We start from the raw sequence: 288,358 nt of genomic DNA, 5'->3' as shown, positions 1-288,358 counted from the left end.
CCTGGGTGGTTCTGTAGATATGCTGTTGGCTAAAGGATAGAGTGTGGTTGTAAATGGTGTTCATTTGTAACAGAGACCAGTTACTAGTAAAGTACTGAACCAGGCTCTGTAATAGGTCTTGTTCTATTTAATCCATATGTAAGTGATATAAATAAGGCTTTGGTGGGTAAGGTATGTCTTTTTGCTGATGACATAAAGGTGTGCAATAGGGTTGATATCCTTGGAGATGTCTAATATGGAACATGATTTGGCATTGCTCGAAGATTGGTCAAATCAGTGGAAACTGCAGTTTAATGCTTCTAAATGTTAAAAATGCACATAGGGAAAAAGAATCCCTTAATAGAGTAGAATATTGGGGATATAGTGTAGGCCAGTACTACAGCGTAAATAGATTTGGGAGTACCTATGTCAGATGATTACAAAATGAGCAGTGTGGCCATGCAGTTGGAAATGCAAATAGAATTCTAGGCTGCATCACTAGAGGTATCACCAGCAGGAAGAAGGTGGTCCTGATTCCTCTATATAGATTGTATTGACCCCTAACTTCTACACTGTGCTTGTTTTGTACTCTTACTTTACATAGTAGGTGAGGTTGAAAAAAGACACAAGTCCATCAAGTCCAACCTATGTGTGTGATTATGGTGTCCTTTTATGAAACTGAGATCAGCGGCGATCCCGAGTCTCACCGCTGATCTCAGCGCTTTACCAGTTTATGAAACTGAGATAATCAGTGGAGAACATGTTCTCCGCTGATTATCTCAGCAGAGTGAGAATTCACAGAAACGGCCAGTTTATGAAGGTGCGATCTCCACATCTCACTGGCGATCTGTGACAGAATTCTCACTTTCTGATTCACCATTTCAGAAGTGGAGAATCAGAGTGAGAAGCCTGAAACTGGCTGATATTCTGGAGAAAGAAAGAAGTCTTTTGACTTCTTTCTTTCACCAAACAGTCAGAGCACACCTTCCCCACCATTACACACCCCAAAACCAGCAGGATAGGAATTTATAGTGTGTATATATATATATATATATATATGTATCTATATATATAGCTATATATAGATACATCTATATATATAGATATATATATATATCTATATATAGATGTATCTATATATAGATATATATATATATATATATATATATTTTTTTTTTTTAGATGTTCACGTCTCTGGCTGGGTTCACACTTGTGCGATGCGTGAACCAGCGTGATTCCTGTGCGGGTTTTCACATCGCACCTACATTGACATCTGCGCACCACTGCGGGTGTCAATGTAAAGTTAATGACACCCCCAGATCATTTCACAGATCGCAGTGCGAACTATGTAATGGTGCAGGAATCGGATCGCATGGGTGTTCACACCCATGCGATCCGATTCCAGTGCGGACCAAATAAAGGGTCCTGTACCATTTTGGTGCAAATGCAATATGATTTAGGGCCAGTTCCCACTGCTGCGGTGTCCGAGATCGGATGTGATTCGCACCGCAGTGCAAAATCACATCCGATCTCTGTGCGATGCGATTTCAGCCATACAGATAGTATTGCTAAATTGCATTGCCCTCAGACCAAACTCTTACAGGACCCTTTTTTTGGTCCACAGCAGAATCGGATTGCATGGGTGTTCACACCCATGCGATTCGATTACTGTCCGAGTTTGCAGATCGCACTGCGATATGCGAACTGATTTGGGGGTGTTAACTTTTAGGCCCAGTTCACACTTGTGCGATGCCGGACATCGCACAGGCATCGCATGTTATTTGCAGCACACTGCCATTCACATTACATGCGATGTCTGTGTGGTGCGATATCAGCTGTACAGATAGTATGGCTGATATCGCACCGCATTCGGTGCAAACACGCACAGAACCCTTTTTTCTGTTCGGACCAGAATCGGATCGCATGTGTGTTCACACATATGCGATCCGATTCATGTCCGAACTGTCAGTTCGCAGTGCGATATGCAAGCTGATCTGGGGGTGTCCTTAACAATGTATTGACACTCCCCAGCGATTCGCATATGGAAGTGTGAACTGACATGCGAGTCGGTGCGATGCGGGAACCCGCAGTGGATTCGCAGTGTTCTCGCATCGCACCAGTTTATCAATTTTTATGTTTATCTATAATGAAATATATTTTATTTTAATTTATTAATAAATATTTATACTTGTATACTTTATTAAAATTATTTTTTTAATGATTATAAATGTATTTTGCATTTATATGAATGGTGTATAGCTGCATTACATATGTGCATTACATTCATTTACTATACACCATTCACATTTAAATAGGAACATGTATGATCTTTAAATATTGATAAAAACAATGTTTTTTTTTATAATTAGGTTAATGTATATTGTGTAGGGGGAATTTATCTTTATTATTTTATTAATATGTTGGGGAATAATGTGCTGATTTGTGTTAAACTTTTGTATTTTATGGTTCCTCATACTGTAATCCCGCTATATCACACGAGATTACAGTGAGAGGAGCCATTCTCAGGAGTTCCCGGCGTTTGTAGATCGCTCCTCAACTCAACATGAGAAGCGATCTACACACTTTCATAAACAGGCACTCAGAGGAGAGCGATCTCCTCTGAGAATGCCTGAGAACTGAAAAGCGGTATTTTACCGCACTTTCATAAAAGGACACCTATGTGTCAGTATTACATTACATATCCCTGTATATTGCGTTCATTCAGGTGATTATCTAATAGTTTCTTGAAGCTATCAATGCTCCCCGCTGAGACCACCGCCTGTGGAAGGGAATTCCACATCCTTGCCGCTCTTACAGTAAAGAACCCTCTACGTAGTTTAAGGTTAAACCTCTTTTCTTCTAATTGTAATGAGTGGCCACGAGTCTTATTAAACTCTCTTCTGCGAAAAAGTTTTATCCCTATTGTGGGGTCACCAGTACAGTATTTGTAAATTGAAATCATATCCCCTCTTAAGCGTCTCTTCTCCAGAGAGAATAAGTTCAGTGCTCGCAACCTTTCCTTATAACTAAGATCCTCCAGACCCTTTATTAGCTTTGTTGCCCTTCTTTGTACTCGCTCCATTTCCAGTACGTCCCTCCTGAGGACTGGTGCCCAGAACTGGACAGCATACTCCAGGTGCGGGCGGACCAGAGTCTTGTAGAGCGGGAGAATTATCGTTTTATCTCTGCAGTTGATCCCCCTTTTAATGCATGCCAATATTCTGTTTGCTTTATTAGCAGCAGCTTGGCATTGCATGCCATTGCTGAGCCTATCATCCACTAGGACCCCCAGGTCCTTTTCCATCCTAGATTCCCCCAGAGGTTCTCCCCCCAGTGTATAGATTGCATTCATATTTTTGCCACCCAAATGCATTATTTTACATTTTTCTACATTGAACCTCATTTGCCATGTAGTCGCCCACCCCATTAATTTGTTCAGGTCTTTTTGCAAGATTTCCACATCCTGCGGAGAAGTTATTGCCCTGCTTAGCTTAGTATCGTCTGCAAATACCGAGATTGAACTGTTTATCCCATCCTCCAGGTCGTTTATGAACAAATTAAATAGGATTGGTCCCAGCACAGAACCCTGGGGAACCCCACTACCCACCCCTGACCATTCTGAGTACTCCCCATTTATCACCACCCTCTGAACACGCCCTTGTAGCCAGTTTTCAATCCATGTACTCACCCTATGGTCCATGCCAACGCACCTTATTTTGTACAGTAAACGTTTATGGGGAACTGTGTCAAATGCTTTTGCAAAATCCAGATACACCACGTCTACGGGCCTTCCTTTATCTAGATGGCAACTCACCTCCTCATAGAAGGTTAATAGATTGGTTTGGCAAGAACGATTCTTCATGAATCCATGCTGATTACTGCTAATGATATCATTCTTATTACTAAAATCTTGTATATAGTCCCTTATCATCCCCTCCAAGAGTTTACATACTATTGATGTTAGGCTAACTGGTCTGTAATTCCCAGGGATGTTTTTTGGGCCCTTTTTAAATATTGGTGCTACATTGGCTTTTCTCCAATCAGCTGGTACCATTCCAGTCAATAGACTGTCTGTAAAAATTAGGAACAACGGTCTGGCAATCACCTGACTGAGTTCCCTAAGTACCCTCGGATGCAAGCCATCTGGTCCCGGTGATTTATTAATGTTAAGTTTCTCAAGTCTAATTTTAATTAGACTTTGCTTTACACATTCATGTCTCCTGCATACTGTGCATTACACACTCACACCTTCCTGCATTTTGTGCATAACATTCCTGTCCCATGCATTCTGTGCATAGCACTCCTGTTCCCTGCATTCTGTGCATAACATTCCTACCCCATGCATTCTGTGCATTCCACACTCCTATCCCCTGCATTCTGTGCATTATATACTCCTGGACCCTGTTCTCTATGAGTCATGTACCGTACCCCTAAACCTAGCACTGATTACAGCACTCTGTGTGTTACCTACTCCTGATCCTTGAACATATTGCATTACAAACCCTGGACCCCTGGACTCTGTGTTATATATTCCTAAAACGAACACTGACTGCAGCACTCTGTTCATTACGTAATCCTGACCCTGGCACTCTGTGAATTGCTCACCCCTGATCCCTGCACTATACCTTACAGACTCCTATATTATGTACAGTATATTATATTGGACATGACATACTTCTCACCAACATTTTCATTGTCTGAACAGTTGCTGGCTGCTGGTTATTTTAATGAAGTTCTTCTTAAGTGTAGGCTAAGATAAAGTGTTAGCTCTCTGGCTATATTCAGTGTGTGCAAAACCATATGTAATGGGAGATGTTTTTGTTAATGATTGTGCTGAGGTTAGTTCTTACTGAATTTTATTATTCGTGTATATGTGGAACTAACAGAAATTTCTAGAACAATGCCAATGCTTATGTAGCACTACCTCCCCAGGAGCCACTGGTAATTTGGGGCTTCTGCTCTGGTCCAGCCCTATGTGAGGCCTCACCCTCACTGACACCACCAGTATACCTTTCTGTAAGCTTCAGCAGGCACACAAGCACAGCTCTTTAATACTGTAGGTAAACAGACTGTATTGGTGGGTTAAAGTCATAAAAGTCTAACAGAGTTTATTAGCAGTATAACTTCTTATAGGAAATTCTGACTCCAGCATATACTGTAACCCCATAAACAGTAGCTCTCCACATGAGATGAAACACCCCAAGTGACCAAACATGAGTAACAGAACATGGACCAGCTATGCCACTTGAGAGCTCTCAAATAAAGGGGCTAGGTTTAGGCCTGCAAGATAAAGAAATAGAGTTAAACACAGTTATGCCCTCTGGATAGAGTGGTTTGGATAAGTCTTTGTGATGGATCTTCTGCTGGCTGTGCTGGGGCCATTTAAGAACATTGGCATGCAATGTATTGAGGATTTCCCAGTGAATTGGTTGTTGCAGCAATGCATCAAGGAGGTTGAGCCTAATGAAAGAGAGGACTCTTTTGATGAAGATGGATACTTAGAAGAGGCAGGCCCAATTGGAGCAGCCAGGTGCCAAGATGTGCACAGTGATAATAGTTAGATATAATGGTGGGCACAGTTGTAATAGTCAGGTGTAATGGTGGGCACGACTGCAGTAGTTAAACAGAAGGGTGAGCATGTCAGCACTGTGGGGTACAGAACAGACAACAGGACTGTGTTAGACCCTGTCTAAAACAGCATGAGCAATTCACAGAGCAGCAGGTGTGGTGTCTGTGACTGTAAGTTGTTTGAGGATGGATGCATGCAACATAGGGTCTGTGACCCTCTCAGCAATTTCTTCCTCAATAATCCTCTCATGGTGGTTGGTTAGATGAATGGGGGGGGTCCTCTTCCCTGTAGTTGGCCGATGATAGCAGCAGGATTCTCAGCGGATCTGATCAATGGATCACAGCAAGCATCTTGGGGTGAGCCCCGGAATGGCTGATCATGAAGCGAACTCTATCTAGTTCAGCCTCCTGGCTCTTAGGAACAAGTTTCCAGCAAAGTCAACATAGGAACCAATTGACAAACACAACATAACGCAGCACTTTTTCCTCTTCCTACTCCGGTTGGTGCACTCCCCAACTGCACCGCTCTATCCTGGACTTTCTTTTTTATGTGACCCCTCCTGCTCTCAGGTGTACATGGGTAGTTGCTTCCCAGTGATGGTTGTGGCTCGAATTCTCCTCTAGACTACATCTCACTGAGCACTCCAGCATTAAGTCAGTCACTAGCTAAACAAGGCACAGCTGTCACTGCCATCTTGTGGAAGGAAAAGAGTTCTGCTGTCAGTAACAATGCCCTGTGTTACACTTGCATTATATTTATGTCCTCTGTTTTGCCACAACAACTACATATCTCTCAATATTGTGCCAAAGGCACATTTTGCTCCAGTGGTTCTATTTTAGTTAGTTCCAGTAACTGGGAGCTGTGCACATAAAGTAGGCATTAGACCAGTGATTCCCAGGTAGGTTAAGAACACAGCACAGGGTGGGGTGATGACACCGACTCCATAAACCAGGCTAATAAAACCTAACCAGCTTCTGTGTGTCAATCAATTAAAGCCTCTTATGGGTAGATCTGCGAGTTATATGAACTCTCTTTCCTCTATCTAGGTAAATAGAAGAGAGAAGTGGGTGGGTGGGGTGGGCTGGCCTATTTGTAGAGTGGGAGGGAGAATCATCGTTTGCAGACTTTTAAATTGGTATTTACACATACAGAGCTGTAGAATATAAGCCAGGTCACCATCCTACGAGACACACACACACACTATACCAGCCATGAGGTGCTCCATGCAGCTGAGCTTCTATATACTTCTCTCTCTCTTCTTCATTTGTCACTCCCATGTAGTGGAATGGACATACCAAGGTAAGACCTATGTGAGAATAACACAAATAAGTCTGTAACTTTTTGTTGGGTTCTTTGTCTATCCTTTATAGGGTAACTATGAAAAATGATAACCTTGTTATTCTATAGTGTATTGTTTAACATTGTATTTATACTGTCTAATGATAATGAGTAAACCGATATGTTTTTATAGTATGGGATTGCCAAAAAGCATTAATTCTTAATTGTCAGCTCTGCCAATTGGGATTGCATAGAACAGAAAAGAGTAGCATATACAAGGACTCATATAACAAGTTTGTATTAAATTTGTTTTCAATATTGATAACAAATATTGATCAATTGTCCTTTCTAATTTTTCCATTTATTCATTGCTGCTTTTGCTTTTTAACAGATGAATTACTGTTATATAGAGGATTTTGAGGTATCTGGCCATAACTTATTAACATTAACCTGCATGTTTGGGTAATCATGCTTTTGTGCCTTTTCATTGAAAAAAAAAATAGTTGCCAGCATAAGTTTAAATCTTTGTTTGTCTCAGGGGTGAGAAAGCCTGTTCCTGTTGAGTCTTTCTTCACTTGCTGGATCTGAAACTGATCTCACACACAGATCACACACATCAATTTTATGTCTTATTTGGAGCCAAATTTAATTTTTGGAAATATTAATTTCAGTGAATATTCTTTCAATCGTACACTTGTTTTTTAATATCTTTACATTCAATCCAGTGAAAATGATTGTCCACAATAAGTGTCTATTCAATTGTCTATTATATTTTTTTAAACCAGGTACATTTTTTGTAGTGCACTAACAAATGCGACCAGTATGGTTTAGTCACCTTCCCTCCCTTCTCCTCCCCCCAACCACAAAAAATATAAATACAAAAATGATAACTATACTTAACTTCTCAGAAACATACATTAGCCTTCATCTGTTGTCCATTGATTAGTAAACACTGTATATTATATATATTGACAGGATATGCTCCTATTAATTTAGCAGCTGTCATATAAAAGAGATATATCTGTGAGAGCAGATGTAGCACAACAACAAAGAAGATATGAAGAGGTCTATCACCCCAACTAGTGCAGACAACCCAAGGGGTGCCAGGAAGTAAAAAACAAAAGAGGTCAAGCTATTTTGGGATATTAGTCTAATAGTAATTAATGAGAGGGGCTAGACCAGGAACTTTTAGTCAATCCCTCCACAGTTTTTCAAATTTATCTGGACAACCCCTTCTATGGCAGAATACAATAGCTCATTGGTAGCAATTCCCCCATCCACATTGAAAGACTGTCCTGTGTACAGGTGTCCACACCATGAGCAGAATCAACTCGTCATCCATTAAGCTAAGCAGGTACAATTTAGGGTCTAGAAGAAATGTGGTGTGAAAAAACATGTTAACCATGCTCAACACATCTGACCAGAAGTAAAAAAAAAGCTTCGGGCATCTCCAGAGCTTTTTAGATTTTTTTCAAATTCTTTATTTATAAGATTTAACAAAGTCACAGATGTATCAGTAGAAATTGGCAGATTGTGCATTTTATAAGTATCCAATTACATATTCATACAGGTCATTGTCATGCCAGGGCTCTATAGTTAGATACAGGTCAGCTTTATCATCACAGGACATTGTAGTTATAGATCATATGTTTAAGGTGTAACCAATATAGAAGGATTGGGGAGGAGAGTGTAAGGCCCCTTTCACACGGGCTGTCCGATCAGGTCCGTCTGTCAGTTTTTCAAGCAGACCTGAGCCAACCCTCCAGCCTCTTCTGTGGAGCGGCGGATGTCAGCGAACGAAAATCCCAAAATTTGGGTTGTCTCCAGAAAAGTAATAGAGGGGAAATCTTCCAATGGGGACACTAGTTCTCGTGACCTGGGGGTCCCCAAGGAATGCCCTTCATTTGCAGGGATTCCCTCTCACTTTCTGTTTGGTTATGGGACAGAAAGTGAAGGGAATAGCAAAAAGAAAAAAAAAAAAATCTGACAGGTGTTATAACTCTCCCTTATTCTATCCAAAATGGTAAAAAAAGTTTTGCCTATAGTTCGACTTTAAGGGAAAGAAACCTAAAAAAAGACAACAAATGCAGCCAACATATCTAAGAATTGGTAAGCTGAAATATGATAAATGTTCACCTTTGGGTTTAAAGGATAAGTTCACCTTTGTAGAAAAAATAAATATGCATTTATTAACTTTTCCTGAAGAAATCTGGAAAGCATTGCACCCACAATCAGTAGATCACAGGTGTAATGTGGGCGCTTTTGCAGACATGTCCTCCAGCTTTCAGCTCATACCTCTGTACAGGCTATCTGTTTGAAAGAGGGAGGACATGTCAATGGACTATGAGAGCGCTCATCAGCACCCCCCCCCCCAAAACCATAGAAACTACAAGTCCATCTGCCATCTGGAATATGGTAGTTGTAGTTTATTAGTCAGTGTAGTCCCTCCCGCTATCAAGTGAATCAAACTAATCTAATAAAAATTGCAGCTAGACCTAAAGTGTATACAGTGCACAAAATTGGTGTAGGATTAAAAAATGATCAGCACAACTTAATAGAATAAATGCATGTTACCTGTGAACAAATGAAAAAATCTATGTAAAATATAATCCTGTGCAAAATAGAATTCCTGTGCAAATTTATGCAATGAAGTGTACTGTGCAAGATGACAATAAATATTGCAAGATACAAAATAAACTCCTGTGTAAATAACGTAACGTGCAAATAGCTAATAGATAGATAAACAAACTGTGCAAATCAGCATGAAGTCCCAGATAGCTCAAATATATAGAACTATATAGTATAATAATAGTCCACTGTGTTTAAAATAAACAAATAAATAAATAAAGTGCTGAACGTGTCATCAAAGGGTATCTTCAATCGGGGATCTTCATAAACACCACTTAATGCTCTCTGGACCCTTACCTCAATATGAAGTATATAGAGCGTTGGCAATCAGCTTAGCTGGGGGACATCTATGGCTCTCCTGACCTTTAGAGACAGTGATAGCCAGTGGTGTTTCTCCAAATAGTGTATTCCAAATGATGGGTTCCGGATTCACAGCCATTCACGGAAAACGGGGATATAAGGGGATAAAAAAAGTATCTCCCATAGTGCAAACCGTTTAAATGATGAATTTATAAAATAGCCAAATGGACACTTACAAAGAAAAAGGTAAAAAGCAGCAGAAATGTGGAATATACAGCATTGCAGACACCTCTTACATCACTTCCGGTTCATTCGATATCCGGCCACTCCCTATGCATTATGTCACGTGACTTCATCAGGGCACTATGAAGTGGGGGATAAAACATATCGAGAGCGACCTCAGGAACTTAATATGTACAGTCTGAAAGAAAAAGAAGGGAAAGGGGAGACATGACTGAAACTTTCACATACGTCAAGGGGGTGAATAAGGTTCAGGAAGGCAGTTTTTTCAATATTTAATCAAAATCAAGAACACGGGGACATTACCTCAAACTAGCTGTAGGAAAGTTCAAAACGACTCTTAGAAAGTATTATTTTATTGAAAGGGTAGTTGCTGATTGGAATAAACTACCAACAGAGGTAGTGAGACAATCAACAGTAAATGGCTTCAAACATGTTTGGGATAAACATAGAGCTATAGTCAGACAACAATGTTAATGAAAAACAAAAAAAACCCCAGTTAATAAATAAATAAATAAATAAAATGGACAGACTCGATGGACTACTCAGTCTTTTTCTGCCGTCACTTTTCTATTTATATGTTTTAGAGGCATACCCCTTTCTTCAGAGCTAAGCTGACCAGCTTAAACATATGACCATAATATATACTCGACTAACCACTATAGCTATTAGCACCTTCCTGTGGAGACTTACCCCATGGAGGCAAACAGCTTTTACAGTAGAATAGTACAGTAGTTCAGCTATTTATGATAATATAATTTCATTTAACATACACAGGTTATGATTCTATTTAACTGACTATTTTATACACCTTTGACAGAAGGAGAGGTGGATGAAGCAAACTGGGCAAAAAAGTATGTGCTATGTGGAGCAAAACACCAATCTCCCATTGACATCCAAAAAAAGAAAGTTGTGTACAACAATAAAATGTCCTTATTTGAACTTGAAGGGTATGATGGGCCATTGCATGGAGATTTCGCAATCACCAATAACGGTCATTCAGGTAAGTCAGCAACTAAAGTTCACCAAAGGAACTCAAACAGGATTATCCACAATCTCTATGTACTGTTTATCTATGTAGAATATATGCAATATACAGCCTCCCCAGAGCTATTACACCCTGTGCTCAACTTTGGTCAATTCCGAACAGACGGGCACCGCCTTCACCCTAGTGAATTCTTATTTTAGGCACATCCAACATTAGGCACATGCAGCAGTTATTTGATATGATTTTGACCAATCAGAGAACAGAAGCTTCCACTTTGTATAGTGTATATGTCAGCACTCATTTTTTAGCAACCGATATTGCATATTTGTGACAGACACCTGAAACTACACCCTTTCCTTGCCCTTGAAAAATATTGACTAAAATTTCCCATTCTGGTGACCCCCAAATGCTTTGCCAAAGTGGCCTGATCCTGCCAAAATTGTAAGCAGCGGACAACAAAACTCTTTACTATTTGTTTAAAAGGAACACTATTTGCTTAAAAGGTACAATGATGGCAAAGTACAAGCAGTTCTGTTTTTAACCAGCCAAATATATATTTTAAGGGCTTGCATATTAACGCCACCCAAAGTAAAACATTGACTAAAAGGATTAAGCTGTCAGTGTTTTTTTTTTAAATAGTTCATAAATATAGTATATATGCACTAAATTCAAAATCACAGAATACATTCATGTATAGTATTCCTATAAACTTATTAAAAAAAAAAAGTAACAAAAAGGGTTCTTGGCATGCAATTCTGATCCCGTCAATTGTCTACAAAGGTCTGGTAGTCTAGCTAAAAAATTCAATACATACCCATGTGCAGTGGGCAGGCATGGCTTTGTGGGGCATTAGCATGAACTCTGAATACAACATTTAGGTTATATCTTGCTATTAATAGGTAAGTGTTCCAAATGCCCAGGGATGCCACGTCAATGACACAAGCTTCTGATGCTTTGTATTCTCTCTGTGAGTCTAACCATCACTTGTATTTCGTATTTTAAAAAGAAAGCTGTTCAACCTCTATTAAAATCATAGCTGTCAGGGGTGGTAATGGGTTCAGACAGCAAACTTAATGGTGACTCTACATGATTTTAATTTGGAGTGGTCAGTATTCATGGAGACAGGTTTGCTTACATACTTTCCTTACCAGATCAATGACAAGAGTTAATAAAGTCTGGCAATACTATTTTTATAACTTTCTCTTACCTGTTGAGTTGACCTTGGTGTTGAACCAGTTTTCTAAAATGATTGTACAAACATGCATGTTCTCAATTTGAAAATGCGCCTACTTATGCCTCTGGAGAGAGAATCACATATTAGCAGAATATGTTAAAGATGCCTGCTGAGGTTGGGCATCTTCCTTGGTCTAGGCATTTACAAATTGCCTACAGAAATAGAGAAAATTTGTAAATGCCTAGACCAAGGAAGATGCTGAACCGCAGCAGGCATCTTCCTTGGTTTAGGTATTTACACTTTTTCTCTATTTCTGTAGGCACTTTTACATGCACCTTTGGCAACTAAAGGCAACATTGTTTCTCCTGCTCTTTGAGACTTAAGGGCGTGTGCTTGCCTCTTTATACATGAAATAAATGTTTTTGACACAGGAATAAGTTTAATGGGGCCTAAGAGGATTTCTTATGTAGCCTTACCCTTGAGACACACCTGCCAAGAGAAAAGAAAGGAGGCAATGAAGAGATTTCTCAAGGGTGGCTCCAAATAACAATTTAACAGTTTAACTTCAGGAATTACCTTTATTGCATACCTTTTTTTTAAAACTTTGTTTGTTGAAAAAAATGCACATACAAATTACACCTGTCAAGCCAATACAGAGGCGACATACTGTCCAACAAACAGCTTATACAAAGGGATTTGTCACAGCACTGGAGTATTAAAGCTTGTAAATTCCATACATACCGAAGCAACAAATGGGTACAATAATGTATATGCACAATCAGAGAAATCAAACAGGAAGGAAAAAACTTCCATTAAACAAGTAACAAAGGAAAAAAACAGAGTAAGTTCGGATATAAGAATACCACACTCATTTATGTTATTAGACTGTGTGTGCCCACCCAGGCACCCATCACCACAAAGAGATACTAAAAGAAAAAGAAAGAGAAGGGCATAATGCTAGTCATTGTTCCAAAAATCGTAACAACACTCTAACCTCCAGCCCAAAAGGGGGTTGTAGCAAGAACAGAGGGGAGGGTTCTTTAATGCATACCTACATTGGTCCAGCTTGGCAGAATGTAAGTGTGCATATCTCATACCTGTTGAGCAGCTGGGGAAGCTGATAATCACTGTAGTGGTCAGAACCACTACAATGAATTCTACAGTGTTTCCCCGAAAATAAGCCCGGGTCTTATAATATTTTGTTAGCCAAAAACACACTAGGGCTTATTTTCGGGGTAGCGATTACCATGCAATGTGCTGTCTTCCCAGTGGTTGCAAAAGGCCAAAATCCATTCTATGGATCACATAATGCAAAAGGTGTGTGTTTCTGCAATGAAACCATGCAAATACCTTCTTTCATGGCCTGCCTGAGCTGTCTTCCACCTCTTCGAGCACTGCAGAAGGAGGAGGGGGCGACATCCCTCTGACACCTGGGAGAAGAGGAGAGCTGAGCCCTGAGTCCAGGGCAGCCATCAGAAATTTTGAAGCCCCTTACACAACTTTAGGCCTGGCCCCCCTCCCATTAGTTTTAACGGTGCTTTACCATCGTTTCAGCTGCACTTTTCGGGCGCTTTTCGGCAAAAAAGAGCTAAAAGTGCCCGCAAAGTGCTGCTGCTGAATGGCTTTGCAGGCGCTTTGGCAGCGCTGCCCATTGTTTTCAATGGCAGGGGCGGTTTAGGAGCGGTGTATTCACCGCTCCCGCACCACCCCAAAGATGCTGCTTGCAGGAATTTTTTTTCCTGTCCTGCAAGCGGACCGCTCCAGTGTGAGAGCACTCGGGCTTTCACACTGGGGCTGCAGAGAAGGCAGTTTACAGGTGCTATTTTTAGCACAAAAAACGCCTTTAAAAAAGGCCTCAGTGTGAAAGTAGCCTAACAGGACAGATTCTATAATTAGCAGACCCACATGAAAAGTTACCTGGGGGGGGGGAGATACATAAATTGTGAGATCAAAGTAATTCAGACACTACCTGTAAGACCCCTTTCACACTGAGGCGCTTTGCAGGGGCTGTAACGCTAAAAATATCGCCTGCAAAGAGGGCTTTCACACCGAGGGCTTTCACATTGGAGTGGTGTGCTGGCAGGATGGAAAAAAGTCCTGCCAGCAGCATCTTTGCAGCGCATTAAGAGTGGTGAATACACTGTTCCTAAAGTGCCCCTGCCCATTGAAATCAATGGGCAGTGCAGCCGAACTGCTGGCAAACCGCAGCGGTGTTTTAACCCTTTCTTGGCCACTAGTGTGGGTTAAAAGCACCCCGTTAGCGGCCAAATAGCACCGCAAAATTGACGGTAAAGCGCCACTAAAAACAGCGGCGCCTTTACCCCCGACGCACCCACCGCCCCAGTGTAAAAGGGGCCTAACATTAACATTCCACTTAGTACATGTGTGTACAGACACAGCTACTCACCAGAATCTGTAGAGGGGAGGAGCCAGGACATCGATGCAGAAAGAGGTAGAAAGGAGCCCTGTCATTGCATGTTGATGACTGGAGGGTCGTGTCAGGGAGAGCTCTTCCTGCCAATCACCTCTGATCCCTCCTCAGCACTCTGCTCCCCATCTCCTCCATCTGCTGCGGGGATGAGCTCTGTGGAATGTAAGCAGCAATCTCTGTCTTCTCCTGCCGCTTGATTTCCTCAATGTCTGCAGACTGCAGCTCTACCACTTGTGATGTGAAGGAAAATAGGCACTGGGGGGAGCGGCAGGAGGAGAACATCAGATGAGACCAGCAGGAGCCCCTCCTTTCAGTTCTCTTCCTTTGAGACCCTCCATACTTTCGGTCACTCCACCACACTTCCTGATTGCCGGGGCAACGCCAAGCTCACTCCTCACAGGTGCCGCAGATTAGAAGCCTCCGGATGCACTTCTGCTGCGATTGGTGGAGGGGGAGGTGGGCGGAAACTTTTCCGCCCACCTCCCCCTCCACCAATCCCAGCAGAAGTGCATCTCAAGGCGTCTAATCGGCGGTGCAGTGAGGAGTGAGCTTGACGTTACCCCGGCAACCTGGAAGTGTGACGGAGTGACCGAAAGTGGCTGTCAGGCAGCAGATGGAAATACCTTGGGGGCCCAAGTCGCTCGGCACATCTGGGCCCCTTGGGATGACCGGGCCCCTTATATGAGTGTGGACTGTACCCCCCTGATGGCGGCCTGCCTACTTGGCACTTCCATGGCCCACCCCGAGCTGTCTTTCCCACTCTGAGCAATGCAGGGAGGAGGGCCAAGATTCCCCGCTGACAGCTGAGAGAAGAGAAGATCGCCTGAGTGCCAAACTGCGCCACACAGACATGTACTAGTGCAGGAGATTGGACTGTAGAATTGCACAACCAACTTAAACTAGAGCTTATTTTCAGGGTAGGGCTTATATTACAGCCCTCCCCGAAAATCCCTCTAGGTCTTATTATCGGGGTAGGCCTTTTTTTGGGGGGAAACACATTATGATGTTTCCTATCCTGATGGGGTTCTGTGTAAGTGGCTTTCCTCTGCACAGTGACCACAGGTGGTTGCTAGCTCAGCACTGCCACAGTTCGCAGAATGCATTGCATCTTTTTCAATGCATACAAAACATTCTCTGATTGGACGATGTGAAAAGGAAGGGCAGTAATTATACAAATTGTCCAATCAGAGAATGCCATGTATTCATTGAAAAAAATACAGAGCATTTCTATGAAAGGAAGCAGTGGCAAGCTGGGGACTTACTGTGGTCAGTGTGCAGAGGGGAAGCTGCCCGCACAGAAAATGCTGCTATCACTGTGGTAACAGAGACCTCAACAGTGATTGTTATCTTCACAAGCAGCTCATCAAGTGTGAGATATTCATACTTTACATTGTGTCAAGCTGGACCAATGTACAAGTATGCAATAAAGATCATTTCTAAAGTTCAGTTTTAACCCCTTCACGCCGACCGTATGCAAATATGTGGCCCCACTGGACTGGGCTTTTTTCCATCGGACCGCATATTTGCATATGTCCCTTAGTGCTTGGAGTGCGCAGCATTGCGAGCTCCCAGCACAGAGATCAGGGTCTCCCCAAGAGTCGCAGGCCCCGTTCTAACGATCAGGACCCGGATTGTCCTGGATGCAAAAAGTCGTTATGATGATATGTATGGTTTTACTAACACATGTCAAAGTTGCAAAATTAGGCTTAGGCATTAAAATCTGTTTTACCCTTAGGGAACAAATGGGTTATCAGCAAAGACTGTTTGTGATAAAGTTGTGTTCTTCGTTTCAGTGCAGATACAACTGCCATCCTCAATGAAAATTAAGAAAGGGCTCCCCCATGTGTATACTGCAGTACAGATGCACCTACACTGGGGTGGTCTTGACCTGGAAACTAGCGGCTCGGAACATACTATTGATGGATTGAGGTACATGGCAGAGGTGAGCGCTACATATCATTCTTCTTGTATGTCATGCAATTCATGATAATGGATTAACACTAATGCTGCCTCACTTGTCATTGCAGTTGCACATTGTGCACTATAACTCAGAGTTATACAGTAGCTTTGATGAGGCCGTGGATAAGCCTGAAGGCCTTGCTGTGCTTGCATTTCTTTATGAGGTAAGTTATATAAAAACTGGGGAAAGGAAACTTCTCTACCTAAATTAAAAACCTACCCATAGTGGTCAATCAGATTCCTTATTTGTTTCCAAAGAGTGAAGCAAGAAACCTAATTGATCTTTTCAGGCAAGTTCTGTACAAAAGTTATATGTTATTGTTTTTCAGAGTGGTACATTTTTAGTCATCTAAAAACTACACATTGGCTAAAAAATATTTGTATGCAATTAAAAAGTGCAAACAAATATAAAGAGGTCTACCAGTGGATGTGTACTAGCTACATAAAGGGTATAGAATAAAATACATATAAGCAAATATATAACCCATGTGTGACGGGAGGGCCCGTGGAACTCAGAATCCCTTGGAAAGTAGGGGATGCCCTTGTTTCAGCTCCACATACACCTCTTATGTCTAAGTCACCCTGTGCTATCCTGGCACAGGGTGAGTGAGAAAATATATCTTGGACTACTTAAAATGGGACAGTAATATTTGTCCACAATATCTCCCAGGATGTATGTAGAGACTATTATTGGGTTAGTTTGATTCTGAACTCACCATGTTAATTGAGTGAGCTGATCACATTAGCCTCCAGGACTGGCTAGGAGACGAACAGTCTAGTCTGGCTTACCACAGGTTCTAAGGGTATTCCACACATTGTTATTTGTTCTAATTAACCCTGTGTTGATGTTTATGGTAATGTGTATTGAATAGTCACCTAGTCTGGGTAAATTATTTAGTAAACTAGCTCATGTTAATTAGGTTACAGTTGTATTGTTAGAGGAGGTTCCAACAGCATATAAAGTCTTGTAATTTTGATTCTAAAATAAATAGTCCATGTTAGCAGTCCAGACTGGGAGGAAGTGGTATACTGACGGAAGCACTCAAGCGGAGTGTGGGACGTTCCGTGACACCATGTTACTACAATCTTTCTATAAACTAAACAGCAAAAAGTGTTGAGAAAATATACAAAAGAAAACAATTAATAATCTATAAGTGCTTAAAAAAATCATTGTTTATTTTAGGAATATTTGCTGTAAGAATTAGGGAATGTACTAAATGTCACTTTGTATGTTTACAAGATGTAAATGTAGTAGACACATTTTGGTGATTGGGCCCAAAATCATGAACTTGATTCATACTTTAGAAATATTCACCAGTATCATTACACATAAATAAAGAGAACTCCAAACTTGCACCTAACTTACAGTTACTGCAGTTAGCAAACTATTAGAGAGATTTTGAAGTCATATCTGGGAGTTTTGTCTTGTTCTTCCCAAGAATGTGGTACCCCAGGTTAGAAACTTAGCATATTAATGTGATCATACACTTCAAAAAATGTATACTGCGGCAGGACGGCTCTATTGCGCCAATCGCCGTACCGGTACGGCGCTTCGTGTAATAGATACAGTGGGAGTGCATGCGTGTCCGCGGTGCCAGAGCCAATGCGCATAGCCAGCGGCCACAATATCCACCGGCCACCCGCGACTGTTCCACAGAGAGGCAGAACGGGGATCTGCCTGTGTAAACTAAGCAGATCCCCGTTCTGTCAGGGGAGTACAGTGTGATTGTCTGTAGCTAGTGATCAGGAACAGGGATCTCTCTATACTCCCAGTCAGTCCCATCCCCCCCCCACATTTAGAAACACCTCCCTAGGACACACTTAACCACACTTAACCCCTTGACCGCCCCCTGGTGTTAACCCCTTCCCTGCCAGTGTCATTTATACAGTAATCAGTGCATTTGTATAGCACTGATCGCTGTATAAATGTCACTGGTACCAAAAAGTGTCAAAAGTGTCCGAACTGTCCGCCGCAATGTCGAAGTCCGGCTAAAAATCGCTGGCCACTGCCATTACTAGTAAAGAAAAAATAGTAATAAAAATGCCATAAATCTATCCCCGTTTTTGTAGACGCTATGAAAAGGGAGTGGAAATACCGCACCAGCTGTGATAGTGAGTAGCCAACACAACAATTAGACAAATTGTAAAGTAACAAATCGGTCCCATTTGTAGATGCTATAACTTTTTGGTGCAAACCAATCAATATACACTTATTGCGATTTTTTTTTTTCACCAAAAATATGTAGCAGAATACATATTGGCCTAAACTGATGAAGACATTTTTTGGGGCTATTTATTATAGCAAAGAGTAAAAAATATTGTTTTTTCTTCAAAATTGGCGATCTTTGTTTATAGCACTAACAATAAAAAGCGCAAAGGTGATCAAATACCACCAAAATAAAGCTCTATTTGTGGGAAAAACAGGACAACAATTTTATTTGGGTACACCGTTGCACGACCGCGCAATTGTCAGGTAAAGCGATGCAGTGCTGTATCGCAAAAAATGGCCTGGTCATTAAGGGGGAAAATCCTCTCGGAGATTAATTGGTTGCCAGGGCTTTTTTTTAAGTTAGAATGCTGCGGTACACAGTTTCGGCACCTCTAGCACTGAATGTATGTACTGGCAATGGGTGTTTGGGGCATGCTGGAGGGTCTATTGATGCTGGGAGTCTATTATTGTTGGCTGCAAGGGCTCTAAGTTACTGCCTTAAGCCCCATACACACTATCAGTTTTTCTGCTGAGTTAATCCTTCAGATTTACCAAAACCATGTAGTGCAAGGGCCTGCCTGATTGCATACACATTGAAACCCCTAAGGTTTGACCTAATATTATATGGTTTTGGTAACTCTGAAGGACTAACTCAGCAGAAAAACTGATAGTGTGTATGGGGCTTTACTTGTTATCATTAACAATTTCCATACAAATTACTTAGCACAACAAAAGTATACTTGTTTCTGAATTCTCTAAAAGGGGCAATACTGGGAGGTGAGTAGGGGGCAGAGACAGTGGATGGTGCTCAGAGGAAGTGAGGGGGTGGAGACAAAGGAGACCTGGGAGTAGGGTTGTCCCGATACCAATACTAGTATCGGTACCAATACCGAGCATTTGCCTGAGTACTTGTACTCGGGCAAATGCTCCGATGCTTCACACGATACCTGGACAGTCAGGGTGATCAGGTGCGGAGGGGGAGTTACAAGCACCGATCACCCTGTATAGATTTCAATAAAGCCTGACAGCCGTTTCTCCGCTTCTCTATCTCCGCCCCCCCCCTTTCAGCTGCTTTAGTGAAATCTACACAGCAGTGATCAGTGCTTGTAACTGCCCCAAAGCCGCACCGATCACCGCTGACTGTCCCCTGTATCCTCCTCCAGTCCCCCTCTGTTTTGCTGCTGTCCCCCCTCAATGTCCCCCTCCGTTCTCCTCCGTGTCCCCCTTTGTTCTGCTGTCCCCCTCCGTTCTCCTCTGTGTCCCCCTCTGTTCTGTCCCCCTCTGTTCTGCTGTCCCCCTCCGTTCTACTCCATGCCCCCCTCCGTTCTGTCCCCCTCCGTTGTCCTCCTTGTCCCCCTCCATTCTGTCTCCCTCCATCCTGCTGTCCCCCTCTGTTCTCCTCTGTGTCCCCCTCCGTTCTGTCACCCTCCGTGCTGTAACTTACAGTTACAATACAATAAAATACAAGAGTATTAGGAGGGCGCTGCTCAGAAGAGCTTACAATCTACTAGGGTGGGGCAGGTAGTACAAAAGGTTGTAACTGTGGGGAATGAGCTGATGGAAGTGGTAAAACATTAGTTAGAGATGTGATAGGCTTTCCTGAAGAGATGAGTTTTCAGGGATCACGTGAAGGTAGCAAGAGTAGGGGATAACCAGACAGGTGGAGGTAGCGAGTTCCAGAAGATGGGAGAGGCTCTGGAGAAATCATGGAGACAAGCATGGGAGGAGGAGACGAGAGAGCTTGAGAGTAGGAGGTCTTGAGAAGAGCGGAGAAGAGCGGAGAGGACGATTTGGGTGATATTTGGAGACAAGATTGGTGATGTAGCTCGGGGCAGAGTTGTGAATGACTTTGTATGTTGTGGTTAGTATTTTGAATTTAATTCGCTGGGTGATTGGGAGCCAGTGTAGGGATTGGAGGAGAAGGTTGGCAGACACTGAGCGGTTGGTAAGGTGTATAAGTCTAGCAGCAGCATTCATGATAGACTGAAGAGGGGATAGCCTATGGGGAGGTAGGCCAATGAGAAAGGAGTTGCAATAGTCCAGGCAAGCGATAACAAGGGAGTGAATGAGGAGCTTGGTGGGTTCATTTGTTAAAAAGGGGCGAATTTTAGAGATATTATGGAGGTGAATTCTACAAACTTTTGACAACGATTGAATTTGAGGCTGAAATGACAAGTCAGAGTCTAAGATTACACCTAGTACCCTGGCGTGAGGTAAGGGTTGCATTGTTGATTTTGATGGAAAAGTCATGGAGGGGGGCACGGGCGGGGGGGAATATTAATAGCTCAGATTTAGAGAGATTTAGTTTAAGGAAGTGGTGCGACATCCATGCTGATATGTCAGTTAGTAAGTTAGTAATGTGAGAGGAGACTGAAGGAGTGAGGTGAGGAGTAGACAGATAGATTTGGGTGTCATCAGCGTATAAGTGGTATTGGAAGCCGTGGGTGGTTATCAAGTGACCAAGGGAGGAGGTGTAGATAGAGAAGAGAAGAGTTCCAAGAACAGAGCTTTGGGAGACCCCCACAGAAAGGGGCAATGGAGAGGAGGAGACAGAGTTGTAGGTGACACTGAAGGAGCGCTGTGATGCATGTGAAGTCATGCAGTATTTTAGTAGTGACAGCCTGTGGTAATTTACCGTCAGCGGTAGCCGGCGTCCTTACCACAGGCTGACACTAGTTTGTTACTACGAAGCGGGCGGCTGCCGGCGTCCTTAACAACCAGTAACTGTCATGGTTGTTAACCACTTACGGACCTCCCACCGTCGTTATACGTCAGCTGTTTGAAGAGGGATGTCGTTGTTATGTCTGCAGCTAGCTACCATAACCCTGGTATCCTCTTCGTCAGCAGGCGGTCCGCTTTCAGATAAAAGTGGTCTCTGTGGCACATTCAAGATGGGCCCCTCCCTCCCGCCGCGCTCCGGTACCCTCCGCCACTGCCGGCGGGTGATCACCTCTGCTCCCGTGTGTGGTATGGAGCTAGGTAAGGGGAAGGTGGCCCCCACCCGTCTCTATACCATTGCAGGGCAGAAGCTACATCAAAACATCACTTCTGCCCATAACTCTTAAAGAGACTTTTTTTTTTTTCAAACGACTTTTTTTTTTTTTATTGCATTTTAGTGTAAATATGAGATCTGAGGAATTTTTGACCCCAGATCTCATATTTAAGAGGTCCTGTCATGCTTTCTTTCTATTACAAGGGATGTTTACATTCCTTGTAATAGGAATAAAAGCGACACATGTTTTTTAAAAGAACAGTGCAAAAATAAAAATAAAAGGTAAAATAAATTAGAAAAAAAAATGTAAAAATTGTAACGCACCCCGTCCCTCCGATCTCGCGTGCAGAAGCGAACGCATACCTGAGCAGCGGCCGCATATGAAAATGGTGTTCACACCACACATGTGAGGTATCACCACGATTGGTAGAGCGAGAGCAATAATTCTAGCCCTGGGACCTCATCTGTAACGCAAAACATGCAACCTGTAGAATTTTTTAATCATCGCATATTGAGATTTTTAAGGGTAAAAGTTTGTCGCCATTCCACGAGTGGGCACAACTTTGAAACGTGACATGTTGGGTATCAATTTACTCAGCATAACATAATCTTTCACAATATAAAAAAGAAATTGGGCTAACTTTACTGGTGTCTTTTTTTTAATTCAAAATAGTGTATTTTTTTCAAAAAAGTGCACTTGTAGGATCGCTGCGCAAATACGGTGTTACAAAAAGTATTGCAATGACTGCCATTTTATTCTCTAGGGTGTTAGAACAAATATATAATGTTTGGGGGTTCTAAGTAATTTTCTAGCAAAAAAAATGATTTTAACTTAAACAACAAGTTTGAAAAATAGGCCCGGTCTTAAAGCGGTTAAGGAGTGGGCGGCCGCCACATCCTTAACAATTGATTAGTCATCAGCTGTCAGCAGGGTTCCCCGCTGACAGCTGAATGTAAAAAAATATATATATCGGCAATAAAAATTTAAGTGACGCTAAGCCTAAAAACATTTTTTTTACCTTAATGTATTGCTTGCATTAAGGTAAAAAACGTTTTCAGTTTCCCTGTGCCCCCCCCCCAGCATATTTTCATACATCTATGAGCATGAGGCCTTAAGCCCTATACACATGATGAGATTATAAGACAAATGATCATCCGTTTTTTTTTTGCATACTATTCTCAAATCGAAAGTAAAAGAGGTTACTAACGAAAAATTCTCACGCGACAGAATAAAAATTTGGAAGTGATGTAATGTGTGTTAATGTATTTGTATTGTATTTTCATGTGACAACTGTACTGATTAAACGAAAATCGTACAATCTGGTATCATACGAGAAATATTGTCGTGCTTGTCAGATCAGATTATTTAGCATGCATTGTCGTGATTGGCTCTCGAAAGCTATGTACTAACGATCAGATTATCGTACGATCGTTTCGAAAGCGGTATTTTTTTTGTACGATTTTGTGATCATGTGTACAGAAGCATTATGCCCTGTACACACGGTCGGATTTTCTGACGGAAAATGTGTGATAGGACCTTGTTGTGGGAAATTCCGACCGTGTGTAGGCTCCATCACACATTTTCCATCGGAATTTCCGACACACAAAGTTTGAGAGCTTGCTATAAAATTTTCCAACAACAAAATCCGTTGTCGGAAATTCCGATCGTGTGTACACAAATTCGACACACAAATTGCCATGCATGCTCAGAATAAATTAAGAGACGAAAGCTATTGGCTACTGCCCCGTTTATAGTCCTGACGCACGTGTTTTACATCACCGCGTTCAGAACGATCAGATTTTCCGACAACTTTGTGTGACCGTGTGTATGCAAAACCAGTTTGAGCCAACATCCGTCGGAAAAAATCAATGGATTTTGTTGTCGAAATGTCCGATCAATGTCCGACCGTGTGTACAGGGCATTAGAGTGTTGTATTTTATAAAACTTTTACTGATCAGCATTTTTTTTTTTCATCTCTAGGATGGCCACTTTGAAAACACATACTACAGTGACGTCATTTCCAAACTTGCTACAATTCGCTATGCAGGTACTAATAGCTTTTGTGCAGTTGCTCTTATTTGAAGGATAAGTGTACATATACTTTTTGCCTCCTTCCTGCTTCAAATGCATACATACTGCTGTTCCACTTTAACATCATAACATGCCCAATAAGAATTCCTTTTTCGATTTTCTTGAAGCAAATTATAACTCCAAAACAAATACAATTATTTTTTCAAGGATTTTTGCAATGTATATACCAGAATCTTATTTGCCCCATTCTGTAGCTAAGGAGATAAGTAGCATCTAACCTTCAGCGTCTCTTTACTCAGGACTGCCTGGGCTCCATGCACACTGGGCTTAAAATAACATCTGTTCTCTTGGGAGTAAAAAACGCTCATATAGAGCAATTTTTGTACAAAGTCTTCAGGAGTTTAGAGCTTTACTTTTCTGCCAGTAAGCTCCAATCAGGAACACGCAGGGTCACCATCAGGAGGGTACAGACATTACACATGTAAGAGGCCCGAGTGTCCCTAAGGGCCTGGCGGACCAGGGCCCGCTCCCCCCAACAGCAAACAGCAGAACCGCTCCAGAAGATAGGACACTTTGACTTCACTTCTTCCGATAGCACCCAACCTCCTCCCCCCCCCCCCCACCCCCGCTGGCCGCAGCCACAAGTCCGGCGGACACTTTCACTTCTGAGAGCTAACCCCCCCCCCCACCGAGGACGGTCGATGTGCGCCGCTGCAGAGTATTCTTCTGAGGATTCTTCTGCACACAGACACACAGCAGGTGATCGCGTCCTGCTGAGGTGGAGCCTGATGGCTGCTGCTGGTTTACTTGAAATGTGATTGGTCGGGTCGGCAGGGGGGTGGCCAGCTCGTCACATGGACAGAGGACACAGCAACACAGCAATAACAGGTGCCATGAGGATAGATCCGAGATTGTTACATGGAGGGTAAGTTTTAAAAAATCTAATGTGGTATAATTGAGTTGCATTGTGAAAATGGATCACTCTGGGTGCATATGAGAGTTACATTTTGGAGAGCCTCTTCACTATGTAACTCTCATCCTCATCCATTTTCACAATGCAGCTCAATCATCTTCATCCCCACCAGCCTTCAGTCTTCACAACGCATCCCCACCAGTGGCGGCCCCTGCACTGTGGGTGCACGGGCGCCGCTCCCCCATCCATGCGCCCAGTCCCTTTCAGGACGCCGGACGCATGGATTCCTATGGCGGGGGTGGGAGGAGGTGGTATATTTTGAAGCACCTGATTAGAGCCAGAGGCGCAGAGAATGGGCCCTGATTCCACCCAATTGTGTGACAATAGCGAATTAATTTTCGCTATTTTCACACTAACCTTCCTCCCGGCCAATCAGGAGGCAGGACGTCAGATCTGCTTCCAGATTGACCAAAGCACCAGGTCACCCTATTGGATGCCTGGCGCTTAGGAAGAGGAGCAAGAGGACCAAAAGCTTTTTTTTCCTGCCTCTAAACGTTAAGCTCAGATTATGCCTGTAATCGTCCTAATGTGCATGGACACATAAGATAACATTGAGCTGCTTCTAAAGGCAGAACACAAAACTCCTGTAGAAGCGTTTTTTAAGCCAGTGTGCATGGAGCCTTAAAGTGTATGTGACCCCAACATTTTTATTCCTGCATGTCTGTGTTACCATGTACTTGTATGAAAAAGTATCCTGTTCAGTGGTGGCCCATCCATTAGGGGTGCAGGGGCGCCGCCCCCCTAATCCATGCGCCCGGCCCCTATTCTACATGTAGGGCGCCGGACGCATGGATTCCAATTTTTTTTTTTTTTTAGAAGCACATGATTACAGCCTGAGGCTTTGATTGGCTTCAAAACGGGTGGGCTTGGGACGCAGAGCATTGCGCCCCGATCCCACCCAATTGTGTGACATTAGCGACTGGCCAATCAGGAAGCGGGTCCTGAGTCCCGATTGGCCAGGAGTCCTAAAATCCGATTGGTGTTGAGTCCTAACTCCTGACTGGCGGAGAAACGACCGCTGGGACTCAGAAGGAGATGCAGGGGGAGAAGCCTCCACCTGGATGGGTAAGTGCACGGGCTGGTGGCAGGGCCTGGTGGGCGATAGATCGATCGATGGGGGAGGGGGGTGGTTGTGTTACATGGATGACTGGCTGGGGGGGTGGCTGGCTGGCTGGGGGGGCCCCCAAGAAAATTGAGCACCAGCGGCCACTGATCCTGTTCTCTTTGCATTGCTTTCTTTGTGTGAAATACCTGGTGATCCTGTCCCCCCCCCCTCCATACAGGTCTATGGGAATATTAAAAACCTGCTTAAAGCAGGTCAAATGCAGGTCATCAAGAGATCAATTGCAGGTCAATTGCACCTGTTAGGGCTTTTTTTCACACAGGGCAGTAACTGGCATTTTGGCAGTGGATGTAACTGGACAGTATGAACCTTATTGAATTCTGAATGATACAGCTGTTTTGATGCAGTTTTTTTCTTGTGTTCAGGCCAAGTGACCACAGTAAAAACTCTTGATCCCCTGGCAATGCTTCCTGAAAACTTGGACAACTTCTATCGTTACCAGGGTTCTCTGACGACTCCTCCCTGTACAGAGAATGTGCTGTGGACTGTGTTTGACACAAAAGTGATTCTATCTCAAAACCAGGTAAAATTCTCACACTGACAGACTAAATCATCACAGGAAGGGGCCAAAAAGAGAATTTTTCTGTGCACATTTAGGGAAAACTGGCAGGCTCTCTTGAAAGAACAACTCCCCACCTGCTGGTAGTCCTCTCCTGCCACTCCATTGCTCCATCAGAGACCGCTGTAATTACTAGGCTTGTGCAATCCGTTCCATAACTAATCAAAATTCGGCCAAATTTTTCATCTTTCAGACATTCGGATGCATCCGAATGTCCAAATAAAAAAATAACGAATTTCAACGAATATGAAATAAATTATAGTGGATATAATGAATTAATTCGACATGATTCGGTAGTTTGTTAAAGATCTGATGAAACAAAAGGTCAACTCAAAGTAAATCTTACAGTCCAATCAGCTGATTAATTGTTCTGCTGGAGGTTGGATTACTGGCAAGATGCATTCCTGAGAAGTGAGTGAAAAGGGTGTTGTATTGTATTTGAGCAGAGGAGAAGAGATATTGTCATTGTGTGTGTTTAAAGATTCAATAAACAAACGACTTTCCAAACTACGAATCATTATCATGAATATATATACATACATAAATATCGAATTTCAACGAATACCAACAAAATTATAGCGCATATAACGAATGAATTCGACATGATTCGAGATTCAGTATAACGAATATCGACACTCTACAGAAATAACGAATTATCCGAAAACGTATTAACTTAACATAACGAATATAACAGAACGAAATTATGTATTTTACGAATGACAACGAACCAAAACTAAACGAAATTTTCCGTTGTGCACAAGTCTAGTAATTACCTAGTGCCCCTAGGTATGTAGTAGCATGTGACTTCCATTGCAGTGACACATGAAGAAGGAAAGAAGACTTTAACCCTGTATATGGCAGAAGCTCAGAGTTTTCACAAAGTCAGGACTCCAACGGAGGAATGGAGTGGCAGAGGACAGCAGGAAAAGTGAGTATTTGTGGGTGAGAGACTGTACCTTGAACAGAGACTTTTCATTAACTCTGAACAGGCAAAATGGCCTCCTTAAATATGCCACTCTCTGCCATAACTAGACTGACAGATCAGTCCTGCATTTTGCTATTGGAGATTACCAGGATCCCCACTGAGTCTTTAGGCCCCTACATTCTCTATTGAAAAAATGTACACAGCCAAGTTAATTGTGAATATTTATGTAGCACTCAGTACAGCATATATCTTAAGGGTAGTTGGATAGTGCCTGCACATCCAACATCCATCTAATGCCTATGCCAGATTTTCTCAATCTTTTTACTATAGCGGAGCTTTTGAAATAATTTTCAGGTCTCAGGAAACCTTTGCTAAAAAGTATTATATCACATATCATGGTGCATTTGTGAAGCCTACCTAATGTATTTGTCACCTGGGGTAGATTTTTTGTATTACACAGGCCTCCTGCTCTATATGGCAAGTAATAGTAATTGTCAGAAAAAAACATATGAAGATTGTAGCATTCTCTTACATTGGTGGTTAGTGGAGAAATGCCCCCTTACATTGGTTGTCAGTGGAGAAAAGTCCAGGGGCTTCTGGAGGGGATTGCAGGGTAGCCTCTTGCCTACTGACTATGGGCTCTAGCTTTTGAGGAGGCTCTGTTATTTGGTAGGTGTGTGCCTGGTGGATCTTTGGAGTGGTTTTGCTTCAGATTCAGGTCAATGTCTCCCCAAAAACACACGTACTCAGGGAACCTAGGACCTGGATACAGATTTGGGGCCTTTGTGCCCAAATCAGTATTGATTGCTTCAACCCCCCTCCTAGACTCAGAGACTCTAAGCAGGAGATTATAATCAGATTCAAACAACCTGATTCTGGTGTCTCTTGCTGCTATGTGTAATCTGTTTATTAAGGTGTGTTTCTCTCATTGTTTAATTCCCCATTGTGTGCCTCCAAAGTGTGAATCCCCATTGTTAATTGAGTCACCTATGGTTTCTGTCTGCCTGCTAGTATTGTGCCCCCTTCACCTTGTTACCAAACTATTGTGGGATGTTTATGTGTTTATGTTTATGATAGCTGTTCATTATATGTACTGTTAGAGATACTGCTGATATTACTGTTTACAGTTTGCATTGTTTGTGATAATGTGATCAATCTATTACTTGATTTTGTGTGGTATATATTCTGTGTGAATTTACAATAAAGTCAGTTCCAGTTTGCACCTAAGCTAGTGTCATCTAGTTGGGTGCAACTGGTTCCAGTGTGGAGGAAGCTGTATCTTCACGGAGGCACCCATGCTGGGTTCCAGGTGGTCTGTCACCGGCCCCTTAAATTAGTAGTCATTGGCGAAATCCCCCTTTGCATTGTTGATCAGAGGAGAAATGCCCTATAACTTTGATAGTCAGAGGAGAAATGCCCTTTTACATTGGTGCTTCGGGGGAAAAACTTCTCTCTTGCATTTGGTGGTCAGTGGAAAAGTTCCCTCTTACACTGATGATCAGAAGAGAAGTGCTCCTTATGTTGGTGGTCATTAGAGAAAAGCTGCCTTTACATTGATTGTCAGTGGAGAAATATCTCTTACATTGGTGGTTGGCAGGAAAGTCCAAGATGCAGCTGATTATAGGTGGGGGTCTGCCAATCAGCACAGTTGGATTTTCATGCTCATTATTAGAGTTTCCCCAAAGAAAAACTGAGACCAGATATACAGTGCATATATACAGTATAACATGCAATATATAAATGACATTATTTCTTGCATAGGTAATCTAAGTACAATATATTCTGCAGATCAAGCTGCTGGAAAACACTCTGTTGGATTGGCACAATAAAACCTTACGCAATGATTATCGCCATGCTCAGCCTCTCAATGATCGTGTTGTACAGTCATCCTTCCAAGTAAAAATGCCAAAAGGTGAGTACAGCATTAGTAAATAAAGTACTGGAGTGTAATGTTTCTGGAAAACTATAAGACAGTTCAGGTTATTGTGGATGGAATGGATGCATCATATTTTATAAATTAGGTATATGAATCCTGATCAGCTCAGGTAGTTAATTGGGTTGAAGCAATTCTTTATTGTGATATTTCTTTTTACTTTTCTGACCATGATTATTCCTGCACATCTTCAGGTGATGTATGTCAGCATGAGATCAGCACTAAATTGACCCTGATTGAGACTGAACTTCTAGATGTGAAGAAACGGGTGGCAACTGATCCTCTGAAGGGCAAATCAGGCAAGTGATCATGTAGTATATGCCTAAAAGAAGGACTTGAGGGATTTATAAAATAATAAAAACAATCCTTTTAGTTCTATGTTTCTTTCTCTTTCTTTCTCTTTCTCTTTCTTTATCTATCTATCTATCTATCTATCTATCTATCTATCTATCTATCTATCTATCTATCTATCTATCTATCTATCTATCTATCTATCTATCTATCTATCTATCTTTTTCAACTCCAGTCCTCAAGGCTCCCCAACAGGTCATGTTTTCAGGCTCTCCATTATTTTGCACAGGTGATTTGATCAGTTTCACTGCCTTAGTAATTACCACAGCCGTTTCATCTGAGAGAAATCCTGAAAACATCACCTGTTGGGGTGCATTGAGGACTGGAGTTGAAAAACCCTGATCTATCTATCTACAGCAGGGATATGCAATTAGCGTACCTCCAGCTGTTGCAGAACTACAAGTCCCATAAGGCATAGAAAGACTCTGACAGCCACAAGCATGACACCCAGATGCAGAGGCATGATGGGACTTGTAGTTTTGCAACAGCTGGAGGTCCGCTAATTGCATATCCCTGATCTACAGCATTTTATTGTCTTTGCCTTATCTCTGCTGCAAGACCCATGAGTGCCTCTATAGATTTTTGGATTTGTATGGATATCTCCTTACAGGTGAGTACCTGGACACTTACCTTACAAATAGAGAGTGGAGACCACCCTTTGGACATCTGTATACAAACATACAGTAAACATACGAATGCAACAGAAACTAAATTCAACTATGTGTGAAAACTCCAGTGCCACTACCCAACCTCTTCAGGGTTGATAAAGAAATAACTAACCCTAGCTCTCCATGCCTCTCAGGGGATTAATATTTACTAAAATAATTGCATTTCCATGTTCTGTGTACTGTGGGAGAGATATAGATACAGATATAGTGAATGCAGGATCTTGGGTTTAGTAACACTCTAATGTCGCATACACACAATCGCACATTCAGACAGCAAAATCCATGTTTTTTTTCTGATGGATGTTGGCTCATACTTGTCTTGCATACACACGGTAAGACAAATCTTGTCGGAAATTCCGATCGCCAAGAACGCAGTGATGTACAACATGTACGACAAGTCGAGAAAAATGAAGTTCAATAGCCAGTGCGGCTCTTCTGCTTGAATCCGAGCATGTCTGTAACTTTGTGCATCGGAATTGTGTACACACGATCGGAATTTACGACAACGGATTTTGTTGTCGTAAAATTTGAGATCCAGATCTCAAATTTTGTTTGTCGGAAATTCCGACGGAAAATGCCCGATGGAGCCTACACACAGTCAGAATTTTCGACAACAAGCTCCCATCGAACATTTCCCGTCGGAAAATCCGACCGTGTGTATGCGGCATAAGTGTGTGAGACACCTACAGACAACGCTACCTAAGGCTTCTTGCAAGGAAAATCTTGTCCATTAGCTATTGTATTCTAGTGGATGTGTCTGTGGTACGCCTTTCCAAATTTATATAATGGCTTTAATGAGAAGGTCTTCCTGTTAGGGATGTACTGACAGTCATAAATATCTGCTCAGTGCATCACTGGCTAACGTTTATCTTTTTTTTAAAACATTCTAATCTCATTCCATTACATCTTGAATTGTCTATTCCTCCTCCAGGTGCTTCTGCTGTACAGTTTTATCCATCTTTCCACTTTTCCAAGAAGTACCCAGCTTGTTATGTTGAAATCCAGCTATCAAAACCTCTCCAGCTGACCAAATTCACCCTCTGCTCGTGGATAAAAACCAAACCCGAAGCCACTCAAAAAGTATTTTCCTACTCCACTACAAACTCTGAAAACGAGCTTATCCTGAGTGTAGGGTCTGATGTTAAGCTGTGGGTGGGGGGTACACTGGTTGACTTTAAAATACACCATACCACTGAAGACTGGGTGCATTACTGTTTGCGCTGGGACTCAGAAACAGGAAGAACAGAGCTCTTTGCGAGTGGCCTGCGAGGCAAGGAGAAGATTGCCCAGAAAGGGTACACAGTGAAGCCAGGAGGGGTGGCTCTTCTGGCAAAGGAACGTTTTGATCTTATGGGAATATATAACAATGGTTTCTACGGAAAGTTAAGTCATCTCCATCTTTGGAGTCATCTACTGAGTGCTGAAGAGATAATGTCTTTAAGCAAGTGTCAAACTTCCGGTCTTAAAGGGGATATCATATCCTGGGGGGAGACTACCATGATCATAGCAGGAGGGGTTATTCTTGAGCCAGATGACAGCTGTTGGTAAACTAGCCTTTTATAATCTAGAAACATTTCTAGAAGCTGATTTTAAGTCCCGTCATCTGTACCTGATGGAGCATAAATACTGCTTTCGACCCTGAACCCTTGGTAATCGGGTCTGCCATCTCCCTGTCCCTAACATGCACTTGAGATAGAGAAAGTCTAGTTCCATGACATACTAGCATGTGAAAAAAATACAGCATATCTATACCGTGACTCCTAGCTAGCCTACAGTTGGGACTAAGTAGAATAAAGCCTCTGCATAACTATTAAGGATTTTGCAGGCTGGCCAATTCAAAATGCAATTTTTGCCTTATCAAGCATTATATATTGTCCATAGTTATGTATCATTTATGGCCTGTTTGATGGCCCCAATCTACTTTTAGTGCAGTTTTCTTTTTTAAACAGTCTGTTGTAATGTTGGCCACAGACATGTCTATTTTTCAGCCAAAGCAAGGAAACCTTTAATATTTTGCCATTCTGCAAACAATCTTGGTCACGGGGAATGCTGTGTTATCTTGCTGACTTAAATGATAAGCCTGTATTCAGTGTTTACTGTTAAATACCTATATACAACAGACAGGCCTTCATATGAGATTTCAGTGACCATGAAACTAGACTACCACACCTAAGTTCAATTTGCAAACAGCAGGTGAAACTGATATGTAGTTTTTAAGTACAGTCTTTACTTTCAGTAGATATTTTCAAGGATGCTTTAAATTGATCAACTGAAAAGTATGGACTTTTCACCAGCAGGAAAAGTTTAGTCTGATATATGATATATGTGGATCCAATGAGACTGTGAGAAGCTTGTGGCAGTAGAATCACAGTAAAGTTTTATTGGCTACATAAATAATAGCCTATAGTTAATTCAACCAGTAAATGTTTATTGTGCTTATAATTGCATAATCTTCTCATGATCCCATTAGATCTATGTACAACCAAACCTAGTGCCCACCATCCTGTTGGGTAACCCTTTGGGCAGGCACCCATTTTTGAAGCAACATGAAATTGCCTTAACATAGGTCTCCCATCTGTCTTCTCCCCCTTAAAACAGCCTCTGCGAGGTCACGTGTTTAGATTTGTTTTAGCCATGGGTCTTTTCCCAACAGACATTTTTACTCCACTTAGATAATTTCATTGTTGCCTGTGAACAAGATTCACCACGGGGCATTGTTCATTATTGCATGTGAGAACTGTCATTCATACTTTTGGTTACTGTCATACATAGATAAGATAAGTAGATAACAATGAACACTCTGCGCCACATCAAAACGAAAAAAAAAAAAGACAAGAAAGGGGAATACAGATGAATGTGATTATGGTTGCTGCAGTCTTCAAAATGTGTCTATTGTCCACATTTGTGAACCCTATAAATGTGTATATAGACTGTGCTGCCAATAATATGAATCAAGATTACTAAACAGTTTACCCAATATAAAAGTGCAAAAAACAATAAAAAAAAATGAACACCACCAAAAAAATAAAATGAATGTCCAATGTATCAGTAAGGCCCATTCAAATAATAGTTGCTTAAAAAACAAAAGGTGCTCTGTGTTCTGAGGCAGTGTTAACCAGCCAATATGTAACATCCCATCCCTGGAGGGCAAGCCAGCTTCTGGTTTCGAGGTGGCAGTGGCCATCTTAACCGTAAGTGCTGTATGTACCTGGTGCCGCTCCTTAGGCACATATACTATACATGTGAGTGCGGTGTAATTATAAGGTTTTATATGATTTATTAAAGTTTGCTGCTTTTGCGCAATGAACTTTTTCCCCGAACCAAAAAAAGCACAGTGGGACCTATCTAGCCATAGTAAGTCTATCCATTGTGGTGAGTGTACATCCATGTGGGGACACCTGGAGCACCTGAAAGTGGTCACTTGTTTATCTGTTACTAGTGGTACCAGCACCTGTTCATTTACCTTTTGCTTTTTAAGCGACTATTTCTTGAATGGGACTTACTGATACATTGGACATTAGTTGTATTTTTTGTGCTGTTCATTTATTTATTTTTTTGCACTTTTATATGTGGTAAACTGTTTAGTAATCTTGATTCACATTTTTGGCAGTGCAGTCTATATATACATTTATAGAGCATACTTAAAATAGACCTATACCTAGAAACTGGACTGGCCAAATTAGACTAAATTCAGATAGCCCCTGTTGAGAAATAACCTTTGGGCACCTTAATGGCGCGTACACACGACCGTTTTTTCCGTCGGAATAAACTCTGAAGGTTTTTCCGACGGAGTTCCAACGGAGTTCCGCTGAAACTGTCTTGCGTACACACGATCACACCAAAGTCCGACCGCCTAGAACGCGGTGACGTACAACATGTACGACGGGACTAGAAAAAGGAAGTTTAATAGCGAGTAGCCAATAGCTGCCGTCTCGTACGTGCTTCAGAGTATGCCTCGTTTTTGGTCCGTCGGAACAGCATACAGACGAGCGGTTTTCCCGATAGGAACTGATTCCGTCTGAAAGATTTAAAACATGTTCTATTTCTAGGTCTGTCAGAATTTTCGAAAAAAAAAAGTCCCATGAGGCCCACACACGATCGGAATGTCCAATGAAAAGATTCCGTTGGACTTTTCCTGACGGAAAGTCCGACCGTGTGTACGCGCCGTTAGATTTCCATGGGCACACTAGGAACTCACCTTGTATTTGCAAGCTTTTGGTTCCTGGGCTTGCCTTCGTTTAAGTTCATCATTAACAGACTCATTTCGTTTTGATCTCAGCAGCAATACCCTCTCCACTTCTTTTGACTTCACCAGTGTCAGCTGACCATTATCATGATTTAGACCCTTTTCACGTGGATGCCTTTCTCTCCATCAGGACAGAAAAGAAATGGATGTCATATATGTGATATGCATTTCTGTTACATTTTTGTCTCTATCTTTTGATGGAGAAAAAACAGAGACCCATTCCTATAGAAATTCTTATGGCCAGCCAGACATAAGTGGATGTGCATTTGCATATATGTGCCCACATCTGGTCAATAGCAGATCTGGACAGAAACTTCTTGCATTTGGTCCAACTAACCTAAACAGACCTGGATGTAAATGGGTGCACATCTGCCTACATCTGGCTGCCCATAGGGATACATTTCAGTTATTGTTGATCTGCCTAATGATTGGTCAAAAATGTTCTGATGGAATGCCTGTATGAAAGAGGCCTTAGGTATAATTTTTCTATTGCAGGAATTTTTTTAGGCTTCTTTAATAGGGCCCTTATTATCCTTTAGGGCCCCTGTGCAGCTGTATAGGTCGCACAGTCAGTATGGTGGCCCTGCTATTTTGAATACAATTCTCCTATAGTCATGTACACCACTGTTTTCTGATATATCTATTTATTTTTTAAAATTCTATATTTTTTATTGTTTATCAAAAAACACCATAAATATCAATAAATAGGTAGTATTAGGCCCCTTTCACAAGGGGCAGATCCACTTAGTGGACCCCGCCAGCTCAGCGGGAGACCACTCCGTTGATCCTGAGCCAGCAGATGACAGTTCCTTCTCCGCTCACTGTGCAGGGACGGACCTGTCAGAGCCCCGCTGTCCTCTATGGGAGATTGGACGAAAAAATGGATCTACCTGTCCGTTTTCATCCGATCCCATCCCATCCCATCCGCTAGACAGATGGTGAACGTATCGCCATAGGTTTGTTTTGAGCGGATCTTATCGGATTGGATGGCAGGCGGGTATCAGTGGACACATCTCCGCTGACATCCGCCTGCCCATATGAATCAATGGGTGGCCCGCTCGGATTCGCCTGAAAAACGGAAAGGCGGATCCGAGCGGGCCAATCGTGTGAAAGGGGCCTTAAACCCTCAGTGTTTGCAACTTAACATATTGAACTCAATAAAGTAAACATTCCCCAGTAAGCAATTTATTAAAATTCTTACCCCAGCACATGCATTTTACAACTTTCAGTGCCAATGGCTCCTGCTCATTCAGTGTTGTTTCCCTGTACTTCACTGGAAAGAGTTAAAAGTGAACAGTGCAGTTTCCAACCAGCCTGCTAGTATGAGGAAGGGAGGGGGAAGGTGGAGGGAGGAGCAGGGGATGCCTTGCCATCTTAGGATACAGGACTGTGTGTTTCTATTGATGCACACAGTGTAGGGAAAACAGCTCTAATCTCTGGATGCCACAATGGCTCCATGAGATGATACAACAGAAAGGAGCCACCCTGAAACTGGAATCCTGGGGGACGGTCATGACACCAGCTTAAACTGGAGCATAGGCAAGGATTAAAAGATTAAGAAGCTGCATACTCAGTAAGTAATTAAATCAGCTGCTGAAAGTGCTTAAACAACTTCAGCCCCGGAATGATTTACCCCCTTAATGACCAGGCCATTTTTTGCGATACAGCACTGAATCGCTTTAACTGACAATTGCGCAGTCGTGCGACGTTGTACCTAAACAAAATTGATGTCCTTTTTTTCCCCCACAAATAGAGCTTTCTTTTGGTGGTATTTGATCACCTCTGCAGGTTTATTTTTTGCGTTATAAACAAAAAAAAACGACAATTTTGAAAAAAAAAAAAAATACTTTTTACTTTCTGCTATAATATATATCCAAAAAAAAAAATATGTATAAAAAAAACTAATTTCTTCATCAGTTTAGGCCAATATGTATTCTTCTACATATTTGTTATTAAAAAATTGCAATAAGCGTATATCGATTGGTTTGCGCAAAAGTTATAGCATCTACAAAATAGGGGATAGATTTATGGACTTTCATATATCTTTTGTGTTTTTACTGGTAATGGCGGCAATCTGCGATTTTTAGCGGGACTGTGAGATTGCGGCGGACAAACCTGACCCCTATGCAGCGTACACACGGTCAAGCTTTGTGACCGGACTGGTCCGACGGACGCCGACTGACCAAATCCGGCGGACAATCCGATCATGTGTGGGCTTCACCGGACCTTCAGCGGACTTTTCCAGTCGCAAATCTGACGGACTTTAGATTTGGAACATGCTTCAAATCTTTACGTCGTAACTCCGCCGGACCCAGAAATCCGGTCGTCTGTATCCTAGTCCGACGGACAAAAACCGACGCTAGGGCAGCTATTGACTATTGGCTATCAACTTCCTTACTTTAGTCCGGTGTAAGTCATCGCGTACGAATCCGTCGGACTTTTGTGTGATCGTTTGTAGGCAAGTCCGTTTGTTAGAAAGTCAGTCGGAAGTCCGTCAAAAGTCTGTAGGACAGGCTGTCGGACTTTTGTTGCTGAAAAGTCCGACCGTGTGTACACGGCACAAGTGACACTTTTTGGGGACCAGTGACATGACATGACATGATGTTGGACGAGAAAGCCTGGCTCGCAGTCTGCGCTCAAATTCATCCCAAAGGTGTTCTTTCGGGTTGAGGTCAGGACAGTCAAGTTCCTCCACCCCAAACTTGCTCATCCATGTCTTTATGAACCTTGCCTTGTGCACTGGTCCAAATCATTTGGTAGTGGGGGGATTATGGTGTGGGGTTGTTTTTCAGGGGTTGGGCTTGGCCCTTGAGTTCCAGTGAAGGGAACTCTTAAGGCGTCGGCATACCAAGACATTTTGGACAATTTCATGTTCCCAACTTTGTGGGAACAGTTTGGGGATGGCCCCTTTCCGTTCCAACATGACTGCGCACCAGTGCATGAACAAGGTCCATAAAGACATGGATGAGCGAGTTTGGGGTGGAGGAACTTGAATGGCCTGCACAGAGTCCTGACCGCAACCCAATAGAACACCATTGGGATAAATTAGAGAGCAGAGACTATGAGCCAGGCCTTCTATTCATAGGCATTTTTCTTCTTTCATCTGGAGGAGGGGAGGTAGGGCTTTCTCAACTAAGCACACCTTACTGTCTGTATACCTGAAGTAAGGGCAGATGGGTTTCAGGAAGTAAATGCTACATGAATAATTTACCCTTACTTAAGATGGCTGTTGCTAGGAATGCTAGTGGGGTGTTTTTCAAAGAAATGTCTTGTTTCTCGTGTTTTCAGTTTGTGGCACTCAGATACAGTGTAGTTCTGCTTAATTTGCCTTCTTGGCACACCTTGGTGCTGGGATAAAAGAAACTCTTGTGCGCATGCGTGGGAGTTACGTCTTTTTGGCCTGGTCAATTAAGATAGCCAAAGATATAGGCATATTTGGAGTCACATCTGTGGTTTTAGTTTTTACTCAATGTTTAAAGTGGTTGTAAACTCTGTTACCCCACTTGTACCTACAGGTAAGCCTGTAATAAGTCTTACCAGTAGGTACTGTAAATATCTCCTAAACTTGCACAGTTTAGGAGATATTCACTAGATACTCTGCTGCCAACGTCATCGGCACATGCACACTGAAGCAACAGCCCACTGGTGCCGTTTTTTCAGGGCCAGTGCCGTGACTAACTCCGGTCAATAACAACGGCGGAGCCCGCGAACCTGGAAGTAACTCTGGTGAAAGATGTCGGCCGTGTACTCAGTGTGCCGGTGCTGATTCAAGGCATCGTCCTACGGTAAGTATTTCAAGCTATGCGATGCATACTAGCTCATTATGCCTTTGTCTTGCGGGTTTTTTTTTTTTTTCGAGGTTTACAACCTCTTTAAGGTGTTTGGGTATTGACACAAATATAGATGGAGAAAAATGTAGTACCTTAAAGTGATATTAAACCCAAAAACAAAAATGTATTATATTGCAGCTTACCAGTTCTTAAATATGGTGTCAGCATTAGTTTTTCTTTTTTCCCTTTATTTTCACCTGGTAATCTGACCAGTAAATCGGTTATTTTTAAACTTCCTTTAACAAGCCAAACGGTCAAGTAAAAGCGGCAGTTAGAGGGTTGAGACAAACCATTTAACGCTGACAGGGGTGCTTACAATGGTTAGAATTTGTTTATTTATGCAAAACCATTATGCCAAAAGGAAAAAAAAAGTTGCTGTAACTGATTGATTAAAAAGTGTTAGGTTGTGAGCGGGCCTACTTGCCCTGTAGATGGGCTCACATGTGTCCATGGATGTCCTCCCGTTACCGCACTGCCCGCAGGCCTTTGGGCTCACCTGACCACAGATATGGGTAAAGGGCCAATCACAGCAGCCCTTTACCACGTGATCAGCTGTGTTCAATGACAGCTGATAACGATGTAAACACAAGCCGGTAATCGGCTTTCCTTTCCTCACGCTGACAGTGTGAGGGGAGGAGAAGAGAGCTGATAACCGGCTTGTGCTAAAGGGACATCGATATTGATAATCAGGGCACTGATTATCAGTGCAGTTCCAACAGTGCCCACCAGTGTTTCCAATCAGTGCCCACCAGTGCTGCCAATCAGTGCCACCAGCGCTGCCACTCAGTGCTCATCAGTGCTGCCAATCAGTGCCCATCAGTGCCTCATCAGTGTCACCTATCAGTGCTGCCTATGAGCGCCTATCAGCGCCGCTTACCAATGCCTATCAGTGCAGCCTCATCAGTGCCCACCAGTGCCATCTCATCAGCGCACATCAGTGAAGGAGAACAATTACCTGTTTGTAAAATTTTATGACAAAGTATGAACACGACTTTCTTTTTTCAAAATTTTCTGTATGTTTTCATTTGTTTAGCAAAAAATAAAAAGCTCAGTGGTGATTAAATACAACCAAAAGAAAGCTCTATTTGTGTGAAAAAAAATGATAAAAATGTCATATTGGTACAGTCTCTTGCATGACCGCGCAATTGTCATTCAAAGTGTGATAGTGCTGAAAGCTGAAAATTGACCTGGGCAGGAAGGGTGTGAAAGTGCCCAGTAGGCAAGCGGTTAAGACAACATCCCTTACTTAAAAGTGAGCTGTTCACCTTACACAGATACACATTAACTTGAGGCTCTTTACTGTGAGTCACTCTTCTCCCTTGACACTGTGCATTTGTCTTCCTGAATGCAGCACTTTGAGGGGCACACCGCAGAGCCCATGTCCTACTCCATCAGCCCAGCTCCCCTGACAGCTCGCTCCCAGTGGAAGATTAGAGATCCCGCTGTGCACTAAGCGCAGATCTCTATGCATGCACAATTAACTCCTTCACTCTCCCGTATCTGCAGCTAGGTCCATGTGGTATCCATGCCTCTGTGCCTACCATTCGGTCTTGAGTGCTGTAGGGCATCGACCGCTAGGCAGGGAGTCCAAACACCAACCCCAGCACCGACCTCCTCGCGACCAGAGGACCCATAACCCATGTCTGGTACCTCTCTCTCTGGCTGGCTGCTACAGCATTTCCACCAGTCCTGGTTACCCATAGCAACTACCTGTTAGACATAACTTCCCGCCAACTCCTCTGTATAGTTAACCCTTCCTCGGTGGCCCTCTAGTTCTCTTCTTCATCCCTGTATGTGTGTTACAGGATCTGTTCTTTTGGATACACCATATACCTTCATGAACTCCTTTGGATAAACTTCAAACTAGGCATGGAACAGTTAATGTACCTTTACTGGACATTTAGTGTTACAGTCCAATGAGACAGCACACATAAAACAATGTTCAACCCTAACTACCTAATTCAGGCTGCCTTCCCCAAAGTAAATAAAGTCCTGCAGCATAAGTCCACTGCTGGTAGTTTTCTGGCTCCAGGTGAGATCCCATGCGGGTGATTGGTCAAGTCCATCTAAATTTGCTAGTGCATCTAATATTACCCTCTCCTCAGATTGATAATGCTGTTGTCTGAAGGTGTCCCTGTTGCTCCTCCATACAGAGTGGAGACACCCTAAAGTCTCGTACACATGATCAGATTTTCTGACGGGAATTGTGTGTTGACAGACTGTTGGCCTAAAATCCAACCATTTGTTCACTCCTTCGGACAATTGTTGTCGGATTTTCCGCGGACAAATGTTGGATGGCAGGCTTATAAACTTTCCGTGGACAACAGTCTGTTGTCAGATTTTCTGATTGTGTGTACACAAAAGTCCAAAGTACAAACACGCATGCTCGGAATCAATGCTCACCAAACATGACACTAGCAGAAGGAGCCCAAAGGGTGGCGCTAAAGAGCTGAAAAACCACGTAGTACGTCTCTACGTTCGTGTTTGTTGGCCATCAATTGTGTGCCGTTTGTATGCAAGACAAGTTCCTGGCCAAAGCCCTTCAGACAAAAGTCCGACGCTTTGTCTGCGGAACATCTGATCGTGTGTATGAGGCTTTAGACAGGAAGTGTGTCACTGGCCACATCACAAGGTGAAAATAAAGGAAAAGAAAAGTATTGCAAGCCACTACATGTAAGGACTGGTATACTGCAATAAATTCCTTTTTTGTTTTAGGGTTTAATGCTGCTTTAACCGATTTATTGAGCTTCATAGTGTTATATTAAACTATTTAGAAAATATAGAATTTTTATAAATGTATATCAGAGAACAGCAGTACTGCTTTTCCTTTTTCTTTTGAAATATATATATTTTTAGAGCGAGTACCCACCAATATTAGTGGGGAATCTGTATATGATATACGGTAGAATATCCAAATTGTTTACATGTTTTATATTTGGCCCTTTGAATATGCCATTATATGTAAAATATCTTACATTTATAAATGATCAGATTAACCAGACAAATTTTTATGCATATATTTTATTTCTGCAAAACCAGTGAATTCTGTACATTTGTAACCCCTAGCTGCAAAGTATTAATTGCAGCACTAAATATGTTTTGTTAATAATAATATACAACATTTTTTTCTCTAAATGTGTCCCTCTTTGTAACATATTTCAGGATATACTTATTCTTGAGCTTATGTGATAAAACAAGAAAAAGTGATGATATTAAAAGTGTGCCAAAATTATTACATATTCATTAATTTAGAGCTTCCAGAACAGTGAATGATGAATTCTGATTGGTGGCAGTGGTTTGCTGTTCTTTGCTCTTTGCCTTATTGATTAAGCTTGTGTGGGTGTTATTCAATGATATTTGATCAGTATTTAAACTGGATCTCTGCTTTTTACCAGTAATAAAAAATACATTTGGTCAGATGTTTGGCTGTGATTTTAGGTCTACAGTATTAGACATTGTAGACATTGGTACTCCACCCATAGTTGATGCATACAATGGGGCAAGATGAATGTATGATGCAAATAACACTAATGCCCTGTACACATGATCGGACGTTGATCGGACATTCCGACAACAAAATGGATTTTTCAGACGGATGTTGGCTCAAACTTGTCTTGCATACACACGGTTGCACAAAGTTGTTGGAAAATCTGACCGTTCTAAATTTGGTGACGTAAAACACGTATGTCGGAACTATAAACGGGGCAATAGCCAAAAGCTTTCGTCTCTTAATTTATTCTGAGCATGCCTGGAACTTTGTGCGTCAAATTTGTGTACACACGATTTTGTTGTCAGAAAATTTTATAGCAAGCTCTCAAACTTTGTGATGGAATTTTCGACAACAAGGTCCTATCACACATTTTCCGTCGAAAAATCCGACCGTGTGTACGGGGCATAAGGGGTAGATTTAAAAAGTAGTAAATGTAGCTTTTACCAAACATTTATTGGTGGTGAATCAATCACTGTCATGTAAAACACGTGCACCTGGAAGATTCATCTGCAGCAATTGTTTGGTGAATTTCAGATTCACTGCTTTTTCGTCATAGCCCATATTCTTTTTTTGCACAATACTGGAAAATAGCACTTTACTGCCCATGATCTGACATTCACAGTGATACTTATGCCGCGTACACATGAGCGGACTTTAGGGCAGACTTGGTCCGGCGGACCGGACTCCGGCGGATAATTCGATCGTGTGTGGGCTCCAGCGGACTTTTTTTTCCCCCAAAAGTTCGATGGACCTAGAAATGAAATATGTTTCAAATCGTTTCCGATGGACTCGAGTCCGGTCGAAAAATCCACTCGTCTGTATGCTAGTCTGACAGACTAAAACCGCCGCTAGGGCAGCTATTGGCTACTGGCTATCAACTTCCTTATTTTAGTCCGGTCGTACGTCATCACGTACGAATCCGTCGGACTTTGGTGTAATCGTGTGTGTCCAAGTCCGTCCGTTTGTAAGTCCGGCACACCTACGCTACAAAGTCAGTCGGAAAGATCGTTGGACCAAATCTGACGTAAAGTCCGCTCGTGTGTACGCGGCATTAGAACTAAAAATAAGGATCCCTCAAGGTGCAAAACCCTGCTAATGCCAGTTATGAATACATCTATAAATATATAAATAAACCCCTATACGTTTGAAACTGCAAAAAGGGGAGAGAGAGGGAAAAGGATTGGAGTGGGAGCTCTTGGTATCATATCATCAAAAACGCATAATAATAATCCTGTTTGGGCTCAACCGACTCCAATGACATAAAGGGGATAGGGAAAAAGAAGTACACAGCCCACTGTGCAAGAGCAAAAAGTCAAAATGTATTATATCAAAAACACATAAATGGAATAGCCAATGATAAAAACTGAATCATTCACAACGTCTCAATCATACTGTGATATATAACGAGGAATGTGAAAGTACAATATCTTCCACCCTGAGCAGCAATAATAACTTGAAACATAGAAATTGCAGAAATTTCCCAATGAGAGATGGATCCTAGGAAGATCAGACCTGGATCCTGGGAAAGAGGCACGCTGGCATATTGTGGTAAGTATTGTCAATACCTTGATGTATCCAGAAAGGGGGGGGGGTTGCTGAGATATGAAAAGGGGAAGGGACGACACCCTGGGTGAACAGTGGTCTAGAGGAGGTATATGAAATTGAAAGATGCAGTCACAGTATGTATGCAATGGGAAATTTCCTCTTAATGGGACTTTATAAGGCAAGAGTCTTGAACAATACATCAAAGAATATATACTATAATTTTATTTATCAAAAGGTTAAAAAACATGACAAGTAATGATAAAAAAGGAAATGGATGCCAAAATTTCAGATGGTGGTAATACAAGGAGTATACATGACAAAGTACAATAATACACTTAACCCCACATGAGCTGTTTCAGCAAAAGAGCTGTACAACAAGGCGCGACACGTTTCGAGGTTTATAAATGTTGAGACCTCTTCAGGGGCTGGTGGTGAGGTATATATCTGTCGTGTTGCTCCTAAGCCAGCATCAAGTAGCATCCAATTTCAAAAGGAAAAGGGGCGGAATGATTTGCCGGTGGGGTTCAGATCTAAGAGCCGCTGCTGTCACCAAAGAACCAGGCACGTCCACAACCCAGGACAAGACACAAAGGGCGTCCTACCAATTAACTTGTGACACCACAGGTGTTTGCTATCATAAGATGTGTCTGTCAGCTGTCAGCACATGGAGGGTAGATTACCCTTATGTAGACTAGAGTAGAGGTATCGCATGCGGCACTGTCTGGTCTATAGTACCGTTGAATTCCCGAATGGGGAAAAAAGAAATCACATGAGGGAAGGATACAACGATGAAGCCTCTGCAGTCAGTGGCTTGGGGGGCTGAGCAGCTGCACGTTCGGTCTGATGCCTGTACCAGCATGCTGGTACAGGCATCAGACCGAACGTGGTGTCACAAGTTAATTGGTAGGATGCCCTTTGTGTCTTGTCCTGGGTTGTGGACGTGCCTGGTTCTTTGGTGACAGCAGCGGCTCTTAGATCTGAACCCCAACGACAAATCATTCCGCCCCTTTTCCTTTTGAAATTGGATGCTACTTGATACTGGCTTAGAAGCAACACGACAGATATATACCTCACCACCAGCCCCTGAAGAAGAGGTCTCAACATTTATAAACCTCGAAACACGTCGGGCCTTGTTGTACAGCTCTTTTGCTGAAACAGCTCATGTGGGGTTAAGTGTATTATTGTACTTTGTCATGTATACTCCTTGTATTACCACCATCTGAAATTTTGGCATCCATTTCCTTTTTTATCATTACTTCTCATGTTTTTTTTTTTTTTTTTAAATCTTTATTTAAGAATTGCGGTTTGAACAAAGTGACAGAATAACATACATGTCAACCTGCGAAATTCAGTGACAGGCAATAAACATAACTATCCAGAGAGGTCTACTGTATATAGGTTATGGATAATACAGGCAAGGTTCTAGAACAGTTGTATTAGTTCAGGAGTCTGAGTCTAAGGGCTCTACAACAATCGTAACCTGTAGTTAAACTTAAACATTGGATAGATCCTCTAACCGAACTATTGTGCCCTGGAAGACTAGACTTGAGTAACGTGCCTCCTACAATGCGTGGTTCCTGGTTCTGTTTTCGCAGGAGCAATACCAGTGGATTACCGCAATCCGAAGGAATTTTTCCTGTTTTTTAATAGGGAAACAAAGAGGATGACGCCTAAGGCATCAAGAGGGAAAATAAAGATTAAGGTAGAAGTGGTAGAGGGTAGGTAAGTGGAGGGGGGGGGGGGTGATAGGGCTCTGGCAGGGTCGACGGCCCAAAGCTTCGATTTCTCCCAAGACAGGTTATTCAAATGTAAGAATTGTATTCATCCGAGAATCGGAACAGGTTCCAGTGTGTCCAACGAGTGTTGTGTTCCTCCTCTCTGTCTCCCAGGGCAGCCGTGAGACCCTCCATCCGCTGTATGTCGCACACCCTAGCAAACCATTGTGATACCACCGGTGGAGATTGTTGCTTCCATACACTGGGGATGCACGCCCTGGCTGCATTCAGGAGGTGTTTCAACAAGGATTTGCGATATCGCTTACAAGACATAGGGGTTAGGTTTAGGAATACTGCTGCTGGGTTATCCTGGAGGGAGACATCTGTGATCTTGTGGATGATTTGTAATACCTGCTTCCAGAAAAGGGTCAATTCTGGGCAGTCCCAAAATATGTGGAGTAATGTGCCAGTTTGGTTACCACATCTCCAACAAAGAGGGCTTTGTCCTGGGAACATTGCCGCTAGTACAGATGGAGTCCTGTACCAACGGGTCAAAATCTTGTAGGTGATCTCTTGATATTTGCTACATAAAGATGACTTATGTGCAAACAGGAGGATGCGTTTTTTTTGGTCCTCAGTGAATGTGATGTTAAGATCTCTCTCCCATTTCCTCAAGTATGGGGGATCATGTTGCGATATGTGAGCAAGTAAGATATTATAGGAGTGGGAAAGAGATTTCCTTATAGGTTCATCTCCTAGGCACAATTCTTCAAAGGGAGTTGGCTGTCTATGAAAGCAGTCATTGTCAGGGAGGGATCGGATGAAGTGTGAAAGTTGAGAAATCTTCCACCTACCCAAGATAGATGAATTAAGAGTAGGATATATGCCTGCGGGGTCAACCCACCCTGAGGGGCTAAGAAAAGAGGAGGCTCTGACCATTCTCTGTTCCGGCTGGAGCCGAAAGGACTTGTCTGAAAGACCTGGTATGAAGTCCGGATGCCCAATTATGGGCGTTAACGGGGAAGGAAAGCTTACTGTTTCAGCTATCCTGAAATATCTGTGAAGCTCCTGGAGGGTGGGTTCGATTAATGGATGTGGGGAGGAAAATTGGGAAAAACGAGACCCACTCCAAGGCAAACCCGCCAAGGGAATGGGCACTAATTCCTGTTCCAGTCTAACCCACAATTTTTGTGGTGAATGTCTGCACCAATCCACAACTCTATTCATATGGACTGCTAAGTAATATAGGGCGGGGTCGGGAAGACCTACCCCTCCTCTGAGTTTTGGCCGCTGTAATAGTGATCTCTTAAGCCGCGATGACTTGCCCTGCCAGACGTAGTTTACGAAAATTGAGCGTAGCTTGTGAAAGAAGCTCTGTGGTATCCTGACCGGCAATGCCTGTAGGAGGTATAACAGCCTCGGCATGATATTCATTTTTAAAACATTGCATCTACCAAACCATGATATTGCCAAGTTCTTCCATTTTTCTAAATCAGAGGAAAAGCCACTCAATAGGGGTTGAAAATTGAGTTGGTAGACGAGTTGTAAATCTGAGGGAATTTTAGTGCCTAAATATTGGATTGCCTGGGGAGTCCATCGGAAGGGGAAGTTGCCTCCAAGTCGGGCCTGAGAGCTGGGAGATAGGGTGACGTTGAGTGCCTCCGATTTTTGGAGATTGATTTTGAAGTCTGATATATCACCATATTGGCGTATTTCAGATAGGAGGACCGGTATGGAGGTATGCGGATTCGAGATGTAGAATAAGAGATCGTCTGCATAAGCAGCAATTTTGTGATGGTACGTGCCAGATTCAAGTCCCTTAATGTCAGGGTTAAGCCTGATGTGTTGCAATAGGGGTTCCAGAGAAAGTATAAAGAGGAGCGGGGAAAGTGGGCATCCCTGTCTCGTTCCGTTGCTTATAGCGAAGGGTCTAGAATCAACCCCGTTCACTCTAACCGTTGCAGTAGGTGTAGAATAGACAGCAGAGATCCAGGACATAATGGAAGCCGGCATCCCAAGACGTCGCAGGGTGGCTAGGAGGAAGGTCCAGTTCACCCTGTCAAACGCCTTTTCAGCGTCTGTAGACAACAGGATGAATGGGGTATTAAGACGTTTGGCCATTGCTACTATATTTATCGTCCTGATTGTGTTGTCTCGTGCTTCCCTATTACGTATAAATCCAACCTGGTCCAAGGGGACTATACGTTGGAGGACAGACCCTAATCTTTCGGCCAAAATTTTTGTGAACAGCTTAAGGTCACAATTGAGCAGTGAAATAGGCCTGTAACTCGCACAGAGAAGTGGATCCTTCTCTGGCTTGGGGATAACGGTGATGCTCGCTTGTAAAAGGTCCTGTGGCATATTATTATTGTCTAGTATTGCATTGAAGGCGGTAGCGAAGTGGGTTGCTAATTGAGCTTGGAATGTTTTGTAGTAGGCAATTGTAAAACCATCAGGGCCGGGTGCTTTCCCTCTCGGAGACCCTGCAATGGCTCTCGCAAGTTCATCTGTCGTTATAGGCTGTGAGAGCATGTCTATCTCCTCAGCATTGAGGGAAGGCAAGTTAGCTGTCTCAAGGTAGGTTTCTATTGTCTCTATTCTATCCTGGGGCTGGCCCACTGAGGAGCGAGAGTGCAAGTTATAAAGAGCCTCATAGAATGCACGGAAGGACTCCGCCATTTCCGTGGAGACATGAGTTCTGAGTCCTGTAGGTGTGGATAAGGCAGGAATATAGGAGAGGTTGCGTTGAGTTCGGATGGCGTTCGCTAACGTTCTGCTGCATTTATCTCCGTACTCATAGAACGTTCTGCGTGTCTTCAATAGGTTGTGTTTAGATTGGAATAAGGAGTGTTCCCTAATTTGTTCTCTAAGGTTAGTGACTTCTGTTTCGAGGATCCTATCTGGGTGTGTTTTATGTCGTTTTTCGCAGTCGTGAAGTTTTGTGAGCAACTCAGACAGTGTTTTTGCTCTGGCCACCTTAAGTCTGTGACCATGCTTAATGAGCATTCCTCTAATGTAGCACTTATGCGCAGACCATATAGAGAGAGGGTTAGCGACCGAGTCTTTGTTGCTCTCAAAAAAAAGTTCTAATTCCCGTAAAATATCGGCCCTAACCTCCGGGTTTTGAATGAGGGATTCATTAAGTCGCCACGTGGCTGATCTCGGTGTCGGGTGTTGTAGGGCTATTCCTATGGAGATCGGAGCGTGGTCTGAGAGCGCTATATGACCAATCTGAGCGCTTGTAACAAGTGGGATCGTGGCATGGGAGACTAAAAATAGGTCTATTCTAGAGTACGATCCATGGACTGCTGAGAAAAAGGTGTAATCCCTTTCCTGTGGGTGAAGTATACGCCAGATGTCAACTAACCGGTGAGAGTGTAGCAATTCTCTGATTCGGTTACGAGATCTCAGGGACAGAGCTGAAGAGCCCGACGAGGAGTCCTTCCGGGGATCAATGGTAAGGTTAAGGTCACCCCCTAACACCAAAGTTCCTTCGGCAAAAGAAGCTAATGCAGATAAGCAAGACTCCAGTACTGGAATCTGATCTACATTCGGCAGGTACAGATTAGCTAGGGTGAACGTCTGCGAGTGTAATGTACCCTTAACAAAAAGGTATCTACCCTCTTGGTCGGTATGGAGGTCCACCAGCTGCCAGGGCACAGTTTTGGCCAGAAGTATACTTGTGCCCTTTGATTTTGTGGAGGGAGACACACTGTGATACACTGTTGGAAAATGCTTATTGTTCAACCTTGGGATCTTGTCCGCCCGAAAGTGGGTCTCCTGTAAAAACACTACTTGGGGTCTTAGCCTCCAGAGCTCAGCCAAGCAACTGGAGCGTTTTTCTGGGATATTTAAGCCCTTCACGTTCCATGACACAAATTTCAGAGTCATTTTTAGCAAAGCGGAAACGGACCGTCGAACCCTACCAGAACACAAAACTGAGGGGAACGGTTAAAAAGGGAGGGGGGGGGGGAGGGGGAGTTTGTCTGAGTGTTGGAATCTAAAGGAAGGTAGGTCAAGGAGGGTTAGGGAAAAGAGCTGGGGAGGAGAAAGATGAGAAGAATAAGAGAAGTATAGAAAAGGAGGAAGAAATCTAGATCTCCGTACGGAGGACTACTGCCTAGGTGAGCAGTTAAGGCCTAGTGGGGGATGAGGTAAGGCACTTCAGGGAACGAGCCCCCGAGCCGCGGGCTCCCCCAACAGCCCCCATTAAAGGCGGTCCCCAATGGAGCCGCATAACAGAGTTGAGCTTCATTTGTAATTGATAACCATGTAATTAAAAAAAAAATAAAAAAATAAAAACAAAAAAAAAAGGAATACAAAGAGTAGTAACAAATAATGATACAGCCATAAACACTATGAAATTAACTCAAAATTTAGTTAGCAGGAGAAACCGCCCACTCCCATAGGGTATGGACCCCGCAGGAGCAGGCTGTGGCTGGAACACCCTCTGGGCGTATCCACGAGGTAGTGCCACCCCTGAAACAAAAGCCCCCATCACCCACAGTGGAGCCCAGTCCGAGGGGGCGAGCGCGGTCGTCTCAGAGAGAGGAAGATAAAAAAAAAAAAAAAAAAATTTATTGCAGGATGGGGAAGGGGAAGAGGATGGGAAAGGGGAAGAGAGTGAGGAAGGGGAAAAGGATGGGAAAGGGGAAAAGGAGCGGGGTAGGGGTTGAAGAAGGGTAAGCCTCTCCAGCAAGAACCTGAGACCAATTGTGACCGCGCATCCCCCATCGCCCGGGCAAGCATTACTAAAAACTATCGAACGGTTACAAACATGCATAAAACAATGTTTTGAGGGTTCAGACTGGTGAAAGGAGGGGGCGTTCGGGGAACCGATGCCCAGGTGAGCGCATATGGCAGTTCGGGTCAGGCTAAGCCTGTTGTGCAGGCGAGAACTCTAAGCAGCTCTCCAAAGACCCCCTCCACACCCCCGCGTCGTCTATGTGTGCCATATAAATGAGTCATAGTGACCCGGGTGGTCTCCTATCTACCCCCCTGCAGGGCCCACTCATGTTGCAAGTGGGGAACAAGTGGGCAGGGAGCACCGAGATGAGCACCCAAGTCATGTCTGACCCATCATCCAAGGCTGCAGATTCAGTCGGGACCATCTCCTCTCGGTGCCAACAATGATAGAACTTCTTCATGTAAGTCCTGCAGTATGTTCCGTTCAGTGGATAGGTCAGTTCTGAGCTAAAGGCCCCTGGGGGTCCTTTCGAAAAGCATACAAGATCATGTGGCCATGACAAACAGTCTAGAGGGACCAGGGGTCATTCTCCGGTAAAGTCATTATGCCCATTGTCCTGTAACAGGCGGGGTAACAGGAACGTAACAAATTATTGAAAAATGTACTTACGGAAGGAAACTCCGCAAGCTGGGGTAGATCTTCAATCTGATAGCAATTCTAACCTTGGAAATTTATGGCTCATTGTCCTGAGGGGCCTGGGGTCTTCTGCGCTGAGACCGGCGATTACTTCGGGATCTTTGGGGTCTTCCTGTTGGGTTTGCTGTGGAGTTAGTGCCATCGCGAGGGAGAACCAATGCCAGCCAGTTGGGTAGGGACACCGCGGGCAGTTCTAGGGAGTTGAGGAAATCAGGGACATCTGCGGGATGTCGAAGGGTATATGAGCGACCTCCCTTGCGTGCAATGAGGTGGAAAGGGTGGCCCCACTTGTAAGTGATTTCCCGTTCACGGAGCCTCTCTAGCAGTGGCTTCATGCAACGGCGCATCTGCAAGGTCCTCCTGGAGACATCAGGGAGAAGAGCGATTTGTGTTCCGTCAAAATCTACATGTCCTCTGATCCAGGCTCGTTGCAGAATGTCTTCTTCTTTTTTTTTTTTTTTCCTTTTTCCTCTTTTTCTAAACTTTTTATTTAAGGATTGCTTAGGACATTTCTAGTCTAAGAGACTTAAGGTTCGTTATCCTGGGGAGCCTGTGCTCTTCTACGTTGGGTTCGGCGGTTGCGTCGGGACCTTTGGGGGCCAGCCGAGGGGTTTGTTGTGGGATTGCTGTTACCGGAAGGGAGCACAAACGCCAGCCAGTTGGGTAGCGGTATCTGAGGCAGTCCAAGGGAAGTGAGGAAAGCCGGAACATCCGCGGGATGTCGAAGGGTATATGTGCGGCCTCCTTTACGTGCAATCAGATGGAAAGGGTGTCCCCATTTGTAGGTGATCCCCTGATCGCTGAATCTCTCAAGTAAGGGCTTCATGCAGCGGCGCATCTGTAGAGTCCTCCGTGATACATCAGGCAGGAGGGTGATCTGAGCGCCATCAAAGTCGATGTGTCCCCTGTGCCAGGCCTTTTGTAGAATGTCCTCTTTGACTGGGTAATTATGCAGGCAACACAGGACATCTCTGGGTCTGTCTTCTTCAGGGCTTCTGGGGCCCAGAGTTCTATGAACCCTGTCAATTTCAACAGGTGTCTCTGGGGGGCGCTCCAGGCAGTTGTTGAATATGGCAACAACAGTCGACTTTAAGTCAATTTGTCGGGTGGCTTCAGGTAGGCCGCGAATTCTTATATTGCGCCTGCGGTTACGATTTTCCAGGTCATCCATCAAGAGGTGTAGTTGCGCAATCTGGTCAACCGTTTCTTCATGTGTAATTTGGAGTCCAGAGACATCTTGGCGGAGGGCTGAAATGTCGGTTTCTAGTGAGGAGACTCGGGTGGTCACCTCTGTTATTTCTTGCTTGATCCCCACAATTTCTCCACGAAGTGCTGTTTCTATTCTGGTCACTACAGAGTCTAAGTCGTCTCTGGTGGGCAGCTTTTGTAGTAGTGCCCACAGTGCCTGGTCATTATAATGCAAAGGAGAAGGTTCCTGTGTGGGTAATGCCAGAGGATCGGTACACACTGTCATATGTGGCTGTTGTACAGGGGGCAGCGGTGTGCTTGGTAATGAGTGCTGAGAGGACTGATTGTTCCGTGAGGACCACTGCACAGAGCCGCTGTGTTCCCCTCCTGGGCTGCTAAACGGTGTGGGAGACAGTGACCGGGGAAAGCAGGGGGAGAGATCACTTGATGGAGAGAATGGAGGCATGTCTATGTTGCGAGCGTGTCTCTCACCTCCTCCCGCTGATGAGCCGAGCTCCGTCCTCGTGGCAGGCGCCGGCGCCATTTTGGCTGAGTCCGGGGTTGAAGCCGGCGGCTGTATCGGCACCAGGAACCTCTCCATTCGGATCCCGGAGAGCATGGAACAGTGGGCTCACTTCCTCAGACACAGGGGCAGAGCCGAGAAGCTGTAATGTGGGACAATTCTGCGCGGATGAGCTGCCAGGGAGCCGCGGACCGGGAGCTCAGGGAAGGTGCGTCTTCACTCCTCCATGCCGAGACCACGCCCCTCACTTCTCATGTTTTTTAACCTTTTGATAAATACAATTATATTATATATTCTTTGATGTATTGTTCAAGACTCTTGCCTTATAAAGTCCCATTAAGAGGAAATTTCCCATTGTGTAGCTGTATAGGGATGTGGGCAAGTTGTCTTTTTCCACAAGGCCCCAGTCACCACTCTATGTTTGCAGTATGTATGTGGCATGAAACTTGAATGCAAAACAATGTCCTGTAACCTCCCTCTCACTGTTGAAAACCATAATTTGATATCCAGAGTATGCATGCAGGTTGACAGTCCTGGTCCATGAGAGACAATACATGGATCAAAGCATATAGTCCAAAGTAGAAAGGGAGAAAATGGATACTTATCAGGTGTTGATGAAAAAACAAATCAGTGCCAGTACCATTGCTGATTTCCAATGAGGCCCGTCAGGCATAAGCAAGTGTTCATATCCTCCAGTCACAGGGGCAAGGTGGACAAGGAAACAAGAGCACTTTTTTTGTTCACAGTGATACCTTACATGTGTGGGACGATCGCTGTTTGCGTGCGCGCAGGACCAAAGCATGAATTCACCTTTGCGCACGAGTGCGGGAGGACAGGGACACATTACATTTTATTTTTATTTTTTTTTAATTATACATTTTTTTTATTTATTTTTTATTTTTACACGGTTGCTTTAATTTTTTTATCACTTGTTTTTTTTTGCTTTCACAGGAAATGTAAACATCCTTGTGACAGCAATAGGCATGTGACAAGTCCTCTTTATGGAAAGATCTGGGGTCTTTAGGACCCCAAATCCCTCCTCTGCACAGTGATCAGTGTCTTTAAATGTTTTCGATTTTTAAAAAATGGTGCTGTTTGTTTCCAAGAAAACTGATGTCATGCCATTGCTTCCAGGTTACTATTGAAAACAGACGATCAAAGCTGATCCTGGCTGGGCTGTCCGGCCAGCTGTCGGACGCTCCGGCTAGTCGCTCCGGTCTACAAGAGAGCTGACCGCCGGCTCAAAAAAAATGATCAGAAAGATCCGTCAGCTGCTTTGGTGTCGTGATCTTGACGTATACTTTGTGATCTTGGTTCACAAATTAAAGGCATTAGGAAATTCTACCGGTGTGCGGCTGTCCAGAATTTCCTTGTTTGTCTTCATCAAAAAAAATGATACTGGGGTGATGCCTACAGCGGAAGGCATCATACTGGTATAACCACCAAAAATCCAGCGACGGACAGGAAGTGGTTAAAGTTCCTGTCCAAACCACAACCAGGCACTACAAGCCAATATCTTCCCCTAACTCTGATAAATGTTTTATTTAAAGTATATGTAAATCTATTTACTAAAATTTTATATAAGCTGTAACACACTAAGTAAACTCAAAAGTCATTTTTAGTGTTAAATTTTTAGCTTTCATTAAAATAATACCTGGTGCAGTGTTAATTTCATTGACGAAAATAAGAAAATATTTTCGTCAGCTGTATGTTTTCAGTGATTGCATATTCATTCTCCATGGTTCACATATCTACAATATGGAAGGGGTGTGTCAATAGCCTTCATAATTTGTGCCTCCAAAGGGTGTCCCTCAGCAGGGGAACACTACCAAAATTGCTGGATTATGGTGCAGTGGTATCTCTGTAGTACAGGGCTGAAGAGTAGCTTAGACAGTGGGAGAGGTAAGAATGAACCATCTTTTTTGCAGGGGGCACTTTGTTTTGGAGTTGCTTTAAGTCAGGTTGGACATGTGGTATTCTGGGTGCAGCTCTGGATGCACAGTAAACCACAGGCAAAAAGGTCCCGCGCACCGTCCTCAAATGAAGAATAAGGCTGGGTTCACACTTCATTTGGATGTGGCTCACAGCAGGGGTCTGGTGCGTCCCTGTTCTCCGTTTCAGGGACAAATCAGGCCTGAATTTTTGCCTGAATTCAGATCTGAAATGGAGCCAAAGGCGCACAGGACCCCTGTGCAATCTGCTCCGCAGCCGCCCCGGAGATGTGTGCACTGGCTCCATTGAAAGTCAGTCACAATCTTCTGTCATCCAATCGCATAAGTGTGAACCCAGCCTTATTCTTCATTTGAGTGAACAGCCTCAGATGATACACAGGGATGAAACAAATAAATGTTACGTGTATATCTGCTGTCTTCATCTATATATACTGTTTAGAAAGTGCACATCGTGTTAGATTTTCTCTTCTTGGTTAGCACTGCAGTGAAGCTTGGGCATACAGCCAAGACAGCTGATTGGAGGAAAGGCATACACCCCCTCTCTTCATAGGTAGAAACTCTCAGCTCTGTTTCTTGAATCGTTCAGGGCTCTGCTAATCTATTTATAGCATCCTCCCCAACACAAAAACTCAGGCTACTTTTATTATATGTGACAGAGAACTTGTCAGGCTGATAACAGAAGAACTGGGCAGGAGAATGCTATGGGACACAGTGCTTTGAAAAGAGACAACAAAGCACTGCAGATATTTGTGCCCAGCTCAAATTTGCATGAATTGGATTTACATCCACTTTAAGCCACAGAGCCATGTTTTTCATATATTGCACTTCTGATGAACAACCAATCAAAAAAAGCTGCAAGCAAGTTGGATAAAGTCTACAGTTAGACTCTACCTGTGCTATAAAATAGAGGTTCTTGATGCATAGTTGTCTACTGTACAGTGACATAAAGACATGATCTGCATAATCTCTACTCACTATCCTAAAATGAGAAATTAGCCCTTAAGTTTTAGGAATTGTGTTGAAAACTATTTTGTTTTAAGGCACAAATAGTCAAAATGATATCAGTAACAAATTGGAGCCACAAAAAAAACGAATGCTTGAAAGATATTAGTTACTCTTTTATTTAATGTTATAAATCCACAGAGTGCGATATAAGGAAATATTATATGAAATGAGGTACATAAGCTCCATTACAAAACAAAAAATTTCACATGCTTGGCTTGTGTATAGTTAAAGAGCAGACTCACACAGCAATAAATGGGTGCAAATGGCCTAAATAATGGTCACAGCTGACATTGTTACAGATGTGCCAAATAAAATTCACAATGGACGCTGTTGCAAATAGGCAAGTGTACCTCAAGGACCCATATGCTCTGCTACAGAAAAAGAAAAACGTCTACCTTCATTAAACACATATTAGCAAGATGTGACTGATGCAATAAATGGAAGGCATCAGGTACATCGATTTCATCATAGCGAACACTTTGTTTTGCATGGCAACAAATACTGTATGTCATCATGGTTGCACCATTGATTTTTATACAATACCTGCTGTCATGCATAAATAAAGCTGACTAGGCCTGACTGACTGTTCTGAAAACCCTGTAGATCTATAGGATTTCTTATGCCGCATCTTAACGAAGCAAATGGCTACAGAGAGTCCTCAGCGCAAACATTTGGTCACAGTGCACTTTTGATGACACCATCTTCTTCTATCGGTATGCTCTTGGATGTTGGTGATGTTAGGTCTTCAAATTCCCTGCAATCTGTTTTTTCTTCAAGTCCATTTCTCTTTGCCATTAGTTGACTGATTTCGAGGAAGGTTTTGCCTTTGGTTTCAGGAACAATAAAATATATAAAGAGGAAAGTGGCAAAGCAGATGGCAGCAAAGAGAATGAAAGAGTATGAGCCTAATCCACTCTGCAACAGAAAAAAATATCACATAAAGAGAAGGGAACAGTCGCCATACAATAATAGAGATTTTCCTCTGACAATCACAATACCACTACCCATTGTTTAGTAGTAAAACATTACAGGCTTTCAAATATTTACCTATGCCTTTAGACTTTCACATAAGTGTTTGATCAATAAACAGTTGTTTCACTGAAAAAAACTGTTGAGCCTATAAAAAAATCCAAAAGTTTGGCCAAATGTATATTTATTTTGTTGTGTCATTTTCCAGGGAAACTACTGAATCCATAATTGTTTATTTATCATTATGTCTGTGGCCAGTTTCAGCATCCAATAAATAATGAACATGCTCTTACCATAAGGAATTGAAATATGAGCCCTACAGTGAAGTTTGATAACCAGTGAACACTTCCAGCTACCATAAAGGCTGCAGGACGGGAAGCCTGGCGAAACATCTCAGTTGTAATCACATATGGAATGGAACCTATTGGGAAAGAAGAAATAGCATTTTATACTACATATAGAGTGACTGATACACTAAACTTCAGCTCCTGGAGTGTAACATTGGTAGCTATTGATAAGTGTGATGCCATACCCCCAGCCATTGTTTCAAACAACTTACCCCGAAACCCTAACACTAACCAACACATCCTGTGTCGATGGGCTTTTGGTCACTTCGAATTGCATTCCCATAAATGTCTATGGGAATAAAAAGACACACTTGAAACAGATCAAAAGGAGGTTAACTGCTGGTTAAAGCAGGTAAACCGCAGTTGATGGAAAAAAAAAATCCCCTGCAAGGTAATGTCATAATGTGCTAGTATGCATCGCATGCTAGCACATTATGAGAGACTTACCTTAGAACGAAGCCCTTCAGCGCTGCACTGAGAATGCTGAGAGGGCTGACACCTTTCCCCAGTCTTCCTTCCGAGTGCGTGTCCTCTGGCTACATAAGTGGCCCAGGGCATGATGACGTCACTCCCGCGTATGTGCGCGGGAGCCGCTGTGTATGGCATGGGCTCTGAAGATCAGGCACTGTATGCTGGACCTTCAGAGCCCATGTGACGGTGACATCACCGGCTGCATTCACTCTGAATATCTCCTAAACTGTGCAAGTTTAGGAAATATTCACAGTACCTACAGGTAAGCCTTACTATAAGACTTGCCTGTATGTACAAGTGTTAGAACAGAGTTTACAACCACTTTAAATGTCCCGGTCAATGAATTTGAAATGATCCTAGAAACATATAAAATTGATGTCAAACTAATGCCATTGACATAAACCCAGCCTTTGCCTGTAGCCCTTACACTAACCAACATACTAACCCTGCCTGTAAACCTAACATTAACCCTCCTTTATTTATATATAATGTTTTTTTTTGCAACTTATTCCTCTTGCATAAGGATCCGCTCAGCCAAAGACCAATCTTCTGGTGCTGAATCATACTGTGAGTCAGTGGCGTCGGGAGGGGGGCTGACCTGGGCTAAAGCCCAGAGTGGGCCCCCAAAAATCCTTGGGTCTTGGTCTGAACAATGACAGTTATTAGCCCAGAGTCCCAAGGCCTGGGGTTGGCTCGGGAACTTGGGGCTATTGGCCGCCTGCCGCCGGGCTGCCTCTGAAGGGAAGATGGGGGCGAACACTGCCAGTTTACAGAGCAGGGATCTTCATCTGCCACTTACCCGATGCCGCCAAGTGACATTCAAAGTCCCGCCTCCTGGACTGACTGAGCCCCTATGATGGACATTACACTGGTCCAATGCTGGGACGTGTGATATCCATCATAGGAGCTGAGCCGGTCCAGGAGGCAGGATTTAGTGTTACACTGGATGCGCTGGGTAAGTAGGAGATCCCCGGGGCCCGTTCTGTGTAAACCGGTGGCGGTCGGCTCTCCTCTCCTGATGCCTGGGGCTGGGCACTGCTTTCTGATCAGGCTGCATTGATGGGAACAGCCAGGTAAGACTGAGCTAATGGGATGGGGCTGGGCACTGATCAAGCTGCATTGATGGGCACTGATGATGAGTCTGCATTAATGGGCATTGGTGACTTGAGGCTGCATGGATGGGCATTGGTGAGGCTGGGCTGATGGGCACTGATGAGGCTGCATTGATGGAAACTGGTGACACTGCATTGATGGGCAATGCCCATCAATGAACCCTTAGCAGTGCCCATCAATGCAGCCTCACCATTGCCCATCAATGCAGCCTCACCATTGCCCATCAATGCAGCCTCACCAGTGCTCATCAACGCAGCCTCACCAATGCCGCATTGGTGAGGCTGCACTGATGGGCACTGGTGAGGCTGAGCTTATGGGCACTTATCAGGCTGCCTTGATGGGCACTGGTGACGCTGCATTGATGGGTGCTGATCAGGCTGCATTGATGGGCACTGGTGAGGCTGCATTGATGGGCACTGGTGAGGCTGCATTGATGGGCACTGATCAGGCTGCATTGATGGGTACTGATGAGGCTGCATTGATGGGCACTGATGAGGCTGCATTGATGGGCACTGATGAGGCTGCATTGATGGGCACTGGTGAGCCAGACAGCAACCAGCAAGTGAGCCTAAACCCCCTCCATGATGCCGGCTTGGGCTGGACTTACTTTAAAATGTGGGCGGGGTTATCAAATTTATTTTGGGCTGAAGCCCCTGGTCTTTTTCCCCATCTAGCAAAACCCCCGCTGTCACTAAATTTCTAGCACTAGAATGTCAGACCTCATCACTGATAGTTCTATAATGACTATTATATTTTTCTCAAGCTTTGCACTTCCTCAGGCCCCATTCACACTAGCGCGTTTTTTGATGCATTTTGCATTTTGCAGAAATGCACGGGAATTTTTTAACATGGGTTCCTATGGAACATGTTCACATCAATGCTTTTTTGTATCTCCACGTTTTTGGAAAGGGTCGGGGACTTTTTCTCATGCAAAATGCAGCGTTTTGCATGTAATGGTTTTCAATGGACAAGCATCAAAAACGCAAGTGCACCTTTTTTGCAGCGTTTTTGATGCGTTTTTGGTGCGTTTTTGGTGCGTTTTTGCCGTTTTTTTTTTTTTTTTTTTTTTGTAATTTTTTTGTAAGACTGTAAAAAAAATGAAAAAAAAAAAAAAAAAAAACGCAAAACGCAAATCGCGGCAAAATCGCAGCAAAATCGCTGCAAAAACGCGGCAAAAACGCGGCTCAAAAACGCGGCAAGCATGAAAAAAAAACCTCCAAAAACGCTCAAAAGCAACATGCATAGGTGTGAATCGAGCCTTAAAGTAGGACTATAGGCAAAACTTTTTTTTTCATTTTGGATAGAGTAAGGGAGGGTTATAACCCCTGTCAGATTTTTTTTTCGCCATCCCATTGTCACATTACAGAGATTTCGCTTCACTTCCTGTTTCATAGCCAAACAGGAAGTGAGAGAAAATCCTTGCAAATGAAGGGAATTCCTTGGGGACCCCCAGGTCACCAGAACTAGTGTTCCAATTGGAAGATTTCCACGCTATTACTTTTTTGGGGACAACCCAAAATTTGGGATTTTGTTTTACTTTCACTTTCAATGATAATAGTAAACAGGACAAATAGAGACAGTGAATCTCCATACTGGGGGCACAGAAAAAGATAAAATTTGACAGGTGTTCTAACCCCTCTCCACTCTATCGAAAACTAAAAAAAAAAAAGTTTTGCCTTTAGTTATACTTTGACCACTTGCCGACCACTGCACACCGATATATGGCGGCACAATGGCAGCGGGGGGGCAAATGGGCATACCTGTACATCATCTTTAACTGACGGGGTTAGCGGGCGCATGCCCGCCACGTGCAGCGTGACCGTGCCGGCGGGGTCTGCAGACTCGATGTCCTTTGGTCTCCCAGCGATCGTGTCACAGAGCCGCAGAACAGGGAAGTGCCTATGTAAACAAGATATTTCCCTGTTCTGCCTTGTGTCAAGACAGAGATCACTGCTCCCTGTCATCGGAAGCAGTGATCGCTGTCATGTGAGTTGTAGCCCATCCCCCCACAGTTAGAATCACTCCCTAGGAAACACTTAACCCCTTCATCACCCCCTAGTGGTTAACCCCTTCCCTGCCAGTGTAATTTACACAGTAATCAGTGCATTTTTATAGCACTGATCGCTGTATAAGGCTGGATTCACATCTATGCATTTTTAGTGCTTTTTACATTTTGCAGATTTGCACTACAGAACATGTTCCATAGGAAAACATGTTAAATGAACTGTAGTGCAAATCTGCAAAATGCAAAAAGCACTACAACTGCATAGGTGTGAATCCAGCCTTAGGCTGGATTCACACCTATGCAGTTGTAGTGCTTTTTGCATTTTGCAGATTTGCACTACAGATCGTGTTCCATAGGAGACAATGTTAAATGGACTCTAGTGCAAATTTGAAAAATGCAAAAAGCACTAAAACTGCATAGGTGTGAATCCAGCCTTAATGACAATGGTCCCAAAATAGTGTCAAAAGTGTCCGATGTGTCCACCATAATGTCGCAGTCACGATAAAAATCGCAGATCGCTGCCATTACTAATAAAAAAAAATAATAATAAAAATGCCATAAAACTATACCCTATTTTGTAGACGCTATAACTTTTGCGCAAACCAATCAATATACGCTTATTGCGATTTTTTTTTTTTTGCCAAAAATATGTAGAAGAAAACATATCGGCCTAAACTAAGGAAAAAAATTGTTTTTTATATATTTTTGGGGGATATTTATTATAGCAAAAAGTAAAAAATATTGCTTTTTTTTCAAAATTGTCGCTCTTTTTTGTTTATTAAAAAAAATTAAAATCGCAGAGGTGATCAAATACCACCAAAAGAAAGCTCTATTTGTGGGAAAAAAAGGACGTCAATTTTGTTTGGGTGCAACGTCGCACGACCACGCAATTGTCAGTTAAAGCGACGCAGTGCCAAATGGCAAAAAGTGCTCTAGTCAGGAAGGGGGTAAAATCTTCCAGGGCTGAAGCAGTTAAGCATGTAAAATGTTGGCATTTGTTGTATTTCATATTTGTTGCTAGCATTGTCAACCACTAAGGAAATTATAGCTGACATAGAGACATTGGTTTATTTAGTAAAGGCAAATGGATTGTTAAATTTGCAATGGAAGTTGCAATTTCAAGGGAATTTTCCTCAGAGTTTAGTGAATGTGCTTAAAAACGGAAAATTGTATACTCACCATTCCATAATTTTCCTTTCCTGGCGCATCTTCATGGCAGCACACACTGGGTTGTGACTCCACCCCCACAACCTGACAGGATTGGTTAACTATAAAATTGAAAGAGAGACACCCGCTTCATTCTCTGTATCTATCACCTAAAAGAATGGGTGGGATGCTGTGTGCTGCCATGAAGATGCGTCAGGAAAGGAAAATTACGGAAAGGTGAGTATACAATTTTCCGTTTTCCTGATGCATCATGGCAGCACACACTGGGAAATTTCAGTTCTCCTAAACTCTACTGTTGTCAATTGAGTGGAATCTATTCTATAGTGGGACATAAACATATGTCTGGATGACCAGGTAGCTGCTTTGCATATTGTCTCCGGCAAAACCTTGCAGTATGCTGCCCATGAAGTTGCCACTGCCCTAGTTGAGTGAGCTTTAATGCCTTCAATCTGTTGAAGCTGTTGAATGGAGTATGCCTTCCTGATGGACTTGACTAGCCATGAGTGAGCGGTGCTGCTGACTGACCTTTCCTGATCCCATGAGGAATCACCAAGAAATTGTCTGTTTTCCTAAAGGAAGTTGTAGCCGTCAGATAAGTGGTGATAGCTGATTTTATATCTAACACGAGGTTCACCTTGATCATTAGTAAAAGACGGAAGGATGATGTCTTGGTTATAATGGAATGATGTTGCCACTTTCGGAATGAAACGGTCTGAAGGCCTTAGCACCACTCTGTCAGGATAAAAGACCAGGTAGGGTCCAGTTATCATCAATGCTTGCATTTCTGAAAATCTTTTGGCTGATGTAATGGCAATGAGGAAGGTTAGTTTTAGTGTTAAGTCCCATAATGAGATAGACTAAGCCGGGTGAAAAGGGAAAGTTGAAAGTATGTCTAGCACTATTGAAAGGTCCCAAGTTGGAAATGTTGGTCTCTTTGGAGGCCTGATCTTTAAGCATGCCCTCATAAACTGAGTTATGAGGGGATGTAATGCCCATTTAATGCCTGTTTTTGCAGATAAGGCGGAAATCTGTACCATCAGGGTACTTGAGCTTAGACCCTTTTTTATACCTGCCTGGAGAAATTCCAAAATCTGTGGAGGTACTGGCGATAGTGGATTCCAGTTTGTTTGTTGAGCCATAGAATTTTTTTTCCCCCCATATCTTCCCATAGGTGGTGTTAGTGGTATACTTTCTGGCTTGTAGTAGCATTGATACTACCTCTGGAGAACAACCCTGTTCTAGCAGCCTATTCCTTTCAACCTCCATGCCATCAAATGCAACTTCTCCAGAGGCGGATGAAGGAATTGACCCTGGGATAGTAGGTCCGGTGTCACCGTAAGAGGTAGTGGTTGCTGCAGACTGAGTTGTAATAAGGTAACCAAGGCCTCCTTGGCCAGAAAGGAATTACTGCTATCACCATAGCAGAAGACCTCCTGAGCCTGGAAAGGAATCTCACAATTAGTGGCGTTGGTGGAAATATGTACCCTAGCCTGAAGTTCCAAGGGTGGAGAAGACAGTCTATTCCCTCGGCTTATGGGTAAGCCACTCTTGACAGGAATCTCTGACACTTGGTGTTTGTAGGTGTTGCTGCCAGATCGATCTCCGGGATTCCCCAAGCTTCTGTCAGGAGAGAGAAGACCTGATGGCTCAGAGAACATTCATTGTTTGAGAGAAGTTCCCTGCTCAAATAGTCGGCCAACAGGTTTTGTGCCGCTGGAACATATACTGCTTTCAGGTCTGCTAGATATATTGTGCAATCCAAGATGGGTTGAACTTCCTCCATCAGTGTGCGGCTCCTGGTACCTCCTTGCTTCTGGATGTATGCTACTGCCGCCTTGTTGTCAATCCGTATTAGGATGTTCTTCCCCTTCAAGGATGAGCTAAAGGCTAGAAGAGCCTGAAAAGCTGCTCTGAGCTCTAGTATATTTGATACCATTCCCTGTGCCTGGAAGTGCCATTGTCTGCCAATTGTCCTTCTAATGTGCATCCTGTCACTTTAGAAATGGCCGAGTCCAATTTGGAACCAAAGAGGTTTGCCCCATCATATGGAATTTTGCACCAGTTAGTTTGATGCTGCGTCGGCTACCCAAGGCTTTAGCCACAAGGCCCTTCTTGCCATCACCGAGGCTAACATTGCTCGGGCAGATGACCTGATGATGTCTACGGAGGCTTCTGCTACAAAATCGCCTGCCAGTTTCAGCTCTTGAAGTGAAGTAATGATCTTCTCCTGGTCGGCTCCCTCGTGTAAAGATCTTTCTATATTGGCGGTCAATCCGGAAATGGCTCTACCAACCGCTCCCGTAGTAATCGCCGGTCTACAAGCACCACCTTCTGTGGAATATGCTTTTTTCAAATCTAAGTCGAACTTTCAGTTTAGTACGTCTCGAAAGGTGACCGCATCCTCGATTGGTAGGGTGACATGTCTGGCAAGTCGCATCAAAGAGGCGTCAACGACTGGAGCGTAAATTAGAGGGTTTACCCTGGGTTCTCTTAAGGGGTACAAATTCGCTAGCCTGTTATTAAGGCTGTATTTTTGATCAGGTCTTTCCCAATCGTCTTAAATGAGATCTTCTCATTCCAGGCATGGTCTGGATCTCTCTGCTGTCTTTGACACAGTGGACAACCCCCTCCTCCTCAATAAACTCCACTAATTTGGTCTCTGTGACTGTACTCTTTGCTGGTTCTCATCTTACCTATCCCATCACTCCTTCAGTGTCACAACTCTACTTCCTCCTCTCCTCTTCCTTTCTCCGTTGGGGTCCCCCAAGGTTCTGTTCTTGGACCTCTCCTTTTCTCAATCTACACCACCTCCCTGGGTCAGTTGATTGCCTTCCATGGCTTTCAATATCATCTCTACGCTGATGACACCCAAATCTATCTCTCCACCCCCCAGCTCTCTCCATCTGTCTCCTCACACATCACCAACTTACTAGCAGACATATCAGCCTGGATGTCACATCACTTACTCTAACTCAACCTATCCAAAACCAAGCTCATGATATTTCCTCTCCCAGGTGCCATTTTCCCTGATTTCTCTGTCAATATCAATGGCTCAACTATCAACTTGTCCCCCCACGCCAAGGTCCTAGGTGTAATCCTGGACTCTGAACTAACCTTTCAGCCCACATCCTATCACTATCCAAAATTTGCTGCCTCAACCTCCGCAACATCTCCAAGATATGCCCCTTTCTAACCAATGTCACCACAAAGCTTCTAATCCACTCCCTGGTCATCTCCCGCCTTGACTACTGCAACTCCCTCCTCATTGGCTTACCTCTAAATAGGCTATTCCCACTTCAGTCCATCATGGACGCTGCTGCCAGGCTCATCCACCTCACAAACCGAAGAAGATTCTGGTTCTATGGTATGAAGAGGCGCTGCAGATTATGTGCTTGGAACTGCCCTGTCTGTTTCAGGTGCTGATGTCTCTAGTATGGATTCCCTCACTGACTCCCTGATGAGGTCAGTAACCTCTCTGGCGTCTGATTCCTTTTCTTTTGCGGCCTCATTGAAGCATGTATGGCAAGCTAATTTTTCTGGCAAAGCTGGAGCACCGCACACCCAGCAAGCATTTTGCGGGTGTGATAACTCCTATTGCGTTGGGATGAGGGTGACCTCCTATGGCGTGAGTGGCTATGACGTGAGCGGCTATGACGTGAGTGGCGATGACGGGATGAGGATCTCGTTTCGCTTCTCCTAGACCTTGAGGTTGAGGCATGGCTTGATCGGTCCTTGTGCCTGGAGTTTACAGATCTTGACCTGGTAGGGCTGCTAGAAATCGCAGCGTTTGTGGTTATGCTCTCTTTTTCTCTCTTCAATACTTACCCATAAAGGTGGACAGCCATTTACCCTATATGCTGAGGGTGGTCTGCTTGGGCACTGGTCTCCATGAACAGTGGCAGAAGGGAATAGGTAGCCTGAAATAGGATGGTAAAAGCAGTTAGCCTGTATAAAAACAAGTTAATCAAAAGATATATACAGGGAGAGATCATAGCAGGAGAAATAACCTGGTAGATAAAAAAAAGGCCAGCCTCCTGTGCAGCAGAAACATCCAGAGAGTACTGACAGGAAAGTTGGCTATTGAAATCCGCCTCTGCCGTCTCGGCGGAAGTGATGTTACTACGCATGCGCAGAAGCGCACCGCTAGTGCCCGCCCCATCTTGGATAGGGGCAAAGACGAATACCGGCTACATCAATTCCTCCCGCGCATGCGCAGAACTCTCCGATAGACGTGGCGGTCATGTTTGCCCTGATCCGACTGCCTGTGGGACTACAAGGCTCAGGAAAGCTTGCAAAGATAAAAAAGAGAAACAACACCCGTGTAAAAGGGAAGGTAGGAGACCACTGCGATATATGAAGCTTCTTTAAAGCTTGTAAAAGGCCAGAAAATTTTCGAATGCTCCCGAGACCACCAGATTGGGGCTCCCTTTATAGCTCCTAGAGACTGTACGGGAAAGACTTCCATCCAGGAGAGGCTGAACTTGCTGGGGCAAATGCGATAAGAGGTGTGTGATGTCCATCCAATCTTGTCAGGTGAGGATAAAAAAGAGAATGAAGCGGGGTGTGCTGCCATGATGCGTCAGGAAATTCACTTTGCAGAGAAAACCCACCTGATTATTTGCATGGAAAATAAAAAAAGACAGCATTTTGGCTTACACATAATTGGATGATGAAAGTCAGCAGTGCTTCAACTCATTCACCAAATTCTGGGGAAAATTCCCTTTTTGCCTTTAGTAAATTAACCCCATTGCAGCCCTGCAACTTCTACTAATGGACAAAAAAGAACTTTGTTTAGCGTGATGATAAATTGAACCCAAACATCATGTCCAATAAAGTGGAATTAAATATGAATAATAATAAAACACTGACAGATAGGGTCTCTTCAATCATAAAATCCTGTTAATCTCTTTTGGCCCCTTTCACACAGGCGATCCTATCAGTTCCACCTGTCAGTTTTTCAGGCAGACCTGATTGAACTCTCCAGTCTCTTCTATGGAGCAGCGTATTTCAGCGGACACATGTCTGCTGACACCCGCCGCCATCCACTCCGATCCTGTCCGTCAGAAACAGACGGGTGGTGGTCCTATTCCCCATCCGTCTGGCAGATCGAATGGAAACAGACAGGCGATCTGTTTCCATCCGATTGTCCCATAGAGGAGAGCGGGACTATGTCTGTGTCTACTCTGCATAGTGGAGCGGACGCGGACCTGTCACCTGCCTGCTCAGTGGGGATCAGTGAAGAGTTTCCCCGTTGAGCAAACACTTCACGGAGGCACCCGTGTGATAGGGGCCTTTGTTATAAACTCTTCTCCCTGCCTGTCAGTGTTTGTGTACACCGAGGTGCTTTTTTGTGTACAGTACATGTGCAGCTCAGCGTACATGTACAGCACAACACTGTGTCCCGCAATGATGTGACTCTCATGAACGGGAGGGATGTCATCGCAGCTGCACACTAGCACATTATGGCATAAAGCTCCTGAGGCCATTTTTTTCCCCACAGAGCTTTAAAGTGGATGTAAACCCACTCTCATCCTTTCTAAACTACTGCCATAGTGGTTATCTATAAGAATATACTGTACATGCCTCCTGCATGTATCCTTACCTGTCCAATGTCTCCCCTCTGTCTGTTATGAGACCTTAAAAATTGCACATTCTGTGGGTGGGTCTGTTGTCCGGAGCTCGGTGGGTGGAGTCGTGAGGTCAGTAGACTCCCCGCCCACCTCTACACTCCCTTTGTCAATATGAATTTTCTCCTGTGTATTTCTTACACTGAACTTCTGCTATGATCTCTAACATCCAGTCAAAACCCAGAAAAGTCACCACATGACTTCAGCATGCCCAATCATGCTGAGGAGCAGCCAATCCTCTGAGAGCTTGAGAAGAAAGTAGGAGGGGATGAGAATTATGCATAATGCCTCCAAGGCTTGTGCATGAGATAGGTAAATCACCTGTCACTCACAGCAGGGGGGAAGAATTTTTCTGTCTGTCCCTTTTTATCTCACTGAAAAAAAATAAGAGGATTGCTCAGAGCTGGATTAACTCTTCGTGTCAAGACTGCACACATGATATGAAATCCTATACTGTACAAGTTACAAGCCTTAATTAAAACTTTTTTTTGGGTTTACATCCACTTTAATGTGCTTGAATGTTGTACTTACTTAACTAGCCCCAATCATGTTATACTTACTTGGTCCAATGGCATGGCCGATGACATAGACAATCACACAGGCTATGCTTAGGTATGGCATCCAATGTACCGTGGTCTAAAAGGCAAATAGGGTCAACATTTATATACACCTATATTTTTTACATTTTAACATTTATATATCACGGGTACTTACAGTATATAGTGCCGTCAATTTAAACAGCACTTTACATATATATTATACATTCACATCAGTCCCTGCCCCAAGGAGCTTACAATCTAAGGTCCCAAACTCACATTCATACAGACACATACTAGGACCAATTTAGACAGGAGACAATTAAATTAGAGTGTAATCCTTACAAAATACCTTTTTTAATTTTCTTATTTATTTTTTAAGTATTTGTTGCAGGTTTGAGCAAGGCAACTTTTCATCTACATAGTTAGCAATCTTTAAAAAAAAAAATCAGATTCTCATGCATCCATGTGAGTTAGGGACCTTAAATTCCAAGCTCGTTGAGGGCAGGGACTGATATGAATGTAAAATATCTGTAAAGCACTGTGAAAATCTAAGTTTAAAATAAATATATTCTGATTGAGGGATATTGGTTAATGCTAGAGCTGCACGATTCTGGATAAAATGAGAATTAAGATTGTTTTGCTTAGAATAAAGATCACAATTCTCGGCATAACATCATCTTTTACATTATACCAAAAAATTGGGCTATCTTTACTGATTGGGGTTTTTTTTATTAATTGAAGTGTACTTTTTTCCAAAAAAATTGCTTTTGAAAAACCGCTGTGCAAATTCAGTGTGACATAAAATATTGCAACGACAGCTATTTTATTCTCTACGGTCTCTGCTAAAAAAATGTATATAATGTTTGCAGGTTCTAAGTAATTTTCTAGCAAAAAATACAGATTTTAACTTGTAAGCAACAAATGTCAGAAAAAGCCTTATGCCCCGTACACACGGTCGGATTTTCCGATGGACAATGTCCGATCGGAGCGTGTTGTCTGAAATTCCGACCGTGTGTGGGCTCCATCGGACATTTTCCATCGGATTTTCCGACACACAAAGTTGGACAGCAGGAGATAAAATTTTCCGACAACAAAATCCGATCGCGTCAATTCCGACCGTGTGTGGCCTGTTCCGACGCACAAAGTGCCACGCATGCTCAGAAGAAATTCCGACACGGGACAGCTCGTTCTGGTAAACTTAGCGTTCGCAATGGATACAGCACTTTCGTCAAGCTGCAATGTTCAAAATGGTTTAATACAGCGCACTCTCTTCTTCTTTATAATGTGACAAGAATTAAGTAGTTTTGATGCTCATATTCACACACACTTCTCACAAACTTCTTTCGTTACTATTTATCGGGAGTCCCTCAATATATTTTGATTTCTCACATCTGACAACATATTTTTTTTTTTTTTTTGACTTTAATGTAGATTCTTTTTTTGTGTTTCTCTTTTTTCATTTTGTTTTTTGGTGATTTTGATTTGTACTCCCGAAAATGTTTGTGTGTTTTTTGTGACAAGTTCCCACAACACCATTGATATGTTGTTCTATTTAATCTGTAGGAGATTGTTTGGTGTTGTCCCTTGTTAATTTCACATTGTACTTTAGAAATGTACCTGAATCCTCACCAACAAACTGTCCTTTTTGGATGAAAACACACACAGGAGAGTAGAATTTACCTAAAAAAATTTTATTAAGGGGTCACAACTATAAACAAAGAGGGAGGCAACGCTGGAGAAACTGCAGAAGTGGGCGAAGCCTTGGACCCCCAGGGCAGACATCAATTATTTAAAAGCAAAATTGGTGGCCTGAGGAGTCCTTATCTAAGGGAGGGCAGTCTGGTCCAGAAGTCCCAGAGATCCGGAAAGCAGCAGATGACATCTATGTCCCCAGGCTGTGGTCATACGAGAGACTGCATCTTCTGTCAGACCAGACTGAACCCAGGGTCATCACTCTTTGGTCTTCCTTCCACGCTTCCTTCCAGCCTTTGGCTGTGGTGGTGGAGTTGTGGCAGCAGGAGGAGGAGGAGGAGGATCGTCGATCTCAATGACATCCGTCTTGTGTGTCAGTTCCCCACTCTCCCCCTTACGTAGGACTTTATAAATCAGGTCCTCAGAGATCTTGCGTTGGTCCTCCTGCATGCCCTGCAATTTGGTGGCAGCCATGCAGGCAAAGGCCTCTTCAGGACTGGGGAAGGCTCTGAGGGACGCCGAAGCCTCCTGGATCAGCCTGTATGCTGAATCCTGCACAGGACTGGGAGTCATCTTCCTGGCTCGTTTATGTGGCAGGCGGAGGGGAGGAACCTGAGACTCAGTCAGGCTGCGACTTGTCCCAGGCTTCTCTTGGCTGCCACTTAGCCCCGCCTCCTCCTGGCTGCCACTAATCCCCGCCTCCTCCTGGCTGACACTAATCCCCGCCTCCTCCTGACTGCCACATTCCACAGCCTCCTCCTGGCTGAGGTCTTCCTGTGTATGAAAAAGGGACATAGTTTTAGTATTGTTTTCATCAATCACACACAATTTTCACCTCCTGACTGCTGCAAATTGAATGTTAACAAATATAACTGACTATCATTCTGAGCTCAGTATTTTGCATTCTTGTCCCAATTTTGGGTGCCCACTACTGTCTATTGATATGTAAAACACTTTTTTTAATCAGCAATTAGTGATCAATACTAACATCTAGTAAACATCATTTCTTTATTGCCCAGAAATCTGTAGAAGAATGCTATATCTGACTCCAGCTGGGCTCCTCCACTTCTTCCTGGCTGGAAGGCCCAGGTTGGACATCGGAAGCCTCAGCTGGGATGGAAGGAAGTGTGGAAGGAAGAGTAGAGAGGGATTCCCTGACTTCAGTGTGGTCTGACAGAAATCGCAGTCTCTCGTAGTACCACAGCCTGGGGACATAAACGTCATCTGCTGCAGCTCCGGACCTCTGGGAATCTGTGACCTTCTTGCGCTCCCTCAGATATGTGCTCCTCAGGCCACCAATTTTTGCTTTTAAATAGGGGATGGTTGCTGTGGGGACCACCGGCTTCACCAACTCCAGCAGTTTCTCCAGCGCTGCCTGCCTCTTCTGTTTATGGTTATAGTGGGGGTGTCTCACCTGCCACAGACAGGGCAGCTCCCTGTACTTGTCAATGAACAGGGGCAGGAAATTGTGGTCGTTGAACCCATCCATTTTCTCTGCAAGACACAACACAAGACAAACCCTAATGTCAGGCCAAACTCCCCTAATCTTGTTACAATATAGGCTTCCATTTCGAAGCAGTATAGGCCCAAGTTTAGATCCTACCTTCGTTAGCACGATCGGTGTCTCCGATGCTCCTTCCTCCGCTCACAGATCGTACGTAAGACGCGCGCGTTACGATTTATACACACTGCGCATGCGTATAACTCCGCCCGCCCCTGACGTTCTTTCTATTCTATTCCCCACCCCTTTTCGTTCAGCGCAGTGGAGGAAGAGCACATGGCGGATAGACAGCAGGATCGTGCTAATTACAGCAACGAGGAGGAGGAGGAGGAGGAAAGGCCGGAGCCTGAAACGTCCCGATCCAGAAGGAGATTAAAGGACTCAAATATGTCCTTTGGGGAGATGTTGGAGATGGTGGACATCCTGAAGAAGGCCGACTATGATGGAAAGTATGGGCCTTACCCCAACCCCAATATACGAAAGGCCAAGATCATGGCGAAAGTGGTCAGGAGTCTGCACCGGAAATTCGGGGTACGACGATCGAAAGATCAGCTCAGGAAGCGGTGGTCGGACCTGAAATTACGAGAACATGAGCAGTACAGAAAGATCCGGAGAGTGCTGCAAAAAAGTAAGTAGTTGTGCTGTGTTCCTATTCTTTATGTTTATTACGTTCGTGCTGCTCCATGTGCTTTTAGGAACTGTTGTACAGTTTAAAATGTCAACTTTCATGTTCATGGGCACATTATTCGTTCGGATCACACATTTTTATTTCGGACGATAAAATACCATTGTTTAGGCCATATGCATTTGGCCACCATTTTGACGCCCTATACTTGTCTTCAAAGAATTGGGTTGTGTAGATGGCTTTGTTAATAGAATGAAATGCAAACTAGATTCTGTGTAAGGAGAGGACACTGAGCAGCTGTTTTCACATCTGGACACTGGAGCACTAGTGTGGGACCCCAGAACACCATTTTTATTAGGGGGGCCACACAGGTGCTCCAGTGTATACTATAGGGGGGGGGATACATCTGTGAAGCTTGTACAAAACAGGTAAAGTATTGCAGCTTGACAAAGGACACTAAAAAAGCCACATGTTGGAACTCTGCTAAAATAGATCATTGTACCCCACTTCCAAGCAATGTTTCATCTTTATAGTTCTGACATTAAATATCTGTGTGCTAATTATACCATTTTTGTTTTACATAGGGGAGAAAAGACTCGGAGGACACCCCTCATCCCAGGAGACCAGAGCCCCCCCCCCCCCCCTCTGGAAGAAGGGGAAATCCCCCCAACACAAGATGAGCAGGAGGAAGAAGACGTGGTGGAACTAGTCACCACAACAGGTAAGTGTCTGCAACCACAGGCTCAGATAAGAGATGGATGGCGGCATTTTTTTTAGACCTAATTTATTTTGGGTTTCCTCTCTTTGTAGGTGATCGTGAGGTTGTGGATGAAGATCCTTTCACATCCAAAAGTGCCCAGATCCTGATCGGGGAGATCATGGGTGTAATTTACAATTGGAAAACATCAAGCAAAACATCAATGAAGTTATTCCAAAATATAAAAACATCATTGATGTTTTGGGGCGAGTTTAAAAGCCCTCCAAATCACTTTCTTCTTTTGTGTGCTACATTGTGCTAAATGTTTTTTCCCAAAGCCAAATTTGGAGGATGCACACAGTGTGTCAACATGTGCTATCTGCCATCACGGGAGATCAATGGACGCGTTTTGGGGGTGCAACCCCTTCCTCAATAATAAAGTAGCGGTGAGGAAGGGCTTTCTCCCCCAAAACACATCCCTTGATCCCCCCTGATGGCAGATAGCAACTGTGGACATTGGGAAATTGGTGTGCATCTTCCAAATTTGGCTTTTCCTGGGGTGATTTCCCCCCATCTGAACGCAATATCAAACACAGTTCCTAAATACTCATGTCTGATATTGTCTTCAAGTTCTACCAAATGTGAACTTTGTAAGATCAAGATTTGTGTCTTTCTTGTTGGTTTTACACAGGCCTGTTTTCTATAAAATGCACATTTTGATTTTGGATAATGACACCACAAAAATTGTTATACAACAAACATGTTGGTTTGTCAGAAAAACCTTTGGTAAATGCACATGTGATTGTGCAGGTATTAAAAAGATTGTTAATCAAGAATGTGTGGATTATTGTCTCAACGCTACAACACTTTTGGGGTGATGTAATTGTTGTTTTATGAGAAAATGGGGGTAATTTCCTAAGGGCAAATCCACTTTGCACTACAAGTGCAGTTTCAGTGCAGTTGCAAGTGCACTTGTAGTGAAAAGTGTCTTTGCATTTAGTAAATAACAGCCAACAGTGCTTTGTATAAGGTTACACAATCACAACATTTTCTGCACTCCACACATTTCTGTCAGGGTCAGCTCAAACAAACACAAGCAGTAAATGTCCACAAAGAAGAGCCTGGGGGGAGATGCCTGTCGAGAACTTGAGGTCCTGCAGGCTTCTCCCTGTGGCCAAATACCGCAAGGTAGCGACCAACCTCTGCTCCGGAGTGATGGCTTGCCTCATGCAGGTATCCTGCCTGCTGATATAGGGGGTCAGCGAAGCCAACAAACTGTGAAACACGGGGTCCGTCATCCTGAGAAAGTTCCTGAAATCATCAGGATCTCACAGAGCAAAGGCATATGACAGAACTGGTCACGCTGAAGCAACCAATTCTTGGTCCATGAACTCCTCCCCACCCTGTTCATGGACTGGACTTGTGTCAAGGTCAGGACCCCAACACCAAGCCCCCGCACAGCACGAACTCTACGAGGAGTACGCATACGAAACATGGCTAGAAAACGGTCGGCTGCTCAGAACGAAGTAACAGAACGCACTGAAGAACAGCAAGGCCTGTGAAGAGCGACCTGAAAAACAGCAATGAGCAGGCAAGATCACACAGAAAACTCCAATACGAACTGACTGCACGCACTGGAGAGCAGATACAAACCCACAAGCACAAACTGAACGGCAGAAAACGATCTGAAAAAGCGCGAATCGTCTCTCACCAAACTTTTACTAACACGAGATTAGCAAAAGGAGCCCAAAGGGTGCCGAGCTTGGTTCTGAACTGGCCTTTTCTAGTCTCGTCGTACGTGGTGTACGTGACCGCGTGGTTGTCGATCGGAAATTCCGACAACTTTGTGCGACCGTGTGTAGGCAAAACAAGTTTGAGCCAACATCCGTCGGAAAAAATCCTAGGATTTTGTTGTCGGAATGTCCGAACAAAGTCCGACCGTGTGTACACCCTATTAGTCTTTAAGTGGTTAAACTAACCTCATTTACAGACTAAAGATCATCCCTTTGATCTAAAAGAACCAAATGATTGTTTCTGTTTATCTCTCAGCGCTGAGCAATGTTGCCATAAAATTGTCAGGATGTCTTTTTTTTCTTTTTTTTGACAGCTGCCAGCTGTGAGCAGAGGACGACTCTACACTAAATGCCGGATTAAGATCGTGAGGGGGATTGAATCACGATTTTTCTTTAACAATTAATCGTGCAGCTCTAGTTAGTGCTTTTGAGCATTTCTAAGTATCTTGCATATTTTAGCAATTAAAGTGATACTAAAGTCTAATTTTTTTTTCTTTAAAAAAACCAAACATGTTTTACCTACCTGCCCTGTGCAACGGTTTTACACAGAGCAGCCCAGATCCTCCTCTTCTCACGTCCCTCTTCCGTACTCCTGGCCCCTCCTTCCTCTCGAGTGCCCTCGCAACAAGGAGCTTGCTATGGGGGCACCAGAGCCGAACCATAGCTCCATGTGCCCATTCAGACACAGGGCTGTGGTTTGGCCTAGCCCCCTCTCTCTCCTGATTGGCTAACTGACTTTTATTGACAGCAGTGGGAGCCAATGGTGCCACTGCTGTGTCTCAGCCAATCAGGAGGGGGAGTCCCGGACAGCCGAGGCACTCGTGCACATCGTTGGATAGAGATGGGGGCTCAGGTAAGTATTAGAGGGGCTAAAGGGGGGCTGCTACACACAGAAAGCTTTTTAACCACTTGACCACTGGGCACTTAAACCCCCTTCCTAACCAGACCAATTTTCAGCTTTCGGTGCTCTCACATTTTGAATGACAATTACTCAGTCATGCAACACTGTACCCATATGAAATTCTCATCCTTTTTTTCACACAAATAGAGCTTTCTTTTGGTGGTATTTGATCACCTCTGGGTTTTTTATTTTTTGTGCTATAAATGAAAAAAGACCGAAAATTTTGTAAAAAAATGAATTTTTCTTAATTTCTATTATAAAATTTTGCAAATAAGTAATTTTTCTTCATAAATTTGGGCCAAAACTTATACTGCTACATATCTTTGGTAAAAATAACCTAAATTAGTGGATATTATTTAGTCTGTGTGAAAGTTATAGAGTCTACAAGCTATGGTGCCAATCACTGAAAATTGATCACATCTGATCACACCTGATGTACTGAGGCCTATCTCATTTCTTGAGACCCTAACAAGCCAGGCAAATACCCACAAAATGACCCCTTTTTGGAAAGTAGACATTCCAAGTTATTTAGTAAGAGGCATGGTGAGTTTTTTTAAGTTGTTATTTTTTCCCACAATTCTTTGCAAAATTAAGATTTTTTTTATTTTTATTTTTTTTCACACCAAATTGTCATTATAACAGGTTATTTCTCTCACATGGCATGTACATTACACAAATGACACCCCAAAATATATTCTGCTACTCCTCCTGAGTATGGCGATACCACATGTGTGGGACTTTTACACAGCCTGGCCACATACAGAGGCCCAACATTGAAGTAGCACATTCAGGCGTTCTAGGAGCATAAATTACACAATCTCTCAAATCTCTCAACCACCATTACACTTTTGAAGGCCCTGGAGCACCAGGACAATGGAAATGCCCACAAAGTGACCCCATTTTGGAAAGAAAACACCCCAACGTATAATCTATGAGGCATAATGAGTCTTTTGAACGGTTCATTTTTTCCAGAAGTTTTTGGAAAATGTGGAAAAAAAATGAAAACATTTTTTTTACACAAAGTTTTCCATTTCTAAGATATTTCCAAAACATAGCATGTACATAGCAAAAATGACACCCCAAAATATATTCTGCTACTCCTCCTGAGTATGGTGATACCACATGTGTGAGACTTTTACACAGCCTGGCCACATACAGAGGCGCAACATTGAAGTAGCACATTCAGGCATTCTAGGAGCATAAATTTTCCGGGATCACGTCATAGTACGTGATCCCAGAGTTATCCAACCGCCCTGCTGCCGTCATTCAGGTATGGGGCAGTTGGCAACTGGTTAACTTAATGCATAGAATGCATTAAGATAAAAAGCCTTCTGACTTTACAACCACTTTAAGGGGATTTTTTTTTCTTACTCTAATTGCTGCCACGTTAAAGCTGAGATTTCACCCTGAGAGTGGTCGATACTTTTAAAATATTTGTTTTATTTACAACAGATAGGCCACAGTTTGAAGATCTGCAATTTGCCTATAATTTTTACCATCATTATGTGCGTTTTGTTATCACTTTAAAGTGGAACTTCTCTGCTCCTATACTAGATTTCTGGAAAAGGCTGGTTAATTTGGTAATTCCACCTTACAAAGTCACTTATCTATCCAGAATGTCAGAGCCTCTCTGAATAAAAAATTATATGATATGTAATTTCTATTATTCTGAGCTATGAAAAGGGGTCTGTGAAAATAAACTTGTTAAATTTTCACATAGGCCAAAATACAGGGTTAATGTTTCCCAGTATTAGAAATACATAACTGGGAAAATAACTTTGCAGCTTAAAATGTTTGTTCTGCAAGCAAGTTGCATAGAAGTCAATTAAAGTCATGGACTCTCGGAACTGAGAACAATGAAAAGATTTACTCCACAAACAAGACACACCAGTTTATCACTGGTTGTACACAAAGGCTGTAGTACAGGTGGCCTTGCATTGTTTAGGCAATGAGAAATCAAGTGTTATTTGACCACTTGTATAGTGTATATTCTATACATTGTTTCACTTGTGGACAAAGCTATTAACAAGCTGAGCAGATAAACAAGAGACAAAACCCTAACCCTGTGGCACATCTGCGCGTGCGTAGGTGGCAGGGAGAATTTGTCTGCTAGGTGAGAAACACACAAATTAAGTACTTTATTAAGTACTTAATTTAAGTACTTTAGTTATTTGTTACAAGTAAGGATCCTCCCAGCCCCATCTCACCATTAGGTTTCACCATTTTGTCCCTCGTGCAGAATATAGAAGGTGAAACCAGGCAGTCAATAACTGTCTGTGCGCATATCAATTACATCTCTGCCCTTGCTGTGACTGTCATTTGTCACTGCTCTCTATATGGCAGTAGGCATACAACATCATCTAGAAGGATGGTTAGAGATGGAGATGTGGTTTTAGGTATTGACTATAATGCCGCATACACACGGTTGGACTTTTTGACTGGACTTGTCCGACGGACGCCGACGGACCAAATCCGGTGGACAATCCGATCGTGTGTGGGCTTCACCGGACCTTCAGTGGACTTTTCCAGTCGCAAATCTGACGGACTTTAGATTTGGAACATGCTTCAAATCTTTACGTCGTAACTCCGCCGGACCCAGAAATCCGCTCGTCTGTATGCTAGTCCGACGGACAAAAACCCACGCTAGGGCAGCTGTTGGCTACTGGCTATCAACTTCCTTATTTTAGTCCGGTGTACGTCATCACGTACGAATCCGTCGGACTTTGGTGTGATCGTGTGTAGGCAAGTCTGGTCGTTAGAAAGTCTGTTTAAAGTCCGCCAAAAGTCTGTCTGTTGAAAGTCTGTCGGACGGGCTGTCGGACTTTTGTAGCTGAAAAGTCGGACCGTGTGTACGCGGCATAAGTCAGTTTTTGCAGAAAAGGGTGCAGGTTTGGGGAAGGAACCTGTTGAAACAGCGAATGAAGTAGGAAAGTTCACTGATCTGAGATCCTGTGAGTTATGCTCCATGCACACTAGGAGCAGAAAAAAACATCAGCGTTTTAGCTGGGAAAACGTGGCATAAAAAACGTGAATTTAGAGCATATTGTACAAAGTTTAGGCGAGTCTATGAGAGTTTATGAGCGTTTGAGTTTACAGGTGTTTTTTGTACTTCACAACACTCCCCTCTGCAAAAGTTAACTCCCAAATAAAAAAAAAAACATTGAAACTTGATGCTCAAGAGAGATAACAGGAGTTTAGGAGTGAGTGACGTTTTCACAGCTCCTAAACTTCTCCAGAAAACGCGATTGATAAGGGTTTTTTTCCCTGCCTCCGAACGTCCCTGTCAGAAAATGCCTGTAGTCGTCATAATGTGCAAAGACCCAATACAATAGAAATGTTTCTATAGGCAGGTGAAAAAAACGTCAAACGCCTGTAGAATCAACCTTTTTTTTTGCCAGTGTGCATGGAGCCTAGGGTTAGATACACAAGCAACCATTTATAGTGATTTGGATCTTTACTTAATGATCAGTTCAGTGTTCAAGAACTTATATTCAGTGCATATTCTTTAAAAAGCCACAGTATTCCTACCTGATAAACCAGAGCAATAGTTAAAACTACACAAGCAATGCAACATGTCCCGAAGCCTATAAGCAGTAATAGTCGTCTACCCCACGAATCCACAATGACGACCTGCAACCACAGAGTGAAGACAAGACACATTTATATTATCTGCAGAGCAGTCAAAAAGAATATAAAACAGATGAAAATTAGGAATCATGTTACAGAAAATATAAATCTATTTCTTATAAAAGCTTATGCAAAATTGTATGGATGTGAAAACACAAGCTTAAAATGAAACTATGACCAAAAATGTAATTTTTGATTTTGACGATAGTTCCACTTTAAGATAATAAGACACATGGGGGGTGATTTACTAAGAAGAAGGCACTGCACCAGTTCATACATTAATTGGTGCGCCTGAAAAGTCATTAAATGAATGTGCGAACCGGCGCACATTGAAGCACAAATAACGTTAATAAATACCTTCATATGTAAACTGCAACTGGCGCTAGAGTAACTGCGGTTTTCTCATTGATATTAGCGTACACCCAATACAATTGGTTAATTTCATCGCATTGGATGTGTCTTGTTAGGCAATTAGTAGGTGTACTCAGTTAACCCTTTTGATGCTAATCTCATTCCTATCACCTCTAATATAGCTATGAAATGTGTTTTTTCTTTTTTTTTTTTTTTACTCAAATCTTTGAACACATTACAAAGAACAAAGAAGTGTTGCTAAACCCAAAAAATTTATATTTTCAGATCTTAATCTTTAAAGGTGACCATACACTGCAATCAGTCAGATCTTAAATAAATTAGATTTAGTGCAAGAGCCTGTTTTATTTCCTATATTTTGAATTCATTGTTCAAGTGCGTCTTCCTATTACCTATTTTGTTTAAATATCGAGTTGTACAGAGATTGGCCAATCAGATTGCATAGTGCATGACCATCTTAAAGTGGAGGGCCACCCTGAAAAAAAAATTGCACCAAAAATCCTAAAACAAAAAATAAAAAAAAAAATTTAAAACTTACCTGAACCCTTGTTGCTAGGCAGTCTTCCTAATCTGCCTCTTCCTATTCCGCGGCGTGTCCTGTTCCTTGGTGAGCGACCCCGATGCCTTCTGTCAACTGTGTGTGTTCCCAGAAAACCACGGGGCCATTCACAGAGCGCCGCTCGCACGTGCGCAGTAGGAAACTGGCAGTGAAGCCGCAAGGCTCCACTGTCTGTTTCCCTTAGTTAGGATGGTGGTGCCGGGACCCGAGAGCCAAGGGACGGGTCGGCCTCGGGCGGCCGACATCGCGGGCACCCAGGACAGGTAAGTGTACTTATTTAAAATCAGCAGCTACAGTGTTTGTAGCTGCTGACTTAAAAAAAAAAAAATCGCTGGCCGGAATCCCGCTTTAAGTGCCAAATTTGGACTGTAGATGTGCCATGACCCACTTGTATTTTCCAAACGATATCCCTTGGGCATTATACAAGGCACTTGAAAAAACCACCTTTTTTCAAGACATGCTAGAGTGATCAGGAATCTTCCAACTACGGTTCTCCAGCTGTTGCGGAACTACACATCCCATGAGGCATTGTAAAACTCTGACATTCACAGACATTACTAGACATGATGAGAATTGTAGTTCCTGAACAACTGGAGGGCCGTACTTTTAAAAACCCCTGTGCTAGACTGATTATTATGCCTCCAGAATTGGGAGTGTGGCATCTACGCAACTTCTCTCTGCTGGTGGACACAAGAACATACATCTATAGATATATCTCTCTCTCTCTCTCTCTCTCTCTCTCTCTCTCTCTCTCTCTCTCTATATATATATATATATACACACACACACACACACACACACACACACACACACACTGAAGCAGGAAGCGATATACATTGGCCCGGAAGTGAATCTCTACACAGGAAGTAGGTGTGTGTTTTGAGGCCAAATCATTTAGACATACACACATGACCCACACAAACACCACCCTATGTAAGAATAAATCAAAAATTATTAAAATATTTTAACCCAAAACAAAAAATAGCCTGCCCCCAATACATACAAGGCCATTTGGGTCTGTTAAGGCTTAAAATGAGAACCCCCACGTTAAAAATACCACCCCAAACTAAAAAAATATTGTGCCCCTCCCACACACTAACAAACCCCTAGCCAAACACACAGCAAGCCAGCCCATGAAAGGGGAGTGGATGCTTGGGGGCAGGAGGGGCTTGGGCACCCAAAAAGTCAACCACCTTGTTCCCTTATTCAGGGGACAAGGGCCTCTTCCACACAACCCAAGGCTGGGGTTGTCGGGGGCTGCAGACAGGGGGCGTTTTATGGAATGTGGAAAACTCCTTTGAACTAGTGGGTACTAAGTGCTTTGTGGTTGGTGTTGGGCTGAGCCCAAGATGCCCCAAAGGTAAGCTATGTTGAGTGCATGTGGCCTTGTATGATTCAGGAGGGGGTTGGGCGATCGCTTTTCTCGACCCTTTCCTAGCTGGCCCTGTTGTATGCTCTGAAAAAGGATGTGGTTTGGATTGGTGAAGGCAGCTCACAGCCTTTTGAGAATAGAATGGAGTGTGGAGTTCCCCTTTAAAAGCAAAAGTTAGCACATGGAAATTCAAGGGGTAAGAGGGGGTCGACAAGAGCATTGTAGAATGGAGTGTGGAGTTCCTCTTTAAAAGCAAAAGTTAGCCCTTACAAATCCAAGGGGTTAGAGGAGGTAGACAAGAGCATTGGAGAATGGAGTTTGGAGTTCCCCTTTAAAAGCAAAAGTGCGCCCATGGAAATCCAAGGGATTAGATGGGGAAGACAAGAGCACTGGAGAATGGAGTCTGGAGTTCCCCTTTAAAAGCAAAAGTTAGCCCATGGAAATCCAAGGGGTTAGAGGGGGGAGACAAGAGCACTGGACAATGGAGTGTGGAGTTCCCTTTAAAAGCAAAAGCTAGCCCAAGAAAATTATATGCATTAGAGGGGAGGTTAAATGCCCTTTTAGAAGGAGCTAGAGGAGCTAGAGTCATTTTACATAATTTTAACAAGGTGCATGTCACATGTTGACAACGTAACATGCTAACATGACCTGTGTGCAAATCTCCTTAAAAAAATACATAAGGGTAAACCAGCGTAAAAAAAAATGTGTCAAGTTTAGAGGTGCAACCCATGCAATTGCATGTACGTTGCTTGACATTTACTAAGTTTTTTGGTGGCACAGTGAACAAACGCATGTGAACGAGCACAACAGCTGCTTGCGCATGCGCACTGCTTACATTGATCTTACACAGTTCTAAACGTACTTGCAGGCACAGCAGGCTTTCTCTGAAAAAGTTACTTTCTCATTCTATTTTGGGCATATTACTTGGGCAGTTGTTACTAAACTTCCACACATCACCCCATAATATTGGCAATATTGATTTGGAGATGCCGTGCGCCATGTCCATAGTTGCGCACAGATTGCATTCTCCCGTGCGCCGAGATCGATATAGTAAGTTGGGGATTCGTGCTCTGTCACCGGCGCACCATTTTCGTAAATATGAAAATGTGCGTTGCACCTCACCGTACGCCTCTACTGATGGCGCACGGCTTTCGTAAATTACTCCCCTAGTCCTGAAACTATTTGCTATCTTTCCTTTCTATGGTCATATCTTTCTGTACCCCCTTAAACCCCTTTAAAGCTGGCCATATACAGTGTCTTGAAAAAGTATTCATATCCCTTGAAATTTTCCACATTTTGTCATGTTACAACCGAAACCGTAAATGTATTTTATTGGGATTTTATGTGATAGACCAGGAGTCTTCAAACTACGGCTCTCCAGCTGTTGCGGAACTACACGTCCCATGACGCATTGTAAAACTCTGATATTCACAAACATGACTAGGCATGATGGGAATTGTAGTTCCTGAACAACTGGAGGGCCATAGTTTGAAGACCCCTGTGATAGACCAACACAAAGTGGCACATAATTGTAAAGTGGAAGGAATTTATAAATGGTTTTTAAAATGTTTTACAAATAAATATGTGAAAAGTGTGGCGTGCATCTACGTTTTTGGTTGTAAAATGACAAAATGTGGAAAATTTCAAGGGGTGTGAATACTCTTTTCAAGGCACTGTATTAATACAAATTTTTCAATTTCATGACTTTCTAAGGGTTAGTAGGGTTAAATTGACGTTTTTTATCAACTGGAGAAAATTTAAAGGCGCTGGAAAAATGTTCTAAAATGAACAAATTTCTAATAGTGTACGTGGTTTTTTATTTGAGAAAGTCCATGCCATTCAAAATGGAATGTTAAAAGCAAACAACATTTCAAAGTAGTTTCGAACAACATTTATCAAGTCATCAAATACGCTGTGAATTTTTGTGCAAATGTTTGAACGAGTCTTCATGTGAACATTTGTTTAAAAATCTACTAGTGTATAGCCAACTTTAGAAAGCCTCAGACAATCTAAGATGCTTGGTAATACACACAGAGATTTTCAGCTTATTGGAAATGGTTCATGTGATCAGCTCTTGATCCTTCATTCCTTTATAAAGAAGAATGAAGGAACAAAGAACCACCTATGTGCCACTTACATCATCAGCTGAATATCGTGGTGAGCAGGACAGAAAGATACCTCTCTGCTTGTTGTTCCCCAGGATAAATCTGCTCACCTATGAGCATTGAGCAACCACAGAACTCACCGCACCCAAAGTCATTAGAACATTGACAGATCCAGTTGCCACTGTGACATACTGAACAGTGTCATCTGCCACTCCAGCTGCTCCGTATATACTGTCTGCATAGTAATATACCTGAAAGGAAACAAAATTCAAATTAGTAAATGTGAAATATGCTGTAGGAGTATCTGTACTAACAGATTGAAGTATAGTTTCTTTCCCAGAGCTGTACAGTCCATTATTCCATCATATACAAATTCCCAAAAATGTTAGCACACTATTTTATGTTTTTTTTATGCAAATATTGTATTAGTATCTTTTTCTTACTTTTGAAATATATGCATTCATTTGAATACATTTGTATTATTTACCTGGGCTAATGCTTACACTTTATTGGTATGTAATGTATGTATGTATCTATATTGGTGCATACTTGTGTGTGTATATATAACCCCGAAGGTGCCACCGGTTGACATGGGTCATCTGAGGCTGGCCTCAACCTTCCAGCCTCTCTGACACACCTGGCTGAACATGCTATTTTAAAGAAATGGACACCAGATCATATGATAAAGGAAAACTCCGTATATTGAGGCCTATTGAAGTTTAACAAAGTAACAAGAAAGTCATGATATAAAGAAGATTCAAATTACAGAGATTATAGTACACCTGGTGTAACAGAGCAATTGACAACACAGAGTTTGAAATTTTATTAGACTCTCAGGTCAGCTTAACCACTTGCTGACCTCCCATAGTATATATACGTCATTACTTTGACCTTTAAAACCGGGGTTAAGGCAGCAGCTAGCTGGAGGAACTAGAATCCAGCCCCCAGCTTGAGGTTAATGAACAAGAAATTATCTCTGACTCTAATAGTGAGAGTGGACAGATGATCAATGATTGATGGCGAATCTGTTGAACCTAGCTGGATGGTTTGAGCTTGTGAACAGCAATCTTTAAGTCTGACCTCAGATTTTCTATTGGATTGAGGTCTGGGCTTTCGCTAGGCCATTCCAACACATTTAAATGTTTCCCCTTAAACCACTCAAGTGTTTTAGCGGTGTATTTGGGGTCATTGTCCTGCTGCAAGGTGAACCTCTGTCGACCGCTAAAAAACATCCCCACAGCATCATGCTGCCCCCACCATGTTTCACTGTGGGGATGGCGTTCTTTGGATAATGTGTTTGCGTCAGACATAGCGTTTTCTTTGATGGCCAAAAAGTTAAATTTTAGTCTCATCAGACCAGAGCACCTTCCTCCATACATTTTTGGAGTCTCCCACATACCTTTTCGTAAACCCAAAACGTGCCATTTTGTTTTTTGCTGAAAGTAATGGCTTTCTTCTGGCCACTCTGCCATAAAGCCCAACTCTATGCAGTATAGTCGTCCTATGTACAGATACTCCAGTCTCTGCTGTGGAACTCTGCAGCTCCTCCAGGGTTACCTTAGGTCTCTGTACTGCCTCTCTGATTAATGCCCTCCTTGCCTTGTCCGTGAGTTTTGGTGTGTGGCCGTCTCTTGGCAGGTTTGCTGTTGTGCCATGTTCTTTCCATTTGGCTATGATAGATTTGATGGTGCTCCTAGGGATCATCAAAGATTTTTTATATTTTTTTATAAAAAACATTGTCCCTTACTTGTTTGGAGAGTTCCTTGGTCTTCATGGAAGTGTTTGGTTAGTGGTGCCTCTTGCTTAGGTGTTGCAGCCTCTGGGGCCTTTCAAAAAGGTGTGTATATGTAATGACAGATCATGTGACACTTAGATTGCACACAGATGGACATCATTTCACTAATTATGTGACTTTGGAAGGTAATTGGTTGCACCAGAGCTTTTTATGGGCTTCATAACACAGTGGGTGAATACATACGCACATGCCAATTATCAGTTTTTTATTTCTGAAAAATCCTCAATGAGGTAAAGAAGAAACCACGAGTAACAGTTAAAGCCTTGAAGGCATTACTGGAACTGGAAAACATCCCTATTCAGTCTACCATACGCAAATCTTTGAACAAGAAGGATGCCCATGGCAGAACACCACATATGAAGCGCTCCAAAAAAATTGCTGCACACCTGAAGTTTGCCAAAGAGCACCTTGGTAAACTGCAATTCTACTGGGAAAATATTTTGTGACTTATGAAACAAAAGTTGAATTGTTCGGGAAGAATACTCAGCACTATGTATGAAGTAAAACGGGCACATCTTACCAACATCAAAATCTCATCCCATTGGTAAACTATGGTGGAGGGAATATCATGATTTGGGCTTGCTTTGCTGCCTCAGGGCCTGGACCACTTGTCATGACCAAGAGGAAAATAAATTCCAAAGCTTGCCAAAATATCCTATAGGATAATGTCAGGATGGCTGCCTGCCAGCCTGAAGCTGGCGCTTAGTAGAAGTTGGGTGATGCAGCAGGACAATGACCCTAAGCATCATAGTAAATCCACCAGACTGGCTTCAAAAATAGAAAATGCATTTTTTGGCGTGAAGAATCTAATCTAATCTAAATTGGGATGTATTGGCATTTGTATGCCATGATGATATAACTTAAAGGGTCATAAACGATAGCTAGAAATGTGCAACATCTGATTTTATCTTTGAGAGCTACATTTTGTTCTGGTTTTTATGTGTCAGTTTTGTCTAGCTTCTAAAGCTGGCCATATTTGGATCAAAATTCAGCTGGTTCAGCTGGGACTTGACAAATTTCAATCCATGTATATGCAGGCTGGTTGTTTACAAGTGGACTTGTGTACAACCAGTCTGTCAGATATTTCACGAACAATCAGTGCCGCTGGCTATAGCCAGCAACCCTGAGCACTGTATTTTGACAGCAGGGAAAGCTTCCCACTGTCAGAATACAAAAGCATAGCTGGAAGCATTCCTCCATCCACCTCGAATGTATGGATGGGCGAACCGGATCATTTGCTCAATGCATGTAAGAAGCTTTAATAGTAGGAATTGGCTAAAATTATCAGATTGCAAGAAAAGTTGTAGAATTTCCATCACTCACGGCATTGATTCCTGACAACTGCTGCCCCATATTCAATACAATGATAGAGATGAGCTGCCAACGCAGTGGACGCAATGAGCACAAGTTCTTGACTGACAGGCGCCCCTCTGCCTTTTCTGACTGATCCTCTTGATACATTTCCTGGATTTCGCTATCGACATCTTCCCAACCTCTCAAGCGCTTTAAGGCTTTGTGAAAAATAAAGAAGGTACAGAACTTCAGCTAAATGAGTAAACACCCCCTCCCTATAATGCAAAAGGTAAAACAAATCTTAACCACTTCAGCCCCGGAAGAATTTACCCCCTTCCTGACCAGTGCGTTTTTTGAGATTCGGCACTGCGTTGCTTTAACTGACAATTGCGCGGTCGTGCGACGTAGCTCCCAAACAAAATTGATGTCCTTTTTTTTCAAACAAATAGAGCTATCTTTTGGTGGTATTTGATCACCTCTGCGGTTTTTATTTTTTGTGCTATAAACAAAAAAATAGCGACAATTTTGAAAATAAATGCATTATTTTTTACTTTTGCTATAATAAATATCCCCAAAAAATATTTAAAAAAACATTTTTTTTCCTCAGTTTAGGCCGATACTTATTCTTCTACATATATTTGGTAAAAAAAAAAAAAAATCGCAATAAGCATTTATTGATTGGTTTGTGCAAAAATTATAGCGCCTACAAAATAGGGGATAGTTTTATGGCATTTTTATTAATAATTTTTTTTTTTACTAGTAATGGCGGTGATCAGTGATTTTTATCGTGACTGCGACATTATGGCGGACACATCGGACATTTTTGACACATTTTTGGGACCATTGTCATTTATACAGCAATCAGTGCTATACAAATGCACTGATTCCTGTGTAAATGACACTGGCAGTGAAGGGGTTAACCACTAGGGGGGCAGTGTAAGGGTTAAGTATGTCCTGGGGAGTGTTTCTAACTGTGGGGGGGCGTGGCTACGTGTAACACGTCACTGATCTCTTCTCCCGATCACAGGAAGATCAGTGACACTGTCACTAGGCAGAACGGGGAGATGCTTGTTTACATTAGCATCTCCCCGTTCTTCCTCTCCGTGAGGCGATCGCGGGTATCCCGCGGCGATCGAGTCCGCGGGACCCGCGACCCGACTCACGGAGTTCCCGCTGGGGCGCGCCGGCGCGCACGCAATGGCACGGCGGCAAATTTAAAGGGACGTACGGGTACGCCCATTTGCCGAGCCGTGCCATTCTGCCGACGTACATCGGCATGCGCCGGTCGGGAACCGGTTAATGTCTGCACCTGCTTTTGCAACATGTGTAAGTATAACTTAGAAATGTACGTATATATTTGCAGCTAATTTTCTTTTTTTGTTTAGGAAAAATTGGGCCTTCATGTGGTGGTATATGTTATTTGGATATCTCCCAATTTTGTATTATTACAGTGGGGAAAATAATTATTTGATCCCCTGCAGATTTTGTAAGTTTGCCCACTTACAAAGAAATTAAGGGTCTATAATTTTTATCATAGGGGTATTTTAAATGATAGGGACAGAATATCAATCAAAAATCCAGAAAAAACACATAAAACAAATGTTATAAATTGAATTGCCGTTCAGTGGGTAAAATAAGTATTTGATCCCCAAGCAAAATATGACTTAGTACTTGGTGGAGAAACCATTGTTGGCAAGCACAGAGGTAAGATGTTTCTTGTAGTTAGTGACCAGATTTGCATACATCTCAGGAGGGATTTTGGCCCACTTTTCCTTACAGATCTTCTCTAAATCCATAAGGTTTCTTGGCTGTTGCTTGGCAACTCAAAGTTTCATCTCCCTCCATAAATTTTCTATAGGATTAAGGTCTGGGGACTTGCTAGGCCAATCTATGACCTTAATGTGCTTCTTCTTGAGCCACTCCTTTGTTGCCTTGGCGGTATTTTTTGGGTCATTGTCATGCTGAAAGACCCATCCATGACCCATCTTCAGTGTTCTGGCTGAGGGAAGAAGGTTCTCATCCAAGATTTTACAATACATGGCCCCGTAATGCGGCAAAGTCGGTCTGTACTTTAAGCAATGAAACAGCCCCAAAGCATAATGTTTCCACCGCCATGCTTGACTGTAGAGATGGTGTTCTTAGGGTCATAGTCAGCATTTTTCTTCCTCCAAACACGGCAAGTCCCCCTCCTCAAGAAGGCACAGTCATGCCAATGAACATCTAAACGATTCAGAGAAGTATCTGGAAAAAGTGCTGTGGTCAGATGAGACCAAAATTGAGCTCTTTGACATTAACTTGACTCACCATGTTTGGAGGAAGAACAATGCTGACTATGATCCTAAGAACACCATCCCCGCAGTCTAGCAAGGAGATGGGGCTGTTTCTCTTCTAATCGTACAGGCTGACTTTGCCACATTGAGGGGCCAATGGATGGTTCCATATATTGTAAAATCTTGGATGAGAACCTTCTTCCCTCAACCAAAACACTGAAGATGGGTCGTGAATGGGTCTTCCAGCATGACAATGACCCAAAACATACCGCCAAGGCAACAAAGGAGTGGCTCAAGAAGAAGCACATTAAGGTCATGGAGTAGCCTAGCCAGTCTCCAGACCTAATCTTATAGAACATTTATAGAAGGAGCTGAAACTTCGAGATGCCAAGCGACAGCCAAGAAACCTTACAGATTTAGAGAAGATCGGTAAAGAAGAGTGGACCAAAATCCCTCCTGAGATGTGTGCAAACCTGTTTACCAACTACAAGAAACATCTTACCTAAGTCATGTTTTGCTTGGGGATCAAATACTTATTTTATTCACTGAACTACAACTTAATTTATGTCATTTGTTTTATGTGTTTTTTTCTGGATTTTTGGTTGATAGAGAGAATCTCATTTAAAATACACCTATGATAAAAATTATAGACCCTTCATTTCTTGTAAGTGGGCAAACTTACAAAATCTGCAGGGGATCAAATAATAATTTACCCCACTGTAAATGGGGACTGGCCCAAAGTAGTAAAACTAGGGCTGTTACTGATTAAAATTTTCGTGTTCGATTAATCGTTTTTTTAAATCGATTAATCGACTCATTTCGATTAATTATTACTACTTTTAGCTGATTTAGCACCGTTGTTATGGCAATGGCCGAAGCCGGACATAGCAGGGCATGGCTAGGACATCACACGTCATATACTCAGCCTCACCGTGCCCATAATCGCAGCCTCACCGTGCCCATAATGCTGTCTCACCGTGCCCATAATTGCAGCTTTGCCGTGCCTATAATGGCAGCTTCATCGTGCCCATAATGCTGTCTCACCGTGCCCATAATGCTGTCTCACAGTGCTCATAATCGCAGCCTCGCCGTGCCTATAATGGCAGCCTCACCGTGCCCATAATGCAGTCTCACCGTGCCCATAATGCAGTCTCACCGTGCCCATAATCGCAGCCTCACTGTGCCCATAATCGCAGCCTCACTGTACCCATAATCGCAGCCTCACTGTAGTCAGTGCCTGTGCCTGGATTACACAGTCTGCGGGCATCTCCCGCTGTGTGTCTCGGAGCTGAGTGTGAAAACTTTAGCCGCGCTGTGAGAAAAGTCCCGCCCTCCTCCTAGATCAGCTCGTGTGATAGACAGAACACTGCGTCTATCACACAAGCTGATCTAGGAGGAGGGCGGGACTTTTCTCACAGCACGGCCAAAGTTTTCACACTCAGCTCAGAGACACACAGCGGGAGATGCCCGCAGACTGTGTATGACATGTAGTGGAGGAGGAGGGAGCGGAGCGCTGAGCTGCAGCCACAGCTTGGCCCAAAGCGGCCCCAGGGCAGGCAGCCTACCGATCAAAAAAATTTTGATCGATCAAAAAAATTAACGATTAATCAAGGAATTAATCTTTAATTTCCACAGCCCTAAGTAATACCTGTCATTTTTTAAAATTTTAACTGTGTGAACAATTTATTTCCATTTCCATGATTTACTTCCAAAAAAACAAACTAAAACAAATTCTCCTGACTCCTTACTTCTGACATGCATAAGGATATCACATACTGTATTTGTTATTTTTGCCCATAGCAGAGCCTAGAGGAAATAGTGCACATTTGACTTTATTTGTCCTACCTAAACACACTAATGCCGTGTACACACGATCGGATTTTCTGACGGAAAATGTTCGATGGGAGCTTGTTGTCGGAAATTGTGACCGCATGTAGGCTCCATCGGATATTTTTCGTCGGAATTTCCGCCAAACAAAATTTGAGATCTGGATCTCAAATTTTCCCACAACAAAATCCATTGTCGGAAATTCCGATCGTGTGTACAGAATTCCGACGCACAAAATTCCATGCATACTCGGAATCAAGCAGAAGAGCCGCACTGGCTATTGCACTTAATTTTTCTCGGCTCATCGTACGTGTTGTACGTCGTCGCATTCTTGACGTTCGGAATTTCTGACAAGATTTGTGTGACCGTGTGTATGCAAGACAAGTTTGAGCCAACATCCGTCGGAAAAAAAACATGGATTTTGTTGTCGGCAAATCCGATCGTGTGTACACATAAGTGGTATAACACTAAACTAGATCAAGCCCTGATCTATCTTTATTTTTTTGTTAAACAGACTTTTTTTCTTCAGACTTCTCTTCTAGTGAGAAGAGACATATGCAATGCATTTTTTTTCTCAGAGGAACAAGATACAGGTGTGGGTTCTAAAACTAGTAATCACTGGTTAACTATAAGGCTCCTTTCACACTGAGGCACTTTGCAGGCGCTAAAGTGCTAAAAATAGTGCCTGCAAAGTGCCCCGAAAGAGCTGCTCAATGCACTCCAGTGTGAAAGCCCCGAGGGCTTTCACACTGGAGTGGTGCACTTGCAGAGCAGTCTAAAAAGTCCTGCAAGCCGCATCTTTGGAGCACTGTAGTTCTAGTTCTGGTGACCCTGGTGGGACATGCTGGGATTTCCTGATTTTGGAGGGATTTCCTATCACTTCCTGTTTTGGTTACAGGACAGGATGTGAAGGGAAATCTCTCAAATGGAACACAGATGGCAAAAAAATGAAATCTGACAGGGTTTTAACCCTACCTTTATGCAGCCAAAATAAAAAGTTTTGCCTTTAGTTACATTTTGTATACAATATGTGTTTCTTTTTCCATCTCAGAAAGATGAGAGATGGGTCACTGTAAGGAAAAAATATCTATTTTGTGCGTACTCTATTTTTATTCAAAGGACTGAATACAAATTTATGTCATAGCTGACAGCAACTGGTAAAGTTACTTACATTTTCTAAGACAATGATTGCTTTGGGCTCTTTGTAAGGTGGAATTCATACCTCTACTTTTCCACGTGGTGCAGTTTCAGTGCGGTGTGGTTTACAGGAGTATTAAAACTCATCCGTACAAAATGTGTTTGCTTGAAACATTGCCAAAGTTGCATTAAGTGCGATTATATCTCCATGTTTCTATAAATGTATATGTTAACTCCTTTGTGACTGTAATATACCGTTTTAAGTCCAAATGTATTTTGCACCTTTATATGGGAGTGTTAATAATCCTTGCAACAGAGAACCAAGTATGTGGTTATTCCTTGCCATCTCTAGTTTTTATGCCTACTGTCAAACAATTAATTAGTTATTGTCAATTTAAAGTAGAACCATGGGTAAAACTTTATTTTTTCATTTCTAAAAGCGTAAGGGCAGGTTATACCTCTTGTTGGTTCATTTTTTGCCATCTGTGCCTTTTACCTTCACTTCCTGTCATTTAGCTAAAACAGGAAGTGAGAAGAAATACCTGCAAATTAAGTTAATCCCTTGGGGACCCCCAGGTCCCCAGAACTAGTGTCCAGATGAGAAGATTTTCCCTCTATTACTGTCCTGGGGACAATCAAAAATGTGCGATTTTCTTTTACTTTCACTACTAATGGTAAACAGGACAAATGCAGAGGATGAACATCCCTAATGGGGACACACACACAGCAATAAAAACCTGACAGGGGTTCCAATTGCTCTACACTCTATGCAAAACTAAAGAAAAAGGTTTGCCTTTAGTTATACTTTAACTAACACATTCTGACACTGATAGACTTGGTCTATGCATCTAAGCTTTACAAAAAAAATTTTGGCATGAAAGGGTTAATACATTTTTCTACATTAGCCAACGCTTACCATTTCTGGCTTTTTCCTCATTACCCTTGTGCAGCAGTGTGTATCTTGGACTTTCAGGAAAAAAGGGCAGTAAAATAAGCTCTAGTACAGCAGGAATTCCGGTGAGAGCCAGCAGTATGGGCCAACCTATGAGGATTGTGAGTGTGAGAATCGTGAGTACAAAGTTGTAACTAAATGTGTAAATATATATATTTATATTATATTATATACCGATCAGCCAAAACATTATGACCACCGACAGGAAAAGTGAATAATATATACAGTATATGTATATACAGTTTTACATACAAACATATACAGTATCTCACAAATGTGAGTACACCCCTCACATTTTTGAAAATATTTTATTATATCTTTTCATGTGACAACACTGAAGAAATGAAACTTTGCTACAATGTAAAGTTTGTAAAACAGTGTAAATTTGCTGTCCCCTCAAAATAACTCAACACACAGCCAGTAATGTCTAAACCGCTGGCAACAAAAGTGAGTACACCTTTAAGTGAAAAAGTCCAAATTGGGCCCAATTAGCCATTTTCCCTCCCCGGTGTCATGTGACTCATTAGTGTTACAAGGTCACAGGTGTGATTGGGGAGCAGGTGTGTTTAATTTGGTGTTACCGCTCTCACGCTCTCATACTGGTCACTGAAAGTTCAACATGGCACCTCATGGCAAAGAACTCTCTGAGGATCTGAAAAAAAGAATTGTTGCTCTACATAAAGATGGCCTAGGCTATAAGAAGATTGCCAAGACACTGAAAATTAGCTGCAGCACGGTGGCCAAGACCATACAGCGGTTTAACAGGACAGGTTCCACTCAGAACAGGCTTCACCATGGTCGACCAAAAAAGCTGAGTGCACATGCTCAGCGTCATATCAAGAGGTTGCCTTTGGGAAAAAAGACATATGAGTGCTACCAGCATTTCTGCAAAGGTTGAAGGGGTGGAGGGTCAGCCTGTCAGTGCTCAGATCATACGCCGCACACTGCATCAAATTGGTCTGCATGGCTGTCATTCCAGAAGGAAACCTCTTCTAAAGATGATACACAAGAAAGCCAGCAAACAGTTTGCTGAAGACAAGCAGACTAAGGACATGGATTACTGGAACCATGTCCTGTGGTCTGATGAGACCAAGATAAACTTATTTGGTTCAGATAGTGTCAAGTGTGTGTGTCGGCAACCAGGTGAGAAGTACAAAGACAAATGTGACTTGCCTACAGTCAAGCATGGTGGTGGGAGTATATCGATAAATAAAGGAAGCAGCGCTGTGAATTAGGTTAATATAAATATGAGTGATTAAATAAAATACATTGAGTAAATAATTAGGATGGGTATTAACTAATAAAGTTCATGGTCAAATCATATAAATCAATAACAGTTCTAATCCATGATCAAACATCCAAGAGGTGAGGTAGATAAAGAACCAAAGGCAGGGGTCCCCGTCTGAGGCAGAATTGGAAGTAAGACTGGGTAAATCCTTCACCGCACCACTGTTATATGAATAAAATGCGCGCTTACCAACCGGCAAGCTTAAGAAAGCTTGCGACCTTAACCCGGTCGGGGCCTTTCTTGGGATGGAGACACCACTAAGCCACTCCTTGGGCCGTAAGTAGCCCACTATCCACCACGCATAGACAAAGCCTGGATGTTGGGGATACTATACTCCTAACCAGGAGTTGTTCTCACAGACAGTGCCCCAAAAGAAAAGGAAGAGCAACATAGCGTAATCCTGATTGGGTTTTTATTAAAAGAAATTAAAAAATACACTTACAATGTGTTGCATGCAAATACGCATATAGAGCCGGCCGGCTAAACACGAACACCCGTCCTGCAGACGGTAAATGCAGCACGTCAGCACGTCAGCACGCCCGACGTACGTTTCGTCACACTCTTTCTTTTAATAAAAACCCAATCAGGATTACGCTATGTTGCTCTTCCTTTTCTTTTGGGGCACTGTCTGTGAGAATAACTCCTGGTTAGGAGTATAGTATCCCCAACATCCAGGCTTTGTCTATGCGTGGTGGATAGTGGGCTACTTACGGCCCAAGGAGTGGCTTAGTGGTGTCTCCATCCCAAGAAAGGCCCCGACCGGGTTAAGGTCGCAAGCTTTCTTAAGCTTGCCGGTTGGTAAGTGCGCATTTTATTCATATCACAGTGGTGCGGTGAAGGATTTACCCAGTCTTACTTCCAATTCTGCCTCAGACGGGGACCCCTGCCTTTGGTTCTTTATCTACCTCACCTCTTGGATGTTTGATCATGGATTAGAACTGTTATTGATTTATATGATTTGACCATGAACTTTATTAGTTAATACCCATCCTAATTATTTACTCAATGTATTTTATTTAATCACTCATATTTATATTAACCTAATTCACAGCGCTGCTTCCTTTATTTATCGATTGTCTCTAGTGTGTGTATCTCACCTTTTAGCGGCTGCTTTTGCTTTTCATTCAATTGTTTGTCACTTTATTACTTGATTGTGTTAATTTTCTGCATTTATATAGCGCGGTGGTCCTTTCCCTTTTATATGGTGGTGGGAGTGTCATGGGGCTGCATGAGTGCTGCCAGCACTGAGGAGCTACAGTTCATTGAGGGAACCATGAATGCCAACATGTACTGTGACATACTGAAGCAGAGCATGATTCCATTCCTTCGGAGACTGGGCCACTGGGCAGTATTCCAACATGATAATGACCCCAAACACAACTCCAAGATGACTACTGCCTTGCTAAAGAAGCTGAGGGTAAAAATGATGGACCGGCCAAGCATGTCTCTAGACCTAAACCCTATTGAGCATCTGTGGGGCATCCTCAAACGGAAGGTGGAGGAGCACAAGTTCTCTAACATCCACCAGCTCCGTGATGTCGTCATGGAGGAGTGGAAGAGGACTCCAGTGGCAACCTGTGAAGCTCTGGTGAACTCCATGCCCAAGAGGGTTAAGGCAGTGCTGGAAAATAATGGTGGCCACACATAATATTGACATTTTGGGCCCAATGTGGACATTTTCACTTAGGGGTGTACTCACTTTTGTTGCCAGCGGTTTAGGCATTAATGGCTGTGTGTTGAGTTATTTTGAGGGGACAGCAAATTTATATTGTTATACAAGCTGTACACTCACTACTTTACATTGTAGCAGTGTCATTTCTTCAGTGTTGTCACATGAAAAGATATAATAAAATACTTACAAAAATGTGAGGGGTGTACTCACTTTTGTTACATACTGTATATGTATACACAAAGCCAATATATAATATATTCTTGAGAGCTAGGGTCCCCCTTTAAAGAAAAATATAAAATCTAGCAAAGTGAAAATGTCTGCTATAAAGCCAGTGTGTAAAATGCCAACCCCTGAGTGTAAATTAGTTATGCAAGAGCTCTTTCACACTGCTGTGCTCCGGTTTGGCCCAAGCACAGGTGCAGCGTAGTGTACCCACAGTTTTCAGGTGTATTACCCACAGTTTTCCATAGACTTCTATTATATGGTATCCCATATTTTTGGTGCAGCAGATGTAGCATGCAGGACTTTTGGTGAGCTTTCAGAAAATGCACCAAAAACGCAGGATATAATATAGGTCTATGGGAAACCACAGGTAGCCCACACAAAAACTGGGGGTACACTGCGCTGCACCCACACTTTGGCCAAATTGCCGTACGGCAGTGTAAAACTGCCCTAAGGGTGCAGATTCCTGGAACACGTTTGGTTGAAACTGCATGTTTCTGGCGCAGGACTGCTTGCTATAAGTGCAGAAGGCCACCAGGGTAGTATTGGGGCTTAGGTTAGGGGTTAGGTTAGTGTTATGCCCTGTACACACGGTCGGATTTTCCGAGGGAAAAAGTGCGATCGGATTGTGTTGGCGGAAATTCCAATCGTGTGTGGGCTCCATCTGACTTTTTCCGTCGGAGTTTTCGACACACAAAATTTGAGAGCAGGATAAAAAAAATTTTCGACAACAAAATCCGATCGTTTAAATTCCGATTGTGTGTACACAAATCCGACGCACAAAGTGCCATGCATGCTCAGAATAAATTAAGATGTAAACTATTGGCTACTGCCCCGTTTATAGTCCCGACGTACGTGTTTAACGTCACCGCTTTCAAAACGATCAGATTTTCCGACAACTTCGTGCGACCGTGTGTATGCAAGACAAGTTTGGCCCAAAATCCGTCAGAAAAAATCAGATGGATTTTGTTGTCGGAATGTCTGATCAATGTCCGATCGTGTGTACAGGGCGTTAGACTCACTTTAGGGGTTAAATTCAGTGTTAAGATGATTTAGTGTTAAGGGTTTAATTTAGAGGATATTTTAGTGTCAGTGTTCAGGAAGAGGTAGTTAAAATTTTGAAGAATACGTTAAGTGAAAAAAAGATCACTTATGTCATGCAGTTGGCTGTCAAATTGCACTAGCCCTGGAACTGTGCACACATCATCAAATGGGTGGTCAATCAGTAACAGCTCGAGCAACCCCTAGCAAGCACTGGAGGCTCCCTAGGATAAAATGGCTGCTCTAGGGCCTAAAATGCTGGCTGGCTAAACTATTCACACTTGTTCCCAATTCTGGAGCCTTGCAATAAAAAAATTGAGTGAAGTGGCTATGTCAGAGACAGGAACCCGCTGGTGAAGGACAGTGTGCCTAGCATAGGGAAAGGTTTCTGAACAGTTCAAGGACCTTATGCCTGAGCTGCTACCTTGGACATTCTTTCTTCTGCCTCTCTAGGTGCCTTTGTCGCCACACCACCTGTCAGTCACCTAATTTTTCAGATGCTGTCAGGTATTGCAAACCTGCTAGCATGTCTTCTACAGTATTGAGACTTTGTACTATGAGTCCTTCTGTAAGGTACTGCCATACTGGGTTCAGCCATAATATTCAGGTTCTGTTACCTATGGTCAGGGCTTTTTTCTCAAACAATAGGTGCTGGAACTTAACCACGGCCCCACAAAACCCCTCCCCCTACACACACCCTCCAAATCACATCAAATAGTGGGTGTGTTCAGTCAAATTTCACAAAAACAATAGGAGGGTCTTAAAGGGGTATTAAATACCAGGATTGCATTACATACAGAGTGCAGAGCTGTCACTTGTAAACACAGAAACCAGACTTCTGTGTTTACAAGTGATTGTGGTGAGCAGGCACCAAAGGGTCTGAGCCAGAGGTGGTGGAACTGAGTTCCATCAAGTTCCCCCTGAAAAAAAGCCCTGCCTATGGTGCTTTCAGAGCATAAACTTGTAAGCTTAGAGACAATCACGGCACAGCTAGAAGACTTATTGTTGAAAAATGTGACCTTGACTGACCTAAGACAGGTTTTTCATCTGCAGACAACAATGGCTAGAGCCTAACTAATTTTTCTGTAGCTCTCCAAAAGTTATGGAAACAGTTAGAAAAGAAGGACCTACAAGGGTGTGCCAACATAGGTGATCCAGACAAGTTGCAATGGGACCCGTTTATTGTAGGGGTGAGTGCCGGCCCCATCGAGAGGGCCCTGCAAGGAATGAATGAGGTCTCAACCCTGCCTCACTTTCAGTGATGTAGTGGTGGAAGGGGTTGCCCAAGAACAAGAGGACGAGGAAGCCACTGTTGGGGTGACAAAGAAAAGTGAGCCTTTATACTTTGGAGAGGAGGCTTTAGCCCCTTCGCCGTTGTCAGTTCTACAAACAGCCATGCACGCGCATCCACGCAGGAAGAAATGACTACAGTCAAGTGGGCATTGGCCCAGTTTTCTAAGGGCGGGAATCCGCTGCAGAGAGACCCAGGCGCTGGGCCGCGTCTCTGTGCAGAGACAAGGCCTGGTGCCGCGTCTCTGCAGGGAGACGCGGCCTGCACTGCGGGCCGATGAAGACAGGAGGTATTAAGTGCTGCCTGATGTTGCAGAAGATTCGGGGCATGTTTTTGAAGCCGGAGAAGATTGTCATGGACTTGGGAGGCTTGAGGGCAAGAACTTTCTGCCCTACAGCCAAGGTGGGATTCCGGGCGGTACGATCATACCACCGCTTCTGCTGCCCCTGCGCGGTCTAAAGGTTCTCCCATACAGTGTCCGTGAGTTCCTTCAGCCTATCCCGGAGTGCTAGTTGTATCCTACCAACGAGGTCTCCTCAGCCCATACACCTCCTTCCCAATGGGCTCTAAGTAGATCTAGTGGCCCTCTCACCCGTCTCCCATACAATAACTCAAATAGGGAGAACCCCGTAGATTCCTGTGGCACTTCCCGGTAGGCAAACAGGAGGTGCGGCAGAAATTTCTCCCAATCACGGTGAGAAGTTGCGAACGTCCGCAGTAATTGCTTCAGCATTCCATTGAACCGTTCACATAGTCGGTTAGTCTGGGGGTGGTAGGGAGAGATCTGTATGGGCTTAATTCCACAGAGCTTCCACAACTTTTGGGTTAGGTCCACAGTAAACTGCGCCCCTTGGTCTGAGATTATCTCTTGAGGAAAACCCACTCTAGCAAAGATTTGAAGCAGGGCCTCCACCACTGTCTCTGCATGTATGTTTGTCAGGGGAATTGCCTCCGGTTAATGAGTAGCATAATCTACCACCATCAAAATATATATCTTCCCGGAGGGACTGGGTCGGGGTAATGGTCCTACCAGGTCTCCTGCTATTGTCTGAAGGTGTTCTGTGTTTATACTTATGTTACTGTGTATTGTACCTTCTGAGCTTGGAGCCAGCAAGTCTGACCTGCAATGAGATATCTGAGTCACCCAGGTGTCTAATTAACATAATGTTTATAGTATATGTCAGTTGTTGTAATTATATTCCTGTGTGCAGTTTTGTATTGTTAGGCTAATATGATCAGAATGGGGGAATGTCCTCCTGGGGTGTATAAAAGCCTGTATTGTTTAAATAGTTCTTATTCTGGTTTACTCCAAAACTGGTGTTGCCCAGTTCTTGGGATAACTATAGCCAGATTCACGGGTCTTGTGTTCCAGAGCTTGGGAAGAAGCTTCTTGGCAGAGATGCCCAGTTAGGGTGTCCGGAGTCTGTCACATTTGGTTGGCAGCGGTGGTATGCTTCCTTTTACCTGGAACATCCAAACTACCACCTGGACCTTGTCGGATGGAGCTTTGCTACTCCAGCCTTAAGCTAAGCACACTCAAGGATCTGCTGGAATCAAGGGAACAGAGTGCCAGCAACAAGTCCAAAAGCCTCCCAAGTCTGTGACAAGGATCTCCACCGATCCAACCAAAGTTCAATCAGTACAAGACTGGCATGCCCCAAAGACACTCAGTGTTCCTTCTTAGTATTAGTAAGGTAATACAGATGGCCTATCCCTAAGTCCAGCCAATTCATGGCACCCCTCATAAGGGGGGTCTCTCCCCTTCTATTCAGGCCCAATGGCACGAACCACCTTTTGACGCCCTGAAACGGGGCTTGATGTCTGCTCCCCCCTTGGCCTAGGCAAGCTATTCAAAGCCCTTCCGGGTAAATACAGATAAGAGCCGGCAAGGCCCAGGCACCATGCTCGCACAAGAGCAAGGTGGATGTGAACAAGTGATTGCTTATGCAAAATCAAAAGAAAGCCAGAATTTACTGCAACAATTCACCTTTATTGAGCCTTCATGGGGGGTACAGTAAAAGTTGACTCATACTATGTAGGGAGTTACGAGTAAGCATAAGAAATGTGTCAACTTTTACTGTACCCCGCACTGTCAGTTATGTCTTTTGCATGAAGGATCAATAAATGTGAAGTGTTGCAGCAAATTACAATTTCTTTTTATTGTGCATCTGCAGATGAGCTGTGCTAGCACCTTCACCTAAACCTTGGCTATGCTGTGGATGGATAATGTGCTCACCTGGGGCGGTGTTCTCGTCAGTGTTGATAGTTTATGCAAGTCACAGCCTCCAACCCTCCAAGTGAAACCCCCATAACTACAGCTCCTTTGAACTAAACCTCTTAGCCCTCCTATGGGCTATCATTAAAAAGTCTGCCATTTATCTAGCTGGGGCTGAAATCAAGGTCTATACAGACAATCCCTTTGCCTACTTGGAGTCTGCAAAATTAGGGGCCCTTGAACAAAGATGGGTTGCATGGCTGGAGCATTTTAATTACAAGATACACTACAAGCCAGGGCAATGTAATAGCCATGCTGGCACCCTCTCTCGTTTTCCAGTGGAGGAACCCATTGAAGATATGGACCTGAGTCAATGATACTTAGGCTGGCCATACATGGTTCGAATCTCAGCCGGTTCAGCAGGAACCGGCTGAGATTCGAACTGTTAATGGGCAGGCTGAATGTACCCAGTTGATCGAAAGATCAGCTTTAGTACAACCAGCCTGCCGGATTCTCTTGCAATTATCAAGAGCAATTAAAACAGCAATTCCTCTCTTGGCAGTGGAAGTCGACTTCCTGGGAATATCAAGGGTTACCGGACATGTCTAGGGTTCTGCCACGACTTTGGGGCTGGCTGGAAATTCAAGATTAGTGTTTTACCATCAAGCTCGCATTTCTGAACAGGACATTCTGCAAATTGTGGTCCTCCAGTCGCCTGTCCTGCGGGCCTGTCGCATGCCTTATCCGGTCTAATCAAATGCAGTGGCTGGCAAAGTATTCTGACTATGTTGTATAAAGTTGCCTGTTATCACTGTCATTTTTTTTTGCCTTGTGAAAATGTTGTTTTCTGTTATCCTTATTTTCGTAGCAGTACCCCCGTAGGGGCTGCTAAGTGATGTGGCTCACCTGTCACCCTGCCAGACACTCCAAGACAATGAACAGTCCATTTGCTTTGCTTTTGTTATTTTATTGAGGGAATTTAACTTGGATGGGGTATAGGAAATATGGGATTTCCAGTAGAATAACAGCAAAATTGCTAGGGATGACTATATACACTGTTTGTACACTCCTTCAGACTCCTCCTGCACAACTCTTGCTTGCAGACTATTGCTCTCTCTCTAGGAGCAGCTAGCACATGGTTAGGCCTGACACTGACTCAGCCAGGCCTTGGGAACTGCCTTTTGCAGGCAGGGCTCGCGGGTCCCTATAGTGTAGCAGAAAATATGTAAGTCATGTTAGTGCTAGCCGTCCATCTGGTGGACTACTGCTCCCAGTCAGTCCTCTTCAGGCCCTGCCAGCCCTCCTGGCTGCAGCTGCCCATGTTCACTGCCCTTGACTGGCTCCACACCCAGCTCTGATTGTTTCCTCTCAGTCCTCTCTGGCATGCCTCTCCAGTCCTCCCGACTGCAAATGTCACTCACCAGCCCTCCTGGCTGCAACCAGTGGTTCCCTCCTGAAGACTTGCTCGGCAGTACTAGCTCCTGCTGTCCTCTGACTCCTTCTGTGCCTCCTGTCCAGATCCTTCATGCTTTCTTAAAGGGCTCCGTCCTACACCCAAGTCCCAGGCCAAAGGTCACCCCCCCTCCCCAGACTGGGGAGCTTCCTTCAAAGGCCATGACAGCCTAGTACTCCATCTCCAGTTCTTCCACCCGACAACTCCTCCCCAGTTATGCTGACCCTGGGTATTTCAAGGAGGCCTGCCCCCTGCCAGTCCTAGTTGGGAATTTGCCAGGGCTCCCTGAGACACCCCAGACAGCTCCACCTCTCTTCCCATCCTCTTCTTCTAGAATCCTCCAGAAGGAAGAGGGAGGTGACAATGGAGATATGCTGTCTGTGAGTCACAAATGCTGCTCTGAGCCACTCCCAGCCCACACAGATCAAAACAAACAGACCTACCTTATAGCTAGGCCTGCCTTAATTTACCTATACTACAAAAATCCTCACTTCTAGCACCTACCTAGGTAGAAGGTGCTATGCTTGTTAATTGCCTGATGCCGAGGACAGCATCTGTCAAAGTGGAGAGGAACGTAGGTCATCCTTCCTGCACAGGTTGCGCTATTACATCAGCCAATATGCAGAGAGGATGGAGAAGGAGATTAACTCTTGTCCCTCTGAAGCATCCTTGGCCTCATCAGGGGAGCAGCCATCTAAATTGGATGCTACTGTGCTGATTGACCTTGGTGGTTATCTTTAGTGAAGGCAGTGCTAATAACTCGCACTGTTCCACTGCAGTTGGCGCACATTTGCAAAGTGGCTAGGTCAGGGACAGGAACCCTCTGATGAGTGAAAATGTTTCAGTGGAGGATGGACAGTGCAGGGACCTTATGCCTGAGCTGTTGCCTTAAATATCTTTTCTTCTGCCTCTCGGGGTGTCTACCAGTCTACCAAACACCAACTACCGGTCACCTCCTTTGTCAGATGCTGTCGGGTATTGCAAACCTGCTACCGTGTCTTCTACAGTATTGAAACTGTGCACTGCGAGTCCTTCTGTAAGGTACTTTTGTTGGGTTCGAGTTTGATTTTCAGGCCCTGTTGCCACCTTAATGGAGCTTTGAACTGTGTTCCTTGGCCTTCATGTGCATTTACTCCACTTTGGGTACCAAACATCTGGCCCCTCTTACACGTTCTTACTGTAAATAAATCTTTCTTAACTCATAGTAACATTCTACTCCATTAGCAAATAATTGTATATCCCCTTGTTCTTTGTACTGTCCTTAGGATGAACATACCTCATTCTTGGTAAATTTGTAAACTTCTTGACATACTGTAAACATTTCCATTTCTTTTATTAGTTTAGTTGCCTGTCTAATATAACTCTTTGTCGACTAGTAGGGCTGATTGCTGAGAAAGTTTGGATTATTTACTTTATGTAGTTTTACAAATATTACAATAATATACCTTTTGTATTTCCAAGGATGAATCGGATCCCGAAAATCTGTGCAATAAGAATACCAACGGTAATCAACAGCTGAGGCATCACTCCGATACCTCCTCGAAGATTTTTAGGAGACATTTCTCCGAGGTACATGGGGACAACATTGGAACATAAACCTGGACAAAAATCAATATACAGTAATTATGTTATAGTAATGAAATGACTGTTAGTGTAAAGTAAATACAGGCATACCCCACTTTTAAGTACACAATGGGGTTTATTTACTAAAGCTGGAAAGTGCAAAATCAGGCTCACTTCTACATATACAGTAGTACCTGAAAGTTCTTGTTCTCTAAAAATAAAATGTTCATAATCGTGTGAAACAAGCTCCCAAAGCCTCAATACCATCTTATTTATTTCAAAATGCATACCCAGACAGAATCTTTTTTACATTTGAGTTGGTAATTCATGAAGGCATGATCAGGTCCTTCAGAACCACTAAAGGATATTTCCTTATGAATTTACTTTTATTAAAGAAGAAGTAAATCCTGGTGGGTTTTTCTTCCTTTCTTCTTCCCTGCAAAGTAAAGGCATAATATGCTAGTATGCATCGCATACTAGCACATTGTGTGACACTTACCTGCAAACGAAGCCGCCTCGTCCCCACTGTAGGCCACATCCATCTTCACCAGTCTTCCTTCCGGACCATGGAATCCGGCTGTGTGACTAGCCAGAGCCAAGTGATGTCAGGGACACACTCCTGAAGAAACGGCAAGGGCGGCCTTTCCTTCAGAGCGCATGCGCCAATGACATCATCGGTACAGTAAACAGTAAATATCTCCTAAATGGCCCACGTTTAGGAGATATTTACAGTACCTATAGGTAAGCCTTATTCTAGGCTTACCAACAGGTACAACTTACACAGGGAGTTTACAACCTCTCTAAATGTATCAAATACAATCAAAGTTGTTTGAAAATGTAACATAGGCTGGGCTTTTCCCCTTATGCCTACACTAAAAACGTTACTATGACCTAAAAGCATAACAAGTAGACGGGAAGTTTGTTTCGTTTAAATTCAAACAAATTTTTCGATATTCAGAAATTCAGCTGTATCCGAACTTCCAAATCACAACGGGAATACATTTAAACAAATCTGAGATAAATTATACCGAAATCTGAATTCAAATCAAATTTAAAAACAAATGTGAAAATGTAAACGTATTGCTATTACTGATTTTCTTCAAAAACTGTGTTTAAGGTTAACTAAAAGCATTGATGCGGTTTTGAATCCAAAGGATATTCAAATATTGGGTAAGTTTGAAGAGAGACAGCGCACACAGTGGGGAACTCCCAGTCCAATTTGCAAGATCCTCTTTCAGGTGCTCAGGCTCAGTGTGTCCTTACACACTACAGCAGAAACATGTAAAAGGATTGAGCTGGCAACTCTGTAGTGCATATAGCAATTTTAATGGTTGGTTACAAAAAGTGACAATCAAAACAGCTGACGTGTTTCGGCAACAGCCTTAGACGTAGCCAGCTCAATACTTTTTACTTATTCAAATATTGGTTTACTTTACATTATTCTTCTGTTCGGTCACTCTGCATTTTTTAAATTGAGAAAAATAAACAAGTAAAATATATATTTTTGAAAGCATCCTTACTTTACATTATTTCTTCACACCTGCCTAAAAAATTTACACAGTACTGTATTTTTTTATAACTTAGAACAGTGTTTCTCAACCTTTTTTCAGTGGAGGCACCCTTTAAATGATTGCAGCAACATCCACACGCTAGAGATGATTTGTTCTTCCAAAGCAAATACACTTTTGCACAATGGTACGGACTAGTATTCCAATGTTTCTCTTCTCCCTCAATTTCTCTCCATCAGTCAGCTAATCTCACCCCAGTGCTGAGAGAGAGGAGCACAGGAGGGTCAAACAAGGTTGCTATAGAGGAGACAGACATTCTCCTTATTAACTGATGACATCAGTGGTTGTTAGGATGCCACTGTCTATAAAGTCGTAATGGTGCATAATGAAAATCCGTGGCTTCGTGTAACTAAAAGGCAGGCTTCATCCACCTGCTACGGTAGCTTGTGAAAAATTATTGATCAATTTTTAGGCATTTTGCCAAGGCACCCCTGAAGAAACCTCAATGCACCATGGTTGAAAAAGGCTTACTTAGAACACTTCACATACAGTGCCTTGAAAAAGTATTCATACCCCTTGAAATTTTCCACATTTTTTCATGTTACAACCAAAAACATAAATGTTATTTATTGGGATTTTATATGGTTGGCCAACACAAAGCGGTACATAATTGTGAAATGGAAGGAAGATGATAAATGGTTTTCAAAATTTTTTACAAATAAATATGTGTGGCATGCATTTGTATTCAGCCCCCCTGAGTCAATACTTTGTAGAACCACCTTTCACTGCAACTACAGCTGCAAGTCTTTTTGGGGATGTCTCTACCAGCTCTGTACATCTAGAGAGTGACATTTTTGCCCATTCTTCTTTGCAAAATAGCTCAAGCTCTGTCCGATTGGATTAACAGCAATTTTCAAGTCTTGAACCAAGGGGAAAGGGGGGGGGACTTTAAATGAAGTACGTTGTTGCAAAACAATGAGTTGGTAAATTAAAATATTTATTGATACATATAATATATACAGTACAATCCTTACTTTGGTCTGTATCAAGGTACAAATTGTACACAATAGTAATAGTATTAAATAAAATATTGTATGAATTGTATTACAAAATAATACCTAGGTGACCTGTAGTTCTTGTCATTGTTGTTGGATAAAGATCATAAAAATATAAATTGTATGATTGTAAAGAATTCATGTAAAGATCCTGGAACACATGATACATATAAAAAAGCTCCATAAAAAAACCTGTAAAAAGCATGAAAAATATTGAACGTGGCATCTGATAACTCAACGTGTTTCATGGCTTATAGCCACTCCTCAGGAGCAAGCACGTGAGCATCTGCAATAAATCACATGGATTCCTAAATGGCCTAGCATGGTAAAGGATATAAAATATGAAAACAAAAATGGTAAAAGGGTCCCTGGAGGTATCATTTCTGGGAACTAGTGTGTTCCGCGACAGAAAGCCAACACAAGCAATAGCTAAGATGGATGTGTATCCATATAAAATAAAGATAAAGTGAGCAAAGTGACTAAACCACCTAGGGCCAGTGCCTAAATAGGCGCTGCCGCAGACCACCCACCAATGTCATGCAATCATACAAAGGGAGAAGGAGGCAACATTACCTAAGCGGCTAATTTAAGCCGCCTGGCAATTGGCGCCAAAACCAACTCCAGTGATGCTCGCAGATCCTTTACCATGCAAGACCATTTGGGAATCCATGTAATTTATTGCAGATACTTACCATGTGCTTGTTCCTGAGGAGTGGTTATAAGCCACGAAACGGGTCGAGCTATCAGATGTTGTGTTTAATATTTATCATGCTTTTTGCAGTTTTTTTTTATGGAACTTTTCTATATGTATCATGTGTTCCAGGACCTTTACATTAATTTGTTACAATCATGCAAATTATATTTTTATGATCTTTATCCAACAACGACAGGAATTAGAGAGAATACAGGTCACCTAGGTATTATTTTGTAATATGTGTATGAATTTTATTTTATTTAATACTATTACTATTATGTATAATTGTACCTTGATACAGACCAATATTGATATGTTGGTGGTATGGTCCTAAGAGTTGCATGCCCCTTGGAGGTATCATTTCCGGGAACTGAGATAGTGTGTTCTGCGACAGAAAGCCAACACAAGCAATAGCCAAGATGGATGTGTATCCATAGAGTATTCCTCGTGTGTAGTTAAATGCTGATTAACACTATCTGTGAAAGGCTTCTGTGGAGAACACAGGGGTATATTGTAATCCATAGTGTGTAACATAACCCAGTATAAATGGGTTTAGAATAAACAGAAGTGTAAAACTAATATCCAGGGAGAAGCCCAACTCCAGGGAATTGGAAAGTGAAGGAATTGAAGTGTAAAGAAATAAAAAGATGAACCATCAAAGGGAGCCTGAATGAACCAGGGAGGAAACGAAAGGAATGACAGACCTAGAGTAACAACAGTGATTCGAAGTGATACCAGATACTAGAATGATGTGAAGACCGAGGTCCAGGGTAGTGTATGGTGTCCCATATAAAGATAAAGTGACCAAGCGACTAAACCACCTAGGGCCAGTGCTTAAATAGGCGCTGCAGCAGACCACCTACCAACGTCACACAAGTGTGCAAAGGGAGAAGGAGGCGCCATCACCTAAGCAGTTAACTGAAGCCGCCCGGCAACTGGTGCCAAAACCAGCTCCAGTGATGCTTGCAGATGTTAAGACGCCGGCGTAACGGTGCCATGCAATGTGACGCCGCACTTACAGTGTAATGGTATGACATTGATGCGCAGTGTGTGTGCACCCGCCCCTCCTGACATCATGGAAAGGCAGAGGAGGAGGAGGAACCCGCAGTGCGCATTGCAGCTCCTGGATCAGACAAAACACCCGACCCACCAAAACATAGTATAGTCTGGATAGTTAAGAAGTATCCATTACATAACGAGAATGAGGGGCAAACATCCCATTGGACATATTAACCCTTATGTATAGAAAAAGGGAAGCAATAAGAGGGAAGCCACATAGATCCAACTAATGAACAGGAACATTTACTACTGAGAGCTAAACTTAGCTAAGCAAAATCACGCACTTCCATCCCTGATTAGTTAGATAAAAAAGAAAAGTTTGTGACTTTATATGCGGCAATGTCCTAGTCACATGACTCCATCCCTGTCAATATGCACAAAAGGGAAAAAGGGGGGGGGGGGTGAATAAAAATGTTTGTTGATACATATAATATATGCAATCTTTGCAGTAGTATCAAATAAAATAAAATTCATACACATATTACAAAATAATACCTAGGTGACCTGTATTCTCTTTAATTCCTGTCATTGTTGTTGGATAAAGATCATACAAATATAAAGATCATACAAATATAAATTGCATGATACAAATATAAATTGCATGATTGTAATGAATTCATGTAAAGGTCCTGGAACACATGATACATATAGAAAAGTTCCATAAAAAAACCTGCAAAAAGCACGATAAATATTAAACACAACATCTGATAGCTCGACGCGTTTCGTGGCTTATAACCACTCCTCAGGAGCAAGCACATGGTAAGTATCTGCAATGAATAAAATGGATTCCTAAATGGTCTTGCATGGTAAAGGATCTGCGAGCATCACTGGAGCTGGTTTTGGCGCCAATTGCCAGGCAGCTTAAATTAGCCGCTTAGGTGATGGCGCCTCCTTCTCCCTTTGTATGCTTGCATGACATTGGTGGGTGGTCTTCGGCAGCCCTATTTAGGCACTGGCCCTAGGTGGGTTAGTCACTTTGCTCACTTTATCTTAATTTTATATCTTCCAATTCACTGGAGTTGGGCTTCTCCCTGGATATTAATTTTACATTTCTATTTATTCTAATCCAATTTATACTGGGCTATGTTACAGACTATGGATTACAATATATCCCTGTATTCTCCACAGAAGCCCTTCACAGCTGATGCTAATCATCATTTGACTACACATGAGGAATACTCTATGGATATAAATCCACCTTGGCTATTGCTTATGTTGGCTTCCTGTCGCGGAACACACTACCTCAGTTCCCAGAAATGATACCTCCAGGGGGCATACAACTCTTAGCACCATACCACCAACATATCAATATATTTTGTAAGTAATATAAGGGTCCCTTTTACCAGTTTTGTTTTCATATTTGATATCCTTTACCATGCTAGGCCATTTAGGAATCCATGTGATTTATTGCAGATATTTACCACGTGCTTGCTCCTGGGAGTGGCTATAAGCCACGAAACGCATTGAGATATCAGATGTCGTATTCAATATTTTTCATGCTTTTTACAGGTTTTTTTATGGAGCTTTTCTATATGTATCATGTGTTCCAGGATCTTTACATGAATTCCTTACAATCATGCAGTTTTTATATTTTTATGATCTTTATCCAACAACAATGACAGGAATTAGAGAGAATACATGTCACCTAGGTATTATTTTGTAATATGTGTATGAATTTTATTTTAATACTATTACTATTATGTATAATTGTACCTTGATGCAGACCAATGTAAGGATTATATATATTATATGTATCAAAAAATGTTTTATTTACCAACTCATTGTTTTTCACATACTTCATATATAGTAAAGTATATCCCCTTTTGTTCATATTCACAGGGATGGAGGCATATGACTAGGACATTGCCTCATATAAAGTCCCAAATTTTCATTTTTATCTAATTTTAAAGTCTTGCCACAGATTGTCATTTGTATTTAGGTCTGGACTTTGACTGGGTCATTCTAACACATGAATATGTTTTAAACTAAACCATTTCATTGTAGCTCTGGCTGTATGTTTAGGGTCGTTGTTCTGCTGGAAGGTGAACCTCCATCCCAGTCTCAAGTCTTTTGCAGACTCTAACAGGTTTCTTCTAAGATTGCCCTGTATTTGGCTCCATCCATGTTCGCATCAACTCTGACCAGCTTCCCTGTCCCTGCTAAAGAAAAGCATCCCCACAACATGATGCTGCCACCACCATGCATCACGGTGGGGATGGTGTGTTCAGGTTGATGTGTTAGTTTTCTGCCACACATTAGTTTTCCGCCGCAAAGTGTTTTGCTTTTAGGCCAAAAAGTAAAATTTTGGTTTCATCTGACCACAGTACCTTCTTCCACATATTTGCTGTTTCCCCCACATGGATTCTCGCAAACTGCAAATAAGACATCTTATTGCTTTCTTTCAACAATGGCTTTCTTTTTGCCACACTTCTGTAATGGTAAGATTTGTAGAGTGCACGACTAATAGTTGTCCGGAGGACAGATTCTCCCATCTGAGCTGTGGATCTCTGTAGCTCCTTCAGAGTTACCATGGGCCTCTTGGCTGCTTCTCTGATTAACGCTCTCCTTGCCCAGCCTGTCAGTTTAGGTGGACGGCCATGTCTTGATAGGTTTGCAGTTGTGCCATACTCTTTCCATTTTTGGATGATGGATTGAACAGTGGTCTGTGAGATCTTCAAAGCTTGGGATATTTTTTTATAACCTAACTCTGCTTTATACTTCTCCACAACTTTATCCATTACGTTTCTGGTGTGTTTCTTGGCCTTGTGATGCTGTTTGTTCACCAAGGTTCTCTAACAAACCTCTGAGGGCTTCACAGAACAGCTGTATTTATATTGAGATTAAATTACACACAGGTGGACTTTACTAATTAGGTGACTTTTGAAGGCAATTGGTTCCACTGGATTTTAGTTAGGGGTATCAGAGTAAAGGAGGCTGAATACAAATGCACGCCACATTTTTCAGATATTTTTTTTTTTTTTAATTTCGAAAACATTTATAATTTTCCTCCCCCTACACAATTATGTGCCACTTTGTGTTGGTCTATCGCACAAAATCTCAATAAAATACACTTAAATTTTTGGTTGTAACATGACAAAAGGTGGAAAATATCAAGGGGTATGAATACTTTTTTAAGGCACTGTATTCTGAATAAACCTTATTAACTTGCCATCATTATACTGCGGCAGGTTGGCTCATTCCAGCAAATCACCGTAAGTGTACGTCGGCTCGTGAACCCGCTAAAAATCACTGATCACCGCCACTACTAGTAAAAAAAAAACTTAAAAAAATTAAAATGCCATAAATCTATCCTCTATTTTGTAGACGCGATAACTTTTGCTCAAACCAAACAATATACGATTATTGCGATTTTTTTTTTTAACCAAAAATATGTAGCAGAATATATATCGGCCTAAACTGATGAATAAACAATTTTTTTTACATTTTTTTTTGGAAATGTTTTATAACAGAAAGTAAAAAATAAAAAATTAATTTTTTTTTCAAAATTGTCTGTCCTTTTTTTGTTTATAGCGCAAAAAATAACCGCAGAGGTGATCAAAAACCACCAAAAGAAAGCTCTATTTGTGGGAAAAAAAGACATCAATTTTGTTTGGGTACAGCGTCACGCAGTTGTCAGTTAAAGCGACGCAGTGCCGTATCGCAAAAAATGGCCTGGCCAGGAAGTAGGTAAATACTTCTGGGGCTGAAGTGGTTAATACAAAGAAGATTAACGTGTAAAAAATCAAACTGTCAATATTACTGGTGAGTGAATAATTTTAGCATCATTTGTGTCCAAATCAACATATATGCCTTTTATAACTGAGGACCCTTCAACTTTTTTTCTGTTTCAGTCCTTTTATTAAAGGTTTAAGCTGGCCATAGATGGTGCAATTTTCTTTTCTCCAACCACAGGTTACAGGAAGGAAATTCAATCAACACAATCAGGGTTGATGGGGGAATCCCTCCCATGAAGTTATTTTGCTATCCTGGTGGCGGCGGGAAGAACCATCCCTACCAGGAGAACTCACAGTGATTATTGGTAGAGGCTATAGCCGCAGGCAATAATCACATGAAAAATCTGACAAGCTGTCTGTACCCAAGTCGATCGACTTGGGTACACAATCTTCCTGCCCATAGCTGGTTTGAATCTCGGCTGATCCCTGCTGAACCGGCCAAGATTCAAACCATCTATGTCCGGCTTTACTGTAAGTACAAATAGAGAACAGTACGGCCATAGAACTTTTATGGCAAATGAAGGTAGAGCTTGGAAGCAACGCAGGCGAGACACAATTTGAGAACAACAATCTATTTTCTGCTCCATACTGCTTCGTAGGATGACAAAAACAAGAAGACTAACATGTTGCTGCATAACTTTCATCACAATTAATCAAAGGACATTGGGGGTTATTTACTAAAGGAAAATCCAGTTTGCATTGCAAGTACACTTGGAAGTAAAGTCGCTGTAGATCCGAGGGGGACATGCAAGGAAAATAAAAAAACAGCATTTTAGCTTGCACATGATTGGATGATAAAATCAGCAGAGCTTCCACTCATTTCAGATTTACCCCTTAGATTTAGAGCGACTGCACTTCCAAGTGCACTTGCAGTACAAAGTGGAGTTGCCTTTTGTAAATAACCCCCATTGTGTCATACATGTTGTCATATACATATTTTTATACATTAGTAGTATAATGCCTATGATATTTCTTTCGTGGTTACGAATGGCTGCATTTTCTTCTGGGTTGTAATTTTTTCGTTTTGAGATCATGCTCAATATTTCTCATGTGATGCTTTAATGTAGGAAACCAGTACACAATTACACAAAAATCGTAAGTTCTGTTGAGTAACGAGAATAATTTTACAGCTTGCTCCTTCACTAATTTTCTTTTGGAAGGTCTGAATTGGCTCTTGAAACTTGTGTATACACTGTATAAAAAAATCCTATGATCGTTACGAATGCTGACTTTTCCCTCCGATTATCATTAAATGTGTAGGCCCCATTAGAGATGGCCAAATCTGTTACAGGGTACACTTACCATTCCATAGATATGGTCATAAACAGTTTAAATCAAATTTTGCAAATGTGGGCCAAATGTGACATTTCCAACTCCATCAATGGGGAGGGGACAGTGTTAACTGACAGGGCTTCCTTAGCTTTTGTGTAGCCAGGAGCTGGCTATTGTGCCTGTAATTCAGAGACAGTGTGTAGTGCTATTAATGTGGGGCTGTCCCCCTCTAGTGTTGGCTTTCATTCCATGCGTAATTTCCTAAAAACAGAATTTAGAGCAGAGCAAAGCATTGTGGGATGTGTAGTTCAGAATACTGGGGTTTCAATTTCAACAGGACTGGCCTGAACTACCACTACCAGATTGCTGAGGAGAGAAGAACAGAATGCTGGGAGAGGATATAAAAAGGCTGGCTCATTCTTTTGGGACGTCGGCTTGGATCTGCCAGCAGGAGCTCTGTGCCAGTGTGAGCTGCGGCCAAATCGTGGTCTACATAGGAGAGAGCTATCTACAGCTGTAAATAGAGGGACATCTGCGGACAGCATCGCTTCCTATCTACTACAGTCCAGAGGCTGTTCCTGATCCTGCACTTCAGATCTGGGTAGGCCGCGGCGCGGTGTGACGGAGGTCAGATGTCATCCCTTGAGCCAGGACCCAGAGGGAGTTCCAGAAAGAGTCTTCATCATCATCTGCAGTGCTACAAGCAACATCTGTTGTGCTGCGGGTGAGCGGGCACCTGCCCATTAATACCATAGACACTTTGCTCACATTCCTGATACTTATTCTACTGGATACAATACTGGTGAAACAGTCTACATTGTGTTTAGGTTACACAGAAAAATTCTGCATTCTTAAAGGGGCCAATCACGTACCAGTTAAAGTTGCTTTGCTCTAACATCAATATCATCACTTTAAATGCTAGCTGAAGATTTTGTTGGATTCTGCAGGGTTGCTATTAACCCCTTTTAGCCTCTCCTTAGTGTCACAAGTGTTTAAGTGTTGTCTAACACAAGGGAACCTGCTCTTTTCCTCTGGAACTCTGCTTAAAGGAGCCAGCCAATTTAATCACAACAGTTTGCTAATGTTGGTGTTTGATGTTGTCTGATGTTAGGTTCCTGTGGGCTGAGGAAATAGAGGGGAGTGGCCTTACATAGTTTTATTAAGTGTCAGTCCGCTGCCTCTTTGCTGCCTGTTCCCATAGGCTATTGCAATTGAACTTAGTTATTGTGTCCTTTTGCATTTTACCTTGTTAGCATAAGTTTCTAAACTGCAAAAATAGCATTTCATATTAGTGCTATATTGTTCAGATAAAATATCTTCATTACCTATAGTGTTATGTTGTGCATTTCTGTGTGTCATTCTGTGTGTCATTCTTAGTAAAAGCACCACACATAGTGTACACAAACACTGGCTAGACACACATTTAACCTTTTGATCGCCCTAGCTGTTTAACCCCTTCCCAGCCAGTGTCATTAGTACAGTGACAGTGCATAGTTTAGAACTGGTTGCCACAAAGTGTAAAAAGTGTCAGTTAGTGTCCGCTGCAATATGGCAGTCCCACTATAAGTCACCGATCGCCACCATTACTAGTATAGAAAAAAAAGGGGGGGAAACAATACTAGAGTAGTGTGTTACTCTAGTATTGTTCCCCCCCCTTTTTTTTCCCCTCACAATGACTGTAACATACCCATATGTTATCATATATATCATATAGCGCTGCTCATATCCATTAGTGCTTATCATTTTATTCCACATGTCCCATAGTGGACAATAATATCCCATGAGTTTTTGCGAAGTGTATGTATGCGTACATGATTTTTGCCCATGTGCATTTGTTATTTGTTTGTGTGCATATGGTCACGCATGTGCATATATATATATATATATATATATATATGGCTTTTTTTCAGCAGGAACGCGGGGGAACGCAGTTCCGGCAACTCCAGCACTGACTGTATGTAATGGCAAGAAAAGCTGGGGTGTGCTGCCGGGTCTATTGATTGGGGGATCTATTCTAGTTGGAGGGGGTCTATTTTTGCAGGGGGGGTCTATTGTTGCTGAGGAGATCTAATGTTGCTGGTGGGGAACCTATTGTTGCTGAGGGTGGGTCTTATATTGCTGGGGGGGTTAGATGTTGCTGGGAGAGATCTACTGTTGAGGGAGGGGTCTATTGTTATTGGCTGACGGAGAGTCTTTTGATGCTGGCTGCGGGGAGATCTGTTGTTGCTGCCAATAGTCTATTGTTAGTAGAGGGGAAATTTTGTTGCCTATGGTCCATTGTTGTTAGGGGATCTATTGTTGCTGGTGTGGGGCCCTATTGTTACTGGCTGCAGGGGATCTATTTTACTGCTTTTCTTGCTATCATTACCAATTTCCATACAACTTACTGAGCACCACAAAATTATATGTGGTTATGTATTCTTTAAAAGGGGCGGTACTGAGAGGTGGGTAAGGGGTGGAACCAAGGAATAGGGCTCGGAGGTGGGTAGGGGTGGAGACAAGGGGTGACGTGGAAAGGGGGAGTTCCTGCACCTATTCTCTGAGAAAAAAGCCCTGTGTGTGTATATATATATATATATATATATATATATATATATATATATATATGTGTGTGTGTATAGTATATACAGCATTTTAATTTGCCTTTATATATGGCTCCCCATTCAGAACTTTTTAATATACCCCGTTGAATATATATTTATATATTTTAATGATTTCCTTCCTCATCATAAATATTCAATATAATATACTATAGATCCATTGATGTATATTGTTCACCATTTTAGTGTTTATTGTTGATGTATACATACACAGCGAGTGACGCGCTATCAAGCTGCTATGCTCCATCTGACTGCAGTGATATTAGCTAATTGCCTTGCCCATCACTCTTGCTGTTTTTCATCATGTCTTTGCATCAATTTGCCTTGTATGTCAGTCTTCAGTTTTTTCTTTTTTGTGTCCCCAGTATGCTGTCTTTATTTTCATTATGTTATTTTATAAGCTCAGTGCTTCCCTTTGTCCTGCTCATGTCCGCCCATAGTCCCGCCCACAGACCATAAGAAGCTCTGCTTCTAGTAACCTTTAGTCATTACTTGAAGAAGGAACCAATTAGCTGTTCCGAAACGTGTCGCATGTTGATGGCATCACTTCCGGTTTGCTGTCCACGCTGGTTATTGGTCCCTTCCTGTTGACGTCACTTCCTGGATTCGGCTTCCATGCTGTCTCAGACAGCCTAGCTGTCTTCCCAGTATCCAGGAGAGTTGTGGCTTCCATCTGCCGGCCACTTCAGAATATGCTACCATAGAATTATACCTCCGGATATCCCTGAGACTTCTTGGGACTACCAGAAAGCTGGACCACCTGCCATTTTACTAATATGATGTGCTCCTAAACATCCACCCGTTTGTAAGTGTTTTTAACCCTTTTGGGAATATAAAGTTTTACTTCTGCACTTAGAGGCGCCTTTTTTTCTTTTCATTTTTTTTTCTTTTCAGGATGGATGTAATGGAAATGGAGCAAGTATAGAGAAGGGCAACAAAGCTAAAGGGTGTGGAGGATATTAGTTATGAAGAAAGGTTGAACTTATTCTCTCTGGAGAAGAGACGCTTGAGAAGGGATATGATTTCAATTTACAAATACCGTACTGGTGACCCCTCAATAGGGATAAAACTTTTTTGCGGAAGGGAGTTTAACAAGACATGTGGCCACCCTTTAAAATGAGAAGAAAAGAGGTTTAACCTTAAACTACGTAGAGGGTTCTTTACTGTAAGAGTGGCAAGGATGTGGAATTCCCTTCCACAGGCGGTTATTTCAGCGAGGAGCATCGATAGTTTCAAAAAACTATTAGATAAGCACCTGAACGACCACAACATACAGGGGTATACAATGTAATACTGACATATAATCACACACATAATTAATAAAACACCTTGCGAGCCACATACGGGTTAATGCCTTATAAAATCAAAACATAAAATCAATCATAGGCCAACATCAGCAGCAAACACTAAATCACGTTCCATAATCGTGTAAGTGAGATATAAAGACAAAAATGTGTCTGCGCTAGATGGAAAATAATAATAATGAAAACTAATAATATTAAAAAAATATATATAAACATACAATAGTAAGTGCTAAGTGCAAAAAGTGAACATACATATAAATCAACGTGCTACAATAAATCAGAGATGGCTGATGGTGCATACATCCAAGGTGCAAGGTGCTATATTGAACACACAAACTAAGTGCCCAATCAGAAGAAAAACAATAACGTTCCTCATATGAATCTTTGAGGTTCAACCAGTGTAAATCCAAAATTACATAAAGTGCCCAAAAATAGTGTCCATAATCAGTGAAGCTCCTCCATCACGTTCTTCAAAAGTGCAGCACCATAAAACATGCCTTAGTGCCCTCCAGTGATCCCCATAAGCATATACGCTCACCTTCCAGCGTGTGACACAGTGTTTAAACTCTGTCAAAATGTGCCTTGGAGCCACTCCTGTGCTCAAATGGAATCAGCTGTAAGGTCTCCAATGCTCCCAATTATGATTTTATGCAAGAGAAAAGAAACTCCATAGCGCAATATAGTTTAACAATAAAGAATATTTATTAAAATGTATATAAAACTCACCCCTTGCTGGGGTACTCACATGCTACAGGTGCGTCAGTGCACCCTTCTATATAAGCATAGACCAGCCGATCGTAACGGTATGGCGTGCGGTGCGGTGTGTGCCTCCAAATCTCCTGCTCTCTCTCTCTGCTGACAGCTCCGTCCAGGCCCCTCCCCTACGCGTGTTCGGCACCGGGATCACGTGCCTTCATCAGGGGGATATCCCCCTGATGAAGGCACGTGATCCCGGTGCCGAACACGCGTAGGGGAGGGGCCTGGACGGAGCTGTCAGCAGAGAGAGAGAGCAGGAGATTTGGAGGCACACACCGCACCGCACGCCATACCGTTACGATCGGCTGGTCTATGCTTATATAGAAGGGTGCACTGACGCACCTGTAGCATGTGAGTACCCCAGCAAGGGGTGAGTTTTATATACATTTTAATAAATATTCTTTATTGTTAAACTATATTGCGCTATGGAGTTTCTTTTCTCTTGCATAAAATCATAATTGGGAGCATTGGAGACCTTACAGCTGATTCCATTTGAGCACAGGAGTGGCTCCAAGGCACATTTTGACAGAGTTTAAACACTGTGTCACACGCTGGAAGGTGAGCGTATATGCTTATGGGGATCACTGGAGGGCACTAAGGCATGTTTTATGGTGCTGCACTTTTGAAGAACGTGATGGAGGAGCTTCACTGATTATGGACACTATTTTTGGGCACTTTATGTAATTTTGGATTTACACTGGTTGAACCTCAAAGATTCATATGAGGAACGTTATTGTTTTTCTTCTGATTGGGCACTTAGTTTGTGTGTTCAATATAGCACCTTGCACCTTGGATGTATGCACCATCAGCCATCTCTGATTTATTGTAGCACGTTGATTTATATGTATGTTCACTTTTTGCACTTAGCACTTACTATTGTATGTTTATATATATTTTTTTAATATTATTAGTTTTCATTATTATTATTTTCCATCTAGCGCAGACACATTTTTGTCTTTATATAATCACACACATAGGTTGGACTTGATGGACTTGTGTCTTTTTTCAACCTCACCTACTATGTAACTATATAACTATAAGTAGTACCTAACTAATTTTTGTATCTGATTCATATAAAACGAAATGAAAAGGAAACAAATTATGAAAAGGGACCATTCTAACATAACGAATGTAACTAAACAAAAAGTTTTAACTTAACAAATCCATGGGAAACTAAAGTAACCACTTTTTCGTTCTGCACATGTCTAATACCCATGTCAGACCATGCAGAAGTATATTTCCTCAATCAGATATTTGAAAAAGATCATGTTAAATAACAATTCCATGTAATATCATTAACACCTAGATTATTGGTGTATTTTGATAGATTTAATGAAAGCAACTTTATAAGGAAATATCCTGTCATTCCTGGGTACCACCTATTTTTTCTCTGTACTATTACATCCCAAAAGAACTTATAATGTAACCACGATTTTATACTTTATGGTTCTCTAGTGTTGGTTTCCTACCTGCACAGATTCCTATTATCAGACGACATGCAATGATGATCTCAAAAGATTTGGCTAGGACGCTGGTGCCCATTAAAATAGCAGGGACAATGGAAAATATGTTGTTGAGCAGCAAGGTTCCCTTCCTAAGACAACCAGAGACAATGTTCAGAAGGACTTTTCATTCCCACGGTATATTAAAATCTATTGCATTTTGTAAATTTCATGAGTATTTCCTCTGCACCATGCTTACTCAATTATTTTTAATGAAAGAGACACCACTAATTTTTTCTTGACAGTTTTACGGTGTTTTACATTGTCTTTGCCATGTACAATAATCAGATCACTTCAATTCTTATGATTGGCTTTCATTTCGTAGTTAACACTTTGAACAATTGAAGAACAAAACTAGCCCGCACATTCTCCCCAAGTATCATCAAAGTGTATACAAAGCAATTAACCTTTTCAAATTTTATAAACAATTCTCATAGTTCCGTTCTTATATTTTCTGCTTTTGTCTGCAGACACCTCTCTTACCAGGGCTTTCAGCACATATTCCATTCAAATTCTCTGATAAAACCTAAAATCTCATTGGCTGCTGACTGGTATCCTCCAATTTACATGTGCCTTCTTGCATTGTCTTTTTTAAATAATCCCTCATATACTGATGCAAATTTTAATAGACAAGGACACCTCTTACAATTGGTGATGTCCTTGGGTGTGTTGGGACTACGATCTGAACATGAGTGAGTCCACCAGGAAGCTGTCATATGTACAGGCCAATCATCCTCAGCCAGAACATTCCCAGCCTGTAGCCACACATAAACAAGGGGTATCACAGTATATATGTATAGCTGTGGGGTGAGGAATGCCCCAGCTGTGTATGTTTGGCCTGCAAAGGGGACAGATTCTTGGCAGGATCACACACATGGCATAGCTCCTGCCTGATTTCGAGGGACTGTCCCTGATTTGGAGCAATGTCCCTCTGTCCCTCTTTCCCCCTCATTTTGGTCTGATCTATATATTTATATATAAAATGCACTTTTTATCTTTCAAAAAGTGTTTCCCAGTGCTAAATCTTTCATCCAAATTCTAAATTGCTGCATTTGTAATCTTTAAAAGCCAGTATAAGGGAATAGTAGTGGTAAAAAAAGCCCTTGTGGATTTAATGAACCTTTTTTGGGGGGGTTAATTCTCCTTTAAGGGGGTGTGGCAGGGGGGTGTCCTATGTATACATACGTTTGCTAGTAGGTGTCCCTCATTCTCATCTCAAAATGTTGGGAGGTATGCATGGGTTCTCATCCAAGTCTGAACACGCCCAAGCTCATCAATGCTTACAAGTGAACACAATTTGGGCAATCGTCCTGTTTTGTGTCTAGATATCTTTAGAGCATAATTCTGCACTTACCTCCCAATTTTGTTAACTAGAGGCCCCACCAATAAAGAGCCAATGAATCCACCCAGTGGGAATAAGGACACGGTAAGAGACCAAAGCACATCCTGTAAACTTGTAGTATAGGTAGACCCATAGCGACTGCTGTATGTTTCATTGTAAAATGTCTTCATGAACTACAGGGAAAGAAATTATATTATTTATAGGAATGCTAACAGCCAATGATTTGTAAATGAATGAAAGATATATTGCTTTGAAGGTATTAAAATAAACCATAGGCCCAAAGACTGTTTTTATAAAAATTGGCCACTAGGTGATGTTATTGTTCTGTATAATCCTATAAAGGTTCCACGACATTAGAAATTTTCAAAGAAAAGGCTCTAGAGCAGTTGTACTGAACTCCAGCTTTCAATGGCTACTACTGCAAACTTTTAATTTCTCTTCTCAGACTCCCAGATAAGTTTTGACCCCTGACAAGTGCCTTGGAATTAGCATATCTAAAAAAATGTACAGAGCCTTAGGCCTAATGAACACAGGCCATACAAAATGCTGCTTATACAGGCATTTTTTTTTCTTTTAGCCTGTAGAAGCAACTCTATGGGATTGATTTACTAAAGGCAAATCCACTCTGCACTACAAGTGCATTGAAAGTGCAAGCTAATTAAAACCTAGGTATTTTTTTATGAAGATGAGCTGATGGAACGAAGATTATACAAAGACTATGATATAGGCTGTCATTAGTAACCTTCATCTGAAAATGCTAGTTGTCCCATTGTAATGCTCACCTTCTTCAATGTTTGAGAAACTCAGAATAAATGTGCAGCAAGTGAAGTCATAACTCAGCATTTTAGGAATAACACCCTAGATATTTTTCTCAGCACAGGTTTTCCTTTAACATTTAATTTCTTGTAACTGGATAACAGCTAACGTACTATGGGGGTGATTTACTAAGACAAATGCGCTGCGCGGGTTCACACCTTAATTGGTGCACCAGAAAAGTAATTGATTGAACGTGCGAACCGGCGCATGCAGACAATAATAAATATGTAAACTGCAACTGGTGCTAGGGTAACTTCAGTTTTCTCATTGATAATAGCGCACGCCCAATTCAATTGGTTAATTTCATCTCATTGGATGTGTCTTGTTAGGCAATTAGTAGGCGTTCTCAGTGAATTAACCCTTTTGATGCTAATCTCCAAAGCCGATCCGCCCTATACGCTCACTACGCAAGCTGCGTAGGGCTCTGCAAATTACTCGAGGCCCCGCCTCCACCTCGTGTCATAGCGCATCAATTAATGTTTACAACATCCAGTGGCGGAACTTTAGGGGTCGCTGCAGTCGCATTTGCGACTGGGCCCTTCCGTTATACCACTGTGGGGGGGCCCCCCAAGACCCAGCATCCCCCCCTGCAACTCTGGTTGGCCGTTTAGAGTGCAGTGGGGCAGGGCTGTCTTTTCCATTGGGCACAGCGACCCCAGCTAAGCATCTATGTGTTACCCTCGCTCCAATTTTCTGTGACCCCGCGCTCCGGCTGCCATGTCCAGTCTCAGGCCAGCCCCTAGCACCCTGTGATTGGGCGAAAGGGGTCATGGGGCTGGCCTGTCCTCAATCACGGGAGAGCGGGGCTGGCCTTCACTGTGAGCTGTGGCCGCTGTCTTCTCCTCCTCCTCTCCGGGTCACCGATCATGTCCCCGCCGGGGCATGCAGTCTGTGCCTGATGTCTTCTTCTCCTCCTCTCCGGGTCACCGATCATGTCCCGGCCGGGGCAGGCAGTCTGGCAGTGTGACAGGCGGCGGCGCAGAGGCAGAGCAGATCATGAAAGAAAAAAGGTAAGAGACTCACACCTGAATTTTATTGCTGGCCCGGGGGGGAGTAGATATGGTCTGGGGAGAGGGAGCAGCCATAAAGTCAGTGTATAGTGTAATGTGTAGTGTATAGTGTATTGTGTGTGTGTATGTAGTGTATAGTGTATTGTGTATTGTGTGTGTGTGTAGTGTATAGTGTATTGTTTGTGTGTATAGTGCATAGTGTATTGTGTGTGTGTGTGTAGTGTATAGTGCATTGTTTGTGTGTGTATAGTGTATTGTGTGTGTGTGTAGTGTATAGTGTATTGTGTGTGTGTGTGTGTGTGTGTGTAGTGTGTAGTGTGTGTGTGTGGTGTATAGTGTATTGTCTGTAGTGTATAGTATAGTGTATTGTGTGTGTGTGTGTGTGTGTGTGTGTGGTGTATAGTGTATTGTGTATGTGTGTGTGTGTGTGTGTGTGGTGTATTGGTCTGTGGGTAAAGTATTGTGTAGCAGTCAGTATGTAGTGTATTGTGTGGTGGTCTTTGGGTAGTGTATTGTGTAGTAGTGTAGTGGTCAGTGGATAGTGTAGTTTGTGTAGTAGTGGTCAGTATAGAAATCAATTAGGATGGTGTGGTGTGTAGTGGTCAGTGTGTAGTGTAGCGGTCAGTATAGGAATCAGGTAGGTTAGTGTGGTGTGTAGTGTAGTGGTCACTGTGGTGTGTAGTGTAGTGGTCAGTGGATATAGTGTAGTATAGACAGGGACCCAGTGCACTGTATTGCCCGAGGGGCTTATAAGATGGCCCTGCAGTGGGGAGAGGTGGAAGGGGCAATTGGCCGCTCTATGGTGCCTGTGTGGGCGGCGGGATCTCCCTGGGGCTTGTAGTACTCTCTCAAGTGTCGGTGTATACAGTGGAGAGGAGAAGGGAGGGGCCTCTGACTCAGGCAGGTATCAGTTTCACTTTCACTCTGCTTGAACACTGTTGCTGATGCCCGGGTCAGAGGCCCCTCCCCCCTCTGCTGTATACGTTCAGAGATACAACTACTAGCCCCAGGGAGATCCCCCTGCCTGTGGACACCATAGAACTGCCAATCTCCGCCTCCCACCTCCATCAGCCAGGTACAGGGGAACCTATGCAAGGGGGGGAGTCAGCTGTTTTGGGACCCTGATGTAAGAGGGGGGGCTTTCTGGGGACACTAATGTAAGGACGGGGCCCTCTGGGGACACTGATGTAAGAGGGGGGCTTCTGGGGACACTAATGTAAGAGGGGGGGCTCTCTGGGGACACTAATATAACGACGGTGCCCTCTGGGAACAATGATGTAAGTGGGGACCCTCTGGGGACACTGATGTAAGAGGGGGCCCTCTGGGGACACTAATGTAAGAGGGGGGCTCTCTGGGGACCCTGTGTAAGGGGAGGCTCTCTTGGGACCCTGGTGTAAGGGGGGCTCTCTGGGGACCCTGGTGTAAGGGGGGGCTCTCTGAGGACCCTGATGTAAGGAGGGGCTCTCTGGGGACCCTGGTGTAAGTAGGGAGGCTCTCTCGGGACCCTGGTGTAAGTAGAGAGGCTCTCTGGGGACCCTGGTGTAAGTAGAGGCTCTCTGGGGACCCTGATGTAAGGGGAGGCTCTCTGGGGACCCTGATGTAGGGGGAGACTCTCTGGGGACCCTGCAGTAAGTAGGAAGGCTCTCTCTGGGGACCCTGGTGTAAGGGGGGGCTCTCTGAGGACCCTGATGTAAGGAGGGGCTCTCTGGGGACCCTGGTGTAAGTAGGGAGGCTCTCTGGGGACCCTGGTGTAAGTAGAGAGGCTCTCTGGGGACCCTGGTGTAAGTAGAGGCTCTCTGGGGACCCTGATGTAAGGGGAGGCTCTCTGGGGACCCTGATGTAGGGGGAGACTCTCTGGGGACCCTGCAGTAAGTAGGGAGGCTCTCTTGGGACCCTGATGTAAGGAGGGGCTCTCTGAGGACACTGATGTAAGGGGGGCTCTCTGGGGACCCTGATGTAAGGAGGGGCTTTCTGGGGACCCTGATGTAAGGGGAGGCTCTCTGGGGACCCTGATATAAGGGGAGGCTCTCTGGGGACCCTAATGTAGGGGGAGGCTCTCTGGGGACCCTGATGTAGGGGGAGACTCTCTGAGGACACTGATTTAAGGGGGGCTCTCTGGAAACCCTGATGTAAGGGGAGGCTCTCTGGGGATCCTGATGTAAGGGGAGGCTCTCTGGGATCACGGCATCACGAGTCAGGTAGAGGGCCCCTTAGCAGAATTTTGCTTAGGGCCCCAGGGAGGTCAGGATCGGCACTGCTAATCTCATTCCTATTACTTCTAATATATCTTTGAAATGTGTTTTTTCTATTTGTACCCAAATCTTTCAATACATTACAAAGAACAGAGAAGTGTTTCTAAACCCAATAAATTAATATTTTCGGATCTTGATCTGTAAAGGTGACCATACACTGCAATCAGTTAGATCTTCAAAAATTAGATTTAGTGCAAGAGCCTGTTTGATTTCCTATAATTTGAATTAATTGTTCAAGTGTGTCTTCCTATTACCTATTTTTCTGAAATATCGAGTTGTACAGAGATTGGCCAATCAGATTGCATAGTGCATGACCATCTTAAGTGCCAAATTTGGAATGTAGATGTGCCATGACCCACTTGTATTTTCCTATTGATGTTTCTTGGGAACTACACAAGGCACGTGAGAACCCACCTTTTTTGAAGACGTGCTAGAGTGATCAGGAATTTTCAAACTACGGCTCTAGATATATATTTGGGCAGCACAGTAGTGTAGAGGTTAGCCTTTCCAGCTAGCAGCAAAAAGGGTCACTGGTTCAAATCCCACCCACAACACCATCTGCCTGGAGTTTGCTCCCTCCCTGTGCCTGCGTGGGCTTCCTCCAAATACTCCAGCTTCCTCTCACACTCTAAAAACATGCGGGTAGGTAAATCAGATCCTGTCCAAATTGACCCTAATATATCTGAATGTGTGTTAGGGACCCACACAAACACCACCCCATGTTAAAAAAATAAAATGATTTTATTAATTTGCAAATAAGGATCATCTCTTTCTCAGAGAACAGTGAGTGGGGCATAGTGGTGGGAAGAAATTAGCAGCAGTACAAGCAACTTCCTGTAGGGGCGTGATGTCATTCCTGTGTGCTGTCTGCTGCTTCCTCTGCGCACACAGCATACAGCACTCGCGCATATAGATGCATTTGGTGCATTTAGCTGCAGGAATCCATATTTGGATGTAAATTATTGGTAAAGCAGATGCAGATTTCCAGGACTGGACTAACAAATGTTTATAGTGAAAGGCAATAAAATCCTTTCTTATTTTTGCCTGGGGATAGAGTGCAGAGGGATTAGAAGTCTTGTCAGTTTTTGGGGATGTCTGCACCCCTGATAGGGTGAAGACACCTACCAAATTTTGCCACTTTCTCCTTCAAATGTATTCACTTCCTGTCACATAGCCAAACAGGAAGTGAGGGTAAAACTTTACAAATGTCTTTCCTTGGGGACACACAGGGCAATCTAAATAGGTTCCCCATTAGGTAAATTCCTGCGCCCAACAAGATTAACTGTGAGGGGTTACCTCGTTCTGCCACCACCAACACCTAAGGCCGAATTTTTCAGCAGCGTATATAGTGCAGTCCGTATAGTGAATATACTGCAGTTCAGAGTATATAGTACCCTCAGTGTAGTATATATAATACAGTACAAGGTATATAGTACAGTGTACAATATATAATATAGTGTATTGAAGTGGTTAAGGGGAGCCCTATGACAGAATTAAGGAAAAAACGGCATGGGTTCCCCCCTGTCCATACCAGGTCCTTTGGGCCTGGTATGGATTTTGGGGGGGGACCCTCACACCATTTTTTTTTAAATTGGCGTGGAGTTCACCTTAATATTCATACCAGACCCAAAGGGCCTGGTGTGGACTGGGGGGGGAACCCACGCTGTTTTTTTAAATGATTTTTTTATGTATGTTGCTGGGATCTGGCAATACATTACAACCAATGTGAGCAATTTTAAATGAATTTTTTTTTTTAGAAATGTAATTTTGCTGCAGTACTTTTCTAAACATGGGAAAAAATGTGCTACTTTACAGGCAGACTAAGGGGACCCCCAGGCACAATATTTAAAGGAATATTTCATTTTTATTGTTTCACTTTAAGCATTCTTAAAATCACTGCTCCTGAAAAAACGGCCTTTTTAAAAACTTTTTTTTGCACTGATACATATCCCCTGGAGCAGTACCCGGGTCCCCAAACACTTTTTATGGCAATAACATGCATATAAGCCTTTAAAATTAGCACTTTTTTTTTTGCCTGTTCGCAAGTTCTGGTGCGAACCGAGCCGGGGGGTGTTCGGCTCATCCCTAACAAGTACTAGTATCGGTCCCGATACCGAGTATTTGCAGGAGTATTTGGGATGCAGATGCTTCACCCGATACCTGGACACTCAGGAATAAACGGTGCTGCGGCGGGGAAGTTATAATCACTGATCTCTCTGTGTGGCTTTCAATAAAGCAGCTGAAAGCCATGGAGGGGAGAGGAGGAGAAGCACACAGAAAGATTGGTGATTATAACTTCCCCTGCCGCTGCACCGATTGTTCCTGAGTGTCTCATGTATTCTCCTCCAGCTCCCCTATGAGTCCACCTCTGTGTTCCTTTGTGGGCTCCTCCGGTCCCCCCTCCTCCTCGGCTCTCCCTCCGTGTGCTCCTTCATGTTCATCTCCGGTCCCCCCCCCCTCCGTTTCCCTTCTGTCATAGTTGCCAACTGTCCCGGATTTCCCGGGACATTCCCGGGACTTACACTCCATTCACGAATTTTTTGTGTCCCGGTAAATGTCCCGAAAAATCCGGTTTTTGATTTTTGCCGCCGCCGCCCGCCGCCGCCGCTAGAGGTCTGCGGCCGGTGGAGACATTGTCTCTGCCGGCCGCCATCTTGAAGAAGCTTGAAGACGGCTGGGGGGGGGGCTAGACGGAGCTCCTCCGACGCCGCCCACCCTCCGCCCCGCCTCACTCCGCCCACCCTCCGATCCGCCCCGCCCCGCCTCACTCCGCCCACCCTCCGCCCACCCTCCGCCCCGCCTCACTCCGCCTACCCCCGCCCCGCTGCCAGGGAAAGGGGCGGGGGTTTTGCCATCCATGCAGAATTCGAAAAGACCGGCGGACTCTGAGGTAGGGGAGGGGGGGCGCACGCCGCTGTGGGAATTTGTAGGGGGGGCTCCACTGGGGGACACCTGATGTGAGGGGGGGCTCCACTGGGGGACACCTGATGTGAGGGGGGGCTCCGTCGGGGACACCTGATGTGAGGGGGAGCTCCGCCAGGGACACCTGATGTGAGGGGGGGCTCCACTGGGGGACTCCTGATGTGAGGGGGGCTCTGCCGGGGACTCCTGATGTGAGGGGGGGCTCTGCCGGGGACACCTGATGTGAGGGGGGGCTCCACTGGGGGACTCTTGATGTGAGGGGGGCTCCGCCAGGGACACCTGATGTGAGGGGGGGCTCCGCCAGGGACACCTGATGTGAGGGGGGGCTCCGCCAGGGACACCTGATGTGAGGGGGGGCTCCGCCAGGGACACCTGATGTGAGGGGGGGCTCCGCCAGGGACACCTGATGTGAGGGGGGCTCCGCAAGGGACACCTGATGTGAGGGGGGCTCCGCCAGGGACAGCTGATGTGAGGGGGGCTCCGCCAGGGACACCTGATGTGAGGGGGATCTCCGCCAGGGACACCTGATGTGAGGGGGAGCTCCGCCAGGGACACCTGATGTGAGGGGGGGCTCCGCCAGGGACACCTGATGTGAGGGGGGGCTCCGCCAGGGACACCTGATGTGAGGGGGAGCTCCGCCAGGGACACCTGATGTGAGGGGGGGCTCCGCCAGGGACACCTGATGTGAAGGGGGCTCCGCCAGGGACACCTGATGTGAGGGGGAGCTCCGCCAGGGACACCTGATGTGAGGGGGGGCTCCACTGGGGGACACCTGATGTGAGGGGGGGCTCCGCCGGGGACACCTGATGCGAGGGGGGGCTCCGTCGGGGACACCTGATGCGAGGGGGGGCTCCGTCGGGGACACCTGATGTGAGGGGGAGCTCCGCCAGGGACACCTGATGTGAGGGGGGGCTCCACTGGGGGACACCTGATGTGAGGGGGGGCTCCGCCAGGGACACCTGATGTGAGGGGGGCTCCGCCAGGGACACCTGATGTGAGGGGGGCTCCGCCAGGGACAGCTGATGTGAGGGGGGGCTCCGCCAGGGACACCTGATGTGAGGGGGATCTCCGCCAGGGACACCTGATGTGAGGGGGAGCTCCGCCAGGGACACCTGATGTGAGGGGGGGCTCCGCCAGGGACACCTGATGTGAGGGGGGGCTCTGCCGGGGACACCTGATGCGAGGGGGGGGCTCTGCCGGGGACACCTGATGCGAGGGGGGGCTCTGCCGGGGACACCTGATGCGAGGGGGGGCTCTGCCGGGGACACCTGATGTGAGGACGGACTCTGCCGGGGGCAGGCGACGTGGCTAGTGACACGCTCAGGGCTCCCACTGATTCTGCATTATGGTGAGTTGAATGATTTAATTTTATATTACAATGTAATAATAGAAATACTGCACTTCATTCATCCTGACACAATAACAGTCATGGTGCCGGGATGATTGAAGTGCTAACACCAGGTGTTTGGAGTATCTTTATCTGCTGATTGTTAAACTTTCTAGAATACACATATTTTTATTGTGTAGGATCTGGGGCTGCTGTCCCGTCATTTCCCTCTCCCCCTCTCCCCCTTTCCCTCTCCCCCTTTCCCTCTCCCCCTCTCCCTCTCCCCCTCTCCCCCTTTCCCTCTCTCCCCCTTCCCTCTCCCCCTTTCCCTCTCCCCCTCTCCCTCTCCCCCTCTCCCCCTTTCCCTCTCCCCCTTTCCCTCTCCCCCTTTCCCTCTCCATCCCTCATTCATCTCAGACTCTAACCACACCCTCTTGAGCCACGCCCATTTAAGCCACGCCCACTATGTCGCGTAAACCACGCCCATTTTTCACCGCGGCGCGCCGCACTTACTGTGTTTTACTAAGCCACGCCTACACACGAATGCCCCGCCCCCTAATTATTGTACGGCTCCGCCTACAGCCACAAAAGTGTCCCACATTTTTTTTTTACAATGTTGGCAACTATGTTCTGTGTGTTCCTCCGTGTTAATCTCCAGCCCCCCCTCCCCCTCCGCTCCCCTCCATGCACTCCTCCGTGTTCATCTCCGGTCCCCCCTCCTTCTCCGCTCCCCCTCCATGCGCTCCTCCGTGTTCATCCCCGGTCCCCCCTCCGCCCCACTTCTGTGCATTCCTCCGTGTTCATCTACGGTCCCCCCTCCTCCTCCGCTCACACTCCGTGCGCTCCTCCATGTTCATCTCCGTCCCCCCCCCCCCGTTCCCCTTCTGTGCGTTCCTCCGTGTTCATCTCCGGTCCCCCCTCCTCCTCTGCTCCCCCTACGTGTGCTCCTCCTCTGGTCCCCCTCCGATGCTACAGTTTATGAATGGAGAGAGGAGCCGCTGTTTCCTGTCCATTCATCTCCAGTGTAGCTGAGGCTGCTGAGAAAGGTACTGGGTAATCTCTATCCTCAGTCCCTTTCCATGCCCCTTTCCAAGGGGAGATGTCAGGCCCCGCTATCTCATCAAAGCCCCCCTAATAAAAAAAAAGAAACATTGTAATAAATAAATATTCTAAAGTGAAATTGTAAAAATAATAAAAAATAAAATCAAATAAACACTGACTGTCCACTGCCCCCCTCCAAAGAAAGAAAGCATTGTAAACAAATAAAAAATAAAAAAAAATTATATATATATATATATATATATATATATATATATATATATATATATAAAATAAAAAAAATGTTAAAAATGAAATTTAAAAAAAAAATAAAAATAAAAAGCTACTTACAAAAAAAAAAGTATCGGTAATCGTTATCGGTGAGTATTGGTACTTGTTCTCAGTATTAAAAAAGTGGTATCGGGACAACAGGCAGGGTTTTCATAACAGAAGGGACTCTAGAGGTCTCTTCTGTCATAAATGACAGAGGAGACCTTCTGCCCCTACCCTGCCTGTGAGCAAGTAATGTGACCTGAGCCGCACATGCATAGCTCAGACCACATTTACGGTCCGCTATTCATGCGCGGGAGTGATGTCATCTCGGCCTGGCCATTCAAGCTGCTGAAGATACAAAAACTGAAAGGAAGACTGGGAGAAGATCAAAGTCCGGGACCAGGTAGAGCCGTAACAGTGCCGAGCTGGAGGGCTCAGTTTTTTAGGTAAGTCTGTCATAATGTACTAATACGCAGTGCATAATAGTACATTATGACCTAAACCTGCAGGGGGGCCCATTGTTTTCCCTTATCGAAAATACTTTACTACCGCTTTAACTTTCTTCCACATATAAGATGCTTTATCTACAGTTTTAATGTGGTTCTGTTATGCCACCATTCTACATATAAATAGCTTTTAATGAAGTTCTTAAGTACTCACAGGGGTTGGAGAATTTACAGAGGCCACATTGTACCCATACTGAAATGATGACCCGATGGTCGCCACCAGAGTCACCAAGAGGAGTGTTGCTGTCAGTCGCTAAAAAAAGAAGGAGCAGCAGATTGTTACCTTTAATAGATATTGGGTAATTTTTTTATATTATTTAAATTGCATTATTAGAATAACTGTACAATAAACTGTTTCTGAAAATCACCTTGATGTCTGTTTATAGATTGCCAGAAGTAAACATTTCTAAAGGTGCTTTTGTTGTCATTTTTATAGTAGGGGTAAATTTTCTGTTTGATGAAGAAGTTTTCCATACTTATCACATACTGTATGTCTTCATGTAGCGGCCCTGTGAGCTTCTGAAGCATTGCACTTATTTTGGTCACTATCAGGAAAATTATTCCAACTGGTGATCTGTGTATGTACTACTTCACATAGATAGTGCTTGGATCTGGGGGTCATCAGCTCATATTTTAGAGTAGAACATTACATAATGTAGCAGGGGGACCCCGTGCTACTTGGTAGGGTGGTGGTTTACGCCAGATTTTGAAAGAAGCATGCACACTGATTATACAGGTGTGTGCTGGCTTTATAAGAGAGTCAGAGTTAGAGCTCAGGAGCCCACCCTCCTGCGGGAGGTCAGAGTATGTGAAGGAAACCATGTGAGATGCTACCGTCAAGGTCAGGTTGAGACAGAGGAAAGCCAAAACCAGAGAGGAATGTTCATGTGGGACAAGCATAGCTGGGGAGCTGCAAGGAAAAGATGCAGAGCTAAAGTGAAGCATCTGCGCATACCATTGGGATGTGTTTGATGGTCAGAAAGACCAAGAGGTGTGTGATGGTCAGGAAGACCCTGCAGAGGTACTCGGAGCAGTGAAGCTGCCACAAGAGAGCCTGCAGGCTGAAGGTTATATTTTGCAGTGATGGTTATAACCCCCTGAGTGGGAAGATATACTGTACGTGTATGAACTTTGACTTACTTTTAAATAAAAGTGGGCTGCCATGCCCTTAAAATACAGTTTTGGACTGGCGCAACTTATTGTAAACGCACCTACCATTTGTGTTTAATCACCCCAATCTTACAATAAGATTGGTTAGGAGATAGAGTTTTTTCGGCAGAAGAGAATTTGTTTGTCTCTTTAGCCAACAAAAAAAAAAAAAACATTTCCTCTTACTCCTAGGAATTGTTTAATTTATGAACATTGCCTGTGACACATTTGCAGTGCAGTGTACACTACCGATTGATTTCCAATATCAGGAAGACTACGAAAATGTAGCCGGTTGTTCGGATAATGTTACTCCTGTGCGCATGCACAATGGCCGAAAAGGAGGGGCACAGTGTCTGCGGATGAAGTGGCAAAAGACACCTTAAGGCCACTTTGAACAGAGAGGCGAGTCTCTCATAATGTGCACCACTGCAAGGGAGGACTTTTACTTTTCGGGGAGTTGGGCTCTAATAAATATTTATTTGCTACACGGAATATGATACGGGATACGGGAGATACCTCTACTCCTTTTATGAGTCATGTTGCCCTACACTGATTTGTGGATTACTTTTGGAGCAAGAAGTTTGATATTAAGTGTGATAAGACTGCTGATCATTGTAGGTCTAGCAGTCTGGCAAGTTCATTTAGGATACATCTCCACAGAGGTGTTGGTTGAAGATGCATTACTACAGAAGGGAATTATTCATTCATCACTGGATGTATTCTCACATGGACATTTTTTTGCTTATTTTAAATAATTTTTGGCACAGATCTTTTTTTTTGTTTGTTTTGCAAGATATAAACTGTGTTTCAATGCAGTTGATAAGCACATTTTTTATGTATGTTGTGCTGTACTTTGTTTCAACTTGGATTTGTGATCTTATAAGCACAGAAACTGTTTGGGTATATATAATTTGCATTACATGTACAAGTATATCTAGGTTTTCTCTAAAAATGGCATGTGAATTCATACTGAGCTTTGTGAATAGAAAAGTGGCTGAATAGAAAAAATAAAACATTACTATTTAGAACAAACAATCAGCATTTTTTTTTTCTCAAAGAGTTCCTCTTTGCATTCAGTTAGTATTTTTCTCATTGTGTTGCTGAACAAAACCAATTAGTATTTCCTTTTAAAAGAACACTTTTTTTATGCTTTGCTTTATATGATTTATTGTTTACTACGTTATTATTATTTTTTAGGTATTTTTAATGCCGTATTTAATTTTTTTCAGTTAGAATAATGTGGGGTGTACTTACCCCCTTCCTCTCCACCTGCTCCTCTTTGCTGTCTTCCAGATCTGCCATTCTTGCAGGAGTCCCTCAGTCCTCACAATCCACCAGCCAACACTGTGAAAACACAGAATGTCAACAGGCCTTTGTTCCGAACTTTGATCGTGTTATCAAATCAAGAGAAATTAACCGTTTTGTTTTGGATTTTTTTTCTCCATTCAGCACAACTCACTGACAAAACAAGAGCTAGCAGTGCTGTTATCTATAATGTTTAACCACACTTGATGGTGTTCACTGGAATGTAATCATGAATTTAAAATGCATTATCTATATGAGTTTGTCTGTTATCCAAGTCTTTTAGCAGATTAATAACCAAATCAATGTTTAATCACTTCAGCTCCGGAAGATTTGGCTGCTCAATGACCCGGCCATTTGTTGCGATACGGCACTGCTTCACTTTAACTGACAATTGCGCGGTCGTGCGATGCTGTACTCAAACAAAATTGATGTCCTTTTTTCCCACAAATAGAGCTTTCTTTTGGTGATATTTGATCATCTCTGCGGTTTTTATTTTTTGTGCTATAAACAAAAAAAGAGCGACAATTTTGAAAAAAACACAATATTTTGTACTTTTTGCTATAATAAATATCCTCAAATTTTTTTTTTTTTAAAAAAGCTAATTTTTTCCTAAGTTTACGCCGATATGTATTCTTCTACTGCTATCCCGCTTAAAGGAGCCGATGTACACCTACGACGGCTCGCGGTATCGTGCCGACCTGCTGCAGTATAATGACGGCGACTGGTCGGCAATGGTTAATTGGACTATAATCTCAGGAGCAGAGTATGAATTCCCTAAGGGATAAATTAATAAGTGATTTATTTTTATTTTTTTGATCATGTTATCACTATTGCTACTTGTTTTCTCAGGATGACATAACAGTAAAGTAAAGTTTGGTTTCTGTTTCAATTGTTTTTATTGAACTTTTTTGAAGAATAATGAAGAAACATTACAAAGCAGAGCAGCGAACAATACTTGCTAAGCTCTGTACATTCAACAACATAAATAAATAAAAATACAAGGGGGAACCTAAAAGGGCCATAGCAAGTAGGATGAACCGACCATGGTGTCCCCTATAATTAGGGAGATCAAACATATGATGAATAGCTACATCAAAAATGTGTAACCTCTATGAAGTGATCTTCAAAATAATAGAACTTTTAGCTTATGTTATAAGATTCTAATGCTCTCTCCATTGTCATACAACATTTTAGTCATTTATGGGGGATACAACTCCCCACTACTGGTAGTTTATTGAACATAGGTAAGGAAAGGCGAAGGGGGGGGACCGGTCACAGGACCGACCGTGAAAAAAAAAAAGTCAGGAAAGAAGAAAAAGGTGAATCCATCCGGGGATCTATCACCAATTATTCCTGGAGTCAATTGGTTTCTTACCATCCTCCCATCGTAATTAGATAAGGTTACACTTTTCTTGAAGATGCATAGAGTTTGGTACAGTGGCGGAACTACCGCCATAGCGACACACGCGGCCGCTATGGGGCCCGCAGCCGTTAGGGGCCCGGTGAGGACAGGCGGCTCCCCGGGTGACAGCGGGTGGCTTTGCGGGCCCGCGGGTGAGAGCGGGCGGCTCCGCGGGTCCGCGGTGAGAGCGCGGGCGGCTCCAAGGGCTGTCAGGCGGTGAGTCAGCTGGGCGGCTCGGCTCGTGTGTGAGCGGGCTGGTCAATCAGGGAGCTGGCAGCCGGGGGTGCATAGAGATGACATCATCTCTCACCGCCCGGCGCCCTCCCTGCATCCCTGCAGTGCAGTTCCCCCCTCACTGTGCAGGCAGCCTCGGGAAGCAGAGAGATGACCTTATCTCTCTGCTGCCTGACTCTGGGACACAGCATGAAAGTGACACAGCAAGTGACAATCCGTAATGTGTGACAGGTGAAGTGGCAAGTGACAATCCGGGACGTGGCAGCAAGTGACGATCCGTAATGTGTGGCAAGTGACAATCTGGGACGTGACAAGTGACAATCCGTAATGTGTGGCAGGTGACGTGGCAAGTGACAATCTGTAATGTATGGCAGGTGACGTGGCAAGTGACAATCTGTAACATGTGGCAGGCGACGTGGCAAGTGACAATCCGTAATGTGTGGCAAGTGACAATCCGGAAAGTGGCAAGTGACAATCCGTAATGTGTGGCAGGTGACGTGGCAAGTGACAATCTAATGTGTGGCAAGTGACAATCTGGGACGTGGCAAGTGACAATCAGTAATGTGTGGCAGGTGACGTGGCAAGTGACAATCTGGGACGTGGCAAGTGGACAATCGGCAACATGTGGCAGGTGACATTCTGCAATGTGTGACAAGTGACAATCTGCATCTGGTAGCAGGCGACGTGGCAAGTGGACAATCCGCAACGTGTGGCGGGTGATGTGGCAAGTGACATTCCGTGACAAGTTGCATCTGGTGGCAGGCGACGGTGGCAAGTGACACGCTCAGGGCTCCCACTGATTCTGCATTATGGTGAGTTGAACTATTTCATTTTATATAACAGAACAGAAATTGGTTAGAAGGCTGGAGGTCAGCAATGTGTGTCCTTTAGGGGCTGCATACAGTATACTGCATACTTTGTTGTTCAAAATTAATATAAGCTATTGCCTGGGTACTGTGCCACAAGGGTGCGGTAATCTGTTGTTCAATGGCATTAGTTCTTTTTTTTGTGGAGGGGGCGGTTTGCAGGGGGGGGGGGGGGGGGGCCCATACAACATTTTGCTATGGGGCCCTGTGATTTCTAGTTACGCCCCTGGTTTGGTATATATATATATATATATATATATATATATATATTTTATATATATATATATATATTTTTTATATATATATATATATATATATATATATTTATTTATATGAGAATATAAGTTCTTTATACTGTAATATTTCTTGATTAAGATATTAATAAGTAAGAACAAGGGTCTTTCATCGAATATAATATGCATACTGATTTATGTAACATTATTTGTTTTAGATGTTAGATAAAGTTATATTGTATAGGTATATGCTGTACATATGGTTCATACGAATCTCCAGGGATTCCTATAGTATGTCAGCGTAGCTGTTTCCTCTTGTTTTTCAAGAGCCGGTGTTCTGCCAAGAAAGTTCCGCTCGGCGGCTAAGTTCCCCCCGGCGGAAATAGCCGAAGCGGAATAGATGAAAATCAGCTGTACACGGCGCCTGTAAGAGGGCCCCTCGCCACGCTTCGGGCACGGCCTCGCTTCGCTCGGCTCTTTTAGATTCCCCCTCTAGGTCCACTTGGATGGTGGGGAAGGAACCTGGACCCAGAGCGCAGGCGGCGTGTACAGCTGATTGAAGCGTTTGAGCTTCGGCTATCTCCGGCGGCTGACAGTAGTCGGGGTCGGAGCCTGCGCAGTACAGGGGGGGGAACTTATCCGCCGAGGGAACATTCTCGGCAAGACACAGGGCCTCAGTGAGGGGAGGGGAAGCTAGGTCTCATTAGTAGAGTCTGTAGGATAATAAGGCTCAGAAGAACTTTATACCAGCCCTTTTAAAGATAAAGTGGAGGTCAGATTTTAGGAGTAAAAGCTAGGAACAAAAGCACATTTGGCAGACTGCTACAGACACACAAGGAAGCTGCTACAGCTTCAGACATACAAAGACACACATTTGATTATATATACAATCTTCATTTCAAGAATATAACTACATTATTGATGTTATTTTTACATTCTACATTTTGATATTGTTCATGTAAAATTTTGCTATGTTATTATTAAATCAATTTTTGAGTTTTTACACAAGAACTGAACAGATTTCTTGGAACTTTTCTCATCAATATAAGTTTCTGAATATCGATAATAATAACGGTATTTAAAGTGGGGTTCCCATTTAAAAAAAAAAAATGTAAAAGTCAGCAGCTACAAATACTGCAGCTGCTGACTTTTAATTGGACACTTATCTGTCCCAGTATCCAGCGATGCGGGGGATCGAAGCCCCGCTCGTCCCCCCCTCCGCTCGGCGGCGCCGGCATTCTAACTGTGGACGCCCGGCTGTGGCTTCACAGCCGGGCACCCACTGCGCATGCGCGAGCCGCGCAGCGCGCTGTCACTTGCCCCGCAATCATCTGGGACCAGTCACGTGTCTCAGATGATTGACAAGAGGGAGGGTGGAGAGGCGATCTCCCTTCCTGCGCCGAGGGAAGTGATGTCGGGAGCCCTGGCACCGAAGGAGGCAGACTACGAGGGACCCCCTAGCAACAGGCATTTAGAGGTGAGTAAAAAAAATTTTTTTCTCCAAATGTTTTTTTTTTTATTTTTTTTAAACACATTACTAATTTTTTTTTTTTTTTTTGGGTGATACTCCACTTTAACATCAACACCGTGTGTTTGGGACCTGCAAATGAGCTGAGCCAAGGGGACCAATTTTTGTCGAAGAGGGGTTGTTTGTCTTGCAAGGTACTCACTATTTTTTCGTCTAACAAAATCCATGTGAGTTTACATTTCATTAAAGCTATGTCTAAGGCTGGACTTTACCAAGCAGTTGCAATAGCAATTTTGGCTGCTAAAAATATGTAGTACAGCATATTAGGGTCTGTGTGTGTGTCTTGGGACATTTTTGACTGGTTTGTTCAGTAGGGCAATGCTTGTTTCCTTAGTAGTATTGACCATTGTAACTGAAAAGATGAAGGAATGTACCCTCATCCAGAAGTGGCGCACTTTGGGACAAGTCCTCCATACGTGCAGAAACAAACCTATCTGGCCACATACCCTGAAGCAGGAGGCCGACGCGCCCGGATACATTTTTGCAAGATGTTCCGGGATCAAGTACCATCTGGTGTTTGCTTTGTAGCCAGCCTTGATCAGAGCAAAGTTTTAAAATGCCTTTGTGAATTTGTGTGCTCCATTTACGCCAGTCCTCTGCCTCAAGAGCTATGTCTAGATCCCCCTCCCATGCCGTCTGATAAGTTAAACTAACCGAGAGATTGGAAAGTAATTTATACAGCATGGAAACAACACCCCCCCCCCCCCGCCCCGCAAGAAGGCATTCTACATGCACCTGTTCTCAAACATGGTACCTACTACTAGGTCCAAGCTGTTTTTCTGTAATATTTTAGGATAATGGTAAATTTGCTGTAATTGAAAATTCTCAGTGGGGGGCATTTTCAGGCTGTTTATAAATTAAGATGGAGAGCGAATACCTCTATGGTCAATATAGTCCCCCTATGTGGTAAAGTCCCTTATTCAGCCATCATCCAAAGCCTTCGGATTGTATGCCAGGTGAAAATAAGGGTTTGCCAAAAAGAGAAGCCGCAGGTGTATGCTTAGAAAGCAGGAGTCATCTCCTACAACTTATGTCCCACAAATGTATAGAGTTGGAAAGCTTAGGGCACAAAATTGCTTTACGATATCTCGAAGGAGTCCAGAGTATTAAATCCATTGCAAGTGGAAAGCAAGCTTCAGCCTCTAGGGATACCCAGTCTGGCCTATGTCAATGTCTACAGTGGAGTTGGCATAATTGAGCTAGCTAAGCCACCACATAGTGTTTCCTTAAGGCTGGCACTCCCAAACCTCCCACTTTCTTGGGGGCATACATTGTAGCCCGTGCTATCCTGTGACCCTTTGTTCCCCAGACGAATTGGGAAATTTTTTATTGAAATTGTCATGTTGCAATAGCGGAGACTTGGATAGGTAAAAACTTCTAAAATAATATAACAGCCTAGGTAGGACTATCATCTTTACCGAGGCTATTCACATCAGACCATGTCTTCGCATCCTCCAAAAGTTTAGCAAATAAAGTCAGATAGTTTGCCTTATAGAGAGAGGAAATGTTAGGGGTTAGGTGAATTCCTAAGTAGGAAAGCGATGTTTGCTGCCAAAGGAAAGGATATTGAGTCTGGAGGCTCCTTATTGTCGAATTTGACAAGTTGACATTCTTAACTTCTGATTTATCCTGATTAACTAGTAGGCCCAAGATTTCCTGAAAACAGTGCAAGAGGGACAGCAGATTCAGTAAAGTGGTGTGAGGGGAAGTGATGAATAAAAGTAAATCATCCGCGAATAAAGTGCTTTTATGACTCCGACCCTCACTCTCTATCCCCTGAATATTGGGATTCTGGCAAATGGCTATTGTTAAGGGTTTGGAGCATGGCTGTGAGGCTATAAACTTAGGGCCAAACCTTCACCTTTCCAGCACCCAAAAAAGGAAGGGCCAGGAAAGAGAGTCAAATACTTTGCGAATATCAATAAACAGTAGCATCCCAGTCCTGGCCACACCCCCCCCCCCCCCCCAAGAGTCTGATTTCTATAAAGTGGTATTAAACCTAACAAAAATGTAAAAGATTGCAGCTTATCAATCATTAGATGTGGTGGCTGTATTCGGTTTTTTTTTTTAGGCTTTTTTTCCCTGTGTTTTCACCTGGCAATCTGGCTAGTAACACACATCCTGTATTAGAGTGCCCCCACTTTGGATAAAGGAGCACAGGTGGCACCTTTGGACAGCAACATTATTAGTCTGCAAAAGGGAGTGTTAGATGCACTAACAGATTTAAAGACACCAACAAATTGAAGCTAAACTTCAGCTAACGCTTTATAAGCAGTCACACCATGATTTTTTTTTCCTTTTGGGATTAAGGTTTTTCATAAATAAATAAAAGCTGATCATTGTAATCACCCCTGTTGGTGTTAAATGGTTTGTCTCATCCCCCTCTCTGCTATATCTGGAGGAGACCTTGTTATTTTGAAAAACAACAGACTTACTGGCTAGATCACCAGATGAAAATAAAGGGAACAAAGGTAGAACGTTATTTGGTGGTGCTTGGTATCAGGCCAGATACCATGTGATCACTATGAAATCACATCTCACATAGTAAACAATAGTCATGAATGGACTCCATTCATGACATCATTGTTTACTATTGTGTGTGATTTGTGATTATTTACCAGTGATCACATGGTACCCGGGCCAATCAGAGCACCGTGTACCATGTGATAGCTGTGGGCCAATCAGAGCATAACAATAGAAAATGATGAGTCATGATTGAAAGCCATTCATGACAGTTCAAACGATTGCTGTTACAGTGATCATCAAAAAAATAAATAAATCCCTGATCACCCCCCCCAGTGTAGTACAGTGTCACTACAGTGACACTGAACTATTTTGATGAGCGTATGTAAAGAAAAATTGTAAAAAAAAGAAAAAATTATTAAAAGGTTTTTTTCTTTCTTTACATACCGTCACGTGTCAGTATGCCTGATTACCGCCACACCAGTCATATAATTATGCTGTTCTGCACTGGTGGCAGTATGTAAAAAATTGATATGCAAATGAGAAGAGAAACACAGGCGCCTCTAGGTTAGAACTGTAAACATTTTAATGAGATACAGGGGCATTATCCACTTACATCGAGGTAAAGGAAGTAAAGCACGAGTCCATCCACACTGGCGTGGCGTTCACTGCAGAGTGGCATTCTGAACAGCTGATTTTTCTGCCTGTGGGGGAGAAATCCTAGCCAGCAGGATCTCTGGGACCACGGTGATGAAACCGAGGCTTGGATCAAGGTGATGGTGAGGGCTGGAATGTGGCGCCGGGCCTGATGACGTCAATGGTGGGTTGCAACAGCTTTTCAGAGCATGCGCACTGGTAGATGGGACTCAGGGCGCGCTCCTTTGTCAAGCTAGCTGATAACAGCCTTATATATGCCTTGGAACACTGCTATCTAGTGGAAAGGATGTGACATACTTTCCAACATGAAATACCCAGAGCTAAAATAATATAGATATCAACAAACTGTTAACCGCCTATGGTTCAACAGAACTAACATCACATTACATATCAACTTCAGTTCTTGAGGTAATTCCAAATAAGAATAGACAATAAAAAATATAAAAAATATATAAAAATAACATTTGAGCATAAAATCAATCTAAATAACACTATTGCAATTACGAAATTAATAGTATGCGTCGGGGGGGGGGGGGAATAAAATTTATATGGGAAGATACATGAAATTATGAGTACTATATATGCATGTAAATAAATTGTAAATTAATTTACAATGGTGGGATAAATATTTTCTAGATAAATATCTGGAAAATAGAATTTCTCCCAGAGGCCTTAGAATAATAAAAACCTGCTATTTTCTTAGATTGAGTATTGCAAAGAATGGCACATCTCTGAATTTGGTGCAGCAAAATGGATTGACATCTTGGTTAAACATAGATTAACCAGATATGAACAACTAACCCATCAGATCCAAATACCGTCACAATAGATTATGGATATTGGCCATAAAGTTCCCCTATCTTGGCTTGACATTCTGAAGAGAAATACCAAAGAACAAGAAAATGACCTTATTAACAACAAATTAGGTAAGTTTAGACGAGATCTGAAAGACTATACTAACGACAAGGTCTTCACGTGGATGATCAAGCCCATGGTACCCCAAAATCCCCCCCACCATCACCATCCCAACTATACATATAAAAAACCTCAGTACCTCTCATCATTCGTCCACTTCTCCCTCCTCGGATCTCTCACCCACCACGTTACCCCATCACAAAAACCATTATATTAGATGCTACTATTAGTGCATATAAATTTTATTACTGCATAAATTTATAATAAAAATCAGTGCCTTGCAAAGGTATTCACCCCCCTTGGCTTTTTACCTATTTTGTTACATTACAGCCTTTGGTTCAATGTTTTTTTTATCTGAATTATATGTGATAGATCAGAACACAATAGTCTAAGTTGGTGAAGTAAAATTAGAGAAATATATGCATAAAACTATTTTTCAGAAATAAAAAACTGATAATTGGCATGTGCGTATGTATTCACCCCTTTGTTATGAAGCCCATAAAAAGCTCTGGTGTAACCAATTACCTTCAGAAGTCACATAATTAGTGAAATGATGTCCACCTGTTTGCAATCTAAGTGTCACATGATCTGTCATTACATATACACACATTTTTGAAAGGCCCCAGAGGCTGCAACACCTAAGCAAGAGGCACCACTAACCAAACACTGCCATGAAGACCAAGTAACTCTCCAAACAAGTAAGGGACAATGTTGTTGAGAAGTACAAGTCAGGGTTAGGTTATAAAAAAATGTCCAAATCTTTGATGATCCCTAGGTGCACCATCAAATCTATCATAACCAAATGGAAAGAACATGGCACAACAGCAAACCTGCCAAGAGATGGCCGCACACCAAAACTCACGGACCGGCAAGGAGGGCATTAATCAGAGAGGCAGCACAGAGACCTAAGGTAACCCTGGAGGAGCTGCAGAGTTCCACAACAGAGACTGGAATCTCTGTACATAGGACGACAATAAGCCGCACGCTCCATAGAGTTGGGCTTTATGGCAGAGTGGCCAGAAGAAAGCTATTACTTTCAGCAAAAAACAAAATGGCACGTTTTGAGTTTGCGAAAAGGCATGTGGGAGACTCCCAAAATGTATGGAGGAAGGTGCTCTGGTCTGATGAGACTAAAATTAAACTTTTTGGCCATCAAAGAAAATGCTATGTCTGGCGCAAACCCAACACATCACATCACTCAAAGAACACCATCCCCACAGTGAAACATGGTGGTGGCAGCATCTTGCTGTGGGGATGTTTTTCAGCAGTCGGGACTGGGAAACTGGTCAGAGTTGAGAGAGAGATGGATGGTGCTAAATACAGGGATTTTCTTGAGAAAAACCTGTACCACTCTGTGTGTGATTTGAGGCTAAGACGGAGGTTCACCCTCCAGCAGGACAATGACTCCAAACACACTGCTAAAGCAAAATTTGAGTGGTTTAAGGGGAAACATGTAAATGTGTTGGAATGGCCTATTCAAAGCCCAAACCTCAATCCAATAGAAAATCTGTAGTCAGATTTAAAGATTGCTGTTCACAAGCGCAAACCATCCAATTTGAAGGAGCTGGAGCAGTTTTGCAAGAGGAATGGGCAAAAATCACAGTGGTAAGATGTGTCAAGCTCATAGAGACTTATCCAAAGCCACTTGGAGCTGTGATAGCCGCAAAAGGTGGCTCTACAAAGTATTGACTTTAGGGGGTGAATAGTTATCTTGTCCTATTTGTTGTTTGCTTCACAATAAAAAAAAAAAAACATCTTCAAAGTTGCGGGCATGTTCTGTAAATTAAATGATGCAAATCCTCAAACAATCTATCCACCTATATAAATCTGCCCTTCTAAAATACAATTTCTGCCTCCATGCTGCCAAACAAGCCTACTTTGTCTCTCTTATTAATACCTTGTCATCCAGTCCTCATCGGCTCTTCTCAACCTTAACTCTCTGCTTCATCCCCCACCCCCTCTACCCACTAACCCACTCACTGCCCAAGAGATTGCCAATCACTTCAAAGACAAGATTGATGTAATTCGTGAGGACACCTCCACTGTGCGTACATCTTCCCCACCCAATATACCTTGCCTAACAGCACATTCAACACTCTCCTCTTTTGAATTGGCTACTACTGAAGAGGTTACAAAACTTTTCTCATATGCCCACCTAACCAATTGTCCCTTGGATCCTGTTCCCTTACAACTACTACGGTCACCCTCTTCTTCTATCCTATGCTCCCTCTCTCACATCTTCAATCTCTCCCTCTCTAGTGGCACCTTCCCCTCCCCTCTAAAACATGCGCAGATCACTTCCATACTTAAAAAGCCCTCACTGGACCCCACCAACCTGAACAACTTAAGACACAAACTTCTAGAACACTTAGTCTACAACCGTCTTAGCTCCTACCTCAGTGAAAATAACCTTCTTGACCCCTTACAATCTAGCTTTTGCTCGCAGCACTCCACGGAAACTGCCTTACTAAAACTCACTAACATTTTACTAACTGCTAAAACCAACAGCCAGTACTGCATACTCCTACTACTTGACCTCTCTGCAGCCTTTGATACTGTTGACCACCCACTCCTTCTCAATAAACTACATTCCCTTGGCCTCCGAGATTCTGCTCTATCCTGGTTCTCTGCCTATCTATCACAGCGCTTCTTCAATGTCACCACAACTCTGTCTCCTCCTCTCCATTGCCCCTTTCTGTGGGGGTCCCACAAGGCTCTGTTCTTGGACCCCTTCTCTTCTCTATCTATCTACACCTCCTCCCTTGGTCACTTGATAACTGCACATGGCTTCCAATACCACTCATGACACCCAAATCTATCTGTCTACTACTCACCTCACTCCTTCAGTCTCCTCTCGCATTACTAATTGACATATCAGCATGGATATGGCACCACCTCCTTAAACTAAGTCTGTCTAAAACTGAGCTATTAATATTCCCCCCCGCCCGTGCCCCCCTCCATGACTTTTCCATCAAAATCAACAATGCAACTATCAGTCCCTCCCCTCACGCCAGGGTACTAGGTGTAATCCTAGACTCTGACTTGTCATTTCAGCCTCAAATCCAATCGTTGTCATAAGTTTGTAGAATTCACCTCCGTAACATCTCTAAAATTCGCCCCTTTTTAACAAATGAAACCACCAAGCTCCTCATTCACTCCCTTGTTATCTCTCGCCTTGACTATTGCAACTCCCCTCTCATTGGCCTGCCTCTCCATAGGTTATCCCCTTACCAACCGTTCAGTGTCTGTCAACCCTCTCCTCCAATCCCTACACTGGCTCCCAATCACCCAGCAAATTAAATTCAAAATAGTAACCACAACATACAAAGCCATTCATAACTCTGCCCCGAGCTACATCACCAATCTTGTCTCCAAATATCACCCAAATCGTTCTCTCCGCTCTTCTCAAGACCTCCTACTCTCAAGCTCTCTTGTCTCCTCCTCCCATGCTCATCTCCAGGATTTCTCCAGAGCCTCTCCCATCCTCTGGAACTCGCTACCTCCACCTGTCTGGCTATCCCCTACTCTTGCTACCTTCAGGCGATTCCTGAAAACTCATCTCTTCAGGAAAGCCTATCATGTCTCCAACTAATATTTTACCACTTCCATCAGCTCATTCCCCACACTTACAACCTTTTCTACCACCTGCCCCACCCTATTAGATTGTAAGCTCTTCTGAGCAGGGTCTTCTTAATCCTCTTGTATTTTATTGTATTATAACTCTATTGTTTCCCTTTTATATTGTAAAGCGCTGCGTAAACTGGTGGAGCTATATAAATCCTGTATAATAATAATGTTAATTTCAGGTTGTGAAATTAAACACAAAAAATGCCAAGGGGGTGAATACTTTTGCAAGGCACTGTATAAGGCTGTTATCAGCCAAAGTCTCACTAGCTTGACAAAGGAGCGCGCCCTGATTCTCATCTACCAGTGCGCATGCTCTAAAACACCGTTTGCAACCCACCAGTGACGTCATCACGCCCGGTGCCGCATTCCAGCCCTCACCATCGGCCTGATTCAAGCCTCGGTTTTATTGCTGTGGTCCCAGAGATCCTGCTGGCTAGGATTTCTCCCCCACAGGCAGAAAAATCAGCTGTTCAGAACGCCGCTCTGCAGTGAACGCCACGCCAGTGTAGATGGACTTGTGCCTTACTTCCTTAACCTCCATGTAAGTGGATAATGCACCTGTATCTCATTAAAATGTTTACAGTTCTAACCTAGAGGCGACTGTGTTTCTCTTTTCATTTGCATATCTGGAGTCTGCTTTCAACTCCCCCTTCAAAGGCTGCCAAGGTTGTTTTGGAGTGCTAAAGTAATCTATACAGGTCTCCCCTCTTCATCTACATATACTGAGTATCCACTTCAAGGACTTATTGATGGGCTAATGTATTAATTCTCATACTATTTAGCAGCGCCACTACACATTTTTTTGTAAAAAATTGATAGGCAGTCAGTACATCAGGATTGATCAATTTTCAAATCAACGGTATATACCATAGTTTGTAGACTCTATAACTTTCCCACAGACTAAATAATATACAGTGATTTGGGTTATTTTCAGCAGACTACATTTTGGCCTAAATTTGTGAAGAAAGATTTGTTTGCAAAATTTTATAACAGAAACAAAGAAAAACGGGTTTTATTTTCAAAATGTTTGGTATTTTTTCATTTATATAGCAAAAAGCAAAAAACACAGTGGTGATTAAATACCACCAAAAGAATTCTCTATTTGTGCGAAAAAAAGGTTTACATTTCTTTGGGGTACAGTGTTGCATGACTGCACAATTGCCAGTTAAAGTAGCGCAGTACTGAATAGTAATGCCCTGATCATGAAGGGGGTACAACCCTTTGGAGGTAAAATGATTAACCATGACTACACAAGTTAAAACACATAAAATGCACTTAAAATAATTAACCTTACTAAAATGGAGGCACTCCCATTAAATATTCCTGAAGCTCAATTAGACCAACTTAGGCACACCTACAAATACACATGGAGCCTACATACATTTATAAATCTGGGAATCAGAGTTTGTCTTACCCCTCTCTATGCTGATAATTTCCCCTGTGTTCTGAAATTAGAACATTTTTGAAACAGTGGCCCAAATACCAGCTATGATGACTTTACCCCACAATCTATAATATTATTTGATCCCTATTAGCAACGCCCACAGTTGTACATAAAGTTCAACAAATTCATCTGAAACTACAAATTGCATAGAAATTCTAACCAGTTTTTACAGGCGGTATCAGAGTATCTAGATGTAGATCTATTACCTTTAAATGCACCAGTATCTGAATTTTACAACACAACATGCCTTTGGATTACCTTTAATTACTTGTGACTTTGTAATACCATTTTTCTCTAGCCATTGTCTGTATTCAGTGGCGGAATTACCAGGGTCGCAACAGTCGCACTTGCGACTGGGCCCTGGCATTCTGCCAGTATGGGGGGGCCCCAAGGCCCCGCATCTCCCCCTGTACCTCTGGCTGGCATTTAACTCTACAGGGGAGGGGGCGGAAAGGGGCGATCGGCAGCTATGTGATGTCCGCGGGATGTCCCTCCAGCCAGCACAGTTCACTTCCCGAATGTCAGTGTATACAATGGAGAGGGGAGGGGCCTCTGACCCGAGCAGGCACCAAATTCAGTGCACAAGTTTGTCGCTCTGCTTGCACACTCTTGCCGATACATGCTCGGGTCAGAGGCCCCCTCCATTGTGTACACTGACGCTCGGGAAGTGAACTGTGCTCGCTGGAGGGACAAGGAAGCATGTACAAGGGCTGCTACTTCTTGCATTTAGACTTCTCATGTAAGGTAAGCCCGAAACTGGCCCCCCACCTGTCACCTGTTACACTGGCCCCCCACCTGTGACATTGACCCCCCCCACCTGTGAAATAGTGTCCCCATTGGAAGATTTCCCCTCTATTACTTTTCTGGAGACAACCAAACATTTGTGATTTTTCTTTTACTTTCACTTTCAAAGTTAAAGCGGTTGTAAACCCTGCTTGGAGACATCACAAGCGGATGGGCTCTGAAGGTCCGGCATACCTTGCCGGAACTTCAGAGCTTCATGCTGGAACCATGGGCTCCCGCGCACATGTGTGGGAGTGACGTCATTGTGGCTCCTGCCAATCACATAGCCGGAGTTCACGAACCCAGAAGAAAAACAGGGGGAACATGTCAGCCCTCTCAGCAGTGACAGTAAAAGGTGAGTATTTCATAATGTGCTAGTATGCAATGCATACTAGCACATTATGCCATTGTCTTGCAGGGGGTTTTTTTGTTGAATATCTGCGGTTTACAACCGCTTTAATGATAAACAGGATAAATAGAGAGAATAAATCTCCCTAATGGAAGCACAGACAGCAATAAAAACTGACAAGTGTTCTAATCCCTCCCTACTCTGTCCAAAACTAAAGAAAAGGTTTTGCCTTTAGTTATACTTTAAAAAATGTTCCCTCCCCTTTTCCTACCTTTCCTGTATTCCCTGAATAAAAAAAGATCTGTATAATTACCTTTTTTAATCTGGTCTGGTCACTTGATCCAGCACCCCTGGCTCCCCTGTGTAAGGGAGCGCTGAACACCAGCTGAGAAATTCGGGAGCTGTGATGTCACGTCACATCCCTTCTCTCCTCTGCAGCAACCGCTCACTGATATAGGGGAGCCAGAGCTGCAAGGATCCCCTGATCAGACCAGAGCAGATTAAAAATAAGTAAGCACATAGATCTTTTTTTTTTTTACACAGGCGAGGCAGGATAGATAGGAGAAGTAGGGAAGGAATGCTTTTAATAATAGTAATATTTAGTCTTTTTTTCCACTTTAAGGCTACTTTCACACTGGGGTGGTGAGGGCGTCAGTGTTAAAAGCGGTGCTTTACCATGGTTTTAGCTGCGCTTTTCGGCCACTAGCAGGGCCCTTTTAACCCCCGCTAGCGGCCAAAGAAGGGGTTAATAGCGTCCGTGTAGTAAGGTACGTGCATTTTTAAGTACAAAGGAAACACAGGTGATTTTTGTTACTGCCATCATGCTACGAAAAATGAGCACGATCCCCCATAATTAAACATTAGCGATTTACAATTGATTACAAAATTTTGGAGCATTGTGCTATCATTAGCAACTGATCCCTAATATACGATACACTCAACTGTTCTCTATGTTTAGCAATTGCCAATGAATAATTGTGAGGCTAATATTGTATAGTCACTTTACCAAAAATCTTCAGTGTGTGCCCAGCATTAAAGTGGTTGTAAACCTCTGACAATCCATATCCTTCTATAGTGCGTACTTGTCTCAGTTTAGTGCCATTTTTGTCTGCTGCTTCGTTCCTCTGCTATCAGCATGAGTCAATTCTGAAAAGTTTTCCTGACACCAAGAGAAAAAGAGTGACAGGGGAGGGAGCTCCAGCTGATTGACAGACTCAGCTCTGTTCCTGTGTGCGGTGTGAAGAGGGAGGGGGGGCGTGTCCCTTTCCTCCAATCAGCTCTCAGAGCTCTCTTCACTGAGCTGTGCGGAGTGTAACTTCAGCTCTCCGCCCCCCTTTTTCTGACAGCTCAGACAAGCTTTATAAATTCTGGACTTTGAACGGTTGGTGGGTGTGTTGGTTGAATAAACTAGCCTACAGAGGCACACTGTGCATCTGAATGGCCAGCCAAAGGACGAAAACTGACCACAAATACACAAATCAGCCTCTGTGCTTTGTGTGGCCAGTTTAGAACAAAGAAGAAAGGTGGCTGGCAGGATCAACCAGGTCCTTCAGATGGAAGAAGTACATGAAAATGATAGAGAATATGATTTATAAAATACACATATGTGAACAGACACAGAAAAAAAGAAATATTTAGGGTAACATACACTTCAAAGCATAGGTATTCTTCAAAGGTGAGCGTGTTCATTTTGAACGTGTACAGCTTGTTGTTAGATATGAGTAAAGTCTCTCTGCTGTTTGAGATTGCTCATGGCAAAATAAATTGTGTTGTGCTTTGTTTGTATTGGCAACCACCTTTAAGAACAATCATAATCAGGTATTTGCAGATTAATACGCTACAATAACAGAAGCATTATCAATGGCCAAAAACAGAGCGGTTCAGGTCAATGGTTAAAGTATTTAAAGCCGAACTCTGGAATAAGTAAATATTGTCTAAATGCAAGAGGCATGTTTGTTCTTACTTGAATCTTGCTGTGTGTTGTGTATTTCTTACAGATCTGCGCAGTAAAGCAGTGTGAAATCTCTGTGCAGGAGCTTCCTGTAATAAAGACTGCTCACTGCTGATCTCTGGCCTTGTGCAGGGTGACTGGTCTTGTCTCTGCCTCCACCTGTAGTTTTTCACAGGCAGCCTATAGTGGGTGGTCCTTAACCACTTCAGCCCCGGAAGGATTTACCCCCTTCCTGACCAGAGCACTTTTTACAATTTGGCACTGCGTCGCTTTAACTGCTAATTGCGCGGTCATGCAATGCTGTATCCAAACGAAATTTGCATCCTTTTTTTCCCACAAATAGAGCTTTCTTTTGATGGTATTTGATCACCTCTGGGGTTTTTATTTTTTGCGCTATAAACGGAAAAAGACCGAAAATTTTTAAAAAAAATGATATTTTCTATTTTTTGTTATAAAAAAAATCCAATAAACTCAATTTTATTCATACATTTAGGCCAAAATGTATTCGGCCACATGTCTTTTGGTAAATGTCAATAAGCGTATATTTATTGGTTTGCGCAAAAGTTATAGTGTCTACAAACTAGGGTACATTTTCTGGAATTTACACAGCTTTTAGTTTATGACTGCCTATGTCATTTCTTGAAGTGCTAAAATGGCACGGCAGTACAAAACCCCCCCAAATGACCCCATTTTGGAAAGTAGACACCCCAAGGAAATTGCTGAGAGGCAGGTTGAGCCCATTGAATATTAATTTTTTTGTCCCAAGTGATTGAATAATGACAAAAAAAAAAAAAAATTACAAAAAGTTGTTACTAAATGATATATTGTTCACACAGGCCATGGGCATATGTGGAATTGCACCCCAAAATACATTTAGCTGCTTCTCCTGAGTATGGGGATACCACATGTGTGGGACTTTTTAGGAGCCTAGCCGCGTACGGGCCCCCCGAAAACCAAGCACCGCCTTCAGGATTTCTAAGGGCGTAAATTTTTGATTTCACTCCTCACTACCTATCACAGTTTTATAGGCCATAAAATGCCAAGAGGGCACAAAACCCCCCCAAATGACCCCACTTTGGAAAGTAGACACCCCAATCTATTTGCTGAGAGGCGTGTTGAGTCCATGGAATATTTTATATTTTGACACAAGTTGTGGGAAAGTGACAAATTTTTTTTGTACAAAGTTGTCACTAATTGATATATTGCTCACACAGGCCATGGGCATATGTGGAATTGCACCCCAAAATACATTTAGCTGCTTCTCCTGAGTATGGGGATACCACATGTGTTGGACTTTTTGGGAGCCTAGCCGTGTACGGGGCCCCGAAAACCAAGCACCGCCTTCAGGATTTCTAAGGGCGTAAATTTTTTATTTCACTCCTCACTACCTATCACAGTTTTGAAGGCCATAAAATGCCAAGATGGCACAAACCCCCCCAAATGAACCCATTTTGGAAAGTAGACACCCCAAGCTATTTTCTGAGAGGCATGGTGAGTATTTTGCAGCTCTCATTTGTTTTTGAAAATGAAGAAAGACAAGAAAAAAAAAATTTTTTTCCTTTTTTCAATTTTCAAAACTTTGTGACAAAAAGTTAGGTCTGCAAAATACCGTATTTATCGGCGTATAACACGCACAGGCGTATAACATGCACATTCATTTTAAGAGGGAAGTTTCAGGAAAAAAAACTTACATTTTAAATAAGGAACTTTGAAGCAAAAAAAGGGTCAGTGCCCATCTGCAGCCTCACAAGTGCCATCTCTGCAGCCTCATCAGTCCACATCAATGCAGCCTCACTCATCAGTCCACATCAATGCAGCAGCCTCACCATTGCCATCAATGCAGCAGCCTTTACCATTGCCATCAATGCAGCAGCCTTTACCATTGCCATCAACACAGCAGCCTCACCATTGCCTTCAATGCAGCAGCCTTACCATTGCCATCAGTGCAGCCTGATTGATGCCCATCTGCAGCCTAGAGGGAACAGGGAGGGACGAGCGTCGACAGATTACATACAGTGAGAATCTCCTATGATAGACAAAACAGTGGTCCAATGGCGGCCCAGGAGACAGGACTTCCTATTACAGAGGCCGCCAAGTAAAAAGGAGATTCTCACTATATGTAATGTGATGGCGCTCATCCTGCTCCCCTCTCCGTCCCCTCCGAGGCAGCTAAAATTGAAGTATTGGCGTATAACACGCACATGGTATTTGCACCTGATTTTCATGGTGAAAAAGTGAGTGTTATACGCCAATAAATACAGTACTCACTATACCTCTCAGCAAATAGCTTGGGGTGTCTACTTTCCAAAATAGGTTCATTTGGGGGGGTTTTGTGCCACCTGGGCATTCCATGGCCTCCGAAACCGTTATAGGCAGTGAAGAGTGAAATCAAAAATTTACGCCCTTAGAAAGCCTGAAGGCGGTGCTTGGTTTTCGGGGTACTGTATGCGGTTAGAAGGAGAAGCAACAGAATGTATTTTGGGGTGTAATTTCACATATTCCCATGGCATGTTTGAGCAATATATCATTTAGTGACAACTTTGTTCAAAAAAAAAAAAAATGTATCTTTTTCCCGCAACTTGTGTCACAATATAAAATATTCCATGGACTCGACATGCCTCTCAGCAAATAGCTTGGGGTGTCTACTTTCCAAAATGGGGTAATTTGGGGGGGGGGGGGTTGAACTGTCCTGGCATTTTATGCACAACATTTAGAAGCTTATGTCACACATCACCCACTCTTCTAACCACTTGAAAATAAAGCCCTTTCTGACACTTTTTGTTTACATGAAAAAATAATTTTTTTTGCAAGAAAATTACTTTGAACCCCCAAACATTATATATTTTTTTAAAGCAAATGCCCTACAGATTAAAATGGTGGGTGTTTAATTTTTTTTTCACACAGTATTTGCGCAGCGATTTTTCAAACGCATTTTTTGGGGGAAAAAACACACTTTTTAAAATTTTAATGCACTAAAACACACTATATTGCCCAAATGTTTGATGAAATAAAAAAGATGATCTTAGGCCGAGTACATGGATACCAAACATGACATACTTTAAAATTGCGCACAAACGTGCAGTGGCGACAAACTGAATACATTTTTAAAAGCCTTTACAGGTTACCACTTTAGATTTACAGATGAGGTCTACTGCCAAAATTATTGCCCTCGATCTGACCTTCGCGGTGATACCTCACATGCATGGTGCAATTTCTGTTTACATTTGACGCCAGACCGACGCTTGCGTTCGCCTTTGCGCGAGAGCAGGGGGGGACAGGGGTGCTTTTTTTTTTTTCTTTATTATTTTTTTGCTTTTTTATCTTATTTTTAAACTGTTCCTTTCATTTTTTTTTTATCATTTTTATTGCTATCTCAGGGAATGTAAATATCCCCTATGATAGCAATAGGTAGTGACAGGTACTCTTTTTTTGAAAAAACTGGGGTCTATTAGACCCTAGATCTCTCCTCTGCCCTCAAAGCATCTGACCACACCAAGATTGGTGCGATAAAATGCTTTCTCAATTTCCCAATGGCGCTCTTTACATCCGGCGAAATTTAAGTCATGAAATGCTCGAAGCTTCCGGTTTCTTAGGCCATAGAGATGTTTGGAGCCACTCTGGTCTCTGATCAGCTCTATGGTCAGCTGGCTGAATCACCGGCTGCATTCTCAGGTTCCCTGTTGGGACAGGAGAGCCAGAGAAAACATGGAAGACGGTGGGGGGTCATTCCCTCCTACTGCTTGTAAAAGCAGTCTAGACGCTAATTAGCCGCTAGGATTGCTTTTACATGAAAGCCGACTGCTGGCTGAAAAGAATGATACCAAGATGATACCTAAACCTGCAGGCATCATTCTGGTATAACCACTCAAAGTCCAGCAACATACCAGTACGTTGCTGGTCCTTGTTGGGCATATATTGTAAACTTTTTTTTCATGCAGTCTGTGGGCTGAACGAAAAAAAGATATTGATCGGTGGGTATGCCCACCATTAGAATACCTCCCTTCATCCACCCACTTCTAATGATGGGCATACATGCACCGTATATATATGCAGAAGCATGGGGGCATCCTCCCACAAAAGTTAGGAGCAAATCGCTCCTCCGCCCTCTGCTGCCCCCACGCTTCGGCATATATGCTGAAGTATGTAACTGTGGTGGTGAAATCACCTCCGACAGCACTGGAGTCACGGCTTTAAGTATCGTCGGAGCAAACGCTGTTGCTGTCAAGATAATTAAATCTGCGCTGCAACTGAATGGCGTACCTGCTAAGCAAATGATGGTTAACAATAAAACAAAGTAACATTACAGTATAACAGTAAGACTTACCATACCTGCAAAGCAAATACAAAAAAAACATAGTAAAAAATTAAACATTTAACGCAACCTGTGCCTAAAATATATATATGCCGAAGCATGGGGGCATCCTCCCGCAAAAGGTAGGAGCAAATCGCTCCTCCACCCACTGCTGCCCCCACGCTTCAGCATATATGCTGAAGTATGTAACTGTGGTGGTGAAATCACCTCCGACAGCGCTGGAGTCACGGCTTTATGTATCGTGGGAGCAAACGCTGTTGCTGTCAAGATAAATAAATCCGCTCTGCAGTTGAAAACAAAAAACAAAAAAGGGTTACCAATAAAACACAGTAAACAGTAAAGTATAAAAAAAATGCATATCTGAAAAGCAAACATGGTAAAACATAATAACAATAAAACATTGCAGAATAGAATAAAGTAAAAAAGAGCAGAACAATAGAGAGAGAATAGAGAGAGAGAGAACAATAAAACGACAACTATTTTTGTTTTTTTTATTTTATATTTTTTTGTGTTTTTATTTTTTCACTTTTTTTTTTTTTTTTTACACTTTTTTTAGTAACTTTAACTTTTGTAACTGGTACCAGGTTTGGGTCTCTCAAAATGCGATGGCATCTTGGGAGACCCTGTGAAAGTGTGATCTAGTCTGTGCAGTGCTGCTAAAACTCAGCTAGTGAATAGTAGCATTCAAAACATTCACCAATGCATAGACCAGGATTGTCAGGACAGGAGGGACAATAATACCGGGTGTCACGCCTATATCCGCGCTTGCTGCAGACACATCTTCTTTGGGGGGCTCGTTGGGTAGGGGTACTCGGGAGGACATAAGGAAAATGCCTCTCATGCAGCCGGCTTACTGCATTTGGTTGGGGAAGGTGAGGTGGAGCACCGTCTGGAAACAGAAAGGCTCTGATGATCTCTTCCTGGAATTTAAGGAAGGATCCAGTCCGTCCTGAAGCTCTGTATAGCACATGAGCATTCAGCAAAGCCAATTGAAATAAATAAACAGAACCTTTCTTGTACCAGTGTCTGGCCTTACGGGCAACTAGGTACGGTGCCAACAACTGGTCGTTGAGGTCCACCCCTCCCATATTTTGGTTATATTCGTGGACACAGAGGGGTTTCTCCACAACACCAGTCGCCATAGTAATTTGGACCGTCGTGTCTGCATGAAGGGAGGAAAGAACAAAAACATTCTTATTATCCCTCCACTTCATAGCGAGCAAGTTATTGCACTTGGAGCAGGCTCTCTCCACATGCTCCAATCTGTTGATCAAAAAGGTGACTAAAAAGTTGCACGCTCGTGTAATAATTGTCCACGTACAAGTGGTACCCCTTTCTGAATAAGGGTGACACCAAGTCCCACACAATCTTGCCAGCGCTTCCTATGTAGTCAGGGCAGTTTGTCGGCTCTAAGTGACTATCTTTGCCCTCGTAAACCATAAAACTATATGTATAGCCTGTGGCCCTGTCACAGAGCTTATACATCTTGACCCCATATCTGGCACGCTTGCTGGGAAGGTACTGTTTGAATGACAAGCAGCCAGAAAACTTAATCAGGGACTCATCAACGCAGACAACTTGATGGGGAGTAAACAAGTCTGCAAAAGTTGGTTGAAGTGGTTTACGAGGGGCCGAATTTTGTAGAGCCGATCGTATTCAGGGTCTCCACGAGGACGACAGAGTTCATTGTTGTTGAAGTGCATGAACCGCAAAATCTGCTCGTATCATGCCCTGGTCATGGAGGCAGAGAACCAGGGCATATGGTGAATTGGGTCAGTGGACCAATATGACCGCAACTCACTCTTTTTAGTTATGCCAATGTTGAGGGAAAGGCCCAGAAAGATCTTAAATTCGGAGACCGTAATTGGTCTCCAATCTCTGGCAAGGGAGGACTGGGGAATAGTGGCAATGTGTTGACCAGTGTATAAATTGCTTTGGTCCACAATAGATCTACAGTCCCTGACAAAAGTCTTGTCGCTTCTCTATTTTGTAGAAACTCCTGCTATTAACCTGACTTTTAATTAATCAATTGGTGTTGGAAATAGCTCATATGAAAAGCTATAAAGCCGTCCCAAATGATGTTTAATGCACTGAAATAAATTAGTTTCACTGAAAAAAGATTTATCATTTAATCAAGACAGACAGGTCAAATTTTGGCAAGACAAAAGTTTTGTCGCCTATACTGAAATTGAACAACTTTACTGAAAATCCAAAAATATGTCAGCAAATTAAGTAGTGGTGCTGTGAGATCCAAATTTAATATCTTGTATGACTTCCATGAGCTTGAAGGACAGCATCCATGCGGTTTGGCAAGGATTCATACAATTTATTGATGTAGTCATCAGGAATAGCAAAGAAAACAGTCTTGCATGCCTCCCAGAGTTCATCAATATTCTTTGGTTTCGTCTTCCATGCTTCATCTTTCATCCTACACCACATATGCTCAATGATGTTCATGACTGGTGACTGGGCTGGCCAATCCTGGAGCATCTTGATCTTCTTTGCCTTAAGGAACTTTGATGTGGAGATGGAAGTATGCGATGGAGCATCATCCTGCTGCAAAATTTGGCCTTTTTTATGGTTGGGAATATAGGAGGTAGCTAAGATTTCTTGGTATTTTAGACTATTGATGTTGCCCTCCACCCTGCAGATTCCTCGCACACCCCCATACTGGATGTAACCCCAGACCATGATTTTGCCTCCACCAAACTTCACTGTTTTCTGGGTAAATCTCGGCTCCATGCGGGTTCCAGTAGGTCTCCTGCAATATTTGCGGCGACTGTGGTGTAATTCAACAGAAGATTCATCTGAAAAATCCACCTTCTGCCACTTTTCCAGAGTCCATCCTTTTAGCAGGCTGTGGCCCTTGGCAAATGCCACACGGTTTTTCAATCGTCTTTTGTTTAGTTTTGGCTTATGGGCACTGATTCGACCATGGAGGCCATTTTGAGACAGAATCGGACAAACTGTTCTGGTTGACACAGGGACTTCAGGTGACCAGGTCTCGTGGAGCTCTGCTGCAGTGGAAAATGGGCTGGCCTTGGATTTTCGAGCCAACAAACGGTCCTCTCGAGCAGTTGTCTTGCGGGGTCGGCCTGACCTGGCCTTGTCCAAAACGTCTCCAGTCTCTTCAAATCTTTTTTTTATCCTCTGAAAATGCCACATCAGCAGTGGATCTGGTATTCAGCCTCTTGATAATCAACACTTTAGTCTCCGGGTGAATCTTAGGCATGTTTGCAGAGGTCTAGTTGCAGTTGAGAAGGTCTAGTGTACTGGTGTTCTTTTTATACATACCTGAGACCTAATTGATCCATTATTAGTCACAGGTGAAGCTCATATAACAAGGCGACAACACTTATGTCTTGGCAAAAATTGACTCAATGGGCTTTACCAAGCTGTGAATATTAGAATACTTTTTGTCAGTTTCGTTTTGCACTGAAACATTATTACAAAAGCTGTTGGGATTAAAATGACCCACATTTCTTGTAACAAAATCTTGATTAGAAATATATTTTAGCGGCGCTTCAGGTCAGTTTGTACACAAGCGACAAGACTTTTGTCAGGGACTGTATAGAGATCTTTGGTGAAAAACAGCGAATAAAAATCCAGTGGCGTGAAATCAACTGTTTCCACCTGACTGCCGGGTTGGCCAGTGAATGGGGGAAGTACGGGTGCTGCAGAAGTGGTGGGTACCCAATTCGGATTGGCGATTGCAACAGGAAGGGCACTATGGGCACGACGGGCCTGTGTTCATCTTCTTGGTGGCAGCGGAACACTACTTGTGCTTGCCAGCTCGTCAGCTTGAACTGCACTTATGGGACTCGCCACGTCACCAAGTGTTACTGCAGTGCTGGATGTACGACCAGGGTGTACTAGGCCGCTGGTGCTTGCCAGTTCACCAGAAGGAATAGCGGCGCTAGTACTGCTCTGCTCCATACGAGGGACCTGCGGTTCTTGCACATCAAGGACAGAAGAAGAAGTTTGGGCTCTGGTACGCCTAACCTTGGCAGGGACCACAACTCCGTCGTCAGAGCTATCTGTCATGGAGCCGCTGTCCTCTACAGGATCGTATTCTGAGCCTGAATCTGACAGATGAGTGACTTTCTCTTCACTATCTGTCATGCTCAGAAACGTGTAGGCCTCTTCACTAGTGTACCTTCGATTTGCCATTTTGGGCTCTAAATTTAGTGATATACTAGTGAGACTCACAGGCAAAAAAGCTCCTGACTGTTAGCGACTGTATCAAAACGCTACCAACAAAAACTGTTAGCAATCGCAGGGATCAGGCCTGACTCTGCGAACGCTGCAGTTATGTGTGTTTTGTGTTTTGTAAGTGACAGTGATCGATCGATACTGCACTTGGGTGGGCTGGGCAGGGCTGGGCCGAGGGGCAAAACGCAGGTGCTAGCAGGTATCTGGGCTGATCCCGCTAACACTGTGTTTATGGGAACCCTAAACTGCTGGGGATGCTAGTATAGATCTGATCGGATCAGATATTGATCCGTTCAGATACTATACCACTAAGGGAGGTGTATGCTGCGTGCGTGGGTGTTAGCGGTACTGGCGCTAACCTGACCCTGCCTGGGGCGATGCAGACCTTATCTGACCCTAAAAACTTAACTTATACCACCGCCGGGAAATTAGGGGGTTAAACCTTTATTAGGTAGTAAACGGCGGGTTCCCTAAAACTATAATAAACAAACGAACTAACCAGCGTCACCCGTAACAGTTATACAGTGATCACTGGTGAAAGGATTAACTAGGGGGCAATCAGGGGGTTGAAACCTTTATTAGGTAGTATATGGGGGTCCCTGTCGCTATAAAACGATGACGGCGAACCTATATACTTACCTCCCTAACTAGCGTCACCTGTGTCACTAATACAGCGATCAGAAAAATGATCGCTTAATGACACTGGTAACGGGGGGTGATCAAGGGGTTAACTTTTATTAGGGGGGTACCTTAGACCTAAAGGGGGCTAATACTAACTGCCCTACCGCTTATAACTGTAACAAACTGCAACCAATGCAAAAAAAAACTGCTATTGGTGTCACTGTGGCAGGGGGTACAGGGGGGTGATCAGGGGGTGATCGGGGGGTGATGGGGGGTGAAAAGTGTGCCTAGTGTGTTCTACTGAAAGTGTAGTGTTGGTGCAACTCACATTGATGTCTTCTCTCCTTGGTGCTGGAACGAAAAGACCGGCTCGAGGAGAGAGGACATCACTTCTTCTGCCTCAGAGGAATGATTTAATTGGCCGGGAGCATCACGAGGGGGTGGCCACGAATGGATGGCCGTGGGAGAAATACCGACCGCCTCGGGCAACGGGGGGGGGGGGTCCGACCGGACCCCCCGCCCGCGGGAGGCAAGTAACGTACCTGTACGTTACTTTGCCTGCCCGTGCCATTCTGCCGACGTATATCGTCGTGAGGCGGTCTGCAACTGGTTAATGGTCCCTCCCACAGCTCTACTCTCTGCATCTCTGCACAGGCTATATTTAAGGCTCTACACAGGCAATATCCAAGTTTCCGTTTAGTGCACACAAAATGGATTAATATCATTTGTAGTCATTGCAGAATATATTTAAATTAAAGTTTTTGTACCTGGAGTGCAGCTTTAAAGAAGTATATTTGATTGAAATTAGTTTAACAGGAAGCTACAACTTTGAATAAAGGTATACATAAATTTATTATTAGATGATTGTCAAAGTGTATGTCTTGATAAAACTTTTTTGTTTTGTTTCTTTAGTTGTAGATAAAGTAAGAGATGATTATAGCCCCTTCTTCAAGGTCCCAGTGAGGAAGCTTTTCCCTCATTTGTTGTCCTGGAGGCACGACAAGAAGTAAAGAGAAATCTCTCCAAAGTTAGGAAAAATCCCCTCTTAGACAATTGACATGGGAATTAGATTTCACATTGAAAGATTGATAATCACCTCCTGTTAAAATACCAAAGGTTTTTTGATGTATGATTACAGTGCCTTAACGTGTTTGTCATGTTACAACTAAAAACGAAAATGTATTTTATTGTGATTTTATGTGATAGACCAACACAAAGTGGGACATAATTGTGAAGTGGAAGGAAAATGATAACTGGTTTCTTAAATTTTTTACAAATAAATATGTGAAAAGTGTGGTGTGCATTTGTATTCAGCCCCCCTGAGTCAATGCTTTGTAGAACCACCATTTGCTGCAATTACAGCTGCAAGTCTTTTTGGGGATATCTCTACCAGCTTTGCTCATCTAGAGAGTGACATTTTTGCCCATTCTTCTTTGCAAAATAGCTCAAGCTCTGTCCGATTGGATGGAGAGTGTCTGTGAACAGCAATTTTCAAGTCTTGCCACAAATTCTCGATTGGATTTAGGTCAGGACTTTGACTGGGCCATTCTAACATATAATTATGCTTTGATCTAAACCATTCCATTGTAACTCTGGCTGTATGTTTAGGGTCGTTGTCCTGCTGGAAGGTGAACCTCCACCTCAGTCTCAAGTCTGTTGCAGACTCTAACAGGTTTTCTTCTAAGATTGTCCTGTATTTGGCTCCATCTATCTTCCCATCAACTCTGACCAGCTTCCCTGTCCCTGCTGATGAAAAGCATCCCCACAACATGATTCTGCCACCACCATTTTTCACGGTGGGGATGGTGTGTTCAGGGTGATGTGCAGTCTTAGTTTTCTGCCACACATAGCGTTTTGCTTTTAGGTCAAAAAGTAAAATTTTGGTCTCACCTGACCAGAGCACCTTCTTCCACATGTTTGCTGTGTCCCCCACATGGCTTCTCGCAAACCTAACTTAATCTTTTCTATAAACTGGAAAAATTTAGTTGGCTTTACTTAAAACTATAGTTCCAGACAAGTTAAGGTATGTATTCCTAACTTAAAACACTATGGTCTATAAACTGAAAAAAATGAGTTGGCTTTACTTAAAACAACAAAGTTGAAAACATGAAAAGTCTAATGAGTCAGACAAAAATAAGTTTAGTTGACAGTACATAAAAAGCTGATGCAAATAGTTGCCTCAATTTTTTTGAGTAGACCCAGCACAATATTTTCTAGAGTGCACTGTCGCTGAAGAACAGGAAGGACTGATTTGCTTATGCATTGTGATAACCTATGGTAAAACACGTTATCCTGCAAGTTGGCACCCAATACACTACTACAATAATTTTAAGGTGCCCTGCCAGACCGATTAAAATTAATGGTTGCTTTAACACAGTGGGCCTTGAAGTACAATGATGTTGCAATAATGTACATGCATTAAAGGAGAAGTCCAGCCAAAGCTCGTTTGATACCCGTAGAGTGGAGATTTCATCACAGATTGTATCAATCTTGTTTTTGAAGTGATTAGCAATCTCCTGGGCAGTGAGTGAGTCAGTGGGTGGAGGACGAAGTAGAAAGTTGAAGGTAGAGAAGAGTTTATGGGGACTGGATGAGAAGGTGTTAATAAGAGTTGTAAAATAGGTCTACTTGGCAGTGTGGAGGAAAGAATAGTATTTTTGGAGGGCAGATTTGTATTGGTTGAAGTCTTTGAGAGACTTAGTCTTGTGCCACAGACGCTCAAGAGCGCGACTACATTTTTTGAGAATTTTAGTGTCATCTGTTTGCCAGGGTTGTAGGGGTCGAGGCCTGATTCTGCCTGTAGTGAGAGGAGTGAGCTTGTCCAGGGTAGAGGACAGGAATTTATTGTAGATGGAAGTGGCTTGGTTGGGGCAGGACAGGGGAGAGATTTTGTGATAGAGGTGGTCAGTAGCAGAATAGAGGAGAGAAGAGTTGAAGTTGCGAAAGTTTCTGCAGGTGATGGTTAGACTATTGGAGGGAAAGGTGGTGGAAGACAGGGGGAGAGAGAAACTAATAAGGTGGTGGTCGGAGAGAGGAAAAGAATTGTTTGAAAAGTTGCATGGAGTGCATAGGTAGGAGAATACAAGGTCAAGAGTGTTGCCATCAGAGTAAGTAGAAGCCTGTACCCATTGCTTCAGGTCAAATGAAGAGGTTAGATTAAGAAGTTTAGAAGTAGCAGGAGTGTTCGTATTAGCATTGATGTTGGTGAAATCACTAAGGATTGTAGGAATTTCCGAAGAGAGAAAGTAGGGTAGCCAGGCAGAAAACTCATCAAGGAAAGTCTTTAATGGTCCAGGGGGCCGGTAGATCACAGCAATTCTTAGGGAAGTTGGAGATAATAGACGTATACAGTGAGTTTCAAATGATGAGAGGGAAAGAGAGGGAGGAGAGTGAATAACCTGGAAAGTGCTCTGGGGAGGATAGGAGGAATCCCACTCCACCTCCCTTGCGTCCATTAGGCCTAGGGGAGTGAGTCCAGTGAAGGCCACCCTGTGAGAGGGAAGCAGGAGAAGGGGTGTCAGATTTGTGGAGCCAGGTTTTGGTGACAGCAAGTAGATTAAATGAATTAGTGACAAAGAGGTCATGAACAGCGGTGAGTTTGTTGCAGACAGAGCGGGCGTTCCAGAGGGCACAGGAGAGGGGGAGGCTGGCGTTGGGAAGAAGAGGAATGCAGACTAAATTGCCTAGATTGCGACTACTACCAGAGGGTGTAGGGTGATGGTGATGGGTGTGTTGGGTACAGTTAAGTAAGGGAGGCCCAGGGTTTGGGGAAATATCTCCAGCGGTTAGGAGAAGCAGAAGAGTAACGGATGTAATATGAGAATATAATTTGTGTGAGGAGACATGCTTCAGTATCTTGGGGAGTTTGTTAGCAAGTGGGCTTAGAGTTAGAAAGAGGTGATGAGTGCAGTAATAGGGGGATTTATTAATGCAATGCACTTACAATTAGCCTACCAAATGATTGTTTGGCTATTTGCAAGTGTATTGCATTACTAGATGGTACAAATTATATCAACTGACTTTGTGATTGTTTAAGAATAATTTCATTCTTGAACTGTTTGTGATAATAATTAATAAATAATGGAGTGCTGCTCCCACTCCTTGAAATAAATATTATATGACCAGACCATTTATGACATTTATATAGTATTTTCACACAAATAGGGCTTTCTCTTGGTGAGATTTGATCACTAGTGTGGGTTTTTTTTATATATAAATGAAAAAAAAATTTGAAAAAAAGAAAATGATATTTTCTTCTTTCTGTTATAAAACATATCCAATGATATCAAATTTCTTCAAAAAATGAAGGCCAAAAATTTATTCTGCTACATGTCTTTGGTAAAAAAAATTCAAATAAGTGTATACTAATTGGTTTGTGTGAAAGTTATAGCGTCTATAAACTATGGTGTGAAATGAAAAATGGTAACAACTACCTACTCGCGCATATGGAAAATTAAATAGATTAATTGGGGAGCAGCACGTTATAACAATAATGAAAAAGCAAAAAAAAAATTAAAAAGTTAATTACAAACCGCGCTCCTTTTAAAGTGCAAGTGCAAAATCACTCTAATGTGAAAACAGAATCATGAAAATGGTGAAATAATGTCAGTGATAATATCTACCAGCTGAGTGAAACATAAAATCATCATAGTGAAAAAATTAATAATAAATTACTAAATAGTGAAAATAATCAAAATGTACGAGGTGAAAAATTGAAAGGAAAAAGTCCAAAAATAGTTTCCAAAATATCAAAAGAAAGATATTTCAAACTATAATGAATCCATCATAAATCAAAATGTTCAAATAATGGTAAAACAGAACTTCTGAGCAGATCTTCCTTGAGTTCAGCAGACCATCAAATAACAGTATTCAGTCACCATCACCAGCCACACAGCCTACTCACCAGATGGAAGTGACTCCCATGACAGGAGTCAAACACGCTTTGAGGACAACCAACAGAGCTTCTCACAGTCACGGCTAAGTGCAAATGCTGGAACTCAGGTGTCTTGATTAACGCTGAGGCTACTTGGATGCATGCAACCGGACTTCCCAAGATGGGTCACAAAGACCATGGATGTCAAGAATGTGGAAAAAATGGATAAAAAACTCCCATAGTGAAGTAAGACAAAATATTTAATAGGCTAAAAACAGGCTTAAAACCACATTACCCACATATGGGTTCACGCAGGTAAACAAACAAAAAAAGCAGGAATAACCAAGTTACGAGCGGAAGTGGCGTGTCACGTTCGTTAGCGTCCGACCGGTTTTGTCAGTGCGTTCTGACGTCATCAGGGATTGCACGAACGGGCACGCCGCCTCCTTAAATACACATCGCCATTAAAGGCATCCAATCCAGTGACATCTCATCTAGCAGAGACTTAGACCAAAATTGAAAGATAAAAATCACTGCCATCTTGTGGCCAAAAAGCAAAATATATGAAAAATGTTGAGAAATTACAACAACATCCAAACTGCCATCTTGTGGATAGATGCCAGATTGCACAATTAAGTCAGATGTCATTAATAGAAATGAAAGTAAATATGTTAGTCAATTAAAAAAATGAAATAAATATCTTAAAGATGGAATAAAATTAAAATTAAAAATTGATAAAAAAATGAATACAAAGAGATGAAACCGAAATGGACAGCCCCTTCACAATCTGAAAGGACAGGAAACCAAACAATCAGTAATTGGACAGATAGTAGTTTAGATCAATATCGACATTGATACCTGCCGGAGTAAGTGTGTCCAATCGGTAAATCCATTCCGTTTCATTTTTTTATATTCTCTGAACCATATTTCCTCCCCTCCAATCAGCATCCAGCCTGTCAATCCCAAAAAATCTGGCCAAGCTAGGATTCTGTTGGTGGTAGATTCTAAAATGGTTAGAGAGACTGTGTTTGGGAAAACCGTTTTTAATATTTGTGAGATGTTCATTAATACGTGTGCAGAGATTTCTTTTAGTACGCCCAACGTACTGTAACCCACATGGGCAAACGATAAGGTATGTGATAAAGATGGACTTGCAGGTGATAAACTTGTCTGTTTTATACTCTTTACCTGTGCTAAAAGATGTGAAGTGTTCTACTTTCCTCACATTATTTCTAGTCAGTTTGCAGGCTTTGCACTTCCTACAATAAAAGAACCCTTTTAAATCCAAGAAAGTGGGAGCCCTCTTAGGAGGATTTAAAATATTCGGGGCTAGTTTGTTCCATAGATTCCGTGCACGCCGATAAATAAACCTAGGACGTTCTGGTAGGAAAAAGAACATAATCCAGTTCACATTTTTCTTTGGTGTTATCTTTCAAAAGTCGGTCCCTATCCATCTGTAAAATTAGTGATTGAGTAGCCCTGAGGTCTTTTTCGCGGTACCCTTTTTCTTTAAATCTATCAACTAATAAGTTAGATTGAGACATGTAATCTGACGTAGTCACAATTACGTCTGATCCTTAATAGTTGATCCTTACGGATCCCTTTCAGCCAGTTAGGATGATGACAGCTGGCCGTGGGTATGTAACTGTTTCTATCAGTACCCTTAAAGTGGGTTTTTGTCTGGATTCTACCATTGTTCTTATATAGAATTAGGTCAAGAAAGCTAATCTCACTTGTACTCCAATTACCTGTGAAACTAAGGCCGTAACAACTATGGTGTATATATGGGAATTTACGCAGCTTTTAAGCGGCTTTGACTTTCTGACTGCCTCACATTTCTTTAGGTGCTGAAATGCCAGGACAATACAAACACCCCCCAAATGACCCCTTTATGGAAAGTAGACACCCCAAGGTATTTTCTGAAATGCATGCTGTGTCCATAGAACATTTTATTTTTTGCCACAAGTTTTTAGAACATGAAAAAAAAATGTATTTGTTTTTATTTTACATAAAGTTGTCACTTTACTGAGATATTTCTCACACACATCATGGGTTTACATGGCATTACACCCCAAAACACATTCTGCTACTTCTGATTATGGGGATACATGTGTGAGACTTTTTGGGAGCCCATCCACGTACGAGGGCACAAAATCCAATAAGCACCTTCAAGCTTTCAAAGGGCTTGTGCATTTGATTTCCTGACTACCTATCACAGTTTCGGAGGCCCTAAAATGCCAGGATAGTACAAATACCCCCCAGATTACCTCTTTTTGGAAAGTAGATACTCCAAGGTATTTGAAAAGAGGGATGGTGAATATTTTACAGATCATAGTGAGTATTCTTTTTTTCATTTTGGAAAATGAAAAAAGAAAATAAAAAATACATTTTTGTGTTCTTTCTTAACCACTTGCAGCCTGCCATATAGCAGAATGACAGCGGCAAAGTGGTTGTGATATCCTGATCGGACGTCATATGATGTGATCAGGATAACACAGCCGGTGCGCGCCCGCGGGGGCGCACAGCGCAACGATCAGAGGTGCTGTGTGTGAGTCTGACACACCGCAACTCCGATCGTGGTATGAAGCCTCTGACCAATCACAGCCGATCATCGTGTGAACCAGGAAGTGCTGGTAAACAGCTTTCCTAGGTTCACGCTGACAGTGAGAACCAATCGGCGGCTCTCCCTGTCAGAGGGGGGGTCTGTGCAGATAATCAGCACATTGATTATCAGCACAGCCCCCATCAAAAGGTGCCCATCAGCTGCCAATCAGTGCCCAACACCTGCCAGCCTGTCCCCATAGTAAATGCCTGTCAGTGCCCACAACAGTGCCAATCAGTGCCCAAAAAAGTGTCAATCAGTGCCCCATCATTAATGCCTGTCAGTGCCCCATCATTAATGCCTGTCAGTGCCACTCAGTAATGCCTGTAGCTCCTCATCAGTGCTGCCTATCCAGTGCCGCCTATCAGTCCCGCCTATCAGTGCTGCCTATCAGTGCCGTCAGTGCCGCCTATCAGTGCCCATCAGTTTTTTTTTCTTTAAATTGTCTGTCTTTTTTAGTTTATAGTGCAAAAATTAAAATCCACAGAGGTGATCAAATACCACCAAAAGAAAGCTCTATTTATGGGAAGAAAATGATAACATTTTAGTTTGGGTACAGTGTTGCATGACTGCACAATTGTCAAAGTGCAACAGGGCTGAAAGCTAAACATTGTCCTGGGCAGGAAGTGGGGAAAGTGCCTGGTACGGAAGTGGTTAAAGGAGAAGTCCAGCCTGAGCTTTTTAGGCTGGGCTTCTCCTATGGGTCACAGGAGTGCAATCCTCTTTGCATTCCTGTGACCCGTTTTCAGCAGAGAGCGGTCTGAAGTCCGCTCTCCGTTGACGTCACTGCAATCAGTCGAGGCAGCGCGTCATCCCGACTTCAGAAGTCTGGACCTGCCAGCTGTCTTGACTGATGGCAGTCTCAGCGAGCCGCTGAGACGGCTGCTCCCCACCCCTCCACAGCTCAGAGCTCCAGTGAGCGTGGAGGAACAGAGCAGGAGAGATGCTGACTAACAGTCAGCAGCTCTCCACTCGGGGAGGAGTGAGTGAGAGCCGAGCCATTGGCAATGTTCGGTGATTCGAGTTTTTAGTGCAGAGATGCTGGGGAACAGATGCAGCATCGGTCTGATGCTGCATCTACCTAGTTAAGTATGAATCAAAAGAAAAAAATCCCATACTTGTCTTTTAATTTCTCAAAAAAAAAAAAAAAAGAACCTAACACATTCTTGCATTCACATTGATGTGGATGAAGAAATCTCTGCCGGAAAAAAGTATATGCCGAGCATAGGGGCTACCATCACCCAACCACTCCACTCTCCTAATGCTGGGCATACACTTTTTTTTAACTGCAGATGGAGAAATTTTCACCTGCAGAGCTGTAGGCACTGACGTATGTATTCTGAGAGCAGCACCCTGCTGATTGGTGTTTCTGCAAAGCAAACAACAATTACAATAGCACACAGTAACGATATGACATTAAAGTGGAGTTCCACTTAAAAGTGGAACTTCCGCTCATTTGTCTCCTCCCCCCCTCTGGTGACACATTTGGCACCTTTCGGGGGAGAGTGGATACCTGTCTTTGACGTCAGCCAGCAGCTCAGGTCCCTCCTCCTTCCTCCTCCTTCCCTTGCCGCCGGGCCAGTAGGAGAGCGCAGCGGTGCCTCACGCATGCGCAGTAGGAACCCGGCGTGAAGCCGTAAGGCTTCACTACTAGGTTCCCTTACCGGGAATGGTGGCGGCAGCACCCGACAGCTGATGAAAACATCAGCTGCTGTGCCAACATCGCTGGACTCCAGGACAGGTAAGTATCCTATTATTAAAAGTCAGCAGCTGCAGTATATGTAGTAGTTTTTGCAGGGGTGGGCAGACCTCCTCTTCAACTTGATAAAACAATTTTTTACTTTTTGTAACTTAACTTTTAAAAACAATAACCTTTTCAGCCTTTGATTTTAGGGTTTCAAATGTTATAGACATTTTCCTGACTACCTAACATCTTTAGAGGCCTTTCTTGTGCAGAATTGTGTGAACCCCCATTCTCTACCCTAGACTAATAGTTCACTAGATTGAGGTAGCGATCGAAGCATGCCTTGATGTGAAGGCCAGGTTGGTCAGGACAGGAAGGACAAAAAGAACAGGTTTCATGCCTTATTCTGCATTTACCACTGACATGACATCTGACATCTTTGTGTTGGGGTAGGTCGGAGGACGTCTGGAAAATGTCTACTCATGCAGCAGGCTAATTGTATCTGGATTTGGGCTTTGGGCCAAAGCGCCTTCTGGATACAAAAGTGCTGAGACGATCACTTTCTGAAATTTTAGGAATGATCCAGTTCTTCTAGTAGCTTTGTAAATAACAAACAAATAGTATAGAGCCAAGTGATATAACGGTGAGAGCAGTGTGAGCATCATGGGTAGGCAGTTTCATAACAGGTTACTGCACATTGATTGGTTATGTACAGAAAGTGTACCATTTAATAACACAAGACTTTTAAAGGACTGTCACTATTATGCAACTTTTTATTATATGACCTGTATAAGCACCTTGAGGAGCATGTTATTTATACCCTTGGACTATTCATTATTTTACATAGGAACATTCTATAAGTGCAAGTATTGGTTACTTTTTTATGTATTGATTGATTCATTGCACCCGTTTGTTAGAAAATGTGTGATTGGTTCACTGTAATGCACAGATGAGCGCAGCACTAAACATTAGCTTTTTGTTTCTCCACATAAATATATAGACACTTTTTTGTACCAGTGTCCACCTCTGCAAGAGGCTAAATATGACTTCATCATTTGGCCGTTGAGGTCTACACCTCCCATATTTTCAAAAAGAAAAGATAAACACAATTAAGCGATTGGGACCTATATGTTTATATGGGTCGATACTGAAGGTGAGCGAGTATTTCACAAGGTGGAGCTCTGAGTATTGTTGGGTGGCTCAGCGGAACATCATTTGACAGGTATAACTCATGGACATTGGTTTTATATAACCAGTTTTTTGCACAATATTGTCACCGTCTGGTTGGTAATAGCATTGATGAACTATCATTTGGACTATTGTATAATTACATCACATTATTATTGTTGGATGGCTATATAACTTATGTACTAATAGATTTTTTTTCACACATTTCACAATATTAGTTTTTTTTTTTGGTGTGGTAACAAATTGTATATAGATATTTGGATGCTTAATATTTACACATGTTCAATAACGCACAGCAATATTTTTGATTTAGAGCCGGTTCACACTGGGACGACTTGTCAGGCGACTTAGCCGCCTGACAAGTTGCGTCCCGTTCTGTACAAGGGAATTGTTCTAATAGGAGTGACTTAGAAAAAGGTTTCTGTACGACTTTGGGGGCGACTTGAGGCGACTAGCATTGACTTCTATATAGAAGTCGTTTTGCAAGTCGCCACTGCTGTCGTGTCCAGGTCGCCTGAGGCAGTCGCGCTGAAAGTCGTGCTGCCTCAGTGTGAACCGGCTCTTACTTAAATTTTGATTTGAAGTATTGTTATCTTGGTTTGTATTTTTAACACATTAGATTATTTGTATCAAGGAGAAGGAGCAGTGCTCCACTATAGTTTATTGCATATTGAACAAGTGTGGGAACACATTATAGGTGGTAGCAGCAGCTTCCAAAATAATTTTTATGTATAGGTAGGCAAGTTCCAGCACAGGAGTATTTGATTATTTATTTTTCAGATAAATCATCCTCATTCTCTCCACCCGATGATTTTTTTTTTTGAGAATCGAAATGCGTTGGAGCTTGTTCACAATATCGAGGCATCTATTTCTGCCTATTTTTCAATAAATACGGTGGCCTGGATGTACAATTATGCCATCAATTTATTGTTTTTATTGTAATATGTACTGTGCTTTTAATCTGATACAATAAATATCTCAAATTTTTATGATACATTTGAGTAAATATTTGAATGTAAAAAAACGTGAAAAAAAAACACGCTAAGAAATATTCTGAATGAAAAGTGTAAGCAGCAAACCTTCTGTGAGACATACACAGTGAGTAAACATAAAATAGATAAAAGTCACGCTATTCAATCATGTATATACAAATGTAAAAATTAGATGATTAGAACAGACCACAAGTGATGTGAAAATAAATTCTGATGTTAATCTCCACCATCCACCACCGTAGTGATCTTAAATATCAGTGCCTCCCCCAACAGCTGAAAAGCTTGCTTACCAACTCCTATTGATCCCTCATTACAAGGGATCGTGTCAGAGGGTTAACACAGTCAGAGCCTGTCAGTATCGGCGCGTCCCGGTGCGCCTACGCGGTAGAGCCACACATCAGCACGTACGGGCACACGATCGGCGGGTACGAGCGCGTGACCAGAATGGGTTAGCACACGTGGGCACACGAACGCATGCACGTACAGCGGGACGTCCCCTTGGCGGGCCTATATAAAGGCAGCTATGCCTTGTGCTCATTGCTGGTTTGTCTTCTCAGCTTCCAGTGTTCCCGTTTATCCTCTGCATACCTGTTCCTGCCTATTGTGACCCGGACCGTTTGACTACTCTGCTTATCCTCTCTCCAGTGTTTGACCCTCGGCTTGATTAAGGACTTCTCTGCTTGTCTTCTCTCCAGTGTTTGACCCCCGGCTTGATTACGACTCTTCTGCTGATCCTCTCTCCAGTGTTTGACCCTCGGCCTGCTAAACAGACTTGTCTTGCTTAAACCTGTACTACGATTACCTGGTGTTTGACCCTCGGCCTGCTCAACGGACTTGCCTTGCTTCAACCTGTGCTTGCTACCACGTTTACCCGGTGTTTGACCCTCGGCCTGCTAAAGGACTTGTTTTGCTTAACCTTGTGCTTCTCCTCAGCTCTGTTCCTGGTTCCAGGTCAAGTGTTGGAGTCCCTGCCAGTCTTCTCTCCAGCTTAGCAACCAGTCCATGCTACACGGGTTCTACACGTCTAGTGAAACCTTGGTGACCTGCACACCTGCTGGCAACCCGTGCCTCTCCGTGCCTGATACCCTCTGTACCACCTTCAGGGGTATCTCGCACCTAGTTGCTAGGGGAGCCGCTCTCAGCATTCCGGCCTTGATGAGTACCTGACAGTACAAACCAGCCATGTCAGAGGCCGACAGAGCCGGCTCTCCCCTCGAGGCCCTCTGCCAGCAGGTTACAGCCCTTACACAGGCTGTCCAGAGACTGCAGGATGGATATTTCCAAATTGAGGGTCACCTTCAACACCTAACAACTTACTCAGCTCCCCCGGAAGCACCTTCAGCTTCATCCAGTGGGATTTCTTCTTCCCAAAACCAAGTCAACCCAGTCATGATGGCCATCCCTGAACCTAGGGTTCCCATTCCAGAACGGTTTTCCGGAATTCGAAAGAAATTCAGAGCCTTCAAAAACGCTTGTCAGCTTTACTTGGCCCTTCAACCCAGGACTTTCCATTCTGAAGCTGTAAAGGTGGGGTTTGTCATTTCGCTTTTGTCAGAAGAATCCCAAGCTTGGGCCCATAACCTTTTAGAATAGAAAAGCCCCCTGTTGGATACGGTAGAAACTTTTTTCAACGCTATGGCACAGCTGTATGACGACCCACAACGCACTGCCACAGCTGAGTCCATCTTACACACCCTGACCCAGGGAAAGAGACCAGTGGAAGACTACACCGTTGAATTCCGGAAATGGTCTGGGGACACCAACTGGAATGAGGCTGCTTTAAAGTACCAGTATCGCCAAGGTCTATCAGAAAATTTAAAAGATGAATTAGCTCGGATGGATACTCCTTCCTCCCTGGAAGAATTAATACAACTAGCAATTAAGCTTGACAGACGCCTGCGTGAACGGCGCTCTGAACGCTTCCAGTCCTCACAACCAACCTGGATGTTACCTCGCATTCCTCCTGTTCCAGCACCTTCTGCCGTACCTTCCTCTTCCTCGGACCACGAACCTATGCAGTTGGGATTGGTACGTTCTCCACTCACCCCTGCCGGCGCCAAGCCAACCTTTGCCTTTATTGTGGGGAGGCCGGTCATTTCTTACGCAACTGCCCCGTGAGACCCAGTAAGTGCCAGCGACAGTACACTGTGAACTTTCAAGTTACCGGCTCTACCCAATCTCACTTTGTCCTTCCGGTCTCATTACAGGTGGCGGAAGAGGAAGCTCAGCTGCTGGCCATCATTGATTCCGGAACATGCAGTTGTTTCCTGGATGCATCTCTGGCTCACACCCTGCATATTCCCCTCCAAGATAAGAAGCAACCTCTGCAGATACATCTAGCCGATGGATCCCTACCATGTTCGGGACTTGTTTCTCAAGAAACCAAACCTATTCTCACCTCCACAGACTCTGGCCGCCAAGAATTCCTTTGCTTTAACATCATCAGTTCACCTATGTTCCCTGTTATCCTGGGTTTCCCCTGGTTACAAGTTCATGACCCTCAAATCAGTTGGTCCAAGAAAGAAATCCTCTTCTCATCTATGTACTGCTCTCAACATTGTTTCGTGCCTCCCACCAGCACACCGGCCTCTTGTTTGGCCCTTCAGTCAATACCAGATAATCTTCAGCATGTCCCTGCAGTATACCATGAATTTCTGGACATTTTTGATAAAAAAAAGGCCGACAGCTTACCACCTCATCGCTCCTATGATTGTCCCATTGACCTTTTACCTGGATCCGAGATTCCTTTTGGTCGCATATTTCCACTATCTGAGACTGAGTTAGAAGCGCTTCGTTCCTATATTGACGAAAACCTGGAGAAGAAGTTCATCCGCCCTTCCTCTTCTCCAGCTGGGGCGGGTATCTTCTTTGTTGAAAAAAAGGATTAATCTTTAAGGCCCTGTGTGGACTATAGAGAACTTAATAAGATCACTGTGAAGAATAGATACCCGTTGCCTTTCATCTCTGAACTATTCCAGCGCTTCAGAATTGCCCAAGTGTTTACCAAACTAGACCTACGGGGAGCTTACAATCTCGTTCGGATACGTGCCGGGGATGAGTGGAAAACAGCCTTTAGATCCAGGTTTGGGCACTTTGAATATCTTGTGATGCCTTTTGGACTCTGCAACGCCCCGGCCACGTTCCAACACCTAGTCAACGACATTTTCCGTGAGTACCTAGATAACTTTGTGATTGTATATCTTGATGATATTTTGATTTTCTCCACCTCACTAGAAGTACATTGCACCCATGTAAAGAAGGTACTCTCGGTTCTCAGGAAACATGGCCTATTCTTAAAAGGGGAGAAATGTGAATTTGAAAAGACCACCATCCAGTTCCTTGGGTTCATCATCTCCACAAAAGGGGTTGCAATGGACCCACAAAAGGTTAGAATCATCCAGGAGTGGCCAGCTCCTTCAGATAAAAAGGGAATCCAACGGTTTGTTGGCTTTGCCAATTTTTACCGCAGGTTCATTAGAGGATTCTCTTCAATCATTTCTCCCATTACTCGACTCACCCGCCAGCAAGCCAAGTTTCAATGGCCCCAAGAAGCACAAGAAGCCTTTAATAAATTGAAAGATCTTTTTACATCGGCTCCTATTCTACAACACCCAGATCCAGCTTTATCATATGTACTGGAAGTAGATGCCTCCGAATCAGCGACAATCCTGTCCCAACGGAGCGGTCCGAAAGCCCTTCTTCATCCAGTTGCCTTTGCTTCTCACAAATTAAGCCCACCTAAAAGGAACTATGACGTCGGTGACCGAGAACTACTGGCTATAAAATTTGCTCTGGAGGAGTGGAGATACTTGCTGGAGGGTGCGTCCCAACCCATAATGATCTTTACTGATCATCGGAATCTGGAATATCTCCAAACGGCCAAGCGACTCCGACCTCGACAAGCCCGATGGGCATTATTTTTCTCCAGATTTAATTTTCACATCTCCTACCGACCGGGTTCCAAGAACGGAAAAGCGGATGCACTCTCCCGAATGTTTCCAGAAGTCAATGAGGCAACTGAGCTTAGAACTATCCTATCCCCACATAACTTCCTTCTTATCCAGCCTGATCTCAAAACTGCCATTAAAGAGGCATCCAGCCAATGCACAGAACCTGAAGTACCCTCATTAAGGAAGAGGGATGGCTTACTGTGGGCCCAAAATAAAATATTTGTTCCTTCTCCAGTGAGACTGCAAGTATTACAGAACTTCCATGACCATAAGTTGGCAGGGCACTTTGGAATCCGGAAAACCTCAGAATTAGTTCATCGCTCCTACTGGTGGCCGGGTTGGAGTCAGGACTGTAAAAACTATGTCCAATCCTGTATTACGTGTCAACGTAACAAAGGGTCGAACACTAAGGCTTGGAGGCTCCTGAGACCTTTGCCTGTCCCTGAACGTCCATGGAAGGAGGTCTCTATGGACTTCATTGTAGTACTTCCCCCCTCTGAAAAATGTACTACCATCTTAGTGGTGGTTGACCGCCTCTCTAAGATGGCACACTTCCTGCCCATGATGGGCACCCCTTCTGCTCTGGCTACAGCAAACATTTTTATCAAAGAAATCATGAGGCTTCATGGTGTTCCCCACAACATCGTATCAGACAGAGGTATCCAATTTACCTCAAAATTTTGGAAGGACCTCTGCAGATCCCTTGAAATAAAGACCTCGCTCTCCTCAGCATACCATCCGCAAAGCAACGGTCAAACAGAAAGAACAAATCAAACTCTGGAACAATATCTCCGTTGTGTCTGCTCTGGTTCCCAAGATAACTGGTCCACCCTCCTTCCGTGTGCTGAATTTGCTTACAACAATTCCACTCATTCCGCCATCAACCAAACACCGTTTTGGGCTAATTACGGCTTCCATCCCTCCTTCTTGCCAGATTCTTTTCCTGAAGTGTCAACCCCTGCACTACAAGACCGGATTAACTTTATCCAAACCAATTTTTTACAGATCCAGGAAACCATGAAAAAGGCTCAAGACAGTTACGGGAAGTACTATAACAGAGGGAGAAGACAAAACCCAAATTTCAAGATTGGGGACAAGGTATGGCTATCTGCTATTAATCTTAGACTGCCCTGTCCATCCCGCAAATTAGGTCCAAGGTTCATTGGCCCTTTTGAAATTAAGAAAGTGGTGAACCCCGTGGCTTTCGAATTAGCCCTTCCGGTCACATACAAGATACATCCGGTATTCCATGCATCTTTATTGAAGCCAGTGGTCCCTAGCCCTTTTTCTGGAAGAATGGAACCACCACCTCCTCCAATTGAAATTGAAGGTGAAATGGAGTATGAAGTGGAGGCAATAATGGACTGTAGAAAAAGGGGGGGACAGATCCAATATCTTGTTAAATGGAAAGGATACCCTCCAGAAGATAACTCCTGGGAACCATCCAGCAACTTACACGCCCCTCGTTTAATACGTAATTTTCACAGAAGACAACCAGGAATCTTGCCCAGATTGGGCATCCGGAGGCTGCCCCTTGGGAGGGGGCACTGTCAGAGGGTTAACACAGTTAGAGCCTGTCAGTATCGGCGCGTCCCGGTGCGCCTGCGCGGTAGAGCCACACATCAGCACGTACGGGCACACGATCGGCGGGTACGAGCGCGTGACCCGAACGGGTTAGCACACGTGGGCACACAAACGCATGCACGTACAGCGGGACGTCCCCTTGGCGGGCCTATATAAAGGCAGCTATGCCTTGTGCTCATTGCTGGTTTGTCTTCTCAGCTTCCCGTTTATCCTCTGCATACCTGTTCCTGCCTATTGTGACCCAGACCGTTTGACTACTCTGCTTATCCTCTCTCCAGTGTTTGACCCTCGGCTTGATTAAGGACTTCTCTGCTTGTCTTCTCTCCAGTGTTTGACCCCCGGCTTGATTACGACTCTTCTGCTGATCCTCTCTCCAGTGTTTGACCCTCGGCCTGCTAAACGGACTTGTCTTGCTTAAACCTGTACTATGATTACCTGGTGTTTGACCCCCGGCCTGCTCAACGGACTTGCCTTGCTTCAACCTGTGCTTGCTACCACGTTTACCTGGTGTTTGACCCTCAGCCTGCTAAAGGACTTGTTTTGCTTAACCTTGTGCTTCTCCTCAACTCTGTTCCTGGTTCCAGGTCAAGTCCCTGCCAGTCTTCTCTCCAGCTTACCAACCAGTCCATGCTACACGGGTTCTGCACGTCTAGTGAAACCTTGGTGACCTGCACACCTGCTGGCAACCCGTGCCTCTCCGTGCCTGATACCCTCTGTACCACCTTCAGGGGTATCTCGCACCTAGTTGCTAGGGGAGCCGCTCTCAGCATTCCGGCCTTGGTGAGTACCTGACAGATCGTTAGCGCTTGTGGCTTTAGCCCAGCCAAGGACTTTCTCCAGGTCCAGATGGTCTCCCAACAAGATCACCCCTTGGCACCATATAAAATATGAAGATTTCTCCAAAAAAACAAAGAGCTCATTCAGGTTCTAGTCATTGTGTTTCCTCCAGATGGAGATGCATCACCTGGAACCTGAGTGAGCACTTTTTTTTTTTTTGGAGAAATCTTCACATCATATATGGTGCCAAGGGGTGATCTTGTTGGAGGACCATCTGGACCTGGAGAAAGCGCTTGTGGCTTTAGCCCAGCCAGGGCCTAACGATCCCTTGTAATGAGGGATCAATAGGTGGATGGTGGAGATTGACATCAGGATTTGTTTTACATCACTTGTGGACTGTTCTAATCATCTAATTTTTACATATGTATATACATCATTGAATAGCGCGACCTTTATCTATTTTAAATATTTGAATGTGCCTTAAAAATCCCAACCATCAAAAAAAATCCTTTTATAATGTTCTGAGGGATGTAGCATTTTCTCACCAAGCAGATTGGATTAGATTTTGTATAGTAGGCACTCTGTAGTAGGCTATAGTTAAGGTCTCTCACAGCACCAGAAGGTTACAGTTGCATGGGTAATGGGGAGGGGGGCACAGGACTTTGGGTTTTAAGAGACCAGCCAGCAGCACAAGAAACACTTTGCATTGAATGTGGGTATCTCATCCCTTTTGCTGATTTAAATAAAAAAAAAAATAAACTTAGGCTTTAAGTATCTGAAGTACAAATTATGGTTGTACCTTAATATACGCATGGAGCTACAGGATCCTGAATGAATGTTTCAGAATTAATTTTAACTGTAACTGTATGTTTGTAGATGTAGAAATAGCCGTTAGACTGGAATGTCCAGGAAGTGCATGCGGTTATAGATATACACAAGTATTATTTTGATTATGCAAGAGCCGCTAAAATTATTATTCAAATTATTTCTATTGCTTTCACACTTTCTCCTTACTTCATGCAATCACAGGTTTTAATCTGTTTCAAATACTAAACTTTAGATAGCATAGAACAGATTGCCCTGCTGTACAATAATTCCAAACTCTGCGCTGTTAGTACAGTGCAAACAGGTTGTGTCATCCTGGTAAACAGATGGCGAGTGTATGGTTGCATAAGCATCTACATAGAAAATTGACTTTACTGAATGCCCAGTACAATCTGACACAACTCTGCCAATTTTATTCTGCATAAAAATACAGAATTCCACATTCAGATCTTTATACTGAAAAATTCGAACAGAAATTCCTCCCATTTGCTTGTATTCCTTGTCACTCTGTCATTTGTGCGTCCTGTGTAGACTATAAGCAGCCCTGCCGATGCCTATTGCACACTCATGTTCCACCATTATCACCACCAGGCATCAGGAAGCCAGCCCTGAGCAATGACATGCAACCAACACTGGAGTACATGCATGTAGACAGGAAGTGCCTGCAGAGATTTTGGATAACAGCAGAACTGATAAACAACAAAAAATAGTTTAAAACAATATTTTGTAAAAAAAAAAAAAAACATGGTAATTGTTAATGAAATACATAGCAATTTGATTCTGGAATTAAATAGCTATAATTATAATGTTTACTTTATAGTTCTGTCCCTTATGGGACAAAGTACATGTAGTACCTTGTGCCATGTTTATAAGTGCTTTCTAATCCTATGCCCCTAGGTTATAGAGTTTATTACTCGTCATCCATAATCTGTAGCCCTATACACAATTTAAAAAAATGTGGAGATCTATAATATAATGTCCTTCACAACTTATCTACACCCCTAGATTAAAACTAGCCTTGTTTATCTTGAAAAATGTGATATCTGTGTCAGCCTCATAAGAAATGCAAACAAAATACGTGAAGAATGCACACATAGCCATCACCTCACAAACATTCAGACAGAGACAATCAAAGAGGTGTGCGAGACCTCTGCAGAGAGACCACTGCTTCCAAATGAGCTGTTGCCTATTTTAATAACCTTGAAATCTCAGTAAATTATTGGGTTTCAAAAATACATTTTTTTACTGATATTAATGTCTGAAGGAATTTCAATTGCATACTTTGATATTTTGCTGACAAATATAATTTACATTTTTTAGCTTGAAAATTCCAAATTGTATAAATTTGTTTACAAACAATGCAAAAAAAAAAAAAAAAAAAGCTAAACTTCTACTTTGTAGTGCACTGTTTATGATACAAAAATGTGGCTATAGGGAATTACAAACAAAACTCATTTGTATTATCTGCAATAACTAGGCTGGTGACCTATTGTATATGAAAACAATGATTAGTGATGTGTTTTTGCTGCTAAACGCTAGGTAAAAAATGTGTCTCAAGCCTCAGCTGACGATCGGACATTCCCAGGCCTGATTCTCAGGTCCAAGACAGACCCTAATGGGATCCATATTCAAACAGCAACCCTAAAGAAGGGGGAGTCCTTTGTCCCCTGAAACGCATTGGCTACAAGCATTGGCTATAAGCGGTTTATTTCACAACTACTGTATTTTGGGTGCTCCTTTACATTCACCTGCTTTGTTTCTTTTACAGACCGTACGCAGGTACCAGATCTTGACTTCCCAATGTCTTAAACTCCTAAAGTGATATTAGAATCCAGGATTTGATTACCATGCTCATAACTGAAATCACTGATAGATTAAATACCAATTTCTTATTGTCAACTATAAGTATGGCCAAAACTTTGGAAAAAAAAATATGCAACAGACAGGAGCTCTAGTCTTCTAATACTTTACAAATGATATCTGTATTACTGTTTGAGATTTTTTTTTTATTCATGTCTAGCAAAACTGTTGTCACCAGGTCAGGAAGTGAGGGGAAATCTCTCTTGTGTTGCCTTGGAAAGCAATAAAAATCTATCAGGGGCCCTAACCTTTCCTTAATTATCTAAAAAAAAATATATACATATATATATGACATACCCTTTGAGCTGTTGTGTGTACTGGAAGAATAAGTTGTTTGTTGATCATATCATTGTATCTGTATGTACTCACCTATAGGATGATCACGAGCCACGTTATCTGCTGCGTTCTCATAATACACTCTAAATAAAGTAAATGTATCCTCATCATTATGCCAGCTCATACACACACCCTGTTGGCTTAACTGCTGGAAATGGGTTGCATGCCAACACCATTTAAATTGGTATTTTTCCAAGCTCACATTTAGTAGTAAACTACATGTATGAATGACTGTACTGCAGTAAATATGTGAATACTAGCCATGGCCAATTTTGAACCTCAAGAGCCTTATTTAGGCACAGAACCTTTAGTGCCGTAAATCTTAAATGAACTTTCAGTTTATATCAGCTAAATGCATTCCAGTTGCACATAAATAGTTGCACAAGTCTTAAAATTCATCTGCTTAACCTCTTGCCACCCGCCTATCGTATCTATGCGGTGGCAAAGAGGGTGGTCTTTAATATCCACATGCTGCACACCTGCATTCATGGGCAGCAGAGGTTTCTGTGCTGAGAGCATGCTCCCAGCACAGTGACTGAGCTGTCGAAGACATCTTCTGGTCTCTTTTTTTTTTAAATCAAAGAAAATTTTTTATTGTACAAAAATAAAAGTACATAATACAAACATACAAGCATAGACATCATGTGCAGTTAATGGTTAGTCAAAGGTATGTTTTCTCCTGGTCTCTAGTAATGATCATGTGACCAGTGTGACAGACAATCACAGTGGTCCTGTGATCAGGCAGACCTTCCTGCCCCCTGGGTATAAAAGCCCACTTTAAGGGAAGCCAGGGCTCGGTGGGAATGGGTTATGAAAGCGGCCACATCCAAAATAGAAAAGTCTTTCTCTTGCCAGCATGCTGCAGAATAAGACACTTCAGCCGACCATAGATGGCTCAAACCATTTACAGGCAAGTTGATTGTACCCAAGTTGATCGATCAGCTTGGGTACAACCAGCCTGTGTCATTTTCTTCATGCGATTATTGCCAGCAGCTATAGCAGCTAGCAATAATCACTGTGTGTCCTCTCGGCTGTGACGGCTCCCCATGTCTTCCTGCCGGGAGAACACAATAGCTCTGCAGGAGGGTTTGCCCCATCAACACTGACTGTGTTGATGGTGAAATGAAGCGATTTTTTTTCTGCAACCTGTGGTTGCAGGAAAGAAAATTGCACAATCTTTGCCCATCTTTTCTCTCCATATGGAAGCATTATTCTCTTTGCAGAACTCTGAGAAACCCTGTGCTAATAATTAGAGCAACATCTCGCCCATTAGTAGGGAGCATGAGCTTTACTGGACAGCCATAGGTCTGGTTTAGGAAGGGTTATGCCACACCCCGGCAGAGAAACCAGTACTTGTACACAAGTAGGGTTCCCAGAACATCTTGTATTTTGTAAATGGGTTTACAGAATACAAGACACTCTGTAAATGACCAAGGGGTGAGGGAGGGTGGACAGCGCAGTTCGTGTGTAGGGGAAAAGCATGTTTCCTGTTGGATCACCTGGAAGTACAGAGAAAGTTATATTTACTGGCATGAATAAAAATGTAGATTGCAAACAGCCAGTGATCACGGAGGTGGCAAATACTTTAATTACACATAACTATTTGTGAACCAGCATATTTTATTCATTTTTCTTGGAGTTCTTCTAAAACCATGTTAGGGCTCATATAGACAGCTTTGCTTGTGCTGTTTTACTTGCAGTTGCAGTGAGGACAATGGCAGCTCACATGTGCTTACCTATTTATTACTCATTTAAAGCATAACTAAATCCAACTATGTATCTTCATATCCAACGAAGATGGTGCCATCTTAGCTGTCATTTCGACCTGTAGTTGCCAAGGTGCTGCACATTTGACCAGCTATGACACAACTGTTTGAGGACTCAAAATCGCATTGGCATTCATAGAGACATGCCTTGAATTCAGCATACGCTGCACATGCACAAGGAGACAAAATGTAAATGAACACGCTGCAAAGAAAAAAAAAACCAATGATGGTATGTTTGTATTAGGTCATTTATTCAACATTTCCAAGTTAAAGTGTTTGTTAACCCCTCCAAAAAAAAAATTGTTTTTTCTGGTCCTTTAAAGCAGATTAAACAGCACAGCCTGAATCTGCCACTTCCTGTATGTCCTCTCTGCGCGGACCACGGAAATCAGGGCTACTCAGCCCTGACCACCATGGTCAGAGTGTGTCCCTCCACCATACGCTGCCTGCTCTCTGACTCTCCTCTCTCCACCTCACCCCCTCCTCCCTGCCTGTCAGCTAGTGTCTGCGCGTCTCTGTTTTCACCCCCCCGTCGCTATTAGCAAAATTAAAAATGTGAAATGCTCACTGCCAGCCCCTCTATTATATCCTGGCATAGCACACTGTCTTTTAGAAAAACGAGCGTTGTAAATAATGATTAAGCACTGTCTTCAGGCTGGTCACGTGACTTCGGCCAGTTTCCAAGGCTATTGCAGGAGAGGCTGAGTGGCCTTGTGATCTCCCCGACTGACGTCAGAGGGAGATCACGGCCCCTCTTGCAGTATCCATCCATCGGAGCTGTACAGCAGCCGCAAGTCATGTGACCGGCCTGAAGACAGCTCTAAATCAGTATTTACAATGCACGTTTTTCTAGTACAGTGTGCTACGCCAGGCTATAATAGATGGGCTGGCATTCTATGTGTTATATAGGTTAACAAACCCTTTAAGCTTTCTTATAGCAAAAGGTTAAGGTGAGTTTTGTTCACCTTTAGAAATTTTTGTAGAAAAGCTTTATTGTAGAAAGGGCTATTGACTATGAGTCCATATTTATTCGCTTCTTCGTACACGGACTCTGATATCAAAAGAAATCTGTACGAAGCTCTTCTTTTTTTAAACCTGCTGAGGAGTTGCTCTGACTGGAGTGGCAATTGGCGACATCTTTTTACTGCAACCAAAAACTCACCATAGTGAGAGCTTGGAAATCCCAAACTCTTATGCCGCGTACACACGAGCGGACTTTTCGACCGGACTGGTTCGACGGACTAATCGACGGACTTTCAACAGACTTTCCCAATGAACGGACTTGCTTACACACAATCACACCAAAGTCCGACGGATTCATATGTGATGACGTACGACCGGACTAAAATAAGGAAGTTGATAGCCAGTAGCCAATAGCTGCCCTAGCGTCGGTTTTAGTCCGTCGGACTAGCATACAGACGAGCTGATTTTTAAACCGGACTCTAGGCCGTCGGAAAGATTTGAAACTTGTTTTATTTCTAGGATCGTCAGACTTTTGGGAAAAAAAAGTCCGCTGGAGCCCACACACGATCGAATTGTCCGACGGAGTCCGGTCCGCTGGACCAAGTCTGCCGGAAAGTCCGCTCGTGCGTACAGGGCATTAGTTTCAAAGTAGTAAAATGCTGAATGAACATTATGATTAATGGGAAATGAACGGCCATTTTGCATCATATTCACAAAACATTTCTCAGAGTTCGACAGCCTAGGATTTCCCAAGCCTAGCCATTGCACTTTGACAATCTCCTTTTGTCGATTTGATGACCCCATCCACTGAGGCCCTTTTATCTTTTTTTTTTTCCTCCTTTCCTTAATTTTCAATTTTCTCTTCTGGCTTTTTTCTTTTTTTTTGCTTTCCACTTTTTTCCCCCCTATCTTTTTCTCCTATTAAATTAGTGTGCAAGCTTATTAAGCCATTAGAATAATGCCTGGTTATGACAGGGTTTGGCTTCTTTGTTGTATTTTCACTGTAGAATTGCCACTTCTCTCGCTTGACACTTGAGACAATAATAATATGATGGGTTCAAGTTTTGCTTTTCTTGTGATATTGTGAAGTTCTGGACTCACTTATTCTTCTTATTGTATGAAACTATGACTATGTTATATATGCAATTCCCATACATACTTACATTTTGTATGTTGTGTAATTGTCTACTTGGCAGCTCTGTTTCTTACATTTTAATAACAATAAAGCTTTTGTAAAAAAAAAACAAAAAAAAACAAAAAAAAGTGATCTACATATAGTCAGGTCCATAATTATTGGGACACAGACACAATTCTAATGTTTTTGGCTCTATACACCACCACAATGGATTTGAAATGAAACGAGCAAGATGTGCTCATTGGACGGTGCTTCACAGTGCAGATGGATAATGACCCGAAGCATACTGCGAAAGCAACCAAAGATTTTTTTGAAGGGAAAGAAGTGGAATGTTATGCAATGGCCAAGTCAATCACCTGACCTGAACCTCACCTCCGATTGAGCATGCATTTCACTTGCTGAAGACAAAACTGAAGGGAAAATGCCCCAAGAACAAGCAGGAACTGAAGACAGTTGCAGTAGAGGCCTGGCAGAGCATCACCAGGGATGAAACCCAGCGTCTGGTGATGTCTATGCATTCCAGACTTCAGGCTGTAATTGACTGCAAAGGATTTGCAACCAAGTATTAAAAAGTGAAAGTTTGATGGATGATTGTTAATCTGTCCCATTACTTTTGGTCCCTTAAAAAGTGGGAGGCACATATACAAACTGTTGTAATTCCTACACTGTTCACCTGATTTGGATGTAAATACCCTCAAATTAAAGCTAAAAGTCTGCAGTTAAAGCACATCTTGTTTGTTTAATTTCAAATCCATTGTGGTGGTGTATAGAGCCAAAAAGATTAGAATTGTGTCAATGTCCCAATATTTATGCACATGACTGTATAGAAATGATGTCTTACAAGTCAGATTCCTGCTTACTACACTGTGCTGAAGTCAAGGTGCATAGCCATTTAGGTATCTAACATTTTACAGTGGTGCCCTCCAGTGAAGGAAATACGTAATGCAACTAAATGCCAGGGCAAAGCTGGTGTGCATACTGTACAGGAGGCAGATAAATGCAGTCTGGTGTCATGTAATGTACATTACAAAGGTTGTTGCGTGTAAAGCCTTCAGTATAGATGTAAACCATACCTGAATAACATTTAATTTGCTGAACCGTGTGTATTATATATAATTGGTATTTTTTGGCAATAAAATACTTATGTAGCCATGCCCAGCCAGGCATCCATCCTTCAGTCACACAGAGACAGAGAACAGGATATAAGCTTTATTTTTTTTATTTTTTTATTGAAGGGATTGATCTTGGATGGGAAATTTTGGGATGCCCGGGAAAACTCAATGCAACTTGCTTGAGACTTCTATATACACTCCAGTCTTCTCTCCAGCACAAACTCTTGCTTAAAGCAGAGTTCCACCCATTTAAAAGTCAGCAGCTACAAAAAGTGTGGCTGCTGACTTTTAATAAACACTCACCTGATCCACAGTCCAGCTATGCGAGCGCACAAAGCCTCATTGCTCTCCCCCTCCTCTCCGCAGAGCTGGCATTGTAACTGTGGGCGCCCGGCTGGGAGGAAGATTTCACGGAGGGAGTGGGGAGAGGTGAACTTCCTTGCAGCTCCAGGGTAGGAAGTGGGAGCTGGGTGCCTGTCAAAACTGGGTACCCACTCCACCCCCCAAAAAAATTACATGCCAAAGCAGAAGTTCCATTTTTGGGTGGAATTCCGCTTTAAGACCTCTTATCCTTCACTCCTCCAGCACTTCGCTTGCTGCAGACTGTTACTCCACCAGCACTTCCCTTTCTGCAGACTGTTACTCCTCCAGACTAGCTAGCACCGCATGGTTAGGCCTGACACTAACTCAGCCAGGCCTCAGTGAACTGCCTTTTGCAGGCAGGGGCCTCAGGCCCCTGTGGTGTAGAAATAGTTCAGGTGCTAACTGTCTTCTATTAAGCTACCAATCCCAGATAGCTCTCTTCAGGCCCTGCCAGCCAGCCTGGCTACAGTGACCTCTTTCCACTGCCCTTCCCACAGTCCTCTCGTCTGGTTCTGCACCCATTTTAAACTACAATCTCCCAGTTCTCTCAGGCGTGCCTCCCCAGTCCTCCTGACTATGCTTCACTTGCCAGCCCTCCAGGCTGCGACCCATTGTCCTCCCTGGAGTCTCATAGCAGTGTTCTCTCCCGCTGTCCTCTTTCTCTCTCTCGTGTGCCTCTTCACTCCTTCTGGATGCACCCGAGCCCCGGCCCAGGGTCACTCCCCAGACTAGGTAGCTCCCGTGGGCCCCGACAGCCTCCACACTCTCTCACTCCAGCTCTTCCACCCAACAACTCCTCCTCAGCTAGGCTGACCCTGGGTATTTAAGGAGGCTTACCCCCTGCCACTCCAAGGTGGGGATTGGTCAAGGCTCCTTGGAATACCCCAGGCAGCTCCACCTCTCCTCCTCTCTTTCTAGCACCTTCTAGAAAGAGGGAGGTGACAGTAATGCTACCGGTGTGTCACCCGTCAGCCCTACCCTGAGCCACTCCCAGACCAAAATGAAAACAAGCAGGCCTAACCTCCAGCTAGGCCTGCCTAAATTTTCTTACTCTCCAGAAAAATCCTTACTCTAGCAACTACCTAACTAGAGGGTGCTACACTAAAGCCTCGTACACACAATCAGATTTTCCGCAGACAAAGTGCCAGACTTTTGTCAAAGGGCATGTGCTATGAACTTGTCTTGCATACAAACGGTACACAATTGTCGGCCAAACACACACAAACGTAGTGACGATAAAGAGGAAGTTCAATTGTCAGGCGCCACCCTTTGGGCTTCTTCTGCTAATTTCATGTTAGTTGAAGTTTGGTGAGTGTTGATTTGCGCTTTACCGTTTGTTTCTGAGCGGCCGTTCGTCAACCAGCCATGTTGCGGAATCGGAGGAGATAACATGTTATCTATTATTGGGCTTGGAGTTATTGCTTTGACCCAAGTCCAGTCCAGGAACAGGAGGAGGAGGATTTCTTGGACCAAAAATTGTTTTATTAAACGTGACCAATTATGACATATGCCTTTGCTGTGGGAGCTCCGGGAGAATAACCCAGATGAATTTCAGGATTATGTCCGCATGACGGACCCCTGCTTTCACCAACTCTTGGCATTGTTGACCCCCTATATTAAGAAGCAGGACACATGCATGAGGCTTTTTTTTTATTTTTTGGTTGAATAATGATTTGATTTGGTATATTTTTGGATGCATAGAATGCACTTTTTGGTTAAGTTCTGTTGGCAGATGTGTCTAATTTTGATTTCTTTTTTTAATGCACAATAAAAAAAATTGGAGAATACTTGGCTATGTGTTTTACTTCAAATGACAGTTTGGGAGTAGGCAGTTACATTTTAAAAAATACAATGTAAAATTAACAAGGGACACCAACAGTTGTATTTTTTATCTTAAAAACTACGGGCTAATGGTGTGTTGGTAACTTGCACCAAAAATAAATAACAAGCATAATAATATTTTTGATATCACTAGAAAAAAAAAAAAAGCCTTTGAAAACTTGTTTGCCATAACTCCATCAGTATCACCAGCAAAGCAGCTTCATTATTATCCCATTAAAGAAGAAGAGAATGTGCGCTGCATTTCGAGATTTCATAATTTGCCACATTACGAACACTAGTTTACAAGACCGACCACTTCTGGCTCGTCCTTGCTTCCGAGCATGCGTGTTTGTACTTTGGACTTGTGTACAGATGATAGGAAAATCTGACAACAGACTATTGTCCACTGAAAATTTACTAGCCTGCCATCCAACATTTGTTGGCAGAAAGTTGGCCAACAATTGTCTGATGGAGCACACTAACGGTCGGATTTTAGACAGGCTGTCATCACACAATTCCCAGACGAAAATCCAATCGGGTGTACTAGGCTTTACTTTCTGCTTGTTTTCATCATTTAAGCATTTGAGTGCAGATCTCTGCATCCATACATTCACTCCAGCGATGGATGCATGGCATTTCTTAGGGCAAGTTTTCTGATGATGGGAACATACCCATGTAAGGGGTGTTAAAGCATCCACTTGTAGTTATCACTGGAAGCCCGTGACATGACGACCAAGCAGCAACACAATTTAGGGACGGGGATAGAACTTTGTAACCCTATAACAGGAAGAAGTGACTGAACAATAACCTTTATGACAGAATCACCAAATGTAATTTTAATGAGATTTGCAGATTTAAAAAGATTGATTTATTACACACCTCTTGTTGAAACAGTGAGTAACATGTAAAAAAAAAAAAAAAATCTGTAGAGGAAAAAAGATAAAATACTTACCCTTCCCCAGATTCCCATGGTGCGTAGGCAACTCACCATTCCCGGTCACCTCCTGCACTACAGAAGCCAAGGGGAAGGCAAGTAAAATTTGTAGGTTTTTTTTTTTTCCCCCCTTCACCAAAATAGAATGGAGACATTTAAAAAGTTGACCATGAAGTGCAAGGTCCACTTTAACAGATTAAAGCGTGTATGAAATTTGAATGATGGAATTTATCTCTATGTTACTTAGATCAGACAATGTCCTATAAAGCTGGCCATATATGATTAGTCCCCCCCATTTAGAAAAAAAATAATAAACGGATTCCTCCATCCACACAAATGAGATGGATGGGGGAATTTCCCCCACGAGGACATTGTATTCCGACAGGAGCACCCGCTGATTAGCTGCAGCCACTGATAGGAAAAAGATTTCCAACATCTCGTTTTGACAGAGGTCGAGTCCCTGCTAAAGCGGGCAAATTTCAAGCGTACTGTATGGTCAGCTTTAGTTTCATGCCTATGGGAAGTATCATGTAAACGCTAAATACAAAAAAAAAAAAGGCTTCTGTGTTTACAATTGACAGTGGTGAGGGGGAAACGGAGGACCAGAGCTGGAGGTGGCAGAAATCCGTTCCGCCTAGTTCCATTTGAAAAAAAGCCCTGGGTGCAAGGGCCACATGAAATGGCCCAGGGGACCAAATTCGGCTTGCGGGTCTTGTGTTTGACACGTGCTCTAGAGGATACTTTTCATCTGTCACAGGCGGTTTTGCTGTTGTAATGACAGCCTATGCTTCCGGAGAGTGTTAAATTCACAAAGAGTCGGTGGTTGGTCTTCTGAACACATTGGCATCTGCAAGCACATCTGTTGTGGTGGATGGATGTTTTTTCATTATCTTTGTTCACCATTTATTGAGTTTTATGGGAATTTAATACGCCTTATGGACTTTTCTGTTTTCACTTCATGTTGAATAGCACTGCCCATTTTTTAGTATTTATTGTTTGGGATTTGATATACGATCCTCTTAATAGCAGCCTTTACACACACATGTTTCACAGCACAGATGTTCACATATTTATCATGTAAACGCTGTTCATGTGGCAGGTATTTACCTGAATGACATGGGGCATCTAAGCATCATTAGAAATAGATGGAAGCCATGAACCATTTACTGATTGCAGAACATACAACAGATCACGAATACCCAAGTCTCTAGACAGTGTAAAAACACAAGTTCAATATGTATAAATAAGTTTATTTATTAGCTCACGTCAGTTTGTAGAAAAATCACATGGTCTCTAGGTTCTATAAAGAAGGCACTTTCTCCATCTAAAAACACCAGAATTAATCTAGCAAGAACAAGTGAATATATGCATTTGGAATAATTATGAAGATAGTGGCAGAACAGGGGAGGTGCATCAATCTATTATAACAGGAAACAGAGCTGCTATGGGCCCTCCAAGTGAAAACTCAATCCTGAAAATGGTCACTCTGTGGCATAATGGATCACTGAAGATCTACAGAGCATTATTTTTTAAGGCTACACATCTCTGTCTGACAGGAGTACAGCTCTTCTTCACTGACCTCTACAATTAAGGAGACTACACACTGTATTTGAATGCAAAAGTGAACAGCAGATGTTATTTAGGCAGTCAGGTTTCTATTGCTGTCTGTGTCCCCATTAGGTGATGTCCCCTTAGTTCCTATGACTGTTACTGCAGTCATGGGATGTTACAAGTTTGATAGATTATCAACCAGTTTTCCGAATCTTCTTTTCGGGGACACAGGCAAGATCTTTGCATAGGAGTTCTCTGCCCTGTCCATCTGCCTAAAATTACTTTGAGGCAACACTCTCACTGCCATCCCTTTCACATTGTAGAAAACAAGGATCAGGAATAAGAAAGATTAATTTCTGGTTTTCCTACAGGAGGCTACAGCTAACACCTCTAGCAGGGATGTCTTACTAACTGAGTCCATAAAAGATGTACAAAGGCACACAATGATTCATCCTAACAAAATAGGTGGCTTAAACCTTAATACTACTAATATCTCAACTTCAAAACATCTACAATACCATTGTTGTAGGCAAAACCCAAGACATTTTATCACCAGTTTGAGAAAAATTGCATAGATAAGCATTTGTCGTCTAGTAATAAATCCTAGCATGACCACATGTAAATAAAAATTTGATGAATTTGGTGATCAGCTGTTATGCAACTGGACCAGTAAACTAATACATAACAGAGATATGGCCAAGTCCGTCCAAAGGTTACAAAGTTTCTGATGATCACAAATTTTATTAGAAACATGTAAAAACAGTTTTAGCCTCAATGGCAGATTAATAGAAGTTTGCATGATCAAGAAGACACCTGCACAGGTTCTGAAAAGGTTATAACCCATAGAAGCCACTCAGAAGGATACTCTTAGACTTCAAAAGACTGAATAGATGCTGTGGGTTACACATGACATTAATACTCTCGGAATTGCTTTCATAAATAAGCACCAAGAAAAGACTGAAAACGTATACATTTCATACCGCCAGCTCACAGTTCTAACGAATTGTAAACAGTGGTTTTCCAAAGTGCACAATGTTCAATAATTCTGTACATTAAATATTGCATAGAAAATAACATGGTAAGTGCGTAGAACAGACTCTCTCAATCCTGTACAACAACTTTGTTACACAGGGCACATTAAAGCTCCATTTAGGTAGCTTGTCATTGTAACTACACTTGTCAAAGCCAGTGAAAGCGATATGGTCTGCCTGTGCAGACTGAAGTCTATCAGGAAGACAAAGAAGACCCCCTGGATGGACCGGAGATCCTGCAGCACAATCAAGTACTAGGCTGATGTGGTGTCCATGTCTGGCTGTCAAGCAATCCCGATGTGGAACCATAGCCTGATTGATATCCCTCAGACACAGCACTCTCCCTGACATCACCAGAGCCAGGCGATCCGTAACAACACCAACAGAGTGATTTCAGTAGACGGGTTCTGATGACACGAGTACATAAAACGAACATAATGCAGTTTGCACCACCCTGGAAGCTATTTCCAATACCCTGCAAATGAGGAAAAATAAAATTGGACAGGACATAGAAAAGTCATAACATTTTACATTCATACCTGGGGTGGTTTCTTCTCAACTAAAACTGAGCTAAAATTGCAACACTTTACTTGAATACTGAAATACCAAGTATAGGGATATTGAGTACTGTATTATAGTACATTTATACATTTTATTTTTATGCTGACATTATTTTAATTTTGAAAATGTACTCAAGTGCAGTGTTTCTCAACCTTTTTTCCAGTCAAGGCACCCTTTAAAATTCTGCATAATCTCGAGGCACCTCATTCTAAAATGTAAAAAACTAAACTAATAGTTCTACATAATACAGCAACATCCACACACATAGGACACCCAACATTAGAGGTGATTTATTCTTGCACAGCAAACACACCTTTTGCACACTGGTACTGACTAGTATTCCAATTTTCCTCTTCTCCCTCACTCAGCCAATGTGACTCCAGTGCTGACAGAGAGGAGAGGGGCAAAGCAGGATGCTGTACAGGTGCTCAATAACCTCCTTGTCAACCGGTGATGTCATTGGTTGTTAGAACACCAGTGGCTAGGTTGTAATGGTACAGAATGGAAATGTGTGGGTTTGTGTAACCAAAAGGCAAGTTTGATCTACAAACTGACTTGTATACCATTTTTAGGCAATTGTTAGGCATTTTGCCAAGGCACCCCTGAAGAAACCTGAAAGCACCCTGGTTGAAAAAGATTTCTCTAGTGTACTTCTTGTCAACCTGAATATTGCCACATGAATTTCCACTTACTGCGACTCGAGCAATGGCGCTGAACCCCTTGCTCTGCATCTAGTGCCTATGTAAGTTATATTTGATAACATTATGCTGGAGTTAAAATCAGAACCAACATTTTTCATTTTTTCTTTTACTTTTGGATATAATAGGGAATAATTGGAACCACGGTCTGGCTGTTTTTTTTATACTTCTGTCCCAGTGGAAAAAGCTCCCTTTAATTCTTGTCCTATAGTCAAAAAAGAAAGTGAAATAACATACAGTAAGTACACTCCTCACATTTTTGTAAATATTTTATTATATCTTTTCATGTGACACTTTGCTACAATGTAAAGTAGTGAGTGTATAGCTTGTATAACAGTGTAAATTTGCTGTCCCCTCAAAATAATTCAACACACAGCCATTAATGTCTAAACCGCTGGCAACAAAAGTGAGTATACCCCTAAGTGAGAATGTTCAAATTGGGCCCAACTAGCCATTTTCCCTCCCCGGTGCCATGTGATTCGTTAGTGTTACAAGGTTTCAGGTGTGAATGGGGGAGCAGGTGTGTTACATTTGGTGTTATCGCTCTCACTCTCTTTCTGGTCACTGGAAGTTCAACATGGCACCTCATAGCAAAGAAGTCTGTGGATTTGAAAAAAAATAAAAATTGTTGCTCTAACGATGGCCTAGGCTATAAGAAGATTGCCAAGACCCTGAAAATTAGCTGCAGCACAGTGGGCAAGACCATACAGCGATTTAACAGGACAGTTTCCACCCAGAACAGGCCTTACCATGGTCAACCAAAGAAGTTGAGTGCACGTGCTCAGCGTCATATCCCGAGGTTGTCTTTGGGAAATTGACGTATGAGTGCTGCCAGCATTGCTGCAGAGATTGAAGGTCAGCCTGTCAGTGCTCAGACCGTATGCTGCACACTACATCAAATTGGTCTGCATGGCTGTCATCCCAGAAGGAAGCCTCTTCTAAAGATGATGCACAAGAAAGCTCGCAAACAGTTTGCTGAAGACAAGCAGACTAAGGACATGGATTACTGGAACCATGTCCTATGGTCTGATGAGCCCAAGATAAACTTATTTGGTTGAGATGGTGTCAAGCGTGTGTGTGGCGGCAACCAGGTGAAGAGTAAAAAGACAAGTGTGTCTTGCCTACAGTCAAGCATGGTGGTGGGAGTGTCATGGTCTGGGGCTGCATGAGTGCTGCCAGCACTGGAGAGCTACAGTTCATTTAAGGAGCCATGAATGCCAACATGTACTGTAGCAGAGCATGATCCCCTCCCTTCAGAGACTGGGTCGCAGGGTAGTATTCCAACATGATAATGACCCCAAACACACCTCCAAGACAACCACTGCTTTGCTAAAGAAGCTGAGGGTAAAGGTGATGGACTTGCCAAGCATGTCTCCAGACCTAAACCCTATTGAGCATCTGTGGGGCATCCTCAAATGGAAGGTGGAGGAGCGCAAGGTCTCTAACATCTACCAGCTCCGTGATGTCTTCATGGAGGAGTGGAAGAATAAGAAGTGCTGGAAAATAATGGTGGCCACACAAAATATTGATACTTTGGACCCAATTTGGACGTTTTCACTTAGGGGTGTACTCACTTTTGTTGCCAGCGGTTTAGAGATTCATGGCTTTGTGTTGAGATATTTTGAGGGGACAACAAATTTACACTGTTATACAAGCTGTACACTCACTACTTTGTAGCAAAGTGTAATTTCTTCAGTGTTATCACATGAAAAGATATAATAGAATATTTACAAAAAAGTGAGGGGTGTACTCACTTTTGTGAGATACTGTATCTTAAAAGTCAAAGGTCATTCCCTCTTATACAGTTGGTCAGCAGAAAAAAAAAAAAAAATGTCCCCTTTGGAGCATTTCTCCCTCTATTTCGGTTTTAGATTTTTAACCACTTTATGTCCTGTGACAGTGGTCACATCGATGGGGTTTGAATCTCAACAGCATGGACAGAGACAGCAATAAAAACATGACGAGGATTTGAACACTTTCCCATTCTAGCCAAAATTGTATAAAGTTTTGGCTTTAGATACACTTTAAGTACCTCTAAAAATGTCTTCTGGCACCTTTATCAGTTTATCATTTTGAATGCTACAAGAATCTTAAATCAAAGACTAATTATTGTGCAGACCTTGTGTTATTACCCAAAGTGCTATAGCTTCTTTACAGTAAGACAGAGGGCTGGGATTACTAAAATGTGTCTGAGACAAGTGCTATCATAACTGGCGCCAATGCCTATAGCGACAAATCAGTTTCGATCTTTCATTTTTGTTCCACACAGGTTAGAAAATGAAATTTAAAAGCTTGGCTGTGCTCCACTTCAGACAAAAATTGTTCCAGACACTTTTTATTAATTAGTTCACCCAATATCTATGAGTAGGACTAATGAAACCCCTTACAAAATTATCATATTCAATTATGTACTGGGTCTTATTTTGGAATCTGTAATGTCTTTCCTAATAGTGTCCTCAAGAAGGACCTAATACAATAGGATGGGCCCTGGAATATTTGATATTGATTTTAAGGTTTAAATATGTAGATATATAAAAGAGCATAAGAGACAATTAGAAACCCTGAATTCGACAAACTATACAGAGGGATTAAACAACCTGCACACAAGCCTTACTCTCAGCCCCCAAAAACCCTGCACATACTAACCAATTAGCTTTAAATTTTCCTCATGGGGTACAAGTTTATCATAAACAAAAAATTGCGTTGCGCTTAGGATTACATCTAAGTATCCGCACACCCTAGTAGAGTCACATAAATAGATATAAAGTGCAATGTGCAGATAATATGGATCTAAGATCAACTCTGCATATTTAAATAAATATGTCAAAAAAGTGCAGTAAGGTGCCATGTACAATAAATCCCAAAGTGTAATGTGCAAATAGTGCGTATCTGAAATCATATAAGTAAATAAATAAAGTAAATAAATCAATATGGATCTGAAAACACCTTTGCATATATAAATAAATAATAATCCTTCGGGGTAGCGGCTAGTTCCTACCCAGTAGAAGGTCCTGGTGATGTCAGCGGAACAGTCACATGGTCTGCTGACATCACCAGGACCTTCTACTGGGTAGGAACTAGCCGCTACCCCGAAGGAAGTGCAGAGAAGACGTTGGTGGGACAGATGAGGAGGTTATACGATATTATGTTATAGAAGTCATGAAGAGGACGGTTTGGATGATATTATGAGATGAGATGTTTGTGGAGCCATAGAGAGTCTGCTTGGAGAATCATCTGTTATCAATCATTGAGCCCAGGGGTGGCTCCACAGCGTGTATTGACGCAGCTGAACACTGTGTCACACACTCTAAGGTGAGTGCAACCACATTGGGGGTCACCGAGGCACTTCAAGGCATGATTTGGGCACTTTGATTCAGCAACTGGAACTTTTCTCTGAAGCACTATTATATTATATAAATATTCCTTTTGGAACTTTTCACTGCACAATTGCTGTATTGGAAGATTTTTCACTAATAAGGACGATTGTAGTCTTTAATATCACTCATTACACAGTTTGGCTTATTTGTTTATTTTTTTCACTTATCACTTTATAATACAGTGGAGTTTTGCATGTGATATATATATACAGTATATTTTTTATAGTGCACTTTTTTTATTCAAGTATTAATATTTCGCTGTATTCATCTATTTATTTATATATGCAAAGGTGTTTTCAGATCCTTATTGATATATTTACTTTATTTATTTACTTATATGATTTCAGATACGCACTATTTGCACATTACACTTTGGGATTTATTGTACATGGCACCTTACTGCACTTTTTTGACATATTTATTTATTTAAATATGCAGAGTTGATCTTAGATCCATATTATCTGCACATTGCACTTTATATCTATTTATGTGACTCTACTAGGGTGTGCGGATACTTAGATATAATCCTAAGCGCAACGCAATTTTTTGTTTATGTTTCACCGCATGGTTATGAATACATGTTCTGCGTCTGCAGCTGGATATTTATTTCAGTTGGTTCTCCACTAAGGTATTGGATTATTGTGGCTCGCAAGATTTTTTTTCTCTGTACAAGTTTATCATGCCCCTTTCTATCTGCTCAATAACAGGCAGCTTTAGTGGCCAATAGGTTGAACAGCCTTTGACACTATCTGGAATTGTTGAAGCAAACTGATTGGGACATGCACCAAATCCGGCAAACGATTATCACTTGCAGTGGGGCTGTGCCCGCACTGCAAGGGTTAACTGCTCATTTATGTTTAGGGGAATAAAAGGAAATATTATACAATTATGCAAAAAAAACACTAAAGATCATTTCGGCATTAACAGCGCTCTCCTAGTGCTGCGCGCACTGTGTGCTAGAAAAGTTCAGTAATATCACTCAAGAAAAGTTCATAGAGCTAGATAATGTAGCATGCATCCACTCTAAAGTGCTGTGCTATACTCTGCAATCAAACTAAATCCTGTGAATTAGTGCATAATTACATATTCAGTGTTCAGGATCCTAATCCATATATACACATAAGTGCTCCTTAAATCAACATGTGCAATACAAATATTTATATCATATACAAACTAAATTGTTAACAAATTGTGCTATCCATTGGGTGCACTAAAGTGCTCAAATGTATCCATCAATAGATATCCTCAAAGTAACGTAATTGAAGTAAATCCTCGTGAAAGTGCTCCAAACTTATCCGAAGTGTCAACACTCTCGTGCTCCCCCCTAAGTAATTTTCCTCACCTCAGGGTGTGTGACAGCAAGTTAAGTTTGGTCAGACAGCGCTGTTGAACCACCCCTGGGCTCTATGATGTCTGGACTCTGCAGGTTCTTGAGCCATTCTATGGGTATAACCTCGGTGCCTCCATAATTTTCAGTGAGAACGCTCTGGTGCACTCTTATGGATCAGGATCCATTTGGTTGGGTCAAAATTATGTAATTATGCACCAATTCACAGGATTTAGTTTGATTGCAGAGTATAGCACGGCACATTGGTTTTATTAGTATTTTATTAGTATTTATTTAGCACATTTATATGGGAATGTGAACAGTGTCAGCAGCTGAAAATACTGTATATATAATATATATTTAAGTGAAAAAAAAATCTTGTGAGCTACTGGAATTTATCTATATTTATTCACTATAAAGTATTTATAGGACAGATGGGGTCTTTAAAATTCCGCCACCACTACACCACATGAGCTCCTCTCCTCTATGGTAATGAACGCACCACAAATGCGAATAAAGTAAGCCTTGCATCTCCAATCTTTGCTTGGCAAGTGATCACTCAAAATTGAAGAATCCTCCTCAAATCCCAATAATCCATATGACATGTAAAAAATTGGAACAAACTACATAAAACTTTATTCAAATTTCCCCATGCTTAAAATATGCTTACAAGAATAAAATTCCAAACTTGCGTTAAATGATAACAGTTGCTGTACAGCCAACCTGCCTGTGTACTCTCACCGCTTCCTGGATAACCTGATCGCGGTAATGCCCGGGACGAATTCCAAGCTGCCTACAGTGTAGAAAAGCCACGTGGTCATGCCCTAATGCGTTTCGTCATACCGACAACTGGACCTCACACGTGCAATGAAAAGCACCGATCTCGTTGGCGTCAATCACCTTGTATTAGGTTCCAGTGGAACTCCAATTTATTATTGTTAGTATTGGTGTTCAACTCTTGTGAAAACTCAATCAGGGAAGTTCCTGTACCAGACCAAATAAAGAACAGGTCGTCTATAAAGAGTTTGTAAAATAAAAGCTCACTTCTCCTTTTTCCAAAAATAAAATTTATCCTCATGAAGAGGTTAGCAAGACCAGGTGCAAAATTCACGCCCATCGCAACACCTCTTCTGAGTGTAGAATTTTCCATCACACCAAAAATAGTTGTGCGATAGGCAAAATTCTAATGCCATCCACAAAAACTTTGTATAATGATGCTGTATTACAGTGCACAGTGATGAGACATCAGCTGTTACCAAAAAGATGTCATTATGTTCAGGCAATGCCACCTCTTGCAGCATTTGTAAAACGTTTAGTGTCTTTCAGATAGGCTTTTGTATGTACGACACTCATCTACAAGAAATTATCCAAATATTGGCCAAGTGGATATTCCTTACTAATACATTAATCCTACTGGAATGAATGTAGAACTGGATTTGAACTGCTTCATAAGCGATTTTAAATTTACTCATGTGTATTAATTTTATTGTATTAATTATTCATTTGGATTGGAATTTAATTTTTTAAATTTAATTTAGGAATGACATGCTGATGGTCCATTTAACAATTATTTATTGTCTATGGTGTTACATTTAAAAGGATCACGCTTTTGATATATGTTAGTGATGTTATTTTAATTTAATCTGTATGTGATGTCAGTATTAATTATTTTAGAATTGTTCTAAGTATTTTGTCCAATGGGCATGAATGAGCCGGAACACATGCAGTGAGATTAACTGCAAGCTTGTTTTATTTGGGTTATTTTCCCTAGTACGAGTAGTAATATTAATGCTACCACTGTGCAGCTCTACGCTGAATGTTAAGACGTGTATTTTGGGAAGGGGGAGCGGAGAAATCCATTTTTAGGGTGTTTAAACCTAATACAATGTGATTGACGCCGACGAGATCGGTGCTTTTCATTGCATGTGTGAGGGCCAGTTGTCGGTATATCACTGGTCGTGGTGATGTCTGATTTGAGTGGTTTTGTTATGACCATCCAGGGTAAATGGGCTTGGAGGTTCTCTTATAAATGGAATGAGCTGTGCTGCGTGGCCACGTCCTCTGATGAAGACGTGATGACGAAACACATTAGGGCATGACCACGCTGCCTTTCTACACGGTCAGCAGCTTGTGACTCGTCCCGGGCATCACCGCAAGCAGGTTATCCAGGAAGCGGTGAGAGTACTCAGGCAGTCTGGCTGTACAGCAACACTTATTTAACGCGAGTTTGGAATTTTATTCTTGTAAGCATATTTTAGGCATGGGGGAAATTTGAAGAAAGCTTTAAACAGGATTACGCTATATAGTTTGTTCCCATTCTTTACATGTCATATGGATTATTGCGATTTGAGGAGGATTCTTCAATTTTAAGTGATTACTTGACAACCAAAGATTGGAGATACAAGGCTTACTTTATTTGCATTTGTGGTGAATTACCATAGGGGAGAGGAGCTCATGTGGTGTGGTGGTGATGGAACTAAAAGATCCCATCTGTCCTATAAACACTTTATAGTGGATGCATGCAACATTATCCAGCTCTATGAACTTTTAATGAGTGATATTACTGAACTTTTCTAGCACACAATGCACAGCACTAGGAGAGGGCTGTTAATGCCGAAATGATCTTTAGTGTCTTTTTTGCATAAGTGTATATGATTTTATTTGATTTATAGCAGCAGCCTATTGTGCAAAATGAGGGCCCTGTTCTGGATGGGAGGATATGGAGAGACAGCCCACCTACAGGGGGGGGGGTTGGAGAGCCCTGTCTGCCAGGGAGCAGAGGATCAAATAAGTAAAATGGTTTCTCCTCTCCCCCAGACAAAACAAGCCTTTGTTTTCCATTATTTTTTCTCTGCCTGGAGTTGGCTTTTAGTAATTATTTTATTTTTTAGCCTTTTTTTTTTTTTTTAAGTTGTGCTTTACAGCTACATTGCAGGGAATAATCAAAGGGGTTGTAAGGTAGAAGGTTTTTTAATCTTAATGCATTCTATGCATTAAGATTAAAATAGGATTTTTATAACAGTTTACCTGTAAAATTCTTTTCTTTTGAAGTACATCACGGGACACAGAGCCATAGTAATCACTATGTGGGATGTCCCATAGCAATGCCAACTGAGGGGAGGAAGACACAACAGAATGAGGGCAACATGAGACTAGAGGAGTTATACTGCTGCCTGCAGCAAACTACGCCCAAAGGCGATAGCCTCATGCCTTTTTACATCTACCTGATAGAATCTGGTAAATGTATGGATTGAAGACCAAGTTGCGGCCTTGCAGATTTGAGCCATGGAGGCTTAGTGATGCACTGCCCACGGAGCACTAACAGTCCTAGAGGAGTGCATTTTGATTTGAGAGGGTGGAATCTACCTCTTTAAACCATAAGTTTGAACGATTACTTGTCAAATCCATTTAGAAATAGTAGATTTCGATACTGCTGGTCCTCTTTTAGGACCTTCAGGAAATACGAACAAAACATCCGTTTTCCGAATCTGATCCGTCGCCTTTAAGTAGACTTTGACTGCTCTCACCACATCAAGAGAATGTGGTGATTTTTCTTCCATAGAACAGGGTTCTGGAAAAAATGAAGGTAAAAAGTTAGGATGAGGACGCAATACTATCTTATCCTTGTGAACAATAATAATATGGCTCTTTACAAAAAAGAGCAGCAGATATGGTTACCAGAAAAAATAGTTTCCTTGTCAAAAAGGACCAAGGGAATATGTCGTATTGGCTCAAAAAAGGCTGTTTTTGTAATGCCGACAAAACTAAATTCAAGTCCCAAGGGTTCAGGAGTAGGGATGAGCTTCGAGTTCGAGTCGAACTCATGTTCGACTCGAACATTGGCTGTTCGCAAGTTCACCGAACAGCGAACAATTTGGGGTGTTCGCGGCAAATTCGAATGCCGCGGAACACCCTTTAAAAGTCTATGGGAGAAATCAAAAGTGCTAATTTTAAAGGCTAATATGCAAGTTATTGTCATAAAAAGTGTTTTATGAGCCATGGTAGGGGTACTTATGTACTTATGTACCCCCTTACCATTTCACACAGGGGGGGGGCCGGGATCTGGGGGTCACCTTGTTAAAGGGGGCTTCCAGATTCCGATAAGCCCCCCGCCCGCAGACCCCCACAACCACCGGCCAGGGTTGTGGGGATGAGGCCCTTGTCCTCATCAACATGGGGACAAGGTGTTTTGGGGGGCTACCCCAAAGCACCCTCCCAATGTTGAGGGCATGTGGCCTGGTACGGTTCAGGAGGGAGGGGGGGCCGCACTCTTGTCCCCCCCTCTTTTCCTGCGGCCTGCCAGGTTGCGTGCTCGGATAAGGGTCTGGTATGGAATTTAGGGGGAACCCCACGTCATTTTTTTTTTAAAATTTTGGCCGGGGTTCCCCTTAATATCCATACCAGACCTGAAGGGCCTGGTATGGAATTTAGGGGGACCCCCACGTCATTTTTTTTTTTTAATTTTGGTTCGGGGTTCCCCTTTGGGGAATTCCCATGCCGTTTTTATCAATGAACTTCTATGTGTATTGTCGGCAATGCAATAGCCGCGGGTAGTTTTAAATGAGTTTTTTCCTTCAAAATGTCATTTTGCTGTCAGACTGTTCTAAACACAGGAAACATGCGCCCCTTTACAGGCACACTATAGACACCCCCCAGGTACGAAATTTAAAGGGATATTACACTTTTATTGTTTGACTTTAAGCATTATTAAAATCACTGCTCCTGAAAAAACGTCCGTTTTTAAAACTTTTTTTTGCATTGATCCATGTCCCCTGGGGCAGGACCCAGGTCCCCAAACACTTTTTATGACAATAACTTGCATATAAGCCTTGAAAATTAGCACTTTTGATTATTCATGTTCGTGTCCCATAGACTTTAACGGTGTTCGCATGTTCGAACAAACTTTTTTCCTGTTCGCATGTTCTGGTGCGAACCGAACAGGGGGGTGTTCGGCTCATCCCTATTCAGGAGTGACCTAACCGGAGATTAAGCCATGTTACCCCCTGAATAAAGTTATGAACCAAAGAATGTGAAGCAAGTGGTCGTTGAAATAATAGCGATAAGGCCGAGATCTGTCCTTAGAAAGTACTCAAGGCCAGCTTTATATCTTACCCCATCTGCAGAAAGTCAAGGATTCTACCTATGACCTATTTCCTGGGGTGCCAACCCCTGCTTTCACACCAGAAGACATATGCTTCCCAGACTCCATAATATATAATTATGAAGGCCGGCTTCTTTGCATTAACCAAGGTAGATACCACTGAACCTGACAGCCCACGCTACTTCAGAGTGTGGGCCTTAATAGCCAAACCGTTAAATTTAGCATTTGTAAGGCAAGATGGAATACCGGACCTTTGCGAGAGAAGGTCTGGACATGGTGATAGGGTCCATGGGACCCCTACCGCCATCCTTATGATCTCTGCATACCAAGATCTTCTGGACCATGCTGGGGCCACAAGAATCACCAACTTCCCTTCCTGCTTGATCCTGTGAAGAAGTCGTGGACGCATGCAGAAAAGGAAATAATGCATAAATCAGTAAAACTGATTTCATGGGAACACCAAGGCACCTGTTCCGCATGCTAGCGGATCCTTTGTTCTTAACATAAAGATGTCGATCTCTCTGTTGAACCTGGACGCAAACAGATCTATGTCTGGGATCCCCCATCTTTGACCTATTGTCAGAAAGATATCGGGGTGAAGGAACCATTCTCCTGGGAACAACTGCTGGCGACTCAAAATAGACCGCCTGGTAAATTTCTATTCCTAGAATGAAAAACTGCCGATAGGCAAGGTACATTGTTTTCTGCCCAAGATAGGATATGATTCACCTTTCTCTGGGCCGCACAACTTCTTGTGCCCCCTAGGTGATTGATATAGGCCACTGCTGTGGCATTGTCGGATTGGATCCTGACAGGAAAGCTCCGTATTTTAAACGTCCAGGCCCTCAGGACCAAGCGCTCTGCCCGAATCTGTAGAATGTTAATGGGCAAGGTTATTTCTGATCTGGACCACTTCTCTTGGACAGTTGCCTCTTCCAGGACTGCTCCCCAACCTAAAAAAAGTTGGCGTATGTTATCACTTCCTAGGTAACTGTAGGAAGGATTTTCCCCTTTGCAGATGTTGGCTATTAACCATAAACTGAGGATCCGGCGCACCTTTGGAGTCAGACACACTGGAAAATCTAGAGCTTGAACCCTCTTCTTCCAAGCAGATGAGATACGGTTTTGCAGCAGTCTCGAATGAAACTGAGCATAGGGAAGGGCCCTGAATGAAGCCACCATCTTTTCCTCATGCAAGGTGAATAGAAGGATTCATCTTGCTTCGATCACCTTAATCAGTTCCTTTATGGTGCTGATCTTTGCCTGGGGCAAGAATACCCTTTTCTGGGTGTATCTATGAACAGACCCATAACCTCCTTAATGGTTTTAAGGAAGATTTCTCTAGGTTGAGAATCCAACCTAGGTATTCCAGGTAGTTGAATGTAGTGACCATACTTTGGTCTAAGTGGGCTACCGACTGGTCTATCAAGAGCCAATCGTCTAGGTAAACTATAATCGTTATACCTTGGGCCCTTAATCTGACTAGAGGAGGGGCCAGAACCTCTGTAAACACTCAAGGTGCAGTAGCTAGAGCAAAAAGCAGAGCTACAAACTGAAAATGAAGATTTTCTATCTTGAAGTAGATATTACTGGTGAGCGGGGAAATATGCCTCAAGGAGGTATGCACCCTTGACGTCAAAAGTTCTCCTCCTTGTAGGATGGAGACAACTGATTGGATTGACTTCAATGCGAAAAAGAGCGGATATCCAGGAACCGGTTTAGATTCTTGAGATCCAGAATGGGTTTGGACATCTCCATTCGATTTTGCCGTGAAAAAAGGTTTGAATAAAACCTCAACCCAAGCTCTTTCATGGGGCCCAGCATGGTCACTCTTTGCAAAAGGATGGTCTAATGCTAGAAAGAGAGACTTCTTTTTCTCTGGATCTTTAGGAACGTTTGATGTGAGAAAATGAGGAGACGGGAACTCTTGAAACTCCAGATTGTACTCTAGAGCTATTGAAGAAGCCACCCATCTGTCTTGACATTCTTTCTGCCAGACCCTTGAGAACTGCAGAAGTCTCTCCCCCCCCCCAGGTGAGTGGGGGCGCCCCCTCATAAGGAGGCTTTAGTATCTTGTTTGTAGGTTTCTTTTGTCCCTGGGCTTGACCCTGAGGATTACCTCTTGAACTTGACAGCGGAAGCCGTCGTGACTGCCTGGAGGCTGATGCCCCTGGCACTGGAGAAGGAGCTTGTTTAAATGAAAAACATTTACTCCTTTTCTTAAAGCGGTTGTATACCCGCTGACACTTTTTTTTTATATACCCCTGTAAGGCAAAAGGCATAATGAGCTAGTATGCAGCGCATACTAGCTCATTATGAAATACTTACCTTAGAACGAGGCGTCCGTATCTTACCTGGTCCACGCCGAGGTAGCTGACATGTTGCCTCGGTGTGTCTTCCAGGTATCGCGGCTCCAGCCATGTGAGTGGCTGGAGCCGCGATGTCATCACTCCCGCGCATGCGCGCGGGAGTTTTCTTTCCCGGCAAGGTCCGGCAACTGCCGGGCCTTCAGCCGAGAATCCCCTGTGCGCATGCGCCGCTGCAGTCAGCGGCTCATAGCAAGGGGAATATCTCCTAAACCGTAAACCGCATTGGGATGCGATTAAAGCCACTAACCTTTTTCCCATCCTATCATGGCTGAAGAAAAAAAAACTTTTTTAGAAATATAGGCAGGGGCTGCAGTGTTGTAAACAGTTGCAAACATTCCATGGCCTATGAAGGCTCACTCTGACCAGCCACCCCCTCTCAGGGGAGGATGCCATTGTAGAGATTAGTTTTAGGCTTTCAGAGCTTGAGGGAGACCCTTTAGCCCCATCTTGGGGTGTTTCTACCTCCCCTTCTGACCATAGCCGATGTATAAATGCAGAGGTACTACAAGAATCGCATCCACTGCTTTGAGCAATAGTCCAGTCACTGCCGCTGCTATTAACGCTCAGCCTGATGCAAATAGTAAATGTGTCAATAGGAATGCCTGTGTCACCAACCTCTTACAAGGCCCTCTTTGCTCTTGTGTCCCTTCGACAACTTGCAGCAGCAAAAATGGAGCTTTTAAAACACACTCCCGCGCAGGACGCCAACGCTGCGCTAAGCACCGCCCCCTCCACTGCACTGCGCCCCCCTCCTCTCTTTTTCAAAAGATAGTTTTCCCGCGTGAGCGCAGGCCTCCAATCCGAGATCGGCTTGTGTGCGAGGGAGGGATGGCGAGGAGGAGACCTAGACAAGCCGCCGTGCAGGGGCGGTAGGAAAACGGAGCGGCATGCCGATCGTTTTTAGCTTTCCCCTTTCCAGGCAGAGGGGGAGAGCCTTGTCCAGGTGGGGGGTGTCTGGTAGAAGAAAATCCCCCCCCCCCCCCAAACTTACCGGAAGTCTGCCTGCTAGCCGGAGGAAAAAGCCTGCTGCTTCCTGACACAGTGTGATCTCTGTGGAAAGCATGAGAAGGTAGGTGCTCTATACAGCCCCCAGTGGTGACTCTTAGGCATGACAACATTTACTTTATTTTTTTTGAAAGGAGACATTTCATAAGAAAATTCAAAATTCCTTAGAAAATCTCCACTTACCTTTCCCACCGCAGGGTTTTCTGTGGTAAAACCCTTCACAGTGGGTTCCGTTAACAAACCTTCAGGAACCGGGAACCCTCAGGGAACCCGTAATAGAACCCCGCCAGTAAAAAACTTTATGGCTGAAAATACCAAAGTACTGGATCCTGGGGTCCAGCTCTCTAAAAAAGAGAAGCGTTACAGGCAAAATCTTGTTTCTTCAGACACGAGCCCGGGTGCCATTCAATTCAGCCTAAAAGACATTTTGAATAGATCCGGCTGCATAGCTGGCCCCAGCAAGGATTGCTCTAGCGGAGCTCAGCACAGCACATCTTTACTCGTGACCAACACCTTAGACACTGGCGAGAAAACTGAGGTACTCCCGGTATGGGAGGGGTTATATAGGGAGGCAACTTCCTGTTTAGGGTGTACCAGTGTCCAGCACCTGAAGGTGGCCTATAACCCACATAGCGATTACTTTGGCTCCGTGTCCCGTGACGTACGATTAAAGAAAAGCCTTTTGTGTGCAGCAGCCTCCCCAGTACCCCCTAATACTTACCTGAGGTCCATCTCTGTCCAGCGATGTCCACAGTTCCCTTGGCCTTTGGAGACTCACTCCTGATTAGCTGAGAAACAGCAGCGGCGCCACTGGCTTCTGTGACTGTCAATCAAAGTCAGTTAGCCAATCAGGAGGAAGGGGGGTGAACGGCAGCTCTGTGTCTGAATGAACACACGGACCTGCAGCTCGGCTGCCCCCATAGCAAGCTGCTTGCTGTGGGGGCACTCGACAGGAGGGAGGGGCTCAGGAGCAGCAAAGAGGGACCCGAGAAGAGATGGATTCAGGCTGCCCTGTGCAAATCCACTGCAACAAAGCAGGTAAGTATACCATGTTTGTTATTTAAAAAAAACACAAGACTTTAGAATCACTTTAAAATGCTGCATTTAACCTTCATACGGGCAGCCTACCGTTAAGGTGATTTCGTTTTTTTCTCTTGCATTTATTTGTTCTTTACTATTTAAATGCAAATAGTTGCCAGTAGCCTTAACCAATCATTGGTCCTATACAGAAATCTTCACATATTTGGCTTTCTGGTAGTTTGGAACACCTTGACTGTAGCTTTAGAAGGAGATTTTCTGACATTAAACAGCTGCAATGTTCTCTGGCTGTTATTAGTCCAATGATTAATTATCCTTGTCACTTAGAGTTGCAGTTTACACTGGAATAATAAAACATTACTTACGTGTAATACGACAAGGATGGGGTTGTGCACTGCTGGAGACTCACAAAGAGTCAGGATAAATCGGATGGTGCTCCAGATACGGAGAAAGATGAATATAACAGGGATGAAGACCAGCTTCTTGTCAGCTATCGTTCTGGGCTGGTAAACAGGCGCAGCGGACAGGATTGGACGATATTCTGATAAGGCCCTATGCTGGAGAGAGAAGGTCACATTATAAATGATACAAACACATGAACATTAAGAACAATGATCTGTATATGGACTGCAGGAAGACTTCAGTCTGTAAATGGTCAGTTTAACGCTTTAACCACTTAAAGACTAAAACTTCTGACACTTGTTGCTTGCAAGTTAAAATCAGTCATTTTTGCTAGAAAATGACTTAGAACTCCCAAACGTTATATTATATTATAATATATATATATATATATATATATATATATATATATATATATATATATTCATTTTATCAGAGACCCTAGAGAATAAAATGGTGGTTGTTACAATATTTTATGTCACAGTGTATTTTCGCAATGCAATTTTTGGAGAAAAAAAATACACTTCAATGAAAAAAAACAAAAAAACTAAAAAGAGTAAAGTTAGCCCAATTTTTTTGTATAATGTGAAAGATGTTATGCCGTGGGATTCGTGATCTTTATTCTAAGCAAAAAAATTGTGATTCTCATCTTGTCCAGAATCGTGCAGCTCTACCAGTAACATAGGTTATCACATGCTGTGGTTCCTATTGATGACCCCTCTGTCACTACCGTGTCCTGTAGTAACGTAGCAGCAAGCAGAAGAAAACCATAGCACCTGCGGGAGTCCTGGCTAAGATTTAACACAATTTAAAAATTTAAGTATTAAATTTCTTTTTTTAAGGATGCTTGTGGTTTAATATTTTTAGAATAGCAACAGGGTACCTTTAGATTAAAAAGAAAAACTATGGCCCAAACAGAAACCTTTCTACAGTTTTTAATGGCAGAGCAGAATGCCGTAGTTCCATTCTCTGACCCTTACATCAGTATAGGATTCAACAGTGACACAGGCATTAGAAAAGCTACAGGCACAGATTATAGGATCTCTCCTCTTGCAGTGGCCTGACAGTTTGAATTTTTCAGACATGACAGGGTCCCATTAAACATGTAGGCTTAGTGACCAAAAAATGTACACATAGAGACATTGAGAGCAATGAATGAAGAGTACTATACCGCTCTGCCAATGTGCTTCTTTATATGGATGTAGAGAAAAGGCAAGACAAGGTAAGCCAGGATCTCCCACACTTTTCCAGCCAACAGCATCCATGTGAGCCTGTCCTCCGCATCTATTTTGATCCAGCACCACCCCACTGAAACATAGGATGCGTCATAGCCAATCTTCTGTAGGCATACCGCAGCAATGGTTATTACCAGCGGAACTCCCCAGCTGTAGGAGAGAAATAAAAGTATCTGTGAAGTACAATTAGCACATCACTATACTACCATATGCACGCACACGCTACATCACTGATCAAATAAAAAAAAAAAAGTCTTCTAAATACCCAAAATTTTATTTGGCTGTGGTGCAAGATGGCCACAGCCAGAAATGCTGGGTAGTGGAGTTTACAGTGATTTCTCAGCTCAATAAAGCATGGAGACATTGATGGATGGGCAAGTTTGCTTTGAATAATAAAAATGAAGGATAAGTTCACCTTTTGTAACATATTCAGGGTGCAACGTGTAACACGTAACAGATGCCCCGGCCCCCAGTTTTGACATTTTGCAGGGGATCTTCTCTTCCCACTAGCTGTCACCACCTAAAAAGAAATGCGAGGCTCCAGCCACGTCATTCATTCACAGTATTTTGTGAATAGGAAAACTACAAGTCCCGAAATCCTTTGCAGCAGTTGGCTTGCAGTTCTTAATGCACTACCAGGGCGTTGTTGATTGCTCCTGGTAATACACTGAGCTTCCCGTTAGAGTGTAACTGCCTGCCCGTATCGGACGTAAGGGAAGACAGATAAAAAGACAGCTTGCAGGACCATGGTATTACACCCATAATCTGCTGATCTTTGTGCAATGCTTTACAGGTACTTCTCAAAAAAAAATAAAAATGATTATATATATCCAAATATATATATATATATATATATATATATATATATATATATATATATATATATATATATATATAAAAAATAGTATATTTCTTTTACCTGCAAAAAAATGTACGTTTGTAAGAGTGAACTTATCTTTTAAATATAGTGTTTTTGGTTTGTGGAGCTCAGATGTAGTGTAGTTCGCTTTAATCACACTAGGGGGTGTGTCAACCTGTTATTTCACCGGCTGACTATGAAACTGTTCTGTTGTTCCCAGTACTGGCAAGGAGTGTACATTTCTTGATTAGCTTTGAAGAAAACAGGAAAGGGGCTTCATGGAAAAAACTGGCAAGGTCACAAGATATTTTGGATGTTTTAAACAGCATAAAAGAGAGAAAAAAACAAAAAAATCAGTGACTATTAATGTTATGAGGACCTGTCCAGTGATTCAACGCTGTCCTCACAGGGGCCAGTACTTCACTGGTCTTCGGGTCACCGGCGCAGGCCCTATTTACTATGGGAAGCTGGCTGTGACTCCTTGCAACTACACAGCTGGCTCCCCATTGTGCACGCGCAAGTGCTGTGCTTTGTGAATGGATCAGCAGCCTCCTGGGACATAGGATGTGGTCCAAGATATTGCATGCGGGGGTGGGGGGTGAACTTCTGCTGGGACCGTTTAGGCGATTCTAGTAGAAGTGGGAGCAGGTACCTGTCAAAACTAAGTATTCGCTCAGGAAAGGGAAGATAGGTTGCAACTTCTTCTTTTAAAGCAGAGCTTCATTTAAAAAGGGAAGTGCAATTGTTATTGTAGGCTAACATGAATCTGAGTTTACATGTACTTATATTTTCATTTGCACAACATTAAAAAAAAAAATTAAAAAAAAACATAAAACTCAAAACGGAACTCCAGAAATTATATTTTTTATTGGTTTTGAATGTGTTGCATAGGAAGTAAAGCCTCTGCTTTTTGTGTCCCTATTTGGGGGATTTCTCCTCACTTCCTGTCCTAGTAAAAAGTGGTGACTAGAACAGGAAATTAAAAATCTCACTTTATTATGAGACACCGACAGCATTAATAACATTATGTGGAGCAGAGGACAGTTAAGCTGGCCATACACTAATAGTGTTTTTTTTTTTTTTTGGATCAGTCTGTAGGCTAACAACAGATTCTCGTATTTTTGACAGCCAGTTCCCCCATCTATCAGAATACCCAAACAGCGACTGCATCCAACTAGATGCAGTTTCTTTTCAGATGACAATTTTCTGCAGGGTTCCTTCAAATTTTCAGTCAAAAGATGTGGAACAGGAGGCAGCCAACGTTGTCACCCACTGAGCAAAGTTTATATCGTGTATGGCCAGTTTTAGAACCTTTGCTGGGTTACAGCATTGATAAAGGAAGGCTGAAACAACCAAAGTCGCATGAACTTAAAACATGACCATTCATAATTTGCTTTCTAATTATTTTTTCTAAATAGACATGTAAAGGATGGAATAGAAATGCACAGAAGAGAACAACAGCAGGATTTAGGATTCTCAATGTTTTCCAATCAGATATAAATAGCCTCATCTCATCAGCCGGAGCATCTCAGATTGCATCTGGTGACACTCATAACCTTGTGTCTGCTCCTAAAGCACCCGATGTCAGGACCCGGTGCCAGCGCTTCTGAACAGAATGGACAGGGGTCTCCTTTTAACACTGCTAACTCTGCAACTCTGACCCCAATCTCAAAGACAAAAGACAAGCGTGGAATAAAATCCTAAAGCAAATTTGACATTAAGCTTTTTTGCTGTTCTAGCTGGCAAATTATTTGTGATTCTGTTCAGTCGCTTTTGTGATTCATACAGCTCTGTCCCAACCAGAGGTTGCAACCACTTTTTCTATTAGCGTTAAAGTGCATCTAAAACACAAAAGAAAAAATGTAATATATTGCAGTTTATCAGGCTTTCGTTGTGATTGTTTTCATTTGTGAAAATTTTTAGCAGATACAGAAATAAATATTTGTTGCTCTTGCTAGAAATAGTGTAGTTTTCAACTCTTGTGGTGTGTCAAAGCGATCTCTCTTTTGTAAACTACTAGTCCCATCAATCCACCATGTAATGGAGATAAACAAAGATAAACATTTGAAGTCCAGCCTTTGTGACAACCATGGCTCCTTGCATAGATACGAAGGAGAAACGTGTCTTTTTTGCTGAGTCTGGGGTGCCATTAACTGCTTATTCTCTGCACCTGAAAGCATGTTCACAGTGTTGATATCTGAACAGTGCAACAAAGCCCTAATAGGCTCAGAGAGGTGCTCCTCCACTTTCCATGCTGTACAGAAGGCTATGGCTCATGTACACTATTTATTTTGTTCATAAACGACCTGGAAGATGGGGTAAACAGTTTAATCTCTGTATTTGCGGACAATACTAAGCTAAGCAGGGCAATAACTTCTCCGCAGGATGTGGAAGATCTGAACAAATTCATGGGGTGGGCAACTACATGGCAAGTGAGGTTTAATGTAGAAAAATGTAAAATAATGCATTTGGGCGGCAAAAATATGAATACAATCTATACACTGGGGGGAGACCCTCTGGGGGGGATCTAGGATGGAAAAGGATCTGGGGGTCCTAGTAGATGATAGGCTCAGCAATGGCATGCAATGTCAAGCTGCTGCTAACAAAGCAAACAGAATATTGGCATGTATTAAAAGGGGGGATCACCTCCAGAGATAAAATGATAATTCTCCCGCTCTACAAGACTCTGGTCCGGCCGCACCTAGAGTATGCTGTCCAGTTCTGGGCACCAGTCCTCAGGAAGGATGTACTGGAAATGAAGCGAGTACAAAGAAGGGCAACAAAGCTAATAAAAGGGTCTGAAGGATCTTAGTTATGAAGAAAGGTTGTGAGCACTGAACTTATTCTCTCTGGAGAAAAGACGCTTGAGAGGAGATATGATTTCAATATACAAATACCATACTGGCGACCTCACAATAGGGATACAACTTTTTTGCGGAAGGGAGTTTAACAAGACACGTGGCCACTCATTAAAATTAGAAGAAAAGAGATTTAACTTTAAACTATGTAGAGGGTTCTTTACTGTAAGAGCGGCAAAGATGTGGAATTCCCTTCCACAGGCGGTGGTTTCAGCGGGGAGCATAGATCGTTTCAAAAAACTATTAGATAAGCACCTGAACGACCGCAAAATATAGGGATATACAATGCAATACTGACATATAATCACACACATAGGATGGACTTGTGTCTTTTTTCAACCTCACCTACTATGTAACAAAGACTAGGTTGACCATCGGCCGCGGGAAAACGCATAATGTGGCAAAATCGATTTTGCAGTGTTATGCGGCCAGCGGTCAAAACTTTCCTATCCTTGAACTTCCCCTAACCGAAGCAGCTCCTAAACGCTGGTAAAAGTATATGTGTGCATGGACACATAAGCTTTTATGGAGTGGAGTTTAGGAGCTCTGGCAAAACAAAATGCCAAAAGCTCCTAAACTCAAGTGTAATATGAGCCCTATCCTGAAGACAGATTTGTGACACATACGCTACCTGTATTTAGAAAACTTGTTACATTATTTTACAAATACATAAGCAGATTGTTTCAGTTTTAGAATTTAAATGTAATTTATAAGGCACCTAAAAATGCTATGCTGTAGGCTCCTTTCACACTGGCAGTCAGGGGCCGGTAAAAATAGGTGGCTGATCTGCGTTTTTACTGCAGCCCTCCACCCTTATACAAGCGGACTTTGTGCCGCTCATGAAGCTGCACATTTCCCCGTCACAATGCTTTGTATCGCTGTGTTGCAATTTTAACGTGACATGCAGAGTTTGACAGCCGACCTGCCAAACTCTCCCCGCGAGTCAAGTGCTTGGCTCTCAGTTCCAGCATGGTCGGTCATGCAATGCAAAAGCGCCATTGGACAGTAAAAGAAAATGAAAATGGCAGGGGGTGGTAAATACTGCTGCTAGTGTGAAATAAGCCTTAGGCCCCTTTCAAACTGGGGCCGCAATCACATTTTAGCTGCACTTTCGACTGCCAGCGCGGCGTTTTAACCCCAAACAAGGGGTTAAAAACTCCTGTGCTGCTTCGCTTCAGAAATGCTTTTCAGGTGCTCCGGAAGCACTGCCTATTAATTTCAATAGGCAGGGCGTTTTGGGAGCACTAAATACAGGACTCCCAACCAGCCCCAAAGATGCTGCTTGCAGGACTTTTCGGAACATCCCGCAAGTGCACCGCCCGAGTGTGAAAACTCCCACTAGAATGAATGGGAGGCGGTTTTCAGGCGCTTAGCAGAGGCTATTTCCAGCGCTAAATCGCCTGAAAACTGCCCCAGTGTGAAAGGGGTCTTAGTGTACAAAGACAATTCAGATAACTCTGTTCCTGAAGGAGCTTGGGGTATATTGTCACTATCACAAGCAGAGTGTAGCCCTGGAAGCTATACATGCATGGGCTGTGGAGAAACTGGCACTCCAAGAGAGACGTCACAAATACACGGGGAAAACAAACTCCACACAATGCATAGTTTCTGGTGGGTATTTAACCCTGGTCCACAAAATTAGAAGGCAAGAATGCAGTTCATGCCATCATGCAATTCATCCTTAGTAAGAATGACATTTTAGAAATAAACAATTATCTACATTTTTTTCAATAGAAAACTAAATGCATTGTATTATTTACTGTTAGCTGTAAAGCACCGCTAGTTTCTTAGCTGCTAGCGGGGCGCTTTTAACCCCTGTTAGCAGCCAAAGCGCTGCCCATCCATTTCAATGAGCTGGGGTGGTGTAGGAGCGCTGTATACACCGCCCTAAAGATGCTTGCAGGACTTTTTTTCCTGTCCCGCTAGCGCGCTGCCCCAGTGTGAAAGCACTCAGGTTTTCACACTGGGGAGGCATGAAAGGCTGTTTTCAGGCGCTTTACAGGTGCTATTTTTAGCGCTAAAACGCCTAAAAACTGCCTCAGTGTAAAAGGGGTCTTATAGGATATATGACGTAGCAGGGGGTGTGTCAAATATCTGCAAAGAGACTACTGAATCCACACAGAAGCAAAAGTCCTGCTTTGCAGCATGCTGGCAGGGGGCAGGCTTTTCTACTCAGACTGTGGCTGCTTTATAAAGAAAAAGAACTGTAAGCTTTTTGTTTTGATACATTTAGTGGATGTACACTGAAAGCTCAATTGGGCTTTAAAATGGTTACTCAAAAACAACTCTACTTCAGCTTTCAACAGTTCAGGGTAGCAGTTCAGGGTAGCCCAGTAGAACAATAAGACATTATTTCTCATTTAGCACTAAAGAATGAATTACCATTAATAGGTCTGTAATCAGCTCCTTTCATGGGATAAATGGGCACAAAGTTTTATTCAATCCTGAGCTGGCTAATCTGGTCAAACTATAAACCTTGCAAACAAATTATGGAAACTATAAGATCCAATAACAAAGACATCCAAATTCCCTTAGAATAATCCCCCACAGTCTTCCACTTAATGCCATTCTAAGCTATAAAGCAACAGATATATTTTCAGATTACTGATCTTTAAAGTGTAAGAAAATGATTTCATGTGAAATAGCAATAAAATTTACAAAATGTAGTAGACCTGCCAAAAAGCCAGCGTGGCTATGTCTGTGCAGCCACTACATCCTGAATGACAGTAATGGGACTGCTTGCATGGGAATGAATGGAACACCAGTGCATTCCTGTGTGGGTAAACACAGCTCTCCATAGATGTATGGTTATGTACACCCCATGTGAACAAGATAAAAAAAAAAGCTGTATAATCTGTTGTCAGGGCCAGATTGATTCTATTTGCTCTCTAAGTCACCTATTCTGTACCCTCTTTTTCTACCCCAGTATACTGGCTTGCCTTATTACCACATACATTATCACAGCTACTATTTATCCCCCCCCCCCCATATCACATACTCAGGGCCCATTACACAGTCGGCAGGTTCTATCGCCTCTCTGAAAAGCAAACCACAGTGGGAAACTTTTTCAGAGGCAGTTTAGAGTTGGTTTATAGGCATTTAGAAGGCATTACTACCATCTCCTAAATGCGCTTTTGTTTTTTTATACATTGAAATACTATGCAGCAACTGCATGGCAATCATTTGGCACTACTTGTCAAACTCAACTAGTTAAACTTGTTGCACCACAAAATGAAGCATTGTGGTCAGGGCAATGGAGACCAACCTGAGCGGAGGCCATGTCACACTGTAAGTGGGGTGGGGGGGGGGGGCTTGTGGTCACCAAAGAGTTGATCAACCCTATACTCAATCACCTAAGTGAACTTAGCCTTAAAAATCTTTTCAAAAGCTCCCCTCCACTAACAGCTTTTTTCTAATGATATCAGGCTATCCTGTATGAAATCCAGGGCTCCATATTCACTCCTGCTTGCAGAGCATGCTGTATACAAGGGAACCGATAGAAGATAGCTTTAGGGACGATAAAAGATGTGGAAAAGAGGAGTCATGATGTCACAAACTATCAAGTCCAATCAGAAAATGTCTTGTATTCATTGAAAATAAACAAGGTGTTCAATGAATGGCATCTGTGCCAACTAAGTGACCCCCCCTGCCAAAGGTCAGTGTGCAGAGGGGAAACCGTTCTCTGTGAACCCAAGCAGAACATCACAGGAGATCACAGCTAACTCTATAGTAGTGCCGACTACTTCAATGATGTCCAGTTTCCCCAGCAGTCCATCAGTTATGAGATATGAATACTTACATTGTGCCAAGCTGGACCAATGTAAGTATGTGATACAGATAATTCCTGGAGTTCTGCTTTAAGCCCCAGAGTGAATTTTAATAAGTTTGTTCATGCATATCTCCCAAATTTCTGAGATGGGAATGAGGGACACCTATTAGAAAAAGTATGTAGGCTTAGGACACACCCCCTGCCATGCCCCAATTGAAAGGAGAATTGTACAAAAAAAATGATTGGTTAAACCCACAAGCGCCTTTTTTACCACTACCAGGTACATATTTGACCACTTTCACCAGGTAATAAAAGCAGTTTCTCACTGCAGAAACAAGGTAAAAGAAAAATAATTCTGGGATATGATCTAGAGGCGGAGATGATGATTTGGGGTTACATTTTGGACCACAAGAACTAAATAAAAGAAAGTAGGACAGATCATGTGACACTTAGATTGCACACAGGTGGACATCATTTCACTAATTATATGACTTCTGAAAGCAATTGGTTGCACCAGAGCTTTTTATGGGCTTCATAGGGGGTGAAAACAAACGCACCTGCCAATTATCAGTTTTTTATTTCTGAAAGATAGTTTTATGTATATATTTTTCTAATTTTACTTCACCAACTTAAGACTACTGTGTTCTGATCTATCACATATAATTCAGAAAAAAAAAAATTGAACTAAAAGGCTTTAATGTAACAAAATAGGTAAAAAGCCAAGGGGGGGTGAATACTTTTGCAAGGCACTGTATATTGTATGTACCTGATGCTACATACAGTTGGCACATTTGTTAGTGAAGCAAATCGTTTGTTTGGACCAACTTGGTCCAAGCAAACTATTTAAAACTCACAAGAAACATGAAGTTAGGCTTTAAAGTGGATGTAAACCCAATTCATGTAATTTGAGCTGGGCACATATCTGTAGTGTTTTCTTCTCTCTCTTCAAAGCACTAAGTCAAGTGGCTTTCTCCTGCTCCCTTCTACTGTTATCAACATGATAACTTCTAACAAGTTCTCTGTGACAGAAGATAAAACCAGCCTGAAATTTGTGTATGGGAGGTTGCTATAAATAGTTAGCAGACATCTAAACTATTCACAGACCAGCTCTGAGAGTATCTGCCTATGTGGAGGGGGATGCCTTTCCTCCAATCAGCTGTCTTGGCTGTGTGTCCAGACTTCAAAAGAGTTGAACAGGAAGAGAAAATCTCTAAGGGGCCTGAACTTTCTAAAACAGTATATAGAGCTGAAGACAGCAGATATACATGTAAAACTTATGTAGAGAGATGTGTTTCATCCCTGTGTATTATCTGGGGCTGTTCACTTCACTGGGTGTATGTGAGAGTTTACATCCACTTTAAGAGAAGAATCTTGGATAGTCTCAAAAGGTTGTTTCACCAGTCCATTAAGGACTTTAGACAGACCCTAAGGAAGGCCTCAGCATTCATGACCTGTCCATCTGAATCTTAATGTTACCTGCATCGAAAGAAAGGTCAGCAGTTTTAGAAATCTAGGATAGGGCAGCATCCAGTTTAAGAAATTTTTCATTTTCTCTCCTCACTATCAATACTGAAGGGTAACCTTCTCTTCCAGGATCTGTCAACTATCTTCCTTTCTGGATCCATTCATTAAGGATCAAATCCTTAGAACACTGGTAAAAAAAAAAAAAAATACCCTGTTGATTCTGCAATCCTCTGTACAGCTTATTCTGCATCAAGAGGATTTTCAAGAGATCAGGAATTTGTTCTTTGTAACAGATCTATTTTCTTTAAGGAAAGTAAATGTCTGGAAGGCTCTTCCTTCGCCTCATCCAAAGCTTCCCTCCTGTTTCTCTGACCTACCAGAAGAATTAATCTCCACCACAGCCAGAGTCGCCATTATCAGGGAACTAGTAGAACAAGGCAGCATAGAGACTGGAGGACCAGCCTTAAAAGTGGAAGCGAAAATCTGAGAACACTGTTCTGAAAGATTAAAATGTAGACACCATTTCAAATCTCAGTATCCATGAAAGCATTCATTAAAGTTAAATATTTTTGTGCTGAGAGCTTTGTGATACACTTTTTACAGAAAGGCCTAATATAAGACTCATACAATCTACAACAGTAGCCGGTCCATACTGCTTGGAATAGTTAGAGGCTTTCACTAAGGTGCATTCGAAGGACTCCATGCGGCCAGTCTTTCAGGTGTAGAGGCTTCTGGAAAAAAGGACAGAAGATCACAGCTGCACTTAGCACCCTAACGAAAACAGGGAGGGTGCAGGGATAAACCACCACCTCCCCTAGGGGACAGCAACACTAGTGTACCAAAATCTCTGAATCCCCCAGGTGTCCCCATCAGAGGTATGTTACAAAGGACTCACCCTTCAGAGGTCTCATCTTCAACTCTATTTATATACGTGCCTGGAGTTTAGCTTCAATGAAGATTACATTTTCTACATAGTTTATATAGTACTTGTGTTAAAAATGGATCAATGGAATTAGAAGTTGTGTTGTGCCTGTAGGCCTAACAATCATGAGTGTCATGTTCCCAGTGGTTGTTTATCATCTACTTGCATGTTTACCCATGGCATTCAAAGTCTATATTTGTTGCTCTGTAGTTCCATTATCAAAGAGCTCTTTTATGAATCTCCAGTTTCAAAACACTGTAGAGTGGCTGTGTGTGCTGAGTACACTGTGTAATCACTGTCATGCGTGAGGTACATGCACTTCACACAGCACGGCAGTCAAGAGTCATCTTAAGATGGGACGACACAGAACTACATCTATTTCAACACAGTGACAGTAATACCCTCATATCAACTTTGTCGTAAATCTCTGTCTGGGAGCTCAGGGTGGCACTGCTCAGGAGGCATGCTTGGTTGGGAGAGCAGGCTACAGAAAAGTCAGAAGGCTAGAAGAAGTCTAGAGCATGTATAGAGTGAAAGAATAAGAACACCAAGCCCTTATCCCTTCTCTCCATACAAGCTGACTCTTCTAAGGGCTCCGTTGGGTTCCACCCGGCAGTAGCGTGCTGCCACAATAGAACAATCATTTGACTTAAGTGGAGCCTCCAACAAGCTTGAAATCTAGCACCCCACTTCCTAATTTCCAGGAGAGATCTAGAGCATTGATGGAGTGAAAGAAAAAGTGTGCCAAGCTGTTATGTTTTCTTTTCATACAAGGTGACTCTCCTAGAGAATCTGTTGGAGATCCCCAGCAGTAGAGTGCTGTATCACTATACCAACTATTTGATTTCAGTGGAGCTTTCAGCGAGCTTGAAGTCCAGCGTTCCACCCTCCAATTTCCACAAGAAGTCAAAAGCAAACAGGAGTTAGCTATAGGAGTTCCAGATGGCTACAAGTTCCAGCATGTCCTGTCTGCTTGTTCTTGACCTGTTATTCCAAGGTGTGCATACCTCACACCTCATATCTTTGTAACTTAAAGGATAAGTTCACTTTTTGGAAAAAATTAACAAAATGCACATTTTTTTTGCAGGTAAAAAAAATGTGCATTTATTTATTTATTGGAGCCTGTAAAGCAGGGGTCGGCAACCTACAGCCTGCAGGCCGCACCCGGCCTGCCGCCGCTAAATATCTCCCATCAGTGCACATGATGAATTCACGTGCACCCAGCCCACGGACATTTAAACCCCTTCACGACAACCGTATGCAAATGTGTGGCCTCGGCTTAAAGGGGTTGTACCGGGGTGATGCCTGCAGCCCTGGTAAAGTTTTTTTAGATGGTTGGCCCTCTTGGGGTAACAACCGATGCGGCTAAGAAGCCGTTATCCCGTCCCACCGGGAGACCCGAGCGACCAGCCGACACGTCCGCCGGCTGGCCAGAGACCCGAACGAAGCCAGAATCAGCTTTGATCAGGTCTCGGATCTAGTAAACCAGAAGTGATAGTGAAAAGTCTGGATGGCCGCACTCCTATAAAATTACCTTTATTGATCCATGATAGAAAACGACAATCCATACAGCAATGGGGGTACAAATACAGCACAGCTAACACGTTTCACACCTTCCCTGGTGCTTAGTCATAGCCCAACTTGTAGTTTCATGCACAGAGCCCTGTCAATCAATGACGTCATTCCATAAGCTGGGTTGTAGCATGGACATGCTGGCTGTTTTTTTAAATACATGCTAAGAATTTGTACTGTTCAAGTGCATTTTTATATTTTTAATACATTTGTTTTGGTAAAAATCACTACACTATGAGGCACATTTAGCTGTTAGGCAGCAAGGCGATATTGGATCTCCTTGCAAGGTCATATCATCTGGTAAGAAGCCCTATTAACGGTTTGTGGTGAAGAGGCAGTGGGAGCACTTTCCTTTGGTGGTGTATTCCAATTTTTTCCACACTAAGAGAATACCAAGGACTACGTCTTTAGTACTATCGTTTGCACTTTATTTGAACTTTTTGTCACACTCTATATACACTTTTTTTGCACTTTGTTGCACCTTTTTGCTTATTTATGAATTTTATCAAGTTTATTATATATCTGTTTATATGTATGATTTTATTATAAAAAATCCTTTGAGGACAGCGCACTTAAATATGCTTTTTGTAAAGAAAACACATGCTGTAATGCAGTTTTCAGGTGCTTCCGTTCGAGGTATATTGGGGCCAAAACACATCTCTCTGCCCCAAAAGAAGCTCATGCACTATTTTAAAGCAGTGAGTTCCAAGATTCAAGCAACTCCACGCTCAGGCACCATTGAATATACTGGAAATCTTCATGTTTAGCATTGGAGAACTTCTGGTGCAGCTTCAAAATTGCTAATGTGTGAACTCTCCACCACAATTTTGGTCTTCAATGCAAAATATATTATAGCAGCCTTTCTGAACTTTACCCCAGAAGAATCTATGAAATTTCAGGCCTCAAGGGGCCCCTGCTAAAACCAATTCATCTGGGTTCTTAGTATTGTGCAGCTGGCTCTACCAAGTGGCATCATAGCCACTGCTCAAGGAAGTCTTAGCAATCTCTGGAGGAACCTTAAGGTTTCATTTAACCCTTGTTGAGAATGGCTGCTATAGTGTTTGGATCCAGTACTTCCAAACAATGCTTTAAAAAAGGTTTTGAATCTGTCTGTGTTCCAATTAGTCCTCTTGCACATGGTAGCAAAAAAACGACACTATTTTAACGAGTTGAAATGAGATGCACAGTTGTCTACGGGACAACGCACACAGCTGTAATACAGCGTGCAGTACAGATCCGTAAAACAAAAATAGAAAAAGTTACATTTGAATGCAGTAATTTACTTGCATACACGTGTTTACTCACCAATAAGCAAGTTTTTGCAAGTATAAATGAGTATATTACAACACTGTCAATGAAGAATTTTTTTCATCTATACGCTTACACACCTTTACACGCCTATACTCAACATTACACAGGTCTTTATACACAGTTTTTTTTACTCAAAGATTTTCTGTTAACATATTTCTGAGTACATATCAGTAAATGATGACACCCATGGGGAGAGCTCCTCATTCCCTCTTTGGTCACAAGCATCCTTCTTAGAGAATCGCTCTCAGATAGTGAAACTAGGAGCATTCACCTCGGAAACCCGGGCAATCTCCTGTGGAGTCCCTCAGGGCTCACCCTTGTCACCAGTGCTATTCAACATCTACATCCGCCCACTCCTCAAAATCATCAGAAAAACGGACCTCTGCTTCCACTCATACGCTGATGACACCCAACTCTACCTTCGCATCCCCGGACAAAAAGACCATCATCAGCATTTAGAGAAATGCCTTACTTTAATAGATGACTGGATGACCATTAGCTCCCTCAAACTCAACGGTTCAAAAACAGAAATCCTTCTCTTACACGCTAACAAAAATTCCAAAACTAAGACTCCGTGGACACCTCCCACCATCTTCAGACAGACCATCTCTCCAAGCACCAAAGCCAAGAGTCTCGGAGTCATCTTTGACTCAGGAATGACAATGGATGCACAAATAGGATCAGTAGTTAGCGGATCCCACCATCTCCTCTGCCTGCTACGTAGACTCATCCCCTTCATCCCAGAAAAGGACAAAGCGGCAGTTGTTGGAACAATCATCAATTCCCGACTTGACTACGCAAATTTGCTCTACGTAGGATTACCCCAATATCAGCTTGCGCGCTTACAACTCATCCAAAACACGGCGGCAAGACAGGAAAAAAAACCCTGGGAATCCATTTCCCCATCCCTAAAGAGCCTACACTGGCTAACTGCAAAGAATCGGATCACATTCAAGACCCTTTGTATCACCCACAAATGCATACAAGGAAACGCTCCGCTATATCTCCGGGAGAAAATAAAACACTACACACCTAATCGCAGTCTTTGATCAGCTAACCAAAACCTCCTCATCATTCCCAAATACCGATACAAAGCAAAGGTAGAACGAAGATTCGCAGTCCAAGGACCTCGGCTATGGAACGCTCTTCCGACCTACATCCGCATGGAAGAAAACCATCAGGCCTTCAGGAAAAAACTAAAGACCTTCCTTTTCTAAGAAGCTGACAACAGAGAATGCATCTAGCGCCTTGAGGCGATTCAGTTTGCATTTGCAGCGCTTTACAAATCATTCATTCACAAGCAGGAAATGTCCAAGGATCCTGTCAAACATCTGCAACGAATCCTACGTTTTAAGTGGATGTTTTGTGTCCCCTATACAATGTAATGATAACCAGTGATGATTAAGTAAGTTGAATTTCTAATGAAATTTGTCTCAAACATAAGACGTTTTAGCTTCTTACTTTGTCCAAAAATATTGCAAAATGGAAATGTAAGCTATATGCAGTAAATGTTAATACAATTTTGACTATCCATTCCATCCACCTCCATATGTGTGTTCAATATTAGCAGCTCTTATGAGACTATATACACTACCAAAAGTATTGTGACACCTGCCTTTACACGCACATGAACTTTAATGGCATCCCAGTCTTAGTCCGTAGGGTTCAATATTGAGTTGGCCCACCCTTTGCAGCTATGATAGCTTCAACTCTTCTGGGAAGGCTGTCCACAAGGTTTAGGAGTGTGTCTATGGGAATGTTTGACCATTCTTCCAGAAACGTACTTGTGAGGTCAGGCACTGATGTGGACGAGAAAGCCTGGTTCGCAGTCTCTGCTCTAATTGACCTCAAAGGTGTTCTATCGGGTTGAGGTCAGGACTCTGTGCAGGCCAGTCAGATTCCTCCACTGCAAACTCGCTCATTCATGTCTTTAGGGACCTTGCTTTGTGCACTGGTCCAAATCATTTGGTAGAGGGGGGGATTATGGTGTCGGGTTGTTTTTAAGGGGTTGGCCCCTTAGTTCCAGTGAAGGGAACTCTTAAGGTGTCAGCTTACCAAGGCATTTTGGACAATTTCATGCTCCCAACATTGTGGGAACAGTTTGGGGATGGCCCTTTCCTGTGCCAACATGACTACACACCAGTGCACAAACAAGGTCCATAAAGACATGGATGAGTGAGTTTTGGGTGGAGGAACTTAACTGGCCTGCACAGAGTCCTGACCTCAACCCGAAAGAACACCTTTGGTATGAATTAGAGCGGAGACTGCGAGCCAGGCCTTCTTGTTCACATCAGTGCCTAACTTCACAAATGGGGTTCTGGAAGAATAGTCAAACATTCCCATAGACACACTCCTAAACCTTGTGGACAGCCTTCCCAGAAGAGTTAAAGCTGTTATAGCTGCAAAGGGTGGGCCAACTCAATATTAAACCCTATGGACTAAGACTGGGATGCAATTAAAGTTCATGTGCGTGTAAAGGCAGGCGTCCCAATACTTTTGGTAATATAGTCTGTGTGTGTGTACACATACATACATACACACACCTACATACACTTTTTTTTTTTTTTTTAAAGCTGTCTTGTTTAGTGCCTGTTTAAAACTTTACGGTCATTATATGTTCATTTTTTTAAGTGAACTTTTAAACTATTCGCATCAATGAAATAATTGTTTCTCATGAGTGGATGGTTGCATTCTTCCTTGCGGCTACAGCACCAACAATTATCCAGTCACATGAAGCTCTTCAGATTTACTGTAAGCGATAATCTGACTGCTCAAAAAAATGCTTTACAAGTAAATCGAATAAAACTGTAGCTAATGTGTGAAATTACAAACACCAACAAATGTAAATGTACACAAATTACACAACAAAGGTCTGTTTACAGAATGTATACAAAAGTGACACTGTTCCACTCGTTTTTGGGGACACACAATGCACAGCTCAAACACTTCAGTCCTCAATCACCTACTGACATTTATATTTTGTGGGAAAACCAGCACAGAGATCTTGCCACTGGGGTTCTCAGCTTTTACCTGTCTCCCAAGTCTCACTCAGCAGATTACGTTTTAGATATAAACTATCCAATATGTGTCCATTTCATGAATGGAATGACCTCTTTTATTGGCCAGATCGGGGAAAGCAGGTGCCAAGTGTTTGAAAAACTGACCCTTTAAAAGGGGTTGTAAAGATAAAAATGTTTTCACCTTAATGCATTCTATGCATTAAGGTGAAAAAACTTTTGACAGTACCGCCGCCCCCAGCCCCCCCGTTTTACTTACCTGACGCCTCGAATCTTCGCTGCTCGTCCTCATTGCAGCTCAGCCTGGTCGCTGATTGGCTGCAGTGGATGGATTGAAAGCAGCGCAGCCATTGGCTCGCGCTGCTGTCAATCACATCCGATGACGCGGCGCGCCGGGGGGCGGGGCCGAGTGATACAGCGAGCGGCTATAGCCGCCGGCTGTATCACGGGAGCGCGCCCGCAAGCACTCACCACCATGCGAGGGAGCTCGCATTAAGGTGGTAAATGCTTGCGGGGAGGAGCTGAAACAGCCGCCGAGGGACCCCAGAAGACCAGGTTCGGGGCCACTCTGTGCAGAACGAGCTGCACAGTGAAGGTAAGTATGATATGTTTGTTATTTTAAAAAAAAAAAAAAAAATTACCTTTACAACCCCTTTAAGTGTACATAAACCCTTACAATTAGCCCATTGTTAGTTCATTTTTGGTGTGTAAAATAAAACATTTGAAGTGCATATCTGTTTATCCTGCCAGAAATCTAGTGAGCTGGTGGCTTCCAGGGATCTCTGTCTGTGCTGCACTCTTGAGTTAAATTGTTCACAGTTATCTCTATGGATCCCCATTTTAGAAAAGGGAGAAGATGGAGTTCTGTAGTCCTGTCCTATGCTGACACAAATACTGTACAGTGAGTTAATGTTGTCACCAGACAGGAAGTGTGTAACTGTCAGGATCACCTAGGTGGCAGCATTGTACTGTCACACCCAGTTCATTACCTTTATGGTTATAGTCTATCGAAAAACACTCTTCACACTTCCTTGCCTGAATTAGGCCTCATGTACTCTGCTGCTGGTAAGTTTAGGAGCAGTTGGACATTTTTTTCAACTGCTCCTGAACTCTCCTGTGTTTTCTTATCAGTACATGTACACAGGGTCATTTATAGTCATTTCTAGGCAGTTGAGTTTAGAGGCCTTTTTTGGAAAGCAAAAAAATGAGTTCAGACGCTGAGTTTAGAGGCATTTCAAGCTCCAAATGCTTCTAAACGCGGTAACTCGCGGTTAGCCATGTTTCTTTCACAGGCGTTTTTCATTTTTGGCTATTTTTTAAGAAAAGAAATAAAAATTTTTTTTAATTTCAAACGCTTCTAAAACGCAAACGCGGCAAAACAGACGTTTTAAAACGTGGGTTACTATCTGTCAAGTTAAATAGTTCAGGAGAGGTTGTAAAGACGTTCCGTGTACATTAGCCTTAAAGTAGAACTATAGGCAAAACTTTTTTTTTTCATTTTGGATATATAGAGTAAGAGAGGGTTATAACCCGTCAGAATATTTTTTGCCGTTTCTGTCCCATTCTGAAGATTTCCCTTCACTTCCTGTCCCATAGCCAAACAGGAAGGGAGGAAATCCCTGCAAAGTAAGGGAATTTCTTGGGGACCCCCAGGTCACCAAAACAAGTGTCCCTATTAGAAGATCTCCCCTCTATTACTTTTCTGGGGACAACTCAAAATGTTGGATTTTCTTTTACTTTCAATGATAATGGTAAACAGGACAAATAGAAAGGGTGAATCTCCCTAATGGGGGCACAGACAGCAATAAATGCTGACAGGTGTTCTAATCCACAGCCACTATTCAAAACTTAAAAAAAAAAGTTTTGCCTTTGAAGCTGTAGCTTCTCTCTTTATTACTGCAGTTACAGTCAAAATATTAGGGTTGCACCGATACCACTTTTTTAGGACCGACTACAAGTACCGATACTTTTTTCAAGTACTTGCCAATACCAATTACAGATACTTTTTTAAAAGTAATATGGCACTAATATGCAGCACTGATGAGGCGGCATCAATATACAGCACTGATGGGAACTGAACTAATAGGTGGTACTGATGAGCACTGATAGGTGGCACTGCTGGGCGGCACTGATGGGAACTGAAATGCACTGATTGGCAATTGCTGGCATAATAATGAATGATGAGATCAATGAGACAATACCGATTCAAAAGGAAGAATTTTGCAATGCTAGCAGGCTTACTGCGGCCGAGTGCAGCAGGGTCTACCAAGATGGGTGTTGCAGCATTTGTATTTGCTAGCATTGCAAAATTCTTCCTTTGAATCGGTATTGTCTCATTGATCTCATCATTCATTATTATGCCAGCAATTGCCAATCAGTGCTACATTTCAGTTCCTTTACCGAATGTGATGGCCCAGGTCACCGATTCTGACAGAACATGCGGGTGCCCCCTGCGCCCCTGACAGGTTACCTGTCGCCGCTGGTGTCAGCCTGTTGAGGACTTGCTCTCCACCCTCTGACTTCCAGGAATGAGCAACACCGCTTCTTCTTTGTTCCCAGGTATCGGATTAGGCATTGGGAGCATTTGCATGAGTACAAGTACTCGTGAAAATGCTCAGTATCGGTATATCCCTACAAAATATAAATCCATTTGTCTGTACAAACAAGGCTCACTCACATTTGGCACTTTTTGAGGGGAGTGGGTACCTGTTTTGACAGGTACCCACTCCCACTTCAAGTCAGATGCATGGTCAGGTCGTAGAGGACTACGGGACCATTTAAAACCGCAGCGTGACTCCCGCATGCGCAGAGGAAAACTGTCTGTGAAGTTCCAAGGCTTCACTGCCAGTTTCCCTTACTTATGATGCCATCGCCTGCACCCGAAGCCAATTGAAGGATCGGTGGATCCCTGGACAGGTAAGTGTCCTCGTATTAAAAGTCAGCAGCTACAGTATTTGTAGCTGCTGACTTTAAATTTTTTGGGGGGAGCCTGGAGCTCCTCTTTAAAGTTTGTTGTATTTAGAAAGTGCAACATCCTGACCTGTCCCCTACCACCATGCTGACATGAAGGACCCTTGATCTTAGTGTGGAAATAAGTTTTCTTCTGAGGTCTGGCATGCCTCCTGCTGAGCCTCCAATGTCCTGGTAGAAAATGTCCTGGCATCGATAATGCCCCATCTTGGGGGCAGTGAGAGGAATAGTGCCCCATTGTGAATGTCAGTGGGAGGAATAGTGCCCCAAGAGCCAGATAAAGGCAAGCAAAGTGCCGTATCCAGTCCCAAAGCCACAGTTTGGAGACCACTGCTTTAGGCTGGGTTCACACTATTGCAAATTGGATGCAGATTCCCCACATCCAATTTGAATGTCAAGGAGATTGTTACTCTCTATGGAGCCGGTTCACGCATCTCCGCAGTGAGTCTGGTGCGAATTGCACAAGAGCCCTGTGCGGCTTTTGGTCTGTTTCATGTCCGAATTCAGCCCAAAATTCGGGCTGAAATCGGACCTGAAACGGTGAATGGAGGCACACCGGACTCCTGCTGTGAGCCCAGCCTTAAAGCATTACTACACAGTGCTGGAGGCTATGTAACAGCATGATGCAAGGCTTCTTTCTTACAGGACAGTGTCCCATAACAATAACAGTTTCTCTCTGGTCTCTGCAGGGACATAATCATCACTGACCAATGAGTGCTCGCCATTGCTCGCATTATGCAGTACATGGTACATGCAGCAGGAACTGGAGGGGAGTGGAAGATGTTGGGAATTTATTCACTTTTTATTTTTTGTGAAAAGTTAAACAATTTAAAAGGGTTTAATTTGTCTTTAAATATGCCTCAATGACACACAAAGTGTTTTTCCTTCTCTGACTTGAAAACCTCAGACAACAATGAACAGCTGCAAGCTGGGCAGGCACCACGGTTCACTAACCCTTCCTGCAGACTTTTGAAATAACGGAACTGCACAAAAGGATAAATACTATTGTGGTATTATTTTTGCTGATACTTAATAGTAAGCATGCTCAGTCAGGAACTCGTGGCAAATCTTTCAACAGATTTAGTGAGCTCACATACTGTAATTGGGTCACAAAGCCTCCAAGAGAACCTGTTGCGAAGGCAGTTATTAGTATTCACAAATATTCAGAACTACATTTCATCTCTTGGAGCCTGCTACTTCTAAGAGTGTTTGAGGCCTTGAAAAAAAAAAAAAGTAAAAAAAAAAAAAGTAAAAAAACTACGCCAAAATGATCTGATTCTTCAAAGATCCCATTTTCCTTGGTGGGTACATGCTGTACAACTTATGCTGCTCACGTTTACCATCCAACCAACTGTAGTTAGCACTAGTTCTAGCTTTCACTGCTTGCAACTCTTCCAAAAATATGCATATGCAACTGTATGACTGTGTGTTGTATTTTAAGAGTGACACTGCCAGTGTGGCAGTACAGTGACCTAGTAAAAGTATCCAGGAAACAAACGGTGTCCCACAAAGAATTACGGATGGTACCCTGATGTTTTTTCTTGATACTAAACTTCAAATTCCACAGAGGAAGGATTAGCACACTTCCCTTTCTGCAATGTAATCCTCATATATTTTGCCTTTGGATGCGTCAATTTCCTCCCCAAATCCCCCCACCCCCCAACAAAAGGGTAAGTAAATGAACATCTTTCTTTCTTTCCTAAAATGTGCCTTCACAGGGGGCAGTAGATGACAGTAGACTGAAAGCTCCTCTGGGACCTGAAGAGTTGCTAATAGCTCAAGCATTTATAAAGCACTATGCAATATATCAGGATTATTTTTTATCAAACTTCAATTCCAATGTATTTGTGTTATTAAACTAAATTGACCACCTGTTCTAAAAATGTAAAAGCAGCTCTGACTACAATAGTCCTACTCTCAAACTGTCCTCCTCATACCACCACTGCATAGTCCAGGACTGGTCCTTCCTCTTCTTATGCCTGTAGTCCAGTGGTCTCCAAACTGCAGCCCTTTTCTTGCCTTTATCTCGCCCTTGAGGCACTTTTCCTTCCACTGACACCAACAATGGGGCAACATTCCTGCTACGGACATAAACAATGGGAAACAATTTCTCCCATTGACACAAACTATTGGGCACTGTTCCTCCACCTAATGCCAAAGATGCACTGTTTACTCCCACTAATGCCAGGACACTGCCAATAGCCACAGTCAGGCCCTCCGGAAGTCTGAAGGACAGTAAACTGGCCTTTTGTTTAGAAAGTTTGGAGACACCTGCCGTAGTCATTCATCCCACTTCCTGAGGTGCAGTCTGTCACTGACCTGCCCTCTATGGGGAAGCATCACTGGGGCACCCTGTACTCATAGTATAAGAGTGCAGACAATGGTACCGACATCACTGAGCCATTATTGCAGAGCTTCACCCAAAAGGGGAAATTCCGCCTGTTTGCACCCTTCACTGCCACATTTGGAACTTTTTGGGGGGAAGCGGGTACCTGGTTTTGACAGGTACTTGTGCCCAATACCAGCCCGCAGTGGCGATCTACGAGCAGGTGCGGCCCTTTATCCCCAGCCTTCTGGGACACACACAGGTCCCAGAAGACTGCTGGACCATTCACAAAGTGCAGCATGACTCGTGCATGCGCAGTAGGAAGCCGAAGTGAAGCGAGAAGACTTCACTGCAGGTTTCCCTTACTTGCATTGCCGGCACCTGCACCCAAAGCCGACTGACTCGGCTTGGTTGTCAACATTGCTGGATCCCTGGACAGGTATGTGTCCTTATATTGAAAGTCAGCAGCTATAGTATTTATAGCTGCTGACCTATTTTTTTTTTTTTTTTTTGGAAGACCGGAGCTCCTCTTTAAACACCAACCAACCCTGGGAAGGAAGGGGGAGGGGGAAATAATTCTGCCTTGTATGTGATTGGTCGAAGGTATCTAAAAAAAATAAATAAAAAAAGGTTTGGTATAAAAGAAAAAAAAAAATACATACAATTACACAGGGGACTGAACTTTAAATAAATATCAGTTTGCCTTTTTTTTTTTATTTCTAATGAAGGCTGGAAATTAGGCCTCATTTACACACAAGGAGTTTTCCTCAGCATGCAGACTTTAGTTTTATGTATTTTTAAAATTCAGATTATATACTTTTACATGAAATAACATGAGTTGACAGCAATTTAGACAGTTTTACATCAGTTAATGTCAATTAATTCAACAAGTATGCAACTTGCTTCCATGTGCAGTGCAGGTAAACGTGTTACAAAAAATGAATGATAAACACAAAAACTTTTCTTTCACTCATGGTTAGTGTTTGGTTGAAGCCATTTATTATCAATCAACTGTGTTTACTTTTTTTAAATTATAATGACAACAGAAACTACCCAAATGACCCTGATCAAAATTTTACATACCCCAGTTTTTAATGCCGTGTATTGCTCCCTTTATCATCAATAACAGCTTGAAGTCTTCTGTGGTATTTGTGGGTGAGGCTCTTTATCTTCTCAGATGGTAAAGCTGCCTATTCCTGTTGGCAAAAAGCCTCCAGTTCCTGTAAATTCTTGAGCTGTCTTACATGAACTGCACGTTTTGAGATCTCCCCAGAGTGGTTCAATGATATTGAGGTCAGGAGACTGAGATGACCACTCCAGAACCTTCACCTTATTCTGCTGTAGCCAATGACAGGTCGACTTGGCCTTGTGTTTTGGATCATTGTTATGTTGGAATGTCCAAGTACGTTCCATGCGCAGCTTCCTGGCTGATGAATGCAAATGTTCCTCCAGTATTTTTTGATAACACGCTGCATTCATCTTACCATCAATTTTGACCAAATTTCCTGTGCCTTTGTAGCTCACACATCCCCAAAACATCAGCGATCCACCTCCTTGTTTCACAGTAGGAATGGTGTACCTTTCATCATAGGCCTTGTTGACTCTTCTTCAAATGTAGCATTAATGGTTGTGGCCAAAAAGCTCAATTTTGGGCTCATCACTTCAAATGACTTTGTGCCAGAAGGTTTGAGGCTTGTCTCTATGCTGTTTGGCATATTGTAAGTGGGATATTTTGTGGCATTTGCGTAGTAAGGGCTTTCTACTGGCGACTCGACCATGCAGCCCATGTTTCTTCAAGTGCCTCCTTATTATGAATCTTCAAACAGCCACACAGCATGTTTTCAGAGAGTCCTGTATTTCACCTGAAGTTATTTGAGGGATTTTCTTTGCATCCCGAACAATTTTCCTGGCAGTTAAGGCTGAAATTCTAGTTGGGCTACCTGACCTTGGTTTGGTTTCAACAGAACCCCTAATTTTCCACTTCTTGATTAGAGTTTGAACACTGCTGATTGGCATTCTCAATTCCTTGAATATCTTTTTATATCCCTTTCCTGCTTTTAACTACCTTTTTCTGCAGATCCTTTGAAAATTCTTTTGCTTTCTCCATGACTCAGAATCCAAACATGTCAGTACAGCACAGGAGGAAAGATGAAAGGGTCTGTTAGGAGTCCAGAAACTCTTTGTCCTTTTATACACACACACACACACACACACACACACACACACACACACTAGGGTTGCCACCTGTTCAGGATTCACCCGGACAGCTCAGGTTTGGAATCATGCGTCGAGTTTCAGACTGCCTGAAACCCGGACACTTTATTTAGACCTGACTTTGGCTTCCCAGCAGAGTTGCTGGCTGCAGTTCTCTCTCACACTGCCCAAAGCCAGCCCCCAAACACACACAGACGGGAGAGCGAAAGGGGTTGATCTGCTCCTCTTCCTTCTGCCCCCCACCGCTCTGTGTCTGCCCACACTTCAATCCTCTGCACTGTGCCTCAGAAAAGGAAAGTGGGGGCCGGAAATGTAAATTCCAGCAGCCTTATATACATCTGGATGAGAGGTGCTGACTTCCAAGGGGTGAGTGAGCTCACCATCCATCCCTGTCTGTGACTGAAGTCCCCCCCCCCCTTTCTCTCTCTCCTGCCTCTGAGTAAGCTAAGGTAAATCAGGGTTCTCAGAGCACCCCTTTCATCAGGGCTCTCCTTTACACCAGAGGCCACAGTGTTCCCCCTTACATCAGAGCCCTCTCCGTTCAGAGTTCTCAGTGTGCCCCCTTAATCAGGGTTCCCAGAGCATCCCTCATGTCAGAGTCCCCAGAGTTCTCCCCTACAGAGTCTGCAGAGTCCCCCCTTACAGTGTAAGGGAACTCTGGAAGTTCAGATGTAAAAGGGGAACTCTGTGGGCTCTGATGTAAAGGGGGACTCTTGTTATTAACTTCATATGATTAGAAATGTTATTTAATAGCAAAATATATGTATAGTTTATGCTATAAAAAAAAATAATAATAATATGGCTGTGCGCCGCTAAAGTGTTCGGGTTTGACTTGAAAAAAAAAAGGTGGCAACCCTAACATACACTAATTACAAGTAAACAGATCACAGGTGAGGATGGTTACCGTTATTAGCCATTCAAACCCCTTTGTGTCAACTTGTGTGTATGTTATCAGGCCAAAATCACCAGGGTAGTTTCTGTTGTTGTTGTTATGATTTAAAAAGAGTAAACACAGTTAATTGATAATAAATGGCTTCAGCCAAACACGAACCATGAGTGAAAGAAAAGTTTTTGTGTCATCATCCATATTCTCTGGAAAATGGCCAAGAAATCATAAATTCTGTCAGGGTATGTAAACTTATGAGCACAAATGTATATAAGTACGAAACAGTTAACAATATAAACCAAACCTGTTTGTCTACAATATACTTATTTTATTACAGCAGATATATAAATGCTTGTTTGAATGAGACCTGTGACATACTTTGACAGATCATACTGGTTTCTGAACAGCATTTGTATAAAGAAAAAGAGGAAGAACTAATACTTTTTTTCTTTAATTCCATTTTATTAATGGCTAAAGTACAATACAAAATTGTTAACCAGAATATCGACGGCCATAGCATTACTCGTATAAGGCATAACGAATATGTCAATGTTACAGCCGGTCATCTCATGTATATAGACAAAGAAATATAACAACTGAATGTGAAACAGATCAGTATAACTGAAAAATAGGTTACAATAAAAACAGCACAAAACAAAAAGGCATCAAAATTGACACATCCAAATTTAAGCTATGGCTTATCAGCCTGTGATTTTACAACAAAAGCCTGACCCAGTATGCCGAAAACCCATACTTAATCTTTCCAAGATAAGAAGCTAATCTAAACTTGTCTTAGAGTGTATACTTAAAAGGTTTGGAAAGTATGGTAATGGGAAACTCACTGTCTTCTGGTCCCAGTTCAAGCACCGGAAGGACAGTAACGCTTTATTAATTCAAACTAATTCGTGGATCAGAGAAATCGCAAGTAAAAGGCTTATCCAGTCTAGAAGAAAAAGCAGGGTAGGGAAAAAATAATAGAAGGAAGGGTAAAGGGGGAAGCATAGGGAGTCAGGGGAAGTGAGGGGATTGCCCACCAGTGAGCAGGCACCTCTAGCCATCCCCTAGCCAAGAAACAACTAACTAGTAGCTTGACCATCTGCCGGTATAGGTTGGGCTACAGTTTGTAGGTATTCGTCGGTACAGGTGAAGTATCTCTATGGCCTCCAACGCTCCCTGAAGGCCTCCTCATTATTCTTCAGGGTGGCAGTTAATTCCTCCATTAGGTAGGATATCATTAACTTTCCCGTACCACAGGACCTTAGTCAGGGGCTGTGACTGCCTCCAGAGTGCAGGAATGCAAGCTCTGGCTGCATTCACCAAATGGATAGGGAGAGATTTTTTTGTATTTCCGAAAGGGTATCCCTGTCAAGCGTAAGAGACACGCTTTAGGGTTGCCACTTACATCAACTGATGTCAGATGTTTCACGGTACCTGTCACATCCGCCCAGAACAACCCCAGGAGGGGGCACTGCCAGAATATATGAGCCATCATACCTACTGCTTGATTGCAATGCCAGCCTATTTCTGAGACATTGCTATCCATTTTGTGTAGCAAGAACGGTACAGGGTGCCATCGAGAGAATTTTGTATCCACTTCTTGATACTGGTTAGCAAGGGAAGATTTGTGGGCAAAGATAAAAATCTCGGCTGATTGTGCTGGTGTAAACTTAATCCCTAAATCCTTTTCCCATTTATGTATGAACGACGGGAATGTGCTATCTGAAGGCGATGCCATGTATCCATAGAGCAAGGAAAGTGTGTGTCTGGACGGCTCCCCATTCCTGCAAATCGACTGAAATGGGGTAAGGGCTCTGGGTGAATAATGGGATCTCTGAAAGGTCTGTAAAAAGTTGGGTGGTACTCCAGTAGTCCAGGGGGGGTACCGAAAATCCTGATAAAATCAGCCTGGGAAGGAAATCCTCCCTGAGGCCAAAAGTCGAGGAGACAGATCTTCCCCTGATGGCCTAAATTACACAGGTGTCTATTGGTGAACCCCGGTGTGAAGTCGGGGTTACCAAGGATTGGCGTCAAAGACGAGGGCGGCAGGGAAAGATCCATTGTATGGAAAACTGATCTCGCTATCCGTAGAGAGGCACCAATGAAAGGGTGATTCTGCAAATCCTCAGGAAATTGAGATATCAGCCAAGGGGAACATCGGAGAGGAATGGAGGCATCCTCCTTCTCCATGGAAACCCACTGCTTAGAGCCCTCATTGCCCTCAATTCCAATCCACCACCCTCAAGAGGTATACTGCTCTGTAGTATCTAAAGACGTCAGGAAGGCCTATACCCCCACTCCATTTAGAGAGGGAGAGTATTGATAAACTCAATCTCGGTGGTTTGGTGAACCAGATAAACTCCCTAAATAGGGAATGTACTTATTTGAAAAATGCCATAGGGACCACAAATCGGCAAGGCCTGCAACACGTACAAGATCCACGGGAGGACCATCATTTTCAAAGTGTTGCAGCGCCCAAACCACGTCAGGGACAGGGAGTGCCACTGTTTGAGATCCAGCTTGAGTTTGCTGAGTAATGGGGTGAAGTTCATGGAGCAAAGGTCCCCAATGTCGGAGCTAACATGTATCCCCAGATACTTAATCGATTTGTCTGCCCATTGAAAGGGGAAATGGGTACGTATAGATTGCAATTTCGAGTGAGAAAGCGTAATGTTAAGAGCCGCCGATTTTGACATATTAATTCTATAATTGGATAGGGCACCGTACGAGCGAAGGGCCTGAAAAATGTTTAGCAGGGATATACGGGGATTAGATATGAAGATTAATAAATCGTCCGCAAAAGCCGCTATTTTTTGATGACCCGAAGGCTTCTGGAGACCAGAAATATTCGGGTCGGTCCGAACAGTACAGAGAAAAGGCTCCAGCGTTAATATAAAAATCAAGGGAGAAAGAGGGTAGCCCTGTCTCGTCCCGTTCGAGATGGAAAAGTACTCAGAGTGGGATTAGTTTACCCACCAAGAGCATACCCTCCCTGAAATCTAACAAGGTTGGCATTAAGGTACGCAGGAAGTTAAGATGAATAAGTAGACATTGACTTAAGTCACTGTAGTAGACTGAATTCTGCCTTTTGACAAAATGTAACGGCCCTGAGGATCCATACAAATATCCAAATATGTCCAGGAACCGTTTGAGACCAGGATGCTAACACCTTTAGACTTTGAGAGGGGAAAGAGGAGTTGTAGGCCCATGGAAAGTCTTGATTGGTGAGTTTGGGCACACTGTCCTGTTTAAAGAGTCTCTTGTAGGAAGGCCACCTGAGTATATTTCTTCCTGAGGTCAGAGAGGAGACTAGAACGCTTCTCGGGGGTAGCAAGACCTCTGACAAGGGGGCAAGAGGGTGAGAGAAGGAGAAAGAAAGAAAAGTGAATGGATTGAGAAGAGAGGGAAAAAGCAAAACAAAACGAGGGCTCAAATAATGATAAGCCTAAAAGTGGCTACAACAAAGCCTAATGCTCCAGTAGAGCAGCCTATAGGGCAGCACTGGGAGATGTGCGTCCGAGCACCATAAGAACATTAGCATCATAAACTGGGATTACAGCAAAATGTGAAAATAAAATAACCTTTGGGGGAGGCTAGCTCCGAAGCTCTTCAGAAATAACACCCTGATCCACAACCCACTGGGGCATCTTCCCACGGGCAGAGCTCCAAGAATGAAACCCATAGCCCAATCAGTCCAGGGTCAACCGAGCCATGGCAAGCACCCAACCACATGGCTGCCAACCCTGACCTAAGACACTCTGGACTCTGGAGCACTGCATCATTCCCTCAGCCAGGAGGCAGCCCCCCTCCATCTCCAAAGGGCACACCCCCTTCCACACCTAGGAAATAATCAGGCCCACTAACTCCATGAAACCCGAGGTAAACACGTGTAGACAAAATGTGAGGAATACTCCATGTCCAATATACTGGAAATTAAGGCAGGGGCCAGGTGTTTTCTATCTCTTGAACGTCTGGTAATCAAAAAAGAAAATAATAAGAAAAGTTCTGCTGTAAAACGTAACAAGTGAAGGCACTCCACTCCTGACCAGACATCATTGGCCTGACTGACTTCTTTCACAAAGAGTGTTAAGGCTCATTGGCTGTCGGGAGGACCTGTGAGGGATCCCTTGACCTTGTACGAGGCCTGGACCTCCTGCTACATTGGGGACCCAAGACGAACGGACGTTGACCATCCATCAACAGGGACATGTCGAGCCAGTCTGGAAAGGGGCTGCAGGTGATTCTAAAAAGGCAAATAGGACATCCAGTTGGTCTGGGGATCTGAGGAAGAAAGAGTCACAGCGATGTGTCACCCTGCGATTCTGACTACCTCCAGAAGCGGGCGGAGTGCTCCCTGCATACGGAGTCAGGCGAGAAAGATCTGTAAATAATTTGACCGAAGCTCTGTCAAAGTCAACAGGGCCCCTGGACCATGCACAGCGCATGATCTCCTCTTTGGTTGTATAAAAGTGCACTCTAGCCAAAACGTCTCTGGGGAATGGGGCATCCCCTCCTCGGTGGCCCTGCACTCCACGCACCCGGTCTAACTCCAGTTCTTCCTCAGGTGCCTTATACAATATGCCGTTGAGGATGGCCTTGACTGTGGTTCTAAGGTCTCCTAACCCCCCCCCGAGGTGGCCTCTGGAATACCTCGTAGGCGGATGTTATTCTTCCGATTCAGATTTTCCCCATCACCAATGAGCAGGTGTAGCATAGTGAGCCCGTAATGGGTTCTCCCCGCTCCGCTTCCATAGCTGCCACACGGGTCTCCAGAGCATTACTGGTAGCTTCCACTGCCGAGACCCGAGTATCAACTGCATCAATTTGTTCAAGTCATTTATTTCCCTTGACAGGGTACTCACTATTGATGCCATCTCCAAGATTACCTGTTTGGTGGGGAGGAGAGCAAGCAAGTCTCTTCATCCTCCCTCTGTTGGCGGGTCCTGGGAGTGTGCCGCCTGGGAGCCTGAGGGAGATTCTGCCCTTGGAATCTCTGGAGAAGGAATCGGTGAAGCCGGGCGGCCGGAAGACACTGCGCTAGCAGAAGCAGGAGCAGGCTGTGATTTCGTCACTTTCTTCTGAACGGCCGAACCTGTAGCTGAGGTGCGCGGCAGAGACATGTTGGAATCCTGTGCCGGGTGTAAAGTGGCCGAGTTGCGGAGAAAATGCGAGGCAATGTCCGAATCCCTGTAGACAGGATGAGTGCCGGAGGGTTTCCTCTCCGGGTTTCGCTGCAATCTGTGAACTGTAGCTAGTTCCAAGCACCCGGGCTGCATGGAGCTCCCTGAACAAGCAGCCTCACAATGCCATCACTAAGCCACTCCTCCGAAGATCTAAATTAGACTGTTATTCTGGTTAACAGTAAAAAGTTGATCTGTGCAGAGGATCCCAGCATAGCAGAGTATGCAAAGAAAAGGTAAGCAAATGAAAATCCAAAACCAAAAATTAGATATATTGCAGCTCACTTGTCCTTAGATATGGTGGCTACATTCATTTTCTTCTATTTTTACCAGCAACACATTTTCTGTCCTAGGTTGACCACACTATTTCTTCATAAATACAGTGGACAAGCATTGTCACCCAAGGAAAAATAGAAGGATTAGCAGGTTAAGAATTTTTTTTAAAAATGTGAAAACTATTGTAGCTACAATATATTACACTTATTTTTTGGTTTAGATTTTAGGTTTTAACCTCTTGGCGCCAAGCGCACACAAATATGTGGCTTCTTACTGGGTGGCCTTGGTGCCAAGCGGCCGCATATTTGCTTGCATTAGTGCACATAGAGCTGTTCCGAGAGTGAGCGCTCCTGGCACAGTTACCGGTGGCTAGTGGAAAGCTCCTGATCACTGCTTGCAATCGGGAGCTTTCTGATCATGTGACTATGGTGAAAGCCAATCACGGCGGTCACATGATCATAAGCCCAGCCCTTCCTCCCAGCATTCTAAACCCCTTAAAGAGGCGGCAGGCGCCGACTCCAAGGGGTTAATAAGTAATTAAAGTTTTGCTGGGTAAAAAAAAAAAAACAAAATAAACAAATCCCCTCTGGGTGATCAGTGTACCAGAGGAGTTCAACTACCTCTGCAGCACATTCCTACATTTTGTTGCTCTGAAGAAATAGCCGTTTTTTTCCACCATGACCTTTGGACACTGATTTTGAATCAGAAGGGGGGATTCATTATAATTAGCTGGTGCACTCTTAGCTGCAGGGAACTGAATTCCCTTAAAGTGGATGTAAACCCTCACATATACTCAGTGAAGTGAACAGCCTCAGATGATACAGAGATGAAACAAATCCTTACAAAAGTTTTACATGTATATCTGCTGTCTTCAGCTGTATATGCAGTTTAGAAAGTGCACATCCTGTTAGAATTTTCTCTTTCTGATTTACATGTGAGTGTGGATTCTTGCCATACACTGTGAGACAGCTAATTGGAGGAAAGGCACACACCCCCCTCTCTACATAGGCAGAAAAAGGAAGAAACAAAGCAGAGCTGTGCTGTGAATAGACCAGCTCTCTGCTAATCTATTTATAGCACCCACCTGGACACAAAATTCAGCCTGGTTTTATCACAGTTGTTGGAGAACTTGTCAGATGTTATCATGCTGATAACAGAAGAACGGAGCAGGAGAAAGGCAGGGGACTTAGGGCTTTGAAAAAAGATAAGAAAACACTGCAGATATTTGTGCCCAGCTCAAATTTCATGAATGGGGTTTACATCCACTTTGAGGGCTTTTAAGGTGCAGTAGGACTACATTAAGTGGTTACTCTAGCACAGTCCCACTGCAAAACAAAGCAAAATGCTTTGTCTCCTACCTAGCTGGTTTACAACACCGCATTGCGGCGGTGTGCGCAGAGAAAAAAAAAAGAAAAAAAAAAAAAAAAAAAAAAAAAAAAAAAAAGTACTGCACACACACTACTTTTTTTAGCGCAGCACAGTGTGAAACAGTCCCCTGCCTTGCACTGCACTACAGCCAATAGGACTTAAGTAGATGTCACTGTAACGTTTCATGTAAAAAATAAAATAAAAGGTATTAACCCTTGGGGTATCTCACCAAAACTGAAATTCCTACTGCAGGGGGTGCCTAAAATTTGGCTTGCAGACTTGTGGGAATATGAGTAAGTCAATCACACAAGCAGCCATCTACAGCCCTCTATCCTCTACATAAAGAACACAGATCAAAGGATTTTTCTCAGCAGTAGAAATCAGGGGGAAGGGATCTGACATCACACACAATGCATAGCTAAAGCACAGAGTTTAGCAGTGGCGGCCCGTCCATTAGGAGCTTTGCCCCCCCCGATCTATGTGCCCTACCCCTAATCTCCATGCAGGGCGTCGGACGGATGAATTAAAAATTTATTTTTTTGAAGCATGCGAGTAGAGCTGGAGGCTCTAATTGTCTTAAAAAAGGGTGTGACATTAGCGAATATTCGGTCTTCCTGCTTCTCCTCCCGGGCCAATCAGGAAGCAGCTCCCGAGACCTGATTGGGAGTCTCAGGACCCACCTCCGGTTTAGCGAGAAGCAACACCCTGGCAGCAGCAGTCTCTTCTCCCTACCCCAGATGCAGCAGAGCATCGCCACCCTGTCCTCCTCCCCACACCTCTACCACAGTAAGATATAGCCATCGATCACAGGGGGGGGGGGGGGGGGATTGGCATCAGTGTGAGAGGATCGTGGCCGGTGGGTTGTGTAGTGCCAGCGGATCGCCCCGTTTTGAGCGATCAGGAGGCTGCAGAGGGAGGTGCGAGTGAGAGTGCTGCTTGCCGCCCCCCCAAAAAATTTTGACCACCAGCCGCCACTGTAGCTTAGTGAAACCTGCATGGAGGAAAGGGACACACCCCCACATACAAAGACTCAAAAAGAAAGATACACAGCTGAAGCTACAAGTCACCAGCTGCGAGCTGGAGGAGGGTGGGACCGTCACCTAGGTTTCTGTTGTGTCAACTTAACCAAATAGGAGTGACTCATGCAGATAGCAGAGGGAAGAGACAGCAGAGAGAAATTATACTCTGTGCTTTGAATAGAGGCAAGTACACATTAAAGAAGGATATGCTTTGTTCATTTTTCATGTCAGAGGTTTATAGCCACTTGAAACTGACAAAACCTCTGCTATGTTGTTTTTGAAAATACAAGCTCTGGGGCTTTTTGGCTTTACTGTTCTTTACCTGGAACAAGAATGCAGTCAGTGATGTGTCAGGGACAGTGGTCTGTATCCACTTGATAGTTCAAATGATGCAGGAGCATACTGGAGTGGAGACACAGCTGCCATGGAGGCACAGGGGAAAGCACTTGGAGTCACAAGAGGACTCTAGGACTGGGAGCACACTTGGAGTCACTGGAGTCCCTAGATTATCAGGGAACTGGAGAGCACTGGCTGACACTTGGCACACTGGTGACACGTGGAAATATGGCGGGTGTTTACGGGGCACACTAAATAACATTGACGTGCACGTAGAGTAACCAGAAGACACATGAGACACAGGGGTGCAGGTAAGTACAGCACCGGGGGGGCTCGAATAAGTCATTGCAAAGCATCGCTCAAATGCCAAGCCTTGATTTGCCAATTATAAGGGTTGTCTCCTGATTGGCCATGGTCCTGGGAAGTGCTAGCAGCTGGACACCAGAGGACACTCAATGCTGGATCCCAGGAGAGGTGAATATCAGAATGCACATATTGGATTCTTAGTCAATAACTTACCGAGTAGTGAAGGAACGTTATGGTCTGTACTTTACAAATAGCAAAAATAGTCCCTATTTTGCTATGTTAATATCTTGGTTTGGGAGCCTTTTCTATTGCCATCAACAAAACACAAGGTTTAACTTTAATATGGAAAATGGTTCCCAGAGTGGACTTAGACGAACGGTAGGTGAATTGGATCCTGTCTAAATCGGCCCTACTATATGTATGTATGATTGTGAGCCAGGGACCTTAGATTGTAAGCTCCTTGAGGGCAGGAAATTATGTATATTTACAATATATGTGTAAAACGCTGCATATAATTGATGGTGCTATACAAGTACCTGAAATAAATAAGCAACATTAAAGCAGAGTTCCGATGTTTTTTTTTTTTTAAGTCAGCAGCTACAAATACTGCAGCTGCTGACTTTTAAAATATGGACACTTACCTGTCCAGGGCGCCCCGATGTCGAAGCCGATCTATCCCTGGTAAGGGAATCAGGAAGTGAAGCCTTGCGGCTTCACTTCCCGGTTCCTTACTGCGCATGCACGACTCACGCTGCGCTATCCCACTGGTCCCGGCTGTTTTCTGCCAGATAACAGCAGGGGTGGGGATGGGAAGTGGCGTAGATACCCGCGGGTGGCTCGGGTATCTATGCCCGGAAGTGGGAGCAAAATATCTGTATTAGACAGGTATTTGCTCCCCCCTTCCCCTGAAAGGTGCCAAATGTGACATCGGAGGGGGGGAGGAACCGGAAAAGTGGAAGTTCCATTTTTGGGTGGAACTCTGCTTTAATTTGTCTACCACAAGTCCTTATATATACACACTAGCTTTAGGTTAAGGTAAGGGTAAGTATGACAGCCGGGCAAATAGCATTTGCAGAATGAGAAGACAACAATGGCAGCTTCTGTGGTTCTCCCCTTTAAGAGCAGACATATTATGGCTTCTACTAACCTGATTAGATGGAACCAGTAGATCATATGCTCAGCAAGGCTCTGTTGAGAGTACACAATAGTGATGTATAGGTAGAGGGCAACCGCCATAGTCCAGAAGAAAGAGCTGGTGTTGGAGAAAGTAGACAGGGCACCCTGGGCCACGCAGTCCCATGTCGACTCCTTAAAGTTACTCCAGACTCCATAGAAGTAGGAGGCAGCAGATAACAGATCAGCAACTGACAGGAACAGAAGTAGTTGACGTGGACGACTCCGGAGCTCTGGCCAGCGGATGTGGGTAAAGATGATGAGAGCAGAACCCAAGAAGGAGAGGGCACAAGACAGCAGAACAATCACCTGCTCAGACAAGTAAAGGTTATTTCTTGGGATCCCCAGCCAATCCATAGAAAATTACTACAAACCCTAGAAAGAGACACAAAAAGTATTAATCATAAGGCATCAGCCTTGGTGGCAGAAGACATTGTTTTCTACTCCTACAAATATGGTACTTGCTTGCTTCTATTGATAATTAAAGGCCTCATGCTCACGGGTATATGAATTTATGCTCCAAATATCCAGATTATTTTCTGCTGTTCTTTGTTTTTTAAATCCTCACATTCAAAATTTATAGCAGGAGTTTGGAATTCACACTGTGCCCAGCATAGAAACCATTACAGACAGTACAAGGGTACCAATGGTGGCGTTTACTCTGGGAACAGGGTAAATGATAAGGGGATGAGAGATACAGGGCACAGGGATGACAATGTCTGGATTATTATAATAGATTCATTCTTTATGCATACAGAGATCTAAATATAAATCAGTTAAAAGATTTCAACATTTACAGAGTGCCCAAGGAGAAGTATCTACAGAAGAAGCCATTTACAGTTCCAGTAAGCTGGTCCTTCTGCAATCCATAGTAGCGTGTGCTGTCATATGCTGAGCCAGCAGAAAGGACAAAGGAAGGAGTAGTGAGCAGGCTGTAGGAGAAGTGGTTAATATTCTGAGTAGGGTATAAATACACAAGATGGGGCGTCCAGCACACTAAGCATGTCACCTTTTTTTGTTATTAGTTCCTTCCTCCATGGTAATCCCAGGAACAATGACAGATGATACCAGACACAGAATGAAAGCTTTGTGTGCATCTGGGCCATTTCTACACATCAATACTATACCGCTTTATTTATTTATTTACAGGCATTTATATAGTGCTGACAACTCACTTAGCATTTACATACTATACATTCATATCGGTTCTGCCCTTAGGAGCTTACACTCTAAGGTCCCTTCCCCACATCCATACACATACATACCAGGGCATGATTTGATAAGAACCAAATTTACATACTAGCAAGTCTTTGGAGCACTGCAAGCTCTATGCAAATTGTGTCCTAAACAGGATTTGAACCAAGAACCTCAGTGCTGCAAGGCAGAAGTGCTAACTACTAAGCCACTGTGCTTAGTCATGTACAAAGATCTGATGTTTAATATGCTGCATGCCAGGAATCCCAGTGTCACCATAGCAAAAATGTCATTGTTGGATAATATTGTAGGAACCCCATACCAAATATAGGCTCACATAAATGACTTCCTTCTGAAAATGCTGGTGGCCTGGCTGCTTTAGAGCTTTCTGAGTCACAGACCTAGAGCAAGCATGTATCAAGTGAAGTCAGGCATACCCGACAGACACTCAAAGTATTTAAATCAAATTCATATAGAGAGGCAGCAATGGAAGCCAAAGGCCTCATTCACACTGCAACAACATGCTAGAACATCTAGAACTTGTACTTGAATTTGGCACATGCTGCGCCACTTTTAGAATGTACGTGAGACATTTTTTGCAAAATCTGTCTCCCTATGCCAAAAGTTGGTCTTAATTAGCTCCAAGAACAAAAATATAACCAGTGCACTGAAAATGAACTATAGTTAGTAGCCAATGGTGTAGGAAAATCTTGTCCAAGGAGAGGTTAAAAAAACATGTAATGCTGTCCTATATTGAAGAACAAACGTCTTTAATAGTTACAAAAGTGTGTAACAATATATAATATACACACTTTTATAACTATTAGGTTGGGTTCACACTGACTTGGTGTGAGAACCACGACCATTCCTGTGTGGGTTCCAACATCGCATCAGAATCGCACTGTGCTCTGTGAACTGCTGCGGGTGTCAAAATAAAGTTAAAGACACCCCCAAATCAGTTTGCAGAACGTAGTGCGTACTGAGGAGTCAAATCGCATGCGATCCGATTCCAGTGCGGACAAAAAACAAAAGTTTCCTGCACCATTTTGGTGCGAATGTGATGCGACTAAAGCCATACAAATTGTATGGCTGAATTTGCACCGCACAGAAAGTGGCGGCTGGTGGATTTTTTTTGGGGGGGGGGGGCAAACATCCTCCCCCTCAGGTTGGTCGGTCGGGGGCACCCCCCTACCCCGGCACTTACCCCATCGGTTGCAGGTGGCTGGCATTGGCTGGGTTGCAGGCTCCTACAGGCGGCGGGTAGCAGATCCCATGTCCTCTCTTCATCACGGCGGCTTCCGCCATGTGGCTCCTCCATCCTTCTAGGCGGCCAATAGGATCGCCTGTCTTTTCAGTCAATCAGGTGACTGGTGTCAAAACCCGCTTCCTGATTGGCCGGGAGGAGGATCAGTGTTACAACATCGAATATTGATTCGCTTTTGTAACACACCTGGGTGGGCTTGGGGCGCACTCTCTGCAACCGAGCCCACCCTACATTGAAGACCATTAGAGCCTCTGGTTCTAATTGTTGCTTCAAAAAAATAGAAATAAAACAGCCCCTGCATTGGAGTCCATGCGCCAGTGTCCTGAAAGGGGCCGAACGCATGGATAGGGGAGGCGGCGTTCTTAAATGGACATGTCGCCCCTAGGTTCAACTCACATGCAACTTCTGCAGTCGCATCAGTGTAAACCCAGCCTTAACTTACTTTTTATTCCTCAATATCGGACAGCATTGCATCGTTTTTTTTAACCTCTTCTTGGACAAGATTGTCCTACAACATTTGCTACTATTGCTCAATTTCAGTGCGCAGTTTTAAAAGTGAATAAACTAATGCGCAAAGTCACGGATGTATATGAATTTGTTTGCACATTGTTTATTTTAGTGAATCGCACTTCACCTTGTATGATTTTATCTGTATTATAGTGATTAGTATTTCATTATTTATGATGTATATGATATTTATGCACGATTGAATTTTTATCTATATATTTATTTATATCACATTCATTTGCGAGTCACGGACTCTTATTAATTTTTGCACATTTTTATGTGTTTTGGTGGAGTCGCACTACACTTTATATGAGCTTCTTTCATTTTTGTTTGGATTCTGTGATTATTATTTTGGTATTTATCGTTGCACTTTGATATTTATTTCACATATTTTTTATTTATATTCGCACATTTTAGGCGTAAGGAGCACCGCATACTTTTTATTATTATTTGTTTGGTTCAAGTGCGCAGTTTTAATTTTTGTTCTTTCGTGTGTATTACTTTGCTTCCAATGCCAGGTTGTTTATACAGCTGCATCTGATACTCGATGGTCCACCCGGCTTCTTAGCGCTTAGCCTACTCTGTTTTTTTATCCTAAAATTAGCTCCGCTTTTGTAAAATACGAAGTGTCAGAATTTTAGTTTGAACTTGGCGCAGGCATTGTGCCGCAATGTAAAAATTGTTGCATTTTAGAACCACCGGAATTAAGCGTAGGAGTCGTTGTCAGAAACCTAAACAGTCGCTGAATAAGGCTCAATTCCTAAAAAGAGCAAAAAGTGGTGCAACTGCTTTATTGAATTCCCCCACAATGTGTGTCTTCTGGATAATTCGTAGATTTGATCAGATCGCCGGATCCTGAGATCAGATTGTTAGGTGTATGATCACTTTATGTAGATTATTATCACAATACATCCAACCCCAACTTCCTCTACATTGTTACATGTTATTATTCAACAGGAGGATTGTTTATAAACATCAGAAGGGAACATAGAAGCAGAATCGAATCCTACAACAAAATAACATTTCTAGAGGTAAACAATCAATAAACAAACAAAAAAGTGACAATAAAACAACCTGAGACCTTCTAAGACACATAAAGTGAGTATTGTACTCCATGGAGGGGGTAAGGAAGAGACAAGCAGTGATTGATACGCTGTATAATAGAGAGGGAGGGAGGGGGTAGATGGAACAGCACTGACCTGGTCGGCTCTCCCTCCAGCTCGGTGTCGGCGGTCTCTCCTCTCAGTCCTGTAGGGGGAGGAGCTCTCAGTCGGGACATCCGGAAGGGGAAGGAGAAATCTTCTATCTAGATGGGAAGAAATCTTCACCCGGACCGAGAGAAAGGACAGCCGCACACTGCCCTCCACTACCGCCCCACTGCGCCCTCTACTGAGCGCTCTGTGTACACACCCTGCCTGTGGAAGGCTCTAATGTCAGGGGGGGCTGCTAGTGGAGTAGATCAATGCAGCAGATCAATAAGATTTCCTTCATTTTCATAAAAAAGAAGTAAACTCAATGATTAACCACTTAAGGACCGAGCCTCTTTCTGAGATTTGTTGTTTACAAGTTAAAAACAGGTTGTTTTTTTTTTGCTAGAAAATTACTTAGAACCCCTAAACATTATACTTTTTTTTTTTAACACCCATGTAGTTCCAAAACATCTGGGGTGCCAAGGTTTGCCATCACTGCGCCTAGAGAATAAAATGGCAGTCGTTGCGATACTTTCTGTCACACCGTATTTTGCGCAGCGGTCTTACAAGCGCACTTTTTTTTGGAAAAAATACACCTTTTTGAATTAAAAAATAAGACAACAGTAACGTTAGCTCATTTTTTTTTTTTATATTGTGAAAGATAATGTTACACCGAGTAAATTGATCCCCAACATTTCACGCTTCAAAATTGCGCTCTCTCCTGGAATGGCGACAAACTTTTACCCTTAAAAATCTCCATAAGCGACGTTTAAAAAATTCTACAGGTTGCATGTTTTGAGTTACAGAGGAAGTCTTGGGCTAGAATTATTGCTCTCGCTCTACCGATCGCGGCAATACTTCACATGGGTGGTTTGAACACTGTTTTCATATGCGGGTGCTACTCACGTATGCGTTCGCTTCTGCACGCGAGCTTGGCGGGATGGGGCGCGTTAAAACATCCCTTGTAATAGAATAAAAGCATGACAGGTCCTCTTAAAGTGGTTGTAAACCCTTACAGACCACTTTAACCTACAGGTAAGCCTATATTAAGGCTTACTTGTAGGTGCAAGAAATATCTCCTTAACCTACACGGTTAAGGAGATATTTTCCTAAAAACGGGCACTGATGTCTATGGCGCATGCACGCCGTAGACGCAGGCGCACTGAGCGTGCCGTTAGTGAAGGCGATCATGCCGTCACTGAAGGCTCCCGCGCGCATGCGCCGGAGTGACGTCATCGCTGCTCCGGCCAGTCACAGCACCGGAGCATGCTATGCATACTAGCTCATAATGCCTTTGTCCTGCAGGGTGTTTTTTTTTTTTTTTTTTGAGAGAGTGTTTACTTCCTCTTTAAATATGAGATCTGGGGTCAAAAAGACCTCAGATCTCATATTTACACTAAAATGCAATAAATAAACAAAAAAAAAAAAAAAGAATTTTGTCATTTAAAAAAAAAAAATGGCCCTTTAAGAGCTATTGGCAGAGGTGAAGTTTTGACGTTGATTCTGCCCTGCCCTATGTTTTAGGGTCCATTCACAATGTAAAGTGGTGTGCACTGAGCACAAGTGAATGCTGCATTAAGTTGTGCATTCTGGAAGGAAATGCATGTAAAAGATGAGTTGTGCTTGCAGTGCCATTTATTGTTAAAGCAGAGCTCCAGGCTCCTTCAGAAAAAATTAAAAGTCAGCAGCTACAAATACTGTAGCTGCTGACTTTTAACCACTTGCTGCCCGCCCACCCTCATATGACGGCGGGACGGCGCAGCTGTTATCCTGGGCTGTCGTCATATGATGGCGCTGCCTTCCAGGATCCCTAGGGGGCGCGCCCCCGCCGCGTCATTTGGGTCCTGGTGCGCGTGCCCGGCAGCCGCGATGTCCGCCGGGCACCCGCGATTGCCCGGTGACCGAGCAGGACCATGGATCTGTGTATGTAAACACACAGATCCACGTCCTGTCAGATGGGAGGAGACCGATGGTGTGTGCCCAGTACAGAGGAACACCGATCGGTCTCCTCCCCTTGTGAATCCCCTCCCCCCACAGTTAGAATCACTCCTTAGGAACACATTTAAGCCTACAGCGCCCCCTCCTGGTTAACCCCTTCATTGCCAGTCACATTTATACAGTAATCAATGCATTTTTATAGCACGGACCACTGTATAAATGTGAATGGTCCCAAAAATGTGTCAAAATTGTCCGATGTGTCCGCCGCAATATCGCAATCATGATAAAAATCGCAGATCGCTGCCATTACTAGTAAAAAAAAAATAATAATAAAAATGCTATAAATCTATCCCCTTATTTTGTATACGCTATAACTTTTGCGCAAACCAATAAATATACGCTTATTGCGATATTTTTTACCAAAAATATGTAGAAGAATACGTATCGGCCTAAACCGAGGAAAAAATTTGTTTAAAAAAGAAAAAATTTGGATATTTATTATAGCAAAAAGTAAAAAATATTGTGTTTTTTTCAAACTTGTCACTCTTGTTTTGTTTATAGCGCAAGAAATAAAAACCACAGAGGTGATCAAATACCACTAAAAGAAAGCTCTATTAGTGAGGAAAAAATGATAAACATTTCACTTGGGTACAGTGTTGTATGACCGCGCAATTGTTATTCAAAGTGTGACAGCGCTGAAAGCTGAACATTGGCTTGGGCAGGAAGGGGGTGAAAATGCCCAGTATGGAAGTGGTTAATATTTGGACACTCACCTGTCCAGGAATCCAGCGATGTCTTCACCCCAGCCAATTTTTTTAATTGGCTCTCAGGTGCTGCCACCGCCATCTTGGGTAAAGGAAACCAGCAGGGAAGCCTTGCGGCTTTACAGCCAGTACACTACTGCGCAAGCGCACAATTTGTGAATGGCCTGGTGGTGGGGGAAGGAGGAGGGGGGCCGAACTTCTGGATTACTTTGTTGTAGCGAAGTCAGCCGGAAGTGGTAGCGGAAGTGGTAGCGGAAGTGGTAGCGGTGACTTGTCAAAACCAGGTACCCCCCCCCAAAAGGTTCCAAATGTGGCAGCGGGGGGCAAATATGTAGAGCTTCCACTTTTAGGTGGAGCTCCGCTTTAATGGCACCACAAACGTGGTTAGCAAACATGTTTTGCTGCATCTCAAAACACACATCAAAGCACCAAAATGCATAGTTAAAAAAAAAAAGCACAAAACTCAATGCCAGAAAAAGGTCCTGGAGCTTCTTTTGGTGTTTATAGGGGCATAGGGCAGCCTTTTCAAAAGAATAAGCTGCTCTATGCTGTCACGCAGGGGTTGGTGCACTGCATTGTCTTTTAACATGCACTTTTCTTTGCACTCCAGCCACTGTCACACAGGCTTCAGCTTGTATAGGAACAGCAAGCCTTTACAAGGCATTGGCAGAGCTTTCAGCAAGCTTTGCTGAAGCTTTTAAAGCGTCCTTCAGCTCCAGTTTGTAATTGCCGAACACAGATCCTAATGCGAGTGCTGATAGCCACTTTAAATAAGCTGCTAGCAGGCTTCAGCAATACTTGAAGCTTGTTGAAATCAGCACTCCCAATAAGATCTGTGTATAAGGCCTGTTTCACATGGGCTTGTATAAGAGCAGTGTGAACAGCAAGCTTTGAGCAAGCTTTGTTGAAGCGTTTAAAATACCTGATTCAACTCTAGTTTGTAAATGTTGAACACAGATCCTAATGGGAGTATTGATTGCTACTTTAAGTAAGCTGCTATCAGGCTTTCAACAAGCTTCAGGCTGGGTTCACACTAGAGCACGGAGTGGGTCACAGCAGGAGTCCGGTGCATCTCAATTCACCGGTTCAGGCCCGATTTCAGCCCAAATTTTTGGCTGAATTTGGACCTGAAATGGACCAAAAGTCGCACAGGACTCCTGTGCATTTCGCACCGGAGCCGCTCCAGAGATGTGTGAACCAGCTCCACAGAGAGCTGGTCACAATCTCCTGCTATGCGAATTGGATGCAGAGAAATCCGCATCCAATTTGCAAAAGTGTGCACCCAGCCTCAGAAAGTGCTGAATCCTGCCAGCACCTCGTTTAAAGTGGCAATCAGCTCTTCCATTAGAATCTGTGTTTAACATTTACAAACTGGAGCTGAATGGTACTTTAAAAGCTTAATCAAAGCTTGCTGAAAGCGCTGCAAATGCTTTGTCAAAGCTCGCTGTTCACAAGCTCTTTTACAAGCTGAAGCCCATATTAAACTGGCCTAACATTTCGAAACAGAAGCTAAAAAAAGGCTTAGAGCCCTTTCACACTGGGGCGGGGGCGGCGTTGGCGGTAAAACGCCGCTATTATTAGCGGCGTTTTACCGTCGGTATGCGGCCGCTAGTGGGGCGGTTTTACCCCCCGCTAGCAGCCAAGAAAGGGTTAAATACCACTGCAAAGCGCCTCTGCAGAGGCGCTTTGCCGGCGGTATAGCCGAGCCATCCCATTGATTTCAATGGGCAGGAGCGGTAAAGGAGCGGTATAAACACCGCTCCTTCACCGCTCCGAAGATGCTGCTGGCAGGACTTTTTTTTCCCGTCCTGCCAGCGCATCACACTGGAATGAAAGCAGCGGCACTTTCGGGTCGGTTTGCAGGCGCTATTATTAGCGCAATAGCGCCTGCAAACCGCCCCAGTGTGAAAGGGCTCTTAGAGAATGCTGCTCAAAGCTTGCCAAAAGCTTGCTGAAACGTTCATAAAAGCTTGCTGTTCACACATGTTCCTGAAACATGTATTGTAAAGGGTCCACAGCACCACAGAGGAGCCAAATTTGTATTATGCCGCGTACACACGATCGGAATTTCCGTCAGAAAAAACTTGGACGTTTTTTCCGACGGAATTCCGCTCAAGCTTGCCTTGTATACACACGGTCACACAAACGTTCTCTGAACTTTCGACCGTCAAGAACGCGGTGACGCACAATACTACGGCAAGCCGAGAAAATAAAGTTCAATGCTTCTGAGCATGCGTCAAATTGTTTCCGAGCATGCGCGATTTTTTGCGCGTCCGAATTGCATACAGACGAACGCATTTTCGAACTATTCCTGACCGAAAAAAAGAGAACTGCCCCCAATCTTTTGCTGGCTGGAATTCCGCCAGAAAAAGACTGATGGAGCATACACACAGTCGCATTTTTCGACAAACAGCTCTCATCGGAATTTTGCTGGTGGCATTTCCGTTCGTGTGTACGCGGCATAAGACTGCTGTTTTCCCCATGCGTTGTGCCACATTGCGTTGGATTGACATGTGTTACCATGTGCTGTGTCACATTGCACTGAAAAAAGTAGAGTTTGCTTTACTGCTCCCATATGAACTGTTTTCACTCACATAGCTTATTTCTTTTAAGTCCTTGCAATGGCATGCATTGAAAAAAATATGCCAATGTATCTAGTGTGAATCAGTGCCCCCCCTGAGTCTAATCTCAGGGGGGGCACTGCCAAAATTTTCATGGGCAATTTGTCGAAGCAATGGCTGGTGTTGGCGCATCAATCGTCACAGAACCATGGTTCATATGGTGTCTGGCAGTGGCATCGGGGGGGGGGGGGGGAACTGGAGCCCCGAGTGGGTCCCCAAAAAGCCTTGGGTCTTGGGCATTCACAATTCTATTATTAGCCTTGAGTCCAAGTGGGGACCGATCTGACCCGCAGCGTGGTCGAGTCACATAGCAGGTTCCTCCTTCTGGAGCCTACAGCTCCTATGATGGACGTCCCACTGGTTCAATGCCGGGACTGCGGTATGTGTGACGTCCATCATAGGCGTTGCAGGCTCCAGAAGGCGGAAATTACAATGCGGCCGCCGTGCCACGTCACTGTGAGAAGATCCCCGCTCAGAGCTCGGGCGAGCGGCACTCCTCTCCTGTCATGGCTCTGGTTCTGGCTGCCTGGAGTGCCTGCTGCTGTCTACTCTACTGTGATGGGCGCGCCGCACACTAAGGCTGAGCTGCAGGAGGAGGTCACATCACCTGAAGTCTGGTGTCAGTGTGGGTCAGTGTATGTCAGATAGGTCAGTGTGTGTCAGGTAGGTCAGTGTATGTCAGGTAGGCCAGTGTAGGTCATGTAGGTCAGTGTATGTCAGCCATGTAGATCAGTGTATGTCAGATAGGTCATTGTATATCATGTGGGTCAGTGTATGTCAGATAGGTAGGTCAGTGTGTGTCAGCCAGGTAGGTCAGTGCATATCAGATAGGTCAGTGTGTGTCAGGTAGGTCAGTGCGTGTCATATAGGTCAGTGTATGTCAGATAGGTAGGTCAGTGTATGTCGGGTTGGTCAGTGTATGTCAGCCAGATAGGTCAGTCTATGTCAGCCAGGTAGGTCAGTCTATGTCAGCCAGGTAGGTCAGTGTACGTCAGGTAGGCCAGTGCATGTCAGGTAGGTAACACCCACCACCACACAAGAACAGAACTGCGGTTGCGGTGATGCAGGGGGGTGGTGAGAGATGATGTCATCTCTCTGCTAGCCCGCCCACTCAGCAGCCTGCCAGCCTGCTCACTCACTCGCCGGCCCGCTGAGTCACCCGCCAGCCTGCTCACTCACCGGCCCACTCAGCAGCCTGCCCGCCAAGTCACCCGCCGGCCCACTAAGTTACCCGACAGCCTGCTGACTATTTTCTCAGATCCATTGCCCCCCCTGGATCTGCCCCTGGTGTGAATGGCATATACAATTGCTACACAAGTCATATTGTAATGTAATGTTAACGAAAAATCCCTTTTCTATTTTTCTATGTTAATTTGCAGCTGCTGTAATTTTCTGTACAATTCAATACAATATGGCTCCTGGGAGCATTCTGTACACAGCTGGTGTACGGAGCGCTTTTACTAGGGGAAGAGATGGAATTTATTCTCTGATTGCAGAGACACAAACTACAAACCTTCCCTCCTGTTAGAACAGCCATCTGCCTTGTTTACATAGAGAGATTGGAGTTCTGTGTGTGTAATCACAGCAAACGCGAGAGAACCGGCGGTGCGCATGCGTGCCTCCTACCCGGAAGTGTTGGATCACGGATACAGTATGTGATCCGGCGCACAGATGCCACTGAGTAGCAGTAAAACTGCTATAGGACAAACCTTTAATGGTTAATAACATGGACAACAGGTCACTCCAAAGGAGTATTTGCCATCTCAAAATAAAACAATGTTCTCGCTGTTTATGTATCATGTGTGAAGATGGGAGCCACTTAATTAAATTAAATAAAGAACACAGAGGCTCCTACTGCTGACCCATTTTTGTTACATCTAAAGCTGGTCATAAATGGATTGAAAATTGTCCAGCTCAGCAGAGACCAATTTAATTTAGTTCCATCTCTGGCCATTCTTGTTCATGAGAAGTCAATTTAACATTCAACTTCTCCTGAACGAGCTTGCTGGAAAATGTTGCTTCCATCAGCGCATGCAGCCAATAGGCTGATCAGTGTATTCTAATGGCGGTTGAGTCCTGCTGTCAGAATACAATGACATATTTGGATAGGGGAATTAGTTAAATTTCTGTTGTTCAGCACGCTGACTGAACAAAAAAACGGAGCCATGTATGGCCAGCTTTAGGCCCCTTTCACACGGGCTTTCCGATCAGGTCAGCCTATCAGTTTTTAGGCGGACCTGATGGGTCGCTCCATTCCCTCCTATGGAGCGGGGGATGTTAGCGGTGACATGTTGAGTGACACCCACTGCTATCCGATCTGATCCTGTCCGCCAAATCCAGATGGATCTTGACCCTATTTTCCATCCATCTAGCAGATCGGATAAAAAGCCGACAGGCAGTCCATTATCATCCGATCTCCCCATGGAGAACAGCGGGGCTCTGACAGGTCCGTCCCTGCACAGTGAGCGGAGACGGACCTGTCAGCTGCCTGCTCAGCGGAGATCAATGGAGCAAAGTGGAGTCCGCCGAGAGGACCTCCTGTGTGAAAGAGCCCTTAAGGCTCTGCACCTGTTTCTGGGTCTTCTCCGCTCCGATGGTTATATAACACCAATTGAGTTAACAAAGTCTCCATTTCTAAAACTGCATCAAATGTCACAAAATAATTTCATATGTTCTATGTGTAGTGGGCACCTACTTTCAGGTAGGTGACCCTTTCTGCTAGCTTTCTATGACAGGTAAATTTAGACAGGCTTGTGCTATTGCAGCAGGCCTGTTTTGTTAACTTCCATATTTGAGTGGCAGGTAGTTTATGTGTTGGTCTCGGCCAATCATTAATTTGCTTGGTGATCCCGGGACTCTCATATAAAAGCGGGGTCACGTGGTGCCTGCGAGTTGGAGTGTGTGTCCGGGTCCAGACCTGCTCTGCGGAGCGAGGGAGCCAGCCTGGTTCCCGGAGGGGAGGGTGGAGGTTTTCCCCTCCGGGGAGCCAACGGGGCTTCACCTTAGCGAGATGGGTGGAGAACCGGTCCTCATGGAGGAACAGACGACTTCTTACAGCATGTAGTCGCTTATGTCGTTGGCTGCCCCTGCGGGGAGGGGAGCGGGCCACAAAGGAGAAGAGGAACTAAGAATAATTGCGGGAGAAGTAGAGACAAGCTGAAGGAAACTGGGTGATCGATCGCTTAGGAGCGACACACGGGCTATTGATCAAGTGAGTAAAAAGCCCCGGGAGGGGTACTGTCCAGAGGCTGAGGGATGTTGGTACGCAAGTCAGCAAGACAGGTGGAAGTCAGCAAGACAGGTGGTTGTGGCCTATGACTTTGGGTTCAGCATTACCCCGGGATTCCAATCAGTCGAGCGGGAGAGGTCATTCAGAGTAACTCTTTTTAGCTCAACTTGGAAGTACCATGCGGATAGGAAGTAGTGGCAAAAAGGTAGCGGTGAAGCTGCAAGCACATATATAGAGAAACAGACTGTTCTTAAAAGTATCTGCAGATAAAGATGTTATTCAGAGTGACTCTTTATTGTTTATTCTTTATCAAGAAAATCTACTTCCATCTTCCCTGATAAATTAATCATCCAGTTTTGAATCAGTCACCCGCAATGTTATGAGTCTTTGCCAGTGAAACAAAGGAAAGATCTAAAATCAACCCAAGAGCATCTCAAGGAAAGTCCTTCTCCCATCCCAGTTTATGTTGTTGAATAAAGCATTAAGAAAAAGCATTAAGGACTGTGACTTTTAAATCTATGGGCTGCAAGAGTTAGGTAGTAAACGTGAATTACGGATATAGCCAATTTTAAGCCGCTCCTTCGGGGGTAAGCGCTACATATGATATCGATGTATAAAACTGCAAGTCTAGAACTTGGATAGTCCATCACGATGAATGCGCAGAATGGAGAAATGGGTGTTGGTAGTTGTAGATAGTTAATTAGTAAGCGGATGATGTAATGTATGTATTGTTCTCGTTTACTGTATATATAGTGGGGACGGAAAGTATTCAGACCCCCTTAAATTTTTCACTCTTTGTTATATTGCAGCCATTTGCTAAAATCATTTAAGTTAATTTTTTTCCTCATTAATGTGCACAAAGAACCCCATATTGACAGAAAAACACAGAATTGTTGACATTTTTAAAAAAGAAAAACTGAAATATCACATGGTCCTAAGTATTCAGACCCTTTGCTCAGTATTTAGTAGAAGCACCCTTTTGATCTCATACAGCCATGAGTCTTTTTGGGAAAGATGCAACAAGTTTTAAAGGTTGGTGGACAGTCATTTTTAGGTCTCTCCAGAGATGCTCAATAGGGTTTAAGTCAGGGCTCTGGCTGGGCCATTCAAGAACAGTGACAGAGATGTTGTGAAGCCACTCCTTCGTTATTTTAGCTGTGTGCTTAGGGTCATTGTCTTGCTGGAAGGTAAACCTTCGGCTCAGTCTGAGGTCCTGAGCACTTTGTTGAAGGTTTTTGTCCAGGATATCCCTGTACTTGGCCGCATTCATCTTTCCCTCGATTGCAACCAGTCGTGCTGTCCCTGCAGCTGAAAAATACCCCCACAGCATGATGCTGCCACCACCATGCTTCACTGTTGGGACTGTATTGGACAGGTGATGAGCAGTGCCTGGTTTTCTCCACACATACCGCTTAGAATTAAGGCCAAAAAGTTCTATCTTGGTCTCATCAGACCAGAGAATCTTATTTCTCACCATCTTGGAGTCCTTCAGGTGTTTTTTTAGCAAACTCCATGCGGGCTTTCATGTGTCTTGCACTGAGGAGAGGCTTCCGTATAAATGTATATACATTTATATACAGTATATATATATTTTTTTTTTTTTTTCTTTTTCTTTTAACCACCCCCAGAAGGATTTGCCCCTTATTGACCAGAGCATTTTTTGCGATACGGCACTGCGTTGTTTTAACTGACAATTGCGCGATCACGTGGTGCTGTACCCAAACAAAATTTACGTCCTTTTCTTCCCACAAATAGAACCTCTATGGTTTTTATTTTTTGCGCTATAAACAAAAAAAGACCCACAATTTTGAAAAAAACAAAACAATCTGCTATAATACATATCCTAAAAATAATAATAGTAATAATAATTTAGTCATCAGTTTAGGCCAATATATATTCTTCTACATATTTTTGGTAAAAAAAAATCGCAATAGGCGTATATTGATTGGTTTGCGCAAAAGTTATCGCGTCTACAAACTACGCGATAGATTTAGGGACTTTAATTTTTTTTTTATTGTTTTTACTGGTAATGGCAGTGATCTGCGATTTTTAGCGTGACTGCGACATTGCGGCGGACAAATATGACCCCAAATTACACTTTTTGGGGACCAGTGACATTATTACATTGATCAGTGGTATAAAAATGCACTGATCAATGTAAAAATGACACTGGCAGGGAAGGGGTTAACACTAGGGGGCGGTCAAGGGGTTAAGTGTGTTCCCTCAGCGTGTTCTAACTGTAGGGGGGCTGGGCTTACTGAAACATGACAGAGATCACTGGGAACAGTAGATCCCTGTCATGTCAATAGGCAGAACGGGAAAATGCCTTGTTTACAGTGACAGTTCCCCACTCTGCCTCTCCTTGCTGCAATCGCGGGCCGCCGGCGGACATCGCACTCCTGCTATCCTGCTTTTACGGACTGATGTACAGGTACGTAAATTTACACAGGAGAGCCGACCTGCCGCAGTATATCTGCGTGAGCAGGTTGGCAAGTGGTAAATATAAGTGTATAATCCACAATAACACGGTATTTTTATGGTGTGGGCCTTTCAGGAATATTAAGCCATAAATGCAAACCAAGGTAATAAAATATGATCCCTCAAATAAAACCAGTCTGAATTACTTCTTGTTCTATTAGGCTTTATGTGAGATCCACACAGGATCATGCGGCTTCCATGGCTGCTTCCTTCTTTATATTAGCCCATCCCTGGAATTCCTAACAATTATACAGCATTTTGTTTCATCTGATATCTGGGATACGTCACAGGATTAAGATATTAATCTCTATTATTAAACGGGGTAAACAAGTCTATACGTAACCCACTTAATGACCAAGAGATGCAGAGCTACACCCTAATTTGTAGTGAACTCCCACACCAGGCTGTAAATCTATGTTTCCCGATGTTTGCAGTATAGTTGTACTTATTTGCAAGTATGCACATGTATCTGCAGGAGTGTACATGTGTTGTAGATGTTGAAGTGCCCTGTATAGGCAATGCACAGTTTCACTTTAAGGAGGAACTCTAATCCTTTAAATATTTTTTGAGCTAAATATGAATGGGATTGACCTAATGCACATAGGGTTAAGTACCCACTGTGAATGAGGCCTAAAGACACATTTTCCTTTAGCTTAGTGAATGTGGTGAAACTTCACTTTGCAAAGAATACCCAATCGCAAGCAAGGGAAATAAAAAAAATGCATTTTGCTTGCATGTGATTGTAGGGAGTTGCCTCCCAAGAGGGTTCTGCAGGGTTAAATGTTTTTTCACCTGTGTTCCTGATCTCAAGTGAATCCCCAGTCGCACACTATTATCTGCAATGGATGCGGTCAAATCGGTGTGACTCTGACTCCATCAGAGTCGCACTTTTTTTTAAAGTAGTTCTTGCACTACTTTTTGCAAGTTCAGGTACAACTTGCATAGACATCTGTGCATGAAGTCACAGATGTCCTTCAAGTAGCACCTGAAGTAGTACTACTTTGAAATCGTGTTACTTCAAGTGAAGTAGCATGATTTCAGTGTCATGATCAGTGTGTCTGGGGGCCTAATCGGGTTAGCCAGATGCAAATAGTTGTCTTGGTGTTGCATTGTGTACTCAGGTTGACTTGCTGGGCTGGTGGTGACTGAGAAGGAAGGGTTAACATTTTTGTGGCACTTTTCGGCAATGTTTTCGCTCCCTGCAGGTCAGACCATATAAATAGGGCTCACTACATGCCCTAGGGCAGTGATGGCGAACTTTGGCACCCCAGATGTTTTGGAACTACATTTCCCATGATGCTCTTGCACTCTGCAGTGTAGTGGAACATCTTTGGGAAGTGTAGTTTCAAAACATCTGGGGTGCCAAGGTTCGCCATCATGGCCCTAGGGTTCTATGGTTCGGGAAAGACTGCAAAATGAAGCTGTCACCCTGTATGAGTAGATCAACCCCTTGGGTGGATGATGGGAGGGAGCCCAATTGGGATTCCCAGGGATGGTGTTGAGCCTGTAGCCCCTCATGGGCAAATGAAAGTTATTGCTTTTACTGCCTTTGTAGATTAGCACCAGATCATGGACTTTAAGGGACTGTTGTTGCCTTTTGTGAATTTACTGTCTGAATGGACTTGCTTAATGGACAGTCACTTTATGGGGCACTAGAGAGCTTTGTATAGGAAACCGTGTGAAAATGTCTTTGGGAACTGTTATGCCCCGTACACATGGTCGGACTTTGTTCGGATATTCCAACAACAAAATCCTAGGATTTTTTCCGACGGATGTTGGCTCAAACTTGTCTTGCATACACACGGTCACACAAAGTTGTCGAAAAATCCGATCGTTCTAAACGCGGTGACATAAAACGCGTAAGTCTGGACTATAAACGGGGCAGTGGCCAATAGCTTTCATCTCTTTATTTATTCTGAGCATGTGTGGCACTTTGTCCGTCGGATTTGTGTACACACGATCGGAATTTCCGACAACGGATTTTGTTGTCGGAAAGTTTTATATCCTGCTCTCAAACTTTGTGTGTCGGAAAATCCGATGGAAAATGTGTGATGGAGCCTACACACGGTCGGAATTTCCGACAACAAGGTCCTATCACACATTTTCCGTCGGGAAATCCGACCGTGTGTACGGGGCATTACTGTTATTTGCAACTACCTTAGTAACTCTAGGTTCACATCTATGTGGTTGCGGTTGATGTGGTTTTCAGGTGCATTTTGTGGTGCGTTATTAAACATGTGTTTTTGATGCATTTTTGCATGCAGTTTTCATGCATTTTTTTCTCTTTAAACACACTGTATATAGCTGGTTGCTAAGGAGCAGGCCGGGAAGCCGGCCGCCAGGTTCTTAACAACCGATGAGTCATCAGCTGTCAGTGGGGTTCCGTGCTGACTGCTGAAAAAAAAAAAAAAGAATTGCGAGCAATAAAATCAGGAAAAAAACGACGTGGGGCCCCCCAAATCCATACCAGACCCTTATCCAAGTATGCAGCCCGGCAAGTCAGGAAAGGGATGGGAAAAGCGAGCGGCCCTCCTTTTCCCTTTCCTCCCTTTCGTCCCCTACTGAACCATACCAGGCCACATGCCCTCAACATGGGGGGTGCTGCACCTTGTCCCTATGTTGATGGGGACAAGGGCCTCTTCCGCACAACCCTGGGCGGTGGTTTTGGGGGTCTGCGGGCAGGGGTTTTTATCGGAATCTGGAATCACCCTTTAAAAAGGGGAACCAAATCCCGGCCCCCCATGTGAATGAGTATGTGGTACATTGAACTCATTCACCAAAAAATGTGTCAAAGAGAAAAAAAAACACAGTTTTTGGCAATTCCTTTATTAAAAATAAAAAACAATGTCTGTTGATGTAGATCCATCGCCAATCATGAAGCCTGCCGCACTGCCAGACCTGAATAAAAAAAAAGCTCCGCACTTGTCCAAGGCTAATTGTCGACTGCCCACTCCTCCGTCTGACAGTAGTCTTAAATAGGTATGGGGTGGGGCCACCTGGTGATGTCACCTGGTGGCCCCACCCCCTTGTGACATTAGCTGAACTTGCATAATTTCAAACCCACCTTCAGTGTGAACCAGGGCTCCAGTTCCATTCACACCTGAGTGATTTGGATCGCAGGTGGAATTGCTGCGATTCTGCCCACGATTCCAGCACCCCAAATGCGACAAAATACGCTATAATCGCGGCAAAAAGTTTTCGGAGCAGAGAGAGGCCCATTCAATGGAATGGTGCCGCTCCAAAAATGCTACACTAAAAAACATAACAAAGCTAAAAAAAAAACAAAAACATGCTGCAGCAGCGGTTGCTGCACTGCGCTCAGGTGTGAATGGAGCCTTAGTCTGAAGTCTTGTAAATCATCTTCTCAATTCTAATGTTTGTTCAGGAACAGCTGAACTTCTTGACCATCTCTGTGTGTTTTACAGAAGATGTTTCAGACACTTGATTTCCTGTTTTTTATTTGTTATTTAGTAGGTGTATCTAATAAAGAGAATACATAGGAGAGCATTTATAAAAAAATTGCATAGCTATTTGCCCAGTGAAAGTGCATATACATTTGTTCTATGCGAATAGGGCACACAAATTAGGCCTTTTCTGTGATGCTCGATTTGTTTTTCATTGAAGCCAAACAAAACCCCCTTTATGGGACTTTTAAGACAGATATGACAATCAAGTATATTTTAATAAAAGGCTAGTATGCCAAGTTTATTACAAAAGATCTACAGACTATACAAATACAATACATTCACAAAATACTGTATCAATGTTATTACATAAACACGGCTGAAAGTATTAAAACTTCGTGTGTCCATAATAAATAAAAGATTATAGTATGCTTGTCATGGCTTACATTTTTGTAGAGACATCAGGACAAAACCCAACGCGTTTTGGAAAAACTCCTTCTTCAGGGGTGAAGCAGGGTCTAGGAAGCAATTACATTATTAAGTATATCAATCACATTATACAGATAGTACCAATATAATATCAACATGTATTACATAGTTCATGCTATACTTGCATAGCAGATCAATAATACAGATACAGATGGTTGCAGGAATAGGGTTGCCAACACACTGCTTGTCCACCCCGGACCTGGATGAGGATACATCCCAGGGACCAAAACACATCCACTGGGGCTACCTGCCATAGACAGAGAGGGTGAGCTAACAAGGATCCACATCAATCACATGTATGAAACACGACATGTACGTGTTTGCATTTATAAGCGTTTTTGAAGGGGAAAAAATTTCTGATACTTTTTGAACCTATAAAAATGTTGAAAAAACACAAATTTCACCACATGCTGTTGCCTGCATCAATGGATGAGTCTAGTAGCGATGAACTCTGGTCCTCTCACGCAATTCCCTACGTCTTCTGAACCTCAGCAACAGCAACATCAGGAGCATTTCCTCACACATGCTCATGATGGGATCCATAGTGAAAACACAAAAAATAAGACCGCTATATACAAGTACACTGCTCTGTCTGCTGCTGCTCTGTCTTCTCTCAAAAAATGGCTGAGATAGTTAAAACTATTTACTTGTTTTCAAATGCTCATAACCAGTGGCGGGACACCCATAGGGGCCCTCCCCAAGCTATTCGTCATAAAAAAATGAATTAAAATAATGGCCCTTTAAGTGTGTGCGGGGCGCCGGACACACAGGTGTATGGAAAGCATGGAGTGCTGCAATCACTGACAAAAAAAAAAAAAATTAAAAAAATAAATAATGTCTCTTTAAGTGTGTGCAGGGTGCTGGACACACAGCTGCTATGGGAAGCATGACGGGTTTGCAATCACGTGATTGCAAACAAGAAGCTCTATTGGCTTCCTTTGGAAAGTCCTCAGGGCGCTGAGCTCTGCGCCCAGAACTCTCCCACTATAGCATTAGTCCCTGCTGTTGTTAGTTATTGGCGGGTCCCGCGCTGTCACTTCTGGTTTCTCTGATTTATCCCAGCCGGTCCGAAGGTGGATGGAATGGGACTTGCTGTGAGAGCTGTGAGTACGAGGGGGGGGGGGGGACAGGGGGACATCTGAAGTAAAGGGGGACTCTGGTGGTGACATCTGATGTACAGGGGGACTCTGATGGGGACATCTGATGTAAAGGGGGACTCTGATGAGGACACCTGATATAAAGGAAGACTCTGATGGGGACATTTGATGTAAAGGGGGACTCTGATGAGGACACCTGATGTGAAGGGGGACTCTGATGGTGGTGACATCTGTTGTAAAGGGGGACTCTGATGGGGACACTTGATGTAAAGTGGGACCCTAATGGTGACATCTGCTGTAAAGGGGGATTCTCATGGTGACACCTGATGTGAAGGGGGACTCTGATGGTGATATCTTATGTAAGGAGGACTCTGATAGTGACACATTTTGTAAAGGGGGACTCTGATGGTGATTTCTGATGTAAAGGGGGGACTCTGGTGGGGACACCTGATATAAAGGGGGACTCTAATGGTGACATATGCTGTAAAGGGGGACTCTGATGGGGACACCTGATGTAAAGGAAGACTCTGATGGTGACACCTGATGTGAAGGGGGACTCTAATGGTGACACCTGATGTGAAGGGGGACTCTGATGGTCACATCTGATGTAAAGGGGGACTCTGATGGTGACACCTGATGTGAAGGGAATCTCTGATGGGGACACCTGATGTAAAGGGGGATTCTGATGGTGACACCTGATGTAAAGGAGGACTCTGGTGGTGACATCTGATGCACAGGGGGACTCTGATGTTGACATCTGATGTAAAGGAGGACTCTAATGGGAATATCTGATGTAAAGGAGGACTCTGATGGGGACACCTGATGTAAAGGAGGACTCTGATCAGAATATCTGATGTAAAGGAGGGCTCTGATGGGGACACCTGATGTAAAGAAGGACTCTGATGGGAACACCTGTTGTAAAGGGGGACTCTGATTGGGACATCTGATGTAAAGGAGGACTCTGATGGGAACACCTGTATTAAAGGGGGACTCTAATTGGGACACCTGATGAAAAGTGGGGAACCTTCTGTAAAAGGGGACTCTGATGGGACATCTGATGTAAAAGGGGGCTACGATGAGGACAACTTATGTATTGTTAAGTGTTTTAATTTTCTTTTACTTGAAATGTGGATGTGATTGGCCTACTAAGACAGGCACAGTGAGGCTGCATATGATGGACACAGTAAGGCTGCAATTAATGGGCACAGTGAGGCTGCCTTTGATGGGCACAGTTTTATCTAGCAGTAATGATACCCAATCACCTAATAAATTTCTATTTACAGTCCTGCATTACTAATAGATTAATTTTTCAGATGGTTTGCGCCTCCCCAAAAAATTTTGAGCACCAGCCACCACTGCTCAATGCTCAAAACTGCTAAACCCGCATAAACTCAGTATGTAAAAGCTGTAAAACAGACATTTTTCACCATTGGTTTCCAGCGAAAAGGTTTTCCGGTGCCCTTTGTACATGAACCTTAAATGTGAATGTTCCCATCAGCAGAAAAAGAAAGAGCGATGGTAAGGTAAGGGCTGATGTAAAATCCCCTACAAAGGATATAGTATCCCATAAAAAAAAACAAACTCTCAAATAGGAGAAAAAGTAAAAAGTAATACAGACATGGACAAAATACTGAAACCTTCATGCCATGTGTAAGACAAAGCAGCCACCCACTACCATCGTGATACTTGGCATACTAGCCTATACACGATTGTCATATCTTCCTTAAAAGTCCCATAAAGGGGGTTTTGTATGATTTTTTAAGTTAAGTTAGGGATGTTGACAGTAAGAAATAACACCCTCCCACCCCCCATTTTTTCTATTTTTTTTCATTGATTTAAAAAGGAAATATCACATTTGGCCATTTGATGGTGCTAAGTATTGTAGGAATTTCCTTTGATACTAAGCTTCATCTAATGGCCAAATTCGGTACATTTTAGAGAAAAACATGCAACCAGCAAAGTAAATAGCCTAATAACATTCAATTACTAGAACAGAATGAATGTACATGTACCTTCACTGGGGAAATTGTTATGCAATTTTTTTTATAAATACAGCCATTAGTATATATAGATAGATCCATAGTTTTTTGTCATCACTGATTGACAGGTTGGATTCGCTGTCACCCGTAACAATATATTATTTTATAAATAAAAGTGCCTGGATTCTCCTGCCCTTTAAAAATGTGTCTGAAATGGGGGCATTAGCACTATGCTGGCTCCATTACAAAGTTGGCTTGCGATTGTTGTTGTTCTACTTTGTTTGAGAGCTGCTCCACCTAGTGGTAAGATTTGATTATAACAAAAACTCAGCATAGTCATGATAAAAATCACCAGTAAACTTAAAGTTGACGTTTATTCTAGTTATTTTCTGCCTCTCCTGTTTCCTCCTCCCTCATCTACATGCTAATGATGTTTTCATGACATACCTGATTTTGGACTCAGTGACATCATCACTATGGGGTTGATCAGGGCTGGACTGGGACAAAAATTTGGCCCTGGACTTCATCATGAGCGGCCCACTTTAATTGTGAATGTCCCCAACAGCACAACTTACATCAGAGAGTCCCCATCAGAAGTCCCCTTCACATCAGAGTCCCCATCAGAAGTCCCCTTCATATCAGAGTCCCCATCAGAAGTCCCCTTCACATCAGAGTCCCCATCAGAAGTCCCCTTCACATCAGAGTCCCCATCAGAAGTCCCCTTCACATCAGAGTCCCCGTCAGAAGTCCCTTCACATCAGAGTCCCCATCAGAAGTCCCCTTCACATCAGAGTCCCCATCAGAAGTCCCCTTCACATCAGAGTCCCCATCAGAAGTCCCCTTCACATCAGAGTCCCCATCAGCAGTCCCCTTCACATCAGAGCCCCCTTTAGAAGTCTCCTTCACATCAGAGTCCCCACCAGCAGTCCCCTTCACATCAGAGTCCCCACCAGCAGTCCCCTTTACATCAGAGAGTCCCCATCAGAAGTCCCTTCACATCAGAGTCCCAATCAGAAGTCCCCTTCACATCAGAGAGTCCCCATCAGAAGTCCCCTTCACATCAGAGTCCCCATCAGAAGTCACCTTCACATCAGAGAGTCCCCATCAGAAGTCCCCTTCACATCAGAGTCCTCATCAGAAGTCCCCTTCATATCAGAGTCCCCATCAGAAGTCCCCTTCACATCAGAGAGTCCCCTTCACATCAGAGTCCCCACCAGCAGTCCCCTCTACATCAGAGCGTCCCCATCAGAAGTCCCCTTCACATCAGAGAGTCCTCCCTCTCCTCCCCCTCCCACATGTACTCATCGTTTTGAAGGCAGCTTCTAGTTCCTCTCTCCAGTCATGTGATAACAAGTGCTAAGGGGAGAGAGAAAGGAAAGTCTGCCAGCTGTCCATCTCCCCCTGCAGGCTGGAGGGAGCATAACGCCTAATGCTCTCTCCAGCAAGTGACGGAAGCAGCTCCTCCTGACAGGAGTGAAATCGCGATCACTCACTGTCAGAGAGAAGCTGCTCCAGGACAGCACCTGACTGGCCCACTGAGCCATTGGCCCACCGGGAAACTCCCGGTAGTCCCGATGGCCAGTCCATGCCTGGGGTTGATTTACTAAAGACAAATCCACTTTGCACTATAAGTACACTTGGAAGTGCAGTCGCTGTAGATCTGAGGGGGACATGCAGGGAAAATTTTTAAAAAACAGCATTTTTGCTTGTCCATTTTTGCTTGTCCATGATCAGAAGATAAAATCAGCAGAGCTTCCCCTCATTTCAGATCTTCCCCTCAGATCTACAGCGACTGCACTTCCAAGTGTACTTGTAGTGCAAAGTGGATTTTTCTTTAGTAAATCAACCCATTATGCTTCTGTGTGTTACCTCCACTCTTCTTATCACCGATATGGCGGTATTTCTTAATTAATTTGTCACAGCCATAGCACCAGAATATGAATGTATCGCACATAAGAACTACCTGAACTTGTGGCACACATTTGCAATAGCAAGAAAACTGTCACACTGCTTTCATGTATTTGGCACAGGACTTTTTTTTTTTTTTTTATTTCAAATATTTTATTGAAGATTGTAAAGATTTTACAGCAAATGTGTAACAAACATCAGTAAACATAGATCATGAATACTTTTACAGTATGAGTTTAAAAACTTAAGAGAAATCCCAGCCGGGCTAGAAGGTCGCAAACATATTAACAACGTCAATAAAGGATATAGAACCCAGCACGTATCTGGGAGAGGGTCTTAACAACCTAGGAACTTAGACTCCCTCAGCAGTTTGTTCTGTTCACTGTCATCTATTCGGTGTGGAGTAGGTAGTTGATTTACTTATTCATGGGAAAACTTCATCCGAGGAGTAGGGATCTCACTTTATTCATGTCAGACACTCTCATAAATCTCTGGTACATATTTCTCAAGTTGGGTATCTGATTGGTATGAGGCGTGAGTGACTTGCAAGCTCATATTGGTTATGAGAAGCCTGGCGTGGGAGAAAATGAGGGTGGGGGAGGAGGGAGGGACGGGTGAGAGGGGTAGGTAGGGCATGAGGGAGGGGGAGGGAGGGATGGGACAGGTGGGACTGGGAGGTCTCTGACTCCTCTAGATAATGGTGGGAATGTCTGGATATTTCCAAAATGTTTGAGTATTGTTCTATAAGGGGATAAGACCTCAGCGAGGTGGGGGTAAAGGGAAAATATATCTGGTTTGTATGTGTGGGTAATGACCTTAGTTAACCATGTCACGTTATGTGGGAGAGTTCAAAATGGACTTGTATTCAGGCAGAGTCTTAAAGTGGGTCCAACATGCCCATTTGTGGCTAAATTTCGTTGGTGTATCTTGAGCGATATGTATTAGTTTTTCCATTTCTGCTATCTTGCTTATTCTGACGAACCATTCTGCCAGAGTGGGTATCTTGTTTGATTTCCAATGTATGGGGAAGGTGCATAAAAATGCGACACACCCGCCAGGACGCCCGATCATTAGTGGCATCAATTCTATTACTTCCCGGGTAGGGAAATATATCGATTTTTTTCTCCAACCGATAGTTCAAGCTGTCCCTTCCTTCTTGAAAGATACGAGGGACACCATAATAAAATTACAACAGGTCACAGATACTAACAACTTAATATTGGTCACCGCGGACGTTACGTCCTTATATACGTGCATACCCCAAGCTCGGGGTTTGGAAGCGGTGGAATTGTTTCTCTTGAGAGACAGGAATATTCCCCCGAACACAGAAAAGATTTATTATGGATCTACTAAAATTTGCCACAAGTACTAATTATTTTTGGTATGATGACCAGTTTTATCTGCAAACAAAGGGAGTAGCCATGGGGGCTAAGTTTGCCCCCAGCCTGGCGAATATTTTCATGGCTAAATGGGAGGAGGATGTCGTCTATACTTTAAACCCCCCAGAGTTAGTTCTATGGGTGAGGTATATAGACGACATCCTCCTCCTTTGGAGGGGTAATATGGACTCTTTGGATTCGTTCATTGCGTCTCTGAATGATAACCAGATGGGGATCCATTTGACCCATGAAGCCAGCCGGTCCAAGATCCATTTTTTGGATTTAGAGATTACATCCAATAATGGCCATCTCGATACAAAAACCTACTTTAAGACAACGGACCGCAATGGCTATATTCCGACGGACAGCTGCCATCATGAGGCATGGCTAAAATCTGTCCTGAGAAGCCAGCTGATGAGAATAAGGAGAAATTGCTCCCATCTCTCCGATTACTTCCAGCAGGCGGAGACCTTAAAATCACGTTTCTGTGAAAAAGGATATGATAACTCTCTAATTACTAAGGAGATTCGACAAGTGGCCCTAATAGATCGTGCCTCTTTGTTGACATTACAACCGGAAAGACCGAAAAAAATTGCAGACCCCAAACACAAGTGGTCCTTTTTGACAAGTTTTTCCACTCAATATAAACAAATTAAAGACATCATTAAAAAAACATTGAAGAATACTAAAGAGTGATACTATTCTAGGCCCCGTATTACCTGAACAGGCGGCCACTGTCTTTAGGGGTGCTCCATCAATTAAAGGACAGATCGCACCAAATGTGATCGATCCCCCAGAGAAGATATCATTTTTTCACAATATGAAAGGATTTTTTCCTTGTCGGAAATGCACAGTTTGTAAATGGAATGTCTGTCAAGCACGTAAAATGGAAACATTTAATTCTACCACTACGGGCAAAGAATATAAGATGAAGCAATTTGCTACATGTAAAACTAAACACATTGTATACCTTATCACTTGTCCGTGTAAAAAGCAACATATCGGTCGGACAATACGCAATTTTACCACAAGGGTAAAAGAACATATTACAGCAATCAAAAAGGGTAGAACCAATCACAGTGTGTCTAAACACTATGCATCACACCATGACCGTAATCCAGCAGGGACTACTTTTCAGGTCATAGACAGATTTATACCACATTGGAGAGGGGAATCAAATGTAAGGGGAGTCTCCAGACTCGAAACGTGGTGGATACATCAAATTAAATGCTATGTACCCCATGGTTTGAATAATGAGTGGGACATCAACGCGTTTATTAATCAGTCATAAGGTCCTAGTCATGCCCCTTTGTTTACCCCTCTATGTTAAGCCCCCATAAGGATGTCATTCATAAGAGTTTTTCATCATTTACAGTTACTTTATAATAGACATCTTTATATACTACTCCTACTATATTGTTCCCACAATTTTTTAATTTTTTATCTTTTTGATATTAATTTAGAGCATACCTGAGAGAAATTTTGGGATTGTTAAGTGGGAGGAACATATGTCCTCCCACCTGGACACATGTCTGGGCTAGATGGTTCGTTTGGTAAAGCACAGAATGGATTTCTTATTCTATGTGCCTTATTTTTATCTTTATTTTTGTTTTTATTGTGCATTTAATTTTTCTATTTTTAGATGTTTGCAATTACCATCCTGATAGTGCTTAGAAGCAATTTTTGCTGAATAATTGTAAACATAGGGGAACATGTGTGTCATGACTATTCCAGCCCCATATCCAGGGGGAAAAGTCATCTTCGATGATTTGACAGTCCGCACACCTATACCACTTCTGTGTCCCAATGATTGAATTCTCTCTGTGTGTTGACAGCCGATCAGGTTTCGATTAGGTGACCTTGACAAACACAGAGAGCATTATGAGCGGCCGGCGTGGTAAGAGATGTGTTTTTGATAGATGCTTGCTTGCATCGTCATGTCCTGACGCATTGAGGGGGGGAGGACCCTCGGATTCGCGCTGCTGCTTCGCGCTGCTGCGCGTGCGCGATAGGACGCGCTGCTCATTGGACGGACTCCCTCGATAATGAGAAGGTGTGACTGACCCATTGCGTCATCGCGTTAAAACGTGATGACGCACAAACCAGCAAACAGTCAGTTAACATAGAGGAGTGGTTTGAAATCCGCGTCATTGCGCTTGGACGCTCTGACTTAGCGATCACATGTCCTTAAATACCCAGTCATCATTGGTTAAGTAAGACCACCAAGCTGAGGCTTGGTTTTTTGGATATTTCCAACTCTAGGATAGGCTAGGAGGAGTGGTTTGAAATCCACGTCATTGCGCTTGGACGCTCTGACGTAGCGATCACATGTCCTTAAATATTCAGTCATCATTGGTTAAGTAAGACCACCAAGCTGAGGCTTGGTTTTTTGGATATTTCCAACTCTAAGATAGGCTAGAAGGACAGTCAGCTGACTAAGGAAAACCCCCACATGACACAAATCCCGGAAGTCACGCCGCACAGGTGTCCCCGATGTAAATTCTAGCACTTTTAAATAAATAGCGCAGCAGATGAGAGGTTAGCTTTACCCCAGTTGATGTCTTTGCAGACGAAACGCGTCGGGTGTATGACGCTACCTCAACCATCTGTCTACTGCGCTAAACGTACTATTTTCGCTCATATGAACTTTGTTTTAACCCAAATTTTTTATTGGAACTTTTTCACAATACAATAAAATTTCCTGGCTATCTGGAATTTACACTATGTGGAGCCTCTTTTCTCCTTTCTCCTCTGTCTCAATTGTATGAGACCCAAACGATCGCTGGAGGACGAATCCGTGGTACTGCTCAGGATTGGGGACCCATCTAGGACCCTCTTGCCATGGACCAAGGACAGCTGTAACCTTACCGTACCTAACGGTTCAAGCCCGTACGACTCACCGCCAACGGCCTGTGAGTCCACCACGTCCGGTAAGGGCATTTTATATTATTTTCTGCCTGGTTGAGTATTGGAAGAGTCTACTGGGGACAGAAATAGATGCCATTGTGAAATTTACATCTATGCTCCAGGATACCTCTGCTAGATTGAATGAACTGTTCAATACCCCAGGGACTTGCCATTTATCCCCACCCCAATTTTTGTTATACATGTTTGTTTTTGATCTGAGGGTCTGGGATTATTTTACTGTGTACACACAATTCACATTATTGTATATCATACAGCATGTTGCTACTAATGATTTTTTAGATCACTTGATTTTTGTACACATGTCACGATTAGCCTGTCCAGTGCTTTTCTGCGAGGTCTAGCAGGACCTAGTATTGATAGACGCACAGGTGTTTTATATAAAACATTTCACATTAATGTTTATTAGCACAATATAGCGCTACACTTTTTCTTTCTTTCATTCAATGTATGGGGATGCATTGTTTTGCTGCATTGATCAAGTACATCATAAGTGACTTGTGGTATGTGCTGTGTGGATAGGGAGATAGGTGAAGGAGGAATTGAGCTGGGGCGAAATCTAGATTGTAGGTGGTGATCTGACCAATTATTTTGTGGACCTCCGACCAAAAAGTTTGGAGGGGGGCACAGGACCACCATATGTGGAGTAAAGTGCCCCTTTCTTGATGGCACCTCTAGCATGTTTCAGGGATATTGGTTTTGAATTTATGTAATAATGCTGGGGTATGGTACCACCTTGACAAAATTTTGAATCCATTCTCTTGAGTGGAGACATTAATTGAACCTTTATGTATGTGCGAGAATATTTGCTCCCAGCTCTCTTCCGTAATTTGTATAGATAGGTCCTTCTCTTATTTTTTTGCAGTGTCAAAAAACAAAATAAGTGTAGCGCTAAAAAGGGGTCAGAAAATGGAGTCTATGGATTGATAGTTCAAAGTTCATGTGTTTAAAGGAACATCCCTGGAGGGAATTTGGAAAGTCCTCTGGAACAGATCTCAACAAGAGTGTAAATCATCTGTGGAGGAAGCCCACACACCACCAATAGAAGTGAAAAGGCAGCCTTTTCACTTCTATTGGTGGTGTGTGGGCTTCCTCCACAGATGATTTACACTCTTGTTGTGATCTGTTCCAGAGGACTTTCCAAATTCCCTCCAGGGATGTTCCTTTAAACACATGAACTTTGAACTATCAATCCATAAACTCCATTTTCTGACCCCTTTTTAGCTCTACACTTATTTTGTTTTTTGACATTGTTTACACTTGCTGGTTGTGTTAGCTGCTGTTTTTATTCCCCTTTTTGGTAGCGCAGAATTATTGTGTATATATTTCCTATTTTTTGCAGAACTGACTGTCGTTTGCTTTGAGGTCAGTGAAAAGCATGTTGTGTATTTGAGAGATAAGGTGTGTTTGTGGTATTAATTTGGTGCATAATGTTTCAAAGGGTGTAAGTTGTCTGGAGCATTGACCCTTCTTGTCGAGAGTTTGGAGGTAGTGTGCTATCATTAGATATATGTCCATTGTGGGATAGGCGTTTTTTCAAAGCGTGTTGCCAGTTGCGTTGCGGGGAGAATTTTGCCCTGTTGGAGGAAGTGATGAGCTCTGGTTTGTCCATGTGGTAAGTTGTCATCTAAAAACTGATGGTGCATACCTGGAGGAAAGTCCGGGTTCAATTTTATTGGTGTCAATGGACTGGGGGTGGAAGAGATCGGGACAGTTTTGCATATTAAGTGGAAACAACGTAGGGTGGGACCAATCGTCGGGTGTGTTTGGATCTCTTGTGGGATTTGGTAAAGAGAAATCCACGGGAGTGATTTACATTCTAATTTCGTAAAGGAGGCTTCAAGGGAGACCCAGTCTTTCTGTTGGGTATGTACATTCCAGTCAACTATCCTGGTAAGATGGGTAGCTATGTGGTAATTGGAAATGTTGGGAAGGCCTATTCCTCCTAGGTTTTTCGGGCGGGAGAGCAATTGGTGGCTAATTCGGCATAGGACTTTTTAACATGTTCATAGCATCAGAAAAATGTTGCAGATCCTCTGATGAATGGCCCCATGCATGTTTTATTCTGCTTCAAAAATCTCCTTCAGACATTTCAGATGAGAAGGAATATATTTTGTGACAACCTTCTGTATGTGGAAATATGATTATGCTTATTACTGTTCTTTTAGTGTTTGCAGAATATTTTGCTAATGAGTAAAATAATGACTATTATACAGTATGACAGGTAACTGTGTAGTGTGCAGAGGTAAAAGACATAGAAATGAAAGGGTCTCAAAGGCAAGGCAAATGATCTCAAATTCTTTAAATAAAGTATAACTAAAGGCACGTCTCCTTTTAGTTTTGGATAGAGTGGAGAGGGATTAGAACACCTGTCAGTTTTTATTGCTGTCTGTGCCCCCATTAGGGAAATTCACCCTCTCTATTTGTCCTGTTGAAAATCACAAAGTTTGGGTTGTTCCCAGAATAGTAGGGCTAGTCAGTGGTGGATGGATCGCTTTTCAGAGCACGGCTAAGCAGCCGCTGTCAGGCTAATGCAATGCAGCTTTGAGCCAAGTGTGATGCGGGTGCCGGTGGCGAGGCCGAGTCCCGCATTCTATGTGAATGTACACAGATGCAGGATGGGTGTCCACCTTAGGAGAGCCTTCTCCAACGTGAACACACTCAATGTGTGGAGGAGCTACTAGCGCTGCCGGGGGACCCCAGAAGTCGAGGATCGGGGCCACTCTGTGTAAAACGAAATGCACAGTGGAGGTAAGTATGACATGTTTGTTATTTAAAGAAAAAAAAAGAGGGTTTACAGCTCTTTTAAGAGGTTTAACTGCACCCACCCATGTGAAGGCACAGGAAAATTCTCCAATGGGGACACCAGTTAGGATGACCATGGTGAAAGCCAGGAATTCCCTCACGTTGGAAGGATTTCCTCTCACTTCCTGTCCTGGCTATAAGACAGGAAGTGAAGGGAAATTTCCACAATGAAACACAAATGGCAGAGGAAACCGAACAGGAGTTAAAAACCCCTTACTTTATCCAAAATGGAAAAAAACGGCCTTATTAGATTTTGAGCATGCGTGTTTTTACTTTCAACTTTTGTGTGACGGATTTGTGTACTGACCATAACAAAATCTGACGTCAAACTGTTGTCCGCCGAAAATTTACTAGCCTGTCATCCAACATTTGCTGGTGGAAAATTGGACAACAATTGTCAAAAGGAGCGTACTAATGGTAAGATTTTAGGACAACAGTCTGTCAACAGACAATCCACTGCTAACAATCGTACCTTGTGTACAAGGCTTCAGGGTCTGACCATAAACAGATCAGTTTAATTGTAATAATGATCAGTAACCAAAACTTGAGAATCTAATACTATCTTCAACCTTCAAAAACAGGAAAAGAATATGCATTGCAAGGAAGTGAGGTCCAATGGTAACACCAAAAAACTCCGGATCATTCTATTAAATTCAATTAATAAGTTATGTTTCCGTTTTAGTAATTGTGTGTGATTATTCATAGCATAGCTATCTATGAGCTGGTGACATCACAGTAAAGTCATCCGTTTACTGTAGAGTTTTTAAACTTTTAAGTATGTGTGTCCTTTTCATTTTTTTTTTTTTTCAAAGCCAGTGTTCACCTTCTAGTACACCTAGTGGGTTCACCTATTTTCTAGTATCTGCTGACATAAGTATAATTATTTTCAGTAACCTGTAACTTTGCATAAATGTTTTTCAAGCTATTTTAAAGAGAAACTTCAGTCCCCCCCCCACCCCTCCAGGGCCACCATATTTGTTATTCTGGCACATGTGTAGATATGCCAAAGAGCTCTGCCCGGCCTTCGGGTCCCAGCAGAGCACTGTGGCACATCTGCACACACATGGGTGATGTCCTGTTCATGTGAAGAAATAACTCTATTAAGTTAAAAAATATATATTATAGTCATATGAGTGGGATGAGGGAGAAAAAAAAAGGGGAAAATGAATGTTATGATAAGATATGCTAGGCGGCAGAACTGAGGTTGGAGTGTCCATATTGCAGATCTCAGTGCATGTTCAGCCCCCAGGCTTCACTGGTTGCTAGGATGCTGTCAGCAGCCTATCACTGGTTGCTTGGACACTGCTGTCTACACAGCATCACTGGTTGCAAGGCTGCTGTTGGTAACACAGAATCCCTGGTTGATAGGATGCCCCCAGTGGTGCACGCAAGGATGTATAAACACTGCAGCCCCACTCTGAGCACTTTTTTCGCCAGAAATGACTTTAATTATCTATGAACTGGAGGCTGTTCTTTGTGAATTTGTCCCAGCAATATCAACTCACTGAGAAAGATACATTTGTTGCACATTTTAGCTGCTGTTTAAAAATTGTTGCAGAGCTGTATGAATATGGGGCAGGACTTTTTAAAGGGACATACTGCCAGAAAAGTGTTGCAAATGCTTTCGTTCCCGGTCACAGGGGTTTGATTTGTCATGTGATTTGAGAGTTAAAGTCCCACCCCATTGTCGCCAATGGAAACTTTCAAATAACTGCCACTCATATTGCAGTGACTTTGAAAAAGCTTCCTGCACTACTTTTTGTCGTTTTTATTGCGACTTGCATTGACTTCAGTTGTATGAAATGCATCGAAATCAGTAGTGCAAATTGCACTCATGTGCAGCTTCTATTCTATGCATTAAGATAAAAAGCTTTCTGTGTGCAGCAGCCCCCTCAGCCCCCCTAATACTTACCTGAGCTCCATCTCTGTCCAGCGATGTCCACGAATGTCTCGGTCATCTGGGACTCTCCCTCCTGAGTTGCTGAGACACAGCATCAGCGCCATTGGTTCGCGCTTCTGTCAATCAAAGTCAGTTAACCAATCAGAAGAGAGAGGGGGCAGGGCCGGCCGCAGCTCCGTGTCTATATGAACACAGGGAGCTGCAGCTCGGCTTGGGTGCCCCCATAGCAAGCTGCTTGCTGTGGGGGCACTCAACAGGAGGGAGGAGCCAGGAGCACAGAAGAGGCACAAGAAGAGGAGGATCCGGGCTGCTCTGTGCAAATCCACTGCAACAGAGCAGGTGAGTATAACGTGGTTGTTATTTTTATAGGAAAAAAAACAAGACTTTACAATCACTTGAAATAGTGCAATTTCAAAGCCGCACTGGTGTGAACCAGGGCTTATTGGCTTGCTCCTATTCTAGTATGGCAAAACTCAACTGGCCTGCACAAAGCCCTGACCCCAACCTTGTTAAACACCTTTGGGAGGAATTGGAATGCATCAGCACCTGATCTCCAAAATACTCCATAATCTTGTAAATGGGTTCCCAGAAAAAGTGAAGGCAAACAGTGTGTGTGTGTGTGTGTGTGTGTGTGTGTGTGTGTGTGTGTGTGTGTGTGTGTGTGTAAAATCTAATCCCCAAAGTTTTGGAATGAAATGTCCAACAAGCTCACGTAGGTGTGATGATCAGGTGTCCACAGACCATATAATGTATATGAATAATGATTTTCCAAAACTCTAAACTGTTATGATGAACTTACCATAAGATACAGAAGAACACCAGAGCCCAACTGTGCCACTGAGGTCTCCTAGAAATCTGCACATCCTCATAAATATCACTTAGTAAAATTATCTTTATCATCGCTCACTTAAATTATTACACCTCCCACCACAAATGTAAATTCCCCCTGCTCTTTTCTCTGAGTCCACAAGGGAGAGTAAATCACTCTTGATGTGACAGCAAGTGGCTGGACCTGGGAACAATTGTCAAGTTGTGTAGGTAATGAGAAGAGTATGAAACCAGTGAGTGATTTAATCCGCTGCTGCTTACCTAAAGTAGAATTTCCAGTTTCTGCTGTAGAAAAATGTAAAGTATAATATAAAGTGTAAAGTATGAATGTTTATAGCAATCTGCCATGAAAGTATAGTGCATTTGGACATTGTAGAAGGTGAAGAGTTAAAGCTGAACTATTAGCAAAAAACATTTATCTAAGTATATTCTTTAACAGCCACAAAGGATATAAATATACTTTGTGTGCACCATATACTGCAACTTTACAAACCCAGATACAGGGCTGTCTTAATGCATGGACACCCCTGGGCAGTGTCCAGGGGCCCCAGGTGCATTAGGGCCCCATGGTAATCTTGCATTACATCATACTTGCCAACTGTCCCAGATTTTCAGGGACAGTAAAGTTTTTTACTAAGCTATCCCTGGATGGCTGTCTTGGGCAGCATCCCAAAACCTGTACTGTTCCCCCTTCCCAGTATTGTGACCTTTGTGTTAATTAGTCTTTGATTTATGGCATGTTTTCTGATTGTTTTAAATCAATTTTATTAAAAGTATTATACATATGTTTAATTCTATCAACTATTTATGCTTTAATTCTTGAGAGCAGGCACATAAATTGAGGCAGGCTGGTAGAGGCCCCAGTGCCTTACTTTGCCCAGGGGCCCATGATGCTATTAAAGCGGAGCTCCACTGAAATTTTTTTTTTAAAAAGTCAGCAGCTACAAATACTGCAGCTGCTGACTTTTAAAACATGGACACTTACCTGTCCAGGGTGCCCGCGATGTCGGCACCCGAGGCCGAACCGTCTCTCGGTCCTCGGGTGCTGCCGCCTCCATCTTCGGCAAGGGAATCAGAAAGTGAAGGCTTGCGGCTTCACTTCCTGGTTCCCTACTGCGCATGCGCGAGTCGCGCAGCGCAATACGGATGGTCCCTGCTGTCTCTGGGACCCGTGTGTTTCCCAGCAGACAGCGGGGGGAACAGGAAGTGGCGTAAATAACCGCAGATTCTGCGGCTATCTATGCCGGAAGTGGGTACAGATACCTGTAATATACAGGTATCTGTACCCCCCTCCCCCCTGAAAGGTGCCAACTGTGACACTGGAGGGGGGGAGGAATCCGATGAGTGGAAGTTCCACTTTTGGGCGGAACTCCACTTTAAGACAGCCCTGCCCAGATTTTACCTAGCAAAAGTGGCAGTGACATCATCACTATGCTATACATAGACTGTGCAGAGAGCAGAGCTGTGGGAGGGGCCCAGCAGGCTCCACCCACTACATGCTGCCTACAGAAATTTGCAGGTGGTGACAGAAGCAAGACCAGTCACCTTGCACATTGAGGGATAGCAGGAAGCTCCTGCACAGAAGTTTCACACTGGATTACTGCACAGATCTGGGAGGAATGTACAAATCACACCAAGGTTCAATTAAAAATACCCCTGCCTCTTATATGTAGACCATATTTGTTTACTCCGGAGTTCAGCTTTTACAAATTAAATTGTAGTTTATGAGAAAGGCCCAATTCCTGTACCCATCCAGCCTGTCTTATTGGCAGTCTAGTTTTGATGGATCCTAACGAGAAGGGATGTGGTTGAGTTTCAGTGTCACACCCAAGTGTGTTTGGTTCTGGAATGTATATATGACACATATCTTCATCACTATTATTCAGTAGCTATACTTGCATAGAATAAATATGGCTGTTTCTTGGAGCTCACAAACCAACATATGTGATAGGACAGATGTATAAACCTTTTGCCAGTTTCTCACAGTTCTGGCCTCTGATAACAGGAGATGCAGTCATTGTGTCTGAAATCATGTTTTGCTACACTTGTGTTTACTTACAAAAGATGTGCACCTAGAATTTAAAGTGTATCTAAAGCCAACTATTTTTTTTTTGCTTTGGATACAAAGTGGAAAGGTTAAAACCTTTGTTGGGTTTTATTGTTACCTGTGACCCTGCGGAGATTCACCTGCTTTATTTTTCCTGATGATCATTGTTACTGCAACGGAGACATAGGGGTTGATTTACTAAAGGCAAATCCACTTTGCACTACAAGTGCACTTGGAAGCTCTGCTGATTTTATCATCCAAATTTCTACAAGTAAAAATGCTGTTTTTTATTTTCCTTGCATGTCACCCTCAGATCTACAGCGACTAAACTTCCAAGTGCACTTGCAGTGCAAAGTGGATTTGCCTTTATTAAATAAACCCCAATGTCCACCTTTTTAAAAAAAAACAAAAAACATAATAATTGCTCCTACATTCATAAGATAAAAATATGCATTTTTTAAATATTTTTTCATCAGAATCTGCAGAGCATTGCAGCCACAATCAATGGATTGCAAGTGCAATGCATAGGCTCTTGCAGACTGTTGTCCCCCCACCCCAAGTTCGTATAGAGTCTGGGATATGCAATTAGCGGACCTCCAGCAGTTGCAAAACTACAAGTCCGATCATGCCTCTGCCTCTGGGTGTCATGCTTGTGGCTGTCAGAGTCTTGCTATGCCTCATGGGACTTGTAGTTCTGCAACAGCTGGATGGTCCGCTAATTGCACTTCCCTGGACAGAGGTACAGAACTTTGGTTATGGAGCTGGAGGAAGTAAACAACGGGCTACAAATGTGGTACCGTCACTGCACTTGTGCTCTATTGAGATCTTCAACTCGCTCTGCTGCAGTGGCAGATGGTGAAACATGAACCTGAAACATGGACAGAAAGGCAGACTTTGCAAAAAATCTAAAATTTACAGTGGCCGCCAGAACAGGAAGTGAGACAAAATCTGACAATGGGGACACCTGTTCCAGTGATAACTGTAGCTAACGCTGTAGTGGCAGCTTGTTCTCACCGGGTTCCGGGTTCTGCCTTTTACAGAAAATATAACATGTGTAAAAATATCTGCTTTTAAAGGGCTTCCATGGAAATTGTGATAAATATTTATAGAAAAAATATCTGACTCTTATGCAGCTAACTGTATAAAAAAATAAATTTTATTACATAGAAAGTATAAAGATACACAGACACAAGTTTATTTAAATATTTATTTATTTATTACGGGTACTTTGTGCAGCATTCTACATATATATATTTCTGCATTCATATCAGTCCCTGCCCTCAAGGAGCTTACAATCAACAAAGGTATACCTACTAAAACCTAAAATACTCCCAAAATGATCTTCAAAACATATGGAAATACATCCTAAAGTATAAATCAATGATTCAAAAAACATATCAAATAGACAGTAAGGATGTAATAATAATAATAATAGTGGTGGTACTCTCTCAGAACAGCAGCAGTTCCTTAACACCCCATTTACACATGTGCAAATTGTCATACGACTTTTGAAATTTTGATTAAAATTTCATATGGGTACAGTGTTGAATGATTGCGTAATTGTCATTCAAAGTGCGACAGTGTTGAAAGCTGAAAATTGGCCTGGGCAGGAAGGGGTAAAAGTGCCCTGTATTGAAGGAGGAGATTCCCCCTCACTTTTTAGAAATGTTCTCAGAATTACTGCTGAGGCTATGGCTCAGAAAGTGAAGGGAAATCTTTCCATAAGGACACAGACTGCAAACACCATTCCTACTCTTTCCAATAGTGAAAAAAAATTTGGGATTCAGATATAGATAAAGGTAGAACTAAAGGCAAGACTTTTTTTCATTTTGAATAGAGTAAGGGAGAGTTATAATCCATGTCAGCTTTCTTGTGTCCCATTGGGGTGATTTTTCTGTACTTCCTGTCCCATAGCCAAAACCGAAAGTGAAAGGAAATTCATCCAAAGTAAGGGAATCCCTTGTTGTTACTAGGGTCACCAGGACTAGTGTTCCCATGTGATAATTTCTTATCCATCCCTGTTCTGATTGCAACTCGAAATTTGGGATTTTATTTCACTTTTGCTATTAGATTGTAAGCTCTTCTGAGCAGGGCCCTCTTAATCCTATTGTATTGTATTGTATTATATTATAACTGTATTGTCTCCCTTTTATATTGTAAAGCGCTGCGTAAACTGTTGGCGCTATATAAATCCTGAATAATAATAATAATAATAATGATGAATACATTAAACAGGTCAAAAAGAGAAGGCAAATTTTCCTAAAGGGGACACAGACAGCAAATAAAACAAGTGTTCTAATCCCCCTCAACTCTATCTCTAAGTCTTAAAAAAAAGTTTTGCCTTTAGTTATACCTTAAATGCCATAGATAAGGTTCACAGAGAGTGACATCATTGTGTTGAACTGCATGAAATAATATATGATGCATCCTTATGAATTAAACTAAAATTAAATCGGGATACAAGCATTGGTAGTTCCAAATAGGGATCGAAAGCAAGGAAGGGGAGGGGGCGGGGAGAGTCACAAAAATGGCAGATGAGCTGGTGAGCCTTATACTGATGTTAATCTAGGAAAGGACAAAACACCTTTGCGGTTGATGAAGTGTACCCTTCATTTGAGATTATGTATAGAGTGGTTCCGAATAGCTGCATTGGGAGTAGTTAAAAATTTGCTAAGCTCGACTACATACGGGTGCTACTGTTGGGCAAGTTCAGGCAGCATGAAGGCCAAACAGGGAGGGGGAACAAAAGAGGCCCCCAGCAACATAGGATATCTGGGCAAGAATGGGATTGTAAGTGTGGAAAGGGAAAAGGCAGGATAGGGGGAGTACCCAGTCAGGAGAGCATGATTTCACATGACATCAGAAATGTTATAGTATTAAACATTTGGTGTCCACAAGGTTCAAGGCTCAAGGTTCTGAAGTCTGGTCCTTGAAAGGTGAGAGGACAATTGGAGTGTTTGTGCAATTTTTTTTGAGGAAGAAACTGTAATGTTTAGTGCCAGCAATTGTCAGTAAGTTGTAGATGTATTTCACACCCTTGGAGGTTCACCAGCAAAAAGCCAGTGGAAGTAGAAATTCACTATGCCAGCCAAGTGTAGATGTGGTGAGGCCAGACCACTAGAGAATTTTCTTCTACCCTAGTAAAAAAAAAGAGTGACATAGTGTCAGGTCTGTAATAAGTGGCCTGTCATTTCTCTGGTAACCAAAAAATATTATAAATGGGAGTTGGTGTGCTCTCAACTATGTCTGATTATGTCTATAAGGGTAATCTGTTTGTAGGGTGTAGAGATATTAAGTGTAAATCTGCATGACGGCAAAATATTTGTCTATAGTGGAGATACTGGAGTTCTGCTTACAATATATAGATATAATACCATACTTGCAGGTGTTTATTTGACACCAGTCTGCGGTGTCAAATACATTTTAGGATCTTATTCAGTTCAGTATGTAGGATATGACTGGGTATGGGGATATGCAGGAGCCTGAGGAAATAAAGCAGCTTAGGTAGATATGTCATTTTGGGCATATCGATCCTGCCAATCCAGGAAAATTAGGTGGATTGCCATGTTGTGAGTAAGCGAGTAAGCTTCTCAGGTAAGGCAAACTGGCAGTCCAGGTGATATTGTAAATAGATTGGATATGTCGGAGAGTATCCTGTTGGAGAGTGACAGTCAAAGACTTGGACTTATGCAACGTACACACAGTTGGAATTTCCAGCAGAAAAAGTCCAATGGGAGCCTTTCATCGTATATTCCAACCATGTGCATGCCCCCATCTGACTTTTTACCTCGAAAATTCTGATGGACTTAGATAGAGAATGTAGCGCTGGTAGATTTGCAATCTACCGCATGTTAGGTAAATTTAGTAAATTGTTCGTTAGGAAGGTTAAGTTTGCCTCTGTTCCAGCTTGGCTGACGTTGTGTGTGTGTCCGTGCTGACCGGTGGGTATCGCTGTTATCACTGGTTAGTGTTGGAAAGGCAACGTGTTGATGCGTATGGATGCTCTTCTGTCCCGGAGACAACTCGGTGGAGGTGGTCCTCCGAGTTGCATTCTGGGCGAGGGTATTTATGAGACAGACGCCATATTTTGGGGTTCGTTTTACAGCCACCTGCTGGCCCTCCTGGCCGACAGGTATGCATTAAGGAGCTACCTCGTGGTCCTCCGTTTCAGAGGCCCACGATACTGCGGTGCAGGGGTGGGTCCAGAGGCTTGTCTGGGGCCTACCACCGCGGCCAAGGAATGGTCCTGAGCTGTCGGTCCTGTGTGATGAAGCTGGACAACCGAGGAGATCCCAGGGGAGGACCCGTCTTGGAGAGATCACGCAGCGTGCTGGTCTATAGAGGGGCCTGGTGACTCGGTTGGAAGATGTATCCGAAAGTAACTATACAGCATAGTGTTGCCGGGTTGGCTTAAAGGTTCAGGCACTGTGACTGACATTCATTACAGAAAATCTGATACATCCCGTGGCAGAGGATCGTACGGGTTTTGTTCCCAAGCAAGTCTGTGGCAGAGACTTTGATTCGTGCTGCGTACTGGCTGCTAGGCTAGTGAGAGAGGCCTATCCAGACGAGCAAGGAGTGTGTCCCATGAGGGAAGCGCATTCCATACAATATCTGAATTCTACCGGGACATTTGTTAATAGAACCCTACAAGAAGATGTTTGAGTTTCTTCTGCAGTTTCCTTTCCGCCTCTTTCCTGCTATTTCCTAAGTCAAGTGTTTAATAAAGCATTGAAAACGTACTCCAGTGTTGGTGCGTGTATCGTCCAGAGGTAAACTCAATGGAACCCCTAGACCCGGTGCTGGTGAAACAGAGGGAAGCAGAGTGAAGGTAACAGAGCCGCTTAAACCAGCAGCTCCACCGAGAGTTATTGCTACAAGAACATGTTCTATATTTTTCCAACGGAACAAATTCCTGTCGGGAAAACCACTCGTCTGTATGCTGTTCCGACGTACCAAAAATTACGCATGCTCTGAAGTACGAGACGTCGTACGTGTTGTCCCATTGTACATGTTGTACATCACCGCATTCTTGACGGTCGAAATTTGATGTGACCGTGTGTATGCAAGACAGCTTGAGCGGAATTCCGTCGGAAAAACCTTCAGAATTTATTCCGAAGGCAAAACCGGTCGTGTGTACAGGGCATTACTTTCATTAATCAAATCAGAGATTTCTGCAAAGGCTGCGGAAATGGTTCTTCTGATTCAAAGCTCATGTATTTGAGAGCGGCTGAGGGATTGGCATAGGAGGCAGAGACTCAAGAGAGAAGGTCGGTGTCAAAGCTTAATTTGCAAAATGTGAAGGACATATACTCTCCCACCTGTTGAGAAGGTATGAAGTCTACTTGATCCTTCTGGATAAGCTGGCCTAGAAAGTGGTTAATTTTGTTTGCCAGAATCTTTGATAGGTGTCCCATGTCAGTATTGGAAAGGCCTTTAGCTTGACCCTGAGTGCGGATCTGCGAAAGGCTTGGGGAGCATGACTATGTTTACTTTGGATGACTCCCTTTAAAATGTGTGTGGCCTTGTTTGATATAATTACAGGCAGATGTTAGGTGGGGAGTGAGAATGCCACAGAATTTTTTATAGAATGAAGTTAGAAAGGTTGTACAGATGAGTCAGCTGGGTTATGAACTCCTTTAGTATTACAACAGGGTTGTTAGTTAAGGAATGTTTTCTTGAAACTTCGGCTCTAGGTAAACAAAGCCTCTTGGCAAGCATCATTCTTGGTTTATTGCGTTGCGCATAGAATTTTTATTTTGCCCAATGCAATTTCTTCTTTGAGTGTTCATTTAAGCATAGGTTAAGTTCTCTTATGAGTTGGTCGAGGCAGGTGCAAGTTAGAAAGGTTATGTGTGATTTGTGGATGTGCAACATTTTATACAACTCTGTTTCAAGTAAACATTTGTTTTTGTCATTACCAAATGGCATTAAGAAGTTATCAGGTTTTGGGGACACCTGATAGCACTGTTTTATAGGCCTCTAAAAGCGTGATCAGGGAAATGACAGAATTGATGTTATGCTGGAAGTACTCTGTAGATATATGACAGAGCTTGTCCATTTTTTCAGGAAGGGAGCCATTTGATGACCACGATTTCCATTTAGATTTATGTATCTGGGGATCAACAGAGGTTTATGGAAGGATCATGGTTGGTCCACGAAACCAATGCCACAAAATATTCTAAAATTTGTTTGGAGCTGACAAACAAGAAGGGAAGCAGTCTAGTTTGGAGTTAGAGGCAAGGTTAGAGGCCCTTGCCACCTTTAGAAGCGCAGCAAATAAGACAAAAATAAAAGCTGGGAAGAGTTAGGGGAATAATATGTGAGAATAGTATTTTGTAGCTTTGTAATGACCCACTTTGGAGAAGGTACCTTCCTTGTGGCCTTCTTAAAGAATTTGAACCCCCTGCTGTTCAAAAAAGGATTCCAGACCCATAACAATGCCCCTGTATTTAGTAGATGCAGAGCCCAAAAACTTTTTATTTAGAATGGAAATATTTTCATGTAAAGGTGTTCAGGAGATGGGTTTTTTGTAGACAGGCTATGTTTATTCTGTGGGAATACAGGAAATCAAACATGGTTGTACACTTGACAGCAGTGTTGCCAACCCCCCGAAGTGAAATTTACTGGCAGGACCCCAAAATTTACAGACGACACCAATTTTTTTTGCTGGCAAAAAAACATGAAATGTACTGACAGAGCTGCATTTTTACTGACACTGCAAAAAAGTACCTAAAATGCCTGTTTATCAATATTTAAACGATAAACATGTTGCTAGTGCTATTCGCAATGTGTTTAAGTTAAACAAAAGTCAACAACCATATTTCTCCATTTACATGGAACAGGAGGGCGGTCAGAGGCTATGCGGACATAATACAGGGGGGTCAGAGGCTGTGTGGACATGGCACAAGGGGGGTCAGAAGCTGCTTGGACATGGCACGGGGGGGGTCAGAGGCTGTGTAGACATGGCACAGGGGAGAGTCAGAGGCTGCTTGGACATGGCACAGGGAGGAGTCAGAGGCTGCGTGCGTAGTAGTGTTCTATTGAATGGCTCAGCTCTGCTCTAGCTGTCCTCTCCCTCCTCGGCTCAGGCTGATAAGCACAATTCATTCTGACTGACCTGGAGTGGAAAGTGTCAGGCCAGTGTAGCGGCGCTCTGTTCATCACTCCAGTCCCGAGTCCCTCTGTTCCAGGCAGAGACGGACCGACCTCCTCGACTACCACCTCCTCCTCCTCCGCTGTCACTAAGGCGAGCCGCGAGATGAACAAGAACGGAGTGCGGCACCTGACATTCAAAAATGGCGCCTTCACTGCGCATGCGCCGCCCTGCCAAGCATGTACGAGATTTCCCGAGCTCGGCCGGTGTTCTGACGAGAAGTGTCCTCCTATCAGATAGTGCCCGCCCTGTACTGCGCAGGCGCAGCGCCTGCGCAGTACGGAGGAGAAGGAGATGCCGAAAGTGTCCAAAGTTGATCAGCTGACCATCAGCTGTACACGGCGCTTGGGCACTTATTAGTGATGGCTTTGTAAGAGGGCCCCTCGCGGGCTCGCTTCGCTCGGCATCTATTTATTCTTACTCTATGTCCACTTGGATAGTAGGGAATGAACCTGGACACAGGGTAAAAATAAAAGCGCAGGCGCCGTGTACAGCTGACGATTAGCTGTTGAACTTCGGAGACTTTCGGCTCTCGTTTGTCCTCTGTACTGCGCCTGCGCAGTACAGGGCGGACACTATCGGATGGGGGACAGTATTCGACAAGACACCGGCTTCAGAATGGTGCATGCGCAGTTGCGCTGTCGGCCACCAGCCATCTTTTTTACGGGCAAAGCTGCCCGTAATGGACATTTACGGGCGGCCCGAAAACGGGGTGAAATTAACGAAGGGTTGGCAGCACTGCTTGACAGAAGGGTTATGGCCCTACCCGTTCAGTGCTAGGAGTTTCCTGTATCTGAAAGTTATTGCAGAAGTGTTTCCCCATCCATACCCTTTCTGGGTAACAGGGAAGGGATGAGAGAGAAAGGAAGCCAGAAAGGGAGATGAAAAGTAAAAGCAAGAATAGTAAACTATGAGAATATGTGCATAATTCAGTAAGAGGAAACAATCATTTCCAACCCAAAGAGCATAGATAAGCATCCAGTACCTATAACAGATAAGATAAATTGACAATCAGGCAGATAAGCAACTAGTTGAAGGCATAAGCTTACTAAAGACCAGAATGTGCCCACAGTAGGAGGGTGTGGTTGGGGTCAGCAGGTATGTGGTTGCAAGCCTATGTAGTGAGCAGGTACAAAACCTAAATTAAGCATAGTAAATCATACAACTTAATCAATAAACTATAGCAGGCAAACAGAATTTTAAGAACAGCAAGCAATCATGCACATTTTTTCAAATATATAAATATGGGTGATGGGTGAGGGTGCTGTAAGGGATGGGGATATGGGAGCCATTGTTAGCCTGACAGATTTTAAAGAAGGCGTCACTTGACCACACAGTCCCAAATGCATCAGCCTTTTTAGCAGGTGATAATGATGGCAATGAACGCAGGGTTCATTACCATCATTGTCACATGCTAGAAGGGCTCCATCCCGTGTAGCTCACCAAAGAGTGTATTAACAGCATGGCCTATAGGGCTGCCAAGTAGGTTGCGGTATAAGGAAAGGAGCATTCCTGTGCGCTGGTGCAGAATACCAAGAAGCCCTGTCCGTGGACAACTTGCAGGTGTGCGAACACGTGCATGAATGGGTGCATGAGTGCACACAGGCACCAGGTGGGCTATTTAAACTGCACTTTGGCCTTGAGTCATTGCCGTTTGGCCTACTATATTTCCTGAGTTTCTGTTACCTGTTCCTGTGTTGACCTCCCGCTACCGACTTGATCTGCTCCTGACTCTGCCTGAACGCTGTCTGTACCAACCTCTGGCTTGTCTTTGAATTTTGTCTCTGTCTGCTCCTTCTGCTCTTCTGCCTACCGTTACTGAGCCTGGCCTCGGACTACTCTTCTGCCTGCTGCATGCAGTTGACCCCCTCGCTAGTTGCTGACCTGGATTGCCTGATCCTGCTTACGGATTCCTACCATGCATCCGAGACTGCTGATCTGTGCCAGTCCCCTGCTCCAGTTTGCCTGCCAGTACAGCTTCCAGCCTGTCTTCCAGCTGTTCCAGGATGCACAGCCCACTCCTCAGCATCCATCAATGGAAGACCAGTCAGGCACTCATGCTCACTCTGTGCTCTGGCGCTCCCTGTTACCTTACCAGGGCTCTTGAGCCAGAGGTGTAAGAGAAGCCTACCTCAGCACGCCAGGCTCCACCACCAGGTAGGTTACACCAGGATTTGGCTTACTACGCCGGATGGCGCACTAATGTTTGCGCAGTCCATTCAATGATTTTTAACTTTCCTCCTTTCAAGCTACAGTTTAGTTCATTCTGTGCTTTGTGGAGATGTTTGAGTAAATAAAGGTTTTGAACAAAATTAAGATGGGGTTGTCCTGGATGGGGTGTGCACAATAAACTGGCAGAAAAGTTTGTGTGCAGAATCTCAGGCTTGGGATTACATGTTATAGAAACATCAAGCTACAAGTGACCGTAATATCTCATTTTTTCCATGATTGACTGGAGTGTACCTTTAAACTCCCCCATGCAATGAAAGAAAAATCAACAAAACACTTGAAATTAAAAACGCATGGAAGAAAAGTGGCCATTAGATGTGAGTACCTAACTTTTATTTTACTGGCCAGTTCTTGAGAGCTTTTAGAAACTACCTACTCAAATATGACTTATAGAAGACTGGATCACAACATGCCTCCTTCGGCATCCCACATAGCAATGATTGGGATTCTTGAAAGGTTGCTGAGGAGTTGGCATTGCATTATGGGATGCTGGTGGGGTTTGTCTATGCTCTGACTTTCAGGAGTTACATAGACAGTTGGAAGGCTACAGTGAGTTGGCCAGAAAAAAAAGGGTGTATGTATGTATGTATAGGTTCTTCTGCTAATTGCTCTTTTAGCTGCATGTTGGTATCCAATATTTTTTCAACAGCAAAAAAAAATTATGTATTTTCTCTGTAAGCTAACATTAAGGAATTGGTCACGAGATATTGTTTACTTTATACACAGTGAACAAAATGTACCAAAGTTTTTGGTATATAAATATAGAAATGTATTGAAATGTTTGCATCACTCTATATTCCCCTAAGTTTCCAAATGTGAAGTGGGAATAATCGTGCTGCTTTACTGATGTTTCTTTTATTTTCATCTTTCATACTTATAGTGCAGTCTGATACACTGTTTAAACATCTTGGAGCTATTTACTTTGCTTTTGTTCAGGACACTCGACAATGCTGTACATCCAATGTCTTCCACAGTGACATGATCAATGGATTACTATAAAGTAGCACTCACCCAATGGGACCACTGCTAATAGCTGGTTCTTCCCAAATAGTACAAGAGCTGCCCATCCCCACAAGCACCAGTTCAAGCACACTGGCTCCAATATCTCAGTCTAGGGGGTGTCTTTTTGAAATGTATTGTTCGAAGGACTTTAACCCCTTAGAGGCGGCACCTGCCGGCCCTATAAGGCGTTTAGAATGCCGAGAGGCGGAGCGGGGCTTATAATCATGCGACTGCTGTGATTGGTTGTCACGGCGGTCACATGATCGTAAAGCTCCCGATCACAAGCAGCAACCTGGAGCTTTCCATTAGCTGTCGTTAACTGTGCCGAGAGCACGCAGGGCATGCACACTATTGCACACAAATATGCAGCCGCTCTGCGCCAAGGCACGGCTGCCGAGAGGCTGTATGTTTGCATGTGCTTGGCATGAAGAGGTTGAAGCTGATTTCCAATTTTCCTGTCACTTTAAATAGTTTGTTTGGACCAAACTGGTCCAAACAAACTATTTCCATCACTAAGTGCTGTAGTGTCTCTAAGCACACTGCATGTAGCTTCAGCTACATATCATACACAGTGCTGGGTTCTGACTGTGACACACAGACTCCCCACCTCACACTCATAACAATGCAGTGTTGGTCTGAACGGCGCTCAGCCATTCATAGGCAGCTTTGTATTTTGTGAATGAATACAAAGCTTCCTCTGCTGAGTCAGAGGGGCAGGCTTATGACGTCATGCTTTCCGACTCAGCCAATCAGAGAAAATGTTGTATTCATTCATGGAATACAAAGCTGCCTATGAGTTGCTGAGCGCTGCTCAGACTGACTTTGCATTACTTAGGTGGACAGTATCATGCCTCCCAACTTTTGAACTTGAGAATGAGGGACACTTGGCAACAAGTGGGTGTGGCCCAATTGTTAACAGTGGGAGGGGCTTAAGGGCATGGTTAAACAAAATCTGGGATAAAATATGCTTTGATTGCTGTGCCACATGCAAGAGTCTCACACATATATATAAACTCTAGAACAATCATTAACAAAAAGAAAGATCCCATTATATACAGTGCCTTAAAAAGGATTCATACCCCTCGACATTTTCCACATTTTGTCATGTTACAACCAAAAATGTAAATGTATTTTATTGGGAATTTATGTGATAGACCAACACAAAGTGGCACATAATTGTGAAGTGGAAGAAAAATAAATGGTTTTAATTTTTTTTTACAAATAAATATCTGAAAAGTGTGGCATGCATTTGTATTCACCCCCCTTTACTCTGATACCCCTAACTAAAATCCAGTGGAACCAACTGCCTTTAGAAGTCACCTAATTAATAAATAGAGTCCACCTGTGTGTAATTTAATCTCAGTATGAATACAGCTGTTCTGTGAAGCCCTCAGAGGTTTGTTAAGAACCTTAGTGAACAAACGGCATCATGAAGGCCAAGGAACACAGCAGACAGGTCAGGGATAAAGTTGTGGAGAAGTTTAAAGCAGGGTTAGGTTATAAAAAAAATATCCCAAGCTTTGGACATCTCATGGAGCACTGTTCAATCCATCAAAATGGAAAGAGTATGGCACAACTGCAAACCAAGCTAAATTGACATGCCCAGGCAAGGAGAGCATTAATCAGAGAAGCAGCCAAAAGGCCCATGGTAACTCTGGAGGAGCTGCAGAGATCCACAGCTCAGGTGGAAGAATCTGTCCACAGGACAACTATTAGTCATGCACTCCACAAATCTGGCCTTTATGGAAGAGTGGCAAGAAGAAAGCCATTGTTGAAAGAAAGCCATAAGAAGTTCTATTTGCAGTTTGCGAGAAGCCATGTGGGGGACACAGCAAACATGTGAAAGAAGGTGCTCTGGTCAGATGAGAACAAAATTAAACTTTTTGGCCTAAAAGCAATACGCTATGTGTGGTGGAAAACTAACACGGCACATCATTCTGAACACCCCATGCCAACCGTGAAACATGGTGGTAGCAGCATCATGTTGTTTCTTTTCTTCAGAAGGGACAAGGAAGCTGGTCAGAGTTGATGGGAAGAT

At 43.1% G+C, this 288,358-nt stretch overlaps 3 protein-coding genes across 3 annotated transcripts; 1 reads left to right on the top strand and 2 right to left on the bottom strand.

Annotated features, from left to right (window-relative positions):
* Positions 1-6,690: 6,690 nt before the first annotated feature.
* Positions 6,691-41,806, top strand: CA6 (carbonic anhydrase 6). The gene is made up of 9 exons (XM_073603022.1): positions 6,691-6,847; positions 10,815-10,997; positions 16,381-16,529; positions 16,615-16,710; positions 23,729-23,795; positions 26,241-26,398; positions 29,148-29,271; positions 29,487-29,591; positions 31,243-41,806. Exons 1-9 carry the CDS (start codon positions 6,760-6,762, stop codon positions 31,857-31,859), a joined length of 1,587 nt encoding a protein of 528 aa, XP_073459123.1. The 5' UTR covers positions 6,691-6,759; the 3' UTR covers positions 31,860-41,806.
* A 13,482-nt stretch (positions 41,807-55,288) lies between these two features.
* On the bottom strand, positions 55,289-178,543 carry LOC141111061 (solute carrier family 2, facilitated glucose transporter member 5-like). The gene is made up of 13 exons (XM_073603021.1): positions 178,412-178,543; positions 132,060-132,149; positions 129,811-129,909; positions 119,525-119,685; positions 118,138-118,262; positions 102,569-102,721; positions 91,906-92,031; positions 85,786-85,973; positions 82,808-82,918; positions 78,164-78,265; positions 67,448-67,523; positions 56,451-56,578; positions 55,289-56,103 (listed from the first exon to the last, which is right to left on the bottom strand). Exons 2-13 carry the CDS (start codon positions 132,105-132,107, stop codon positions 55,864-55,866), a joined length of 1,557 nt encoding a protein of 518 aa, XP_073459122.1. The 5' UTR covers positions 132,108-132,149; positions 178,412-178,543; the 3' UTR covers positions 55,289-55,863.
* A 9,158-nt stretch (positions 178,544-187,701) lies between these two features.
* On the bottom strand, positions 187,702-244,350 carry GPR157 (G protein-coupled receptor 157). Its single transcript, XM_073603020.1, has 5 exons — positions 244,152-244,350; positions 239,962-240,362; positions 206,101-206,314; positions 204,896-205,087; positions 187,702-189,529 (listed from the first exon to the last, which is right to left on the bottom strand). The coding sequence occupies exons 2-5, from the start codon at positions 240,342-240,344 to the stop codon at positions 189,302-189,304; spliced, it is 1,017 nt and encodes a 338-aa protein (XP_073459121.1). The 5' UTR covers positions 240,345-240,362; positions 244,152-244,350; the 3' UTR covers positions 187,702-189,301.
* Positions 244,351-288,358: the final 44,008 nt, after the last annotated feature.

This window comes from Aquarana catesbeiana, linkage group LG10 (assembly GCF_042186555.1).
Source record: "Aquarana catesbeiana isolate 2022-GZ linkage group LG10, ASM4218655v1, whole genome shotgun sequence".
NCBI classification, from domain to species: Eukaryota; Metazoa; Chordata; class Amphibia; order Anura; family Ranidae; genus Aquarana; species Aquarana catesbeiana.
This window is presented reverse-complemented; position numbering and strand designations above follow the sequence as displayed.

Bases quoted from the DNA above. Each gene is read 5' to 3' on its own strand.
- CA6 (XM_073603022.1), top strand. From the start codon at position 6,760: ATGAGGTGCTCCATGCAGCTGAGCTTCTATATACTTCTCTCTCTCTTC. The intron at 29,272-29,486 runs GTGAGTACAGCA...GCACATCTTCAG, and splicing joins CCAAGTAAAAATGCCAAAAG to GTGATGTATGTCAGCATGAG. The intron at 29,592-31,242 runs GCAAGTGATCAT...TTCCTCCTCCAG, and splicing joins TCCTCTGAAGGGCAAATCAG to GTGCTTCTGCTGTACAGTTT.
- LOC141111061 (XM_073603021.1), bottom strand. From the start codon at position 132,107: ATGGCAGATCTGGAAGACAGCAAAGAGGAGCAGGTGGAGAGGAAGGGG. The intron at 82,919-85,785 runs GTGAGTGATGGA...GTTTCCTTTCAG, and splicing joins AGTTGTCAGGAATCAATGCC to GTATATTACTATGCAGACAG. The intron at 56,579-67,447 runs GTAAGTATAACA...CTTTCCCAATAG, and splicing joins CGGCCATGCCATTGGACCAA to GTTCCATTCCATATGTGATT.
- GPR157 (XM_073603020.1), bottom strand. From the start codon at position 240,344: ATGGATTGGCTGGGGATCCCAAGAAATAACCTTTACTTGTCTGAGCAG. The intron at 205,088-206,100 runs GTATAGTACTCT...TTCTCTCTCCAG, and splicing joins AGAAGCACATTGGCAGAGCG to CATAGGGCCTTATCAGAATA. The intron at 189,530-204,895 runs GTAAGTAATGTT...CCTCATTTGCAG, and splicing joins CCATCCTTGTCGTATTACAC to GGTATTGGAAATAGCTTCCA.